Source organism: Nomascus leucogenys, chromosome 3, assembly GCF_006542625.1.
Source record: "Nomascus leucogenys isolate Asia chromosome 3, Asia_NLE_v1, whole genome shotgun sequence".
In the NCBI taxonomy this organism is placed as follows: Eukaryota; Metazoa; Chordata; class Mammalia; order Primates; family Hylobatidae; genus Nomascus; species Nomascus leucogenys.
In genome coordinates, this window is record NC_044383.1 from 42,286,454 (window position 1) to 42,574,811 (window position 288,358).

General features: G+C 40.2%; 1 protein-coding gene, 1 long non-coding RNA gene and 2 pseudogenes across 7 annotated transcripts; 1 reads left to right on the forward strand and 3 right to left on the reverse strand.

Moving 5' to 3' along the window:
- Positions 1 to 25,737: 25,737 nt before the first annotated feature.
- On the reverse strand, positions 25,738 to 150,156 carry PCGF5 (polycomb group ring finger 5). Of its 5 annotated transcripts, none has more exons than XM_030809277.1 (10): positions 150,110 to 150,156; positions 82,715 to 83,009; positions 69,896 to 69,992; positions 61,919 to 61,974; positions 61,755 to 61,814; positions 58,752 to 58,900; positions 48,757 to 48,855; positions 45,661 to 45,750; positions 38,416 to 38,475; positions 25,738 to 31,767 (listed from the first exon to the last, which is right to left on the reverse strand). In XM_030809277.1, exons 2-10 carry the CDS (start codon positions 82,824 to 82,826, stop codon positions 31,720 to 31,722), a joined length of 771 nt encoding a protein of 256 aa, XP_030665137.1. In that variant the 5' UTR covers positions 82,827 to 83,009; positions 150,110 to 150,156; the 3' UTR covers positions 25,738 to 31,719. The 5 variants fall into 5 exon arrangements, with proteins under 5 accessions (XP_030665137.1, XP_030665133.1, XP_030665136.1 ...); XM_030809273.1 differs by lacking the exon at positions 150,110 to 150,156 and adding an exon at positions 149,275 to 149,372; XM_030809276.1 differs by lacking the exon at positions 150,110 to 150,156 and adding an exon at positions 148,690 to 148,711.
- An 8,301-nt stretch (positions 150,157 to 158,457) lies between these two features.
- Positions 158,458 to 160,239, forward strand: LOC100586757 (annotated as a pseudogene). The gene has a single exon (XR_004029300.1). The product of XR_004029300.1 is annotated as an ADP-ribose pyrophosphatase, mitochondrial pseudogene (transcript).
- Positions 160,240 to 264,893: 104,654 nt separating this feature from the next.
- LOC100586430 lies at positions 264,894 to 267,219 on the reverse strand (annotated as a pseudogene).
- An 11,803-nt stretch (positions 267,220 to 279,022) lies between these two features.
- On the reverse strand, positions 279,023 to 287,103 carry LOC115832333. Its single transcript, XR_004027776.1, has 3 exons — positions 287,075 to 287,103; positions 280,864 to 280,919; positions 279,023 to 279,472 (listed from the first exon to the last, which is right to left on the reverse strand). It is a non-coding gene; the product is annotated as an uncharacterized LOC115832333 (long non-coding RNA).
- Between the last annotated feature and the right edge of the window lie 1,255 nt (positions 287,104 to 288,358).

The following is a 288,358-nucleotide window of genomic DNA, read 5'->3' on the forward strand; positions in this document are numbered from 1 at the left end:
GTAGAGAAAAAAGAAATTTCTCAGGAGGTATGACTGATAAAATTGGGACAAAAGCAAATCTGATTCCCCATGGCTCTCCTTAATATCCCTCACCACACATCCTTTGTAAGACAGGAGGCACCATCTAGCTTAGGTGCACCCAGGAGGGCTGGGATCACAGGTGACATCACCTCTCCCCTACTTCACACCCTCTTCCACCACATGGCTTTTGTTACCAGTTGCCTCAAGGTGGAGGCCATTAAACTTTGTGCTTGAAGGTGGGAAAATCATAGAGACATGTGGGGAGGAGGAGGGATTGTGGCTGTCACAGGCCTCATTCAGACAAGATGACTGGCCACTATCAGTGCCTGGAACTGACCAGAAGTGAATTTCAAACTGATAAAAGTCTGGAACCATTCAAGCCCTATTGTCCTGAGGCCATAGAATCTGTATCTACTGGAAGTGAGCTGTTAAATGCGGCAGCATCCAGGAGGGCATCTTCTTCAATGCTTACCCCAGAAATGGCCATGGAAGACAATGGGCAAGGGAGGCTCCAGTGGAGTGGAACTAGGGACGTCCATGGGGCTGACAGAGAGACTCACTCGATTCCTGGGTCATGGAACTAGTATTTGCTATTGACGCCCTTCAGGAAATAACATGTGCTATGGATCAGTGATGACAGTCACTTTTCTGAATGAAAGGTTTTATTGGGTTTATCTTGGTTTTTTCTTGAAGAGACTTTAGGTTCTTTTCACTCTTGGAAGGACTACATGCATTTTGTGGAAGTATGAGCATTTCTTGAACAATGTATGGAAGCTAGGAAGTCAAAGAGGTAGACTGTGGAAGATAATGGTTGGGTAGTTGTTAGCCCAATAATCTTTCTCCCTGTCTCCCTTGCCAGAAGAGCCATTGTTTTGTTTGAAAGTCACTCAGGCAAGGGGATTGTATTCCTCATTTTAGGGATAAACACTGTTGTTATATGCCAAGTATGGTAACCTCATTCCCTTTGCCAGTGGCTGATTTTTCCAACAGACCTGGATATAATTCTGGCTGATAAGAAGTGGTAGGTTTCTAAGAATTGGGGTTCATGATTTGCATTCTAATTCTTACAGAGGATAAAGAAGAAAAACTACAGGTGTTGATGGAATTTATATTCAGAATCTGTATCTCAAGGCAAGTGAAGAAAGGTCTACTAGAACAGCCCTGGGAATAAATTACTGTTTGCTTGCTTGGTAAAAATTAGAATAGTATTGTTTTCCAAAAATTATGTACAAATTGCAGTAAGGCACTATTTGTCTTTAGAGTCATCGAATGCTATTTGCTGAAATAAACAATATGCAGTCTGATTAGGTTTTTTGAAAGGGTCACTTTTAAGGACAGCTGCAGCATGCTTTTCTTTCAGAAGCTCTGTTCTGCGCAAGGGCAGGAGGTGGGTCATTTGTTGTTTTTCCTACTTCATAAGGAGGAAGCAGCCCGTGCCCTCACTTGAGCTGAGGAGCATAAGAAGAATCTCAATGAAGCCTCCAACTTAATAAGAGCAGTTTCTCTCTTCTGCAAAGTTCCAGTCAGCTTGTCTGATTCAGATATTTTACCATCAGGATCAATAGATCATCAGGAGAACAAACAGCTACTTCTACTATGTTTCTATTACTGATTTCTAGCCTACTTTAAGAAAAATAACATTTAAATATAAAGCTGGGGATACTACTCGGCAATAAGGATGGACTACAGCCCCACACAACAACATGGATGAATCTGACCAATGAGAAAGAAGCCAGACACGAAAGAGAACATCCTGTATGATTCCTTAAAGTTCAGAAACAGGCAAAATGTTCTATGATGTCAGAAGTCAGGAGCATGGCTACTTTGAGGTGAGGGGATACTGAGTGGGAGGGTTGCTAGATATCTTCTGATTCTTTTATGTTTTTTCGTTTTGTTTTGAGACAGGGTCTTGCTCTGTTACTCAGGCTGTAGTGGAGTGGCATGACCATGGCTCACTGCAGCCTCAACTTCCTGGGCTCAAGTGATCCTCCTGCCTAAGCCTCCTGAGTAGCTGGGACTACTGGCACGCACCACCATGCCTAGCTATTTTTCATTTTTATTTTTATTAGAGACGCGGTCCTGCTATGTTGTCCAGGCTGATCTTGAACTCCTGGGTGGGCTCAAGTGATCCTCCCACCTTGGCTTCCCAAAATGCTGTGCTTACAGGTGTGAGCCATCTTGCCCAGACTGTTCTGATTCTTAATCTGGGTGTTGGTTTTACAGGTATGTGTATTTTGTGAAAAGTTATGATTGTGCAGTTTTTTTAGTATGTATGTTATCACTCAATTAAAAGTTTGCCAAAAAACTACAAAACTGACCCTTAAAGGGTATTTGGTAAAATTCATGTGTTTAAGAAAGACATGAGGTGACAGAAGCCAAAAGTCAAAATGTCATATTGGTGGACTTCCCCCTTTGTATTCATTTTAGTCACCCTAAAGCTGTCCAAACACCTGTTTTGGTTAGGGCCATGGTTACAAGTGACAGAATCAAATCCCAATTAGCTTCATCTCAAAGCGGAATTGATTTGAGTCTCAAAAATCTAAAGAAAATGTTGAAAAACCAAGTGTGGGAAAGAGTGGGGATGCAGACGGGCTTCAGGAATAATTACAGCCAAGTTACTGAGGTGCATGAGGAGCCTCCCCTCATTCCTCCTGTGCTGTGTGTGTGTTGCCAGCTTCCTTCTCCTTCCTTGCAGACTGGATCACTCCATATCAGTGGAAACATATCCACCAACCTCATCATTATCTGTTGTCATGGTTCACTTTAGATGTAAACTTGACTGGATTAAGGATTCCCTAAAGTGTCAGGCCTCTGAGCCCAAGCTAAGCCATCATATCCCCTGTGACTTGCACGTACACATCCAGATGGCCGGTTCCTGCCTTAACTGATGACATTCCACCACAAAAGAAGTGAAAATGGCCTGTTCCTGCCTTAACTGATGACATTATCTTGTGAAATTCCTTCTCCTGGCTCATCCTGGCTCAAAAGCTCCCCTACTGAGCACCTTGTGACCCCCACAGCTGCCAGCCAGAGAACAACCCCCTTTGACTGTAATTTTCCTTTACCTACCCAAATCTTATAAAACGGCCCCGCCCCTATCTCCCTTTGCTGACTCTCTTTTCGGACTCAGCCCGCCTGCACCCAGGTGATTAAAAGCTTTATTGCTCACACAAAGCCTGTTTGGTGGTCTCTTCACACGGAAGTGAGTGAAATTTGGTGCTGTGACTCAGATTGGGGGACCTCCCTTGGGAGATCAGTCCCCTGTCCTCCTGTTCTTTGCTCCGTGAAAAAGATCCACCTATGACCTCAGGTCCTCAGACCCACCAGCCCAAGGAACAACTTACCAATTTTAAATGGGGTAAGCGGCCTCCTCTTACTCTCTTCTCCAACCTCTCTCACTATCCCTCAACCACTTTCTCCTTTCAATCTTGGCGCCACCCTTCAATCTCTCCCTTCTCTTAATTTCAGTTCCTTTCCTTTTCTGGTAGAGACAGGAGACGCACTTTATCCATGGACCCAAAACTCTGGCACCAGTCATGGACTCGGGAAGACAGTCTTCCCTTGGTGTTTAATCATGCAGGGACACCTGCCTGATTATTCACCCACGTTTCAGAGGTTTCTGACCATGTGGGGACGCCTGCCTTGGTCCTTGACCCTTAGCAGCAAGTACTGCTTTTCTGGGGAGCAAGAACCCCCCAACCCCTTCTCCTTCACCCTTAGTGGCAAGTAGCACTTTTCTAGGGGGCAAGAACCCCCCAACCCCTTCTCTCCATGTCTCTACCCCTTCTCTGCTTTTCTGGGAGCAAGAACCCCCCGATCCCTTATTTCTGTGCCCCGAACTCTTATCTCTGTGCCCCAATCCCTTATTTCCATGCCCGACCTTATCTTCTCCTTATTTCCATGCCCTTTTCTGACCCCCTTTTCCTGCCTGCTTTCCTGCTTTTCTGGAGGGTAAGAACCCCCGAACCCCTTTCCTCCGTGTCTCTACTCTCTCTTTTCTCTGGGCTTGCCTCCTTCACTATAGGCAACCTTCCACCCTCCATTCCTCCTTCTTCTCCCTTAGCCTGTGTTCTCAAGAACTTAAAACCTCTTCAACTCACACCTGACCTAAAACCTAAATGCCTTATTTTCTTCTGCGATGCCGCTTGACCCCAGTACAAACTTGACAGTGGTTCCAAATAGCCAGAAAATGGCACTTTCAATTTTTCCATCCTACAAGATCTAAATCTTGTCGTAAAATAGGCAAACAGTCTGAGGTGCCTGACGTCTGGGCATTCTTTTACACATTGTTCCCTCCCTAGTCTCTGTTCCCAATATGACTCGTCCCAAATCCTCCTTCTTTCCCTCCCGCCTGTTCCCTCAGTCCCAACCCCAAGCGTTGCTGAGTCTTTCTAATCTTCCTTTCTACAGACCCATCTGACTTCTCCCCTCCTTGCCAGGCCCAGTCACGTCCCAATTCTTCCTCAGCCTCTGCTCCCCCACCCTATAATCCTTTTATCACCTCCCCTCCTCACACCCTGTCCAGCTTACAGTTTCGTTCCTCGATTAGCCTTCCCCTACCTGCCCAGCAATTTCCTCTTAAAAAGGTGGCTGGAGCTAAAGGCATAGTCAAGGTTAGTGATCCTTTTTCTTTATCTGACCTCTCCCAAAATCAGTTAGTGTTTAGGCTCTTTTTCATCAAATATGAAAAACCCAGCCCGGTTCATGGCTCATTTGGCTGCTGCCAATGAGCAACCTTGAGTAAAGCAACCTTGAGATGCATTACAGCCCTAGACCCTGAAAGGTCAGAAGGCCGTTTTATTCTCAATATGCATTTTATTTTATTACCCAATCTGCTCCCGACATGAAATAAAGCTCCAAAAATTAAATTCCAGCCCTCAAACCCCGCAACAGGACTTAACCTTGCCTTCAGGGTGTACAATAATAGAGTAGAGGCAGCCAAGTAGCAATGTATTTCTGAGTTGCAATTCGTTGCCTCCACTGTGAGACAAACCCCAGCCATGTCTCCAGCACACGAGAACTCCAAATGCCTGAACTGCAGCTGCCAGGGGTTCCCCCAGAACCTCCTCCCCCAGGAGCTTGCTACAAGTGCTGGAAATCTGGCCACTGGGCCAAGGAATGCCCACAGCCCAGGATTCCTCCTAAGCCATGTCCCATCTGTGCGGGACCCCACTGAAAATCGGACTGTGCAACTCACCTGGCAGCCGCTTCCAGAGCCCCTGGAACTCTGGCCCAAGGCTCTCTGACTGACTCCTTCCCAGATCTTCTTGGCTTAGCAGCTGAAGACTGACACTGCCCGATCGCCTCTGAAGCCTACAGGACCATCACAGATGCTCTAGGTAACTCTCACAGTGGAGGGTAATTCCGTCCCCTTCTTAATCAATACGGAGGCTACCCACTCCACATTACCTTCTTTTCAAGGGCCTGTTTCCCTTGCCTCCGTAACTGTTGTGGGTATTGATGGCCAGGCTTCTAAACCTCTTAAAACTCCCCAACTCTGGTGCCAACTTAGACAATACTCTTTTAAGCACTCCTTTTTAGTTATCCCTACCTGCCCAGTTCCCTTATTAGGCCGAGATACTTTAACTAAATTATCTGCTTCCCTGACTATTCATGGACTACAGCTGCATCTCATTGCCGCCTTTCTCCCAGCCCAAAGCCTCCTTTGCGTACAAGCCTTACAAGTTAGTTCAGGATCTGAGCCTTATCAACCACATTGTTTTGCCTATCCACTCCATGGTGCCAAACCCATATACTCTCCTATCCTCAATACGTCCCTCTATAACCTGCTATTCTGTTCTGGATCTCAAACATGCTTTCTTTACTATTCCTTTGCACCCTTCATACCCAGCCTCTCTTTGCTTTCACTTGGACTGACCCTGACACCCATTAGGCTCAGCAAATTACCTGGGCTGTACTGCCACAAGCCTTCACAGACAGCCCCCATTACTTCAGTCAAGCCCAAATTTCATCCTCATCTGTTACCTATCTCGGCATAATTCTCATAAAAACACACGTGCTCTCCCTGCTGATCGTGTTCAACCAATCTCCCAAACCTGAATCCCTTCTACAAAACAACAACTCCTTTCCTTCCTAGGCATGGTTAGTGCAGTCAGAATTCTTACACAAGGGCTGAGACCGCACCCTGTAGCCTTTCTGTCCAAACAACTTGACCTTACTGTTTTAGCCTAGCCCTCATGTCTGCGTGCAGTGGCTGCCGCTGCTTTAATACTTTTAGAGACCCTAAAAATCAAAAACTATGCTCAACTCACTTTCTACAGTTCTCATAACTTCCAAAATCTATTTTCTTCCTCATACCTGACGCATATACTTTCTGCTTCCCAGCTCCTTCAGCTGTACTCACTCTTTGTTGAGTCTCCCACAATTACCATTGTTCCCAGAACGGACTTCAATCTGGCCTCCCACATTATTCTGGATACCACAGCTGACCCTCATGACTGTATCTCTCTGATCCACCTGACATTCACCCCATTTCCCCATATTTCCTTATTTCCAGTTCCTCACCCTGATCACATTTAGTTTATTGATGGCAGTTCCACCAGGCCTAATCGCCACTCACCAGCAAAGGCAGGCTATGCTACAGTATCTTCCACATCTATCACTGAGGCTACTGCTCTTACCCCCTCCACTACCTCTCAGCAAGCCGAACTCATTGCCTTAAGTCAAGCCCTCACTCTTGCAAAAGGACTAAATGTCAATATTTATACTGACTCTAAATATGCCTTCCGTATCCTGCACCACCATGCAAGAGGTTTCCTCACTACACAAGGGTCCTCTATCATTAATGCCTCTTTAATAAAAATGCTTCTCAAAGCTGCTTTACTTCCAAAGGAAGCTAGAGTCATTCACTGCAAAGGCCATCAAAGGGCATCAGATCCCATTGCTCAGGACAATGCTTATGCTGATAAGGTAGCTAAAGAAGCAGTAGCATTCCAACTTCTCTCCCTCACTTTCAGTTCTTCTCCTTCTCATCTGGCCACTCCCACCTACTCCCCCACTGAAACTTCCACCTATCAATCTCTTCCCACACAAGGCAAATGGGTCTTAGACCAAGGAAAATATCTCCTTCCAGCCTCACAGGCCCATTCTATTCTGTCGTCATTTCACAACCTCTTCCATGTAGCTTACAAGCCACTAGCTCGTCTCTTAGAACCTCTCATTTCCTTTCCATCATGGAAATCTATCCTCAAGGAAATCACTTCTCAGTGTTCCATCTGCTATTCTACTACCCCTCAGGGAATGTTCAGGCCTCCTCCCTTTCCCACACATCAAGCTCAGGGATTTGCCCCTGCCCGGGACTGGCAAATTGGCTTTATTCAACATGCCCTGAGTCAGGAAACTAAAATACCTCTTGATCTGGGTAGACACTTTCACTGGATGGGTAGAGGCCTTTCCTACAGGGACTGAGAAGGCCACCGCAGTCATTTCTTCCCTTCTGTCAGACATAATTACTCGGTTTGGCCTTCCCACCCCTATGCAGTCCGATAGTGGACCCGTCTTTATTAGTCAGATCAGCCAAGCAGTTTTTCAGGCTCTTGGTATTCAGTGAAACCTTTATATCCCTTACAGTCCTCAGTCTTCAGGCAGCCACCAACTTAAAAAGGACTGGACAATACTTTTACCTCTTTCTTTTCTCAGAATTCAGGCCTGTCCTTGGAATGCTACAGGGTACAGCCCATTTGAGCTCCTGTATGGATGCTCCTTTTTATTAGGCCCCAGTCTCATTCCAGACAGCAGACCAACTTGGACTGCGCCCCAGAAAACTTGTCATCCCTACAGTCTTCTGTCTAGTCATACTCCTATTCACCGTTCTCAACTACTCATATGTGCCCTGCTCTTGTTTACACTGCCGGTTTACACTGTTTCTCCAAGTCATCACAGCTGATATCTCCTGGTGCTATCCCCAAACTGCCACTCTTAACTCTTAAAGTAAATAAATAATCTTTGCTGGCAGGACTATGCTGAACCTCCTTAGGCACTCTCTAATTAGATGTCCTGGGTCCTCCCAATTCTTAGACCTTTAATACCTGTTTTCTCCTTCTCTTATTCCGTTTAGTTTTTCAATTCATACAAAACCGTATCCAGGCCATCACCAATCATTCTAAATGACAAATATTTCTTCTAACAGTCCCACAATATCACCCCTTACCACAAAATCTTCCTTCAGCTTAATCTCTCCCACTCTAGGTTCCCACGCCGCCCCTAATCCCGCTCGAAGCAGCCCTGAGAAATATCTCTCCAAACCATCCCCCCAAATTTTTGCCATTCCAACACTTAACCACTATTTCGTTTTATTTTTCTTATTAATATAAGAAGACAGGAATATCAGGCCTCTGAGCCCAAGCTAAGCCATCATATCCCTGTGACCTGCACGTACACATCCAGATGGCCGGTTCCTGCCTTAACTGATGACATTCCACCACAAAAGAAGTGAAAATGGCCTGTTCCTGCCTTAACTGATGACATTATCTTGTGAAATTCCTTCTCCTGGCTCATCCTGGCTCAAAAGCTCCCCTACTGAGCACCTTGTGACCCCCACAGCTGCCAGCCAGAGAACAACCCCCTTTGACTGTAATTTTCCTTTACCTACCCAAATCTTATAAAACGGCCCCATCCCTATCTCCCTTTGCTGACTCTCTTTTCGGACTCAGCCCGCTTGCACCCAGGTGATTAAAAGCTTTATTGCTCACACAAAGCCTGTTTGGTGGTCTCTTCACATGGACACCAGTGAAATAAAGAACAGGTAAATAAATGATTATTTCTGAGTATGTCATGGAGGCTGTTTCCAGAGGAGATTGCCATGTGAGTCAATGTACTGAGTGCAGAAGATCTGCCCTCAATGTGGGCAGGCACCATCCAATCAGCTGGGGACCCAAATAGAACAAAAAGGTGAGTTCCTCTCTCTCTCTCCTGGATTTGGGGTATACTTTTCTTCTGTCCCTTGGACATCAGATCTCCAAGCTCCAACTTTTAGGCTCTAAAACTTACCACAGTCCTCCACCCCACCCCAAGTTCTCAGGCCTTCAGCCTCAGACTGAGAATTACACCACCTGCTTCCCTAGTTCCAAGGCCTTTGAACTTAGACTGAGCCATGCTACCAGCATCCCAGGGTCTCCAGCTCGTAGACAACCTGTCTTAGCCAATTCCCCTAATAAATTCCTTTTTATCTATCTATCTATCTATCTATCTATCATCTATCTATCTTCTATCTTCTCTCTCTCTCTCTCTCTCTCTGTAGACACACACACACACACACACACACACACAGACACACTATTTGCCCCATATCTATGGAGAACCCTAATACTGAACCTTCCAGCTTCAGTCACCATAGGGAGATTGCTCAGTGTCAAGTCCAAACAATTCTAACCACAGGAGTCAAGAGTCACTAGCCCACCTTGGATTGAGTGCCAGTTAGGTTGGTGGGTCATGTACTATATACAGAAAGAGAGAGAAAAAGAGAGAGAAAGAGAGAGAGCTCCTATGAGAAATATGGCTGGGATAGGTGGCAGTTTCTAGAAAAACAAGTATGTGAGTGTGGAGGAGACAATCCTATAGCTCTCCATCCACTCTAACAATTAGCCTATTGTTTCCATAGTAAAATGGAATTTCTATAAAGATTCACTAATATTCTAGAACCCATGATTCAACATTCAACCATTTGCAAATATTTTCCATTCTTTGCAAAAGCAATATTGTTGGCGAGGCTAGCGCAGGCTAGGTGTGGTTGTGATTTTCTTTTTGGTTGCTGTGCCAGAGGGACCCTTGCTTTTCAGGATTCCCAAGGATTAGAGCTTCCACGTGTCAAAGGTAAGGAAGTAAACAGGATGCATAATTCTTAGGCAGCACGAATGGCTGCAAAAATGCCTTGAGGTTTCACTCAGCCAGCATTTCTGAAGCATCTCCTATGCAGCAAGCATTCTGTAAGGTGATGCCCTCAGCAGTAGGCTGGTACCTCAATAAATATTTATGCAATAAATATATGCTGAATGGAATATGTGTGTGGCATTTAGTGACCTTTGGCTCATTCTCGCTGAAGAGCCCAGCAGCTCCTCGCGTGCAAATGATGCCACAGTCACTCAAGCCCCTGTCACCACTGCAAACACAGACAGCTGCACCTTGGAAGACAGAAACCTGAAACATTTTCATGGGCTTACTTAGTTGATGGAGGTGATGGTGAAGGTGGGAGTGGAAGCTGCGGAGGTGTGGCAATTGAGAACACCTCCAACAGGTCTCAAACTGTAGCATGTATTCAAATCACCTGGAAGGCTTGTTAAAACAGATTCCTGGGCTCCGCCCTAGTAGGTTCATGGCAGGCCTGAGAATTTGCATTTCTAACAAATTCCCAGGTAATATTGATGCTGCTGGCTCACTTTGAGAACCACAGAGCTATCAGAGTGGCCCTTCTCAAGCATGGCTACACATTAAAAATCACCTGGTAGCCCCCTCCCCACTACGCTTGCAGAGACCAACTAAATGAGAATCTGTGGGAATTGGTCTGAGGGTACATCTCAGCTCTACAGGTGATTCCAATGTGCATCCAGAGGCCATAATCAGTGCCTTACATTAACCAAGACAAACGTAAACATGACAGGGCAGAGAGAAGGCCCTTGGAGAGAGCCTTAGACACATGAAGTATAAGCTAAAATTCTTCTATGTCAGTTAGTTTGATTAGTACTGACTGCCAAATAGCAAAAGAAGCCTCCACAGATCCATGGGGTGGGGGGAGGCTCAGTACTTTTAAGATTTGTGAAGGCGTCCCAAGAGCAAAAAATTTGAGAACTAGCATTATTAGCTCTTTGGTGAACAATAGAACCCTCAGGAAGTGCCAGACCTGGGAGGGAACTTGGGTACCCTACAGCCGGGCTCCTCATTTTACAGATGAGAAAACTGAGGCCCGGCTCTCTAGCGGTTTGCCGGGAGGTCACCCAAGGAGCAATGACAGAGCCAGCCCTGGGCTCTGATGGCAGCTTCTGTACCTCATGATTCCACCCCTGGGATGGAGACCGGGGCAACGCTTTTCCATAGGTGTTCCTAGATTGGCAGAGGATGCTGGGAACAGCTTTCTGTGGCTCATTCTTGCACAGAAAGAAAACCCTCCTAAAGGTTTTGGAATCTCGCCCTTCATGTTCACTGTGCTCACACAAAGCTCTTCTTTTCAGAAGCAGTTCTTTTCTCAGAACACTTCAAATGTAACAAATATACATCCATCAGCATGGAGCGGCAATCAGCTCACCATTCATTCGAGCCGGTGACCCAGGGCCTCCGCGCCCTGGAAACGCTCTACGGGGACACCGCGCCGTGCCAGAGAAGCTGGCCTCCACACAACCCGCTGTAAACAGCTTTGCAGAGATCTTCCTCTGGAGGGCACAGATCCCTGGGATTGCTAGGATGAGGTTTCTCGTTCTTTCCGAAGTAAAGGAAACTGGCAAAGTTAAAGCAGGAATGAAAGAGCTTTGATCTTATGAGGCAGCGGTGTATATCCCAGCTGGAGTTAACAAGGAGGACATTCAAGCACTACGAGTGGTCCACTCCTCGTTCTTGCATGCCCCAGCCCTGAAGGCAGTGGGTTGCAGCTTTCCTTACCCACTCTCCAGGTGGATCGGCTTCCTTCTGCCCGCCCCCAAAAGGCGAAGAACCACTGCGGGCTGATGGCGCCCTCTGGAGGCCGTGATGGGAAACTGTGTGCCTCAATTTTGCAGCCACGGCTGCCTTCCCCTCCCCCACTTTCCAGGGGCTCCTGCCCAGGTCGGGCTTCCATGGTCTCTTCCCCAGTACATTACACACACTCCTTCCTATGTGTCAGCACATAGATAGCAAAGCACCCAGAGGCACGCATACCCTTCTTTAACCCCCCCGGTTCATCTCAAGTCTTATCTGTCAGTTATCTCACGTTAAAAAAAAAAAAAATTCCACCTCCGTCTTTTCATTCCATTTGTGTTGCCCAGAGTTTAATCACATCTGACAAGACTCACAGGGGTGTTAGTGAAAGAACTCTACCAAGAGAAAGAAACACCACCTGCACTGAAGTAAAACTGAGTGCAGTCAACAGATGTAATCCTGTAGGGCCTGGCAGGGGTGCCAGGCTCCCAGGTAGAGGAAACCACTATCCCAGTTTGCAGAAGACTAGGGGAGCTCCCGGGTCATGAGATTATTAAGTGCTAAAACTGGGACACTCCCACTAAAACTGTGGCAGTGGGTTGCCCTACTTCAAGGACTTGGTGGTCCAGAGGTTTTGCCTTCCTGGGAGATTTCTCCTTGATTCTGTAGGGAGAAATGAAAGAACTGAGTGGGGAAGGAAAAATGAAAGTGAGTATTAAATAGCTCTCATAAATTACAGGCATTTGGGGAGCACTCATGCTCACGCAGACATGTAGGCAGATGTGTAGAGTACACCGATTTGGATTTAATGTAGGGTGACTATTGATTCCGTTTTTGAAGCATTCATACTAGCAATGTCCCTTAAATAAAAGCAATCCCGCATTTTTGTCAAAGAAACATTAATAATTTCCATTTATGCCTGTTTGCGTAATTTCCTATTACTCTAATTAAAAAGCTTATGCATCTCATAAAAGCTAAAAAGTAATAGCTACTTTTAAAATTTATTTTTTATTTTTATGGGTACATAGTCGGAGTATGTATTTATGGGGTATATGAGATGTTTTGATACAGGCATACAATGCATTATAATCACATCAGGGTAAATGGAGTATCTATCACCTCAAGTGTTTATCATTTCTTTGTGTCACAAACATTCCAATGATACTCTTTCAGTTATTTTTAAACGTACAATAAATTACTGTTGACTGTAGTCACCCTGTTGTGCTGTCAAACATTCTTATTTATTCTATCTAACTATATTTTTGTACCCATTAACCATCCCCAATGTCCTCTGCTCCCTACTGCCCCTCCCAGCCCATGGTAATCATCATTGTGTTCTCTATCTCCATGGATTCAACTGTTTTAATTTTTAGTTCCCACAAATGAGTGAGAATATGTAAAGTTTGTCTTTCTGTGAATGGCTACTTTTTATTGAGCACTTGACTACTCAGAACTGCACTGTCTTTTTATCATACACAAATGATGGATGAGGAAACTGAGTCTTAGAGAGGCAGGTGACTTGCCCAAAGTAAATGGCAGAGAAATATTTGCATTCAGGTCTCTGACCACAAAGCCTGTGCTCTAAACCACACATATGAGATTTGTTTTGTATAGGGTCTCTTACCTTATAAAAATAACACATTGCTTAACATTTTATAAGCATCTCCCTCCACTGTCATCCCAATAGTCTTTTCAGCCTGCAATTAATCCCCCTCCAGTTTCTTTCCTGTGGCTTAGAATTTTGTTCCCTGGTAAAGCGCGAGTATCCCCTGTAAATTTCCCAGTTGACCAGCAGAGATCAGACTTGAGCTGCAGTCACACCTTGAGCTGATTTTTTTTTATGGGGGAACACTGGCGAGAAGCCACAAGCCCTAGCTCTAGGGCAGCCATGGGACAGGGAATTGACTTCCTGAGAAAGAAACCCAAGGGACTTATACAGCATTTGGAGTAAACCATAGATTTTGCCCTTTTTGAGATCGCTTTTTATCTCTTTATGTTACTTCCTAACACGGGGAACAAATTTGATGATATGGAACAGAATGAAGCTAAAAGTGAAAGGGTCTCGTTCCTTTCTCCTCACCTCAAACCACACGCTTCATTTTATTTTTCTGTAAATATTACCTTGAAAATAAAATTCAATCGCAACATTTTCTACTTATTAAACTTACTCTTATACATTTATTTTAAAAAATCATTTAACTTTCACCCACATTGCATGAGATCATATTATGCTGGCATCACAACTTAAGGGAAAAACAATAGGTTTCTCTTTTACAAATAAAGATTACAGATAAAAAAGAATCATTGATTAAGCTGGAAATTCTTTAGGCTGTTTGCATTTTATTTCCATTAGCCTCTAGCAGTTAAATTCACAGATGACATTTTTCTGCGGTCTATGCAGGGATCAAGTGTACCTGCTTTCTTTCACTGAGCATTCCTTGAGTATCTTTCTGGTTGGCCATGTCCAGGCTGTGACCCCTGCAGTACTGCAGTAGCCTGTTGATACAGTAAAGAAAAAACCAAAAGCACAGAAGTAATAGATTATGAAACCATAAGATGCAAGAAATGAGGATTCCCAAGCCCAGAATCACCTGGTCCAGGCGATATGACTGACATACTCCCTCTTTTCCCTTCCTTGTTTGTCCACAACATGAAACCCCTAAGTTCTGAGATCTTTGGACCTAACCAGTTTCTCTCTCTGCATCATAGTCCCCAAACTCTAGAATTCCACTCGTGAAGAAAAGGCAAGGCAGCCCACGGGTCTTTGAGATTATGTGCATTCCTGAGCGGCTGTATGTTGGTTCTGCAGTAAAGCAAAGGGAAAGTTAAAGAGAAGCAGTAACCACAAAATACAATTTAGTGCATATTTTTACAGATCTTTTCCTAAGCTATAATCTATTATATTCTCGTGGTTTTGTTGGACTCTTCTAAGTAGGTCGAATTATCTGGTTGTTAAACAGTTGTGACCTTTCAATGACTGGACAGACAGCACATGCTTTTGTTCCTTGTCTCTAACTTAATATGTTCTTTTTTAGCTCTACTTTTGAAGGGATTAACTTTAAACCAATATCAAGCTTTCTCTTTTAAAACAACCCATTCTTTGTTACTTAAAACTCTATCACTTAAGAACTTTGAGTCTTTTTCACATTTGTATGTAGGAGGCCTTATGTGTTTTCAACCCGTTTACAATGGGAACCAATGATACAGGGAAGAGGTCAACCTTAATTCAAGGCTCACCATGTGGAGGCAGAGAATTTGAGATTCCTCAGCACCCAGTCACTTGGAGGGGTTGGGAAGGGGGATATGAAAGATAGATTTTGTCAAAATGGAATTTTCTTTTTAAAAAATTGATCTGTCACTGAAAAAATATGCATTGAGCACTTCCTGTATTCCAGGCACTGTTGTAAGCACAGTGGAGATGATGGTGAGAAAAGGTGGACAAAGTCTCTGCTTATATCAAGTTTACAGCCTAGAGAGGAGAGACAGATCATAAACAAGCAAATTAATCACTTACATTACTGGAGTTTTTAAGCTAGAAATATAACATATTTTTGTCATAAATTTGGATAATACAGAGGATTATAAAGCAAGAAGTAACAGTGACCTTCCCAAGCTCCCTCCAAGTCCTTCCTGAAAGGTAACCATTGCTGCAATTTAATGTGTAATTTCTACCACGTGTATGCAAACATATACATTGATTGTGGGGGAGGGATCATAATGTACATATTACATGGCAACTTGCCTTTTTCCTCCTTGGCCAGGTATTAGATGCAGCTTTCCTCATCAGAACATAGATCTACCACATTCTTCGCAAGATCATAGTGTGAATGTATGAATCCATTCCTCTATTGGCAGGCATCTTGTTTCCAATTCCTTGTCATTACAAACACTGCTGCTGTAAACACTCTTTGTATTATGTCATTTGTAATGATAGCAGTATTTCTAGGAGCTAGAATCCTTCAGCTGAAAGATCTGGGTCAAAGGGCATGCATATTAGATTGATTTTGCTGATGATGAACACATTTGAAAAACACACAGGAGGGAAAAAGAGAAGAGATGAGGACTCATAAAAACAAAGTATCAGGAAAAGCAGTGCTTAGTAAAGAGTGCAAGCAGAGAAGGATGGGAGCAGAACTGACTACAGAATGTAATTATACCATCTCTTCATCAGCCTCTCATGAATTCCCCATAAATTCCATAGCTGGACAGTTATTTCATTTGAGCTCCACAAAAATACATGTCAATGGTTCTCATTTGGTACTATTTGCCTTAACTCATAGTATGTTTTATGGAAACCCAATAAGTGTTGGTCAAATTCAAACCATGAAATATGTATTGAATTTATCCATACATTACATTGTATTTATTTAATTCAATCAGTAAATATTCCTGGAGTGCCTGCTATGTGTAAAGCACAGGGCTGAGCCCTAGAGATTCAGCAGTGAATCCAGTAGAGCCCATCAAACTCAACAGCCTAGTGTAGGAGAGAGTTATCAATCCAATCCCGGAGCATAAAGTTGCCAGTGTGACATGCTAAGAAGATATCTGGTATTTAAAAGAGCCTCTGATGGGAGGCTTGATCCAACTGTGAAGGCCAGGAAAGTTTTCTCTGAAGAAAGTTCTCCTGAGTTGAATTGGGAAAGGTTTGCTTATTAGGTAATGATGTGTAGGCTAAGACAGGAAGGGCTGCTTGGATTTACTTAGTTACGTAGATTAAGAGGGAGGTAGGAGGGGACCTGATCCGAGCCTCAGTACTGGGATAAAATTGGCAAGGATGGGGTGAAAGAAAGCCAGGTGGGTCTGAATGGAACTTGTAGTTCATGACTAAGCATGAGACTTTGTGGAACAATGTCAGCTTCACTGGAGAAGCTGATGAGGACAATGAGATCCTTAAAGAACCTGACACTAACACAATATCCAGCACACAGATTGATTAAAGCACAAAGGAATGATAGCTCATGACTAATTAAGCCTGAGCATTGAGCAACCATGCAGATACACCCCTGAATTTGCAGGGCTTGAAGCAAGTGTACAAATGAAGCCCACACAGCATGTGCCTAAATATTTTAAAGTTGTATATAATGCCACATCCACAGCCATCTTCTGTTCATACCCAGTGACCCAGAGAATGACGCTGGTGTTCTTCCCCTGGGCAGTCCTGCTGCCTGTGAACTTGAGTGATTTCATGGCCCTGTCAAGGCAGGTGGGGCAGAAGGTGGCCCAGGCTCCCAGGTTACCTGGACCCACCTGGACCCACTGTACCTGGGATGGAGACTGACTTATCAAGCTGCCCAGGAAGCCAGGGTTTCCTGAAACTGTCATCCAAGCAGAGGTGAAGTAGAAGGCACAGTGATCTGTCTGCCTGGACGTCCACTTGGGGTCATTTGGGGTATATGACTTGAACCAAATGGCAGCTCTTGTACATTTCCCAGGGCAAAACCCATAATCCTTCACTTCCCCTCCCTACAACCTCCTGTGGCCTGAGAGGCCTGATTGGATGGCACGTTCTCTTGCCCCAGTCTAGTGGTGGTGTTGATACTGAAATTGTTTCTGGATTAATAATAGCATCATTGAGTTTATCGTGTAGGAGAGTTACTGCTCATATTATTCACTCAGGTGTTTCTTTTTTCTGGAGACCTCCCATGGGCTAGGCCCGGCCGGGACAATAGGGTTGAACACCAAGGCCTGGTCTGTGTGCTCAGGGAGTTTGCACTGTGTCTGGGATGACAGATTCTACACAAGCAGCTGCAGTTGAGATGAGTGTCACGAGAAGGGAAGTCCAGGGTGAAGAAGAGGGAAGCGACCTACCATGGCCACACGGCTAGTCTAGTGAGAGGCCGAACTATGAATGAAGCCCACCTTGATTGGACTCCTGGATCCTTTCTCACCTCCCCATCACTGCACTATTGAACCCGGAGCTATGGGGCCGCCTTGGAGGGGAACTCCAGTGGCAGCTTCCGGACACCCCTCAATGAGCACATCTTGAAGAATCACAGACACCGTCCTCGGGCTCTTTCCGTCTTACTTCTGGGTGAGCCCAAAGGGGAAAACTTCCCCAAACACATCCTGCCCCTTCGGCAAGTGCTCTCCAACTGCTTCCATGTGGGGAGCTTGAGAAAGGAAGGGCGTTTGATGCTCGTAGGCAGTACTGACCAGCCCAGAACAGCTGGCCCCGACTCCGTGGTCAGGGGCAGAGCCCTCTGCATTTAGATCAGCAGCAGATTTGGCCCATGGTGCGTCAGACAGGGCTTCACTCTCCCTCTCTACAGGCCAGCCCTCGGCTCTCAGGGGTGGCTGTTCTGAAAGATCCTGGACTGGACACCGCAAAGCAGAGCATGGGTGGCTGTCTCTTCATCTGCTTTTGCCATCAGGAGCTGGATTATGCTTGAAGGGCTGTATGTCCTCTTGCATCTGGACGAGGTAACCATAGAGAGAGCCATGTTTTCCTGGGAGCCTGGACAACGTCTGTTCCTCTGGCCATGAAGGTGGAAGAAATGCAGAGGGAGAGTCTGCTCAGACCTAGTGATGATAAAGTGTCCAGGGGCTCTGGTTGCCTGGATGGCTGGGACTCTCTTTCCAGTTTTCAAAGATATAGTCCAGGAACGAAGGAGAGAAAACTTAGGCAGAGGCTTTGTGTGGTGTGAGCTGTGCTGTGAACACCGTTCGTCCAGGCAGAGGGGTGGAGGGTGCTGTTCCCTTCTCCCAAACCAGTGGGAGTGGGGCTTCAGCAGCACCTGAGGAAGGCTTGACCTGTGTGACTGCAGTTAAGGGACACCTTGCCCGGAGTCAACGGACCCAGAGGGATCTGAAGACTAGAGGCTGTGCCCTCGGCCAGAGGCATGGGGCAGAAGAAGAGAGAGAGCATGGCTGCTGCGCGGATAAACACAGACTCTTCTTTGAGAGTGGGTCAGTGTTGCTTGACTCTTGGGAATGGTGTGAGGACTTGTGGTAGGAATATCAGTCAGGAGCCACTTAAGAGGAATCCTGCCCAAGATGGTGGCCTATGGGAAGAGCACATCCCTGTAGAAAGAGGCTGTGGGCTCTAACCCTGGAATAGGTGAGGGTTACGGGAAACTGCCCACTGAGATGGAGGCATGGCCCCTGGCAAGGTGAGTGGCAGCTGAGAGTCAGGGATAGGACCCTCCAGAAAACCAAGACAGATTTCTGAGAGCTTTAAGTATCAGGCAGGCCCAGATGGCCTGGAGCTTGTTTACAACCTCCTCTGCTTTCCATTCACCTTCCTCCCCAACCATGTACCACAACTAGGAAGGAGACGAGAGGGAGGGAAACAGAAAACGTCCAGGGACTGCTGAAGTCTTATCAGTGGAGAGGGTCTGTGAGAGGCACAGATAAAATAAGCAAATGTTTTAATTACGTCTTTTGGGTTCCATTAGTTCAGTGTTGCATTTGCATTTGCGGCACATTGGCTACTTGGGAGAGATTATGGGATTTACCCACCCTGCAGCAAGTCAGTGGTGGAACCCAAACTGGAATTCATGGCTATGCCACTCCAGTGCCTGTGACAGGGCAGGATGTGCAAAGGGCTCTGGAGGGGAGCAGGCAAGAACCACCTCTGGGGAGGGTGGAGAGTGGGTGGCACTGAAGAAAGCATGGCAGGGCAGGTGCTGGGGCTGGGCCTCGCTGGAGGGGTGAGGGGCTGAGCTGGGGTGCTTGGCAGGGCAGCTGGTTCTGTGGGGAGCCCCTGGATAGGGCTAGTGGAAAAGGCTTTTCAGAATCCTTTCTCTCCTCCCCTCCACTCTCATCTAGAGCTTCACCCGTGACCTAAAAACTCAGGTTACATTGAACTGAGGTCCCGTGCACCGGGCTGAGGGGTGAGATGCGCAGAGGACCCCACTCTTCTCCATCAGCATTTATTTTCATCTGGAGCACCACCGGCACCGCCCTGGGCTCCTTGCTTGTTTTCTTTTCACCTGGACTACTGCACTAGGCTTTTCATCTGTTTCCATTTCTATCCTACCCCTACCCCCTGACAGTCTATTTTCCACCAAGCTCCCAGCGTGATCATTTAAAAATATAAATAAGATGATGTCAGTTCCCTGTTTAAAAATCCTCTTACTGTGCTCGGAATAAAATACCAGCTTTTAAATATGGCCTGAAAGTGTCTCCGCGACCCGGCCCTGCCTCTTTCTGCAGAGTCTTCTCCCAGCCCTCCTCCTGCTTGCCGCTCTGGCCACACTGGCCTTCTGCAGGTCACTGGGCTGCTGGAGCAGTCATCGCAATGATAACTTTTTCTCAGGAATATTCTTCCCCCTGCCCTTTGCCTGGCTAGCTCCAGCTTATCTTTCGGGTCTCAGCTTTAATGCCATTTTCTTAGAAAGGTCCTCTCATTCTTTCTCATCATGCTTATTCTCTTCAGAACATTCACCACTAGTCTTTTTATTATGTGTTTATTGTATGTGTCTACCATACAATACTACAAGCTCTGCTTGTAAATGTGGAACCTGCTCAGCTCACCACCAAGTCCCAGAGCCTAGCACAATGCCTGGTATGTTGTGGGTACTCAACACAGTGTGACCACATGAATGATGTACATGTTGTCTTTGACACACGCTGGCCTCCAAGTGTCTGTCCTCCACACTGTCCCTCTTCCAGTGGCCAGGAGGGCCTAACTACAGTCTTCTCTAGATCTCTCATCTTTCAAACCCAAAGAGCCAGTGCCCCTGAGGACAGGGCTACCCTTGGAAAAAGACAGACCCATGGTGGAGACACAAATACATCCCTGGTGATTGTTTGCTAGTTACTTAGATTCAGATTCACATCAATGAGATTGAGTTAAGAATGCCTGCCTTGTAAGTCTGTTCTGATGAGTAAATGAGTGTGAGAGAAACGGAGGACATTTCTAAAGTGCCTACTATGCACTAGACCCTGTGCTATTAATAGGTCCTTTATGTATTAGGACATTCAGTGGGAATGACTTTTATGAACCATCATGTGAGTGGAAAAGCTCTAGGCAAGCAAGATTTTGGTTACTTGGCAGAATTTTAGGTCTTAAAGCAAATCAAATACAGAACATTGATATAACTAAGGGTAGCAATCTGCAGATGATCAGATAGGAAGAGATTGAAAACAACAGTGCTGTCTTCTAGTGTGTCCTCTGGCATTGCTCTGAATGCTTTATAACACATTTCATTCCTCCACAAACCTATGGGATACATTATAATGATTTCTGCTTCATAAATGAGGAAACTGAAGCTCAGTGAGATTAGGTAAATTGCTCAGTTGTACAACAGAATGACCCTGCATTTGGAGCCAGGTCTGTAGGGTACGGCATAGCTCTGTTTTGGACTGAATTTGTGTCCTCCTCAAATTTGTATGTTGAAGCTCTAACCCCTAGAGCCTTAGAATGTGACTATATTTGGACACAAGGCCTTTAAAAATGTGGTTTCGGTTGAATGAGGTTATAAGGGTGGGGCCTCACTGCAATATGACTTGTGGCCTTAAAAGAAGAAGAGATATTGGGGTGCCTGTGAACAGAGGCAGGGCCATGTGAGGACACAGGGAGAAAGCAGCCATCTGCAAGCCCAGGGGAGAGGCCTTAGGAAGAACTGAACCTGACAACACCTTGACTTTGGACTTCCAGCCTTTAGAATTCTGAGAAAAATAATTTTCTTTGTTTAAGCTACCTAGTCTGTGGTATTTTGTTATGTCAGTCCTAACAAACTGATCTTACCTTCTGAGAAAGGCTGTTATCTTGCTGGCCCTTGGGCCTTATTAGAGAGGTCTGGCTGGAGGTTGGCAGCATTTACTGAAGGATCCAAGCTCAACTGCTCCTCCAAGATGCTCTCTGCTGTTTCCATTTCCCACTGTATGTGTGTGTGAAGTGAGTGGAAATCTGGTTTACAAAGGAGAGTGACTCCTGGAGTGGGCAGAAGACCAAAAGGAAAGAAGAATTGGATCTGGAAGAGGAGGGAGAAGGGAAAGAAAAAGGATAGAGAATGAAATGAAGCTATAAACAGGAGTACATGAAATGACAAATGAACTGGAAAAGGGAGAGGCAAGGAAGAAACACGTGGGAAAATGAAGGGAGATTGTTGGAAGTGGCTGAGGATAGAGAAGAGGCCAATAGAGGATGGAAACAGGTAAAACAAAAGTGCAAGCTAAGGAGGGAAGAAGAGGGAAAACCAAAGAAGAGAGGTAGGAGATGATAGGATGAAAAAATGCAGAAAGGAAGGGAGAGAAAAGAAGACAGAAATAACAGGCTCTGCTTTCCCTGACAGCTGGCTGGCGTGTGCTGCTGTATCTCCTCTGCTCAGCCTCTCCCTCCTCCCACTGAAGTCGGTGCCATGCAGTTGTGGGCCAGTTGCCTGGAGTTAAGAACACAGAGCTGGATCTGGGGAAGGGGAGGAAGCCACAGGCTACTGGGCAGCAGCCCTTGCCTGGGCCCCTGCTCTTCAGGCCTCTGTGGTCTAGCATGAATGCCCAACTTTGCTCCCAGTAAGTCCCACGTGCTAAGAACTTCAGTAAGCTAATTTCAGTGAAGAGGAAAAGGGAGAGAAAAAGACAGGGAAAAGGACAGGCTGGCTGGGGACTGGCTGACACCATGATGTGAGCAATGACCAGTACGAGATCCCTGGGGACCACAGCTCCATGCCAGAGCCCAAGGGATGGGAATTTGTTTCTTCACCCATTCATTCCAGTATTGTCTGGCGTATGAATCTGGGAATATGGTAAGAAAAGGAGGACAGTTCTTGCCTGCCTAGTACTTAATAAGCCAGTGGTGAAGAGGGAAGCATGTTTGCAAGGGCAGGAGGTACACAGTATGTCTAAAAGCTCATGATCTAACAGGTGACAGCTGAGATCCTGTTTTCCTTGGCAGATAACGCTTCACGGAATTGGCTTCCTTTCTAGGGCACTACTTCCTGCTTGCCCAGGGGTTCCACTCGGGCCATTGGTTTCACGCTTGTCTACTGACTAATGATCACTAAGCCAACTTTAGCTTGTCATCTCATTTGAGGCTCACCAAAGCAGGTGGGACAAATGATCTGATGCCACACAGCCTTCCTCTAGAAACTTTTATTGTAAGAGGAGACGTTGTTCACCCAAAGGAACAAATCTTAATACTGGGATCTCACACAAGAGGATCAGCGTGTCTATTTTTAAAGTGAAGAGATGGCCACCTGGAACCTTGCCGTCTTTCACATACTTACTATACCAAAGTTCTGAAGTCGGAGATGGAGCCAGTCGGGAGGCAGAAGACTGTCTGGGAAAGCGCTGAAGTCTATGTCAGCAATGCTTGTCTGAAATTCAGTTTCTTTCCCCACTGTATACTGGTGCCAGTAACTATGCAAGTGTGTGTGTCTGTGAGGGTGGGGATATACCACAATAACGAAGTCAGCATTTCTTCCAAAGCTCACAATCTAATGGGAGGGCAAACAAACATCAATGACTGTGGTTCTGGTAAGAGGGCTGAGTGTTATAGAAGGGAAAAGAAGTCTGGATAAGCTTGAGATGATGGACTATAAACTGGTCTATGTAGCATGAACAGGGCTTTGTAAAGAGAAACAGGCATTGGTAGGAAGAACAAGCTTTTGGAAGGTGGAGCAGGCTTGGTAGGAGGAGCACAGTTTCTAATGAGAAGGGGTGTTAAGGTGCTGAGATTTGTAAGAAGAGTTGCACTTTGTAATGAGGCATGCGGGCTTTGTAGCAGGCACGGGGATTTAGGAGGAGCAGGGCTTTTCTAGAAGGAATAGGGCTTTGTAAGGAGGAGTGGGCTTTGTAGGAAGAATACGGCTTTTAAATAAGAAACAGGGTTTGTAGGATGGGTGGGGCTTTGCAAGGAGAGGCTGGGCTTTGTAGGAGGAGCAGGGCTGTGTAAGTAGGAGCAGGTCTTTGTGAAGAGGAGCACATGTTTGCAAGGAGAAACAGCGCTTGTAGCAGCATCAGGACTTTGTAAGGAGGTGCAGGGATCTGCAGGAAGGGCAAGGCTCTATAGGGAGAAGCAGGGCTCTGTAAAGGAGCAGAGTTTGTAGGGGGGTTGGGGCTTTGAAGGAAGAGCAGGACTTTGTAAAGAGGAGTTGGACTTTGAAGAAGTGGGGATTTCTAGGAGGAACAGGACATTGGAAAAAGGAGAAGCTCTCTTTAAAGAAGAGGACTTCGTAAGTAAGAGCAGGGTTTGCAGGAGGAGCGGGGCTTTGTAAGGATAAAGTGGAATTTGTAGGAGTGGTGCTTTTTGAGGAGGAGCAGTGCTTTGTAGGAGAAACAGGGCATTGTTGGGAGGAGCAGGGCTTCCTAAGGATAAGCTGGGATTATTGAAGAAGTAGGACTTTGTAAGGATGAGCAGGGCTCTGTCTGAGGAAAAGTGATTTGTAGTAGGAGGAATGCTTTGTATGAAGAACATTGCTCTGCAGGAGAAGCAGGGCTTTGTAGGTAGAGTGGGGCTTTGTAGGGGAAACAAAGCTTTTTAAGGAAGATCAGGGCTTTGTAGGAGGAGCAGAACTTTTCAGAAAGAGTAGGGTTTGCTGAAGGAGCAGGACTTTGTATGACAGCAAAGTCGTGAAGGAGGAAAAGGCCTTTGTAAGGAGAAAGAGGCCTTTGTGAGGAAGAAGAGGTATCTGTAGAAACAAGGTTTTGTAAGATGGAGCAGGGCTTTGTAGGAGCAGCAGGATGTGTAGAGAGGAGCAGGGCACTATAAGAAGGAACAGGACTTTGTAGGAGGAGCAAGACTTCCAAGGTTTCCTTGGGAGGACTAGAGATTCTTTGGAGGAGCTGGGATTCCTAAGAAGAGCAGGGTTTGTAGGAAGAGCAGGATAAGGATAAGCAGAGCTTTTGAGGAGGAGCAAGGCACTATATGCAGAAACAGGGCTTGTAGGAGGAGCAGGGCTTCCTACGAGGACCAAAAGTTCTTGGCAGGAACAGGTCTTTTTAGGGAGGAGAGGCTTTTGTAGTGGAGGTGCTTCCTGAGGAGCAGCTGGGCTTTGAAGAGGGAGCAGGCTTTGTAGGGATGAGTGGGGCTTTGTAAGGAGGAGCAGGGCTTCCTAGAAGGAGGGCTGTGTAAGGAAGGCTGGGCTTTGTACGGAGGAACAGGGCTTTGCTGGTTTCTACCGGTAGTGATCGCTGCATATTTGTCCTCTCCAGGCATTATTCTCTATTTGATTGCTAGTGGCAAATCCTGGCACTGCAAAGTCCATGGCAAGGGTTGGGGTGCCAAGTGGGGTTGTACATGGCTTCCAGCAAAATACTACCTGCACGTTCCCCAGCCACATGAAGAGCAGAGTGACTCCCAAGCTTCTCACGCCTGGCCGGAGTGCAAGACCCCTCTTTCTCTTTCCAAACTAGTGAAAAGATAAGTGCTGAGCCTGTATGGACAACACACTTCTAAGAACTAAGGCAACTGTGATCTCTTTTTGCAAATGTAGGGTGTGGCAGACATTAGCAGGTCACGAAACTTTCCTCTTCCTCCTTGGGATGTGGCTTCACTAGGTCCTCCGGCCTTGCTTGCTGTTAGGTGAGGCCATGTTCTGGCTAGTGACATGTGATGAAAGAAACGTGTGCTACATGTTCCAGCACTTCCTATGCACAGTCCTCCACATTCTTTCTCATTCTGCAGCAGCCTTGAAGAGAGTGGAGCTCAAATACAGAAGGAAGCCAAATTCTGCTTAGAGGAAAGCTGCTTTCCCTATCTCGCCGAAGGACTGGGGTTTCTAGCTATCTCCAACGTTTCACTAACGTTAAGACAAAGCTTCAGGCATCAAAAATCACAATGGGGCTGAGCTAGAAACCATCACAGTGTTCCTGACATAAATGTTTTGCTTTGGCCTAATGAATTCCTGAGGCAAGTGTACATGGAAAGTATTAATAAAACAAAGCTTGGCTATCTAACTGGCTGAAGGAAACAGTCTTTCTTTCAATTCACTTGGGCCTGCCTTTGATTCCTAATTACTTTCAAAAGGATTTTTGGAGTTGATTAATCTAACAAAACAAAAAATTCTTCAAGGGTGTGTGTGTCTATACACCTTAAGTAGTATTTGAGGGACAGCGTGCCATTTTAAAATAAATAGCTGAATAATCCTTAGAAAATATTTATGATCTCAAATACTCAATAAATTTCAATAAAATTTGCTACAGGACTAGTACTTAAAGGAGATACATTTAATGAAGGCTGCAATCTACAGCGACTAATATTAAAGATGACAAACAATAATAAATTATGCAATTTAATTTTTAATAACAAAGATACTGTATTTTAACATGGTGAAATATACTTGGCTAAGTCCAGATTTAAAAAAAAAGTATCTAGCCCAACAGTACAAACATACAGCTTTGTACAGAACATTCCATAGATCAACAGAAAATACATTTGAGCACAAAAATAAAAAATATTTAAAGAGAATCTCTAAGCAGCATTTTATTTCTGCAAAAGACATATCTTGTACTGATTAAATATCTACAAGTGCTTTTCCTTTACAAAAATACATATATTCTTAATAGACTAAGTCATTAACAATGACCTGGTAATTCTTTCACTTCAATTTGAATGATTTATAAGCTAAATCTTACAACCACAAAAAGGTTTTTATTTGTATTAAGATGTTACCACTTTTGACAAAAAGCTTAAAATATTTTATATTTCAAAGGAAAATTAGCAACATAACTTTACAATATATTCTATGATATTTTGATTGCGAGGGCTACTCTATTTAAAACTGATGATCTCTGTTGTGTTGCTCAGATGCAGGAAAGCAGCAGAACCCTGGTACTCCCCCAACAGGCTCCTGTCGTGGACCACAGCTTCATAAGGACACTTAGGCCCCCACCCCCATTCTAAAAAATACAACAAAAGAAAACCGACCCCAAACAATGCTAGGCTGATCCCATTACATTTTTAATGTGTAGAACTCCTGCTCCAGTGGACTGATGTGCAGAGGATGGATAAATAAATTTGTTGACTATCTCTCCATCACCCCGAAATATTTAATCTTCATTTGCACTAGATGAGTTTCTTATTCCATGAAGCTCCATAAGATGGAAGAAAACTAGACTCAGTATTTAACATATCTGTTTCACTTGATTCTAGATTTAAAATTATTAAAATTAAAAATCTCTGAAAAATCAGTCTCAGTTTGGAATTATAGAAAAAGGGGCATAGCGAGTATACAGACACATTTGAACAAGTATTTAAAATAATTATTTTTAATTTTATAACTTTCTGAAAGGAAGTGCTCGAGCATTTTAATTTTATTTGAAAATATAAGGAAAGCAAGTAAACATTATTTATGAAAACTGTATTACACTAGGAAGAGAATTACTTAAATTATTGGAAAAACATCACTGCAGTAAAAACTATTGAACACTGTATTGTACATTTAAGTACATTTGAATGAACTTTCAGTCTGATGTTTTCCGTCAAAATGCTACTCAACTAGGTTTGTCAGGTAAATCCAGAAACAGTTATTGTGTGCCTTGAAAGGGTTTGAGTCTCTGGTGTATTTAATATTTTTCACTTTTTCATAAACCAGATCTAGCAGACATGTTCCTTATTTTTACCCAAACTGTGGGAATATATATTACAAAATATTGATAATTGCATTTCAAGTTTTGTGTTTCTAATCCAGAAAATTAAAGTTATGGCAAACTCATTCACTTTTGAAGTTCCTACTACCAACCAATATCTTATTAGTATAAAGTTTAGCTTTCTGGAAAATTCCTTATGATAAACCAGAGTATGTAATAGAGTGTGCATCCATTTTCACCCTATCCAAGGAGATTTACCTAGTGACCTATCAGAAAGACTCCATAAGATGAGTTTTACCTTTAAGGTAGCCCATAGCATGAATTCCCAAGGAGAAACGGTACAAGGGGGATACGGAACTTCCTCTTGATGTACATGCTTGTTCTGTGACCCATTTTGTCAAAGTTGGCTGTATGGCTAAATTCTAATAACAATAAACTAAGTGCTGAGAAACAAGACCAAGAGTTGCATTTTTTTGGAGATGGAGACTCGCTCTGTCACCCAGGCTGGAGTGCAGTGGTGTAATCGTGGCTCACTGCAACCTCCGCCTCCTGGGTTCAAGAGATTCTCCTGCCTCAGCCTCCCATGTAGCTGGGATTACAGGCGCGTGCCACCACACCTGGCTAATTTTTGCATTTTTAGTAGAGATGGGGTTTCACCATGTTGACCAGCTGGTCTCAAACTCCTGACCTCAAGTGATCCACCTGCCTTGGCCTCCCAAAGTGCTGGGATCACAGGCATGAGCCACTGTGCCCAGCCTAGAGTTGCTTTTTAAGGGGAAAAAAACCACAGGCCCTTATGAAATATTTTGAATATAGAAAAAGCACTTACTTATATAAATCCCATAGAATGAACTCTTTTCTATACAAGTAAGTGTGTTGGCACTTTTACCAAAGTCTGCCTTTAATAAAATTTCTCATATTGTGACGAATACAGGAGCTAAATCTAAGTTTAATTTTAGTTTACACTGCCTCCATGAACTAAAAAGTCTCTCAAATTAAAAATCTGAACTTTCTTTTCAAAGTATGTATTTCTCTCACTTTTCATGCAGAGGAAGGCTATTTGTTGTGTTTACCTCTTTCTCATCTTTGAGGATTTCCTAAGATCTGTTAGATGATGCTGAAAAACAATGAACATATTTGAAAGCAAGTGTGTTCTGATTATTGCAAGAAAAGCCTGAATTTGACTGATCTCACCAAGAAAATTCAGTTTAAAGCCTTTCTTTGGTGATATTTTAGCAATTAATCAAGGTTATTGCCTAACTATATAAAATTAAATTGCAATCTAAAAATTTCCAACCTCCAAACTGTTAAAACCGTCTCTCCAACATGGTTATTAATTTACTGTAAAATGTCTTTGGTGATATCTATATTCTTATGAAAATCTTCCAAAAAAATTAACTTACAAGAGCCTATTTAGATATGAAACCATTCATAAGAGACAGGTACAGATAACTCAAACTTTATGCAGTAAATTTAAAACAGAAATGCACTTTAGTAATGAGGCACTTTCTCTTAAATATTTCAGTAAAGCTAAACAGTTCACAATATTATATAACACACTTTTTTCCTTAATCAGTTTAAGTTTAGATTACATTTGAGTGTGTAATGTAGTTGAGCAAAGTCATTACGTTTATAAAATGTGGCACATTACTATGGGATAGATGCTTAATGTATAAAGAAATAATATACTCCTCTAAGAGTAGTTAAAAGGCATTACCCAAGTTACCTGTACTCCAGACTGAGTATTACCTCATCAATGAGCACTTTAGTTTATTTTTTCTTACTTTGTAAAGGTGTTTTGCTAATCTAGAGAAAAGACCATACATATTTTGATTTCTCTATTAACTGATGTGATTACTTCAATTAAAGCAATGTTTATAAACCACAGTCATTCTTTATATCTAAGTTCCCTTGACACTTTTAGACTTATAATTTCTAAGGCAGATAAAAGAGATAACAAAATCTTTTATGGAAGTAAAGGTCTTTCAGTTTATTGCTTAAGAAACAACAGATTAAAGAAAACTTTTAGTTTTAGTCTCTGATGTTACAGATTCAGATAATTCTTATAGGTTATTTATATAAAGAATTCATTTTATAAGCACCCTAAATTTATAAAGCTAACCACAAAAGTTGCCTGTACATTTTTTCTATACCTAGTTTCTTGCAAATTCTACAATCTGACTTAAGGGATAATTAACGGGGAATACAGTGTATTACTAGACATGAAAGTAGTCCTATCCTTAGAAAGCTGTAGTTGAATATACCAAAATAAGTCAGTTGAAGAAATCTGTGATTCTAGTACTAGGACCATCAAAAAAATGTGTACCTTTCTCCAAACAACAATTGATGCCTTTCTTTATGTAAGCTTTTCACGTGTTTTGGCACATATTCCATTGCATTTCAATAAAAATGTTAATGCATTATCAGTGAACAAAAGAATTCTATATACAACTATTCTCAGTTTCATAATTGCTTCCTATATATTTCCTTGGAAAATAGTGAAATTACATGACAAGGCAACCGGCCAAATTTAAAGAGATTTTGTAGATAAAATTCATTTATGGCCATTAAGTTTTGGCTGGGGGGCCAAAACATTAAAGTCTCACTTGTGATTTTTAAAACGCACTCTTAATTCATTTTGAGTTAATTAAAATTCTATTTGCAAAACACTATTTTAATCACTGACCTAGGTGTGACAAATTTATAATAATTTGTAAAAGTTCTTAGGGATGTCTGGGAACTGAGTTTCACAGCATAGAAAAATAATTTCTGTAGCTAGATAGTAAATTCAGTTTTTTCAGCCATTTATAGTTAATGAAAATCTGCCTTTTAAATTCTGCTTGTGAGCCATTCCAAGAACAAAAACAATCTAACAAAACAAAGTTAAAGTATTGCCATAACCTTTTTCCCCAAAGTTAGAGCAACAGAAAAATTTAATAGACTTTTGACTCGAAAAAAGATAGAAGGAAAAGATAATTATGAAGTTTCAGCCTTTTACATAGTGAAATATATTAAGATTTAGCTGTATTTTGTATGTTTGCTAGAGTTGTACAATATCTTACTTCTAAGAATCATTTTGAAATTCAGAAGGCATTGATTTCTGATACATTTTACTGGAAAATGTGACACATTTACCACATATGCAGTATAAAAACTAAATGTGTGTAACACACAGATTGTGCTCATGTCATATTTCTCAAATATTTTTCCTAACTTTCAAGATTTTTTCCTAAGTTTCAAAGGTTAGCTTGTTTCAAAGCAATTTCCAAGTAAGGTTTTTGAAAACTGTAAATATTAAAAGATTTAAAATGACAGTTTTCATATAATTTAATGTAACAAGACTTTCTTTGACTTGCAGACTAATCCTAAAATGAATGGAAGACTTAACAAAACTGCAAAATACAAGACATTTTGTATTTCTGATCTTAATGAACTCATGTATAAAATAATAATCTTCTCATTTCCCCAATTACTACAGGATTTAAAATAAAATACACTTAACCTATTAATTTTGGTTAGCATAGTTCTATACTGCATTTATTCTATTTTATGCACATAGTTTGGAAATATGAAAGGTAACTAACAGTTTTAATCTACAACTGTTTTGAGACTTTTGAAATCTATAAAATAGCTAATGTTATGTGCTCTAAAAATCCTAATATTTAAAATCATCATAACCCTCTGCATGCCACAATGACATATACCTAAGGCCAACTTAAAAAGAGAAATAATGCACTCATTAAATGACAGCAACAATGTAACGATACATGAAATGGGCTATACAATGACGTTTCATGAAGCAGCACCTGCTTGTCATAAGGCATTATGAAAGAAGATTAACCTTACTTACACATTAATTTTATCAGAAGTAAATGTGATCAGCTGCCAACATTTTGAATGGTTGGGAATCTAACTTCAGTTCAAGAGGTCACATACATTTTCAATCTGGAGGGCTAACATGCCTTCCTTGTGCAATTGGTAGACTACACGGACAGATGCTTAGAATGTCTACAATTATGTTGTGCTCTAATGTTACAGAATAATTGGAATTCTTGGCAAAAGGACTTGCACACTCAAGAATGAATTTTTTTCACACAAAAAGCTTACCAAGAACAAGACAGTGGCTCAAAAACCACTTTTCTAAATGTATTTCCATACAAAATAATTTCAAGATATAATTATTAGTTTCTTGTACAGTACACTATTTAAACAAGAATAAAAGAGTAAGTATGTGAAAACTGCAACACCACAAAAATTGAGCCATTTTACTAGTGTAATTAAACATTAGAACAATTTTGGAACAGGCAAGCAAAATATTCAGAAGGCTGAATCATGGCGGCACAGCTAACTGATTTTTACCATGACTTGCACACTTTGAGACAACACAAATACCTTATGCAGATGGTTCAGTAGCAGAATGGCACTTGGTTTGCTCCTAATAGAAACAACATGAATGCAACTGACAATTTAGAGATAGACAATGGCCTTATTTGCATGCTGAAAATCTGGTTTGTTCCTCTAGTCCACACACCGTTAACTGTGCAATCTGTTGACGAGTAAACAAATAGTGCAGGATTCATCTCAGTGAGGTCTGGGCCCCTTGGTCTAACCGAAATCAATTCTTGGTCGATACTGCAATACCATAGGGTATGACTACAAAATAAAGACAGATAATGAATAAGACTTATTTGGATAAAAACGATACAGTTTATATACAAAATATTTTAAGAATTTGGAGTTATAATTTACAATATTTCCTGGTTCTAGTGATTACAACAGTTAAAATTTGAGTTACCATTAAAACTCTATTTCTTTTGATTGCCATTATTTTTCTAGAATCAGTCAAGTTTTCAATAATATGCAGCAGAGGTCAAGTTCAAAGTCCTACAGACATCATACAGGTTGTATATATGACTCGTACTAGCACAACACTTAGGAGAGGCAAGAACTGGGAAGGACCGAAAGTTACATACCCCGCTTATAGGCATTCAATTAGTAACCCTATGAGGCGAACAAGACAACTCAGCAGCCTGGATTCCACTACAGCTTAGGCTGGTGAGAGCCCACTAAATCACAAATCAATGAAGAGACCCCCTCTGCTAGGAACCTGTAAAACTGGAGTAGTGTTCACAAATCATATTTCTTACAAGTTTGGCACATTTTTTTAATTTAAAATTTATTTTAATGATCCTTTAAAAATATTGAAAAAGTAGATGATTGTTACATGAAACATTTAGGTCACTACCTCCTTTCAACAGTTGATACTAATAAACATTTGGATTTGACTATTACATAAAATAACTGAATGGGTCATATTGTTTTTCATGTCACTATGTAGAAAAGGTATCATATATCTGGCTATCATACAGAACTAGAGAGGAAGCAGCTTCTTTGGGATAAAGGCATATAGCATATGCCACGCTACCTCTGCGTTTGTTTTTACCCTGTACCATATCTTGTAGAACCAAAACATCAGTGGTTTTCCTTTTCTTAAAGCTGCAGATACCCCCTCTTGAAATTTGAGGAGCTACTTTTATGGAATCAAGAAGGGGCTGAGATGGTCACTGACTAATGTTTCTCCATCTTGGTATACATGAATATAAAAATACCGTATAGAGAACTTTGTATTCTTTCATATAGATAAAAGGGCTAGACTGAGATTTAACAATCCTGAAAATGACCATTTCAGTGTTTACTATAGCTATGCTACACATCGGGAAGACTCAGTGTTGGAATCTGTAACCATTCAGCTCAGGATGGAACTAGAGGGCAGGAATACAAATGCTCTAGGTCTTGCTCTCCCAGGTGAAGTACAGCAGATGCTACTACAGCTGTCTAAGGGCTGGAGTAAAAGTCTCAGACAGTCTCTCAGGGTTTCCAGGGTCTAAAACTTCTAAAACTGTTCTGGTTTTATTTGTTTTTATTTTAAACTTTATTTAGTTCCCCCTGAATCAGAATACCTGGGAGGGAGCAAGACACAGATATCTCCATTTTACTAAACTCTGGATGTTTCTGAAGCCCAGCGAGATTCTGAGATGACCAATATCTTTCCATTCTGCCTCACCCAACCCACAGCTTGCCCTTCACTATAATAACTGCTCTAGTTTTGCATTTGATTCCTGATTCTATTGAATCTGCACACTTTCTGCAAATACATAAGCCACTCATTTTAGAATGCATTCATCATATATAGAAGTATCCATTAATTCTACTAGGGATAAAGGTACAGAGGGAAGTAAAATGGCTTGACTGGCAATGCTTGGGATTTTCTGTTTCGGGCTGAAAATGATTTTGTTTTCTCCTCCAAGTAGCCATTTGTTGTGTGTTCTATAAGAACATATGAAGTTTAATAATTTTATTGAAATGTGTCACAACACTGAAAATTGTAAAGATATATTTTAAGTTCTATTTGTGTTTTGGTTTTTTGAAATAAAATGGCACCACACTAACAATAATGAAATATGGCATATAATTACCTCTTAGTGTTAAGTGACTGCACTAAATAGACCTACATTTCAGTTTCTAGTCCTCAAGGCTCATTATGTAATAAAAATAAAGAACAGATACTTTCAGAGAATATACTTCAAATAATTTTAGAAAATGATAAAACTGTCTTTGATGTACTTTTTTCCTTAAAGAATGAATTATTTTTGTCAAAACTTGTTTTGAGTGTAGATTTGGAAAATACAGAATGGTATCAAGAAAAAAAGGAAAAATATTTAAATCCTACCATCCAAAGATAACTACCATAATAATTTTAGTGTATATTCCTCTACTCATTTTATCTACATTCGTTTTTTTCTTTTCAAAACTGGAATCATGCTAAACATATTATTTAGTATCACTTAAATTTTTTATCCATTTAGCAATTCCACAAACCTATTTCCATACCATTTGGTACGGTCCTACATAATTTTCAACAGCTGTATATTATGCTGTTATAGAAATGAACTGTGAGTTATCAGTAAGTCTCCTTTTGCTGTACATTTGAGTTTAGTCCTTTTTTCCTTTGCTATTATAACTTAATCTTAACCCACTGATCTATTTCTTTTGCCCCAGGATAGATTCCTAAAAGTGGAACTGCTAGTTCAAACAGCATACATATTTTAAAGGGCTTTTTGATAAATACTTTTACACTGGTCTTCAAGAAGGTAGTTCTGGCTGTGCGCAGTGGCTCACACCTGTAATTCAGCACTTTGGGAGGCCGAGGCGGGCGGATCACGAGGTCAAGAGATCAAGAACATCCTGGCTAACATGGTAAAACCCCGCCTCTACTAAAAATACAAAAAAAAAAAAAAAAATTAGCCAGGCATGGTGGCGCATGCCTGTAATCCCAGCTACTAAGGAGGCTGAGGCAGGAGAATCACTTGAACCTGGGAGACGGAGGCTGCAGTGAGCCAAGATCGCGCCACTGCATTCCAGCCTGGCAACAGAGTGAGACTCCATCTCAAAAAAAAAAAAAAAAAATGTAGCTTTATTTTTCTACATTTTTAAAAGAAATCTGAATGCCCATTCCTCTCTAGCTTCATCAATAATGAGTACTATCTTTTCCCACCTCTAAATTTGGCAATTTAATAAGCATAAGATAGTATTTTTTTTCATTTCTTGACTTCTAAGAAAGTTAATCATTTTTATATGTTTATTAGCCCATTGTGTTTCCTTCTTGTGTATCTTGCCTGATCATGTCCTTTGCTCATTTTTATGAAAAGCTTAGCTTTTTCTTACATATCTGTATGAATTCTTTATGTATTAATATTAAACCTTTTTCTATCATACATTGCAAATATATTTTATGATATTTTTGCCATGTGCTTTTAATATTAATAGTCAATTCAATTTTTTTTAGGTACAATGTGAAAGGCCATCCCCACTCTGAGATCAGTTCTTCAACTATATTTTCTTCTTGATCTTTTATAGTATCATTTAAAATATTTACCATTTTGAGCCATCATAAACCTATACTGATATAAAACGTGAGGTAGAATTGAATTCCCCACCCACAGTCTCAGTATAATTAATTGAAAATAAGCCCTACTAGATCTGTACCCTACATTACATTCCTGAGTACACTATTACCAATCAGCCCCCTCTGCACTGTCGTGCTCCAGCCCCACTGGCCTCCTTGCAATTCTCAAATAACCAGACATAATCAATTCTCAGGGCCTTTGCAGTGTGTTCCCTCAGCCTTCAGTGCTCTACCTCAGATATTCACATGGCAACGTCTCTCAATTTCTTTTGATCAACAATCCACCACCTCAAAGAGGGCTTCTCTTGGCTATCTTATCAAAACTATTCGATTTATCTATTTTACTTTTTCTTCTAACACTATAAGTTTTAACCTGTTTATTTTTTGTCCGTTACCATCATTAGTGTAAGTTCCATGAAAGAAAAGATTTGTGTTCATTTTTACTTCTGTTACCTCAAAGGCCTAGAAGACTGCCCAATGCATAAGACTCAATAGATATTTGTTAAATTAATCATTTTACTGCATTAATTTGAAATACCCTCTTTACAGACTCATACATACTAGGGTCTGTTGCTGAGCTATTCTTTTTATTCATATGTCTATGTTTAAGGCAAGACCTTATTTTAATTACTTCAGCTTTAAAATATGTTTTAGTATGTGGTAGTACACATTCCCTCTCATTACTCATGTAAAAACATGATTGATCAGAAGCACCTGTTGATATTTCCTTATGAGCTTTAGAATGACTGACTTTGTCAAGTTAAACAAAGATCTGGTAAAAGTGTGTTTGGAATTACATTTAACTTTATAATTTAATTGTGGGATGAACTGGCATCTCTATAAAATGTAATGTACTATTATACATATATATATACATACATAGACTAATTAATAAGGAGATGAGAAGAGAAAGAGAGGGGAAGAGGAGGCAAAAAATGTGGCAAAATGTTAATTGATGAATCTAGGTAATCATAAAGAATATTCCTTTGTATAATTATTTCAATTTTCTGTTGTTTTGAAAGACTTTTCAATAGGAAAACATCAGGACTTCACATTGAACTTTATCAAACACCTTTTCAGTATCTACTGATGATTTTTAACCTAGAGTATATATGTATAAAATATATGTATATTATATATATATATATATATTTAATCCCCTTCTCCCAATATTGTCATTCCTTCATTTCTGATAAAAATGATATTAGGCCTTGGTTTACTATTATATTACTATATTAGTGCATTATTTATCATCTATTTATATTCAAAATAAGATTTGGTACCAGTTTTCTAATTGTGGGTTCTCTGTCAGTTTTTGCTATTAAGAATGGCAACGTGGAAGGATTCCACCTTTTCTAATGATTAACAATAGATACAGCATAGGAATGATATATTCCTTGAAAATTAGAGAGAATTCTGAACATAAAACCATTTAGGTATCCTTTCAGGAAGTTAAGGGTGCATCCTATTAGCTACAAGTTCAATTTCCTTACAGGACTATTAATGAAGACTATTAATGAGCCATTAATGAGGTGTTGAAGGAAGAAAAGGAAATTTGTATGGATTTAGAAATTGGGTCTCACTCCAGTTTTTCTCTAATACTTTGGATCATGGTTTAAGGACATCTTCATTTCTAAGGAAATACATAGGCATCAACACCAAGAGTAAAAGCAGAAAGCCACATATTGCACAGGTTATAGCTACAGGCAGTGTTATCGTTACAATTCAGCATTCCCAAATCAGCCATGAGGCTAAAGCAGCTGAAACATCTCTACACCTCGGATATACACAAATTTCACCAGCTCAGTTAAATTATTTACCCCAGACCCTTATCTGCATAAAGAGAAGAATGATCTTTCTCCCTCAGACTTGGCCTTCAGAGATGTTAAATTTACTTACTAGATTGCTGAAAAGCTAGGACTTAAAGAGTATGTATCAAAAAGCACACATTTTAATGAAGGCATGAGAATTCCCATATCATGGCACTGACAAAAGGCTGAAGAAAATTCTAGATAAGCTGCTAATTAAACATTTTCAATTAGCAATTTCAAGTGATTCTTTTAATGCCTAACATACATTCATTTGTCCCAACTCCAAAACTGTAACACTGGAGGTAAGTATGCCAGTTAAGTTTGTTGTATAATTACAATTATCCTTTCTCCCTGGCTCCAAGGAAATAAAGATGAAGACTACTTTAATTACTGAAATAAAAGAACGATGGATTTTATTATTTTATTATTTATTTGTTTGTCTGAGACAGAGTCTTGCTCTGTCACCCAGGCTGGAGTGCAGTGGCACAATCTCAGTTCACTGCAACCTCCATTTCCTGGGCTCAAGCGACCCTCCTGCCTCAACCTCCTTAGTAGCTGGGACTACAGGGGTGTGCCACCACACCCAGCTAATTTTTGTACTTTTTGTAGAGACAGGGTTTCACCATGTTGTCAAGGCTGGTCTCAAACTCCTGGACTCAAGAGATCTGCCCGCCTCTGCCTCCCAAAATGCTGAGATTACTGAGGTGAGCCACCGTGTCTGGCCTAAAATTTATTAAAAAAAATTTTTTTTGTCCTGCTATATTGCCCAGACTGGTCTCGAATTCCTGGCCTCAAGCAATCCTACATCCTCAGCCTCCCAAAGCACTGGGATTAACAGGCATGAGCCACCATGCCTGGCCCAACAATGGATATTTTAAAGAAATGGTATGATTAATTCACAGGGTTAAGGCTGATCATCAATCATGTCTGTACCCAACAATAATCTTTACTATACCCTTGTCTGTTTCCCAAATTTTTAAAATGTATATTTATCAGATAAACTTTCCTCAGACATATGTTCAACTTTTCTTAGTGCATTATTAAATTAGCTCACTATCATTTTTAAAGAGGTAACCCAAGTAAAGTACTAGGGAAGGGCTAATAAGCAAGCTCATAATTAGAATCAGCTGTTGCTGTTATTTAGCTTCACCTAATTTGGCATTTTATATTTCACTTGTGGTTGAATGATTCACTGAAAAATAACATTCATACAAAGAAAGTAACATCTCAAAATCCAATATGGAGTAGAGATTTCTCAAGGACTGAAAGTAGTAATTATTAAAAATTCCTGATTCATAAATAATAGCCTTAACATTTCTAATTTTTAGTTCAGTAAAATTAAATAGATAATTCAGGAGAACTAAAATAATGGGAAATCTTGGGTATATAAGTTGAAAAGATAAGTTTTTGTAGCTCCAGTAACAGTTTTACAAAGTTAAATGTCTTAGGAATTGAGTTTGGGATGAACGTGCTCACCGCCATGGTGTCATGATGGTCATATGTACAGTCGTGAGTGCCTCTTACCTGATACAAAGGGCCATCCTGAGAGCAGACTTGCGAAGCTGAGCAGTTCAGACACCGAAACTGCGGAGGAGATGAACTCATCAGATAAGAGGCATCCACAACTGGACACATATTTAAAATTGATTATTTAAAATAGTTTAACGTCAAACACAGAGTCAACATGATTAATGGTAAATAAACACTTTCCAAAAAAATGGTGGTTGTTTTTGAAAAAAAGATTTTAATAACTTAGTAACTGGTAAAATTTAGCTTGAAGTAATTTTAGCATCTAGATATGAGTTTTGTTTAATATTCTGCAAATGCAAAAATGGTGGCCTCTCCTTTCCATATCCTTTACAAATACTATTTCCTGGGAAAACCTCACTTCTTGCATACACGAGGGACATCCTCTTTCTTCCATCCCTTCCTCTGATCACTCTCTCCTAGATCTCTTCTTCAACTTCCCCTGAAAGTAATACTGTTCAAGGAAATCAGAGCTCTGAGAGGGACATGGAACTCTGCTCAAACTATAAGGCATCTATTTTCTGTTGTATAGTAGGTTCTTCATATTGCTTTATATTGCTGATTATATTAGCATTAGATTTTATATATATACATATTAGATTATATATATATATTAGATTTTATATATATATATATATATATATATATAGCATTAGATCTATATTTTAGTCACATTTGTGGTCTTAATAGCTAAGGCCCAGAACTGGCATACATCGGCCATCAGATGTTTTATGAGTAAAGCAATGAGTGAACACACTTTAAAACTATTGAGTAGATTCATTTGTAAACCTACTATTTTAAAACAGTTTATTCACATTTAAAAAAATCATTCCCAAGTCCTAATTCTTAAATACTATGCTAAACTCTTATTAAATATAATTTTAATTGTAATTGGACTATAAAACATAAAATGTATACTTTAAAATTATGCATATATGAATTCAACATTGCATACTTTTCAAAATGGAAAAAATTAAATACATAAAAAATATAAGATACAAATTAACCAGGGTATTTCTAACACAGCAAAGTAGGTTTTTAAAAGATATACTTTGAAAGATTTAAATAAGCATTGATTAAAACAAATATATTTGTAGCCTTTTAAATAAAATTTAAGGAATTTTCTATTTTCCCAAAATACTTTAGTAATTTTTTTCTCTAGCAGTCAGTCCTTGGTTTTGGGTACAGTGTACATCAACATGCTGTAAGGCGGGCTCAGCTCGGCTCTCCTTTAGCAACCTTCTCCTTTCTCTCTGAAGAGTCCCCAAGCTCTGGTCTATCAGACTTTGCGTAACATTGAAAATCCTAAACAGGGTCAACAAGAGTAAGCTGGAAAGTGGCAATTTCACTAAGTGATTCTTTTTTTTTTTTCTATTGATCTCTTTGGTATCAGTCAAGATGTATATACTTGTTTTTCTTACAATTGTCTACTAATGCAAATAAAGCAAAGGAAGACAAGCATGGTGTAGTAACTTTATGTGCCGGACTGGCAGAGGTTGCTGGAAGAGATAAAACTAAATCAGGATGAGCTGGGAAAAGGGGGCTGTACTGAGAAGTACCCAAGAAAAGGTGAGCAGGAAGAACGTGAGTCCACGATGAAAGCTAAGGCTGGATAGAGATATTGACAATAAGCTCTCAGGGATGAAACTAAGTGAAGGAGGAGAGAATTATAATCATAATAAATGTTAATATGCATAAGCTATTAATAAAATAACATCTATCACGTCAGACACTCTGCTAAACACTTTAGTATATAATATTTCATTAATTCTTAGTTTTACCCAAATTTGAAAGAATCAAAAAACTGAGGCAAAACCAGGAAGCAGGACACAACTGGAAGAAAATAGCTGTAACACATAACAGCAAAAGATTCATATTCAGAACACATAAAGAGATCCTAGAAGTCATTAACAAAAAGACAAACATGATGAAAAACAACCAAGGGAATGAATATGATAGGCAAGTTCACAGAAGAAATATAAAATAGATGATATGCAGTGTTGGGGAGGATGTCAGAAAATGGGCACTCTCATACATTATTGGTATGATTATAAATTTCAAATAATATCCACTAAAACCTTTTCAGAGGACAATTTGTATCTATCAAAATTTAAAACATGCATACTCTGTTGAAAATCTACTTCTAAGAATCTAACCAATGGATATGCTTGCATATGTGTAGTAGGCACCAGAACACCTTGTTTGTAATGTCAAAAAATTTGAAAAAAATCTAAGTGTCCATCAAAGGAGTGTGTTAATCAAATTATGCTACAGCCACAAAAGGAATACTATTAATGTATTAAAAATTGTTTCAAAGTTTACTGATTCTGCACAAGACACATTATCAAATTTTAAATAAGTTGTAAAACAACACATATGATTCCATTTATGTTTCAAAAAATGTGATGACCCCTGGGTATGAATATTGTGAAGAAAGTCCAAGTATTTGATGGATGACAGATCAGATGACATAACATAAGTCTCTTCCAAACTGAGATCTGATTCTGTAATTCTGCATTCTCAGTTTATAGATGTGGAAACTACAGGGAAAGTCAGTAGTCACAGATCACATCTCCTGAAACACTATTACTCAAAGGATGGTCCAAAGACCAGATGCATTAGCGTCTCCTGGGAGTTTGCTGGAAATATAGTATCTTGAGTCTTATTCCCAGACCTACTGAGTCAGAATCTGTATTTTACCAAGATCCTCAGATGATTTAAATTTGCATTAAAGATCAAGAAGCATGCTTTTTTCCCTTTTTTCTCCCACTAATAAGAAAAAGATTAATGCCAAGCTTGAGTATAGAAACTTGAGGTGGCAATACTGATATGAACTGAAAAAATTTTAAGAGCTAAGTCTGACCAGCTGTTTGTTTTGATTCCTAAAGATAAAAATCTTTCAAAAATGCATCACAATGGAGACAAGGGTCTAGAGAGGGCAGGGACCATCGAAAACAGGCTTAGCCTGAAGTGGAACTGCCCCAAGATAAAGGAGAGCAGTGGCACAGAATACGTATGGTGCAGGTGAAATACCCCACTATACTTGAGAAATTGAGGCAAAATCAATTATCCTGAGATTCTTCCTAAGAGGCTAGAAGCAGAGCAAGGTAAAGGGGTAATCTGAATATGGAGTACCCTTTTCAGAGATGAAAGACCCCAGGGGGGCAGAGAATAGTATCCAATATAAGGAGGAAAGAAAATGACAGATCTACTCACAGTGTGTAGAATAGATGAGGAGACATCCCATAGTACCAAATAGAATAAAAAACCCGCAAAGATGCCAATTCCAGCCAAATCAATCTAGAAATATAACCCAATGCCAGTCGCAATCCTATTCTAAAGCTCATCTGGAAGAATAAATGGGTAAAACTAGTCAACACAATTTTCAAAAGAATAATTGGGGATTTTTCCCTAATAGGTACTAATACACATCATAAAGCAACCTGGAAGGCCCAACTATTTGCCTTATAAAACATGTTTAAACTTCATCCAAATTTATCCCAAAGAAAGTAGACAACTGGAGGGTTTTAGACAGGGGTGTTATGTGGCCAGATCTTTATAAAAGGTAGATGATGTGTAATGCTGGTACAGAGTAAGACCTGCTCACAAGAACAAAACAATGTCTAGGAACACACACACACACACATATGCACACACACACATACACACATATATGCACAGACATGGTGACATCTCAAAACAATAAGGTTAAATATGGATTATTCAATATTCAATACATTGTATTTCTGATTTAAAAACAATTTGAAATAAATTAGAATCTTAACCTTCTGTTTTTGTATAAATAAATAAATCTTGGGTAGCTTAAAATGTTTAATACAAAAAAGCAATAGAAACAAGTAAAAGAACCACATAGTGGTCATTAGTTTAGGAAATAAGCTGACTCCAGCCCAAGGCAGAGCTAGTTAGCCAACAGGTAGACTAATAAGAGCTCTTCAGACATCCTGGCATCTTGCTGGCAGTGGATGATGAAATAAGAAGGGATGTGATCACAACAATATGCTACAGGAGCTTAATCAAGAAATGATTGTTTTAGTGATACTGCTGCATTCATCCATGTCACTCAACTGTCAGAATTCATCTATTAATATTATAATAATTCACAATCAGAAGCTGAACAAAAATTGAAAATTTAACAGAAAAAAAGGAAGCTGAGATTCAGATAAATAAAAATTATCTTTAGGATATATTTTGCATAACCATTACCTTATAAAAGATAACATTTTTATTCAATTTACTCTTTGAACAAGTATTGATTGAGTATATATGCTGGGCACTGCCCTAGGTGCTGGAGATTTAGCAGTGAACAAACAAAAACCCCTGTCTTCAGATTATATTTTACTTGGAGGACAAACAATAAACATAAATAAGAGGCATAATATGTCAGAGGTGGTATGAAATACTATGGAAAACAATCAGGCATGAAAAGGGAGTAAGAATGCCATCGGGAGAGGGGGTTGTAGTTTTAGAGGAGGTCAGAGGCCTCAATGAGAAGGTGACGTAGAAGAAAATTACTTAAGTGAAGGGGATAAGGGAAACGAATTAGGTAGATACCAGGGGAGGTGAGGGCAAGTGGGGTGTGGCTGAGAAAACAGGCCAGTGTGGCTGGAGTGCTGTGAGGCCAGGGAGACAGAATAAATGAGGAGACAGAGTATCTGGGGAAGACTGTATGGGGGCCACATATGTACGTCTCTAGAAAGATTCTGGATTTTACCTAAATTAAACATTATTGGAGGAATCAGAGAACGGAGTGGGCATGTTCTAACCTGTTTTAAGAGGATCACGCCGGCTGCTGTGTGAGGTGAAGATAGAGGTGGGGCAAGGGTGGTGGCACAGAGCCTTGCTAGGAGAATGGCAATGGTGGGTTGGACCAGTAGCGAAGTGGACGTAGTGAGACACAGCTGGATTCTGAATGTATATTTTGATGGCGAAGGTTACAGAATTTGCTAAGAAAGGATGGATGAAAGAAAAAGGCAGCAATCAGTGCTGACATCAGGGATTTTGGTCTGAGCAACTGGAAAAATGGAGCTACCAATCTTAGAACCATTGAGGTTGTGATGACTGAGGGTGAAACAGGTTTGGAGAAGGAAAGCAACTAAAAAACAGGTTTGTCACACCAAGAAATGAAATGGGCGAATATATTACTTTACTGTTGCACTAAATGTAAAAGGTAGTAATTTTTCTGTTTATTGGTTTAGTTTCCACCTGAATGATGAATCATAGCTACTGAACCACTTTTTGAACTTTTATTAAAATATGCCTTAAACAACCAAAAAATTTAAACTATTCACAAATACGTAATCAGAAATGTAATTACAGTAAGGACTGATTTAAATCATAGTCTCTTGCTAAAAATGTCTATAAATTAGCTCTTTCATACTTTGACATTAAAATAATGGCAGCTGGGGCAACTCTGCGAGGAGTTCTTGTAAAGAACAAGTGAGCCGCTTGTAGAGGTCGTGCAGTGGATGACCACTTACACCTCTTTAACCTTAAGGCAAGTCTATTCATCACGATGATTTCAGTCACTAAAACACACTGCAATGCCCGCTAAACTATCAAAGAAAGCTGAAGTTACATTCAATACAATATTATGTGTAATATCATAATATCCATTCCTCAACAGTGTTGGGTAAGAAAGAATTTACTACCTGTGCAATCTGTACCTGGTACCTGGAACATTTTGGTTGTAAGGATTAACTGAGGGTGATTGATTTACAATCATTTAAAACATTATAAAATGTTACAGAAAGGCAGGTCGTAATTTACCAAATACAAAGGTAGTCAGATTTTTAAAAATATGAGCCACAAACATGTATGATGAGTTCTTCAAGGGCACACACTATTTGGTGGCTGGTATTAGAACGTAATTTTTTCTTCCTGCTTTCCGCTGTTAGCGAAAGCATTCAGTCTCACAAGGAAGGCTTTAACCAGGGCTTTTACTACATCTCAAGCAGGAAAAAAACTTCTGATTTACAAATGTAGGTGTTTCATTTATTATTATATAATATCAAGACATTTCTTCTGCAAAAGAGCCAAATATCTTACCCATAAGACAATGAGTTTTTGAGGCTTGTTTTATAATAATTCCACAATTGTTTACATTCAATATAAATATGTTTTGGAAATATTGTAACATGGCAACCCTCATTATATCTGGATTCTATATTTCTTATTCTTGTGTGAGGTCAAATTTCTTAATTTTGTGTTTTTTTATAATTTACATTTTCATGAGAAAATATAATAAATCTAGTTTACAGAATAAATTACAGAGTATGGCATATTGTATCATAAACACAGAATCTTAGTGTCCAAAAGATAATCTTAGACGTTATCTACTCCAACCTTATAGTCAATCTTAATTCATGTTTATTTATGTACTCAGATTATGAAGATAATTTCTGATAGCATGACTGCTGTATTCCTTAGTGTCATATATCAGTCCTACAATCCCTAGTACCTCAAATTTGCCTAATATCCCATGCTTGAACCTAAGTTATAGTTACTACTATAGAACTTAGTAGAACCTAAGTTACTACTGTATTCCTTAGTCTCATATCTCAGTCTCATATATCAGTCCTACAGAATTAACCAGAATCAAATATATAGTTCAAAATACAAAATTCGCCTTTGGGGCTTTTTGGGTTTTCTTTGGTTTTCTCCTTTGAATCATTTCTCCCATATGCGTAGGGCCTAAGGCACAATAATCTAATTCTAGCATCAAAAAGCACTGCAAACTCACTTACCCTTAAGTCCGAGTTTATATTTTCAACGAAAAGGAGGTACCTGAAAGAAGATTATTCAGATTCTACCCTATGTGTCCCCTCTACCACAACCAAAAATAAACACCCTTATCAACCATTAATCGTATTAGTCAGGGGATAACTTAAGTTTCCCCCACTCCCATTCCAAATACATAAATGTTCCAACAACTTATTGGGTTTAAAAAATAGTCATTTTCTCTGTCTTGGTTAGTAGAGTCCTGAACATATTTAGATAGGGTTTTAATCTCACTTTAAATCTAATACAATCACATTTACCACAGACCTTGAATTTATACATAGGACCAATTTTCAGAGTGCTAGGAGAAACAATAGCAAGAAAAACCAGTTTCTTCTCCTTCCCAAGCTAGTTTGTCTTTTTTAGTTTCTAATATTGTTAAATTTGAGTAACATAATGGTATATAACTAAATAAACACATAGGTAAATATAAAAGCAATTTACGTTTTCGCCTCTTAGTCGCCATCTTGTCATGTAGATGAATTCCATAGTATGATCCTTCCCCATAATTTCACCATTGCACAGCACATCCAACTTTAAAAAGAATCATTATAGATCTATTAACATAATGTTGAATTCAAAAGTATTTTGCATATTTTTTGAAATTTCAAAAAATATTCAAATAGTTGGAACAAAAGTATTATCCATTATTTTAAATAGGAAGCATTTATTCTCCTAAAGCATTAACAATTTGGATATGTTACTTATATACTGTTACTTTGCTGTATACTATATACAAGATACTGTTTATCTTGTCCCATATATCTGTATCTCAAGTTCATACACATAATTTACAAGCGCAATGTAACCTTTCTTAGTCCAAATCTCTGTCATGTCTCTTAGAGGTTTAAGGCATAGTTCTGTGACTGCCCCTTTCTGAACAAGAACCTGCAGAAACCTCACAGTTCCTCTCAGCTCCTTTGGCTTCTCAATTCTTCTCTCAGAATTCTTTCACCTTCCCAAGATTTGAAGGGGTTACTTTCTTCTTATTCGTTTGGGGTTGAAGAGGGAAATTAATGAATGTAGATACAGTGATTTATGGCGCCTTAAAGGTATATGAGAATTTTCAGTAATTACCAATAGCTAATTTGATACAAAAGTTATGACTATGCCACAGGTCTGCGTCTCTTAGGGCTGTCTGGCTTCTCTGGTTTGCCTGGTTGGTAATTTGCACAATACTTACAGGATCCTCTTCCCACTTTGCACAAAGCTTCAAAAAAGCGTACTTATCAGCATTAACTTTTGCTCCAAGTTGCAAGAACCAAACAACCCCTAAATCTTTAAGAAGGCTACAAGAAATGTGGCTATAATTCACTAATTCAAGAAAGCATAATTAAGCAATGTTTATCATCGATTCCTATAAATAATATAACATTTTAGTTCTCTAGCTATTAAAAACAAACTGGAAAGATTTCATTTGAAGTGTGGGAGGGGAAGAAGAATGAGTTTTAAATAATTCTGCATCTGGCTAGACAGAGACTACAGTTTTGAACTTTAAGATGAGTATAGTTTCAGTTAATTGTATTAGACATGTAAAGCAAAATTACTGATTTTTTGATGATTTATGATGACTTATATGGACCTCAAAATGTTTTTCAGGCATCATTTTATTAACTTTTGAAAGAATAAAGAAGATAATTTCATTTTTCTTTATCTTTTTTGTAAATTAATTCATAAGCAAAGTAAAGGGTCTTACTTAGGATGCATTTTGCTAATCAGGTTTACTGCATCTGTTAGTGTCGTTTAACAACTAAACTATCTTGCCCCAGTTAGCAATGCTGTTACAAAAGCTTCAGCTGTCAGGTATTTCATTAAATAATCCCCCTGCATGCTAGGCAGCAAAATAAGGGGGGAACTGAAAAAGATTCCCAAAAGTCATAGGAAAAGTCCTTTGCATTGGGATACATAAGGAGGTGTCAGCGTACTGAATTTCTCCCCCTTCCATCTTTGTTTATAGCGAAATATATACATGCCAGGAGTAAGACTATGTAAGAGTAACAGTTCTCTTAGTAATAACAGTTTTCTAAAAATTAGAAAATGTTAACTCAATGAATCAGACTTAAAAGGAAATAAAACCGTGCACGGTATTTTGCGTGAAGAAAATAAAGTGCAAACCAAATCATAAAAACAATTTATTGTCTATTTTTCACTGTAGTTGTATCCATACATTGTTACTATCATTTATTTTTACCAAGTACATTGGGCTTTATAGTTAACTTCCATAATTTTTTCCTAATACAAAAGTTGATGTCTCTAGAATTTTTAAAAATATTTGTAGAACCATACCATAATAACAATTTTCAACCCACAGATTAGTCATCTGAGAGAAATTTTCAAATAAGCTCAGGATCAGCAGCTTCCTCAAAACATGGACATAATACCTATCAATGTATCACATTTTATTTCTCCTATGATGACTCTTCATGATACTCATATTACTGCAGATAAGCCAGAAAAACTATGCGGCCTTTCCTTTGATGTCTTTGTTTATGTAGGAAACTAGTCCTGGTCTTTAATTTAATTTTCTTTTCTTTTTTTGAGATGGAGTCTTACTCTGTCGCTCAGGCTGGAGTGCAGTGGCGTGATCTTGGGTCACTGCAACCTCTGCCTCCCAGGTTCAAGTAAGTGATTCTTGCCTTGTCCTCCTGAGTAGCTGAGATTACAGGCACCTGCCAACACACCCAGCTAATTTTTATATTTTTAGTAGAGACAAAGTTTTACCATGTTGGCCAGGTTGGTCTCAAACTCCTGACCTTGAGTGACCCACCAGCCTCAGCCTCCCCAAGTGCTGGGATTACAGGCATGAGCCACCACGCCCGGCCTGGTCTTTAATTTTCTAGATGCTACTATCAGAACTCGAAAGGGAAGAAGGGGAAATTAATGAGTTGTAAGATCATTATTTAGGCAGGTGAGAAATGATATTTCCTTACTATGTTTTAGTCATAACTCTAGGATTAAAAACATTCTCTAAACATGGAACACATGAAAAGCTATGCTGTGATCAATATCAGGGCAGTTTACCTCTTCTGTAAATAAACTGGTAAATTACATTTATGCAGCTATAATATGTTGGTTTTATCCAGTGCTAAACAAAACCACTCCTGCATTTCATGGAAATGTGATTACTTATGAAATTCCTTGTGATAAAAAGGCAATGTTTTACATTCTGAAGAAGTCTATAAAGAATCGGTAATAATGGATCTCAAAGATCTCAGATAAAAAATGACATACCCTAAGGCATGAATACATTTAGCTGGTATATTTATTTTGGGAGTACTTAATGTTAAGTTCTTTAAACATCTCCTCTAATTATAAAACACTAAATGTATTAGCATCATAGTTTATTCGGGATATGTTCAATTAGAATATACATATTACCTAAGTAGAATAATACATTATGAAAATTAAATTTTTAACACAAAAATAATCAAAGTTTCCACAAAAATTAATTTGAATATATTCTCAGTTTTCGCTTTTGTTAGAATTTTACTTCAAATCAGAATTATCAAAATGATCAAGCTTAGATATTATTTAACTTACCTCATAAGAACTTGGAAGTTTTAGTTTTAAACTTAGAAATTTTTTAATAGTTCCCACAGTTACACGTGTAGAACATCGAATGAATTTCTTCATTAAACCCTAAAGGAAACAAAGATTACCAGTTAAAATGTTCTATCTTGCTTCTGGTGAAACCATAGCTACCAGTTCCACTATCATTTTGAGTATTTTTAAAATGTATTGTGAAAACATTTCAATTTATAGCTTTTTAGTATTTGCGAGTAAAAATATTCCTAATTATTGGATACTTACATGACATTCTTCAAGAATATATTATCATGTGTACTAGGAAAATCCTGGCAAATAGGCAATCTGCTTACCTCTAGACATTTTAGTAAAGAAAACATAAGTTTAAATTAAAAAGAAAAAAAAGGTCACAAAAAGCATAAAAATATTATTTTTTATTATTTAAGCTTTTCTTTTTCTTTTTTTTTATTATTATTATACTTTAAGTTTTAGGGTACATGTGCACAACGTGCAGGTTTGTTACATATGTATACACGTGCCATGTTGGTGTGCTGCACCCATTAACTCGTCATTTAACATTAGGTATATCTCCTAATGCTATCCCTCCCTCATCCCCCCACCCCACAACAGTACCCAGTGTGTGATGTTCCCCTTCCTGTGTCCATGTGTTCTCATTGTTCAATTCCCACCTATGAGTGAGAACATGCGGTGTTTGGTTTTTTGTCCTTGTGATAGTTTGCTGAGAATGATGGTTTCCAGCTTCATCCATGTCCCTACAAAGGGCATGAACTCATCATTTTTTATGGTTGCATAGTATTCCATGGTGTATATGTGCCACATTTTCTTAATCCAGTCTATCGTTGTTGGACATTTGGGTTGGTTCCAAGTCTTTGCTATTGTGAATAGTGCCACAATAAACATACGTGTGCATGTGTCTTTATAGCAGCATGATTTATAATCCTTTGGGTATATACCCAGTAATGGGATGGCTGGGTCAAATGGTATTTGTAGTTCTAGATCCCTGAGGAATCGCCACACTGACTTCCACAATGGTTGAACTAGTTTACAGTCCCACCAACAGTGTAAAAGTGTTCCTATTTCTCCACATCCTCTCCAGCACCTGTTGTTTCCTGACTTTTTAATGATGGTCATTCTAACTGGTGTGAAATGGTATCTCATTGTCGTTTTGATTTGCATTTCTCTGATGGCCAGTGATGATGAGCATTTTTTCATGTGTTTTTTCGCTGCATAAATGTCTTCTTTTGAGAAGTGTCTGTTCATGTCCTTTGTCCACTTTTTGATGGGGTTGTTTTTTTTTCTTGTAAATTTGTTTGAGTTCACTGTAGATTCTGGGTATTAGCCCTTTGTCAGATGAGTAGGTTGCAAAAATTTTCTCTCATTCTGTAGGCTGCCTGTTCACTCTGATGGTGGTTTCTTTTGCTGTGCAGAAGCTCTTTAGTTTAATTAGATCCCATTTGTCAATTTTGGCTTCTGTTGCCATTGCTTTTGGTGTTTTAGACATGAAGTCCTTGCCCATGCCTATGTCCTGAATGGTATTGCCTAGGTTTTCTTCTAGAATTTTTATGGTTTTAGGTCTAACATGTAAGTCTTTAATCCATCTTGAATTAATTTTTGCATAAGGTGTAAGGAAGGCATCCAGTTTCAGCTTTCCACCTATGGCTAACCAGTTTTCCCAGCACCATTTATTAAATAGGGAATCCTTTCCCCATTGCTTGTTTTTGTCAGGTTTGTCAAAGATCAGATAGTTGTAGATATGCGGCATTATTTCTGAGGGCTCTGTTCTGTTCCATTGGTCTATATCTCTGTTTTGGTACAAGTACCATGCTGTTTTGGTTACTGTAGCCTTGTAGTACAGTTTGAAGTCAGGTAGCATGACGCCTCCAGCTTTGTTCTTTTGGCTTAGGATTGACTTGGCAATGCAGGCTCTTTTTTGGTTCCATGTGAACTTTAAAGTAGTTTTTTCCAATTCTGTGAAGATTATAAAGTATAACTTCTGAAACATGAGGGACATTTTCTAAAACATGGTATCATAGCTTTTAAATAATTTTAGAAAGAGCGTGATGTCAAATGGGACTCTGAGGAGCCATAGGGTTCAACAGAGAGATGCTGGTTAGGCCACAGCATGCCCCCAGAAATTAGAAGTTACATAGTGTGGACCTTGTGTTGGGGAGAATAGTGTCTGATAGGCTGTGCCAGTACTTTACTGGAAGAACAAACTTCTCTGTGCCTGATGTGTCTCATTCGTAAAATGTGCAGAGCAGTACTAATTCACTCTTTAAGCTTGACTATCACTAAAATATAAGAACCAATCCAGAAGGGACACCCAAGCTGAAAACGAAGTAAAATGAGGTTGTAGACATAATAAACATGAACCAATATGTGAAACAAAATTACATTCCACAACCTCAAAAGTTATCAGAATACTAAAACACACAAAACAACAACAGAATCTTTTAAAGATATTACTCCTATTTGTATGTATAGGAAATGAGGTCAGCATCACTAAGTCACAACTATTCAGTCAATGTTTATTTCCTAGCAAATGTTTTCCTAGCAAAACATATTTCCTGGCAAAGACCAACAGAAATAAATTAACAAATAATAACCTGGTCACAATACAGATGATAAAATATCCATTAAAAGAAAACAGAAGTTAAAAGTTACATCTAAATCAACACTTATTCTACCCATTTCAAATGTGAAGACGGATATTCTAGACAGCATGAAAACAAAGGGATAAATGTACAAGTCTATCTTCTCTGTTATCTGTTCACCTTCTCAACTATCCCAAGGTTTCTTGTAAATTTTCTTCTTGCCCCAAACAGCTTACAAAGAATCATCAGCACATTTTTACAAGCCCCAGTTAAGTCAGAGAAGAACATGAGGGTGTAGGTTGATCATCCCCAGTCTGAAATCTGAAATGTCCCAAAATCTGAAACTGAGGGCTCACATGACACTCATTCATTTCAGATTTGGAAGGTTCAACTGTAAGTATATACAATGCCAATATTCCAAAACCCAAAAAACTTCTGGTCCCAACCATTTTGGATAAGGGATACTCAACCTGTACTGGAAGACTCTTAATTTGTGTATTTTTCATCTGTCAAGAAATCAGGAAGAATCTCCAGAAATGATGCTGGTATCACTACTTACAATCTTTCAGAGATTAATAATAGTTTTCATACTATTCACAAAGTTGTACAACCATTACTATGATCTAATTCCAAAATATTTTCATCATCCTCAAAAGTGACCCAAATCTATTCACAGTGACTCCCCAATCTTCCCTCCTCCCAGCCCCTGACAACCCTAATCTACTTTCTGTCTTTATCCTTGTCTGGACATTTCGTATAAATGGAATCACATAATATGTGACCTTTTGTGTCTGGCTTCTTTCACTTAGCATAAAGTTTTCAAGGTTCATCTATTTTGTAGCATGTATCAATACTTCATTGCAGTTTATGACTGAATAGTATCATATTTCCTTTCATTCTGCTTTTCCATTCATCAGTTGATAGACATTTGGGTTGTTTTCACTTTCTGGCTATTATGAATAATGCTATTATGAATATACATATACAAGATTTTGTGTGAACATGTTTTCAATTCTTTTATACAGTAGCCCTCCTTATCTGCAGTTTCACTTTCCTTGATTTCAGTTACCCAGTCAATATATCACTGTCCAAAAATACAAAATGGAAAATTCTAGAAATAAACAATTCATAAGTTTTAAGCTGCATACAATTCTGAGTAGCACGTTAAAATCTTGCACCATCCTACTGCATCTTGCCCAGGTTGTGATTCCTCCCTTTGACCAGCATATTCGTGCTGTATAGGCCACCTGTCCGTTAGTGACTTAGCTATCTCAGTTATCAAATAAACCAGTATACACAGGATTATTTAGAACTATCTGTGGTTGCAACATCCACATATGCTCCACAGATAAGGGGGGACTACTGGATATGATCACATACTTAGAAGTGGAATTACCACGTCAACTCTTTGAGGAACTGCTAAACTGTTTTCCACGGTAGCTGCACTTTCACCTTCCCACTAGCAATGTATAAGGTTTCAATTTGTCCACATTCTCTAACATTTATTGTTTTCCTTAAAATTTCTGGCCATCCTAGTAGGTATAAAATAATATCTCATTGTGGTTTTGATTTGCAGAGCCCCAATGACTAGTGATGTTTAGCAACTTTTCCTGTGCTTATTGGTCATTTTTATAACTTCTTTAGAGGAAAGTCTATTTAAGCCTTTAGCCTATTTTTTCCAAGTTGGGCCATCTTTTTATTGTTGATTTATAAGAGTTCTTCATATACCTGTATATGAAAGGCTTATCAGACATGATTTGCAAATATTTTTTCCCATTCTGTAACTTTTTTCACTTTCTTAAGTGTCCTTTGATACACAAGAGTTTTACATTTTAATGAAGTTTTACATTTAAAATTTATCTATTTCTTTTCTTTTGCTGCTTGTGCTTTTGGTGTCATTTCTAAGAATCCACTGCCAAATCCAAGGTCATGGGAATATCTTAATTTCTCCTTCCTTTTGGAAGGCTATAGATTTTTGATGAATATAGATTTACTAGCTGACAGTTTTCTTTCTTTGAGCACTCTGCATATATTATCCTATTGCCTTCTATCCTCCACAGCTTTTGGTGAGAAATCAGCTACTAACCCTACTGGGGGTCCTTTGTGCATGAGTCACCTTTATATTGTCGCTTTCAAGATTCTCTCTTTGTCTTTCAATAGTTTGATTATGGTGTGCCTAGGTATGAATTTCTTTGAATTTATCATACCTGAAGTTTGTTAAGCTTCTCAAATGTTTAATGTTTTTCATCAAATTTAGCTGGTTTTTTGGGGCGATTATTTCTTCAAATACACTTTCTGTCCTTTATTCTCCATTTCCTCTCCTTCTGGAACTTCCATTATGTGTATGCTGGTAAGCCTGATGGTGTCTACAGGTCTCTGAGGACCTGTTCATTTTTCTTCATTCTATTTTCTGTTTCTCAGACTGAATAATCTCGATTCATTTAACTTCAATTTTATAGGTTCTTTTTCTTTGGCTCAAGTCTGCTGTTGAGCCTCACCAGTAAAATTTTCATTTCAGTTGCTATACTTTTCAACTCCAGAATATTTAAAAATATTTAATATTCTGTATTTGGTGAGATCATTCTTGTATTTTCATATAGGTGCCCAGACCATGATTTTAGTTCTTTGTACATATTTAAATAGATAATTTCAAATCTATGCCTAATAAGTACAATGTCTGGGCTTCCTCAGGGACAGTTTCTACTGACTGCTTCTTTTCCTGTGTATGGGTCAAACAATCTGCTCTCTGTAACTGCAGTCCTGCATTTGTGAATTCAACCAATCACAGATCAAAAGTATTTTTAAAAACAATAAAAACAACAACACAACAATAAAAATATATAGTATTAACAACTATTTACATAGCATTTACATTGTATTAGGTATTACAAGTAATCTAGAGATGATTTAAAGTATATAGCAGGCTGTGCATAGGTTACGTGCAAATACTACACCATTTTATATAAGGGGCATGGGATCCACAGATTTTGCTATCCATGAAGGGTCCCAGAATTAATCCCCAACATATACTGAAGGACCACTGTATTTGTTAGTATCTCTCATATTTTGTTGTTGTTGTTGAAACTAGACATTTTAAATGATATAATGTTGCAATACTGGAAGTCAGATTCCTGCCTGCTCTTCAGTCCTAAACTAATTCCATAAAGTCTATATTCTTTACTATATGTAGTCATGAAAGTTTCTGTCTAGAGGTCAGCTAATAATGGAACAGAGATTTCTTTACAAATCTGGAGCCATTAAGTTGCTCAGTCTTTGCCAAGAGTCTGGGTATGTGTTTGGGGGCATACCACCAATATTCAACCAAGGTGTTGACAACTCTGCCTTAGTCTTCACTTCCTACTCATGCAGAACACCTCAAGGTCAGGCAGAGGTGAGAGCTTAGGGCCTTCTCAGGTCTTTCCTGAACATGCATACAATTCTACACATGCACGTGGCCCTCTAGATTTCAAGGAATATGTCACAGCTTTTTGAAGCTCCTAGGGACATCTCACTCTCCAGCTTTTCCATTTAAGCTTTTTGGTTAGTCTCTTGTTTGTTCCAAATGTTATCTATACCTCAGGCAGTGGTAAACTTGAAACATTTGCCTGTAATTGTTTTTGACAAATGCCCCTTTCCCCCACCCACAGAGAAGGCTTTTTCCATGGGGGCAAGCTCCAAGTCAAGTCGAATACTGACAATCTTGTAAGTGGGGTCTCCGAGGAAACAACCAGACAGGTCAAATAATGACCATTCTTTGGCAATGAGGCTTTGAAAGAGCTCTGCCTCTGTTCTTTCCCTTTGGTCCCTGAGAGGCTGCAATAGGAAAGCCGGCTGTTATTTTCAAGGCTACTGCAGAATTTGAGCAGGGGCTGGAAATAAAGCAAGTTAAAATGCCGCAAAGCTCACCCTTTATACTGACAGTTAGTCATCTTCTTGATAAAATGCTCTATATGCATCTATAAGCCTTTGTTTAATATCAGATCTCTGAAAAAGCTGAAACTGAACATTTTTGCCAGTATTTTTATACTTTTATGGAAAAGTGAATTTTCAGAGATACTTACTCTACTCTTTTTATTGACATCCCACTCTTGACTTTGACTTCTGTATTACAAAAGCAGTAGGTATTCTGTATAAACTATACATGCAACTACTGCCCCACCACATTTGTGAATCACATGCTACTGCAGAGGAATGAGATGGCTGAGAAGGCTATAAAGCAATACAGACATCGTGTCTCTGCCACTAAGGGATTTACAGTCTAGTATCAAGGACAACACAAACATAAGAAAAGATAGTATTAGTGCCTAGAACTCTTAGGCGCATCCTTAATAGATAACAAACTAATCCCTAATTGAGAGATAAATATAAGTACTACAGAATTTCAGAAAAGGGATTCACTAGGTCGGGAAAAGCGTCACAAATAATAAAAATCTCTAGGTCTTGACAGAAGCATATGATGGTGGAAGAGGAAAGAACACGCCAAAAAGGAAGAGTTGTTCAAAGTTTTAGAGGTCTTAAATATTCATAACACAAGCTTTTATATAATCTAGATACAGATCTTTTGTCAGATATATGGTTTCCAACACACATACACACACACACACACACACACACACACACACACACACACGAGGTGGAGGGGAAGAGACAGAGAGAGAGAACGAACACATACATAAAGGAATAATCACTTGTTTTGAAAGGATGATTTACTAATGGGTTTAATGGGAGATAAACTTATTAAAAGAGGTGCTTGTTGGTGAAGGGCCTTGAATGCTATTTGTAAGGAGTTATGACTTAATTGTACAGGCCAAAAGGTGGCAAACTTTTGGCCTGTACAGTGGCCATGTCCTCAGGCCAAATCTGGCTGGTCATCAATTTCTATAAGTAATGTTTTATTGAAACACAACCATGCCCATTCATTTACTATTGTCTGTGCTGCTTTAGTGCTATAACGAATAAGTTGAGTAAATTGCAACAGAGACCATATGGCCTACAGAGCCTAAAATACTTACCATCTGACCCTGAGATTGGTCATGGCCCTCACTCTGGGCCTTACACATACTCGGGCAAGTGGCCCTAGCCCTGGATAACAAAAGAAAAATTAAGAGTACAGAAAACACTTAGTAACTACTTTAAAAATGTAGATATAAGGGTGAGCAGCATTAAACTGGGGGGAATTTTGCAGGACTTGGTGACTGGTTGAACGAAAAGAGTAACAGGTCAAAGATGACGCCAAGCTTTTGAACTTATTTGATTGGCTGAAAGACAGCAGTCATAACTGAAACTGCGTGTTTGGACCAAAGTTACATGAAAGTATAATGAATTAGACAACTTAGACAAGTCAAGTTTCTGGTGTTAGTGAAACTCTCAACTGGTCTATTTAAAAATAGAGACATAACACTTCAGCTTGGGAAAAAAAGCAGGGCTGGAAATGAGGACTTAAAAGTCCTTTGCATAAAGAAGAGAACAACAGACACGAGGCCCTACTTGAAGGTGGAATGGTAGGGGGAGAGACAGGATTGAAAAACTACCTATTGAGTATTATGCTTATTACCTGGGTGACAAAATAACCTTATGCCAAACCTGTGACACACAATTTACTTATGTAAGAAACCTGCACATGTACTCCTGAACCTAAAATAAAAGTTAAAAAATCCTTTGCATAGTTGAAGCCACACAGAAAATGGAGAAGATCTCCTAAAATAGATACAGAGAAAGTATTAGGACATACTCACATATATCAAGTAGAAGGCAAAAAGTAGAGGCAGTGGAGGCAAAGCAGGAATGGCCCAGGAGAAAAAGGAAGAATCAGGGTAGCTTAGTAAAAGTCATTTATAAACTAAGAATGAAGGTACAAGGATGAAGAAAAGTCCACAAAGGAAAGAGTGAATGCATAAAAGGTCAACTAGAATAGCAAAGTGTCAAAGATGTCAAAAAGGAGAACAACAAGCAGGGGTGGTTAATTTTTCAAATAAATTTCTAAAATTCAATCTTTTATACTTTCATATGAGAAATCATGCAGAGAAGTGGACTTTACATTTGTTTATGAGAAGATATTCAGCCTTTCCATTGATTTAAGTTTCAGTATGAGCTAACTCATGTATTGGACAGCTAAAGGATGACCATGAACTCTATGAAAAAGAACTTCCCAAAAAGGGGGATGACTTTTGGGAAAGACCATAAGAAACAACTGAAAATACTGTAAGGATAGATAGGTACAGTGGTCATTTCTCTAAAGACAGATGCACTTTATTACATGCCCTGTCCAATAAATTCCTCTTAACAAAATCAGTTACCTTAACTATTTGTATGTATGAGACCTAACCAAGTTCCTTGAGTGAAAGATGTTTTTTCTTACTACTTACATCTTCACTGTCTACTATTCACATAGTGGATAAATATTCACTGAATTACTGTGCTCATATATGTTGTTATAAGATGCTAGGAAAACTTAATCTGAAGTGAAAAATTGTTTTTCACTTCCTAATAGGAAAATGCCATTAAACATATTAGTAAAAAATTCAACTCACTAGCCTATAGATTTACACAGAGGAAGTAAAAGAAAATTAGAGACAATGAATATAGGCATTTGAATAAAACATGGAATACAGAGAGAGAAACAATATTCTCAGTGGCTGACATTTGCTAGGATAAAGTGACAAAAATCTAACAGCTAAAGTAGTGAATATTTGTAATAAAAATAAAAGCTGCTTGTAATAAAAAGGTAGAAAACATTATTAAAGTAGCACCATTTAAAGACCAAAGAAAATCAATAAAAGCAAAGTGTTTTAAACTTTCCATAAAGATCCTCTAAGGAAAGATTCAATTAGCAGAGGCAGAGGAAAACAGTACCAGAAATGGAGATTCTATAGGAAATAACTGAGGGCCTTCAAGGAATTTAAAAGTTCAGAGGCATTTTACAACATCTAATTTTACTTCAAAACTAATTGATTAAATTATTCACAAAATATGTTAGCTCTGACATGGAAATCTTATTGAGTTGCAAATAAAAATAGAGAAATAAAGGATAAAATTAGAAGAGAATGAATAAAACGGTTAGAACTACCAGTGACATGAAATTCTCTAAGTTGGTCACCACTCTAAAAAACAGAAACCATGCATATGAATTCCCAACAAAGGTATAAAAGGAGGTGGAGAAAGAGAGGTGTGATTCTGGGCATTAGCCACTAGATGGTGGCATTGGCCCAGGACGGTTCAGTTGTGGGAATTGTAACCATTTGTAAGCATAGGATTATCAAAGAATGGCATTTTATTTAATTATGTTAATTAAAACTTTGAAAGCAAACATTTTGAAGCATTAGAAAATTTGTCAACAAATTATCAAGGGTATACTATAAACTGATCATAAAAATACCATAGTACTTGTTCACTCACCTTTACTACATTGTCCCCTGATTGCCCATTATTTCGTAAACAATCTAGGCAGATAGCAATTTGTGGGTCACTTCTGTGATAATCTTTATCATCTTCATTTTCATCACCTTCTTCATCTACTTTCGGTTTGTCAGCTTTTGAAGTATCATCTGTATAATTTAAACAAAACTAAGTTAGCTATAAATCAAAGTTGATTTTAAAGTTAAGCAATCATACATTGATAATCAAAACAAAAATCAACTTTAAAAAATTTCCTAACAGTTTTTGAAGAAGAATTTAGTATCTTTAAAATGTTCCAACCAACTCAACAATGGAAATATTTTGTAAAAAAAAAAAAAAAAATTGGAAGCTTATTAACATAGCTTAAGATTTCTAGGCTCATTGGGACATCCAAATGAAAGATTCAGGACTAGCTGTACTTAGCCAAAAAAAATGATTACAATTAGTAATTAGACTATGTTAGAAAGTGGACAGGATATATAAAAATACTTCCAAATTATTTATAGGTGTATATATAAATTATACTCAAGTTTATACATAAGTATATATTCAAATTAAAACCAAATACTTTTCAAATGATAAAATTAAGTTCTCAAAATTTCAAATTACTATTCATAAAATCAGCCAGTGAAAGAAACGAGTATAATGAATTAGCTTTTTAACATGTATATAGCTATTAATACATAACATGTTACAACTCCATTAAAGAAATCTGAATGGCATACTTTATATTATATACAAATGTATTTCACCTACCTGTAGCCTATAAATATTTCACATACCTGTAGCCTATATTTCACATACCTGTAGCCTATAAATATATACCTATATATCTATATATTAAATATATATACCTATATATAAATATATATACATATATATATATACCTATATATATACATATATACGTGTATACATATACCTATATATAAATATATATACCTATATATAAATATATATACCTATATATAAAAATATATATACCTATAAATATATATATACCTATATATAAATATATATACCTATAAATATATTTCGCATACCTGTAGCCTATAAATAATGCAGCTATATTTATCATTCATCTGTTGAGTAGCTTTAACTATATGTTGGATACACATCATACAAGGCCTGAGGGAACAATACTGAAACTAGAGCTGTCATCCTCTCTCTCACAGTGGTCAGGGTATGGAATCAAATAAAGGCAAGTAAAAAAAAAAAAGAAAAAACCAGACAAATATAGGATGTGAGAGGTAAAATGGACTATGCATGCACATATAAAAGAGACAATAAACCCAAACTTTGGGAGTGAAGCAGAGGTTCAGGGACGATTTCCAGATGAGATATCTCTAAGCTAAAACTTGAAAAAATTAGCCAGCCAAACATTACATTGTAGAAAAGTCTCCCTGCAAAGTGACAGGCCAGATCCTTTTTGATGACTGTAGTAAAAGCACTACAGGTGTACCATAGAGCAGGGAGGTGGGTTATCTTTTTTCTACATGTTTTCTTCTCATTTATAGAGAATATACATAGATAGGAGTTGCCTTCTATGAACCAAACTTCCAGCTCCAACAAAAAATCCGAATTCTCCACCCAAGCTAAAGACCAAATACCAGAAATACTTTAAAACGGGAGAAATAATAGGAAAACGGAGATAAAATTCACAAAGTAGGCTACAGCCCTTCACAAGTTAAACTGTGATACGTAGAACCATACAGTAAACCTACCACGTAACTTCTGATGCCAATCCCTCAGGCTCCTGTCCTCTTGAATAGGTAGTCAAAAACCGGAATATTTAATTAGCCTTATCATCTGTATTTTTACTAGAGCACGACTATAATTGGTTGTTATTGTTTAATTGCAGTGTACACGTGGATAAAACAAGCCCTAGTTATTTTTTTGGCCAGGCTTAGCTTCTTTGCCTTTTGTTGTTGTTGTTGTTGTTACAGATAAAAAATAGTCTCTTGCTACCTTATTCTAGTCATCAAAACTATTCTCAAACTTCCCCTGCTCTAAAAGCCTTGCACAGTTAAGTTGAACTAATAAAATGACAATCTCCATTTTACAGATTAAAAAAGAGAGATCTCATCCACCTTAATCATGTATAATTGACAATCCTATGATCTTATGGGAAAACCAAGATTGGGAGGCTGAACTCACAAGTGACCCTATAAGAACACACACACATTCTTGAATAACTTTAAATGATATTTAGGACATCCTAAATTAAATCTCATATTTAAAAAAATGGGAATGATACTAGTTTCTTATAATTTTAATATCCCTTTGTGTGGATTTTATACATATATACATATATATACATATATATATACACACATATATATACACATATATATACACACACACTAAAAGCCTTTTATCTGCTCAGTAATGTTTGCCCCTTTGCTGAAATTATTATTAAAAATTACTAATTGCTGAGTGTCTTGGGACCCAGAGGAGAAATCTGGGTGATGGAGAAAATTCTCATAAGCACCCAGAAATACTTTCTAAATTTCCATGATATATAAGTTTGTATCACCTGAGCTCTACTTATAAAAACTTCACTCCAGAATATCAGAGCATAGTAAAATCTCCTGATCTGGCTATCAGCCACATCTCAGCTCCCTCTCCTTTAGAGACAAACATACAAAACAAAAAACTCTTCACTGTTAGCTGCAAGCTGTGGCTATTTCTTACTTCAGCTTCCTTTAGCTCCCTAGAAATTACTACTATAAACATCTAGCCAATTTTCTCTTTTATCTCCCTTTTCTCTTCCCAAAGTCCAATTTCCTCTATTTCCATTTACCTTCAACTGAAGTGACTTCAGATTTACATTCATTTATATAAAATCTCATATAGAGAAAAAGGTTCATGATGTAAATAAAAGGGTGCATGAATTTTGTGCAGGAAAAATGTGAGCCTGAAGAGATATATTAGTTCACCTAAACTATGAAAAGCTGACCAGTTTAAGAGATGCTGTCAGAAACAGACATAAGAAAAAGTCACCTTGTCCATTTTCTTGAGGCTTATTTTTCTTCCAAAATTCAGATTCACGCTCAAGTTCTTCTAATTTAAAAGAAAGAGTATAAAAGTAAAAGTCATGAAATCTTTAATAGAAATGTTGATTTCATAAAACACAAAAGTCTGCAAGAACCTAAAGAGCCACTTACGTTCTCGTAGTCCAGGGACCAGCTTAAATATAATTTCCTCTAATGTATTGTCCAACCTTTGAAAGGGGGGAGAAAGAAAATACTAACAATGAAGACACCAAGATCTGACATGTAAATAGTCTGAGATGTATAATCTTATATATGTTACAAAATACATACACAATTTTAGCACATCTACTATACCACACTCTTCTGTCCATGGAACACACTTATTTACCCCAGTAGTAGACTGATAACAAAAATGGTCCCAGTCCCCAGCTCTCTCTGTATCCACACTCTTGAGCATGACTTTGAAATTCCTCCCTTGACTAAGGATGGACTCTATTCCCCTACCTTAGAAATACAGTCTGGCTTTAAAACTTGTTGAGGCCAGCAGAATGTGGCACAAGTGAGTGCTTGGTTCTAAGCCTAAGCCTTAAGAGGCATCAAATGCTTTTGTCTCTATTTCTCTCTCTCAGAATCCTGCTACCATGAGAACAAGGCTGGAGGATAAGAGACCACGTAGAAGAGAGCCAAGCTGCCCTGCTGAGGCCATTTTAGACTAGTCCACAGACAGCCCATCCCCCAGGATCAGCACAGCAGATTACCCAATGCACAGCTAACTGCAGTTGCATGAGTGAGCCCAGCCAAGACCAGATGAACCACTCAGCTAACCCAGGGAACCAGGAGGAATAACAAATGCTTGCCTTTTCAAGCACCAATTTAGGGGTTGTCTGTTATGCAGCAACAGCTGATACGCCCATTCTCAAAATCTCTACCACAGGTCTGGCTCTTTCCTCTAAAGGAAATAATCTCCATTCCTCTCTTCTGAGAAATTTAGACCACTTTATTGTTCTACCTTCTGAAATGAAAACTTTAAATGTTTATCTTGACATTTTTCTTATTTTCTTTCCTGCCATATAACTCATCTTTTTCATGGCCTTTTGTCTTCAATCCCATTCTCTTGCCCCCACAACACCCCCTTCCTGCCTCATCTCCTTCATCCTGCTCAACAACATTACTTTTCTATAAGACTACAAACACATAGCGGTTTCTCACATCTTAAAAAATAACCCCAAACCTTTCTCAACTCATTAACTCTTTTCAAACTATTATTCTGTTTCTCAATCTTTCCTTCTAACTGGAAAAAAATGTGAAAATAAAACCTACATTATTTCTGTCACATACTCTGTTTTGCTTCTTTTACTCTACTGAACTCTCCAAATCATCCATAACTTCCATACTGAATAGGTTTAAAATTTTTAGAATTAAAATTTAAACTTAAAAATTATTTTTTAAGTTTATATTTCTTCTATATTGCTCTGCAACAATTTGACAGTGCTGTCTAACACTGCCTGCCTCCCTGAAAATTTCGTTTTTTTAAAATTTTCAAGTCTGTTCTTTCTTTATTACTAAGAATTTTTCTTTTTCCCAGCTACTTTTAAATCTGATATTCTCCCTTGCTTTTGTACTCTGCACTCTTTGACCTTTTCTAAGTTCTGTCTTCCTTGGGGATTTCATCTGCTTTTGTGGCTTCAAAACTAACATATAGGCAGATTATCTATCTATCTATCTATCTATCTATCTATCTATCTATCTATGTATCATCTATCTATCCATCTACCTGCCTATATACCACATCTGCTGCTGATTTCAAGTTCCATATTTCCAACAGATGCTAAACATTTCAAGTACCTCCTTTTATTAATCTATGTCAAGATTGTCTCATCTATCCTTCTCCAATAAAATACTAAGTACTCCAGTCATTGTCTCGCTTTTTTTAAACTAAATTTTTAAATGATACCATAATTCTCCCAAATCAGCTCAAAATATGAGAATGATCTTAACTTCTCTCTTCCCCTTCATTTGCACATTTACTCACCAAGCCACATTTAGAGCTCCCTCTCAATATCTGTTCCACCTATTCTCCCAACAATTCTTCCATTCCTTCAATTAATTACCATTCTACTTTGAGCAGAGCAGAGACATGCTCATAATGAATCTTCCTAAAGTACTAATCTGATTGTGTTAGTTCCCTACTCAAGGACTAATTTCTCTCTACTACCTGACTTCATGTGTTTATATAACTTGAGTCCAACCTACAAACCATAACTGGTACTATTTTTCACTGTCTCTCTTCTCTAGCCAACTGGCTTATTCAATTATCCCAAGAATTCCTTGTCTTTTCCAGTTCATTTTTCTCCCTCATGTTTTACATCCTGGCTCAAATACTCTCTGTACTCTCCGACCAAACCAATGCTACCTTATTCTTCAAGACAAGGTCATCTGTAAAGTTTTCCCAGACTATTTAATAGTAGGAGTGCATAAAAAATAGCACTTCTCACTAAGTACAAACACGTAGGAACCAACTTCACTAAGGAACCAACTTAGTTTCATTTCTGTTTCCTCTGAAACATTACTTACTACTTTGATGTCCTTTCTCCTCCCAGCCTAATTTAGGACTAATCTGTTCTATGGTCAGTCATTAAATCACTTCCTTACATGTACCCTTGATTTGTCTCTCTCTTACTTGTTCAAAATTATTTACCACAACTCAGGTTAAATCCAACTTGCCATCAACTCTGCACTGGCACCCATGGCTGGATAAAAACACAACCATACTCCTTCAAATTCCTAACTACAACCCAAACATGCCTTTAAGTTTGCCAGGAATCATACTACACTCACAAATGCACTGATTCTCCCACTCCCCTGGACAACACGCTTTTTTCTTGCCCTAACTCTCCAAATCCCTTTCTTCTATCCTTAATTTTGGCTGACAAACACTTTCTTCTCAATGAAAAATGTCAAAGCAATGAAAAACAAACTTCCACAGGCCCCGGCCACCATACCTACCTATGGCATCTGCACCATGTACTCACTGCCTGCCTGCCTGTTGCTACAATTTTTTTTTTGTCAATGTTCCCATTGAAAACCAGTGTCTCCTCTTAGGCTGTGAGATTGCATTCCCTACTCTCCCACATGATTAACTTTCTGCTTTCTACTGGATCATTCCCTTCAAATATGCCATTATTTCTCCTATATCAAAACAAAATGAAGAACCTTGGCTGCACTTGACAGCAACCCCCCCACCCCATTTCTTTGCTCCCATTTGTAGCAAAACTCCTTGAAAGAGTTGTCAATACTATACTCACTGTTGCTAATTCCTCTCCCACCTTTCCTCTCTTAAAACAATCCAGTTAGGTTTCTGGCCTCACAGCTCTAAAGAAAGTGCTCTTTTCAAGGTTGATGACCTCCATGTTGCTAAATCCAACCATCACTTCTCACTTTTCACCTTACTTGTACCCATGAACAACAAATGACACAGGTGGATCACTCCATCTCCTTTGACATACATACTATCTTCACTTGACTTCTAGGGCACCACACACTCCTGGATTTTCCTCTACCTCACTGGTTGTGCCTTCTCAGTTTCCTGTGCTGGCTCCTCCTCTTCTCTCTGAACACTTAATGCTGGAGTTCTCCAGGGCTCAATCCTTGGTCCTTTACTCATGCCTCTCTGTACTCACTCTCTGAAGTGATCTCATCCTGCCTCACAGTTTGAAAGATCTTCTATATGTTGAAGACTACCAAATGTTTTTCTCCAGCCCAGACCTCTCCCTTTGAGTTCCAGACACATATATCCACTTACCAACTTCCTCTCTTCTCTGAAATGAATAACTCAACATGTCCACAATTGAAGTCCTGATCTACCCCTTCCTTGCTCTATTATTAATCTTCCCAACTCAGTTAATGGCAACTCCATTCTTCCAGTTGCTCAGGTCAGAAATCTTAAAGTCATGTTCAACTCTTTTCTTTATCCCATATCTTATATCCAATCCATCAGCAAACCTTGCTGGATCTACTTTCCAAATATATTCAGAATATGAGCATTTCTTGTCCCCTCTACTGCTACCACCTCTCACCAGGGTCACTGCAATTACTTTCTAACTGTTCTCCCTAAACTTCTACCTTTGCCTTGTTATATGCAGGGTGTTCTCAATACAGTCATCAAAATGTTCATATCGGATCAATCCTCCAACCAAAATCCTGCAGGGGCTCCCATTTCATTCAGAGTAAAAGATAAAATGTTTACAGTGGCCTACATGGCCCTTCATAATCTGGAATCTCATGATCTCTCTGCTCTTGTTGCCCAGTATTCTGTCCCTCACTCACTGTTCCCCAGCCGCCCAGGTCTCCTTGCTGGTCGTACAAGAAGGCGTAGATACACTCCTGACTTAGGCACTCTGCACTGGCTGCTCCCTTTACCTGAAATAGGCATGCTTTCCTAGACCTATCCATGGTTAACCTCTCACAATCTCCAAGTCTTCCCTTAAGTCTCACTTTCCCACAGAAGCCTATCATCACCATCTTATTTAAAATTGCAATCTGCCCCTCCCTTCACACTCTTGACCTCCTCACCCCACAACATTTTCCTCTTTCTTGCCTTTGCAATTTTCACTTTCTAACATACCATATAAGTTACTTATTATATGGTTTATTGAATGTCTGTCACTACAAAAATACTAAATCTACAAGGCCAAAGATCTTTATTTTGTTTGCGAATGGACCTCAAGCACCTAGAATAGTGCCCAGGCATAGCAGGCATCCAGTAAATATTTGCTGAATGAATGATTCCCCTCATGGAGCTCTCCATCTTCCTTCTATTGTCTATACCAGTGATGTCCAATAGAAATATAATGTGAGTCAAATACGTAATTTTAAATTTTTAGTAGGAACATTAACACCAGTACTTTATACTTTTTATATAAAACTAACTTTAATGTTTTGCTATATATTAAAATATATTTAATAATACATTTAGCAATTTTTATTTATTGAACAATAAAGTTATATTTAGCGGAAAAATATTTACACTGCTTCAGGTTTTAATTGAAATTAAATTAGAAACCCCATGCCTCAGTTGCACTAGCAACATCCAAAGTGCTTAAGAGCCACATGTGGCTAATGCTACCGTACTGGAGAGTACAAATACAGACTGCTTGTTCCCCAGGCCTGCTGGACAACTGTCATATCCCTTCACCTCTCTGCTATGCTAGAGTCATTTATTCTTTCTTGGTTTATGCTCCAGCACATCTCCCAATAGCTTACTGAGAAAAAGTACATAGAAGGTAAATTTTTTGCTACATGTGTCACAGGCAATTTAGGCTTCTAATGAAAGAGCCTAAATTCCCCTTATTTCTGGCTAACAAAATCCAATTATGTTCTGGCTGCAATGTGGCCACCTTCAGGGATAATTCATGATTTGTTAAAGCATTTCAAAACCCACCACATCACTTTACCTAGTGGCTGTCATGTGACCTAGTTTTGGCTAAAAAGAAGCCTGCTGTAGGAAACTTTGGTAAAGATCTTCCCCTCCCTATGACCTCCTTAGTCTCCTGGTATACTCAGGCCTCTGAGGTCTGCTCACCTATCACCATCACCAGTTTGCTTTCTAGCTTTCAGTTTCTGCTGACATCTCTTCTGCTACCATTTCTTCTTATCCTTTAAAAAGTGTTTACTGAGATCCTATCATGTTTCAGGAGCTATCCTAGCTGTCAAAGATACAGGATATCTTGTTTTTATTATCTCTGAGTTTATGTCTTTAAAAAAATTCCTTTGTGGTAATTTTGGTGGAATTTTAGGAGGAAAAGATCTCTATAAAGGACATCATTAAATTAAGAAAACTGGAATATGGAAGTTAGGTTAAAGTATTTTACCAATGCAATCATACTGTGGTTATGTAATATAATATCCTTATTCTTAGGAAATATACACTAAAGCATTTAAGAGTAAGGGGCCATGACACATGTACTTACTTACCCTCAAATAGTTCAGAAAAAATAAAGCATCCAATACACATACGCATATGATAAAGCAAATGAGATAAAATGTTAATAAGAAGCTAATCTGGGTGAACAGAATGCAAGTGGCTCTTGTACTACTTTTATTTGGGGGATTCTAAGTTTGAAATTATTTCCAAATAAAAAGTTAAAAAATATATGATGTTATACTTTAGCCAAGGGAGTGGGTTTGATTAAACAGTGACTGGATTCCTTCAGGTATCTAACGGTCAGAATCAAAAGATTAAGATAAATTGCCTTATGATGTGGCCCTTTAAGAACAGAGAAGGTAATAATTATTAATGTCTGTTTTTATTAACAGTTTTTTTATTTTAATAAAAATAAGTTATTATAGATTTTAACAGTTGGTAATAATCTTTCATTATAACTGGATATTAACAGTTTTTTATTTTAAAATTAAGAAAAATATTATTTGAGAGAAAATGTTTGCTTTATTCAGTTTCCTTACTGCAGTACTACTGACATTTGAGGCTGGATAAATTTTGCTGTGTGGGGCCTATCCTGTGCATTGTAGGATGCTTAGCATCCCTGTCCCCTGCCTACTAGATGCCAGGAGTACCCACCCAGATCTGACAACCAAAAATGTCTCCAGATATTGCTAAATGTATCCTGGGGGCAAAATCACCCCTGGTTGAGAGGCACTGATATAGATCCAACCAGAACAAGGCTTGCTCAGAATTACAGACCAGAGTTGACCAGTGGTTCCCAAATGCTAGCATATATTAGCATCACCTAGAGAGCTTGCTAAAGTAAGTGATCTCCAATCCCAAAGTTTCTGAGTTAGCAGGTCTGATGTGTGGTCTGAGACCTGTCACTTCTAACGTGATACTAATGGTTTGGGGACCACACTTTGAAAACCACAGGGCTAGACATTTACCTGTAGACAAATTATCCCAAACAGGCATTAAAATTGAAAAACAAAAGGCTGAAATGTAAGATTTGCAAATCCAGATTTATAGAATGACAGCAAATATCACACAGATAAGAGAGTTATGAAAGGTTCCAGAGACTATCTAGCTCTATCTTCAGATGAGTAGCTGCTTTTTTTTTTTTAAGTTCAAAAGTACTAAAAAGCTAACTCCAGAATTGACCCCTTTTGTGCTTTTCACTGGATTCTAGACAAGTAGCTTCTTAAAGATCACACAGGTGATCTGCCTTAGAGCTATGGTGGGAACAATGAAATGAAGATGGGTCTAGTGGTGAGGACACACGGCCTGTAGCTGGGAAGTGGCATTTGAGGTATTCTGTGAAACCTTAAGTCAAGACATATCACTTCTCTAGATTTCCTAATTGGGAATAAAGGGATTTGGATTAGAATCTCATAGACTACTTCCAGTTTTAAAAATATATGATTAGGCCAGGTGTGGTGGCTCACACCTTTATCCCAGCACTTTGGGAGGCTGAGGCGGGCAGATCACCTGAGGTCGAGAGTTTGAGACCAGCCTGACCAACATGGAGAAATCCTGTCTCTACTAAAAACAGAAAATTAATGTGGTGGCGCATGCCTGTAATCCCAGCTACTCAGGAGGCTAAGGCAGGAGAATCACCTGAACCTGGGAGGTGGAGGTTGTGGTGAGCTGAGATTGCACTCCAGCCTGGGCAACAAGAGTAAAACTCCACCTCAAAATAAATAAATAAATAAATAAAATATATATTTTATATATATATATATGATTATACTGCTAAAGGTGAGGGGTAAGTAAATGGTAGTCTTAAAAAAATTTTTTAGGTTTTACATATATGTTTATATACTTTTTGAATATATGGTAAATTAAAAAATTAATAGTCCTAATATTAGTCTTTCTATGAGTTCTCCCTCTTTCTACTACCGTGTAGCTCAACATAACATAGACTATTAAAATACTGAAAATACCTGTAACCTAAAGTCACTCTTACAGCCTAAAAGAAAGTTGTACTTTTAGTTTGGAAATGTATTTCTTAAATATTTAAGATGTAAAACCTTATTTTTAATACTCCTTAATAAAATACTTAAAAATAAAATGCTTTAAAATGAAAATCGTAAGTCCTATATTAACTGAGTCAAGACAACATGAAATATTATGACATATAATAAAAATTAAGAGCCTATTCAATTTATGTAAATTAGATGAACTGTAAAATATAACATCCTTACCTCAACATTTCTAACGGATTTGTCTCATGAACTTGGTTGCCACACCTTGGGCAATCATTGCTATCTTCAAAGTGCTGAACAATACAAGTCTTACAGACTAAGAAGAAAGAAGATGTTAGGTTAAAATGCATCATATGAACGCTCATTTAATGTTAAACTAAGTGTAATTAGAAACAGACCTTAAAATTGCCTACTACAAGTAGAATATCATTATTTAACTAAACTTCAAAAACCTTACAATTGTAACACTGTAATAAAATCCAACTGAAATAAAAGTCTACTGCCACAAACAAAAAGCATACACTATTTTGCTTATTGTTTTCTTAAACACATTCACACACCAAATACTACTATACTCATCATCATATTAAAATAAAAAAGCTGGTGTATTTACACAAAATAGGTTTTTCTCATTTAAAGAAGTAGGACAGAAAAAGGTAAAAACTAAGTCAGCATTTATTTCCTTTGCTAAACATTTATTTAAATGCAACATAAACAACTCAATACAACTTGAGAGTTTTCAACCTGTTTGCATTACTTTTATTGGCAGGGTGCTCCAGGGACAAACTGGGAGTTACAATGGACTTTGCTGGCCTTGGCAGGGTGTAATGAGTTTCTGCTCATAGGTACTATAATTCCATGGAGCACAAAGTATGAATGATGGTATCAAGTTGGGACAAAGGCATGAGAGGTAAATTGGAAGAATGACTGAAAAACTGACAGGGATAAATAAAATTTCAAATAAAGATTCTAAACAAAGACAATGGAAATATGACTTGTGCATTTGGGGCCACAAGCCTATATAGCCCACATTTCCTACAAATACTACTAATCTCTCTGGCTATAAATCTCTCTCATCTTTCACCTAAGCTTCTACTACATATTATGCCAATGTTTTGCCCCAAAACCTTAGACAACAGTTACAGTACCTGAACTACAAAATATTAATTCAATTCCTCACCCCAATACTCCTCCTCCATTCTATTACCCTGTATAACCTGAAATTTTCACATGGTATAGATTGGCTCTCCTACTCCCCTTTCACAGCTGCATTTCAAGCTACTTCTTTCTCCTCAAGATCGACACTATCTAAAAGTTTACCTAAATGATTGGTCAAAACTAAACACTAGGATTCTTACAAATGAGATTAGGTTTGAAAATGTGAACCTATCACATATACTGACCAAAGCAACAATGGTCATGGAAGAACTCTACCAGGTATCTAATTTTAAAATCATTTAGTACATACAGAGATTAGCAGCATTTCCTTTTGTTTATTTATTCATTGATTCAATAGGGATTTACTGAATGCTAGGCATTATATTAGGAGTTGGGGATGCAGGGGCCAACAAAACAAGGCCAAATTCTTATGGAGCTTATACTTTATTTAGGAAGGCAAACAAACAATTTTAGTTAGTGATAAGTGATATTTTTACCTGCCTCCCCCTCTGCCCCCCCCAAAATAAGGTAGAGACAGGGTGCTGGGAGCTGGCAGCTATTTTAAATAAAGTGATCAGGATAGGACCCCTTAGTGACCCCTAAGTTGGTGACATTTAAGCAGTTTTGTTGGATGAATGTACCTGAATCTCATAATCTCTCTTTTCACCATTACACACAGCTATTAGGATAACACTGCCTTCATGACAACTCTCACAAGATGTGGGTAAAAGACAGTATCAGAAAACCTTAAAAAAAGAAAAAGCTTAGATATAAAAGCTTAGCCTAGAGCTATTATGTACAATTGAATACTTCGCCTTCTTCCCAAATTTCTTGTCCCCAAAAGGGTTTCTAAATGTCTTTTCAAGTCAAAATAATTTTTGGGAAGAGAGGACTGCCTTATTATGCCAAGTTGAAGTAGAAGACAGAGAAGCTGAATTCCTTCAGAAGGTTGCTGGTATTTGCTGTTTTCCCAGGGATGCTAGATAAGTCTCTGAAATTTGGGAAAGAGGCAAAAAAAAAAAAAAACAAAAAACAAAAAAAAGAAAGAAAGAAATGAGAGTGGAGGGATTTTAAAAGCCTGATACTGACATGGAGCTCTGATCCTTATAGTTCAAAAGGTTTATTGTACTCAATGGGTTGGCAATCCTTGGTTGTCTACCATGCTTGACCAAATAGAGAGGTATGTGGCATGCCCAGAAGAAGTCCTCACTTTGATCAGCCAAAAGGCTAAGGGTAGGACACTATCCTCTCAGAAGCTATACTAAGCTAGGCTGCTCATGAAAGAGTTGTAGGGCTCAAGCATCCAAAAGTGCACACAATAAAGAGTAAAGTTATGCTAATTGCTTAAGGTCAAAGCAGCACCAGTACCCAAGAACGGTGATGGGGAATACTAATCTATATTCTAGATCTGGACTGCCTAAAACAGAAGTCACTAGCCACATGTGGCTGCTAAGCATTTGAAATGTGGCTAGTTTAAGTTCAGATGTAATGTAAGTATAAAATACACACTAGACTTCAGACATAACCTGAACAGGTAATCTCAATAATTTTATATTAATTACATTTTGAAATGACAATATTTTAGAGATATTGGGTTAAATATATTATTAAAATTAATTTTACTTGTTTCTTTTTTAGTGTGGCTACTAGAAAATTTTAAATTATACACATGGCTCACATTTTATCTCTACTGAAGGGTGCTATTTTAGATGGAGACAGAATCCCTCCTATCAAGAGGTGAATTTATTTTCACACCAACAACTGAGATACAGTAACTTATTCCACTTTTGCTGGTAAAAAAGAGGTTTCAATAGGCCCAGTCACCTGCCTATTCTGGTGAATGGCAACAAAAAGACCTAAATTCAGGTTTTCCGATGTGAATTTTTTTTTTTTTTTTTTTTTTTTTTTTAAGATGGATTCTCACTCTGTCACCTAGGGTAGAGTGCAGTGGCGCGATCTCAGCTCATTGCAACCTCTGCCTCCCGGGTTCAAGTGATTCTCCTGCCTCAGCCTCCCTAGTAGCTGGGATTACAGGTTCCCATCACCACGCCTGGCTAATTATTTGTATTTTTAGTAGAGAGGGGGTTTCGCCATGTTGGCCAGGCTGGTCTCCAACTCCTGGCCTCGAGTAATCCGCCTACCTCAGCCTCCCAAAGTGCTGGAATTACAAGCGTGAGCCACTGTGCCCAGCGTTGATGTGAATTTTTGAAAGCATTTTTTCAGAGGCTAATACCAAAAACTGTTTTTCCTGACAATTTTTTTTTTCAGATAGTTTTAGTAAAAGACAACTTTAAGATGCTGAACAATGTAATATTCTGACTTGCTTTCGTTTTCGTTTGGATGATTTGGTAGTAGTTGTCATTACTGTTATCATCATAGTTAACACTTAATGGGTTTATGTACCAGGCATTATCTTAAATATGCACACGTATCCAAACATATTATGTCCATGTATGTCCTAATCAACATATATTTAATTCAATACAATTTAATAATCTAATCCTTACTACATTCCTATTAATTAGATAGCATTTGGCCTCTTATAGATTAAGAAAATGAGTAGAGAATTTGAGCAAGTTGTCTAAAATTATGAAGCTAGTAAGTGGTTAAAACCAATATTTGAATGCATTTTCTTAACCAGTGTATGTGTGATACATTTTCTTCACACTTTATTTACATAGATCTACAATATATAGAAAACGAATGTCTTATTCCTTATTTTAGGAGCCTTAAATATGTCTAGTTGTACAATTAGATCTCCTTTTAAATTGTATATAGCCCTTTTCAATAGCTTATTTGTTCCTTTAAAAAAAATCTCTAGAAGATACATCTCCCACATGGCTTTTAAAAACTGTTAAATAAAGCACAACCTTATATAAATTAGAACCTGAGGAAATCCAGGCTTGAGGCTCGGTGAAACTGGAAAAAGTAAAATGAGGATTTGGTTTCCCTTAGATGCTTAAAAAACTTCTCACCTCTACTACAAAACTCACCTCTAATTCTTAGTTTATAATTTGAAGTCCATACTAGCAGTACAGCACATTTTAAAAATATCTTAAAGATTTAATGCCAAACTCTCTAACTGCTCAACTGCTGTAGTGGTTAACCCAATTGGTCTAAGAATGATGTTAAAAAGGTCCTAGTCTAAGGTTAAGACTGTATACAGACCAAGTAGAGTCTTCATTCTCAACAGCTACTCCACACAGATTCTATAGCCATAAGAAGCACCTGGGTCAGAAACGGAGTTAGGCTCACCAAAGATGTCCTCAGGTGGGAAAACACTTAAGTAACAACTTAGCTAATATTTAATGAGCACTAACCAAATATCAGGCTTGGCCTCAGGACTTTGTATGGATTATAGTATGGACACTTACTATCCTCCCTTGGCAAGTGAGGAATGTAGTGCTGGAGAACCTGAGTAGGCTGCTCACAGCTGCACAGCTGTGCAGCAGAGATGGTATCCATCCCTGGGCTGCGCAGCTCCAGGCCTAAAATCCAAACCACTATGCAATGCATCCTAGAATTAATAACATTTGGTCTCTGGCATCAAAATCAAAAATTTGTATCATATATATTTATTTATTTATTATTATTTCTTTCTTTGTTTAAGACAGGGTCTTACTCTGGTCATCCAGGCTGGAGTGCAGTGGCATGATCATGGTTCACTGCAACCTCAAACTCCTGGGCTCAAGTGATCCTCCTGCCTCAGCCTCCTGAGTAGTTGGGACTACAGGCATGGGCCACTATATTAGTCCATTTTCACGCTGCTGATAAAGACATACCTGAGACTGTGCAATTCACAAAAGAAAGAGGTTTGGTTTATTGAACTTACAGTTCCAAATGGCTGAGGAGGCCTCACAATCATGGCAGAAGGCAAGGAGGAGCAAGTCACATCTTACGTGAATGGCAGCAGGCAAAAAGAGAGAGTTTGTGCAAGGGAACTCCTCTTTTTAAAACCACCAGACCTCGTGAGACTTATTCACTACTGAGAAAACAGCGTGAGAAAGACCCACCCCCATGATTCAAGTACCTCCCACTGGATTCCTCCCACAACACATGGAAATTGTGGGAGTTACAATTCAGTTTGAGATTTGGGTGGGGACACAGCCAAACCATATCGGCCACCATGCCCGGCTAATTTTTAAAATTTTTGTAGAGACGGGATCTTGCCACATTGCCCAGGCTGGTCTCAAACTCCCACATTAAAGCGATCCTCCTGCCTCAGCCTCTCACAAAATACAAAAAAACTAGCTGGGCATGGTGGTGCACACCTGTAACACAGCTACTCAGAAAGCTGAGGTAGGAAAATCGCTTGAGCCTGTAGGGGATGGAAGTGGGGTAGGGAGGTTGCAGTGAGCCGAGATCTTGCCATTGCACTCCAGCCTGGGTGACAGAGTGAGACCCTGTCTCTAAATAAATGTTAGTTCAATATAAACTAAAATATAACATTGATCATTTGCTATTAATTGAATGTCAGTGGTTCTGACATTATATATTCATATATGTATACATGAATACATACATATTCTGAGAAAATATAGCTTTGCTCACTGGCTTTAAATTTTTGATACACTACTACATATAAAACACCAGAAGTCTTCAGAGTATCCAAATGAAAATTATCTTTTGTCTTTTTTACAAAGTTAGACTAATTGTTTATAATGCTTATATTGAACCCTTGTGCTAGACTCTTAAACATACCTGTATACTGATCATGATTTCTAACCATGAATATTTTTGTAGTGTAGGTTACACACTTTTTCTCAACCCAACCCTGATATCAGTTCCAACTCATTCTGACCAAGATATATTCTCATAAGTCAATATAGAAGATTTCACTTTTTTACTTCTGTTGTCCTTTGGTTTTGTGCTTTAGTGTCCACTATGACATTTTGCTCCACTATTTAAACATTCCTTGCTAATACATAGTTTCAAAAGCTAAAATAACTATACACATAACTTTAACATTATTACTAATAATAGATGACACCGAGATTAAGACCTATAATTATTCTTTCTTATTTAAAAAAAGTCACCAAAATGAACACTATAATCACTTTCATGAATGAATGACTAGTTTCTGCCAAAATACTGTTTGAAATATATAACATCAGTATACCAATGACATCATTTCTAGTATATCTTAAAACATTATATTTGCACCTACTGAGATGATAAATATAATTTCTATTTTTGCCTTTTTTATTCCAAAACACGTTTTTTATTCTTATTAAGAATACATTATTGTAAAGTTCAATTTATGTATTTTTTTCATTAAAATGGCTATTCATTCAGAATAATAAATTCAGATCAGTATTGGGTACATAACAGTTACACAGTCATGAAAACACAGGTTTATTTTATAAATATTAGCTATAATTTTAATTAACATGTTGCTTAAAAATTTTTAGAAAATAAAGCTAAGCAGAAAGAAGAAAAATAAAATTAGGAAAATATCATAAACATATATTATGCAGATGTACCTGAGTCACATATCCAGGATTCAGAACTCAGCTCTAGCACTTACTGGCTGTTACTTAACCTTTCTCAGTCTTACCTCTGGAATAAGAATCTGAAATACTCTTCCCTTAAACCTTTTCATAGATTGATCCTTCCTATTATTTTAGTCCCTGCTCAGATGGCCACTCCCAAGAAAGACCTTTCTGTTTTTAACTCATAGCATTTGTCATGTATAGCACCTGAAATTCCACTTTACTTACTTATTGTCTGTCTGTCCTATTAGAACATTAAGTTCTAGGAGGGCACAGACTATGCCTGTTCTATTTATTGCTGTGTTGCAGTGGCTAGAATAATGACTGGCACATGTAAAAGTTAATGAACATTTGTTGATGCTTAAATAATACCACCTAACTAGAAGGGTTCTTGGTTGGGTAAAATAAAACAATGAATGTAAAGCTCATGATGCCCCATATAACAAACATTCAATAAAACAATAGCTAATATTTCATTCCTTTATTAGCATTTATTTTAACAATTCTATGATTAAAAGTACAAACTGCCTACTTTAAAGGATGCTAGTATTATAAATGTCTGATCCAGAGCAGTGCTTCTTAAACTTTAGTGTACCAGAGAATCACCTGCAGGGCTTGTTATTACAGATTTCTGGCCTTCTCTTCAGAGATTCTGATTCAGTAAGTCTACAGTGAAGCCCCAAAATGTGCACTTCTATCTAATAAGTTCCCAGGTGATGTTGCTGATGGTGGATGCAGCTAATTCAGGGGTTTCACTTTGAGTAGCATGTGTATGTAGTGTAAGATTTTCAAATACTGAATATCAAAGCATCATGAGTTCTCTGTACCTTAAGTACTTGTACATTTATGATATTTGTTCAAAAACAATAAATGGTTGGTAGTACTTAAATTCTGTCATCTTAGGGTTAAGTTATTCCTTCTTACATATTATCACATAAAATCACTGAGTCTCTTATCACGTCAACTATATTATCAATTAATCCTTCTTTGTAGAGGTTAAAAAATAAGTATAACAAGGTGTTTTTGCAAAGAATTTATTCTTAGGTTAGGGATTACTGCCATAATCTCTGAAGAGCAGAAAGAGGAAAGAAAGCTTTCCTTTTCTGTACCACAGAATTCTACGTCTATAAACATCCTTTTTTTTCTGAGGAAAGAATCACTAGATTCTCAGAGGGGCCTCTGACCACAAAAGGGTTAAGAACCAATACCCTGTATTGGTCACATTTGAGCTGCTGGAACATAGCTCCTTTGTCCTTAGTTTAAGTAAAAAGTCTTTTGTTTTAAATCAACAACCTATACCACACCCAGCAGATACATTCTAAGCAGCTTTAAAGTTTCTCTTTTCACCAGGGTGACCTGGTGAAAGAGACAGAACATCCCTTAATCTAGGGCCATCAATTTCTAGTCCCCAGTCCAGAGTCTCTCCCTCTCCCTAAGACCCCAAAGATGCCTATATAGATCCTAGGAAACAGTTTTCCTAAATTTGTAATTCCTAACCAACATTGCCTATATGCGTTTCAAGTTACCTATCACTGTATTTGAATCTTTGAAAGGAAAAATACACAATAAAATAACTTATTAGCCATGCATTTATTCATTTAAGATTTTATTGAGACGCTTAACCCAAATCTACACGTGGTAGGGCACATCTTAGAGGAAATGAGTTTTAAAGGATGGGTAACTGCTAGCTGGGCACAGAGGAGGCATTCATTTCAAGGAGAGCAAACAGCTGAACCAAGTATTTGTATGTGTGAGTGTTAGGTGGTAGGGGAGGAAGTGGTAGGCAGAAACCAGTCACCACTAAGTAGCTTTAATGTATCCTGAGGTCAACAGGATACCTTTAGGAAATTTTAGGGTGGGTTAAGAGTGATAATGATAAAGACAGTAAGCTGTTTTTAATTATTACCACTTGGACACAGTTAAGAATGTGCTGCAGTGGCTTTGGTGAGACATAATAAGAATCTGAATGAGAACAGTAACAGAGGGATGAAACTAAAGGGACAGATTTGAGAAGTATTAAAGAGAGAGACCAGCAGGACTTTGCCCAGTTTTGTTAGTGAGGGTAAAGAGTCAAGCATGGAGCATATTTCTTGCTTGGATAACTGAGTGCTGGCATCCCATTTGATCATTCGTAGATATGCTGAGTTTCAGGTGGCTTCAGGACATCCAAGTGGACATCCAGTAGGATTCTGCAGCTAAGAAGAAAAGTTAAGCCAAAAATAAAGATTTGAGAGGCCTCAGCATAGGTAGCTGAAGTCTCAGAATACATGAGTTCACACAGGAAAAAAAAGAACATACATCTAAATACATGTTAGAAATTTCTTCTTGGAGTATAAGTTTGCTCAATAGTGTATACGTTTCACATTTATCTTATTTACCACTCTACCCCCAGTGGCTAGCAAAGTGCCTGACATGTAATTACTTAGTTTAAATAATAAAATAATTATTTGTGCAGACGTGTTTATTTCCTTTGGTTTGTTAGGCTATTAAAATTATCTCACAGCTATGTAAACCATGGTTAATGAGGATTTAGTTCATCTAGTACTAAGTGATCATTTAAAGCTAAAACTCATTTGTGTTTGAAAATTTTAACTCATTTAAAAATTTTATCTATTTATCAAATGTCCCTGGCCTACTGAAGAGGTATTAGTAGGTGAAAAGAGTCTAAATATGTGGTTTTTATGATGCTGATTTGATCATGTGATCAAATGTGATCATGTGATATGATGATGTGATTTTTTGCATCTCCCGCCAGGACCCTGGGCTGCCCCACCATCTCTACCTCCTATTTCCTTTTGATGAGCTCACCTTTCGGGCCCTTCTTTCTATATCTACCTACATCTACAGGGCAGCCCAGCAGTGCTGGCTCCAGAATTTCTCTCTGAGAGAATGGGGAAGCACCAACCTATCTGGTTTGAGGTGGAGAAAGAGTTGAAATGCACTTGCATAGTCATGTGAAAGAAGACTGAAGTAACTTCATTTACCCATATCAAAGCTGAGAGAGCTACTAATAATCCCTGCCTCCCGCCCATAAGTAGTCCTCTGCACCACTACTCAAGGGCTACTATCTGCCTGAGATGGCATATGATCTGTAGCTTTAGGAATTTCACAAAACACGAGTTTCTTCTGCATATCATTCTGCTCCAGTATCCTGATACACATCTGCTATTATATCACCCTCTGTCCTTCCTCATTGCACTTAACAGCATTTTTCTTTTTTACATTTCTTAACTTGATTACTCTTTCTTCACTTGACCAGACAGTCCAGAAGGGCAGGTTCTATGTCTGGTTTTGCACACCAATAATAAAGCTTCATTTATGTATTTCAAACTTGAATAGTAAGACGAAAATCTTTATATTTTCTTATGAGTCTCCATAAAAACTAGCGTTTACTCATTCTTAACTCATTTTTTATAGCATCATAACACTGTAGACTTTGTATAAAATAAGTAAGATACTCTTTGTATATGCCTAAGTCAAGATCTAAAATATTATATGGTACTACAATGTCACTTAACATTTCTCACTTTCTGCCTTTCCATTTGGTTATTTAATTTTATACCCATCCCAAATCACAGAACAACTGTATCTATCCTACATTATATATGAGAAAACCTTGTAGAAGAGTTGAAACCCAAGATATCACCACATACCAAAGACCCAACCAAAGGCTGAGGAATACTGCTTTGCAGTACAATTTATGTTATCAATATTTGTTTGTATTTATATTGAGGCTTAGAGGCAAAAACTATCCCACTTGCAAAGTATTCTTTTATTTGTATAAATATATATTTGTATTTATTTGTATATAAATATTTCTAACAAGAGAATATCTTGCAAGTGGGATAGTTTTCACTTATAAGCTTCAATATAAATACAAACAAACAATACAGAAACCAAAGGACCTGAGAGTACATAAAGATTAGTGCTACTGGAATCCTCACATCTCAGAGATGCGATGGAGTACCTGACTCCATCATTTACTCTACTTTCTGTGTTCTCTGTTGACGATAAAGGCCACATTTGGGACTTACCATTGTATTTAAATCACATTTCTACAATGTTCATTCTCTCTCAGTAAAGGGGCTTGATGGCCACCAAGGGACCTTTCAGGCCAGGATGACATGTGCAGTTAAACTGTCATTTAATTTACCCCTTTAGACTTCAAATTGCTGTTGAGAACATGCGATATCCCTTTGCTTATAAGCTAATTGTTTATACTTCTATAATCTTTTGTTTTCCTTTTTTTAAAGTTACATTTAAATTGGGATTTCACTATGACCCAAAGAAAATTTTCTTCCGAAGGACATACACAAAATTTGTAGTATATAGATAGAAATGGGAGAGTTTGTGCTTTCTTCTCATCATTCAGAGTTGAGTTTTTGCTGGATGAATCCAAAAATTAAAAACAATGAACAAATGTTCAAAGAAGCAAAACAAAACACACTGTGGACTGGGTCCAGGTTCCATGCTTGGTGCAACAGGAAACAGGGAAGTAGAATGTAACTCTAGGGTAGCCAATTGGTTCTTCCTTCAAAGTATGTCCACAATACAACCACCCTTCTCCACCTCCATTTCATATCTTATAGCCTTGGTTGAAGGCCCTATAATCTTTTAGCTTTCCTACAGTAATAGGCTTCTAACTGATTTTGCTATTCCTTGAGTTGGCCAAGTGTATTTCCATCTCAAGGCCTCTGTACTTAATTCTCCCTTTACACAGACTGCTTTCCCATATATCCACACAGTCCTTCAGTCCCTTCAGGTTTCTGTTCAAATGTCATCATATCAAAGAGGTTGACCCACTATAAATTAACCCCATGTCTCCTATCTACAATCGTGCTTTGTTCTTTTTTATACTACTCATCACTAATATGGCATTTTTAAAAATTAGTTTTCCTATTAGAATTATACTTCTTGAGCAGACTTTTTTAATTATCTTGTGCCCTTCTTTATTATCTTGTGCCCCAGCACAGTGCCTGATACACAGAAAGTACTCAATAAATGTCTGTTCGATGATAGTTAATTAACTGTTCAAGTTAAATAACAATACAGGGCAACAGCAAACTAGTAACACAAGATAGTACATAGTTAATTGCTAATTGAATAAGATGTGCCAGTAATACCCCAAAGGAGTACACATAAGCATCACTTGGGGAGCTTTTCCAAAATATACATGCCCAGGCCTTACCACAAGACCCACTTTATCACCCAAGACAGGGTCCTGAGCATGCGTATGCTTAAATAGCTTCCCAGATGATTCTATTTTTTATTGTGGTAAAATAAATGTAACATAAATGTAACATAAAATTTGCCATTTCAACCATTTCCAGATTATTCCATCTAGCATTCATTTAAAACTGCTGGTATAACATTATGTCAGTTCAGCAGAGCAAGAATAGCTGAAAAAGGAGGCTTACCAAAAAAAAAAAAGTACCGTGGTATATTAAAGAGCATGGGTTTTGGAGTTGAATATAGGTCCACCACTCATTAGCTATGAGACTAGACAAGTTACTTATCCGTTAGTTTCCACATCCATAAAATGAAGATAAATCTCTAGACCTTCTCTCTCCCACTACATCTACTCCAAACTGCTCCCAGGTCATTGTAAAGCTAAGATGAAATCAAGTATGTCTCTATTTTGCTGCACATACTAGGCATTAAACTAGAACTTACTGGAATTACTTTCGCTGAAATAAAAAATGAAATCATGCTGGCAGAAACACAAAGAGTATGTGTAATCTTGGCATAAGTGGCAGTAAAAAATGCCTCTTCCTCTTCCAATGGGACAGTTGAGAATGAAATCTGCTAGGAGCTCCACAGGTATACTACTACTAGAACAGTGATTCTCAAACTTAAGCATGCTTCAGAATCACCTGGAGGGCTTGTTAAAACAGATTGCTGGGCCCACTCGCAGAGTCTCTGGTTCATTAAATCTAGGGTAGGGCCTGATAATCTGCATTTCTAACAAGTTCCTAGAACTTGTGATGACACTGGTGCTGCTAGTCTAGGAATTACACTTTGAGAACCGGTGAATAAGAGTCTGCATATCCTAAAAGAATCTCTGAGATTAATTCCTTGAGTATAATTTTTTAAAATAAAAAAACCTGAAATAGTTCACTTAAAAAAACATAACTGATAATATGCTTATGATTTTTAGAATATTTTACAATGTGATAAAAGTCAACTACTGAGATTCAAATAACAAAAGCAAAATTTCATGCCAGTGGCATCCTAATGACAAATATTTTGAAAATTCAAAATTAAAATAATTATTAGAATACTAATTTCTTAAATCTTACAACATAGATAAAACAAAACATGGCAATTTAAAAAGAACAAAATGTACATATAAAGTTTGATAGGTATAATAACCTAAAAGAATACTTACATGTATGGAGGCATTCCGTCACTGTTGTTGGCTTGATCAGATACCCTTTACAGATATAGCAGGTAATGTAAGGATTAAAATCTTTCACCAAGTGTTTCCTTTGGGTAGCCATTCGTGGCTAGTGAAGACTGGCTTTAGTAGTTTGGGCAAAGAGGGGTCCTAAGTAGATGAAAGTCTGATCCCAGGAGCTGGTATGTCGTTCCCAGTAGGATGTCCGGAGGCATGAGAACTAGCATCCAGATTTATCATGAGATCGTTGATCATCACTCCTTTTGGTGGTTCCGCTTTCCCATGTCTGTTCCCAAAATCATTTCAAAAAGATGAGAGAAAAAAGCGTCAAATTCCTCATAATGTATTAATGTCATTCTATTAACAGCAAGTGTTACATGTTCCCAATTGGGTGAATAGGTGAATAGAACATATCCTTCATTGTATCATTAACTTGCAAATCTGCTATAATTCAAAATAATGACAAATTCATCCAGTCCTGGAACCTCAACTATCACCTCTATACTAATGACACCCAAAGCTATTAACTACAGTTTGATATCTTTACCTCTTCACTAATGCATTTTAACTACCTGCTTGACTGCTCTATTAGGAGTCCCTGCCAATACAAGTTAGAAGATTAAAAACTGAAGTAATTATCCTCCCTATCAAAATGTTCCCCATTTCCATTTTGAACCCTACATCCAGTTACGAGTCAAACCAAGTTGATGTCCTCTGCTATTCCATGCCCGGCTGCTCTACTTGTATATCACCTCTCCACCTGCAGTCCATCTTATATTCTGCTACCAGGCACATTTTATTTTGTGACACTTGGGTCTTCTTATCAACGAATGTCAGTGTCTTCTCTTTACAAACAGAAAAATGTTTCTCATTCTGTCACATAAAACCTTCTACAGGTTAACCTTAATATACCCTTCAACAACTTTCTTCAACCTGAAGGGATCACTCCTTTCCCACCGTCGCCTCTGCAGGTTCTATGCACTCTATCCAACACGCCCTTTCTCACCTCTGTCTGCATGCCACCTATCCTTCAAGCCCTTCTCCAATGCTATCCTCAGTGCAATCTTTCCCTAGTTTTTAATGCTTACTTCTTTCCTGTTACATTTGCCTTTTATTTTGATTTATAGTTACATTCATTCTTTACCTTCTTTATTAGATCAAAAACTCTTCAATAGAAACTGGTCACATTTAGTAGATATATAACCTGGGTAATGCTACTTTCCTGTCTCAGGTTTTTTTTTTAACTGTAAAATATGTATCCTCTCAGAAAACACAACGTGAAAGGTGTTGATTTTCCTAAGTGCATTCTATAAACAGGAACTTTCCCCCATCTTAGCTGTTAACTCATTGGTAAATATAAAGCAACCGGAAAGGTAAAAGGCATTCCATCAACACATACCCACTGCGAATGTGCAGGGAATAGGCTCTGCGTGTAATCATCCTATCCTCTTGGGAAATCGTATTCGTGGGTGTAACAGAAAGCAAGCATAATTAAAAGACAGGGAATCAGGGTTCTGGCCCTTAGCCCTGTATGACCTTCAGCAAAGCGTTTCATATCTGTGCCTGGGTCTCAGCTTCCTCCTCTATAAGTTGGGATTAACTGCCTTGCCTTTCCCACAGGTTTGCCATGAAGCTCCAAAGTAAGAGAAAGTCCTTTGGAAGAGGAAATGCACGATCCCGACCTGGGGTGGTGCTAAGATTAAGGCACAGAGCCCTGTGACCAAGACAGTTAAGGGAAGCAAGAACTTGCAATGACGGGGCGGTGGCAAGGGGGAACTTTTCTGCGTTCTCCGGCAGGACCCAGCGGTACAGCCCAGTGCGGTCCCAGCACTGCTGCGCCCGCTCGGCAGGTGCGCGGGCCCAGGCCCCGCGGGCGCGCTGCTCAGGCCGGGGAGAGCGAGCAGCCTTTCCCGGGGCCGGCATCCGCAGCCGGCCGCTCTCCTCGCCGAGGTAGGCACAGCTCCGAAGCCCCCGCCCCGGCCGGTAGCCCCCTGCACCCGAAGGGCCCTCCCGGCTCCAGGCTGGGCCGGCCAGGGCAGGTGTCTGGAGGTGTCGCTCCCGCCTGAGGCGCAAACTTGGGTGAGGAGTCTGGCGTCCCTGCAGCTCCCCAGCCCGCCCGGTACCTACCCAGCGGCCGCCACCGCCGCAGCTCCTCGCCCGCCAGCGCGCCGGCCTCAGAGTGAAGGAAAGTGAAACAGAAACAGCACCCGCCGCGGCCTGGCCGGTCCCCGCGCCCCGTCCGCTCTCCCCCTGCAGGCGAGAGCGCGCCGGCTCTGTGGGGTCACTCGGCTTAGGCCCGACAGGGCGCGGCGGGCCTCGGGGCCCAGGTCCGGTGCCGCCTCCAAGGGCAACTCCACCCACTTCCAACCGGCAGCACCGCCCGCCCCGCCGCCCGGCCACGCCCTCGCCGCCCGGCCACGCCCCCGCCGCCCGGCCACGCCCACCACCACGCCCGGAGGCCGCGCCTGCTGCCTGCGCTGCTCGCAGGTGCAGCTGCCGCCCTGGCTCCCTGTGCTACACGTAGCTCTGCCCAAATATTGTCTCGGTTCTTCTTATCATCACCATCCACCCCTTCGGTTGTTTACAACATAACAATGACTGGCATATTTTTCCTGGAGGGTTTAAAAGCAACGGTCAGTGATGAGGCTGACGCACCCTGAGAATTTGTCTCCTTAGCTGCGTCTTCCCCAAGTCTGTCCCACCTGCGCCGAAGTGGGGACAAAGCCATCCCTTGATTTGCACCTTATTTGAAAATCACTAACAAACTTGTTACTGTAGCGTGGGTCCAGAGATCATGGTCGTTGACAATTATAAGCAAACGGGAACGTTGTGGAGGTTGAGGGTGGGGGGAGGGTGAGTGGTAAAGAAGCATTACTGTTTGCAAGGTTCAAAACAAACAAAAACCCAGTACTCTTTCTAGTGGACTTTGAGATCTACAAGAGACCATTCACTGTAGAAACCTTCATTCAAAAACGTGTATTTTAGAAGCCAGAGCAGTGATGGCTTAAGAAAATGACAATAATAGAAGGTAGGGGAGACTGTCAATGCAAAGTATTTGCTTTTTCTCCAACTGATAGGCGTTAACTTCTTACTAAAGTGATAGATGACTCTAAGTGGAAAACCAACAAACTTAACAACCGCTAGTCCAGCAACCATACAAGTGTTCAAAGATCCATTTCCAATTTAAAATGCATCAAGCAGTAGACCAAGGCAGCTTTTTAAACTATCCATTTTATAATCAAACTTTGACATAAGTTTAAAAATTGCCATTTCTAATATCACAGTAGGAGCAATACATTTTCTGAAACAGCTTTAAATGACCACATTCTTATAGTCCTTTAAAGAAACATTTTGCAAAATCATACATGCCAATGTCCAAGCTGGGATCAACTTCATAAGTCGCAGCAATCACAATGAATAAGAGAAAACAAGTGAGGTCAAATGACTTCATGGCAGTAGGATTACTCTTTACCCTTCATATCTTTCATTTCAGAGACTAAACAGAACAGTATGTGAAAAATCACACTATTTCTAGTGTGTTTAAAATATGCATTGGAGGATATTACTGTATATATACCACAATATATAAAAAAGACTTGGTATTTTCCTATTTTGTGTCTGAAACTATTTTAAATATGTTTTAAAGAATAACAGTGGAGTCCAGGGGGCTTCAATGTGATTGGTGACCAATCACAAGTGCGGTTAATCAGTATTCCTGAAGGAAACGAGCTTAAAGGCGGGTTTTAGGATGACATATGTTAGCAATGAAGGAAGGGGTCACAAACATGTGATAGAGCAGTACCTGAGGATGAATGTGGAGGTGGGGTTGCCAGAATGGACTTGGGATGAGGGAGAACTACAACCTTTGTAAGGCAATCTGTGCTTTGTGTCTGGAGAGGCAGCAATAGTTTGCAGTAAAGTGTTCTGTGGTTTCGCCTCTGCCTTCTTCAGCAACCATTCCATCTCTCCCACCCCAATTTAAAAAAATGCACACATACACAAAATAAAAACAAGTTTAAAAACTCAAACATTTGTCTGGTTAAAAAAATAATAATAGGCCTGGCACGGTGGCTCACGCCTGTAATCCCAGCACTTTGGGAGGCCAAGGAGGGCAGATCAACTGAGGTCAGGAGTTCAAGACCAGCCTGGCCAACATGGTGAAACCCCGTCTCTACTAAAAATACCAAAATTAGCGGGGCTTGGTGGCAGGTGCCTGTAATCCCAGCTACTAAGGAAGCTGAGGCAGGAGAATCACTTGAACCTGGGAGGTGGAGGTTGCAGTGAGCTGAGATCGCGCCATTGCCCTCTAGTCTAGGGGACAAGAGCGAGGCTATGTCTAATAAAAACCACACACACAGATTAACTTTTTTTATTGTTGTTAAAAAAGGAAGAAAGAAAGGGAAGAATGGATGAGAAGAGGGAGGAAAATAACTGTCTAGATGGCACTTAAGAGTGAAGTGGCCACTGGTGATTCCCTATCAAAGAAGCATAATCCCAAAGTGATAACTGTTGCATTTGAGTATTGGCCCCGACTCTTCCAGAGAACCACAAATGGCTCTTAATAACTCCTGGAACTACTTGGAGCTATCTGTATATCTAACAAATGTTTTCATTACTTTGTATTTTATGTCTAGATTTTTATTTCATTTATGGCTGGGCAATGGGTGGGTAGGTAGTTCTATACCAAAAGTTCACATTCCTTTCCTGTCTAATAAATACATCATTAATTAACTGACTTTTAATGGCATAAAGTGATTGAAAAATATGGTTATATATTTACATCTCCCTGACATATTAAATAAGGTGAATATTTCAGCTGGGCGCGGTGGCTCATGCCTGTATTCCCAGCACTTTGGGAGGCTGAGGCGGGTGGTCACGAGGTCAGGAGATTGAGACCATCCTGGCTAACACGGTGAAACTCCTTTTCTACTAAAAATACAAAAAATTAGCAGGGCGTGGTGGCAGGCACCTGTAGTCCCAGCTACTCAGGAGGCTGAGGCAGGAGAATGGCATGAACTCAGGAGGTGGAACTTGCAGTGAGCCGAGATCGTGCCACTGCACTCCATCCTGGGCGACACAGCGAGAGACTCTGTCTCAAAAAAAAAAAAAAAAAAAAAAGTGAAATTTTCATTATTATAAATTATGTACCTAAGAATGCTGTTTAATATTTTAACATAGAGTGCCTTTAACATATAAACTACTCTCTGTAATATAAAGGTCTTCCTATAGAGATTACAGAAAATATTACAATTGAACATAAATGTCCTATAAGGCCCACATATATTTATTTTATGACCATGAATATTATAACTCCAAATCTATGGTTGCCTAAAATCAATGATGGAGGAATGGTAGGGGGAACAGGGAATTGAAGACAACTTCCAATCACCCTTGACCATGTTTTTCTCTTACTGCACCCCTCTCCCACAATCCAATAATTTTCAAGGACTTCCCGTGCTAAATGTCTCTTAAATCCCTCCGTTTAGCACCCTGTTCAGATCACTATCATCTCTACTTTCTATCACTCAATGAACTCTTAAGTAGTCTTCCTACAGCTCTTTTCTGCCAAAGCATCTTCCACAGCACAGCCAGAAGACTCTTTCTAACTATATAAATGAGGGTCATGCTGCTCTCTGGCTTTAAAAAACCTCATTTCTAGAATAATGCCCAAACACTTAATAAGGCCATTTCAGATCCCTGTTACTTCTACAGCCTCCCCACCCCCACTTGAACTCTGTGCTCCAGCCATGATGTACCTCTTTACTCTCTAGCTAGATAGATAGGTCTTCTTCCAAATGACCACCCTGTCTTTATCCCCTCACCCTTCCCCACCTCTGCTAAGTCTGACCAACCCTTATATATCCTTTCAGGTATCAGCTGATTTCAAAGGTCACCTTCTCAGGCACCTCAAAGCTGCTAAAGAGCCTCCTGTATACACACAGACCATATTCATACATTAACAACTCACATTTATCCTCTCAAATAAAATATCACACTCTTAGATTATCTGATTTACTCACCTGGATCTCCCACTAGAGTGTAAGCCCAGTGGATCCACTGCCTGGCTATGCATATCCCCAGCAGAGTGGACAGCAAAAATCAAGTGTTCAAACAAATATTTACTGAAAAACTGAATAATTTGCAGCACACATTCTAAGAACTGATCCTATGTATTCTTTCTTGGGTTTCTTCTTGAAGGGATCTTTACAAAGGATGTGTTAAGGCATAATCCCTGCCTTCTTGGATTATTAATTAAAATCACACCAGGGAGTACAGACTTATCCACAAGAAACAATTATGGAGCAATATATCAAAATTTATTAATAAAGTATTAAATGGAACATGATCAAGTGACAAAAACTCTAGTTGAAAGCAGCAGCACTATGGGTGGACGGGAAATTAGTCCTACATGCCTTCTCTGCCAGTTACAAATGAATGGTAATGGCATATGAATGATAAATGAGAAGGCCAGAAAAAAAGTGTGTTAGCTGTCAACTCCAGCCTCACCATGGCCAGTATCAGCAGCTTGGATTGTGGTCTGAGAAGAGGCCGTGAAGGGCTGGGTGGTGAGATTTCCCCATCCCATCTTTTTTCAAAGACAGCAAACTCAGCAAAAAAGGGCACATTTGAAAATAAGAATATTGCAGCTATGGGAACTAGATCAGACCTGACAGCTTCCTAAGGAGGAGAAGGTATGTTTTTATTTCTATGACGTTAAACAAGGGAATTTAAGCTGCTGACAGGTATTCTCCCTTTCTAGCTTTTTGGATGACTATTATATGCATATTAAGAAGAATCTGTGAACAGGGAGTTTCACACAAGTCACCAAGGCCGAGGTCTGTTCACTAACTATGTTACTGAATTGTAAAAGATGAGGCTTTGATACCAGATCATTTCAATATCACCATTTTAATTTATTAAATTAAGAAAACTGCAGAAAAATCCAAGGAAGAGAAGTAATTACATGTATTCATTTATGCTTTTAAAAAGCAAATTTTGTCAAGAACTGTTGTTCCTGATTTGAACAACTTACAATGATATTTCACTTCCCAAAAATGTTAGGAGGGTGATGCTTATTACAAGTACTGATGAGGAAGTTAATTAGAACTTCATGATTATAAACTCATAGATCACCATTTCCTTTACAATATTTCCATAACTATTGATTCTTTAATCCTTTTTACCAGTGAAGTCTGAAATTTTAAGTAGAACACTCATTTCTACTAGAAAAGGAAAGACTTTCTGTAATTAGAACCTGAACTTATAAGCATAAATTGATTTTAAAATAACTGTATTCTGGCTTATATCCCCATTTGGGGATTCTCTGCTCCCTCCTTTCAATTTAGTTTAATCAACCTTTCTCTGGATCCATTTCCTTCCTTGTCTTCCTCAGACCCAATGCAATCATCATTAACTTTCTCCCTGTTCTGGTTATCATATTTTATCTGCAGTTCTTTAGCCTTTTGGCCGTTCATCTGTTTGTCCTGCTCCTCTACCAGTGTGCTTGTCTGCAAATCAGTACTACTAAAAATATGCTATCCCAGTCAACTGGGTCCTTAATGCTGCGTTTTGTTTTGCTTTGTTCTTATAATTACTCCTGTATATGCCTGGACAAATTCTCTCCTATTTCTCATAGCCATGATTTTGAACTTGATCAGTTCCCTTAAATTCTCTAACCCAGTATAGTCCCTTCTTCTGGTAGCAACCTCCCTGGAGGAAATTTCCCCTCCCCTACGACATGCAATTGTGTTGCTGCTCCAGTAGTCCCATGGCCGTCTTCTCTCTGTGCATCTATCTTCACATGACATTCTCCTTGTCTGTCTCTCCTTTTTTTTTTTTAACACATATTATTTAAGACAAAGTCTGTCTCCCAGGCCAGAATGCAGTGGTGCAATCATGCCTCATTGCAGCCTCAACCTCCCAGGCTCAAGTGATCCTCCTACCTCAACCTCCAGAGTAGCTGGGACCATGGGTACATACAACCATGCTCAGATAACTTTTGTATTTTTTGTAGTGACAGGATTTCACCATTTTCCCAGGCTGGTCTCGAACTTCTGGGCTCAAGCAATCCACCCATCCTGGCCTCCCAAAGTGCTGGGATTACAGGCATGAGCCACCATGCCTGGCCTTTTCCTCTTCTTAAAAGAACATGAGTCTTATTGAATTAAGAGCCCGAATTGATTATACCTTCAAAGAATATGACCTTTCCAAATAAGGTCATATCCACAGGTAGCAGAGGCTAAGACTTCACCAGTTCTTTTTGAGAGACTCAATTCAACCCATAGCAGGCATTTAGAATAAATCTGTTTAATGTTTAACATGTAGTACGTAACACTTAATGTGGCACATTAAAATAATGAAGTGGCTGGGCGTGGTGGCTCACGCCTGTAATCCCAGCACTTTGGGAGGCCGAGGTGGGGACCTCTCTGAGGTTGGGAGTTTGAGACCAGCCTGACCAATATGGAGAAACCCCATCTCTACTAAAAATACAAAAAAAAAAAAAAAAAAAAAAAAAAAGCTGGGTGTGGTGGCACATGCCTATAATCCCAGCTACTCGGGAGGCTGAGACAGGAGAATCGCTTGAACCTGGGAGGTGGAGGTTGTGGTGAGCCAAGATTGCGCCATTGCACTCTAGCCTGGGCAACAAGAGCAAAACTTCATCTTAAAAAAAATTTTTTTTAAATAAAATAAAATAACGAAGTTAATGAACAAAGTACGGAAATGTACTTATAATATCTGACATAGAACTAATTTGTGCTACTTGTAGCCAAATAGAGATTACTTATGCATACGTATATACAAATACATACATATATATCCACATATATGTAGAGTATATTTTAAGGACTGCACAGACTAAGAAATAGATGTGTTCCTTCAAATATTAGTCATACTTTTGATTCATCTCTCTTACATTTTCTAAAACACAAATAGCATTAATACTAATTAATAACTATTCATGCCAGTAAATGCATGGCATTATATTTGGAGTGCTAAACAAGAAACTATTAGCGTTTACAAGCTTTGACCCTTGAAAACACTTAAATTGCATATAAGAACACTCTCTATACCAGATATGGAAACATCTATAATATTCAGAATTAAGATACAGACGAGCAGCACTCAGGAAGTATGACTTATTGTGATTAAAATGTGAGTGTAATATTATCCTTTGAAGGTGCTATTTCTTCATATAGTATAACACACATGCTGTACAATTTTTCATAGTTTCTACCATGAAGATGAGTCTGAAGCACAACTTATTCAGATCTTTAGAAAGAGAGAAGACATCAAGCTTAATAAAAATCCAAACGTCCCAATAGATGAATTAAACTTACTTCCAGCTAAGAAAAAATCTTAAGATTAAAGAAAAACTTTAAGGAAGGGTATTAAAGCAGAGCTCTTGTTTTTATAGAGAGCTGCCTTCCATTTTCTTACCTACCCAAAGTGTGAACACAACAAACAGAATTAGCAGGCATGCGTTGTAGAAGTTAGGCTCTACAATTCTTCTAGGGATATTCATAGTTATTTTCCACTTTGATTTATTCAGATTCAATTCTCTATCTCATTCCTGTCAGTACAGTAACCTCTGAGTATACAATATAAAATATTAATCAAGAAAAAAAAGCAAACCAAACTTCCAGCTACTTCTGGTCAAATAATTCATTTCCTCTAACTGGCCAGAATAAGAGTTCTCTGTGACTATTAAGGGACACTCCAAATTACTCTGATCTAATTATTTCTCAATGGCTTTTAAGCATGTTCATCAAATCTGTGAAATGTGGATGTAGTGAAAACAGAATGGCCTCACGAAACACATCACTTCATGTATCTTCCTGTGCCTTCTTGAACAGTGTGGAAATTACGGTGACACCTCTAACACCCCATTTTCAACTGCATGAAGGCAAAAAGCAACTCTACAAAGCTTTCTCAAGCTTCAATTAACCTATTTCTGAGTATGAGCTTTATGTCTCTCCCTTGCCTAATAACTAACAATGGAATGAGCTCTTCCAAGTACACAGTACTTTGCTAAGCATTTTATATCATTATTGTTTCATTTATTATTTACAGCAATCCTGTAAGATAAATAAAATCATTGTCTTCATCTTATAAATGAGGAAACCATGGCACACAGAGTTTGTGCAACAACCAGTATCACACCACTCCTGACAATGGAGGCAGGAGTGGAAACTTGTGGTGCAGCTCCTGAACCATTCTAGTGCTGCTCAACCACCTTCCAGACCACTTTGCTGTGCAGCACTGCAACACCTCTGGGGCCTGGTTCCAGATAAGCTCTATAACCTTGTCTCCACTCTTTCCAAGACAAAACCTCTACTTCAACAACTAGACCAGGCTTCTCACTATCCCTTGAACACAGTGTGAATGCCAACCTCTAGCTTCTGCTTACACTGAGCCCTACTAACTGGAATGCTCTCCCTCCTCCTCCTCTTCCTCTTCTTCACCATTCAGTTGAAATTCTACATCTTCCTAAACTGTTCATTCTTCCAACCTTTCTACCTCATAGGAATCTCTCTTCCTATGAAGATAGAAGAACTGCTGGAGACCCATGAACCTGATACCTAAGTTGGTTTTGTGTCAGTACTGACATTTCACATTTATGCAGATCAGCTCCGAAAGTAAATGACCTGAAGGCAGGGACAAGTATGGCCCCTGCAAAGGTCTGGGAACCTGGCAGGAGTTCAACAAATGCTGGCTGAATTTACAATAACCTCTATAGCAATACAGTAAGAGTAACGCAGCACACTGTCATGGAGAAACACTCTAAGAAATCATTTCAAGACTTTCAGACATTAAAGGCACCACCTAACTTTCCAGAATATTCTTTAACTTAACAACTAATCTCCCCAGCTAATTGCATCAACAAAGTATGCATTTCTGTGTCTAGATATAGCCAAGTCAGTATTATATACATGTGCATAAACAGCCAGGGACTGACATTTGAGCGATGTTCAAACATAGTATGGGAAACCTAATGAGGAATTTAAGTTTGCTGTAATCAAAATAATGCTTGCAAAAAGCTGATAATATGGGAAATAAAAATAAAATGCACTCCATTACCATTCCTTTTTGCTTTGGACCACTTATTTAACAAATGCCTCCTGGTACCTAATGCATGGTAAATACTGCTTTAGGCACTGTAAAGTATGCTACTATAGTCCTTCTGGGTTTTTGTGTGAAGCAGCTCACCTGTCTGATAATTCTTCGTGTCAGAAAAAATGAGATATTCTTCTACATTTAAATGAGAGAATAGGTGAAACTTGCTCTCCTACTTACTACTATCTCCAGAATACATACACATTTTTGAGACGTTACAGAGATTTGGGTTAGAACTGGAAACATTTCTGATTTTCAGTGATTATTTTTAAATGTAGCTCACAGGACAGAGAAAGGGAGAGACCAAACAACAGAAAGCAGGTGTGGTCTAATTGGTACCAGGTGTCTAGCACCAGAGGCACTGAAACAGCCTTTCTGCTTTCCACCAGGTGTTGGCACCCAGCCATGACAAAGCCCTGGAATACTGTGCTAGTGGCCTCCACAGACCACAGGTTCTGCTGGCCCTGTGCTTCTATAGCAACCACTGAACCTCTGTGGGCCAATGATCTCTTACCAAGCTAAGCCAATTATCCAGTTTGACATTAGAGATCTTCAGGTGGCATCCTCTAACAAAGATGACTTAAAAGGCACCAACTTGTGTATCTTACTAGATTTGCAGGTTAGCATTTAAAAGTAATGTTTTCACAGTGTGGCTACATTAAACATCCTTCTATAACATATACATAATTGAGAGACGGGGAATAAAATTCATACTAAATCCACACCGTTCAATGAACACAAGTGTGTGCTGTGACCAGGAAGCACAAGAGCTGTAGCACTCTCTGGCAGAAAAAGGATCTCAAGCAGCAGGTGGACTGTTTGCCATAAGGGGAAGGGCATCCAAATCTCCCAGCAGACAGGTGGGGGCCCAGCCCTGTAGGAAGCAGGAAGCATTAAGGGAGAGCAGTGGGGCATATGAAGTTGCAAATCATTTATATGTCAGAAATTGCCCAACCTTTATAGATGTCTAATGCTATGATCTGCTATCTATCTAAATGCCAGAAGTGGCAAAAGACACAAATGGTAGAGATTAAAAGGAACAAATAAACAACAAACAAAAACACCCATTTGGGAAACTCAATTTCCAACATGTCAATCTCATTGAGTTGACATGTGCATATTGGTTCCACATTCATTCATTCATTCCCCAATGCCCATTGATAGCTACTAAACTGGGAGACTCTACTCCTATCAGCAGATATCCTCCAATTCCTTTTTCTTTTTAATCTAATTTTTTTGTAAAGACAAAGCCTCACTATGCTGTCCAGGCTGGTCTCAAACTCCTGGTCTCAAATGATCCTCCTGCCTTAGCCTCCCAAAAGTTCTGGGATTACAGGTGTGTGCCACTGTGCCCAGCCCCATCCTCTGACTTCTGACAGATGTCTAAAGAGGAAGTCCCTCACTTGTAAAGTTCTCTTCTTCTACAAGGAAGATTCCATCAATTAACATAATTAATAGAATAAGGGAAAATATTAGTCAGATGACAGATGAGTAAATGAAATTATGTCATAAAAAAGGATTAATGATAAAATGTAAATACATTAAACAAAGTTACTAAGCAACACAAAATACTATGTATATTTGGAATTCTGAATAAATGAATTGAATGTAACAGTAACAAACTACACATGGCCAGAGTGCCAACAACAATCTGCCTATAAATTACTTCTAAAGGGAAAAAAAGTATTTGACCAAAAGCCACTGAAACCTACCAATGGCAGAAAGCTCATACTCCTGTAGAGCAAGAAAAATGAGAATTTTCTTTTTGATTAGGAGAGCTTAAACTGCCTAACTTCCCTTGGTACCAATAAAGTTTGGTTTGACTAACAGAAAACCAGTAGAGACACATCCAACACTGAAGATGTCACTATTTCCCATGGTCCCAGCAACCAGCAACTGAAACCAGCTCCCTGAAAGGTCAGGATTTCAAGAGAAATGCAAAATAAGCATGAGTGTGAGGCCAGCATTCCTCATTATCATGATTTCTGGGACTCAAGCAGGTGGGGTACACATCTTCTCTCCCCTGTGCCTACCAGAGTTCATACATTTTCCAAGAGATCATTCTCTTCCATGATAATGAGGTGAATTTTTCATACTAATACAGGGAGAGCAATGTGTTTTGGCTCTTCCCAATGAGCCCATAGATGCCTACAGCTTTGCTACTTCAGCCAGGGTCCACAGATCAGCCAGCATCAGCAGGGAGCTTGTTAGGAATGCAGAATCTGGGCCCTCAGGTGATTCATACACAATTAAAATTGAAGCGGCACTGTGAATGGACTAAAAATGTTTCTTACTCCTCAGATTAGGTATTTCTCTCCCCAGATGCCAAAGATCAGTGCAGTTAGGCCAACTCTAGGACAATCTGAGCATCAAAATGAGCAAGAGGAATGGATCATACACACTGAATTTAAAGAAAATAATCCATGAGTCCATATTTACAACAAGCAAGCAAATAAACAAATGGGAGGAAAAGAAGAATCCTTCTTTTCAAGAGAATGTCAACTTATGTACGGAAAGAATTATAAAATCACTATTTTATAACCATGTTATTAATTGATTCAGGCAAGAATCTCCAGGGATCCTAAAACTATTAAGAAAAAATTGTTGGGTAGCAGGATATTTACATAGTTGTACAGTGTCTCTCGACAGAGATAGTCTAATTTCATGTAATTAAAATTGACACTATAAATTTATGAATTACAAAGGGGAAAAGGTACCTTTACAATGGAGAAATCCACTGGATGCTACCTAAACAGTGATTGCATTTAACAGCACTAATAATGGGATAATCTGACATTATGTACCTGCTGAGATGATGCTCTTAGGAGGATACATTATCACCTATGTAATGTTTCTGCCCAAAATGTCTATCCTGACTATAATCATTTGGAAATATAAAATAAGTCCACATTGAGGGCCATTTTACAAAACAAATGGCCTACACTTTTTGAAAATATTAACGTCATGAAAGACAAAGAAAAATTGAGAAAGATTAAAGAAATGATAACTAAATACAATGTGTGATTTTAGACTGTTTACTGAATTGGGACTTCTTTATTGTTATGGTTATAAAGGATATCATTGGGACAGGTCTATGCATTAGATACTATTATAAAAATGCCATATTTCCTGAATATAGTAACTGTATGTCCTTTCTTAGGTGATACAAACTGAAGTATTTAGAGGTAAAAGGTCATATCTGCAACTATTCTTAAATGGTTCATTGAAATCTGTAGTAACATGTATATGCAGAGATAAAGCAAATGGGGCAAAATGTTAAACAGTGAATCTAAGTAAGAGATATACGGATGTTCATTGAAATATTTTGGCAACTTTTCTGTAGATTTTGAATTTCTCAAGAAGCTGAAAGTGGAAAAAATGTGAAAGATCAAAAGTAATGCAATGACAAATGGCTCATCTCACAACTCTTTAGTAGAAGAATACTACCACCAGCTGCACATCCCTCACCAAAGTGGTCTTAAACTTAAATACAAGTAAATGACAGGCTGAAAAAATTCCTCTTTAAAAGGTTTTTAGGAAAAGGGTCTTTCTATGCTAAAAGCCCCTTCTTAGAAAATTCACCTCCTAATTCCTTCTACAGTGGGCCAGGCTATGTTCTCAGCACAGGAAATACAGCACTGAACCAGACAAAGCCCCTGCTCTCATGGACCTTGCATCCTAGTAGAAGGAAATAGGCAATAAACAAATAAATAAGGTCATGTAGTGATCAGTGCTGTAAAGAAAAATAAAACCAAGAGGGACTCTGGGGCAGTGCTATTGAAAACAGGGAGGTGAGAGAAGGACTGTTAGGTGACATTTAGCACAGACCTGAATGAGGTAAGGGACTAAACTGTGCAGGTAACTGGGGGAAGAGTGTACCAGGCAGAGAATACAGAATGTAAGGCAAAGGCATGGAGGCAGGATCATGCTCAGGTGCAGATAGCAACAGAGAAAGCACAGGAAGGGAGGTCAGAGACCATGCAGTCCCCCACAGGCTGTTACTGAGACTTCACCCTTTACTCTAAGTTGATTGCTGCCTCCTACCATTTCTACCTACCCAATGTTCTTGCTCTAGACTGGCAACTATGCAGTTGCATAATGAAGGGACCACTGTGGGGAAATGCAGCCAAGTGTACTCTCCTAAGTGCATTGAGGCTCCATGCAGGCTTTCCCTATCTGCTAGTTTCATCTCAGGTGATATCTTCCTCATACTCTGCCTAATTCCTTTCTCCCTCCCACTCTCTTTTAATCTTCATTCAAAGGCATCAAAAATTGTCTCTTTGGTTTGAGAGATTTTAAAAAAAATGGCTTATCATGGTTGACATGTTGAAGAGTCTTATTTATAATATCTAGTGCTTGTTTTCACAGAAGTCACCATCCTTTCCAAATGTTACATCTGTACCTACCTTTCCATTCTCCTTTAATCAAACCTGCTTTTTCTCCGAGTTCTGCTGTTCAGCTCCTTGATGGCAGGAGCTACCCTGTTCATTCTTTCATTCCTAGTGACAAGCACAGACTTTGGCACATAGTAGTTCTCCGATAAATATTTATGGCACCATTTTATAGACAAAAGATTAAAAAGCCAATTTATTGTTAGGCTGTTGCCAAAATTTGCCAAAATGTTGGTATACCATGTCTTTTAGTTTTTTGTTTGTTTTTTGAGACAGAGTCGCAGTCTGTCACCCAGGTCGGAGTGCGGTGGTGTGATCTCAGCTCACTGAAACCTCTGCCTCCTGGGTTCAAGCAATTCTCCCACCTCAGCCTCCCAAGTAGCTGGGATTACAGGCACCCATCACCACGCCTGGCTGATTTTTGTATTTTTAGTAGAGACAGGGTTTTGCCATGTTGGCCAGGCTGGTCTCCAACTCCTGACCACAAGTGATCCACCTGCCTCGGCCTCCCAAAGTGCTGGGATTACAGGGGTAAGCCACTATGCCCGGCCTCAGTTTTATTAACTGTAAATATGCTGTCGATGATTCTGATGTGGTCCGATGCAAGGCAAGGAATTTGGCATAAAGTAGAAACCCTCTAGGTGTTTGATGGATAGAGGAATAGTTAGATGGACAAACACAGATGAGATAGGGCTTGTGTGACCTGGCCTGAGAAACCCATCATTTATAATGTTTACAACGTTGTTTCTTCAGGAAAAATGTACTTTGAGCTTGGCTCAGTTTATGAATGAACACTGGAATATAGCCTTGTCACTTAAAATACTAATATCTAGGTCTATGGGTGTGTTTTTATTCACAGATTATCTGTGAAGGATTTAGAGTGCCAGGTCTGACTTGGGGAAGGGTGGCAGATAATTTGCTCCATGTTAGCTGGGCCGTGTGTGTGTGTGTGTGTGTGTGTGTGTGTGTGTGTGTGTATGGGTGTGTATTTAAAATGTCTAGTCATCTAGAAACCCAGAAAAAATAAAAATCATTCCATAATAGCCTTTCAAAATATTTGGGAACAATTGTGCTCAAGGCTGGATGACAGGGAAAATCAAAGAAATGAAGATTTTGCCCAACTTAGTGACTCTAGTGAGAGAGATAAATATATTTTATGCATTTAAAATAATTGTATTTACATATCTAATCTCACTGGACCATAAGAATTAGCATCCTAAACTGTGTTACATATAACTTAGTTTACTCATAAAATTTTAAAAAATTGTTTATGTAGATAAAAATTATAAATTTACTAGATAGTTTATAGATATATTTCAATTTAAATATAGCTATGTATTCCAAATTTTAAGAAACATTATTTCTGGTATTTTATGAGAAAGAAGTTAAAACTCGAACATCAAGGAAATCTTTCACCATTGTGCCCAGATAAAGGCATTTATTACATTTCTTGATCTTGGTGACCCACACAGAATCAAAACAATACCCAAAGTACTCATTTTCACAAAAGACAGTGAGGCAGTGAATGGAGGAAGGAATCTGAAGAAGAGAGAGAAAAAGGGCAGGACGTGGCAATAATGAGTTGGCAGTGGGGAACTTTTGCTATGTACAACTATTTTTATCCTCGGAGCTCTCCTTCTTTGCATTTTCTGGGTTCTCATGTTTATCATCTTCCAAGACTTGAGAACCAAACATTTGTCTAGAAAGGAATGGCTCCACCATTTCATATCCACTTATTCTGTGTTTTAGTAACTCCCAAACAGGCTGTTTGTAAAAATGTGCCTGGAACACAATAGTAAATAAAACAGACCTGGCCTGGTCATCATAGAGTCTGCATTCTAGAAGAATTAAATTAATATCTATGAAGTAAATATTAGTTAAAAGTATCTAAGACAGTTACTTGAGTGCAATCATCTAACAAAAGGAGGAAAGACTAATGTAAGGTCTTTTTTTTAAATGAAAACCTTAATTCAGATTAAGGTTTAATTAAAACCTAATCCAATAAGTTCAATTTATTATCCAATGCTGGAATCCCATCTAAGACATCCCTAAGAGCCCTCTTCCCTATTGCAAAGCTTGTCAGAATATTTTGTGAGGAGTAAAGAGTAGACAAAAACTTATGCAAATTAAACATTATATTCATAATTCTAAAAGTTTAATCTTTATAAAAGCAAATAACTATTAAAAAACATGTTCTCTAAATTTTATCACTACCTTATCTGTAGTTCTGATTACAGATATTAGAACATTTTTATGATTTTGTGGTGTCATGCTTCACAAACTCAACAATAAACAGCAAATAGTTGTACAATCACTTATGAAAACTGCATAAAAGGGTTAAATTAGCTTACACTGACATAACACTTATTTCAGAAATGTGGGCCTGACTGAAATCATTAGGTTCACAAAAATTAAACAGCCTAAAACAATCAGGCTTAAAATTTTTAAATATATACACTTGTTTTTGTTGCTGACAGATTTCCTATATTAAAAGAATAAAGGATCTATAAAATTTATTTCAATTCCAAAATTACAATGGAAATGAAAAATGTTAGAGAACAGAGAAAACAATAGGAAAGAAAATTTCCATTAATATAGGTAATTGGTTTATCAGGATGTAGTTTTCAAGAAATTAAAAACATGAGTCTTGTACAAATATATATTAAGCATATGTCAAAAATGTATTTTAACTCAGCAGGATGGTACATCTGGTTCAATGTAATACAGGAAGACTGAAGTGTATACAGTCAATGAAATACAGAATACTGAAATAAGATTGCTAATTTAGATATAAAACTAGTTACTATCCTATAGGGCAATAAAACTATAACCTTTGGGGTTATCTTCTTTATCAGACAGAAATCATTTGCAGGGGATCAATCTACAAATTAACATCTAACTTCATAGAATCTGGATCTTAAAGTAAGTTAAACAAAGGAACACTTTCCTAGAGAATTACACAATCCTTGGCTGGTGTCTTAAGTGCTCCAAGAAAACACTAAAAAGACATGCAATCATCCTGTGCCTTATTCCCAAATGTTGGATAATTTTTCTAAACATTTTAATATGCAGCAAAACCTTTGCTATACAAAGCCCTCATGAATGGGTTAGTCTTGATAGTGGCATGCCCTAGAGACCTAAATTAGCCCTTAAGATGCTTAGTACCAAGGGGTTTGCTGGTAGATTGTGGCTGAACACCTCCCCTGCCCCTACCTCCATCAAGGCTGCAAAATCACCAGTTTTGTTTGTTTGCTTTCTTGCTTTTTTAAATCATGTTTGGCCTGTATTCTGCATCAGAAAATTTGCCACTTACCCTGTATTATTTCTAGTCATTTTCACCAACACATTTCTTTACTGTTTTTCTTCCTTTGAAAATATCCCCTCATCTGAACATTAATCATGTCAACCTTTTAAGCAAAGAATGATCTAACTCCTTCAACATAAATACATCTGAAAGTTGAGTCATAGTTTGATAGTAAGCATATTACATAGCATAAATGGCCAATCTCTTCGCCCAACTACCCCTTGCCCCAACATTAAGAAGCACATTGAAAATAACTTACTATTTCAGATCAATAATTAGTTAATAACCTCTATTTACTGAAACCAATTAAGTACAAGAAGGAAGTTTTCAAGGCTTCTAAGGAGTCAAATATAGTAAAAACTTCTGGCTGTATATTATATTACAGTATCCCTCATTTAGACTCTTAATAATTAACAATAATGATGACTACTATGCAATGACTACTCACTATGTGCCAAATACTGTGCTAAGAGCTTAGAAATTTATCCTATTTAATCCTCACAACAATCCTGTTAACTACTTTGTATGATTTGCCTCATTTTTCAGAAGAATAAACTGAATCACAGGGAATTAAATTAACTCTCTTAAGGTCACAATGGTGGGTTTTACTGAAATCATTAGGTTCACAAAAATTAATCAGCTTAAAACAATCAGATCACAATGGTGGTGGATTCAAATCCAGGTTATTTTGCTTCAGAGTCTATAGGCTTTACCACCACACTACATCAAAAAAGACAGAAGAACCATAAACACAGATACATCGACCATCATCATCATAGCACTTATACAGCACATTTTATATGAAGGCATGGTTCTAAGCAATGAACATATAAAAACTTATTTATTTCTCACAATAATCCTAGGGGGTGAGTACAATTATTCTTCTCAATTTGGGAAAGAAGAAACTGAGGCAAACAGTGGTTACCCCGGGTCACAATGCTAATGAAATACAAGGCTTGGATATAATCCTGGACAGTGTAGCTCCCAAGTCCAGGACCTTCCCTTGATGCCATCCTGCTTCTTTTAACAATTTCAAAAGCACAGTGCCAGTAAACAGTCCTAACACTTCAGAACCTCTGAGGTTGGAAATCACCACATTAAAGCACAGAACCTTAACTAAATGTTCATTATTATGATCAAAAGTCATCAAGAACAGATTAAAAGGTTTTCATGCAGCCTTGTTAAGAAGGCAAAAAAGTAACACACTTAAGCAAAATTTCATCCAAGATGGGTTTCTTGAAAAAAAGAAAAAAAAAAAAAGGTTTTCTGGAAAATGAACTGAATACAGAACAAATGAGGTGTTACAGTAGTGTTAAAAAATCCTTCCGCAGACATTGTTTTTGTTCTTGCTGCCTTGGGGTTTCTCAGAATTCCCTCAGGGGCTGTGGGTGGAGGGAGGAGGGGAGAAGACAGTTCTCCACTCCACCTTCAAACACATAACTCTGTTTACGTATTTTTTTTACATATTGGGCTTCCCGGTAAGCTTTCACTTTGATGGGACCTAAGCTCCTGTTTATGATTTGAATGTGTTCCCCAAATTTCATGTGCTGAAAACTTAATCTTCAAATTCATACGTTGATGGAATTTAGAGGTGGGACTTTGGGAGGTAATTAAGATTAGTAATCTCACTGGGGGGACCATGATAGGACTGGTGGCTTTATATGAAGAGAGACCTGAGCTGACACACTCAGCCCCTCACCATGTGATGCCCAGCTCAGAACGTTGCAGAGGGTCTCCACCGGCAAGAAGGCCCTCACCAGATACCTCGCCCTTGGATGTCCCAGACTCCAGATATGTAAGCAATACATTTCTTTCCTTTATAAATTGCCCAGGCTCAGGTATTCAGCTGTAGCAACAGAAAACAAACTAAGACAGCTCCCATGAAAATGTGGTCTAAGTGGGCGGCTCTTCTCACTTTTATAAAACTTTCCCCATCACCTCCCTGGTGTCTCAGGAGTTCCACTTCACATATTTTTCCATTTGCTTCTTGAATCTTGTGCTTGCCCAAGCTCTGACCATTCTCCCACCTGACCCTCCCTTTCCACTTCCCTCTGTCAACATTAATCATGAACACAGCTAATGTTATCAACCTCCTACACAGCAAGCTCTAGGTTAATATTTTTACATCAATTACTTCATTGAATGCTCTCAACACCCTTATGAATTGGGTTCTATAATTGGCCCCATTGTATATGGGAAGAAACCAGAGCTTAATTTGCCCACTGTCCAATGACCACTAAGTGATGAACATAGGATAAACTAGATTGCCCACTAGAAAGGCCCCCAACTCTTCACCAGTACACAATCCTGCCTCTCAGCCTCTGTCAATTATGTTCAAATTTCCCACTGAGACTGCGTTCAAGACTCAATATCTTAAAAACAAAACAACAAAACAAACAGCACCTTCCCTTCTGGCACAGCCCCTTATAGCAGCACCTCAACAATGACAAATGCAATGCACAGCTTTCAACGCAATCTCATCCATACCTGTTGATATTAATGCTTATAAAATCTTCTCTTCTTCTTTCAAACATATATGTGCACTTCCCAGAAAGGGGCTACATCCCCTGTTCTTTCTATACCCTCACGCTGTCTTAACTAGATTAGTTGAACAATTTTGGGCACTGAGTAGGAAGATATTGATAATCAGCATAAAGAACCCTGGTCAGTAGTCAGGATACCAGAGTTCTGGTTCAGTTTCAGGCAATCCCCTATAGCAGACACTGTCACTGTCTCCTCCTCCCTCTTATCTCCTCCACGCTCGTCTCTACATGCTGAAGGCAGCATTCTTGAACACCTGTGGCTTTTATTCTGTCTCTGGGAGCAGGCTGGGCCCTCTCCCAGAGTGAGGCAAAAATGCAGGGAAGTTAGCATCTCCAGGGAACAGCCCTCAGTCAAGGAGGATGGATAGTTGATGGGCAAGTAACCCAATTTCCCTGTCCTTTGGGTAGGATAGCCTGAAGCGTGTAGACTAGTTCCCAGAGTTCCTTAAAGGGATTGAGCTCCAGTTGCCCACAGCAGTAATTCTCTTGAAACTATACCCTTTATTGCTTTCTTTTTCTTCCCTGTCCCACTTCTCTACTTCCCTGTTGATATTTCTTGGGAGAACCTCTCAAATAAACCACTTACTCTCAAATTCTTGTCTTGGGGTCTGTTTCTGGGGAAACCACACTAAAATTTATTCTCCCTTGTTTATTTATTCCACTTCCCTATCTGTCAAACAAGAGGGTTGCATAAAGGATTTTTACGGCCTCTTTGGACTCTAACATCCTAGGATTTCAATGAACTCAATCAAATTTCAATATTAAACTAAAACTGGCCTTGAATGTTACTTCTTAACTAAAATACTGCATCATATTTTGGAGCTGTGGCTGAATTTCACATACATTAATGTGGAAGATGCTGGGAAGCAGAGATCAGATCCCCCTTCAGAGAAGCCTTTGGGCTGCACTTGATGGGGATGTTGTTGGCCTCTTGCAGGGATGGCCTCAGCTGCAAAGATCCTCCTTGCCCAAGGTCACTTTCCCAAGGATGCAAGGACTGAGGGATGCTGGAGTATAAAGGCCTGGCCATCTTGGCCCAAGTCAAGACAACTCTGAGGCGTCATTTTAGTTCCAGAGCTCCCTGGCCTGCTGGCTCTACAGCTCAACTCCTCTTCTGCCCTCCTTGCTGCCTTCCCACCCTTCAACGGGCATTCCCTAATAAACATCCTGGATACAAAACTACACCTGAGAGTCAGCTTCCCAGGGAACCCAACCTGTGACAAGTACATTTTCAATCTTGTTTATTGTGTCATAAAATTCACAGACTCTGGAACTTTGCTTGTGGAAGCATGAATGATCCCCTGAATGCTGTAAGACCCAGAAAGTGGTACAGACACAGAAGAAAAAACTAGGCTTTTAATAAAATGGGAGAGGCAGATACAAACCAGCATGTATGTGATGCAGTTTCAGTTTCTGAACAAAAACAAGAAATACATAAAAGGTCAGCATGGCCAGTGAAACTGGAAGCTAAGAACTCAGATGAGGCAATCACAGAGGGTGATGAAAGAGAGGAACATCTGAGAGAGGAGGAGAACAAGAATGGCCTGGCGAGAAAAAGACTAATACCAAACACACTCAGCCAAAGATCATGGGGTAGAAATAACCCATCTGAAGGAGGGCTCTTTATCGCACAAAACTACATCCAATCCCTAACAGGTACTGCCCCGTGGTATGACAAGGCCAAAATGTCATCCTGGGAATTGCTGCTAATTAAACTCACGATTGAATCAATGCTACTGAATAGGCCAGGGAGATTCCCATGGTGCTGCCACTAATCAGGGCCTTTACAGAAAACTCCCAACAAGATGGAAGGACAGAGACAAGCTTGAACTCTGCAGCCCGCAGGCAGGTCTGCCTTCTAGAGAGAAAGCCAGTGATACTGCTTTGCCAATGGTTATGCTGAAATGGTGGTTCGGGGTGACCTCCAGGAGAGTAGGGGTACTAGGGGCAGGTAAGGAGGGTGACTGAAATTTAAAACAAGGTGTCAGCAAAGGCATTACTGAGAAGATGGCATCTGGGTAAAGACCACAAAACAGGTAAGGAAGTTGGTCTTATAGTTATCAAAAGGATGAGTGACTACACAGAGAGAAAGGAAAGTGTCCTAAGCAGGAACGATGCTGATGTCCAAGGTTCCCCCAGCAAGGGAGCCAGTGTGGTTGAGAATGAGCAGATGGGACTGAGGTCAGGGAGACAGGGTGGGTCACGCAGGTTCTTCTGGGCCACTGTAAGGACTGTGGGTTCAATTTAGAGAAGATGGAAATCTAAGGTAACATAATTACATAAAATGACGTGATCTGACACTTCTCTTCCCCTTCTCTGGGTTTACTTTTCTCCACAGTATTTCTCATTGCCTGAAAAGTAAAAATGTTATATATTTATCTCTACCCATTAGAATGTAAGCTCTGTGAGGACATGTATTTTTTGTCTGTTTTGTTCACTGATGTGGATTCATTTCCCCAATGCCTGGCACTTAGTAGATAATCAATATTTACTGAATGAATGAAAGCATTTTGAGAACCAGGAGAACTCTTTCCTAAATGGCAAAATGAATCCAGACAAAGAAAATCTTGTTTCTATTTCTTTGGCATGTCTGTTTTTAAATAAGTGTTATGAGGCTGAAACAAAAAAATTTACTATCTCTTGTAGGTACTTGGGAGGGGCCCTGTTTCTAATTTCTAATAACTGGATGCCACGGTTCAGGGGGAAACCACAGAAGCATGAGCAATTTGGGAGATGTTACATTTACGGGATTCATTCATTAAACACATATCTAAGAGATCCTCAATTCTGAGATTTAAAACGCACCGGATTCCAGGGCTACTGCCTTTCTAGGTGGGGCAGGCAGGTCATTCTCAAGGCAGGAAGAAAGATGTGGTGGGGAGGGGAGCGTTTACAAAGTACACTTGTTCCCTCCCTATCAGGATGAGGACTCTCCTTTGAAAATCACTGAACCAGGTGATTCTCAGAGTACTCCGAATGCAAAAAGTTTGGGATTCACTGGTAAAAGAAAATGTGTCATTTTTTTCATATAAAAGTTTCCAACATACCTATAGTTTAGGATCCAGAAAGTTTTTTGTAACCAGTTTAGATATCTTTTCATGATACTTATGTTTCTAGATCAATCTGGACTAAATACACGACAAAAATGATTTCTGTTCACAATGGAAAAGGGCACAGGTAAAATATAATTGAAATTTAATATAACAAAATGAAAATGTACTGAAAATAGGAAGGAAAAAGGGGAATATGGTGGGAGAGGATGATGTCCAGTACCGGTTGACAGAGGAGTCAGTAAAGAAACCCATTTTCCCTCTGGAAGCAAGGCTCCCACACACTCTCTACCACCATTAGCCCTTTCCCCAGTAAATTCAAAAGTTCTTTGTGGGCTCACACCAGTCATTTAACTTCGGTGAGTCCCCATTGCTTCACTGTACAAAAGGGCTACCTTACAAATCCCATTCGTCAGGGGTTAGATAATATAATACACGGAGAACACTTAGCACAATGCCTGGACCACAGGAAGCCCTCATCCTCAATAAACATCAGCAGTTGTGATAACACTGCCCGTGGAGATTTGATTTTCCAAAGATATACGTCTGTGCAGCCATCCTCAGAAAATAATACATCATGGAGCAGCCACACAGAGAGAGGGACGTGCCTGAGGAGCCCAGGAGTCTCAGACTAGACCCAGGACATGAGAGTCAGCTCTCGAGCCTTCAGACGATTCGCCCATACTTCGAGCCTCCCCTGCTGATGCCAAGCGGAATGGAGACAGGCTATGCTGCTGACCAGATTCCAAATTCCTGACTCACAGAAACTGTGAGAGATAAATGATTACTGTTGTTTGAAATTGTTAAGTTTTGGAGTCGTTTGTCACTCAGCTTTAGACAACCAGGACATGCCATTAACTGGCTCGCCTGTCCATGTCTAATATAAAAACCACATCATGTTACTTTTTTTTGTTTAAAAAGAGATTTGAATGGTTCCACATCATGCACAGGATAAAAAGAATCTGGAGGCTCCTCGACAGACTGTGAAAATTGAGGTGGGGATTGTATCTCGTCCACCAGTGAATTCCCAGTACCTCAGCAGTTCCTCATCTAGTAAGTGACTTCACTGGCTGGGATGAAACCAGATGACAGGGAAAGAGCAAACAAAGAAGATGAATTATGATAACCAGGTATTCAACAAGTATAGACAAGGCTCCTTCCACGCAGTGCTGGGGATACTATTGTCAAGCTGCCCTCATAGAGTCTGTGAGGGGGACCAACGAGAAATACATAAATAGCAGTTGTCACTCTCTGAAATACAGAAAAACACATCAGTGTAATGGAAAGGAGCTGGGCGAGTGGGGGTCAGAGGTGGGGGATGGGGTAGGATATTTTGTCAAGGTAGTAAGGAAACTTTCTCTGAAGATACAACATTTCTGCTGAAACCTGCATGACTGTGAAGCCATGGAAAGATGTGGGAGAAGAAAAGAACAAGAAGGCTTAGCAAGTGCAAAAGCCCTGGGGTGAGAAGGGACATAAAGCTCTGCTTTGTGCTTCAATGACATTGTGGGGCTTGGGTGTTTCAATGTGCATGCACAGGTTTCTGGCTTAGAAAGTCTAATATATAAACATTTGAACTTTGTAAACTGAAATTAGGGTCTGATTATGGTTTACTGGCCAAAATTTTAGCAGATACTTTTGTAATTAGTACATTTCTGCATTGGACATCTTTGCCCCACATCACTCCTCTTGGCACTGACATTCTAGCCCTTGCTGAGAGAATCTCACTTCAGCTGCATCATCACATGTGCTTTCCACTCTGGGCCTTCTCTGCCACCATGTGGAATATCTGTAGGAAACCAGTGAGCCATTCTGATAAATGTGCAGTCCCATGATAGACTTAACACCCCATGGGGCAACACTTGACCAGTAGGGGATGGGAGAAAGTGGACAAATAATGAATATCACCCACCCCAATTTTATCTAGTAGCCAATTTTAAGGCACATTCTCGGAGGGTGTCCTGTGGGAACAGGTCCCAATTGCCCACAATGGTGACCAAGTTGAACAAACCTTGGATTGGGTTTCGTTTGTTCCCTATTAACTCTTACCAGTATCAGATGCTGTTCTTTGGGATTATTCCTCAAAATAAACTAATTGCCCCTAAGCCCCTGTCTAGGCTCTGCTACTTTAAAGAACCAGTCTAAGACAGCATTTAAATTTCATTAAAAAAAATACAATTTAGGCCAGGCATGGTGGCTCATGCCTGTAATCCCAGCACTTTGGGAGGCCAAAGCAGGAGGATTGCTTGAGCCCAGGAGTTCGAGACTAGCCTGGGTAACACAGTGAGAACCTCGTCTCTACAAAAAAATTTAAAAATGAGGTGGAGGATTGCTTGAGGCCAGGAGGCCAAGGCTGCAGTGAGCCGTGACTGCACCACTGCACTCCCGTCTGAGTGACAAAGACCTTGCCTCTCTCTCTCTCTCTCTCTATATATATATACATATGTATGCATGCATATATATGCATATATATACACATATGATTTATATTCAATTATTTAAGAATATTATTAACCCTCTAAGGCAAGCGATCTTCTAGGAGTCTAGACAATGGATAGAAAGGATAACAGAATACTGGGCTTTTCCTGTCTAATTCCACCCTAAATTTTCTTTTAATATTTGACTTTTTTTTTTTGAAGGAGGTGATAGCTAATGTTCAGAGGCACTTTTTTCAACGGTGTATGGTGGCATTTACTCCTTTAAATTCATAACCACAAACTTTAAGTGGGCCTTTAATGCTGCAGGCAATCCATGTGACCCTCTTCTACTAATCTCCCAATTTCCCGATGGACTATTTCTCATCTTTTCTCTCTCTTAAACCCTCAAACCACCTTCCCCATCCTCACTCTCAGCTGCTTCCTATTCCACTGAGAAAACTGAGGCATCAGAAGAGAACTCACACACACTCTCACCACATCTACTCCCCCTATACTCTCTCTGCTTCCACCATAGTGAATCACAAATGCCCCCACACAAGGTCTGCATCTCATCTTTATTGCCCTACTTGAGGATAACACCCCAGACACTCTTTCCTTTCCCTTATATCAACTTTTGCTCTCTGAGGGACAGCTCTCACTAGCACACAAACATATCCTTAATACTATCTTTTTTAAAAATGACAATACAAGTTCTCTTGATCCCCACCTTGATCCTCTTCTCTTCTCTATCTCTACTCATGCTCTTGGTGGTCTCATTCAGTCTGTGGCTTTAAACTATCTCTATGATTTTGAATTCAAGACCTTTTTCTCCTCACCTCCAGACTCATATCCAACTACTTACTCTGTGTATTCATTTTATATTGCTGTGATAACAAATTGTGACAAACTTAGTGGCTGAAAACAACACAAATGTACTATCTTATAGCTCTGCAGGTCAGATATCCCTCTCCCTGGGCAAAAATCAAGGGGTTTGCAGGGTTGTGTTCCCTTCTTGAGGTTATAGGGGAGAATTTGTTTCCTTGCCATTTCCACCTTCTAGCAGCCACCTGCATTCCTTGGCCAGTGGCCCCCTTCTTCCATCTTCAAATCCAGCAACATTGCATCTCTCTGGCCATTCTCCCATAGTCACCTCAGCCTCTGACCACCATGGGAAAGATACTCTACTTCTAAGGACTTGTGTGACTAGGTTGGGCCCACCAGGTAATCCGGGATCATCTCTCCATCTCAAAGTTGTTATATTAACCATCACATGCGCAATGTCCCTCTGGCTACCTAAAGTGACATATTCACATTTTCTGGGGATTAGGATGAACATCTTTAGAGGCCATAATTCTGCCTACCACACTCTGCATCTTTAACTGGATGTTTAACAGACATGCCACACTCAGTATGTCCAAGCTGACCTCCAATTCTCCCTCCACCACAGATCTCTCCACCCAAAGTTTTCTGCATCTTGGTTGATAACGACTCCATTTTTCTAGCTATTCAGGCCTGAACCCAAGGAATCATCCCAAACTCCTCTCTCTCTTACATCCCAAATCTAAGTCACAAAGAAATGGACTTTGTCTTTAACACATATCTAGAATCTGATCACTTCTCACCATCTCCACTACTGCTGGTCTAAGCCATCACCCTCTCATATTAGGATTCCTGCTATCACTTCCTAATTGGTCTCCCTGCTTCTCCCCTTCCTCTTTAGAGTCTACTAGAGTCTATTTTCTGAGCAGCCTTCAGCCAGTTTAAGCATGATCCTTTTAAAAATTACATCAAATAATATTGCTTCTCTGATCAGAATGCTGCAATGACTCCCTAGCTCACTTGGAACAAAAGCCAAAGCCCTTCATGGTCTCCACCCTCTACCCAGGGTGGAGGGCCTTTCTGACCCTATCTCCTACTCATCCCCCTGCTCTCTCCCCTCCAACTACCCCTCGCCACCCCTCAAACATGCAGGTGTACCTCCCCTTAGGACTTGGCTCTCACTGTTCTCTCTGTCGAGAACACATTCTTACTCCACTATCAGCTTAATGTCCCACCCCCCATCCCTTTTAGTTTTCTATTGCTGCCATGACAAATTACCACTAATAAAGTAGCTTAAAAACAATATCCACTTAGCATCTCACAGTTGTGTAGGTTAGAAGTCTAAGTACAATTTGGCTGAGCTGGGTCCTCTACTTAGTCTCACAAGGCCAGAATCAAAGTGACAGCAGGGATGTATTCCTTTTGGAGGCTCTAGGGATGGATCTCCTTCCAAGCTCCTTTGGGTCTTTGGCTGGATTCAGTTTCTTGCAGCTGCAGGACTGATGCCCCATTTCATTGGAGGCCATTCTTTGCTCTTCAAGGCTACATGCCTTCCTTCTTGTGTTTGCCATGCACTCTCAGCATGGGTGGGTGGAGTCTCACTCACATTTTGGATCATTCCAACTGTTGCCACAACTCTCCAACTCTAGCCAGTATAATTTCTCGACTTTCAAGGGCTTATTGATTAGATTGGGCCACCCAGATAATCCAGGCTAACCTCTATATTTTAATATTTGTAACCATAATTAGGGCTGGAAAGTCCCTTTTGCCATGTAATTTAACCTAAATATTTACAGGTCCCAAGGATTAGGGTATGGACTTTTAGGGGTCATTCTGCCTGCCACATCTCCTTTCCTGACCATGGTATTTATACTACAACCCAGCTCCCTACTTCCTACCCACTTTTGATTTCTCCTCTCTCCGCTCTAGTTTACAATTTTTCCACCACTGCTCTTACCACCTTATAACAAACCATATAATAAATGTTTACTGGGGTGGAGCCAAGATGGCCGAATAGGAACAGCTCCGGTCTACAGCTCCCAGCCCCAGCGACACAGAAGACGGGTGATTTCTGCATTTCTGCTTGAGGTACCGGTTTCATCTCACTAGGGAGTGCCTAACAGTGGGTGCAGGACAGTCGGTGAAATGCACTGTGCGCGAGCCGAAGCAGGGCGAGGCATTGCCTCACTCGGGAAGTGCAAGGGGTCAGGGAGTTCCCTTTCCTAGTCAAAGAAAGGGGAAACAGACGGCACCTGGAATATCGGGTCAGTCCCATCCTAATACTGCGCTTTTCCAACGGGCCTGGAAAACGGCACACTAGGAGATTGTGTCCCGCACCTGGCTCAGAGGGTCCTATGCCCACGGAGTCTCGCTGATTGCTAGCACAGCAGTCTGAGATCAAGCTGCAAGGTGGCAGCGAGGCTGGGGGAGGGGCGCCCGCCATTGCCCAGGCTTGCTTAGGTAAACAAAGCAGCCAGGAAGCTCGAACTGGGTGGAGCCCACCACAGCTCAAGGAGGCCTGCCTGCCTCTGTAGGCTCCACCTCTGGGGGCAGGGCACAGACAAACAAAAACTCAGCAAGAACCTCCACAGACTTAATTGTCCCTGTCTGACTGACAGCTTTGAAGAGAGTAGTGGTTCTCCCAGCACGCAGCTGGAGATCTGAGAACGGACAGACTGCCTCCTAAAGTGGGTCCCTCACCCCTGAGCAGCCTAACTGGGAGGCACCCCCCCAGTAGGGACAGACTGACACCTCATTCAACCGGGTACTCCTCTGAGACAAAACTTTCAGAGGAACTATCAGACAGCTGAATTTGTGGTCTCACGAAAATCCGCTGTTCTGCAGCCACCGCTGCTGACACCCAGCCAAACAGGGTCTGGAGTGGACCTCTAGTAAACTCCAACAGACCTGCAGCTGAGGGGCCTGTCTGGTAGAAGGAAAACTAACAAACAGAAAGGACATCCACACCAAAAACCCACCTGTACATCACCATCATCAAAGACAAAAAGTAGACAAAACCACAAAGATGGGGGAAAAAACAGAGCACAAAAACTGGAAACTCTAAAAAACAGAGCACCTCTCCTCCTCCAAAGGAACGCAGTTCCTCACCAGCAACGGAACAAAGCTGGATGGAGGATGACTTTGATGAGTTGAGAGAAGAAGCCTTCAGACGATCAAACTACTCTGAGCTACGAGAGGAAATTCAAAACAATAGCAAAGAAGTTAAAAACTTTGGAAAAAAATTAGAAGAATGGATAACTAGAATAACCAATGGAGAGAAGGGCTTAAAGGAGCTGATGGAGCTGAAAGCCAAGTTTCGACAACTACGCGAAGATTGCAGAAGCCTCAGTAGCAGATGCGATCAACTGGAAGAAAGGGTATCGCTGATGGAAGATGAAATGAATGAAACGAAGAGAGAAGGGAAGTTTAGAGAAAAAAGAATAAAAAGAAATGAACAAAGCCTCCAAGAAATTTGGGACTATGTGAAAAGACCAAACCTACGTCTGATTGGTGTACCTGAAAATGACGGGGAGAATGGAACCAAGCTGGAAAACACTCTGCAAGATATTATCCAGGAGAACTTCCCCAATCTAGCAAGGCAGGCCAGCATTCAGATTCAGGAAATACAGAGAACGCCACAAAGATACTCCTCGAGAAGGGCAACTCCAAGACACATAATTGTCAGATTCACCAAAGTTGAAATGAAGGAAAAAATGTTAAGGGCAGCCAGAGAGAAAGGTCGGGTTACCCACAAAGGGAAGCCCATCAGACTAACAGCTGATCTCTCAGCAGAAACTCTACAAGCCAGAAGAGAGTGGGGGCCGATATTCACCATTCTTAAAGAAAAGAATTTTCAACCTAGAATTTCCTATCCCGCCAAACTAAGCTTCATAAGTGAAGGAGAAATAAAATACTTTACAGATAAGCAAACGCTGAGTGATTTTGTCACCACCAGGCCTGCCCTAAAAGAGCTCCTGAAGGAAGCACTAAACATGGAAAGGAACAACTGGCACCAGCCACTGCAAAAACATGCCAAACTGTAAAGACCATCAAGGCTAGGAAGAAACTATAGCAACTAACGAGCAAAATAACCAACTAACATCATAATGACAGGATCAGATTCACATATAACAATATTAACGTTAAATGTAAATGGGCTAAATGCTCCAACCAAAAGACACAGACTGGCAAACTGGATAAGGAGTCAGGACCCATCAGTGTGCTGTATTCAGGAAACCCATCTCATGTGCAGAGACACACATAGACTCAAAATAAAGGGATGGAGGAAGATCTATCAAGCAACTGGAAATCAAAAAAAGGCAGGGGTTGCAATCCTAGTCTCTGATAAAATAGACTTTAAACCAACAAAGATCAAAAGAGACAAAGAAGGCCATTACATAATGGTAAAGGGATCAATTCAACAAGAAGAGCTAACTATCCTAAATATATATGCACCCAACACAGGAGCACCCAGTGACCTACAAAGGGACTTAAACTCCCACACAATAATAATGGGAGATTTTAACACCCCACTGTCAGCATTAGACAGATCAACGAGACAGAAAGTTAACAAGGATATTCAGGAATTGAACTCAGCTCTACATAAAGTGGACCTAATAGACATCTACAGAACTCTCCACCCCAAATCAACAGAATATACATTTTTTTCAGCACCACACCACACCTATTCCAAAATTGACCACATAGTTGGAAGTAAAGCTCTCCTCAGCAAATGTAAAAGAACAGAAATTATAACAAACTGTCTCTCAGACCACAGTGCAATCAAACTAGAACTCAGGATTAAAAAACTCACTCAAAACCACTCAACTACATGGAAACTGAACAACCTGCTCCTGAATGACTATTGGGTACATAATGAAATGAAGGCAGAAATAAAGATGTTCTTTGAAACCAACGAGAACAAAGACACAACATACCAGAATCTCTGGGACACGTTCAAAGCAGTGTGTAGAGGGAAATTTATAGCACTAAATGCCCACAAGAGAAAGCAGGAAAGATCCAAAATTGACACCCTAACATCACAATTAAAAGAACTAGAAAAGCAAGAGCAAACACATTCAAAAGCTAGCAGAAGGCTAGAAATAACTAAAATCAGAGCAGAACTGAAGGAAATAGAGACACAAAAAACCCTTCAAAAAATTAATGAATCCAGGAGCTGGTTTTTTGAAAGGATCAACAAAATTGATGGACCGCTAGCAAGACTAATAAAGAAGAAAAGAGAGAAGAATCAAATAGATGCAATAAAAAATGAAAAGGGGGATATCACCACCGATCCCACAGAAATACAATCTACCATCAGAGAATACTACAAACACCTCTATGCAAATAAACTAGAAAATCTAGAAGAAATGGATAAATTCCTCGACAAATACACCCTCCCAAGACTAAACCAGGAAGAAGTTGAATCTCTGAATAGACCAATAACAGGTTCTGAAATTGTGGCAATAATCAATAGCTTACCAACCAAAGAGTCCAGGACCTGATGGATTCACAGCTGAATTCTACCAGAGGTACAAGGAGGAACTGGTACCATTCCTTCTGAAACTATTCCAATCGATAGAAAAAGAGGGAATCCTCCCTAACACATTTTACGAAGCCAGCATCGTCCTGATACCAAAACCTGGCAGAGACTTAACCAAAAAAGAGAATTTCAGACCAATATCCTTGATGAACATTGACACAAAAATCCTCAATAAAATACTGGCAAACCAAATCCAGCAGCACATCAAAAAGCTTATCCACCATGATCAAGTGGGCTTCATCCCTGGGATGCAAGGCTGGTTCAACATACGCAAATCAATAAATGTAATCCAGCATATAAACAGAACCAAAGACAAAAACCACATGATTATCTCAATAGATGCAGAAAAGGCCTTTGACAAAATTCAACAACCCTTCATGCTAAAAACTCTCAATAAATTAGGTATTGATGGGACGTATCTCAAAATAATAAGAGCTATCTATGACAAACCCACAGCCAATATCATACTGAATGGGCAAAAACTGGAAGCATTCCCTCTGAAAACTGGCACAAGACAGGGATGCCCTCTCTCACCACTCCTATTCAACATAGTGCTGGAAGTTCTGGCCAGAGCAATCAGGCAGGAGAAGGAAATAAAGGGTATTCAATTAGGAAAAGAGGAAGTCAAATTGTCCCTGTTTGCAGATGACATGATTGTATATCTAGAAAACCCCATTGTCTCAGCCCAAAATCTCCTTAAGCTGATTAGCAACTTCAGCAAAGTCTCAGGATACAAAATTAATGTACAAAAATCACAAGCATTCTTGTACACCAATCACAGACAAACAGAGAGCCAAATCATGAGTGAACTCCCATTCACAATTGCTTCAAAGAGAATAAAATACCTAGGAATCCAACTTACAAGGGATGTGAAGGACCTCTTCAAGGAGAACTACAAACCACTGCTCAATGAAATAAAAGAGGATACAAACAAATGGAAGAACATTCCATGCTCATGGGTTGGAAGAATCAATATCGTGAAAATGGCCATACTGCCCAAGGTAATTTATAGATTCAATGCCATCCCCATCAAGCTACCAATGACTTTCTTCACAGAATTGGAAAAAACTACTTTAAAGTTCATATGGAACCAAAAAAGAGCCCGCATCGCCAAGTCAATCCTAAGCCAAAAGAACAAAGCTGGAGGCATCACGCTACCTGACTTTAAACTATACTACAAGGCTACAGTAACCAAAACAGCATGGTACTGGTACCACAACAGAGACATAGATCAATGGAACAGAACAGAGCCCTCAGAAATGATGCCGCATATCTACAACTATCTGATCTTTGACAAACCTGACAAAAACAAGAAATGGGGAAAGGATTCCCTATTTAATAAATGGTGCTGGGAAAACTGGCTAGCCATATGTAGAAAGCTGAAACTGGATCCCTTCCTTACTCCTTATACAAAAATTAATTCAAGATGGATTAAAGACTTATATGTTAGACCTAAAACCATTAAAATCCTACAAGAAAACCTAGGCAATACCATTCAGGACATAGGCATGGGAAAGGACTTCATGTCTAAAACACCAAAAGCAATGGCAACAAAAGCCAAAATCGACAAATGGGATCTCATTAAACTAAAGAGCTTCTGCACAGCAAAAGAAACTATCATCAGAGTGAACAGGCAACCTACAGAATGGGAGAAAATTTTTGCAACCTACTCATCTGACAAAGGGCTAATATCCAGAATCTACAATGAACTCAAACAAATTTACAAGAAAAAAACAAACAACCCCATCAAAAAGTGGGCCAAGGACATGAACAGACACTTCTCAAAAGAAGACATTTATGCAGCCAAAAAACACATGAAGAAATGCTCATCATCACTGGCCATCAGAGAAATGAAAATCAAAACCACAGTGAGATACCATCTCACACCAGTTAGAATGGCCATCATTAAAAAATCAGGAAACAACAGGTGCTGGAGAGGATGTGGAGAAATAGGAACACTTTTACACTGTTGGTGGGACTGTAAACTAGTTCAACCATTGTGGAAGTCAGTGTGGCGATTCCTCAGGGATCTAGAACTAGAAATACCATTTGACCCAGCCATCCCATTACTGGGTATATACCCAAAGGAATATAAATCATGCTGCTATAAAGACACATGCACACATATGTTTATTGCGGCACTATTCACAATAGCAAAGAGTTGGAACCAACCCAAATGTCCAACAATGATAGACTGGATTAAGAAAATGTGGCACATATACACCATGGAATACTATGCAGCCATAAAAAATGATGAGTTCATGTCCTTTGTAGGGACATGGATGAAACTGGAAAACATCATTCTCAGTAAACTATCGCAAGGACAAAAAACCAAACACCGCATGTTCTCACTCATAGATGGGAATTGAACAATGAGAACTCATGGACACAGGAAGGGGATCATCACACTCCGGGGACTGTTGTGAGGTGGGGGGAGGGGGGAGGGACAGCATTAGGAGATACACCTAATGCTAAATGACGAGTTAATGGGTGCAGGAAATCAACATGGCACATGGATACATATGTAACAAACCTGCACATTGTGCACATGTACCCTAAAACCCTGAAGTATAATAAAAAATAAAAAAATAAAAAAAAAATAAAAAAAAATAAATGTTTACTATGCCTGTTTTATTGTATGCCGTTTCCTGATAGAAAACAGACTCCATTAGGTCAAGAATCATTGTTTTGTTTATTGATAATCCAAAGACTATCTGGTTGGCACTCAATAGGTATTTCTTGAATAAATAAATGAACTTACCTATCCATAGGGTTATTTTTACTTTCAACAGTTTGAAAATGCTAATTAGAATAAAGATTCTTAATTGACAATGAGGAAGATGGATAAATATCAAAGAATTTCTTCTTAATATTTTCCCATGGCTGTGGTCAGTAGCATCTGACTAGCTTAGTTCTTATTAATGAAGACTCACAGCAATGTATTATTGTTTTTATGAAAATAAGAATGCTTCATTTTTAGACTATTATCCAGGTATACGAGCAAAACACATTGAGTTGTTGAGTTAATCTTGTCTCAAATGTATAGAAAACTAAACTAAAATAGTCATAAATACTTTTTTAAAAAAATTCTACAAATGCCTCTTGGATGGAAAACTGAACCATTTTTGTTTAAGGAAGTACTATCAGAAATAAGTGAGACTTGCTTAAGACTACTAATTGCCTTCAGCCAGTTTAAGGCTGCAAAGAGGATGACAAAACTATAAAGAAAAAAAAAAGAATTTTGGAGCCAAAGTCACGTTAGAAATAAAATCCAAACTTTATAGAGGAGGAACCTGAGGCTCAGAGAGGGTAAGTAACTTGTCTAATCTCACAGCTCACCAGTGATGTGATATTTGGATAAAGATTACTATAGGAGAGAGAGAGTGAAAATTGAATTTCTGTTATTCCTTTAAGCATTTAAAATATTCACTTAATGAGCTGATTCTCTATTTCAAAGGGCTGGATCCAACACAAATGCTCACAGACAGTGAGACTTTGCCTACCAGCCTTGTACTTGTCCCAACTAGGTCAAAATGTCTCATTTCGGGTGGAATGTTCTGGACAGCGGACAATCCCAAAGAAGCATGGCCAAAGATCTTGCAATCAGAGTGATTCTCAGAGGGCTACATAGGACATCACTGTACTGAGGACAAGCTTATGATAACACACACCAAGAAACCAAAAAGCTTATGGGGTAAAACACAATGGTGTCTGACTAGATTACCTACATGTCAGTAGGAAAAAGTGCAGTACTTGCTTCTCATCTGGGGTTTGCTTTCTGTGGTTTCAGTGGTCAACTTCAGTCCAAAAATATTAAATGGAAAGTTCCAGAAATAATTCATAAGTTTTAAATTGTGTGCCATCTGAGTAGTGTGATGATATCTCATGCGGTCCCTCTCTGTCGTGAATCATCCCTTTGTCCAGTGTACCCATGCTGTCTATGCCACCATTCTTAGTCACTTAGTAGCCGTCTCAGTTATCAGATTGACTGTTGCAGCATCACAGTGCTTGTGTTCAACTAACCCTTATTTTACTTAATGGCCCCAAAGCCTAAGAGTAGTGATGCTCGCATATTGTTATACCAGTTCTATGTTATTAGTTGTTGTTGTTGTTAATCTTTTACTGTGCCTAACTTGTAAATTAAACTTTGTCATATGTATGTATACACAGGAACAAAATATAGCATACATGGGGTTCAGTACTATCCATGGTATCAGGCATCCAGTAGGGGCCTTGGAATATGTTCCCTGTGGATCAGGGAGAACTACTGTAACTGTCAGCATAAGGATTTTGACAAAACCTGTAAGTATTTATAGATCTGGACTCGTTGCCAGCAGAAAGGCAAAAATGAAGTGAAACATATTTTAAGGGAAGAATAAATAAGATATATTTTGAATAGGGTTCTCACACAAACACAAAAGACAGCAGGAACTGATGTGAAATAGTTTCTATATTTACCACATCACAACCTTCTGCTTTTTGAATACCTATAACAGGAATGAAAACCAGCACAATAATCCAGATCTACATTTAAAGCAACAGCTCATTTGTTTGGTATTTAAGACAATCTTTCATTCACTTTTGAGCACTTAGCATTAAGGGGAAAAAAATCAAGAAATTGGTTTATTTAGGCAACATCCAGAGAGTGATTCAATGGGAGAGCATCAATGTTACACAGAAGGAGAAAATAAGTCTATTTCTGGAGCCACCAATCAACTTTCCTCACCATGGTTACAGGCTGTGTTTCATAACTTTCCAGAATCACAGATGATTCAAAATGACCTTGGTAATAATTTAGACCAAATCTTATGTTTTATACATGGGGAAACTAAAGCTTAGAGAAGTGGGGCAGATTGTCTGACACCACAGACCTTTAGCAACACATCATAACCAGAACTCAAGTCTCCTCACTCCTAAGGAAAAATGTGAAATCACTTACTGCTGTAGGCTGAATGTTTGAATTCCCCCAAAATTCATATGTTGAAATCTTAACCCCCAAGGTGATGGGATTAAGAGGTCAGACCTTTGGAAGGTGACCGGATCATGAGAACATGATTGGGGTTAGTGGCCTTATAAAAGAGATGCCAGAAAGCCAGCGAGTCCCTTCCACCATGTGAGGTCACAGGGATCAGGTGCCACCTGGAAACCAGGAAGTGGGTCCTCACCAGAGACCAATCTGCCCATGCCTTGATGTTGGGTTTTCCAGCCTTAAAAACAGTGAGAAATAAATTTCTATTGTATATAAACCACACAGTTTGTGGTGCTTTGTTGTAGCAGCACAAACAAACTAAGATATTAACTTCAGGAAAAAAGGTACACTTTAATTTCTGTCTGGCTTTTATTGATTTGTAAACTATTTGAAATTGTTTCAGCAGTTAAAATCTCCATGTGTTTCCACATGGTTGAGGAAAACCTTTCAAAACTACATTTTTATACTCATAACTTCCATGCAACTTGAAAATATAGATGTGTTCAATATGAAAATATTAATGTGCTCAATACTGGCTCAGATGCTTCTTAGGATTTTAACTGTTTCCTACTAGGCAAGAAGGCCTAAGTGAAAAAGAACAGATAAACCCCATGCATTGTGCAGGGCTCTATGAAGTGTGTTATCCTAGATATTTAATATTTATGTATATTCTTTGGTCTTTTTAACTTTCTTCCATTTTCATGTAGACATGTATGTATATATGGAAAGATCTTATCAACTTGGATATTTGGTAAGGGTATATCAGAATAGAAATTAAAGCAATATGATTTTTATGTCATATATTACTAAGTAGAATTCATCTTGAACCTCAAACAGCAAGTGTAGATTCTCAATACTTTACAGAGAAATCTTATATTCATTTATCTAGCATATATTATTATGTGTGTCTACTATGTGCCAGGCACCATGTTGTAAACTGGGATTTCAAAACATCATCTCCCTGCCTTTGCTGAGTGCACTGTCTAGTGGAGATAGGTATGAACAGATACCTTTCATGGCATGGAAAAATGGGGGCAGAACAGAGGGAGATGACTAAGAATCATGAGGGTCAAGAGAGGATGTCTGGAAAAAGGAGAAAATTATCAATCAGGGTTGTAAAAGAAGATTTTGCCAGGCAAAGAGGAGAAGGAACGTGTTTCAGATGGAGACCATGGCCATTATGCAAAAGCACAGATAAGAAGTGGAATGTCTTAGCCCTGGCAGAATGCAAGACTCCACCTTCTCCACACCTGTATTCCTGCAACCACATGCTAGCTAATCTTACTTTAAATCCATAATCACCTATCTCAGTAGACCTTAAATGCTGCCCAGCAATCACACTTCATTTCCCTAGTGCTATCTACTCTCCCTTTCTCCCAAACCACTCTGTATGCCTCTTTACCTTTCTCTTCAAGCCTCCAATATTTCTTTCCTGATGCTCCATCTCAGCTAAGGAATGACTAAACTGCTATCTAGGGAAATGACAAGTGACAAGGGTGGAAAAAAGGTTGGGTAGGTCAGCAGGCTCCAAATGACATTCAGTAGATCTGGATTTTTTTCTCAGACAAGGAGCCAAAGACCTACTACCTCCATAAGAGAGGACTCTGGCAGAAGATTCCTAAGGGGCAAGAGGGGAGGCAGCGAGGGTCAGTGAGGAAATTAACGTGAACGAGAATCCAAATGAAGGCGGTGGCCATGAAGTAGACAAGATAACGTTAAGGAAATAAAATCAAAGTCTACTTTATAATGAAATAGTGGGTACATAAGGGAGAAGATTCCAATTTCTTAGCAAAATTATATTTAATTTTAATCCACTGGTTTTAAAGTTTATTGTTTCTAAGAAATTGCAATTAGCATAATTTTAATATACATAAAATTGTATTTTCTGCCTCTAGGGTCTTCCTTGTAATAATAATAAAACATTTGAACTGAACTAAAGCCTATGATTTTAGAGCCAATAGAATCATCCATCTGCCATTAGCATTGAAAGAACTTAGGAATAACAACAGTTCTTTCATCAAGATGTTAAGTTACTTAGTTTTTAGGACAAGTAACTGTATAGAAAATACTCTAATTTTTTTCTAAATAATTGGCAAAGGAAAAATAAATACTAGAATTCTGGCTACACAGACATTTTTCAGGTACATATGTTTATAGGTAAACATATACATACAGATAGTAAGAAGTAAATATATAGACTTCTTTGAAGAAAACATGAAGCACTGAAGTTGTGTATATAACACACTTTCCCCATGATCTCTTACTGAAAGGATGTAGAAAATGGAAGGACCCCATGAATCAAGAGACACCAACTTTGCATTCATTTATCACTTCAAACCTCTTTCCCATATCAAGCGATAGCTGGTTTTTTTTTTTTTTTTTTTTTTTAATGAAAAGACGATTTGTTTTTCCTTAGGTGCGCTTCTCTGATAGCAACCTCTACCTCATCTCTGGGAATCTAGTAGTGAAGAGGAATCCCTTCTCTATGGACTGTATCCACAAAGCAGGTGCATTCACATCATAAAAGCTCAGTAAGGTGCCTGCCAGATCGCTACAAAATCTGCACATGAAGATCTTTATCTATCACAGCAAAAGTGTGCAGAGCTTGTAACAGTGCTTCCCAAACCGACTTGCACATTAGTGTCAAATCTTATATATCATCTATATATCATGCTGAGGCCCCATCCTAGAACAATTAAATCTGAATCACTACAGATAGGTCCCAGATACCAGTATTTTTTAAAAGTCCCCAGATAATTTTAATATGAAACCAGGGTTGAGAACCACTAGCCTGAAGCTTCTCTAATGTGGTCTGCAGACCAGTTGCATCTCCTGGGAAATTTGGAAATGCAGAATCTCAGACCCCACCTGAGACTAACTAAACCAGAATCTGCAATGTAATGCCACTCCCAGTATTTCTGTGCACATTCAAGTATGAGAATTACTGGCCTAGCGATTTTCACTGGTCTTGCATTGAGTGGGCAAGTTCTAAATAACACTCATAAGATGAAGCAAACCCTCACCTTGAAGATCACACTTTGATCCAGAAGTATAAATGTATATAAATGTAAAGCAACCCCCCAGAAACCAGCTGAGACAGCTCCCTATACATGGAAAGAATGTTAGAGGGAAGTCCTATCAATATATGGAGCAGGGCATTGGCTTGAAGTGAAACAGTTACTAGTATATCCCTAGTTGAATCTAGGGAGGCAGGGGATGGAACTGGTGAAAGGTACAAAAGAAACTTTGTAACTTAACATTTTAAACATTTTAATTTGTTATATATATATGAACGATATTCATATATATATGATATTCATATATATATGAACGATATTCATATATAAATGATATTCATATATATGAACGATATTCATATATAAATGATATTCATATATATGAACGATATTCATATATAAATGATATTCATATATATGAACGATATTCATATATAAATGATATTCATATATATGAATAATATATATATGAATATATATATCATTCATATATATACATTCATATATATGATATTCATATATATATATTCATATATATGATATTCATATATATGATATTCATAGATATGATATTCATATATATGATATTCATATATATGATATTCATATATACATGATATTCATATGATATTCACATACATATGATATTCACATATATATGAATGATATTCACATATATATGAATATTCACATATATATGAATGATATTCATACATATATATGAATGATATTCACACATATATGAATGATATTCACACATATATGAATGATATTCACATATATATGAATGATATTCATATATATGTATGAATGTCATTCATATATGTGAATATCATTCATATATATGTATGAATATCATTCATATATATGTATGAATATCATTCATATATATGAATGATATTCATATATATATGTGAAGTTTTTCCCTGAGGTCTAAAATATTTATTTCATCTACACAATAAACATTTCTTCTAGGTATACAAAATTTCTTTCATTGAAAGTTCAATGCAACAAGACTTCTAACCTTGTGAAATCATGCAGTTTTTATATTCCTTCATCTCTTGCTTGCTAATCACCTTTCTAAGAATTCTCGCCATAGACAACTAGTGAGCTATGAAAACTGCTGGTGATCCCAGTTGCAACCTGGCAATGCTGCTACTGGTGAATGAACGCCTAGTAGACCACAGCTGCGAGAGTCGGGGCAAAATCCAGGTGAGATCAAATAACTTGAGGGCAACCTGAGGGTACAGCTGATCTAGCCCAAGAGGTAACATTAAAAGTAAAGAAATAACAAAATGGTTTTAAGTTAAAATTTACTTGAACTTGAGCTCTAAAATTATTGCACAGGAAATTCAAGATGTCATCAATTTAACTACTGTCTGCAAAACATAAAGAAATAAATATTGAAGCAAGGAGCGGCCAAGATGGCTGACGAGAAGCAGCTAGGGTGCATGGCTCTCAAAGACAGGAATGAAAGGGGTGAGTAAATACAGGACTTTCAATTGAAATATCCAGGTACCTGCATTGGGACTCATCAAGGAAACAACCCGACCCACAGAGAACAGAGAAAAGCAAGGCAAAATGATGGCCCACCAGGGAGCCACACGGAGTCAAGGGAATCTCCCCTGCCCAGGGAAGCAGGGAGTGAATGTGTGACCCAAGGAAACCACACTTGCCCCAGCAATCTTTGCAACTCCTGGGTCAGGAGAACCCCTCATGAAACCACTCCACTAGGGCCTTCAGTCTGACACACAGAACTATGTGGAGTCTTGGCAGAGCAGCCGCTCAGACATACACAGAAACCCAGGAGCTTTACATAATCCAGCTCTGGGCTTCCTGGCAAAAGTAACTACAACTCAGGCAAAGAGGGAGGTCAGACCTCCATACATACCCCTAAGAAAGAGGCTGAATCCAGGGGGTTCAGCAGTGATGGTCAGCAGGCCTCACTTCCACAGCACCTCACAGGATGACACACTGGCTTGGAATTCCAGCCAGGCACGGACAACAGTGTTGCATGGAGCTGGGACACAGTTCCTGGGGGAAGGGGTGGCTGCCATCTTTGCTGTTCCAGCCTGTGGGCTTTGGAGAGTCCAAACCCACGGGGGCGGAAGGGATCCCCCAGCACAGCACAGTTGCTCTACCAAAACATGGCCACACTGCTTCTTTAAGTGAATCCCTGATCCATTCCTCCTCACTGGGCGGGACCTCCCAACCCAGTCCTCCAGCCACCCCCAACTGGTGTTTTCTGGCTGACAGAGATTTGAAAACCTCCTGGGAAAGAGCTCCCAGAAGGAGGGGCGGGCCACCATCTTTGCTGTCTGGGTGACTTAGCTGTTCCAGCTTCATGCTTGGAGAGCCCAAGCCAACTGTGGGCAGAGGGGGTACCACAGCACAGTATAGCTGTTCTAAAAAATGTGGCCAAACTGTTTCTGTAAGCAGTTCCCCTATCTTGTTCCTCCTGACTGGGTGAGACCTCACAACTGGGGTCTCCAGCTACCGCCTACCACTGCATTCAGGCTGGCAACAGGTCCATACCTCCCTGGGATGGGACTCCCACAGGAAGGGGTACACTGCCATCTTTGTTGCTTTGCAGCTTTCACTGGTGATACCTCCAGATACTGAAAAATCCAAGGCCACTAGGGACTGGAGCAGACCCCTAGCAAACCACAGCAGCACTACAGAAAAGTGGCCAGATTTTAAAAAGAGGAAAAAAAAAATAAGATCAGCAACCTCAAATACTGAAGGTAGATAAGCCCACAAAGATGAGAAAGAATCAACAAAAGAACACTGAAAACTCAAAAAGCCAGAGTGCCCTCTTTCCTCCAAATGACCGTATCACCTCTCCAGCAAGGGTTCAGAACTGGGCTGAGGACAACATGGCTGAAATGATAGAAGTAGAATTCAGAATATGGATAAAACCAAACTTTCTGAGCTAAAGGAGTACATTATAACCCAAGCAAGGAAGCTAAAAATCATGCTAAACATTGCAGGAGCTGACAGACAAAACAGCCAGTAGAGAGTACTGTAACCAACCTGACAGAAACAAAAAACACACTACAACGATTTCATAATGGAATAACAAGTATTAATATCAGAATAGACCAAGTAGAGGAATCTCAGAGCTTAAAGACTGTGTTTCTGAAATAAGACAGGCAGAGAAGAATAGAGAAAAAAGGAATGAAAAGGAATGAACAAAACCTCCAAGAAATATGGTATTATGTAAAGAGACTGAATCCACCACTGACTGGTATACCTGAAAGAGATGGGGAGAACAGAAGCAATTTGGAAAACATATTTTAGGATATCATCCATGAGAATGTCCCCAACCTAGCTAGACAGGCCAACCTTCAAATTCAGGAAATGCAGAGAACCCCAGTAAGATACTCCATGAGAAGAACATCCCCAAGACACATAATCATCAGATTCTCCCAGGTCGAAACGAAAGAAAAAATGTTAAAGGCAGCGAGAAAGAAAGGCCAGGTCACTTTCAAAGGGAAGACAATCAGACTAATAATGGACCTCTCAGCAGAAACCCTACAAGCCAGAAGAGATTGGGGGCCAATATTCAACATTCTTAAAGAAAAGAAATTCCAACCCAGAATTTCATATCCAGCCAAACTAAGCTTCAAGCAAAGGAGAAACAGATTCTTTCAGACAAGTGAATGCTAAGGGAATTCATTACCACCAGACCTGCCTTACAAGACTCCTGAAGGACACACTACATATGGAAAAGAAAGACTACTACCAGCCACTACAAAAACATACTGAAGTACACAGACCAGTGACACTATAAAGCAACTACATAAACATGTCTGCAAAATAATCAGCTAACATCATGATGACAGGATCAGATCCTCACATATCAATACTAGCCTTAAATGCAAATAGGCTAAATGCCCCAATTAAAAGACACAGAGTGGCAAGCTGGAGAAAGAGTCAAAATCCATCGATGTGCTATTCAAGAGACCTACCTCACATGGAGAGACACACATAGACTCAAAATAAAAGGATGGAGGAAAAAATAAAAAAAGCAGAGGTTGCAATCCTAGTTTCTGCCAAAACAGACTTTAAACCAACAAAGATTAAAAAAGAGAAAGGGCATTACATAATGGTAAAGGGTTCGATTCAACAAGATCTAACTATCCTAAATATATATGTACCCAACACAGGAACACCTAGATTCATAAAGCAAGTTCTTAGAGACCCTCACAGAAACTTAAGACTCCCACACAATAATAGTGGGAGACTTTAACACCCCACTGACAATATTAGACAGATCATTGAGACAGAAAATTAACAAAGATATTCAGGACCTGAACTCAGCACTGGATCAAATATATATGCAACACTGGATTACAGAATATACATTCTTCTCATTGCCACAAAGCATGTACTCTTAAAATTGATTACATAATCGGAAGTAAAACACTCTTCAGCAAAAGCAAAAGAACTGAAATAGTAACACAGTCTCTTGGACCACAGCACAATCAAATTAGAACTCAAGACTAAGAAATTCACTCAAAACCATACAATTGCATGGAAATTGAATAACCTGCTCCTGAATTACTTTGGAATAAATAATGAAATTAAGGCAGAAATCAAGAAGTTACTTGAAACTAATGACAGCAAAGATACAATGTACCAGAATCTCAAATAATGAAATTAAGGCAGAAATCAAGTTCTTTGAAACTAATGAAAGCAAAGATACAATGTAACAGAGTCTCCAGGACACTGCTAAGGCAGCGTTAAAAGGGAAATTTATAGCACTAAATGCCCATATCAAAAAGTTAAAAAGATCTCAAGTTAACAACTTAACATCACAACTAAAAGAACTGGAGAACCAAGAGCAAACAAATCCCAGAGCTAGAAGACAAGCAATAACAAAAACCAGAGCTGAACTAAAGGAGATTGCCACATGAAAAACCATTGAAAAGATCAATGAATCCAGGAGCTTGCTTTTGAAAAAAATAATAAAGTATAGACAACTAGCTAAACTAATAAAGAAGAAAAGAGAAGATTCAAACAAACACAATCAGAAATGATAAGGGGGGCATTACCACTGACCTCACAGAAATACAAACAACCATCAGAGAATATTATAAACACATCTATGCTTATAAACTAAAAAATCCAGAAGAAATTGATAAATTCCTGGACCCATACACTCTCTGAAGACTGAACTAGGAAGAAACTGAATCCCTGAACAAACCAATAATGAGTTCTGAAATTGTACAAAGAAGAGCTGTGAACATTCCTACTGGAACTATTCCAAAAAATGGAAAAGGTCAAACAAACACAATCAGAAATGATAAGGGGGACATTATCACTGACCTCACAGAAATACAAACAACCATCAGCGAATATTAGAAACACCTCTATGCTTATAAACTAGAAAATCTAGAAGAAATTGATAAATTTCTGGACACATACACCCTCCAAAGACTGAACTAGGAAAAAACTGAATCCCTGAACAGACCAATAATGAGTTCTGAAACTGTAAAAAGAGCTGCTACCATTCCTACTGGAAATATTCCAAAAAACTGAAAAGGAGGGACTCCTCCCTAATTCATTCTATGAGGCCAGCATCATTCTGTTACCAAAACCCAGCAGAAATACAACAGAAAAGGAAGTCAGGCCAATATCCTTGATGAACATTGATGCAAAAATCCTCAACAAAATATTGGCAAACCAAATCCAGCAGCACATCAGAAAGCTTATCTGCCACCATCAAGCAGGCTTCATCCCCAGGATGCAAGGTTGGTTCAACATACACAAATCAGTAAGTGTGATTCATCACATAAACAGAACTAAACACAAACTAAAGACAAAAACCACAATTATCTCAATAGATGCAGAAAAGGCTTTCAATAAAATTCAACATCCATTCACGTTTAAAACTCTCCATAAACTAGGTATTGAAGGAACATACCTCAAAATAACAATAAAAGCCATATATGACAAACCCACAGCCAACATCATACTGAATGAGCAAAAGATGGAAGCATTCCCCTTGAAAACTGGCACAAGACAAGGATGCCCTGTCTGGCTACTCCTATTCAACATAGTATTCAAAGTTCTGGCCAGGGCAATTAGGCAAGAGAAAGAAATAAAGTGCATTCAAATAGGAAAAGAGGAAGTCAAACTATCCCTGTTTTTAGATGACAGGATCCTATATCTAGAAAACCCCATTGTTTCAGCCCCAAAGCTTCTCAAGCTGACAAATAACTTCAGCAAACCTCAGAATACAAAATCAATATGCAAAAATCACTAGCCTAAAATCAAATTCCTATATACCAACAAGGGTCAGGCCAAGAGCCAAATCACAAATGAACTCCCATGCACAACTGCCACAAAAATAATAAAATAGCTAAAAATACAGCTAACTAGGGAGGTAAAAGATCTCTACAAGGAGAACTACAAACCACTGCTTAAAAAAATCAGAGATGACACAAACTGAAAAACATTCCATGCTCATAGATAGGAAGAATCAATATCGTGAAAATGGCCATACTGCCCAAAGCAATTTATAGATTCAATGCTATTTCCATTAAACCACCATTGACATTCTTCACAGAACTAGAAGAAACTATTTTGAAATTCACGTGGAACCAAAAAAAAGCCTGAATAGCCAAGGCAATCCTAAGCAAAAAGAACAAAGCTGGAGGCATCATGCTACCCAACTTCAAACTATACTACAGGGCTACAGTAACCAAAACAGCATGGTACTGGTATAAGAACAGACACACAGACTAATGGGACATAATAGAGAACCCAGAAATAAGACCACACACCTACAACTATCCAATCTTTGACAAACCTGACAAAAATAAGCAATGGAGAAAGGATTCCCTATTCATAAATAGCATAAATAAATGGTGCTGTGATAACTGGCTAACCATATGCAGAAGATTGATACTGGACCCCTTCCTTACGCAATATACAAAAATTAACTCAAGATGGATTAAAGACTTAAATGTAAAACAAAAAAATATAAAAACCTGGAAGACAACCTATCATTCAGGGCATAGGCATGGGCAAAGATTTCATAATGAAGACACCAAAATAACTGCAACAAAAGCAAAAGTTGACAAGTGGGATCTAATTAAACTAAAGAGCTTCTGTACAGCAACAGAAACTACCAGCAGAATAAACAGACAACCTACAGAATGGGAGAAAATTTTTGCAAACTATGCATCTGACAAATGTCTAATATCCAGCATTTATAAGGAACTTAAATTTACAGGAAAAGAAACAAACCACTCCATAAAAAGTGGGCAGAGAACATGAACAGACAAATTTCAAAAGACATACATGCCACCAATAATGTAATGAAAAAAAGCTCAACATCACTGATCATTAGAGAAATGCAAATCAAAACCACAATGAGATACCATCTCACACCAGTCAGAATGGCTATTATTAAAAAGTAAAAAAAAATAGGTGCTGGTGAGTTTGTGGAGAAAAAGAAACGTTATATAGTGTTGGTAGGGGTGTAAATTAGTTCAGCCACCATGGAAAACAGTGTGGTGATTCCTCAAATACCTACAGATAGAAATACCATTCGACCCAGCAATCCCATTACTGAGTATATACCCAAAGGAATATAAATAATTCTACAAAAAAGACACATGCATGCATATGTTTATTGCAGCACTATTCACAATAGCAAAGACATGGAATCAAACTAAATGCCCATCAATGATAGACTGGATAAACAAAATGTGGTACATACACACCATGGAATACTATGCAGCCATAAAAAAGAACAAGCTCATGTCCTTTGCGGGGACATGGTTGGAGGTGGAGGTCATTATCCTTAGCAAACTAACATGGGAACAGAATACCAAATGCCACGTGTTGTCACTTTTAAGTGGGAGCTAAATGATGAAAACAAATGGACACACAGAGGGAAACAACACACACTGGGAGGGTGTGTGGGTAGAAGTAAAGAGAGGGAAACAACACACACTTTTGGAGGGTGGAGGGTAGAAGTAGAGAGAGGATCAGGAAAAACAACTAATGGGTACTAGGCTTAATTCCTGGATGGTGAAATAATCTGTACAACAAACCCCATGACACAAGTTTACTGATGTAACAAACTTGCACTTGTACCCCTAAAGTTAAAATAAATTTTTAAAAGATTTTTTTTTAAAAAAGAAACAAATATTGGCTCCCTGACAGCCACTCTGATTATTCATGGGTAATCTAACTCACCTATCCCATGTCTCTACCTTGCTTTCCTCCTATTCCTCTGACTTAAAAGAGACCACACTAGTTCAGATCTGAGGATAGAGAGGACCTGACTTGAAACCAAAGTAATGAGAGAGGACAGGATGAGAAGAATACAAAAGATGTTTAGGAAGCAAGCAAAGATGCTTAATCTACCTGGGCTAGAGGAATTAGCCCTAGCTCCTTATTAGAAGCAGCTAGCAAGCTTTTAAAAATTACTAATTCCCTAGGGCTTACCCAAAGCCAAGTAAGTCAGAATCTTGAGATAGGAGGGTCATTTGAACTTTCTAAAAGCTCCCCCAAAAGATGCTGAGATAGAGTGAGTGCTGAAATCAGTTGTGGGGGATGAATCTAACTTCCAAATAATAATGCTTCATGCATTACGTTGGTGCAAAAGTAATTGCAGTTTTTGTCATTGAAAGGAATGGCTCTGGACACAAGTAAATCATTTTCTAAACCATTACATTTTTTTTTTTACTATTTTTAATCAAAGTAACCCATGAAAATTATTTTTAAACTCAAAGTGTACTACTATGTTTAAAATGAGAAATAGCAGGCTAGGTTCAGGGGCTCACACCTGTAATCCCAGCACTTTGGGAGGCCAAGGTGGGAGGACTGTCTGGCCCAGGGGTTTGAGACCAGCCTGGACAACATGGTGAAACCCTGTCTCTACAAAAATTTAAAAAATTAGCCAGGTGTGGTGAACTGCACTTGTGGTTCCAGCTACTTTGGAGGCTGTGGTGGGGGTATTGCTTGAGCCTGGGAAGTCAAGGCTGCTGTGAGCTGTAATCACACCACTGCACTCCAGCCTGAGCAACAGAGCAAGACCCTGTCTCAAAAAAAAAAAAAAAAGAAAAGAAAAGAAAAGAAAGAGAAACAGCAATACCCTGCCTCACCTCTCCAGTCACTCCCAAAGGCAAACTACTTAAAATTTTAGCTATTTCTTCTGATATTTAATTGCATATTCTTAAATGTTTAAACTGCTGTCTTGATTAATTTTAGACATTATTGATATAATTATGGCCATCCTATTGCACGCTAACTTATTTTTTTCCATCTCATAATACTGTGTAGTTATGTCAATGTTTTTTCCCAGCTTACCTTGCAGTCAGGTATGTCCAGGGTCAACATTTTGTCTGTGTCTTTTGGTACAGCTATACCAGTTGTTATTAAAATACTTCCAGGGACAGTTCCAAGATGAACGAATAGGAACAGCTCCAGTCTACAGCTCCCAGTGTTAGCGATGCAGAATACGGATGATTTCTGCATTTCCAACTGAGGTACTGGGTTCATCTCACTGGGGATTGTCGGACAGTGGGTGCAGGACAGTGGGTGCAGTGCACCGTGCACCAAGCATGAGCCGAAGCAGGGAGAGGCATCGCCTCACACAGGAAGCACAAGGGGTCAGGGAATTCCCTTTCCTAGCCAAGGAAAAGGGTGACAGACGGCACCTGGAAAATCGGGTCACTCCCACCCTAATACTGCGCTTTTCCGATGGTCTTAGCAAACGGCACACCAGGAGATTATATCCCACACCTGGCTTGGAGGGTCCTACACCTCTGGAGCCTTGCTCATTGCTAGCACAGCAGTCTGAGATCAAACTGCAAGGTGGCAGCGAGGCTGGGGGAGGGGTGCCTGCCATTGCTGAGGCTTGAGTAGGTAAACAAAGCATCCAGGAAGCTCGAACTTGGTGGAGCCCACCGCAGCTCAAGGAGGCCTGCCTGCCTCTGTAGACTCCACCTCTGGGGGCAGGGCATAGCCAAGCAAAAGGCAGCAGAAACCTCTGCAGACTTAAATGTCTCTGTCTGACAGTTTGGAAGACAGCAGTGGTTCTCCCAGCACGCAGCTTGAGATCTAAGAATGGACAGACTGCCTCCTCGAGTGGGTCCCTGACTCCCGAGTAGCCTAACTGGAAGGCACCCCCCAGTAGGGGCAGAGTGACACCTCACACAGCTGGGTACTCCTCTGAGACAAAACTTCCAGAGGAATGATCAGGCAGCAATATTTGCTGTTCACCAATATTCGCTGTTCTGCAGCCTCCGCTGCTGATACCCAGGCAAACAGGGTCTGGAGTGGACCTCCAGCAATCTCCAACAGACCTGCAGCTGAGGGTCCTGTTAGAAGGAAAACTAACAAACGGAAAGGACATCCACACCAAAACCCCATCTGTATGTCACCATCATCTAAGACCAAAGGTAGATAAAACCACAAAGATGGGGAAAAAACAGAGCAGAAAAACTTAAAATTCTAAAAATCAGAGCACCTCTCCTCCTCCAAAGGAATGCAGCTCCTCACCAGCAATGGGACAAAGCTGGACGGAGAAAGACTTTGACGAGTTGAGAGAAGAAGGCTTCAGACGATCAAAATTCTCCAAGCTAAAGGAGGAAATTTGAACCTATGGCAAAGAAGTTAAAAACTTTGAAAAAAGATTAGATGAACGGCTAACTAGAATAACCAATGCAGAGAAGTCCTTAAAGGACCTGATGGAGCTGAAAACTATGGCACGAGAACTATGTGACAAATGCACAAGCTTCAGTAGCCGATTCAATCAACTGGAAGAAAGGGCTATGTTCTGTTCCATTGATCTATGTCTCTGTTGTGGTACCAGTACCATGCTGTTTTGGTTACTGTCTTGTAGTATAGTTTGAAGTCAGGTAGCATGATGCCTCCAGCTTTGTTCTTTTGGCTTAGGATTGACTTGGCGATGAGGGCTCTTTTTTGGTTCCATATGAACTTTAAAGTAGTTTTTTCCAATTCTGTGAAGAAAGTCATTGGTAGCTTGATGGGGATGGCATTGAATCTATAAATTACCTTGGGCAGTATGGCCATTTTCATGATATTCATTCTTCCAACCCATGAGCATGGAATGTTCTTCCATTTGTTTGTATCCTCTTTTATTTCATGGAGCAGTGGTTTGTAGTTCTCCTTGAAGAGGTCCTTCACATCCCTGGTAAGTTGGATTCCTAGGTATTTTATTCTCTTTGAAGCAATTGTGAATGGGAGTTTGCTCATGACTTGGCTCTCTGTTTGTCTGTGATTGGTGTACAAGAATGCTTGTGATTTATGTACATTAATTTTGTATCCTGAGACATTGCTGAAGTTGCTTATCAGCTTAAGGAGATTTTGGGCTGAGACGATGGAGTTTTCTAGATATACAATCATGTCATCTGCAAACAGGGACAATTTGACTTCCTCTTTTCCTAATTGAATACCCTTTATTTCCTTCTCCTGCCTGATTGCCCTGGCCAGAACTTCCAGCACTATGTTGAATAGGAGTGGTGAGAGAGGGCATCCCTGTCTTGTGCCAGTTTTCAAAGGGAATGCTTCCAGTTTTTGCCCATTCAGTATGATATTGGCTGTGGGTTTCTCATAGATAGCTCTTATTATTTTGAGATACGTCCCATTAATACCTAATTTATTAAGAGTTTTTAGCATGAAGCATTGTTGAATTCTGTCAAAGGCCTTTTCTGCATCTATTGAGATAATCATGTGGTTTTTGTCTTTGGTTCTGTTTATATGCTGGATTGGGTATCAGTGATGGAAGATCAAATGAATGAAATAAAACAAGAAGAGAAGTTTAGAGAAAAAAGAATAAAAAGAAATGAACAAGGCCTCCAAGAAATATGGGACTATGTGAAAATACCAAATCTACGTCTGATTGGTGTACCTGAAAGTGATGGGGAGAATAGAACCAAGTTGGAAAACACTCTGCAGGATATTATCCAGGAGAACTTCCCCAACCTAGCAAGGCAGGCCAACATTCAAATTCAGGAAATACAGAGAATGCCAAAAAGATACTCCTTGAGAAGGGCAACTCCAAGACACATAATTGTCAGATTCACCAAAGTTGAAAGGAAGGAAAAAATATTAAGGGCAGCCAGAGAGAAAGGTTGGGTTACCCACAAAGGGAAGCCCATCAGACTAACAGCTGATCTCTCGGCAGAAACTCTACACGCCAGAAGAGAGTGGGGGCCGATATTCAACATTCTTAAAGAAAAGAATTTTCAACCCAGAATTTCATATCCAGCCAAACTAAGCTTCATAAGTGAAGGAGAAATAAAACACTTTACAGACAAGCAAATGCTGAGAGATTGTCACCACCAGGCCTGCCCTAAAGGAGCTCCTGAAGGAAGCACTAAACATGGGAAGGAACAACCGGTACCAGCCACTGCAAAAACATGCCAAATTGTAAAGACCATCAAGGCTAGGAAGAAACTGCATCAACTAACGAGCAAAATAACCAGCTAACATCATAATGACAGGATCAAATTCACACATACAATATTAACCTTAAATGTAAATGGGCTAAATGCTCCAATTAAAAGACACAGACTGGCAAACTGGATAAAGAGTCAAGACCCATCAGTGTGCTGTATTCAGGAAACCCATCTCACATGCAGAGACACACAAAGGCTCAAAATAAAGGGATGGAGAAGATCTACCAAGCAAATGGAAAACAAAAAAAGGCAGGGGTTGCAATCCTAGTCTCTGATATTTTTATTTTCTTTTCCTTGCATTTCTGCTTTCTGTGTGATTATTTTGTTGTTGTTCATTTGTTTTGAGTTTTGCCTTTTTTATTGAAGGCCTTCTTCAAATGTCTCCTATTCATTTACATTTAAGAACAAAGCATCAAAAAGCTGACTGCAAGTTCCATGTTCACAGGGGTAGGGGGAGGAGGGAGGAGGGTTATAGGGTTGTTGAATGATGGGCTCACTGTAGAAAGAATGGGTGGTAAGTCATTTTTTTCATTGTCGGACCTCAAATGTCAGTTTCTGTAAGTCCTTCTAAGGCTGCTCATTTTACCCAGAGAAGAGTCCTCTAGTCCTGACTGAATTACCTATCCTAGGTTTGGGCTTGGGGAAGAGTATGGAGTCTCACTGTTTAGTGAGCCGAATTTCATTAAATTCCTTTTTCAGTTGATCATTTTACCTTTCTCTTCTGTTTTGTCTGGCATCCCTAAACTCAGAACCTCTATTTTATTTTAATTTCTTCAGAAAAAACAAGCCCAGTCTCTGTCAAAGACTTCATCTTGCTGTATGGCATAGGAGAAGTGAAGTGAGGGTCTAGTTCCCTTACAGATTTTCCACCTATCCCTCATTTTCAGGCTTCTGCCCCACTCCAAATCCTCTAATTCCAGAAACTTTCTGGAATTCTTAGGGATATAGTGACTGTTTCTTCCAGCATCTCCTCTCAACCTCAGTTAAAGGCACTTAGGTATCAACTTCCTCTGTTATACTAAGGCAGTTGCCACAGGTCTATTTGCTTTTCATCTTCCAAAAATTTGCTGATGCCTCTTCTCCACTGTTGCCTCTTCTCATATTTACCGTGACTGTAATAGTGTTGCAGGAGAGACTGACAGTAAACACATGCGTTCCATCCACTAAATTCTAATCTGAAGTCCCATGAACTAAATCTCAAAACCACAGAGATTGCCACCAAAGATGAATCCTTATCAATTTCTTTTAACAGCCATAATTTTTCTGTATTTTACAGACATGCCTGATTAGATAAGATACTTTCCCAATTATTTTAATGTTTATTATCCTTTATTTTTTGATCATAAAAAAACATTCAAGAGAATCCTTCCAGATGCCACAAGACTTTTAATCTATTTTTAATCTATTAATTCATTAACTTAGTCTTAAAGCATGATAGGATTTATTACAGTAGATTATAATCAAACAAATAAAAATACAGATTTTTGTTTTTTGAGACACAGTCTCATTCTGTTGCCCACGCTGGAGTACAGTGGCGTGATCTCAGCTCACTACCATTTCCACCTCCTGGACTCAAGTGATTCTCATGCCTCAGCCTCCCCAGTGGCTGGGACTACAGGCATACACCACCATACCTGTCTAATTTATGCATTTTTAGTAAAGACGGGGTTTCACCATGTTGGTCAGGCTGGTCTCCGACTCCTGGCCTCAAGTGATCCACCCACCTCAGCTTCCCAAAGTGATGGGATTACAGGCATGAGCCACTGTGCCCAGCCTAAAAATACAGATTTTTTTTTAATGCAATGAAGCTTTTTCACTGAATCCTTCATGCTACTTCATATCCAACCTACTGTGGCCCAAGTTGTAGCCCAATTACAGTTAAGTAGTAACTTGGGCCACTGTAGGTTAGATATGAAGTGGCATGAAGGATTCAGTGAAAAAGCTTCACTGCATTAAAAAAATGCAGTAGCCCAAAGGTATTTACCTTGATAACTATCAAGCATTAACCAAGAAGACCTTTGCTGCCCAAAATCATCATCAATACTGGAGTCTTAGCTATTTTACTTCTAAAGACAGGCAAAGGAAGGAAGATCAGAACTTTTAACAAATAATCAAGCATGAGGACTTTTTTCACATATGAGTATCACAATTTTTTTTACTTCCATCCAAAGGACACAAATCTGAAGATCCTTAGCCTGAAGAATTTAATCTTCAAGGCTGAAAACCTAGCACTTGTCCTAAATACTAAATTCACAGTTTAAGAAATAAGAAATAAATTACCAGATTAACTACTGAATAAAACACTAATATTACACTTTTGATCTTGCTCCACTTGAAAGAAGTGCATATTTTGGACTTGCCAAAACTTATAATTGCCTCCTGCTACTACTCATGGCTTCCGTGAAAAAAAAAAAAAAGCCAACTCCACCTAGCAGAAGAATAAAAGATTCCCATGGAAGGAAAAACAAATTAAATTGGTCTATTTCTTGAGCTGGGTGGTAGTTACATGGATGTTCACTTTTTAAAATTCATTAAACTGTGTATTTACATTTCAAAAGTTTTCCGTATATGTGTTATATTTTACAATACAAAAACTATTTTTAAGGTTAAAAGAGAAATAAAAAGGCAGAAATTTCATTTGTCATGAAACACATTGCCTTAATCTCACTTGGCCAGAATTATTATACACTATCACAGGGATAACAAGAGAAAAGTTGTCATAATTTACTTTAAGGGCCTAAACCAATCCCCCGCCAAATTTCAATAGTCATCTTTGTTGTTTTATTCAAAACACTTTAAAAATTAAGCTCTTAAACATCACAGTGTGTGTTGCATACCATATGGTAATAGTGATAACTTACATTTGCATAACACTATTTACTTGCAAAGAGTTTTCACATTGAATACCTAGGAGATAGACCAGATATAATTTTTTCCTACACAACAGATGAGGAAACTTAGGCACTTATTATTGATTAGTAAGATCACAAATAGTGACAGAATCAGGACTAATTCCAACTTCCATACATCTAATTAAGGGTTCCTTTAACATTTTATGAGGACAAAGAACCTTCTACTTTTCAAGGTTCTGAGTTCAAAAACAGGATCTCAAAGCTAGTTGTCCCTGTCATGGCATTTATGAGTTTCCTGACATTCCCAGTGAGGAAGGAGAGATCCACTAAATATGGCTGTGAAAGCAATAAACTAAGGACCTATGCACAAACCTTTCAGTCATTTAATTCACTTCTAGTTGACATAACAAAGTGTCTGCGGCCACAAAGGTTAGTTTAACTTGGGTGCAAACATAAAAGTTATGAGTACTCAATAACTTACGTTCAAGGGTAACCAACACCTTTTTGCCATTGAGGAAGTGTTTAAAGGAGAGATATGACCCATCCATTCCTGGCTTCTCATCCGACACCATACCATTCCACATAGATGTGGAGTAATTTATTTGGTTGGTGTATGACAGTCATGGGTCTACCTCTCAGTATGGTGAGGAAGTGTTCTAAGATCTTTTTCAGTGGATACTTTAATTACTTCTTCTGCCTTAGAAGGCATTTTTTTTTTTTTTTTCTGAAGTGGAGTTTCATTCTGTGGCACAGGCTGGAGTGCAGTGGCACAATCCCGGCTTACTACAACCCCTGCCTCCCGGGTTCAAACGATTCTTCTGCTTCACCCTCCGGAGTAGCTGAGATTACAGGCACATGCCACCACGCCCAGCTAATTTCTGTATTTTTAATAGGGTTTCATCATGTTGGCCAGGCTGGTTTCAAACTCCTGATCTCAAGTGATCTGCCCGCCTCCCCCTCCCAAAGTTCTGGGATTATAGGCACGAGACACCGTGCCTGGCCCTAGAGGGCAATATTAACTGAGATTCAGAGATCCCACTTCTTTCAAGAGCTAGCTCTGCCACACATGTCTGTAATCCTGGGCAAATCACATATATCTAAAAATGTTTAAAGGATTTTAAAGCTTTCTCATCTTTAAAATAAAGGAACAACTTCCTTATCTTTAAGGTACTTTCCATCTCTATGGACTAAATGCTCAGAAAGGCTTTACGAGCTGTATTCCATAGTTTTAAAGACAGACACTGACACCGATACAAAATCATTTTGATACTTTGGCCTCATAGTTCCCGAAGACCAATGATCTTCTACCTCCATTGGCCTGTGTCACTCAACATCCTCAAGCTCAGCCACACTTTGAATTTTTGTCATTACTCAGAACTGATCCCTCCACAATAACTCTGAAAGTTCCTCATGCCCTTCACCACTACCCTCAGAACCTCCCTCCACATTCCAATTTTTCCCTTTCCTTCACTCTTGCTGAATCAGCCATTACACACTCTAATCTCATATCCCCTGCTATTCTCCCAGCCCATCGACACTCTAGTGTCACTTGCCTTCCTACTCAACCAAGGGCCCATATGGAGTTGGCAGTTTCAGTGATACTCACAGCATCTCTACTTCCAATTTTCTGAGCATTGCTGGAGAAAGTCATGAAATACAGGAGTGATTCATCCTATCACTAGGCTAAGGCCTTCTAGCAACTTGTCAAGCCCTCATCACCTTTGGCTCCCCACTGCGCAGACCCAAAGTTTTCCAAACCTTTTCAACTCTCCTCCACTTCAATTTTATGCTTTACTCTCCACTTACTTTTGGCAAATCAATATAAAAGAATCAACCCATTTCAAATGCAGCCACCTCCCAGCCATCAACTTCCCTTTTAAGAACTCAAAATTTCCTTTTGCTTTCATCTAACTTCTTTCTTCCTCCATGCCACATCTGCATTTTGTATTCCTCTACATTCTATGGATTTGGACAAATATATAATACCACGTATGCACCGTTATATCACAGAGTAGTTTCACTGCCCTAAAAATCGTCTGTGCTATGCCTGTTCATCCATCCTCCATCCTAACCCCTGGCAACCACTGATCTTTTTACTCTCTCTATGGTTTTGCTTGCCCAGAATGTTGTGTAGTTGGAATCACACAGTATGAAGCTTTTTCAGATTGGCTTCTTTGACTTAGGAATATGCATTTAAGCTTCCCCCATGTCTTTTCATGGCTTGATAGCTATTTATTTTTAGCACTAATATTCCATTACCTGGATGTACCACAGTTTATCCTGAATGACATCTTGGTTGCTTCCAAGTTTTGGCAATTATGAAGAAAGCTACTATAAACATCAGTGTGCAGGCTTCTGTGTGGCCACAAGTTTTCAACTCCTTTGGGTAAATACCAAAGGACACAACTGCTGGATTGTGCAGTAAGAATGTTTCATTTTGTAAGAAACCACCAAGCTGTCTTCCAAAGTAGCTGTACTGTTTAACATTCCCACTAGTAATAAATGAGAGTTCCTGTTGCTCCACTTCCTTGTCAGTATTTGCTGTTGTCAGTGTTCTGAATTTTGGCCATTTCAATTGTGTATAGTGGTATATCACGGTTGCTTTGATTTGCATTTTCCTGATGACATATGATGTGCAGTATCTTTTCATATGCTTATTTGCCATCTGTGTATCTTCTCTGGTGAGGTGTCTGTTAAGGTCTTTGGCCCATTTTTCAAATGGGTTGCATATTGTTCAGTTTTAAGAGTTCCTTGTATATTTTAGATAACAGACTTTTATTTGATATGTCTTTTGCAAATATTTTCTCCCAGTCTGTGGCTCATCTTTTTATTCTCTTGACAATGTCTTCTGCAGAGCAGAAATTTTTAAAGTTTTATGAAGTCCAGCTTATCAATTCTTTCATGGCTGTGCCTATGATGTCATATCTAAAAAGTCATCACCAAACCCAAGGTCATCCAGATTTTCTCCTATGTTATCTTCTAGGAGTCTTACAGTTTTACATTCAGGTCTGTGATCCATTTTGAATTAATTTTTGTGACAAGGGTGAAGTCTATGTCTAGATTAATCTTTTTTTTTTTTTTGCATATGGATGTCTAGTTGTTTCAGCCTCATCCATTTGCTGAAAAGACTATCCTTTCTCCACTGTATTACCTTTGCTCCTTTGTCAAAGATCACTTGACTGCATTTATTGGGGTCCATTTATGGGCTCTCTTTTCTGTTCCATGATCCATTTGTTTAATTTTTTGCCAATACCACTGTCTTGATTACTATAGGTTTATAGCAAGCCTTGAAGCTAGGTAGTGTCAGTCCTCCAACTTTGTTCTTCTCCTTCAGTATTGTGCTATTTTAGGTCTTTTGCCTCTGCATATAAACTTTAGAGTTAGTTTGTCAGTATCTACAAAATAACTTGATGGGATTTTGACTGAGATTGCATTAAATATATGAATACAGTTGGGAAGTCCTGACAATATTGAGCCTTCCTACCCATGAAGATGGACTATATCTCCATTTACTTAATTCTTCTTTGATTTCTTTTATCAAAATGTGATAGTTTTCCTCACATAGATTTTATATATATTTTGTTAGGTGTATATCTAAGTATTTCGTGTTGTCTGAGGTGCTAATGTAAATGGGATTGTTTTTAATTTCAAATTCCACTGTTAATTCCTGGTATATAGAAAAGTGATGAACTTTCATATACTAGCCTTGTCTCTTACAACCCTGCTGTAATTGCTTATTAGTTCCAGGAGGTTTCTTTGTTGTTGTTGAGTCTTTCAGTTTTCTACATAAACAATCATGTCATCTTCAAACAAAGGTTTATTTCTTCCTTTCCAACCAATCTATCTTTTATTTCTTTATATTCTGCCATATTTTCCCACAAGTAACTTCTTTATTTGCATCATGATTAGGGTAATCAATTCAGTTATTCAAAAATAGGCTCTCTTTTAAGATTAAAAGTGGGCATTATTATCCACTTTTATCCTGTATCCTGTATCCAGGTATTATACTGTAAATAAACTGGTGTGAACTGGCACTGCCCTGGGCAATTGCATGTATGGTTACCCCATCCTATCTCTCCTGCTTGAGGAGAGCCTAGTGTATTAATTGCCCTCCTATGTCCTCCCTCGATCTTCATTCCTTTCCTCTGCACTTGCAACCACTCTACGCACAATGCACAAATGTTCTCAAGCCTTCCTTATGTTTTTTTTTTTTTTTTTTTTTCTGAGAGGGAGTCTTGCACTGTCGCCCAGGCTGGAGTCCAATGGTGCAATCTCAGCTCACTGCAACCTTCGCCTCCCAGATTCATGTGATTCTCCTGCCTCAGTGTCCCTAGTAGCTGAGATTACAGGCACACACCACCACACTCGGCTAATTTTTCATATTTTTAGTAGAGACGGGGTTTCACTATGTTGGCCAGACTGGTCTGGAACTCTTGACCTCATGATCTGCCCACCTTGGCCTCCCAAACTGCTGGGATTAAGGTGTTAGCCACCACGTCCTGCCGGTTTTGTTTTTAAGAAAGTTTCATTGACACTTTTCTTGCCCCAAGTTATTGCCTTCTCCCTACCCCCAGCCTCTGATTTTCACAGTCCAGTCACGATTTACATTTGCTTTCTCCATTTCCTTCCCAAGCCAGCATCCTTCAGGTATCTAGCTGACTTGTCCCCACTAATCCCCACTGCCCAACTGACTCTGTTCCTCGAAGGCTATTGACGATGGTCTCACTGACAAATCTAATGTCCTTTTCCCAGTCTTCAACTCAGCCCATCCTCTACCCTATCAGGATCCTTCGAAATCTCCTTCCTCGTCTTTCTTTGCCCAATCTTTTCCTCATGCCCCTCCTGCTTCTTATTCTCAGCATCCTGCCTACCTCCTCCTGTCTCCCTCAAGTCCACAAATACTGGCTTTTACAAGGCTCTATCCTAGCCTTTTATTCTGCTCACCACACTCTGAACTTTCTGACAGGTTCACCATCCCCCTCCATAAGGATGCCCCAAATCTTTCTCTATTTTTAATGGCTCTCATCCATCTGGATGGTCCATAGCCACATACAAGTTAACACATCCAAATCCAAACCAATAATCACCTCCATTAATTGGACAAATATTTATTGATTGCACACTACTTGCAGGTGATTTACTAGTGTCCCTTCCTATTTCAATCCTTGCCAGCATCAACATAAGTGACTCAGCTTCTGTCTTTGATTTCTTCCTCAACTCCTACATCCAATTGCCAACAAGTTCTGTTTCATTTACTTCTACAGTATCTTGCCCAACTCATCTGCCTCCACCCTAACTTAGGTTCTCATCATTTCTCTTCCGGAGAATATTTCAACAGCTTAAATGGACTACCTGTGGTTCCTGTGATGAAGATTAATCTCTTAAAGCATAGCCTTGATCACATCATTCCCCCATTTAAAATATTTCGGATACTTATCTACTGCCTACTAAAGAGTCTCCTTAGCCCAGCATTCAAGATGCTTCACAATATAGTCCTAATTTCCCCTCCCCATGCAGCATTCTCTCCCATTATGCTGCCTCCAGGCTCCTCAACCTCCAGTTTAACCACATTCTTCTCCAATCCTGGACATGCTCATATATCCTTACCTTCAAGTCTTAGCACAGACTGGTCCCTACATCTCTGCCGATTGAAGTCGTCTCAATTTTTTAAGGCCTTGCTCAAAATTCCCTAATTAAGTCTTACCTTTTTTCTGGCTAGAAGAAATAGTCTTTCCCTCCTCTGAATTCACAAAGCATTTTCTTTATGCCTAACAGTTCTCCCATTTAAAACAGCCTTTAGTTATCTGTCTTATGTGCTCTACGTGACTCTTAAGCCTCTTAAAGAAAGAGTATCTATGTCTAATTAACCAGTATTCTTCTTATATTGCTTTATGTATATAGTAAGCTGGATGAGAGGTTGAGATATTCAAGTTAACTTCATATCCATCATATAGCATATAAAATAATGAAAATGTACTTATCATAAAAGTTAATTTAGACAAATTCTTAAGAAGGTCTAGAAACTAACCATTTTTGTAGTTTTTGTTGGATCAAGGATATATAAATTACCTTAAACTAAAATTGCAGGAGAACTGTATATTTCTTTATTGGTTCCCGAAACCAGAGTTGGACAAGATCTTAGAGATCAGTAATTCCCCTCCCCCATTCTGACCACCAATTCTCCGATTGAAAAAACTGAAACTTCTGAGAGATTAAGCTGCCCCCATGGTCACACAAATCTGTAGTCATAACTATAGCAGTTACCATTTATTAAGAGCCTTTTATACACCACACACGTTATATATACACATTATCTCAGTCTCACACAATCCTTCAAGGTAGATGGCGTTATCCCCACTTTAGAGATGACAGAATGCTCCAAAAAGTTAAGTAATTTGCTGTGGAAAGCTCTGCTTAGGGGCAGAGCTGTGTTTTAGCCCCAAATCTGACTGGCTGCAAAGTCTAGGCTTTTCTATTGGATGCTGTGACAGAGGCAAGACCTATCAGATGTCCTGACTCCTGTCTCCTGCTTCTCCAGTAAATAATTATACCAAGTAAGCAAACATGCACACTTACAAGTTTTAAGCCTTTAAAAAAAACTGGAGGCATTAAAAATTAAACAGTAGTTTCATTATTGTAAAAGTTCTAAGGTTAATTCTAGGTTATTTACTGCCAATATCTAATTCTGTTGTCAGAAAACTTCTTCAATGTGGAAAGGAGATATGTTTTCCTGCTTTTTCACTTCCTAAATATATTTTCACCTTAAAACCCATTTATCCAACTGCTTTCAATAAGCATTTGTTGAGCCCCTAGGTGTTCCAGGCACATGGGAGGATACAAAGGTGAATAAGACATTATTTTTCCCTCTGAGAGTTCACAAGCAAAAGGCAGACAATCAACTAATGATAGAAACCATTCTTCTCCACCTATAGCAGCTCTGGCTAATTCAGGAATGTCCAACCACTTAAGCTCTTTATGAGAGTCAGGACTCTTGGTTCTGACTCTTGCCCTGTACCTTAGGCAAGTCATCTCACTATGCTTTAGTTTCTTTAGTAAAAGGATTGATTAAAAAGGAATGAACTGTGCCAAGTAATTTCAAGGTCTCTTTTAGCTTTAAAATTCTATCGTCTCTGAGCTTACTCTTGAGATTATGCTTCTGCAAGTGATCACAGCTACCATTATGGAAAGGGAACTGCTAGAAGCCCATTCTTCTTCAGCACTAACTTCAGAAGTACTGAGTTCTGAAAATACTGCTACAAGACTGGGACTAATTAACAGGCCTCCAAAGTTTATTTATAATATAAACTTTATCAAAGTTTATCTATAATATAAACTTTATCAAAGTTTATCCTCTAAAGGGATATTATTAAACATGACATACAAATCCTTTTTACATCATATCACTGACTTATTATAGCTGTAATTCTTTAGAATCCATTTAAGATGTTTAAAATATAATTTTAAATAACTCCTTTTATCTACTCTTCTGTGGCATTACCGACATGAACAACAACAAATCAGAGTTAAGGCCTCTGCAGCATAAATCCTGTTTTCATTTGATTAAATTAATACTTCATATTGGATCACTTGAGCCTGGGAGGTTGAGGCTATGATTGCACCACTGCGCTCCAGCTTGGGCAACAGAGTGAGACCCTGTCTCAAACAAAAAACCTTCATATTAAGTGGTATCTATTATGAACCTTCCCAAACTGCAGCTAAACTTCAGGCTGTTTTCCAGGTAGTGGGGAGGGAAGATAATGGAAATATTAGTATTCCAAATGAGTGGAAACATAGGACTGTGGGATTTGACTTTGCTGATTCCATTTCAATATCCTGCACTTTTTCTTCAACTAGCACAGATAATAGTTTTAATCATCCAGAAGTTACATAGTAATATACTTTCTCTTGACAGAGCTCCACATGCTTTATCTTTTTTCATACTAAGTGTCTTAGGATATGATCCTCAAACCCTTCTTGTGCTGCAGGTTAACATCACAGGCGAGAAAATCAATCAAAAGAAAACCAGGAGGAAAAAGAAGAAAATTAGAACTGCACCAACTTGGTGACTTTCCCACAAAAAAAAGCACTGAATTTCAACTGTCAAAAACAGTCCTACCAAGAAATCTGCAAAAGAGTTTATTCATTCACGAGTCAACAAATACTAAGTGTTTCATATATGCCAGGCACTGTTCTAGGTGCTAGGTTTATAGCAGTGAACAAAACAGCCCAAATCCCTACCATAGTGGAGCTTACATTCCAGTAAGAAGAGATCAGACTTAAAGAACTCCTAAACAAAGCAAGATCAGATAGCGATTAAGCGCAGTAAAGAAAATAAAATAGTACTATGGGGTGGCTCCTGGGGGGAGGGGACAGGAGATAATGAAGGCAATCAAGAGGGCCTGGCTGAGTAGATGCCGTTTGAGGTGAGTCTTAAATGATGAGAAAACTTTATTCAGTCTTACTAATGTGAGGTGGGAATGAGTCAAGTTAATCTTTGAGAGTGATCACAGTGGGAAAAATTCTGTATTCATGAATGAAAACCGAGGTTCCTTTTAGGATCCGGCTTTTTTAAAACCCTCAAAAAACTAGTCTTAAGGAGTCTTCTTTTAAGATCCACTTTTAAAATTTTTCGAATTACTTCAGAGCTACTTAGGTAGACGCAATTACTAGGAGGATTCCTTCAGAGTCTGATACCTCCCTCATTTGACACCAAATCCTGAATGAGACAGGACCAGCCCTGCAGCGAACCAGCACTCCTCAACCGATTAATGTAGCCAGGTGGAATTTTGTAACTCTTTCAAGAACGCGAAACAACCCTTGGGGAATGTGTGGACCCTGACCCCCCAAAAGTTAGTGTGGAAGAGGGGACCCCGCTGCCCTTTTGCACTAAGTCTCCCCCGCCCCTCCGGGCGTCCCTGACCCCCCAACAAGTTATTGTGGAAGGGGGGACCCCGCTGTCCTTTTGCACTAAGTCTTCCCCGCCCCTCCGGGCGTCATCACTGCAGAGGGGCCACTCTCCCTGGGTCAGAGGTACACAGCGAGTACGCGCGCGTGTGTGTACCCCGCATGAATCATCGGGGCCCGGTCCGCGGGGCGATGATTCATTCACCGCCCTGGAGCTCACGGCCACACGTTCCGGGTGTACTATGACGGCCGCACACGCAGCTTCCTTAATATTAAACAAATGTTTCAAAGTACAAACGCCTGGGGCCAGAAACCTGTAGACCCAGGAGAGGTGGCAGCGAAAAAATAGCACGTTTCGGCCGCTGCCCGAGTGTTGGCGGGGAGGGGAGGGGAGCAGCGGGGACGTCCGTCCGTGCCCCCCCCACCACCACCCCAGCACGCGCGCGGGCAGCGCCCGCAGGGGGCGCGGAGGGCGTACAGGTGGGTCCCGCCGGTCCTGCCTCCTACCCCTCCCTGCCACTCGCGGAAGGCCACCGCGCCCTCCCCAACGCGCCTCTCGCTCGCCCCTTTCCTCTCCGTGACATCTTATATAATAACCTGAGCTAATCAAAACGGAAGCGACGCGCGCAGCCGGGAGCAGATGCTCGCGCCCAGAGCCAGCGGCCCCCAAACTAGGCGCCGGGGCGCGCGGCTGGCGGCGGGGGAAGGGCCCGAGCGCCGACTCGGGTCGTCCCTCCTTGGCGGAGGCGCCGCTGCTGCCGGTCCCCATCAGGAAGCCGCGAGCGTCACAAACTGCGTCAGCTTCTTCAAACACATTTCATGGTCTCCCTCCAGCCAGGGAGCCGCTGCTCCCGCGGCGGGGCTGCGGCCAGGACTGGAAGGCGCCCCTCTGGGGAAGAGAAAGTTCCTCGGGGCCCTCCCCTTGCCCGCCCGGCGCCCGGCCCCGCCGCGCCTCCAGCCCCTTTCCGCGCGCCGCCAGCCCGGCCGCGCCGCCCACCGGCCCGCACCGAGGTCAGGTTAGGCAACTTGTGACCCCGGGGCGCCAGGCGGCCCCCTCCCGCCCTCCAGGCTCGCCTGGCTCCCGGGGCCTCCCCCCGGCCCCGCGGAAAACAGCCACGCCAGAAACTTCCCTGGGCCGCGTCGGGCGGGGAAGCCGCCTGGGTCCCCGCGCATCGCCCTTACCTTGCTCTCGAGAGGCCACGATCCGGGCGGGCCGCGCGGGGCGCGTGGTGCGCGAGCGCGCGCGCGTGGGGCGGTAGGTGAGGGAGCCCGCGCCGGCGGGGGCGGGGCGGGGCAGCGGGGGTGCGAGCGGCGCGGGGCGGGGGCTGGGCCGGCCCGGCGGGCGGGCGCGAGGAGAGCAGAGCCCGCGGCGGCGGCGGCGCTGGCGGCGGCGGGCGCGGGGCGAGCGCGCCGAGGGGGCGGAGGAGTTACCGTGGGTTTGTTTACGCATTGCTGCCCGGCTCGGGGCACAGCCCGCACTCCCTGATTGGACACAAACTGGGGCACAGCCTCTCGCCGCCGCCCGCCAGGCCTCCTCGAGCCGCGGCCGCGCAGCTCCCGGAGCGCCCTGCCGGGCACGGCCCACGGCGGTGCCCAGGCCTGGAGGGGACGAGCCGCGGCGGCTGCCCCGGGCGGGCGTAAAGCGAAGCGTTCGCTCGGGGCTCGCAGTCGCCCACCTGTAGTGGCCCGACCTTGGCAAGGAGAAATTCGAAACTTCTCAGGCTGGAGACTTCGAATCGTACAGCCGCTGAGGGGGCACCTTCTCCCCCCACAGACGGAGGAAGCGTGCCCTTGAATAGATGGAAGGCAGCTCGAATGTCAGTATGCCTCCGTGGCGATGGTCAAGTCCAGGCTTCCCGTATAAGCTGCCCTCCACCCCAGAGCTCGCAGTTTCTTTTCCTGCCTCCAGCTTCTTTGCTTCTAATCGCAAAGTCCCCCCACCCCCCACCCCCCCCCGCCGCCACCCCACCAGAAGTGACCTTGCCGCCCTGATGCTGAAGATCCTCCAATGACTCACCATGGCCTCGAGCCTTAATGCCTCATTCTCAGAGTCCTCAATAGCTGGGCCTCCATTTTTCAGTCTCCCCTGCACTTCCCTACCCTCACCCCAAAGCCTCCGTTTACAGACAACACCTGAAATGTGTCTGTCCTTTGACACTTTATTTTGATCCTGCTCTGTTCTCTGCCAGAAGACCCCTTAGCTGCCTCCACCTGTCAAACTTTCTTGGACTCAGCTCCTGTAGCCATCTCCTACCATGTCTGTGCAGTCTTCCTGCTCCCCCAGGCAGAATCCCCCCTTGTGGCTGGCATCATTCTGACTTGGGGGTCAGTTGTGTGCCTGTGCTGTACCCTCTCTGATCTGTGGATTCCTTAAAGAGGAGTCTGCTTTTAACAGAGCTCTGGTGATGGGAGAAATGAAAGCTGTAAGACTAATATTGCCTCCTAGTGTCTGCAGCTCTGGTGGGACTGGAAAAGTTCAGGAGTCTTTATCAAGAGGGTCTCCTGATAGGTCCACAAACCTCATCTTGCAGAAAGCAAACACTTCCAAAAACTGAGCATGCCCTCCATTTTTCCTGCGTCTCTATATCTCCTCCCCACCACACCTAGCTATGTGCCCTCCATACTCATAATGGGCGCTAAAGTAGCCCTTGAGGAATAAAATTGAATTCTACAGAGATGTTCCTTAAGCCAAGGCTGGCGGTGATCAAAGAGAATAGAGTAAATCTTGAAAAAGTAGACATGAACCCAGTAATTTTACAGCTTATTCCTAGGCTAAGAGCCTTCCGGCCCTGTTAGGTAGTGTGGGTTTGTCGCTGTCTGATCAAACACTGAAGTAGACCCTGACCCTTCTTGACTCCTGGGACTGCTAGATTTTTTTCTCCGATGCGCTGCTTGCAGTCCCATTAAGAAAAGTGTCTTTGAACTCTGCAAGTGAATCCAATGAAAGTAAAGTTTTCTTTCCCAAGTGATTCAATAGCAATAATTTAATGCAGCAAATTAGTTACAAGTGTTGAAAAAACTGGACGTTCAACTAGGGTAAGGTGAGGCAATCCTGAGATTAGCAACTGCTGGACGTGCCTTCTCCGCTGAGGCTGGAGGGGCAAAGAGAGGAGACAGCCAGAACCCTGAAGGGCTTGTCCAATAGGAGTTGGAGCCACAAAGTTAATGCAACTACTGCAGCAGACATCTTCCAAAGTAGGGGATGAGAGTCCCCCTGGCTTCTCCCTTCCTCCCACCCTCCAAGGCCACCCGGTGGTGGAAAGCAGGAGAAGCCAGTGGACAAGATGACAGAGGGCGGGTCAGAATCCCTACAGAAAAAATTAGGAACATACAATCCCTAATTGTATGTTCCCTGCATTATTTGAAGCTACGTCTTATGATGCTTGTTTAACACCATCTGTGAAGATATGGTGCTCCTCTAGTCTGCTGTTTCTGTGATGTGAGTACAGATTCTCACATCTACAGAATATGTGAGAGCCGCAAAAGGAGAATGGGTCTGAGAGCCCAGCGGCAAATGACTGGCACCTGGGCTTGGGTGCTGCACCTGGTTGCCTCTTCCTTTAGGCCGGATTCCTCAGTGCAGCAGGAACTTTCTCTTCCCGAGTCCTAGAATTCTGTCCTTCTTACTTGTCCCTCTTTACCCTTCTGCTTCCATTACCCTTCTATCCTCTTCTTCGCCGTCACTCCCTTACATTTCTTTTTGCTCTCTCGTCTTGTGTACCCTGGCTCTCGTTTTTTCTTTGTGTTCCCATATATCTCCTCCTGACTTATTTTTCCCCCCAGAGTCTCTTCTCCCCTCTTCTTGTCTTACTCCTCCCTGGGCAGGGTGGCAGCTTTCTTCAGCATGAAGGAGGTGACCAGTTGCCTATGGAAGGAAGAGATTAGGAACTATCATGTTGCTGCCCTTCCAGACAGTGTAGTAGATATTTTACATGCGTTATCTCATTTAATCTTCATCTCACTCCTATTAGCTGGGCAACATTTAATATAATCTGGTGACTTTGCTATTGCCTGTCACGAGGAAGGCTTTGTGCCCGTCACCAACAACACTGCTGACAGTTCTCTTACCTTTCCTATACATGGTTCCCTGCAACGTTTCTTCTTCTTATCTTACATCTTTTCCTTTCATTAGCACAGATACTTCGCCCAAATCCCAAACCCCCAGCAGTCTAATACATCCGCACTTTAAATCCCCAAAGACTGAGAATGGCTATTTAGAGGAGGTGGCATTTCAGCTGGCACTTGAAGGATGGATAGATTTTCAACAGATGGAAATGGAGGAAGGGTATTCTTGGTGGAACAGTAAATTACATGGTTTACCTTGACTGAAACAAGGGATAACTAAGAAATGAAGCCATATTTCAGAAACTTGTCTTCAGCTCTCAGTTCTCTGAGACTATTCAGAAACACAGATTAACCATGAGCATATTAAATATAGGTGTGATTTATATAATTAGAATCATAGTGTTTAAAGCCAGAAAGAATTTTCAACATTGTTTGGTGCAACGTGTCCAGTTTTAAGTGAGGGAAATGAAGCCTAAAAGACTTAATACCTGGAATATCATAATGATTAAACATGGGCATTAGAGTTTGACTACTTGTATTCAAATCCCTACTTTAACAAATTTTAGTTTATCTGACCTTGAATTATCTGTGGTTAAGTTTCCCCATCTATAAAATAGAGAAAAACGATAGAATCTACTTCAGTGGGTTGTCATGAGAATGAAATATCGTCATATGTAAAACACTCTTGCCCAGTTTGTACTGCCATAACAAACTACCATTGACTGGGTGTCTTAAACAACAAACATTCATTTCTCACAGTTCTGGAGGCTGGAAGTATGACATCAGAGTGCCAGCACAGTCAGGGGTTGGCTGAGGGCCTTTCTTCCTCCTCTGGAGTGCTGACTTCTCATGGTATCCTTACATAGTGAAAAGACACTGAGCCTCAGAGCTCTCTGGGGTTCCTTTTATAAGGGCAGTCATCCCATTAATGAGGACTCCACTCTCATGACTTAATTACTTCCCAAAGGCCCCACCTCCCAATACCATCACACTGGGGGGTAGGATTTCAACATACGAATTTGAGGGGAGCCATGAACATTCAGTCAATTATAGACATGTTATAGGTGCCTGGCATATAGTCAGTACTCATTAAATATAGGCAAAAAAAATTATGACTTCCCATGGCTATCCAGCTAGTAAATACCAGAACTAGAACTGGTACCCCAAGTTTTTGTGGCCCTAATTGTATGTTCCCTGCATTATTTGAAGCTACGTCTTATGATGCTTGTTTAACACCATCTGTGAAGATATGGTGCTCCTCTAGTCTGCTGTTTAAAGAAGTGCTCAGTTATCTTTCCAGCTCCAATTTCTCTACATTTCCTGCTTCCTGCTTCTGCTAGCCCTGGTTCCCCCCACCAGTCCTCAGCAATCTTAGCATACTGTGAAGTTCCAGGGGAGGAAGGGAGCAGGAAAAATTATCAGTAAACCTGTATTTTATAGTCAACTGTTTAGGTTACAAGTTCTAATATAGTAAAATTTTACTAATTTAAATTTCGAAGGGCCAAAAATATTGAATTAAAGATATTCAAATTATCTGTTATTCTTCAGCCTACAGGGTGTCAACTCTACCAGCTTAAATTTTAGTAGTTCCTTAGGGGGATTCACTGGGACCAAGAAAAAGCATTGTTTGGGGTATCTAATTCTTGACCAAAGTTGTGATGGAAGAGAACAAATTTCTTTGTCCCTCCTCCTTTTCACCTAGTCACTGGTCCCACTTTTCAAAACTCCTGCAGCCCCATGATCTTTATGTAGTCCACTCTCTCTCGACCATAAGCATCTTGAGGTAATGAACCACAACTTACTTGCCTTTTAATGTCTAGAACCTAGCTCAATATCTGGAGTATAATAGGCAGTCACATGTTGTTGAACTGACTGATTTGAGTAATGCTGCACATACCAAAGGAATCCCTTCCTCCTCCCCCTTCAAATCTTTGTCTCCTCATTTGATTGTAGCTAGTTGTCATCCTGCTACCCTAATGCACCGGAAAGCATGGTAACAGCTGAATGTGAAATAAATGTGCATTTTATATTATGAAATACATTTAAAGAGGTTTATTTTAATGGTGTAAAGCCAGGCAGTATTTTAAGAAGATCAGGAAGACATTTTTGGGGCAGCTGGACTTTCCCAACACCTTCACATCACACCACACAAACTGAAGCTTATCTCTCCTATAAATAAAGGCTACTTGACTTTCATTGTTACACATTTTGCTTTAGATTTCTTAGGTTAATTGTCGACAGCCTGTATTCTACATATGGGTGTATTAATTAATCCTGCCTAAGTCATTTCTTAAAAGGCACCATTTGTCTTAATCTTAAAAAGTAGGTAATTGTCCCACTTCTCTCTTTTACTTCAAGGCCAGACTAATGATCTAATACCTTGATCATTCACTACCTCTTGAATTCCTGAAATCTACCTTCTACTTCCTCTAATTCATTTACGTGCTTCCTCTAGGAAGTTGGAAGGAATCCAAAGGATTAATTCTAGATCAACTTATCATTTTTGAAAGAGGAAATTGAGGAACAAAAATGTTAGTGGCAGAATCTCCAGTTCCCACAGCACTCATCCCATGCTCCATCCTCTTATCACGTGTCCTTAAAACACAGCTAAAAGTGAATTTTCCATTGTCAACTCCCCTCCTGACTTCCCTATTTATGCCAGTCACCACCATCCATTGGGCTCTTTAGGATTAAAATGGGTGATCTTTGATGACTCCTTCTCTTTAGGCCTCTACTTCCACTTCGGGATGTCTCTCTTGCTTGTCTTTTTTGTCTGAATTACCCCATGAATCAGGGCATTTTCTCTTTACAACTGTTATTACAATAGGTTGCTAATGGTTTCACTGTCTCCAAATTCTTCCTCTTATAGAGTGAACCCAGCAGAAGAACCAACTTAATATTAAGTCAAAAATTTTATAGGTATAGTAAAATGGGGCCATTTTGCCATATAAAATCAAATTCAACATGCATTCAGACTATCAATAAAATATGAGTTTATAGTGTCAAGCCTTTCTGGTTCTGAAATATATAGTAATAACTAGCTATGTAATCTTGGGCACATTTAATTCTATGAATTGCAAAGTCCTCAGTCTGTTAACTGTTGATATTGTTAGCATACATGCCTAACTCAAAGGGTTGTTTGAAAATTAAATGGGATAACAAATGTAAAGTACTTAATAGTAATAGTTGCAATAACTGTTTGTTGAGGTCTTACTATTGACCAAACATTAGTCTAAGCTGTTTAAATGAATTATGTCACATCAACCCTATAACATGGATACCATTATTATTTCTAGATGAGAAAACTGAGGCCCAGAGAAGTTTAAAAACTTGCTTAAGGTCAACTAGCTAAGAAGTGGCTAAACCAGGATTCAAAATTGGACAGTCATACCTGGACAAACCTGTATACCAGTCTGTTACATGGAAATAACTTAGTATATAGTAATTTGTTATTTATTATCATTATTACCACTTTAAAGAGAGGAGAAAACCATTTTTCTGCTTTCCTTCAAGATTTGTTTCTGAAGTTGAGCCTTAGCCTCACTTTTGGAAGAGATGGATAATTCTTGATAATTAAATGTGCTGGGTACCACTTGTTTGTGCTTCCCAAAGAGAGGTAGGAGGATGGTTAGGGGTTCTTGCACTGCCTGGACCTTGTAATCACCCTGGTCCTCTCCATATCCACTTTGCCTTTCATAATATGCTTAATATTATAAAATGGGAATGACACAGGCAATCTCTGACTCAGGCATAGTTCATAGTGACAGGCCAAAGATTTATTCTCTGATTGCCCCTTACAGTTCCTTTAGGGCTTTCCCATGGATAGAACCAGAAAATTCTCTGTGTGTAGCTCTGCTTGTTCTACCTCAGACATTTCTGCCTCAGAAGACAATTTAAGAAAGGGAATCTCCCCAGTGGCTTCCCAGCAAATAATTCTTTTGGTTTCTACTATAGTTATTTTATTTCTTGCCCTTAGGGTATCTTTTGCACCACAATCATCAAATGGTCTTATCTAACCATCTTCTGCCTGCTGATGATGCTAAAAATAGAATAAAATGCCTTATTACTGGTTTTGAAGTTCCTTTCCAGGTACCCATGAATTATTATCTTTCTGCCTTGTATGTGGCACACCATACCCTCCCTGTTCCTTTCCTTTCCTCAATGGTGTATTTTCCCCCTGAGCATCTAGCTGTTTATATTTGAACATCTAGTCTTTTGGATTCATAGCAAAAATTGACCTTGTCCTTCTAATAATGAGATTTTCATAGATCTTAGAATCATAAAATGCTAAGTCTGGAAGGAATTTTATAGGTAACAGAGGCCAACAGATTCCTTTTCTAGTGAGGAACCAAGATCCAAAGAAGCCAAGGGTCAGATGCAAGCTACAAAGCCTATGATGGGAGGAAGCCAGAACCAGACCGAAGACATCTCCATTTGTTTCTTATGAGTTGGAGTAGGATGCCTGGAAATAATGAGGAATTCACAGTGTCTTTTCCCAAAATGTTTTAAGTTTTTGTATCAGCAGTTTTCTTAATACATTTTCAGGAGACCTAGAGGAATAGAATTTCATGATTTAAAAAATTGAGGCATAGAAAGACAAGAATTACAGAGCTGGGACTGTGTCCCTTAAGGATCATCTTTCTTTCCCAGTGGTACTTTGTACAGTACTTTGCACACAGCCAACCCTCAACAATGTTGATGACAATGATGGTTAAGGATGACTATGTCTCATATTTCTCTGTTCTCAGTCCTTTTCTACCATTTTGTTCCCCATAGCTCCAGCTATTTCTTCTTTCAAGCCTTCTAGAAACCTGCCTCATCTTGTTTGGAGTTTAATGAGGGCATTGGGTATGTATTCTGTAGCTGCCTTCCATAGTTATGATGATGGTAATAACTTCAAATGATTAGGGATCTACCCTCAATCACACATCTACATTTTGAAACCTTTCTAAACTTGAGGAAGTATGTTCCTAATATATTACCATTTTTTGCAAAAAAGAAACATTCTCTGGTTAGAATGTTTCTAACCAGAGAATGGAAATACCAGATGAAACAAAATTAAACAGTTTAATGTTGATTTGTGTTTATAGAAATTTTCAGGATCTTTAGAACACTAATGTGAACCCTGAATTTCTAAGGGAGCAGGGTGATAAAATATGTAGAATTCCCCAAACATATTTGACCATAAAATCATTTACTCATTGAACATCTTTCTAATGGGACTGTTTCAAATGATCAGATACCTTTCCCCAGGGCTTGTTTCCTTCTGAGTAATGACTAAGACCGTGCCTCTTCTCATTATTTATCATTTCAGGACAGATGCTGTTATTTCTCAGCCTGAATTTCTGTTATTTCTCATCCTGATTTTCACTAACAATAAGCTGTTTAACTATGACCTCATATGTGAGCTGCTCAGTTCCCATAATCATCTCAGCTGTCCTGTTCTAATCTACAGTTTTCAAGGTGCAGAATCAAAAAAGTTAACAATAATTACAGTGATGACAACTAATATTTATTGAGTTTGTGCTGTGGACCAGATGTTGAGCTACTATGTGTTATAACATCCTACTTAATTGTCACCACAGCCCTGTGAGGTAGTTATTAATATTTTCATTTTACACATGAGGAACCTGAAGAGAGCTTATGTAACTTCCCCCAAGAAAGTGGCAATGTGGAGGAATTGGAGCCTTGTTTTTAACCTGACTGTGTTCAACTTTTACCTAATACACGGCATTGCCCTTTCAGTGCTAATTCTCTCTCTCTCTCTCTCTCTCTCTCTCTATATATATATATATATATATATTTTTTTTTTTTTTTTTTAATAAAAAAAGGTGCTGTCTCTCCAAGCAGAATCCTTTTAAAAGCAAAGGGCCAGTGGTCCGGCCTTCAGTTCACGCTTTTGTGCTTGGCACAGCACTTGGCATTCTGTAGCAAATACTCCTTTGAAAAGAGAGATTAAGCAACTTGCCAAAACCATTCAGGTAGTAAATGATAGACCCACGTTTTCAACACATACTCCACTCATCACACCGTCTCATGGAGTTCTCATCAGCACTATGCTCAGTGTACCAGGTGAGTCCCTCTTCTTTTTTGAGGCCACCCCCACTCGGCTTCTGAGCATCCCAAACAGGGAGGTTTGTCCACTCCTAACCCCACGTTCATTCTGCCCTCTCCCCAACGGACAGCATCCTAAACCTAGTGAACTAGATTTACTGGTAAATGGCTAGTGAGCTAATGGCACTTTGGTGGTTGTCCTTTGCTAATTTTATTGTTGTTAGGAAGATGCCCTCAACCCCAGCGCTTTCCATTTGGGAGCTTTTCCAGAGGTCAAAATCTCTCAATTTACAACCAAAACGCCAGGGCGGCAGCGAGAGTGTACGGCCCGGTCGCAGTACGCCCCTGGCCACCCCGCGGCACGGTTACCCCCACGCACGAGTCATGGGCGCACCCCGTTGTAGCCACTGGAGATGCCACACGGCCTTTTAGGAAGGCGGGCCATCAACCGGTGTTCAGGATAGAAACGTGGCCACCTCCCCGCGGGCGGGTGCTGATCTGCGGTGGAGACTGCGCCCCCACGCAGAGAACGACCGAAATCCCCTCGGGCCGCTGGGTCTTGCTTGCATGGCTGGACGCCGCCTGTCCAAGGCTTTAGCGACCGTGTCTCCCTTCATGACCTTGGCCTCTGTGACAGGCAGGCCCGGCAGCTGCCCCAACATCCCGGCCAGCTGGAGCCTGCTTTCCTCACGTGGGTTTTCTCTAAACTTCATCATGTCAGGTTCAAAGCGCACTGCTGAGAAGCCCCACGAGAAGGCCCGGACATCTCCGTGGTGGAGCGAAGCCTGGTTCCCCATGAGAAAGTGAGCTGGCTGGCCGAGTGGCGAGAGTAACGCGCGTGGAGTACACTGCCAGCTCTGTCTTGCCTGGGCCCGTGTAGGCACACCCTCAAGAGGGTGAAAGGAACTTCTCTCCTAAGTTTAACGAAAAGGATGGGCATGTGGAGAGAAGGAGCCAGCATGGCTTGTATGAGATTGAGAAGGGTAGACTTAGAAATCCTGCACCTCGGACAGGACTGGTCGGCCAAGAGCCTTTGGGGTGTTGGGGCCCCAATCATGCTGTAGATCCCATCTTAACCCGATGGAAAAGGGATGGCAGGGGAAACGAAATTACCCACCCTATTTCTGGGAAAAATATCCTGCAATTTGTAGCCATCAAAAGGAAGGACTGTGGAGAATAGGCAATCCCAGGGGGGATGGTGGATCCAGGAGAGAAAATTAGTGCTACACTGAAGAGAGAATTTGGTGAGGAAGCCATGTACTCTTTACAGAAATCTAGGAAAGAAATGCAGGAATTGGAGAGACAATTGCACAAACTCCTCAGCCAGGAACATTTTGTGGTCTATAAAGGCTACGTGGATGATTCTCGGAACACAGATAATTCCTGGATAGAGACAGAGGCTGTGAACTACCATGATGAAACTGGTGAAATAATGGACCATCTTCCTCTGGAAGCTGGCGATGATGCCAAGAAAGTGAAATGCGTGGACATTAATGATAAACTTGAGCTTTATGCCAGCCACTCCCAATTTCTTCAACTTGTGGCTGAGAAACGAGGTGCCCACTGGAGTGAGGATATGTATCCTGATTTAGCTTGGAGTCTCATGTGAGCCAAAGGCCTTCAAATAATCAAGAGTGGATAAGAGGCAAACAGCACATAACTCCCACTAAATAGGACAGGGAGGGTCACCTCTTTGGTGATTACTTCCAAAACTGTGCTGTATGAAGGCTTTGTATTAGGGAATAATATTAGACAAATATGGGAAATGGGATCACAGAATTTTTGGCTTTCCTGTTAGAAGAAGAATAACTCAAATGCTGTATATATTGTATACATGGTTTAAACTAACTTACACAGCTACTGCTCTTTGGAGAATTGTAAGAAAAAAAATGACATCTTCCTTAACAACCATAGCCTCTACTTTTCAGCCAGTTTGCATTTGTCAATTCTTCTTCCTCCTGATGTTTTAATGTGGCATAATCTAATGTATAATCTGACTTCTGAGTTAACATTTATTTTTTAAATTTAGCTTTATGTGGTCTTGTATTCCTTGCTTTTGAGTATGGGAGCTCTCTGGCTTTTCTTTTTTGTTTTTTTAGAGCTTCAGTTTTATGGGAAAAGTTCAATCTCTATTTTGGTCCACAAGGATCAAGTGCTTATGAACCAGACCAAAGAAAAAAAAATGCAGTGACAAAATGAGCTTAGATCCAGCCCTCTGATTATCAGAACCCTTTCTGTCTGAACAGAATAAACTAAGCTGAAGATACTGGTTTCTTCTCATCTCAGGAGAAGACCATACAAATGCAGATTCTTGTCATGCAGGTGCCTTTATCAGGACATGCATGTAATCCAAGCCTAATGAAAATACAATAATTCACACCCACCTTTTCTCAATTAAAATAAAAACCCAATATGCAAACAGAGAAGATGCTTATAGTCAGGTTGCAAACACAGAGACAGCCTCTCTGACAAGAATGTGGGGATTCCAATAGCAACAAATAGGTCAGAAACCTGTTTTCTTCTTCCATTTCTCATCACCTAAAGCCAGTTAAATTTATTTGCAACATATGGAAAATTAACTCAAACCACTATAACAAGCCTTTTATGACTGAGGGAAAAATAAACACAATTGCAGGAGTTGACAGCTTCATAAGAGGATTGCTTCAATAATAATAGCTGACGCATTCCACTTACTATGTGCAAGCACCCTTTCACATGCTTTATGTATGGTGACTTATTGATTCCTAAGGATCACCCTATAAGGAAGGTACTCTTATGTTGCAGGTCAGGCCTGGGAAGCAGACTCCAAGAGGGAGATTAGATTACAAGATGTTTACTGGGGAGTGGCCTTGGGATCAACACCTGCGGAAAGAAGGAGAAGAAAGCAGGATTGAGCAAAGTGAGCAGTTGAGCTGGAATGCAGGCCCAATGGAAGCCTCAGCCAACTCCATCTGGAACTCTGGAGCTGGGAAGGCCCTTCTAGCTTCCCTGAATTGGAGTGATGGGGCCAAGCCTTTATACCCCGTGTTGATCAGTCATTGGATATGGCTGTCCCTGGAAGGAGGTGTGATCTCGAGGGAGAGAATTTCTTCAGCCAAGACAATCCCCAAAAAGGACTGACAGTTAAGGGCCATCTTCTGGTAATATTCCCAGCCACTGAGAAGTAGAATCTGGGAGGAGGGGGTGTGGGGTGCATTGCAGGGTCTATCACATATTATTATCTCAGTTTACGGATGATATAACTGAGGCACAGAGAGGTTACAGAACTTGAACAAAGTTATACAACCAGTAAGTGGTGGAGATAATAGTAGAGCATAGATCACTGGGCTCCACAGTCCACACCCTTGACCGCAATACCATAATCTCTCAATAATTACCCTCCTATAGTTTCCAGATTCCCTGTGCACTGTTCCTTGAAAGAAAAAGAAAGAGAAGTTGTCATACCATTATATCTCTTCCTACATGCACATTTGAGCAGAGTTCTCTTTTCTAAACTTGAAGGACAGTTGGATGATTTTATTTTTCTTTTGAAAAATGATGACAGTTGTAAAAAGTTCACTTATGGACGCTCATCATTGTTCACGCCCAGGAACAAACTTAATACATCACTTGTGCATTCTAAAACTGCTTCTTTTTAGGATGGAGCCTTTTGTCCTATATATTAGTCTTCTCTCATTCACTTTTCCAGGTGAGATATACCCCATCTTTATTTAAATACCTTAAGCACCCAGTTTGCCTAACATTTTTGGATGTTCCCAAAATGTAAAGCTCCTAAAAAAATACATTTACGTATATTTATTACTCAATCATTGCAAAAACATAAAATAATTGTCTTTAAAAAGTCTCAAATTTAATATATCCAGAACAGAATTCTTGATTTTTCCCCCAGAAAACTGTTCCTCCATCACTCTTCCCTAGTAATTGGCACCAAAATCCACCCAAACTGGACAAGAAAACAAGGAATTATCCTAGATTCTTTTATTTCCCTGTATCAGCACATTCAGTCCATCTGTAAAATTTACTCAGCTCTACCTCCCACAAAATACATCCAGGGCCAGTCGCTGCTCTGCCACTTCACTGACCACCCTAGTCAAGCCACCAACTCTCCTTCTTTAGACTCCTGCAATGGCCTCCCAACAGGCCTCACTTCTGCTGCTCTCCTCTTCTTGCAGGTCATTTCCCACAAAAAATGAAATGACATTTAAAAAAATCCCAGTCACATCATGTCCCACCCTCTTAAAACCACCCGATCACTTCCTTTTGTACATAAAATGCAAACTCCTGACGCTAGCTACCTGTTCTGGATGATGCATACTCCTCCAGTCTGATTTGGAAAGCTAGTAACATTCCACTTTTGACTAGGCTGGCCTTCCTCTTCTTAAGACACTTCATACTTGCTTCTGCCCCAGGGCCTTTGCTTTGCTTTTAACCTGCCCAAAATGTCCTTTCCATACAAAGTCAGTTCCTCAGGTCATTCAGTTCTCATTGAATTAACAGCCCCTCAAAGAGAGATGTCCTGACCACTTCAGCTAAAGTGACCCATACAGTCTGTTCCTACTCCCTTACCCTGATTTACTTTCTACACAGTATTTAACACTAGCTCAAATGATCTTACACATATTCTGTTTACCTTATGAAGAAGAGAGCCTTGCGTAAGAGCAGGGATTTTTCTGTCTCATTGATTGCTGTAGCCCTAGTACCAAAATAATGTCTGGCATGTCAACAAATTATTTGTGGAAAATAGCTGCTGTTAACATTTTTTCTATATACTCTTTCCCCTTTTTAAAAAAATTATAAATGTGGCCTAACTTTAAAAAAAATTTAGATTTCCAAAAACATTGCAGAACAGTGCATATGATTCTTGTATAACCCTGAGCCCAGCTTCCCCAAATGTTGACAACTTATTTATTCGTAGTAGTGTTATTGAAACCAGAAAATGAACATTGATTTAATACTTTTTACTATTAATTAATCTACAGATCTTATTCAAAATTTTCCAATTATTCCACTAATGTCCCTTTTCTATTCCAAAATCCAACGATTCCACATTTCATTTAATTGTATCTCTTTTATTTTCTCCAATCTTGGAAAGTTCCTCAATCTTTTTTGTCTTTCAGGAACTTGACACTTTTGAGAGTACTGGTCAGTTTTTTAGTAGACTGTCCCACTACTGACATTTTCTCACCAATAAATTGAAGTTATATATTTTTCACAGATGTGAATTGCTTGGGTAAAGTTGTATATTTAAAAAATTGGCCAGGTGCGGTGGTGCACGCCTGTAATCCCAGCACTTTGGGAGGCCAAGGTGGGTGGATCACAAGGTCAGGAGATTGAGACCATCCTGGCCAACATGGTGAAACCCTGTCTCTACTAAAAATACAAAAATTTAGCCAGGTGTTGTGGTGCGCACCTGTAGTCCCAGCTACTTGGGAGGCTGAGGCAGGAGAATAGCTTGAACCTGGGAGGTGGAGGTTGCAGTGAGCCAAGATCACGCCACTGACTCCAGCCTGGTGACAGAGCAAGACTCCATCTCAAAAAAAAAACAAAAAAACAACAATAAAAAAATTAAGCTTTTTTTTTTTTTTTTTTTTTTTTTTTTTTTTTTTAGGGTAGTCACTGCTAGGCAGTAAATAGAATATGCTATATATTTTTAAATGTCACCATGGAATTTCCAGTCACCTTGTATTACTTTTGACTCACATTTTTATATTTTTATGCATGCACACACAATACTTAACTTTCCAAGTCCCTTCTCTGTAAAGGACTTGAGGTCTAGGAAGTGCTAAATTTCATTACCTATCCTCTCTGTTTTCTTCCTTCAAGTTCCTGAGATGACAGTGAATGCTGTGTTATCTTGCTGTATCAGTTACCTATTTTCATACAAATACTTCAATCCCAAAACACACTGGCTTGAAACAACAAACATGTAATTAGTCTGTACGTTTAAAATTTGACAATTAGGGTTTGACTGGGTGGTTTTTCTGGTCACCGCTGGGCTCATTCACATGCTTGGGAACTGGGTGGCTATTGGCTGATCTAGGATGACATTAGATGGGATGATTGAAGAGAAACTTCTTTGTGTCCTGTCTCTCATTCTTTATCAGACTAATCCAGGGATTTTCTCATGGCAATGGCAGAGGAGCAAAGGCCAAATGGAAACATGCAAGAGTTCTTAAGTCCCAGCCCTGGAAGTGACAGCAAGTCATTTCCCTGCACTCTACTGGACAAAGCTACAACATCAACCTAGATTCAGTGAATAGGGAAATTACTCCATGATATAGTTTGGATATCTGTGTCTCCACCACATCTCATGTTGAAATGTAATCCCTAGTGATGAAGGTGGGGAGGTGTTTCGATCATGGGGGTGTATCCCTCATGAACGGCTTAGCGCCATCCCCTTGGTTATAAGTGATTTCTCATGAGATCTGATTGCTTAAAAGCGTGTGGCACCTCCCCCAACTCTCTCTCTCTCTCTGTCTCTCACTCACTTGCTCTGGCCTTGTGACATGCCTGCTCCCGCTTCACCTTCTACCATGAGTAAAATCTCCCTGAGGCCTCCCCAGAACCCAAGCAAATGTCAACAACATGCTTATACAGCGCAGAACCATGAGCCAATTAAACCTCTTTTCTTATAAATTACTCAGTCTCAGGTATTTCTTTATGCAATGCAAGAATAGCTTAACTCACCCCATGAGAGAAAGTATAAAGTCACATGGCAAAGGGCGTGGATGCAGAGGGAGTGAAGAATTGGGGCCATTTGCATAGTCAATAACCCCACATCCATTGTGCCTTTTTTTTCTAACAGCTTTGAGATTCACATACTATACAATTCCCCCAATTAAATTGTTCAGTTCAGGCCAGGTCTGGTGGCTTATGCTTGTAATCCCAGCACTTTGGGAAGCTGAGGTGAGAGGATCACTTGAGGAGTTCAAGACCAGCTTGGGCAACATAGCAAAACCCTGTCTCTACAAAACAACAACAACAGCAAGAAACAACATTAGCCAAGCATGGTGGCATGCACCTGTAGTCCTAGCTACTAGGGAGGCTGAGTTGGGATGATCACTTGAGCCCAGGAGTTTGAGGCTGTATTGAACTATGATATGTACTATACTCCAACCTGGGTGACAGAGTGAGACCTTGTCTCTAGAAAAAAAAAATTGAAAATGCAGTTTTCAGTTCAGTAGTTTATACTATACTCACAGTTTATGCCACAAAGACCACAGTCTCCTTTTTAGAATATTTTCAAACCCCAGAAAGAAACCCCACACCTATTTTTAGTCACCCTCATTTTTCTCCCTCCATACCCTCCAGTCCTGGCAATCATCAATCTATTTTCTGTATCCATGGATTTGCCTTTTCTGGACATTTAAAATAAATGGAATCATACAACGAATGATCTTTTGTGACTGGCTTCTTTTGCTTAGCATGTTTTCAAAGATTTTTCCATGTTGTCACATATATCAGTACTTCATTGCTTTTTATTGCTAAATAATATTTATCTGTATTGCTATATCACATATTTATGCATTCATTAATTGGTGGACATTTGGGTTGTTTCCACTTTTGGTTATTATTAATAATGCTGTTATGAATATTTACATACATGTTTTTGTGTAGACATATGTTTTCTTTTCTCTTGGGTATACACTTATACCTAGGAGTGGAATTGCTAGGTCATATGATAACTCTTATGTTTAACCTTGAGGAACTGCCAAATTGTTATTCCGAAGTGATTGCACCATTTTACATTTTCACAGTCATGTATTAGGGTTCTAATTTCTCCACATTCTTGTCAACACTTGTTATTGTCTGTCTTTTTTATTAGAGTTATGCTAGTGGGCAAGAAGAGGTGTCTCATTGTGGTTTTGTTTTACATTCCCTTATGGCTAACGATGTTGAGCATCTTTTCAAGTGCTTATTGACCATTTATATATCTTCTTTGGAGAAATGTCTATCCTGATTTTTTGTCCATATTTAATTTGTTAATTATCTTTTACCTGTTGAGTTGTAAGAGTTTTTGTTAGTATATTCTGGATACAAGCCTGTTATTAAATATATGATTTGCAAATATTTTCTCCCATTCTGTAGGCTGTCTTTTCACTTGCCTAATGGTGTGTCTGAGAAAGCACAACAGTTTTTAATTTTGGTGAAATACAATTTTTAAAAATATTTTTGGTCAATTGTGCTTTCAGTTTCATAACTAAGAAAGTGTTGCATAATCTACAATCACAAAGATTTACCCCCATATTTTCATCCAAGAGTTGTAAAGTTTTAACTCTTACATTTTAGGTCTTTGGTCCATTTTGAGTTGATTTTTGTATATGGTGTTAAGCAGGGGTCCAATTTATTCTTTTTTCATGTGGCCATCTGGTTGTCCCAGAAGCATTTGTTGAAAGATTGTTCTTTCTCCCATTGAATTGTCTTGGCGCTCTTGTCAAAAATCAATTCTCTAAATGTGAGGGTTTATTTCTGGACTCTCAATTCGATTCCATTGATCTATTATGTTTATCCTTATGCCTATACCACACTGTATTAATTACTGCAGTAAGTTTTCAAATTGGGAAGAATCTATCGTGCTTTTGCACTTGGTTGTTCCTTATTTTTTTTCTGATAATTTTCCGATTCATCCCATAAAACTCAACTCAGACATCTCCTTCTCTAAGAAGCTTTCTCTAACTCCCATTGGTAGAGTTAATCTTTTATTCCTTTGTGTGTCCTCATATATTTCTCTATTGTAGAATTCCATTATAATTTATTTTTATCGAAGTCAAAGGCTGTGTCTCACTCATTTTTACATTCCCAGTGTCTAGTGTAGTGTCTGATCCACAGTAAGTGCTCAATAAATGTCTACCAAAAAGCATGGAAGAGATAGAGGTTTTGTCTGCTAAACACTGCAGTTTATCTCTTAACATTTCTCAGGCTTTTTAGCATAAGTCAAAGAGTATTTGTTCATGTTGGTACAACTTTCTGCCACTTTTCTCATCCAGCAATGGTTGGGCAATTGTTCACTTTAATGAATCATTCCAGTTATTCTCAGCATGCTAGTGAACATTCTCTTCTTTTTATCAGGGCCTTTATCTAATAGGATGACAAACTGATGAAAGTAAAATTATGGGAATTACAAAGTAATAGGGTGGTGTGGTTTGCTTCATCACTTGCTTATTGCTTAAAGTTTGGTACACGCCGTCCCTGTGCACCTCCCTTTTCATTGCTGCACAATAATAACAATAACATACATTTTCTCCATGCCAGGCACCATGCAGGCATTATCATGAATGCTTTCTTATCCTGACCAAAGGAAACATTTTAAGACTGCTTTTTGTTTAGCAAAGAAAAATCTATGTGTGCCATTTCAAACTAGCGGCTTTGTGAGTCCAGCAGCTATTTTCCTTCTTTCTTGGCATCTACATGGCTGCATATATATGTAGTAAGAACCTGAATGAAATAGAAAAGCCAAGAAACATTTTTTCCTATATCATTAAATAATTTAGAGTGAATAAATGAGTCAAATACAAATAAAAGCCATTTGATTCAGCTCTGATGAGTTTTATAATGCTAACATTTACATATGGCAGTATACTTTCTAGGTGAGAAAACTGTTGCCTTTTAGGAGTTCTTGAAAGGTTTTGATAGTATACACTTTAAGAAATGGAAGATTGTCAAGACTTTCTCCATGGTTATATGTCACTTGAATGCTAAAACCACATTTCAGTGTGGTAAGTTTTGTTCCTGGACTTGTCACTAGCTGTAGGAACTTGAGCAAGTTGCTCACTAGCTGTAGGAACTTGAGCAAGTTGTAGGAATTTGCTTCACCTATCCAAGTTTCCTTATAACTTGTAATTCCATAAGTGTTATATTGACAGATATACACAACAATTTTATGCATTCATAATTGGAGACAGTATATAGACTTACACTTTTATAAATATTATACATTTATAAAAAGCAACCTTTTCAAAACAGGAATAAGGATTTATATATGTGAGAAACCTGAATCATATTATATATATATATATATATAAAATTTCTTTTAAGAAGGTATTTTAAGAAAATTGGTATATTAGTTATCTATTGCTGCTTAGCACTATTATAAAAAATGTATGGCTTAAAACAACGCACATTGATTATCTCACAGTTCCTGTGGATCAGGAGTTCAGGGGTAGCTTAGCTGCTTCAGGGTAGCAAAAGGATGCAATCAAGGTGTTGCCTGGGGCTGCTGTCTGACCTGAGGCTGACTGGGGAGGGATCCGCTTCCAAGCTCATGTGGTTGTTGACCACATTTAGCTCCTGGCAGGCTGTTGCACTAAGGGCCTCAGTTTCTTGCTGGCTACTAACCAGAGGCTGTCCTCAGTTGTGTGCCACTTGGCCCTCTTTGTAGGCCAGCTCACAACATGGCAGCTTGCTCCATTTGTCAGAAGCAAGTCACAGGTCCCATCCCTACTCAAGGGAGAGGATCCACGAGGCGTGAGCACCAGGAAGTTAGGATCATGGGGGCCACCAGAGCATCTGTCTACTGCAATCCGAAAATAAAAGGTACAAAAGCAGTGGAGTAGGATAACATTCTAGAAGGCACACCATCTCCAACACACACACACACACACACACACACACACACACACACACACAGAAAGACAGAGAAAGAAAAAGAAAGAGAGAGACTTTTGCAACAGGGGGAGCATTTGGTTTTTCCCTTATTCTCTATTTCAGGAAATGCTGCCATCCATTGCTCAGTCCTCAAACCCAGGAGATACCTCTGACTCTGTTCTCTAGCCAGCCAACCCCCTAATCCAATCCACCAATAAGATATTAAAAATGACCCTTCTCTTTATTTTCACCGTTCCTTACCACTCCCAGTCACCATCGTCTTTCCCCAAGATATTGTTCCACCACATCTCTCAACTGGCTTCATGGATAACACTCTTGCCCTCTCCCTTATAATCCACCCTTCATATAGCAGCCAGGGTGCTTTTCTTAAAACATAAACCAGAGGATGTTATTCTCCTGCTTAAAATCTTCCATTGGCTTCCCAATGAATATAAATCCAAGCATTTAAATCTGACCTATAGGACCCTATATAAACTGACACCTGCCTATTTCTCTAACTTCATCTGTTCTATTAAATTTTTCCTTATACCAAATTACATTTTTTGATTTGTTATAATTACATAAATTTATTTCATAGTCTAAAAATAATTTTAAATAAATAAAATTAGTATTATTAAGTAATCTAACAAATAATATGGTGTTACCAATATCACTTGAACAGGGTAAAGTAAATTTTAATAGAGTCAAGCATTTGAGGCAAAGTTGTTGTTGTTGTTGTTGTTGTTTGAGATGAGTCTCGCTGTGTCACCCAGGCTGGAGTGCAGTTGTGCCATCTCGGCTCACTGCAAACTCCGCCTCCTGGGTTCAAGCAATTCTCCCACCTCCCACCTCAGCCTTGTGGTTCATGCATTGCATCATCTGTCACATAATTTGATGCGAAATGAGATAACCTAAGTTAAAGTTTTTAAATAAGATAAAATCCCAACTGAAGCAACTAATATACATTGAAGCTGCAATAAGAGAACAGGTTTAGCTACAAAGTGGTGAGTTTTATTCTTTTGAAGGGGACAGGCAAAGTGTGTATTATATATGAAGTTATCTGAGGTTAATAAAAATTTGAAGTTAAAAACCATGTCTGACATAAAATCTAAAATTGATTACACATTTACACAAGTTAATTTTCTTATATGGCATATTTGTTAAAGCCAGAAACATTCACTTTTCAATGATCTGGGTCCACATCATTTATTTATCATAGTCTACCCAAACCAACTTGGAGTATTCACTGGAATGAGATATAGCAGGAGAGCATATCCTCTGGAGGTAGACTGAAGTTGAATCTGAACTCTGTAGCTCAGTAGCTGAATGAACTTGCTCAGTATGTTCAAACTTACTGCACCTCAGTTTCCTCGTAAGCAAACAGAGACATCAATACCTATCTCTCAGAGTTACTTTAAAGATTAAACAAGACAACTTGTTTAGTAGCACATTCTGGAGACTTAGTGTGTGTTATTTTTTTCTTTTTCCATCACTGCTTGGCTAATCCATCCAAAGTACCCTAAATTTATCTGCTTTCTATTTCCATTCCTATTATAACAGACAGAGAATCAACATAGGCAGAAGAAAAGAATTATGAAAGTATTACAAAGGTAGAGTCATCAAGACGTGTCTAACATAGAGGAAGAATGAGACAGAAGCCACATATGAAATAAAGATTTCAGCTGGAATTGATAAGTCCCATGGGGATGCTGTAAAGATACAGGAAAAACTAATGTGCTTTTTCTACTCATAAACCACTCACCACTTCTGACACCAAAATGGGTGTGGGAATGTTTCTCTATACACAAAGTAATCAGTGACAGGAAAAACCAAACTGTTTTTTCCTACTCTGTTACATAGTTATATATGTAACACTCAAGACAGAACACTTGTGTGACCAGATGTGTGGGGATTTTTCCCTACACATGAAGCAATTCTGCAGCACACATCAGCTGGGTGTCCTACAATTCGATTCAATTCTGACACATGTACGACATGGAGATATAATCAGATCCCACAAGTTGAGGACTCAGTCCCACAAGACTGCCCCCTACTTTGGATGCCAATTTCAAGCCACAGTTGTGGCCTACGCTTCAATTAATTTGCTAGAGTGGCTCACGAAAACTCAGGGAAACACTTTACTTATGTTTACCATTTATTATAAAAGATACTATAGAGGATATAGGTGAACAGTCAGATGGAAAAGATGCATAGGGCAAAGTATATGCGAATGCATTTGGAGTTTCCATGCGCTCTCCAGGTGAGCTGCCCTCAGGAACCTCCATGTGTTCAGCCTGTTATCTCGGGTTTTTATGGAAGCTTCATTACATAGTCATGGTTGATTAAATCACTGGCCATTGATGATCAACTTAACCTTCATCCCCTCTCTTCTCCCTAGAGTTTGGGGGTTGGGGATGAAAGTCCCAGCACTGTAATACTGCCTTGATCTTTCTAATGACTAGTCTCCATCCTGAAGCTGTCTAGGGGCCCCAATCACCAGTCATACCAACAGCATACAAAAGACTCTTACCACTCCAGAGATTCCAAGTGTTTTTAGGAGCTGTATGTCAGGAAACAGGGATGAAAATCAAATATATGTTTCACAGTGTCACAGATGCTGAAGAAATTTGTGTTTATTTGTGGATAGGTAAGTCATGGAAAATGACAGGACAATTTTTTGGTAAGTGATATTGTCTTAGTTTGTTCCTGATGCTATAACAAAATACTTTAGACTGGGTTCTTTGTAGACAACAGAATTTTATTTTGCAGGCTAGGCACAGTGGCACCCACTAGTAATACTGGCACTTTGGGAGTCCAAGGTGGGAGTATTACTTGAGCCCAGGAGTTTGAGATCAGCCCGGGCAGCATAGTGAGACCCTGTCTTAAAAAATATTTATTTTCCACAATTCTGGAGGCTGGGAAGTCCAAGATAAGGCATTGATAGGTTCAATCGGTGGTGAAGCCTCATTCTCTGCTTCCAAGATGGTGCTTTGTTGCTACGTCCTCAGATAGCAGAAGCGAGAGAAGGGCGAGGAAGCTCTCTGAGGCCTCTTTTGTTAGGGCATTAATCCCATTAATAAGGGTGGGATTAGTCTCTGACGGCCTAATCACCCCGCATAGCACCCCCTCTTCATATCATCATCTTGGGGTTTAAGTTCCAATATATAAATTTTGGTGGGACACATACATTCAAACCATAGCAATATTATTTATTTATTGAATAGTCTATGTCACTGTTTCCCTTCTCTACACTTTGAATGTAATGAATATTAATTTGAAATAGAAAATCTGTACTATTCTTGAAGGTGTTTTAGAAAAAATAATTTTCAGGTATTAAATGTAATGGTAATTAATTACTTATCTTTCTCATCAGAGTAGTTGTTTGATCAGATAAATATTCTTTCACTGTTATTTTCAGAGTAGCAGAGCCTTTTGATTTTTTCAGGTTCTTTTGGGAGAAAAGATACTGCAGTTACTTGCAATTTAATGAAGACAATTCTTTTATGGTTTCTCACTTTGGAATGCTGTTAGATTGTGTTAGAATGGTGTAGGAAGAATCATATTTATAAGCTCTACATGATCTTGGTGGTTTTAATGGTGTCATAGATTCCAAAATATCACTATACAAGTTTTATTACAGGCAGGTACTGTTTCATACCCCACTCATTCACTTTAGTCTGATTTGGTTAATAACCCATTAACCCAAAATTCATTCACTTTCTTTCTTTGTTAACTCCGAAAGCAACAACTTATTCCTTGGTTAACCACAGACACTCAGATTTTCCCTTCCATTTGGATTTTATTGACAGGTAGGGTGACCAACTGTCCCAGTTTGCTCAGGACTGTCCTGGTTTTAGCACTGAAATTTCCATGTCGTGGGAAGCCCTCCATCCAGGGAAATCCAGGACAGTGGTCACCCTATCAGCTTTGTTGGTCAAAAATATGTATTGAGTATCCTCTATGTGCCAGGTGTTAGAGTCACAGTGGTGAACAACACAGATATCATTCCCGCCTTCATAGAACTTAGAAATATGCAGCTAGTCCATCCGCATCACACGGGAAGTTTGCTGGGGTAAACTGGGCTTTGTGATAATTAATATTCAAAAAACCTTTTTTTTCTAATTAGTTACTGTTTTTATTCAAGAAGATCTCATTGATTTTTATATGCTGGTTTTGTATCCTGCCAACACATTTACATCTTTTAAACTTTTAATGATTTTAGATGCTCCTGGATTTTTCTATATTATGTAATCATATTGTCTGTGAATGACAAGTTTTCTTTCTGTCAAATTTTTGTGTCTTTTTTTGGTCTTGTTGCTCTGATTAGGACTTCCAGAATACTATTGAATAGAAGCAGTGATAACAAACATCCTAATCTTATTACTCAAAGGGAAAGTTCTGAGTTTTACCATTAACTCTGATATTTGATGTGAGTTTTTGGGAAGATAATCATTATAACATTAAAGTTTCCTTCTGTTCCTATTTGCTAATAGTTGTATTAGAAATTGCTTTTGAATTTCATTTAATAATTTTTCTGTATCTATTAAGAGAATTAGAAACATTTTCCCATTTTGCTGTTAATAGAATGATTTATGTGACAAATCTGTATTCCTCCTCCTGCCTCAGCCTCCTGAGTAGCTGGGACCATATGCGTGCACGGCCACACCTGGCCAATTTTTATATTTTTTGTAAAACGGGGGTTTAGCCATGTTGTCCAGGCTGGTCTCAAATCATGTATTTGTAAAGTAACCCAAGTTGTTCATGATGCCGTGTGTGTGTGTGTGTGTGTGTGTGTGTATGTGTGTGTGTATTTTTGGATTCAGTTTGCTAATGTTTATGTATGTTTATGTTTTTGCATTTTTGTCAAGATATAAGATTAATCTAAAATTATTCTTTCTCATGCCATTTTTTCCAGAGAATTCTTGTGTACAGTTAGCTTTTGCTGCATAAAAAAACACTTCAAAACTTAGCCGCTTGAAACATAAACATGTATTATTTCACATAATTTTCTGCCATCTGTGGGTGGTTTTTCTGGTCTGAGCTCAGTCAAGTGGCAGCTTGGCTGGGGTCCAGATGACCTCAGGTAATGGCACTAATATGTCTGGTGCTTGGCTGGATGATTGATTTAGGAGGCCTTGGTTGAGAAGCTTATCTCTACTCCATTTGGTCTCTAAACCTCCAAAAGGCTAGCCCAAAGTTTAGCTTTTTCACATGGTGGTCCAGGGTTCCCAAGATCAGCTAGAAAAATCAAGCCAAAATATGTAAACATCTCAAGTCTCTGCTTGTGTCACATTTGCTAGTGTCCCATTGGTCAAAGCAAGTTACACGTCCAAGCCCAAAGACACCTGAGAAGATAACACAAAGAATGGGAATTATGGTGGTCCTTTTTGCAAATAACTTACCACATCTTGACTCTTCCTTGATCCTGAGATAGTTCTAGGCCTTCTAAGGACAAGGACAAAAATTTCTTACAATACTTTCCATCCCTTCATAGCCTGACTCCTAGACCAAACTAAGATCTCTTTAAGCAGCCTACATTCATGGAGAGTGGTAGAAAAGTCACATTAAAGACATACAAATAACAGTTAATAAAACAAAGACTGCCTGGAAGTACCTGCTTCCCTCCCTCTCTCCCCTTCCCTTCCCTTCCCTTCCCTTCCTTCCCTTCCCTTCCCTTCCCTTCCCTTCCCTTCCCTTCCCTCCTCTCCCCTCCCCTCCCCTCCGCCTCCCCCTCTCCCTCCCCCTCCCCCTCTCCCTCCCTCCCCCCAACCCCCTCCCTCCCTTCCTTCCTTCCTTCCTTCCTTCCTTCCTTCCTTCCTTCCTCCCTTCCTTCTTCCCTTCCTTTATGCTTATTGGGTTCCTATTATGTGCCAGGCATTGTGCTAGGAATTAGGGATACAATGATGACACATAGTTCAGATTTTGGGCAAACAAAGGAACAGAGAACTACCAGGCTATGAAAAACTCTTGATGAAGGATGGGAGCAGACATATAGAGGGGTTGACATATTGTATGTGAGGAGCAGCATGATTGGTAAGAATCTTAAAATCTTGTGATTTTGGAATTATCTATTTTAAATAGATATATATTTTTTATTATTATACTTTAAGTTTTAGGGTACATGTGCACAATGTGCAGGTTTGTTACATATGTATCCATGTGCCATGTTGGTGTGCTGCACCCATTAACTCGTCATTTAGCATTAGGTATATCTCCTAATGCTATCCCTCCCCCTCCCCCTCTGCCACAACAGTCCCCAGAGTGTGATGTTCCCCTTCCTGTGTCCATGAGTTCTCATTGTTCAATTCCCACCTATAAGTCAGAACATGCAGTGTTTGGCTTTTTGTCCTTACGATAGTTTACTGAGAATGATGATTTCCAGTTTCATCCATGTCCCTACAAAGGACATGAACTCATCATTTTTTATGGCTGCATAGTATTCCATGGTGTATATGTGCCATATTTTCTTAATCCAGTCTATCATTGTTGGACATTTGGGTTGGTTCCAAGTCTTTGCTATTGTGAATAGTGCCGCAATAAACATACGTGTGCATGTGTCTTTATAGCAGCATGATTTATAATCCTTTGGGTATATACCCAGTAATGGGATGGCTAGGTCAAATGGTATTTCTAGTTCTAGATCCCTGAGGAATTGCCACACTGACTTCCACAATGGTTGAACTAGTTTACAGTCCCACCAACAGTGTAAAAGTGTTCCTATTTCTCCACATCCTCTCCAGCACCTGTTGTTTCCTGACTTTTTAATGATCACCATTCTAACTGGTGTGAGATGGTATCTCATTGTGGTTTTGATTTGCATTTCTCTGATGGCCAGTGATGATGAGCATTTTTTCATGTGTTTTTTGGCCGCAGAAATGTCTTCTTTTGAGAAGTGTCTGTTCATGTCCTTTGTCCACTTTTTGATGGGGTTGTTTATTTTTTTCTTGTAAATTTGTTTGAGTTCATTGTAGATTCTGGATATTAGCCCTTTGTCAGATGAGTAGGTTGCAAAAACTTTTTCGCATTTTGTAGGTTGCCTGCTCACTCTGATGGTAGTTTCTTTTGCTGTGCAGAAGCTCTTTAGTTTAATTAGATCCCATTTGTCAATTATGGCTTTTGTTGCCATTGCTTTTGGTGTTTTAGACGTGAAGACCTTGCCCATGCCTATGTCCTGAATGGTACTGCCTAGGTTTTCTTCTAGGGTTTTTATGGTTTTAGGTCTAACATGTAAGTCTTTAATCCATCTTGAATTCATTATGGTATAAGGTGTAAGGAAGGGATCCAGTTTCAGCTTTCTACATATGGCTAGCCAGTTTTCCCAGCACCATTCATTAAATAGGGAATCCTTTCCCCATTGCTTGTTTTCATCAGGTTTGTGAAAGATCAGATAGTTGTAGATATGCGACGTTATTTCTGAGGGCTCTGTTCTGTTCCATTGATCTATATCTCTGTTTTGGTACCAGTACCATGCTGTTTTGGTTACTGTAGCCTTGTAGTATAGTTTGAAGTCAGGTAGCATGATGCCTCCAGCTTTGTTCTTTTGGGTTAGGATTGACTTGGCGATGCGGGCTCTTTTTTGGTTCCATATGAACTTTGAAGTAGTTTTTTCCAATTCTATGAAGAAAGTCATTGGTAGCTTGATGGGGATGGCATTGAATCTATAAATTACCTTGGGCAGTATGGCCATTTTCATGATATTTATCCTTCCAACCCAGGAGCATGGAATGTTCTTCCATTTGGTTGTATCCTCTTTTATTTCATTGAGCAGTGGTTTGTAGTTCTCCTTGAAGAGGTTCTTCACATCCCTTGTAAGTTGGATTCCTAGGTATTTTATTCTCTTTGAAGCAATTGTGAATGGTAGTTCACTCATGATTTGGCTCTCTGTTTGTCTGTTATTGGTGTATAAGAATGCTTGTGATCTCTGTACATTGATTTTGTATCCTGAGACATTGCTGAAGTTGCTTATCAGCTTAAGGAGATTTTGGGCTGAGACGATGGGGTTTTCTAGATACACAATCATGTCATCTGCAAACAGGGACAATTTGACTTCCTCTTTTCCTAATTGAATACTTTTATTTCCTTCTCCTGCCTAATTGCCCTGGCCAGAACTTCCAATACTATGTTGAATAGGAGTGGTGAGAGAGGGCATCCCTGTATTGTGCCAGTTTTCAAAGGGAATGCTTCCAGTTTTTGCCCATTCAGTATGATATTGGCTGTGGCTTTGTCATAGACAGCTCTTATTATTTTGAGATACATCCCATCAATACCTAATTTATTGAGAGTTTTTAGCATGAAGGGTTGTTGAATTTTGTCAAAGGCCTTTTCTGCATCTATTGAGATAATCATGTGGTTTTTGTCTTTGGTTCTGTTTATATGCTGGATTACATTTATTGATTTGCATATGTTGAACCAGCCTTACATCCCAGGGATGAAGCCCACTTGATCATGGTGGATAAGCTTTTTGATGTGCTGCTGGATTTGGTTTGCCAGTATTTTATTGAGGATTTTTGCATCATGTTCATCAAGGATATTGGTCTAAAATTCTCCTTTTTGGTTGTGTCTCTGCCTGGCTTTGGTATCAGGATGATGCTGGCCTCATAAAATGAGTTGGGGGGATTCCCTCTTTTTCTATTGTCACCACCAGGCCTGCCCTAAAAGAGCTCCTGAAGGAAGCACTAAACATGGAAAGGAACAAGTTGTACCAGCCACTGCAAAATCGTGCCAAATTGTAAAGACCATCAAGGCTAGGAAGAAACTGCATCAGCTAACGAGCAAAATAACCAGCTAACATCATAATGACAGGATCAAATTCACACATAACAATATTAACTTTGGCCAGGCATGGTGGCTCACGCTTGTAATCCCAGCACTTTGGGAGGCCGAGGCAGGCGGATCACAAGGTCAGGAGATCGAGACCACAGTGAAACCCCGTCTCTACTAAAAATACAAAAAAAAAAAATTGCCAGGCATGGTGGCGGGCGCCTGTAGTCCCAGCTACTCGGAGAGGCTGAGGCAGGAGAATGGCATGAACCCCGGAGGCAGAGCTTGCAGTGAGCTGAGATTGCGCCACTGCACTCCAGCCTGGGCGACAGAGCGAGACTCCATCTCAAAAAAAAAAAAAAAAATTAACTTTAAATGTAAATGGACTAAATGCTCCAATTAAAAGACACAGACTGGCAAATTGGATAAAGAGTCAAGACCCATCAGTGTGCTGTATTCAGGAAACCCATCTCATGTGCAGAGACACACATAGGCTCAAAATAAAGGGATGGAGGAAGATCTACCAAGCAAATGGAAAACAAAAAAAGGCAGGGGTTGCAACCCTAGTCTCTGATAAAACGGACTTTAAACCAACAAAGATCAAAAGAGACAAAGAAGGCCATTACACAATGGTAAAGGGATCAATTCAACAAGAAGAGCTAACTATCCTAAATATATATGCACCCAATACAGGAGCACCCAGATTCATAAAGCAAGTCCTGAGTTACCTACAAAGAGACTTAGACTCCCACATAATAATAACGGGAGACTTTAACACCCCACTGTCAACACTAGACAGATCAACGAGACAGAAAATTAACAAGGATATCCAGGAATTGAACTCAGCTCTGCACCAAGAGGACCTAATAGACATCTACAGAACTCTCCACCCCAAATCAACAGAATATACATTTTTTTCAGCACCACACCACACCTATTCCAAAATTGACCAAACAGTTGGAAGTAAAGCTCTCCTCAGCAAATGTAAAAGAACAGAAATTATAACAAACTGTCTCTCAGACCACAGTGCAATCAAACTAGAACTCAGGATTAAGAAACTCACTTAAAACCGCTCGACTACATGGAAACTGAACAACCTGCTCCTGAATGACTACTGGGTACATAATGAAATGAAGGCAGAAATAAAGATGTTCTTTGAAACCAATGAGAACAAAAACACAACATACCAGAATCTCTGGGACACATTCAAAGCAGTGTGTAGAGGGAAATTGATAGCATTAAATGCCCACAAGAGAAAGTAGGAAAGATCCAAAATTGACACCCTAACATCACTATTAAAAGAACTAGAAAAGCAAGAGCAAACACATTCAAAAGCTAGCAGAAGGCAAGAGATAACTAAGATCAGAGCAGAACTGAAGGAAATAGAGACACAAAAAACCCTTCAAAAAATTAATGAATCCAGGAGCTGGTTTTTTGAAAAGATCAACAAAATTGATAGACGGCTAGCAAGAATAATAAAGAAGAAAAGAGAGAAGAATCAAATAGATGCAATAAAAAATGAAAAAGGGGATATCACCACCGATCCCACAGAAATACAATCTACCATCAGAGAATATTACAAACACCTCTGTGCAAATAAACTAGAAAATCTAGAAGAAATGGATAAATTCCTCGACAAATACACTCTCCCAAGACTAAACCAGGAAGAAGTTGAATCTCTGAATAGACCAATAACAGGCTCTGAAATTGTGGCAATAATCAATAGCTTACCAACAAAAAGAGTCCAGGACCAGATGGATTCACAGCCAAATTCTACCAGAGGTACAAGGAGGAACTGGTACCGTTCCTTCTAAATAGATATTTTAAATAAATATATATATATACATAATTGGTCATACAAGATATTCATTGTAGGCTGGGCGCAGTGGCTCACGCCTGTAATCCCAGCACTCTGGGAGGCCGAGGAGGGTGGATCACGAGGTCAGGAGATCAGACCATCCTGACTAACACAGTGAAACCCCATCTCTACTAAAAATACAAAAAATTAGCTGGGCATGGTGGTGGGCACCTGCAGTCCCAGCTACTCAGGAGGCTGAGGTGGGAGAATGGTGTGAACCCGGGAGGCGGAGCTTGCAGTGAGCCGAGATATCGCCACTGCACTCCTGCCTGGGCGAAAGAGCAAGACTCCATCTCAGAAAAAAAAAAAAAGATATTCATTGTAGTATTGTTTGAAAAAAATGGAAACAATATAAATATATTTGAGTGGAAGAAGGATTATATAAGTTATGGTATTCCATGTTATGAAATTCCATAAATCGGGCACGGGCTTGGTGGCTCACACCTGTATTCCTAGCACTTTGAGAGGCTGAGGTGGGTGGATCACCTGAGGTCAGGATTTTGAGACCAGCCTGGCCAACATGGTGAAATCCTGTCTTCACTAAAAATAGAAAAATTAGCCGGGCAAGGTAGCAGTGAGCTGAGATCCTGCCACTGCACTCCAGCCTGGGCGACAGAGCCAGACTTCGTCTCAAAAAAAAAAAAAAAAAAAAAAAAAAAGAAGGAGAATGGTAGGAATTGACATCGTAAGACAGTAACGTATTGTTATTGGAAAAAGAGAAGTTTTAAAACAATATGCATATATCATTTTGTTAAAAAAAGTGAATATATATGTGTGTGTGCATGCGTGTGAAAATAGAAAAAAAAAAGACACCAAATTTGAAATAGTAGCTATCTCTAAAACTCTGAGGAGTAAGATTAGTGGGAGGATGTGATGGGACCTTTTTTTTTCACTTTTACTTTATATATAATTTGAGTACGATTTGAATTTTGAAAAATAACATATATTACTTTTTTGGTAATTTTAAAAATAAACTCTGTTTTAGATTTACAGAAAAATTGAGAAGCTGGTACACAGAGTTCTCATACACCCCATACCTAGTACTCCCTATTAACATCTTTCATCCATATGGCAAATTTGCCGCAATTGATGAACCAGGATTGACACATTATTACTAACTAAAGTCCTGATAATTGAAAAATCTTACTAGAAAAGTATAGAAAGGATGGGGTGGGGGCCTAATCGGAATGCCTGCCTCAGAAACGCTGGGATAGTCAGGCATCCCTCAAGACACCTATTAGCATGGGGACCTGGGATACGTGGTGAAGGCCTCTGAAGCTGATGATCAGATCCTGGTACCCCTGGGTCACACAGCTCAACCGAGAGGACATGAAAAGGTTCACAACGTCGGATCAGTATGGCTCCAGGAAGGCAGATAATTTACCGTGAGAAAAAATATATTTCTGAGTGCTTAACACATGGATGTGGTTGGCGACTCCTAAGCCGGCTCTCCCACTCCATCCCCACTCTCCAGAGCTCGTTTCAAGTTCTTCTACGAAGTAGGCTAAGCAAGAGAGGCAGGGCATCCTAAGAGCATAAAAACAACTGTAATCAACGGCTGTCCCAGACCTCAAAGACTGGACGAAAATATTGTCCCAGCTTCTAGAACTTCTTCAGTGATGGCAGCAAGGGCAGCAGAGCCCAGCACCACAGGCTCTGGCAGGCATGGCCACAGTGAGAGTGTGCAGTGGGATCCAGCCACGGGTAGAAGAGGCAGTGCAGACAACAACAATCAAAGTGCTCACCGGAAGAGGATACGCTGGGAAGTTTAGGACGCCAAAGATAACCTTTTGAGATGGATAGACGCAAGTGTCTTTGCACTTTCTACCCACGCCTCATGGATGCCAAGACTGGTGTAGCTCAGGGAAACAAGGACTAGACAGAGAGTGATAGGGAACCTTAAGGCACAAGCAGTCACCTTCAATAACGCAGCTACGGTAAGAGGAGCTCCTGCACCCACCCCTGTGCTCCCCAAAGCACTGGGTATGTGCCAATTGGAGTTGCTCATGTCGGCCTCTATTTCTCCCATTAGACTGAACTCCTGAAGGTTAAAGGCCAAGGCATGTTCAGTCTTTTATGTTGTCTTCTATATTTGTATTTCCTATAGCATTCATTCCAGTATGTGCTTGACACAGGTTTATTGAATTCAGCAATGAGCCTGCACTGATATGTTATAATAAGGAGGGAAGCTACAAAATTAGACCAAGTGATAAGAGCCAGGAACTTACCCCCAAAGGATTTAAACAAATTGTAGCAATTCTTGAATCAGGACCACATACAAAAATAAAAAGTTTGGGATAATACTAATTCTTTCTTAGAAAAGCTAGCCTTTAAATCCACAAGGAAAGAAATATATTGCATTTTATCCTGAGTGGTGATCAGGAATAGCTACAGAAAGTGGCTGTGGGTGAACTGTTACATAACAATGACAACATGATTGAATTCAGAATCTGGCTAGGGAGGGGGGAAGTTTTTTTTTTTAAATCCCATTAAGATGCTTAAGTTTTAAAAGGAAATGAAGCTAAAGTGCTAGATTGAAATAAATACCTGTAGTTACATTTTTAAAATAATACAAAGAGAATCTGAAGACATTAAAAATACCTTTGTGAGAAATGAATGTCACCAATTTTACAAATTAGATGTTGGAGGAAAAAAATCACATTTTATTCACTAAAGGAAATCACTGGAGGTAGAATAAAAGGGTTTCATGGGAGAAGGGGAAGATTCTACAAACAGAAAAGCCTATAACTTCTGTCAGATCAAGTTCATATTAGCAATTACGCAGAAATTAAAGAATCACATAGAACAAAGAATACCATTTTTAATATGAACCAGCTGTGAGTGACTAGGACCCTATGGAATAAGTCACTTGAGCTGTGAGATCAAGGACTACTAAATTAAGCATAAGCTACTTGGGGGAAGTTTTTCTGTAAGGAGAAATCATGTTTGAAAAATCCCTTAGGAATCCTCAAGGGGTTACATCTACTTATATTGAAGGGAAACTGTGGATGTGGTAGATTTGGTCTATTATCAGCCTTTGTCTAGATTCACACATTATAGGCATGTTGAGATTTTGTGAAACTGAGGGCAATGTTTAGTCAAGGGCAGATAGCTGTCTTTGAGACAGGAAACATGTAAAGCTAAATAAATGGATGCCTTTTAGGGGTAATAAATACAGATGGCAATCCTACTCAATTTCTTTATGAATTACCTGGAAAGGCAAAACCTCCACGTTTTCAAATAACAGTTACTCTGTGAAAATGAAACCTAGGATGTTCTTCAGTTGAGCTCTTGTAACCTGCTGTAAGCACACCACAGGAGCCTCAGGGTAAGCAAGGGTTAGATACGCACATGGGGCAAATAATCTGGTTTATTCTTTAAGGATGTTGGGTTTGTGCTTTAAAGATGTTACTCCCTGCCTGTTAGTCTGATCAAAGAAGGAGACCTACAAATTAAAGTCCCCTAGATAAGTAGTTCTCAAACTTTTTGGTCCCAGAACCAAAACATTAAAATTTATTGAGGACTCCAAAGAGCTATTTATTAGTTTATTTAAGAATCACAATAAACCCATTACCTGTTAATGTAAATAAAACAATTTTAATTAACTATATTTTTCAAATGAAAAAAGTAGTGAGAAGAATGGTATTGTTTTTTATTTTTAACTTTTGAGACAGGGTTTCACTCTGTCACCCAGCTTAGAATTTGGTGACGCAATCTTGCCTCACTGCAGCCTCGACCTCCTGGGTTCAAGCGATCCTGCCAGCTCAGCCTCCCAAGTAGCTGGGATAGCTGGGACTACAGGAGTGCACCACACCCTGCTAATTTTTTATTTTTTATAGAGACAGAGTCTTGCCATGTTGCCCACGCTGGTCTTGAATGCCTGAGCTCAAGCGATCTGCCCACCTCAGCCTCCCAAAGTGCTGGGATTACAGGCATGAGCCACTGCGCCAGGCCCTGTATTGTTTATTTTTGTAAGTCTCTTTAGTGTATGACATGAGTTGTATTTTTGTAGATTTCTTTAATGTATGTAAGAACTGGATGAATACATTTGCTTCTACATTCAAGCTGTTGCGATGCTGTTTTAAATGAAGTATATGAAGAAAATCTGGCCTCATAGAAATGTGTAGTTGGAAAAGGAGTTTATTTTCATAGCCTTTTGAGATAATTGTGGATATTCTTCTTTGATATACACCAAAACTCAACAAGTGGTAGTTTTTTAGTTGCAGTGTAGAATCTGTAATCATATCAATTAACTTTTCATGTTGTGTTATACTAAAATTTATTGGTTTATCTTTCATTTTGAATGTTTTTAAAAATATTTAAATGTGTACATAATTTTTGTAACATAGTGAATTATTCATTTGGAAATTATTGATTACTGAGTTCTGTAGGTGTTGCAAATGTTAATGTGTTTCATTCTACAATATCAAAAAAAATGCATTTGTTACTACTGTGGATTTCATCAGGAAAGTCTTTAGATATTCAGAAGCTGTTCAGTTGTCAGTGAAGAATACAAGTTTTCCAAAACTCTAATTTTTGCTTGAAAACTAGAATTTCATCATTGCCAACAAATTCCTTCAGTTTTATTTTTTTTGAAGTGATAGGCTCACTTCCTTCATTCTGGAAAAAATGTGTGCCAGCTCCTATAGTCATATTTTGTTTTTCTTTCAAGTAAAACTTGTGTTCCATGAAGAAAAGCAACCAGTGTAGCTCACAATTCAATTGCACGAGTGCGTTTTCTCAAGACAACGTTCATATTTCTAATGGTGCAGAAGTGATTTATGAGTCGTTCTCATTTTGTCACCCAGGATATTCAAAAGACATGTTCTCAAGGTCAAAACTTAATAAAATTAATTATTTGTACTGCTTAATCAAAGACATGTTAAATGAAATTAGATTTTTTTGAAAAAGCTATAAGTGTATGGTGGTGAATACAATGACAACTAGTGCTAAGGCACCAGCAGTTTTATCCACCATTGCTTTTGCACCATCTGTATTAATCCAGCACAGCAACAAATACAAATGATTTCTTAGTATTATTATGAAAATACTTTGTACTTCAGTGATCATCTGAGAGGGTCTCAGGGACCTGAAGTGTTGTGTACCACACTTTAAACCCTGTGTACATTGCTTCGCTTAAGATAGCCAAGAAAATGTTCAGTCCCATCAGACTAGTATTAGAAACTAAATACAAGGAATTTCATAAAAAAAAAAATATGCTCCTCTAAAAATGTCTCTTCTGTAGTTGACATGTCTGTCTTTACACATAGGACAATGATTTGGAGAAAAGTAACTATAATTATTCTGGGTTGGAGGACCCACCTATAGGAGAAGAGAGACTAAAATAATTAGAATGTTACTTCAGAAAGGGGGGGGTTGTCTATAGTTTAAAATGTCATGATTTCATTTGTTTGGTATTTTTCAAGCAGTTGTAGAGTTCTATGTATTATATAAAGAGGCATATCCCTAGGGCCCTGCTCTTATAAGAGAACTTGAGTGTAGTTGGTAAGGCAGGATATGTAACTGTAATAAGGGAAATGAGAATCCAAGAACTAAATAGAGACATAAGACAACAGTATCAGAATTTGCCGCAAGCCGACATGTGATTCAAAGCTTAATGAATGGTACAGACGATCAGGGCTCTGCAGACCCAGGTGAATCTCACCAGTCCTAGCCTCAAGATACAGCTGCTGTCTTACTGCCAAGAGCCTGCCCTTGCCTTCAACCTTGCTTTCACCCAATTCTGCCACCAGTGAGATGTCAGACTAGCAAGACAGAAGCTTTCTCCTGACTGGTGTGGCAGGGTAATTAGGGAGCTCTAAACGTGTGTTTGTTCCTGCTAGGCCTTCCCTGATGGTCCCGGCCTCTAGTGTGTTTGCAGGGCTACACACCCCAGAAGCTTCTTGAGGTCAAGAAGCTTTTCCTTACTTTTGTGAAAGCCTAAATGTTTAAATTGAGAGGATGATGCCAAGTGGCATACATAGGGAAGGATGAAGCTAAAGCAGGTGAGAGGAAGCAATTTCTGAATATGGAACAGGGCTTTAGTTGGTGAGGCAGAGCTCCAGGCAGAGGGTGGGACCCCAGAGGTGCTGGCTGTGGGGGCACCAAGGGAGGCTGCCTTGTGTCTGTTACTGAACCAACATTCATGGAACAACCACTATGAGTCAGGCGCTGTGTGGACAGAACCCTGGTGATGAGGGTCTAGTGACTGCCCTGAGAACTTGCTTAAACTGTTTCTAAACTTGGTTATTTAACTTTCTCACTCCAGATGTCTTTATGTACTGACAAGCTAGAAAGCTCTTTTAATCCTCTGCATACTCTGCAGTGGCTATACTGCCTCTCCCACCTAGATGGCACTCCCCATATTGTTTTCTAAAAAATATTGTGGGTTCATGGAGAGTTGGTGAGCTTTTAGAGGTAGAGGAGAAAAACCTAAGAATACTCCAAGGCGACCCTGAAGGTCTGCTTGGGAAGGTTCAGAAGGAGATAGAGTATAATGTTCCTTCTGTTGAACATGAAGGAGAAAATAAACAAAACAAAGATTACAGACAGGTACTTTCCCAAAAGCAATGCTTTGAAAAGGTCTAAGTGAAGGCAGACCTTCAGGCTGTGTAACAGCAGGCATGTCAAAACCTGCTCAATAGTTTTCACCAAGATTTTGGTTGGACACTTGGTTATTTGTCAATGTGATGGAAAAATGCCTTATGCCAGGCTGTTGGGGGTTTGCCATGAAGAAGAAACAGGACTACCCTAATAAAGAGACAGAGAAAAAAAACAAAAACAATGGAGACTGAAGAGTGGGAGACAGAGGTGGTTTTCCAGTGTGTGTACCAAACCCATACTTCATCCTTCCAGCTCTCTGCAGGTTGTTGGTCTCCTCATCACTCCAGTTGTGGCACTGGAAGGCCTTCTCCATTCACTCACTTCATTCGTGGCTCGTTTGGCCCATTCATGGTGGCACAACTTGGAGAACTAAGGGCCTTTTCCAAGAAACAGGATTCATAACTTTCTGGGCATGTTGCAGAATGAGTGAACCTACTGGGAGTCTATTTGAATAAGTGTCTCTAGCCTGATGGAGAGGAATTTTTCCCAAGAAACGGAGTTGAGGTGTACAAACTTGGTTCCAAGACAAGAGATTGGGTTTGGAGAAGTGGGGTCATTCTCAATATAATTAGAGGTATACCAGGGTGATTTAGGGAAAGAATTTAGCAAGTGTAAAAAGATGAGCCATTAACTGGGAGAGAAGCTATTTTCGATACATATAACTAACAAAGGACAGATTCCTGATTATGTAAAGAATTGTTAAAAATAATAAAAACTCAGCAGAGTTGGGCAAAATATATTCACAGACATTTCGCATAAGAATAAACAGAAAGGATTAATAAGCTTAAGAAAATATTAGCAACTCCATTAATGAGTAAAATGCCCATTAAAGCCATAATGAGATAGTAATTAATGATCATCAAATCAGAAAAAATTAGCTCAATGATGTCACATGTTGGCCCAGATATGGAGCAATGAGACTTTTCATACAATACTAGAAAGAGAGTAAATTGGAAAATAGTTTGGTATTACCTAGTAAAGCTGAACATTGTGTACACTATGACCCAGGAATTATTTTAGGAGTAGGAATATACCCTAGATGAACTCTTGTGTATGCATACCTGAGAAGATGTTAAAAAATAGTCCATGGCAGCATTGCTCATAATATTTTTTAATAAATTGGAAAAACTTAAAATCCAATAGCAGTAAAATGTATAAATAAATTAATGTATATTCACACAATGGAAAACTATGAAAATGAAAAAGCTACAGCTATACACATTAATATGAATGAATCTAAAAAGCAATACTGAGTGATGAAATCAAACCACTGAATGATTTATTTTATGTGAAGTTCAACAAACAGGCAAAACTAAGTAATACATAGTTAGGCATACCAACTCCTGTGGTAAAACTCTGGAGAACACAAGGGCTGGGCACAGTGGCTCATTCCTGTAATCCTAGCACTTTGCAAGGCCAAGGTGGGCGGATCCCTCGAGCTCAGGAGTTTGGAAGCAGCCTGAGCAACATGGTGAACCCTGTCTCTAGAAAAAATACAAAAATTCTCCAGGTGTGGTGGTGCATACCTGTCGTCCCACCTACCTGGGAGGCTGAGGTGGGAGGATTGCTTGAGGCCAGGAGACTGAGGTTTTATAACCACAGCAGTGAGCTGTGGTCATAAAAACAAGAACACAAGGGAATAACAAGCATGAAATAGAGGGTCGTGGTTACCACTAGAGAGGACTGGAGACAGGGGCGTTGATTGTGAAGCATCTAGGTAACTTTCAAGGTATTGGGAGTGTTATATTTCTTAAGGTAGGTTAGTTTAATTTTAAAATTATTATTCTTTTTAAATTATACATTATGCATACTCTTACATAATATAGCTTATGATAAAATTATAACTTGGAAGAATAATTTGATTAAGAAATTAACAGCATCTTTCTTTGTTGGCTAGAGGTTTGTCATGAAAAATTAAGAGATATTTTATATCCCCCCCCCAGTAGATTGTTTCCAAACATGGGACAATACTTTCTATTTTGCATGTCATTTTGCAATATGACTTTGCCATGTCACCCATCAAAAGGTGGAGTCTAGGCCAGGTGCGGTGACTCACGCCTGTAATCCCAGCACTTTGGGAGGCTGAGGCGGGTGGATCACGAGGTCAGGAGATCAAGACCATCCCGGCTAACATGGTGAAACCCTGTCTCTACTAAAAATACAAAAAATTAGCCAGACATGGTGGCGGGTGCCTGTAGTCCCAGCTACTTGGGAGGCTGAGGCAGGAGAATGGCATGAACCCGGGAGGCGGAGGTTGCAGTGAGCTGAGATCACACCCCTGCACTCCAGCCTGGGCAACAGAGTGAGACTGTATCAAAAAAAAAAAAAGTGGAGTCTATTTTCTTGCCCCTGGAATCTGGGTTGACCCTGTGACTTGGTTTGTCAACAGGATGTGGTGAAAATAACATTGTGCAACTTCTGAGGCTAAGCCTTAAGAGAACACACAGCTTCTGTTCTCACCCTCTTAGAATCCTGAGACCACCATGCCATGAATACAGCCAGAGGGAAGATCATGTGGGAAAAGAGGCCCAGTCATCCCAGCTCTCTCATCTGAGCCAGCCCCTAGCCAATGCACCTGCTGAATATAGCCACATGAGTCAGCCCAGGCAAGACCAGCAGAAGAATAATTCAGCCAACCTCCAAAATCATGAGATACAAGAAAATCGTTGTTGTTTTCAGCTATTAAGTTTTGGGGAGGTTTATTAAACAACAATAGAAAATGAGTATAGTCCCCCATAGTAGAACCTGCGATTGGTGAAGTTCCTCATAAAAGAACATGAAGCCAGCCCACCTAGAGGAGTGCTTTGTGCCAGACAGACACTGGAGAATCAGCACTGGACAGAGGCATCACATTGTAGAAAGACCAATGATAATAATAGCAACTACCTGGAGTTAGATCCAAGTACTGCCCCCATTTTCCAGGTGCCTTATGAGCTTAAGGGTTGTTATATGAGCCTACTAAATGGGAGCTACCACCACTCACTTATAACAGACACCACTAGCCTCAGGATATGTAGACTTAGAGTCAGATTTCATTCATTTAGAAAAAGTGAGCCAAAGTGCTATTTCTTTAAGTGAATGTCATGAACAATTCACATGTCATATACCAGCATACATGGCTGGGATTATCCCTGATTCCTCTCCTACTTCCTGCCACATCCCAACCCCTTTACGATTTAGGCCAGAACCTTCATAGAGACGATGACAAGAAGAGGTATCACAACCTCTGAACTAAATGGAGAAACTAGGAACACAAGATGAAACTGCTTATGAGCTGGACACAATAGTTGGGGTTGAGGGAATTTTCTTCAATCTGGGAGTTGACTCTTGCCAAAGCTTGGATTTGGGGATTAAGAACAAAAGTGAACAATGTCTTATACAATGGAAAGGAAAAAGGAACAGTGGTGGAATATCTGGGGTGTCACCGCAGTCTGGGCAGTGGGCCTACATTGGGACAGTACTCGGAAAGAGACAGTATGGAACCTGTGAGAGCCCTCATTCTGATCCCAAGGATAGATGTCTAGGGGGAAATTAAGTCTGATGAGGCCTGAGGAATCGCAGGAGTCAGCTATGCTTGTGGTAAGGACACTATTGTGGGAGAGCCCTGGAGAGTCAGTAGGATTAATGTAAGCAGGTAGTGAGTACTAACGGCCAAGATGTGTACAGCAATGCGAGTATCTATCTGTCCGTGACGCAGCAGGAAAGAGATGGCCCACTCAAGCTGGGTAATTAAAGAGAGTTTAATAAAAGATTGATTTCAGTGGTGTGGACAGGGCTTAGGGAATGTGACAAGGGATGGTGCAGAATCCTGAAGCAATGAGAGAATAGGGAGTCTTTACCAGCCTGAAGGGGAAAGGAGAAAAACCAGTTACAAGGGCTTAAGGAATGAGAAGTACAGAGAAAGCTGCCCGACAGGAGCTGTGAAGCTATGGCTTTCCAGAGACCCTGTTGATACACACCACACCTTGGCCAAATCCAACTGATGCCACAGGGCAGAGGAGCCTGGTTAATGCAGACCTCTACAGATCAGTCTACAGGGCCACAGAGTGGAGTGGAGGGGAGAGTGGAACTGGGGAATCAAGTAGAAGATACCAGCACAGAGTACATAGCAGGGCCAGACAGTATGGCTTTGCATCTTCCTCCAACAACAAGGCTCTACCTTCCACAGATAAAAACAGAGAAAAGGCAGGGTGGAGATGTGGGGATGGGTGGTGGCTTGGGGCCTGGTATGGTCAAGATTATTACTTATTTTTTTGTAAAAAAATACTAATACTTGTATCTTTTTAAAAAGTTTACTGTTTATTATTATAAAAAATGCATGCTCATTTGTAGATGCAACCAATCAACAAAATACAGAAAAATCGGAAGAAGAAAACAAAATACAATGGTAATCTTTAATCTCATCACCCAGAGATAATAACCATTTGCATTTTGGTGTTCCTCCTTCTAGTGTTTTTGTCTGTGTGTATGTATATGTGTGTGTGTGCAAAGGTGTATATGTACCTTTGTGTTATATATCTACAGGTTACTTAAAAAATAATTGAACACATTACAAAATTCATTGTACTGTACAACTTCTACTTGTAGATATACGTCAAAAACCTTGTGTTTGTACTGCCTTTCCTTTGTAGACTTAAAGAAACAAAGGAACAAATCCTGGCTGTCACTGGTGGTGGCAATATGCTGGGAGGAATAGACCATAGAACTGATGAGTGACATGTGGCAGAAGGGGCACGTATGAAACATTCATAAGAGGAGAGAAATAACTCTGGGAGTTTCTTTACAAATAGATTTTGATTACATGTTCACATACGACTTAGTTACTGAATAAGTTGTTTTGGTAAATATCTATTTCTTTATAAATAACTGTATTTTCAGAGTTAAAATCTATCATATATACAGTTTATAGCTTGCTCTTCTCATCTGCCATTATACTGTGACTGTTTTCCTGTGTCATTAAGTATTATTGTGTGAAAAGTATTATCACTCTATTCACAGTCCCCGAAAGGGACCACCCTGATTACCACAAGACCCTGCTCCTCTCCTAACCCTCTCAGTCATAGCTGTTTGGACCAGAGATAGGCCAAAGGGAGAAAAACCATGGGCCCAACTATGCCAATCAGTTAGTTTCAAGATTTTAGCCTGAGGGACACAGGCTGTGGTGAACATCTTGTTCATAAATTTTTGTGTTATATGTATGATTATTTCCTTAGGGCACATTCTTGGAAGGTCAATTACCTGGTCAAAAAAAAAAAGGGTGACGTTAAAAATCTTGATATATATTGCCAAGTAACTCTCCAGGAAAATGTAGGATGCATATCTTTATGTGTTATAAAATGCCTTGCTGATATCCCTTTTTAAATTTGCATTAGGATAGAAATGTTAATTTATTTGAGAAGTCATCCATTAACACGGTTCTGATAAAAAGGCCATAATAAAAAGCTCACAAAAGGGGCTTTATCAGGCTGTGTTTCCCTATATTGATCAATTTATACTTTTCTAACTTTAATGGAGCCCGTTGCTTGAAAGGTTAGCTTGCCATGGGATCTAGACTGGGGAGAGAATCTTGCAGCACTGGGAAGAAAACAACGGATTGTGCAGATGCCCTAGTGAGGAGGCAGCCAGGTTCTGACAGATGTGTGTGGAAGGTGGGAGCCAGCGTGATTCTGCAGGCTCTGGCCATCAACTTTCCATGGGTTTGTTCCTTGCCCCTTACCAGGGTTGAAAATGCCAAAGGAGTAGTCTATTTTCCTTGCAAGATTCAGCACAGTAGGGACACTTAGCAAATATTTTTTTTTTTTCATTTTGTAGCTGAAGAGAGAAAATGAGATATTAGAGAGGAAAGGGTATTCTTCTGGGGACAAGGTCTATGGCCTGAGAAGCCTGCCTTGTGGCTATTGTGGAGTGGAGGCAAAGGTTTTCTGAATGCTGGCATGGGGTCAGCAAACTACGGCTCTCAGGCTGTGAGCTAAGAATGTTTTTTGTATTTTTATATAGTTAAAAAAAAAGAATCTTTTGTGATATGTGAAACTTTTATTACATTCATATTTCATTGTCTATAAATGAAGTACTTGGGCAGTTGAGTAGTTGCGACAGAGACTGTGTGGCTCACAAAGCCTCAAATATTTACTATCTGGCACTTCAAAGAAAACATTTGTCTACCCCTGTGATAGAAGAGTAGCTCCCACGCCTTGAGCACTTACTGCGTGCCAGGTATTGTAGTAATCACTTTATATGCATTTCCTCATTTAATTTTCCCAACTTTTCCTATGAAATAGTGGGTATGTAATTTATTTATGTTTTACATCTTTAAAATGAAAAGTTTGAGAAGTTAAATTTTTGATACCTGGTAAAATGGTGAAGCTGAGTTTCAAAGCCAGGTTTCTGACCAGAAAACCTGAAAGTTTAATTGTGTGATCTGATGAATAGTCAATAGACATCTTTCTACAATGTTCTTTAGGCCTTCCTGTCTTCTCAGATTCCTAAACTGTAGTGAATCTGTAGCTGGTGTAGAACAGGATAGAGTACAGAAAATGCCTGGTGTGGCTCCTGTCACTAAGCGGGGATTAATAGATGTTAGTTAAGATTATTATAAAAATATAATATAATGATTTATAATAATGAAGTGTCCAAATAATTTACTTTGTCCTTGATATCCTTAGGTCAAATTATCATTGTTTCTCTCTCTCTCTGTCTACACACACACACACACACACACACACAGAGATACACATGCCTACATCTTCGAAGGCAACAGTCTTGAGATAAAACTTTGTTCACCATTTCCCCTTCTTAAAGTGCAGCCTAGGACTGTTTTCTTTCTCTGCTCAGCATATCCATTCTTTTTGATTTCTATTGTGGCTCTAATCTCTTCCAGCTGTTGCTGCAAATCTTTCCCTTCCTTCTCCCTCCACCTCACTTCCCTAATCCATCTCCATTTCTGATCTCTCTGTAAAACTCAAAGGGGCTTTCTGTCCCAGGAAAAAAGAAGGCTTTCAGCATAGGAGGTTTGCCATGCCCATGCTCCAGTAAGTGGGGCAATATAATGACACAATTACGTTTTTGACATTTAGATGCCTTTTTATGAGCCATCTAGCTTTGTGAACTCTGTTTCTGAAATCAGAGGTTTTCAAAGGTGGAAGAGATTTTATACATTCTTTAAGTCAATCTCATGACTATTATTAGAAACTCTTCTAGCACCTCCTCGACCCATGGGTACCCAGGTTCATTTGGATGCTTCCAGTGTCTGGGAGCTCACTTTTCTCCCAAGGTAATCTATTCCTTTGTGAGAAAGCCAATTATTAGAAAAAGCTCTCCCTTAAGAGTTTGCCACTCTGTTACATCTATCCAGCGGTCTCAGGAGTCAAATAAAAAACCTTACTCCTTCTTCCACGGGATAGTCATTCATACATTTGCAGGTTGTCACTATGTCTTCCTAAACCCTCCCTTCCACCCTTCCACATAGACATTTGTGTCCAGTCCTCATGACAGTTCTGATAGCTGTCATTGGAAGGAGTTCAGTTCATTGTCATGATCTCTTTTAAAGCACCTGGAGCAGTGCTGGACAGAAAATACTTTACATGGTCTGTCCAGCACCAAATTACATGGATTTGGACTATCAGCAGTGTGACCTTGCAGATTGGGATGAAAAGCAAGGCAAACCCTGGAGAGATACCCAGAATTTAGTTGCAGATACAAATTGCAAAAGTTGTGTATCCTAAAGCAATCGCCAGTACATGAAAAAAATTAGAATGTTCCACCAAGTACAAGGACTTTTAGAGTTAGATGAAAAAGCAGTTAATTATCTTAAGAACCAAAGAAATGTAAAATCCAGTCAAATGATCAGTCTGGGTAGGAACTGCAGATATCTAGGCAAAAAATAAAAACTAGGGATAGTATAGAACTTGGATCCAGGGAAATGGGTTTCTTATCCTCCCTTTTCCCTCTTCTCTCATCCCATAAACACTCTGACATTACGTAGTATTACAATAAAAACTAATTGGGTACAAAGCATTTCATCGAGTTTTCCAAAAAAGAAAACACAGATGGCTCCCCACTAAAATCTCTGATCATTTTGTAATTTCATTCTGAGAAGGTAATTTTCCACATTATACACGTTATATGAGTGGGTAATCCCAAAATTTGTACAGGATAATAAAATAATTAATTTAAAGGCTAAACCCTTTCCTATCTTGGAAGATTTAGAAGTGTGTAGATATGTTTTAAGAAGAATCAAACATAGTATATTAATATTTTTATATCATGAAATTGGTGTATAGTTAGCAATTTGCGTATTTGAAATAATTAGAAAAATTCTTGAGGGTCATTCTTGTTAACCCAATTTAAAACGTGTAATTGAGAACTTGACTTAGACTTACAATTTTAACTGAAAATCTCGCTAAATTTATATACAGTATTAGAACATTTGAGAAAATTTGAGACATCATATTTATAAATATATTATTTTAATATTAATTGCCTGGGAAATTTTGTCTTCTAAATCAGTGGTTAAAGATATTTGCCAAAATATAACAGCTATATTAAATTTATAAATACAGTTCAAATGTTTTAAGGCCTTTAAGTTTATAAGTAGGGCCAAGTATTATTTCAAAGTCCTTTTAAAAATGATTGTTAAGGCCGGGCGCGGTGGCTCACACCTGTAATCCCAGCACTTTGGTAGGGCAAGGCAGGCAGATCACGAGGTCAGGAGTTCGAGACCAGTCTGGCCAGCATGGTAAAACCCCATCTCTACTAAAAATACAAAAAAGAAAAAGAAAAAAGATTGTTACACGAGTTTACCTGTATAACAAACCTGCACATGTGCCCCTGACCTAAAATAAAACTTTAAAACAAGATTGTTTAAATTTACTAGAATTGAGTGATAGGCTTTGTCACCTTACCTTAAAAGCTTAAGAAATAGATTTTTAAAATACGTATCTTAAAGTATCATATATTAAAATTTAGAACCAAAATTAATCCCTCGAATAGTCTTTTCAAAAGTCACTTCAAGGGTACTGAAAAACCTCACAGTGAACGATGATCTCCCTGATGGTCAGCAGCCTCCTAGGTTGGGTTACTAATTTCAGTCCAGGCTGAAAAATTCTTATTCATACTGAGCTTGCAATCAATTGATCCCTAATTTACCCTTTCCTGAATTTTTGTCATATGAACTACTATCATGTTAGGGTTACCCAGTTCTGAACTTCTGCAGTTCACACTTCGGACATGAGAACAGGACTTTGCATTTATCCTTATCAATTGTCATCTTGCCGGCTTGGGACCATTATTCCTTTCTTGCTAAAATTAAATGTGGGCTGACTGAGCTAGTTTTGTTTCTCTCATCAACCTAGCTTTCTATACTAGCTCTTCTTCCCCAGATGCTATGGCTGTGGGTGAAATATGAAAGCTTCCCTGTGTTTGGCTCCTCCCACATTTATCCAAATCAAATTTTCCTTTACAGCATAGCTCAGTTTCCTAGGCCTCAGTCCCTACTGCTTTCCCCTTTTCTAACTTCCTGTAACTTCCTTTCTAATCAATCATTTTGTCCGTTAATTGTATGATAGCGTACGCTGACTTAACTTTCCCTTTCAGGGCCTTAGCTCCTGGAGTGTAAGAGCTTTGACTTATTTATTCTTCAACAGCTAGCACAGAGCAAGTGGTTGATCTATAGGCATTTGTTCAATGAAAGAATTTCCATAGAAGCATCATTACATACAATTTCATTACCACCTGTGTGCAGATACCTTTTCAACCATACAGATATGACTGACTTCTCAGACTCTTGCCAGGGCATCTCTCTAGTTATGTTAGTCATATTAGTAGAAGCAGCAGCAGCAATCACAGCAAATAATTCCTAAACACTTAACGTATGTGACAGACATTGTTCTAAGTGCTTTATCTGCATTAACTCATTTATTCCTCACAATATGCTCGTAAGACAGGTACTATTATTATTTCCACTTAGCCAAGGAATGGATGAGTAACACGCCCAAATCTCACACTAGTAACTGGTAGAATACACTGGTATCTGCATGCAGATTCATTCCAGAACTTGCACTTCCAGAACTTGCACTTCATAGTGCCTTAAATATGAATTATATGGGATGTGAATTATATGGAATTTTATATTGAAAAGAACTTCAAGTATCTTCTAGTCCAGTGATCGTCAAACTGGAGCATTTGTATTTCTAGAGGAGTAGAAGTATTTTTCAAAGGGTACTTGAGTGCAGATATTTGAAGAGGATCCATTTCTAGATCCTGAACTTCCATATTATTATTAAACTTTATGTTTTATTAAATTAGGTCTGCGTAAGAAGTGGTTCCTGTTCACGGTAGTCATTTTCCCACTTTACAAAAGAAAGACATGTTCCTCACCCACCTAAGATCTTACTTTGGTGCCTTATTACAAGTTGTGAAGCTCTCTGGGCACTAAGCAAAAGGAAGGCCTTAATTAACAAAATAGCACCATGAATCCCAGGACATTTGATCTTTGGGGAGCATTTCTATGTAAGCATTTTCAGTAAATTGCCTAAACAGATGGAAATTGAGGGCTTATCTGTGATTCCAAACTAGATAATGATAGAGCTGAGAGAAAAGCTACATCTCAAATCATGAAAAATGAATTTCAAAGTAGGGGTTTATAGGCAAAGGATGAGTTTTGATGGAAAGGATTGGAGAAGGGATTTCAGTTGGGAGGACAGTAGTATAAAAGAAAGTTTGGGGGAGAAATGAGTAAGCCCTATATCAGGGACCTATGGATTTTTCTAGTTTAGGTCTGGTTTTGAAAAGAATGAGAAAATAGGCTATTTCAATGACAGTGAAGGGATTTCAAAACTATCCTTAAAGAAACATAAAGCTGCTGTAAATTCCTAAACAAAAGAATCCTGAATGCTTTTGTAGGAGAACTGGGTGGGATAGAGATCTTAAAGAGAATGTATTCAAGAGGCTCTTGCAATAATTTAGGGGTCACATAAAAGTGTCTAGACTCAATAGAGGCTACACAACTGGAAAAGAAAGAGCTGGTCTGAAATAGGTTGCAGATAAAATAATCAACAGGACTTTGGAGTAAGTACTGTAGAAAAATCAAAGATGGCGCCTGAGTTGTGAGTCTGGTGACTGAAGATATGGTGGTGCATTATACTGACTTTAATAAGGAATGAGTGGGGAGGCAAGAAAAATCATTCATTCACTTTTAAAATCCATTCAACAAGTATTTATTGGGCAAATACTATGCACCAGTCACTACTAGATGGTGAGGTGAATATACAGCGGGGGAATAAAACATATTCTGTTACTATCCTCATGGAGCTTGGTCCGAGAAGGAAGAAAGATAATAAGCAAGACAAATACCCAAATTCCAGATAATTGCTATGGAGAAAACAAATTGTGTGTGGATGATAGGGAATAACAAGGGAGGGGTTTCTACTTAGAGCAAGTGGTCAGATAATACCTATTTAGGTGATATTTAAGATGACATATCTAAAGCAAAAACCTAATCTCTTTTTTGCTGTCCAAAGAGGAATAAAAAAGGGAAGTAACATTTCTTAAGCACTGAAGACTACAAGGAGTTTGGTACCATATGACCACATTCTCATTTTACAGATGAGGAAAACTGAAGCTCAGTAACAACCTGATCAATATCACACAGAATTCAACATCATGAGCCCAATGTCAATACCTTGTAAGTGCTTCTAAGGAGAATTAATCATCAAAGAAAATAATCTTTAGCAAAGAAGTTGGACTTGATCCTGGAAGGACTATAGCAGACATTATAAAAAAAGAGGACATGTAGCTACTTCAGATGAATTCAGTTCTCTGGATTGAGACAAGTCCTAGAGAAACTGAAGGAGATTTGGACTGTAATAGACAGCCACTGTCAAAACCCTCTGAAAACATGGGGAAAACACTAGTGATGAACAAACGTACCCCCTTTTAACATAGAGATGGGAGTGGTAGCTTATGAAAAGAATAGGTCAATAGAACTGATATTGAGATCCCTGCCAATTTCTGGACTAGTGTGCCAACAGAGAGGTTAGGAGCCCAAGCTTAGTGCCAGACATACTGCAAAGGAGCAAATTCGGTTCCTCCACTTCCTAGCTGTGAGCTCTGACCCTGAGCACGTCACTTAACCTCTCTGGGCTCAGGTTCTTCATCTGCAAACAGATGAAAATGACCATTTTATAGGGATGTGAAGGTGCAGTGAACTCATGTATATACAGCACTTAGTACAGTGCACAGTAGATGGAGAGCATTCAATAAACAGTAACAATTATAGTTAGAATTTCTCAAATTGCTTTTAAGCACATGACTGGCAAGCACTTAGAAAAGGAAGCGGTAATAGCCAATCAGTCCTTCATTCTACAAATAATTCTTGAGTGCCTACCAGGGGTCTTTCCTAGGGGTCTTTCCTAGGGAGAAAAGAAAAGATGCAAAAAGGAATTATGATTTATATTCTGCCTGAAAAGGAAAGATTTGGCTTATTCATTAACTATCCTGTTTCCATCACTGGTTATACCGTACACAGCACAGTTCTTTCTGCCTGATCTGGCAGGGAGGTTGTAATTCTGCATTTTTGTGTGTGGCATTGCAATCTATCTGTTGCCATGGAGAGATAAAGTGAAAAGAAGGCAAACCCTGGCTTCAATACAAACAGTGTCAAAGAACAAATATAGAAAAAAAGTAATGAAAACAAATGGAAAAAGCGAAATGGCTTTCTGCTTGAATGTGTATATGACAGCATGAAATCTGTTCTGGCATGAGGGAAAACAGGAAATAGAACCAATACCTTATGTTTTAAATATTTGTTTAAATTCATATTTTTAAATGTGAAAGTAGCCATGAAGCTATCATAAGAAGAATACAGAAAATATTAATTGCAAATCGTTTTTGTACTTTATTTTCTTTGTGGTTAGAGCTAATTTTATAGCGATTTTTTACTCTGAAGACCCGACACCTAGGTTGTTTGAATTGCAAAGATGTTATAAGGATATGTGGCTCCTTTTCATTTAGACTTGCAAAAAATTTTAAGAAATTTTAGTTATATAATTTAATTTCACATTCTCTTTCCCTAAACACATACTCTCCTGGTAGAAAGGCATACTTCTTGGGATGGCATTGGAGACAATGAGGCAATTGATATTTATTAAGCACCTACTACATTGTATACATTTTCATATATATTATTTCACTTAATGTACACAACAACAAGGGGCCGAGGATACTCTCTCTATTTTTAATAAGGAGCTAAGGTTCAGAGAAGCTGTGGGACTTGCCCGAGATCTCACTGCTAACAAGGCAGGTTAGGGATTTTTATCTCAAATTTTTTGATTCTAAGCTTGGAGCTCTGACCACTTTCTGATACTATCTCCTATCAAACTCACTGGTTTAGAGGCCAGAACACAGGCTGGGAAGAGGAGACCTGGGTTCTCGTTCCCAGTGTTAAAAGCTGTGGGATAGTGGAGAAACTACTTTTCTGGGGTCATTTTCTCATTTGTAAAGGAAAAAATGGAGGGCTACAAATGTGGGGTCAACCTCCAACTCCATCCCACAGGCCTACAATCTGTGGTCAGAGGTGGATTCACTGTGAAGCTAATAAAGTTTGACCTCCAGAAATCCTTACTTGCACAGCTTCTGTGAATGATAGCTGCTGCAAGGAGCTGTAGAATGTTCTAGATGGAAAGAAAAGCTACATCGCCATCAGGAGACATTCCTATGTACTCATTTCTGGAAAACTACCTAAAAACCATTCTCAGAGGAATGGTTCTGAATTTCTAAGATTCCAGGAATTTGAAAGTCTAAATAAATATTCACTTTTGTACCTGATTTGTTTTCACATTTTTTAATCCTTTTTTTCTAATGAAGGCCTTACAAATTGTATAAGCATCAAGATCTGTCTCCCTCTGTCTTGATTCTGTGGAACAGTGGGAAAGGGAGCAGAAAAAGAAGGGAAACTGAGGCAGGAGACTTCAGAAGCTTCCTTAAGCTGCCCAAGTGCCCTCGAAGCTGCTGGCCTGCTTCGTACCCCATAGTTCTTCCCTGGAGAGGAAAGTCATATTCTACAGAGACTGTGGGGCCTACGCACACTCCTGGCCCTTCCTGACACGTGACTAGTTTGGACAACTGCTGTCCTGACTTGTGAGCACCCTGAGATCCCACTCATGCCCATCAAGCATGAGCTCAGATCCTCCCCAAGTAAAAGCTTTTATTGGATAAGCATCAGGGTCTGTCTCTTTCTGTCTTGGTTCTGTGGAGCAGTAGGAAAGGGTGCACAAAAAGGAGGGAAACTGAGGCGAGAGAGTTCAGAAGCTTCTGCCTCAGTTTGTTTTATTTAAAAATTTTAAAAAACAGTAATTTAAAAATGCCATACAAAGAAAAGGATAGAAGTCCCCACTCATCAGCTCTGTGTGTGGGAACTTCTGAGGGACAGTGGCAAAGAAAGGCCTCCAGGCAGGAGGCCCTGCGGACGAAAGAATGCCTTTGACAGTCAGTGTTTCAGCAGCCTTGGGAACCTCTCAAGAACCAACTGATACTGAGATCTTCCACCATATTCTGCCACCCGCCTGGCCCATGTCTGCTAGCCCGTCTTCCCTCCTGTCTTTGCCACTCCCACCGCTTATGGTTCTCACTTCACAGTGTGAAGAAATCACAAGCAAGGGTGGGCAACAAGTTCTCAGTCTGTGTCTACATGGGAATCAAAGCAGCAGTCTGGATAATTCAGGGCAGAAAACTTTCTTTTGCATCAATCTTGTTCACTTATTTCAGGCATTTTTCTTTTTGAAATGTCCAGATGATTACTACCAATTTCCACTTCAATTTAAAAGGCAATAAATAACCTCTGAGCTCCTTTCCCAAGCAGCTTAGTTACAAGAGGCAGAATGGTTGAGGACAGAATGAATCTTTTTGAGGCCTATTGCCTTGTTTCTTGGGAGACCCATTTTGATCTTAAGTAGACTAGAGCTTGCAGAATGTACATGCAGGGCCTGTGTTTGTCCCCACACTGCTTCCTACCATCCTGACTGTCATCCTCACCTTCACCCTAACTTCCAGTTCCAATGATCCTGAACCTCTGGGGGCTCAGCCTTTTTTGTAGGCATGGCCTAGAGGCCTAGGAAGGCCTGAAATGAGGTTCTCTGAATACCCAAGTCAAGCTCTGTTGATCTCTCTGGAGACTGGCACTGCCCAATACAACAACCTGCTGTATCGGGAATATTCCATGTCTGTGCTATCCAATGGAGTGACAATGGACTGGAGTGTATCAGTCGCATGTAGCTATTGAGCACTTAACATGTGTAGCTAAGAACATGAAGTTTTAATATTATTTGATTTTAATTAATTTAAATTTAAATAGGCTCGTGTGGCTGGTGGCTATCATATTGGATAGCACAACTCTAGGTCTCAGACGGCATGTGCCCCACCCCCGTGGATCAACTTATGTTCCTGGTTTCAGACCAGAGTCACTGGGCAGGCGAATTAATACACTGTTAATGAGGAGGAATTGGTGGTATCAGACTTTCCATAAATATCTGAAATGGGTCGCTTTGCCCTTGTTCAGTAATTGACATTAAAGTGAGAAGCAGACTCATATTACAGAGTCCCCCCCAGGTGAAAGCATCATAATTATATTATGTATGTATGTATGTGTCTGAGACAAAAACATTCCACAATCTTCTGCCTCCCCAACCCCTTGATAACCTCTGTTAGGCTGATAGGAGCAAAGGTTGCTTATTAAAGAAACAAGAGAAGTAGAGACCAGGTAAACTATATTATATATGAAAGAGCTTGAGCTTACAGGGATGGGAAATGTGAAGAAGATACCTGAAGGGCAAGTGGAGGGTATCAGCAAAGGAGTCAGGGGTGTTAGGGAGAGAAAGAGATGAGAGGTTAGGGCACCTGCCATCCAATGTGGGACTTTAGGGACTTGGTTGTGTCAAGAGTTTTAAAGAGGTGATTGGAGCCAAGATGGCCGAATAGGAACAGCTCCGGTCTCCAGCTCCCAGCCCCAGCGACACAGAAGACGGGTGATTTCTGCATTTCTGCTTGAGGTACCGGTTTCATCTCACTAGGAGTGCCTAACAGTGGGTGCAGGACAGTCGGTGAAGCGCACCCTGCGCGAGCCGAAGCAGGGCGAGGCATTGCCTCACTCGGGAAGCGCAAGGGGTCAGGGAGTTCCCTTTCCTAGTCAAAGAAAGGGGAAGCAGACGGCACCGGGAATATCGGGTCAGTCCCATCCTAATACTGCGCTTTTCCAACGGGCCTGGAAAACGGCACACTAGGAGATTGTGTCCCGCACCTGGCTCGGAGGGTCCTATGCCCACAGAGTCTCGCTGATTGCTAGCACAGCAGTCTGAGATCAAGCTGCGAGGCGGCAGCGAGGCTGGGGGAGGGGTGCCCGCCATTGCCCAGGCTTGCTTAGGTAAACAAAGCAGCCAGGAAGCTCGAACTGGGTGGAGCCCACCACAGCTCAAGGAGGCCTGCCTGCCTCTGTAGGCTCCACCTCTGGGGGCAGGGCACAGACAAACAAAAACTCTGCAAGAACTTCCACAGACTTAAATGTCCCTGTCTGACTGACAGCTTTGAAGAGAGTAGTGGTTCTCCCAGCACGCAGCTGGAGATCTGAGAACGGTTAGACTGCCTCCTAAAGTGGGTCCCTCACCCCTGAGCAGCCTAACTGGGAGGCACCCCCCGAGTAGGGACAGACTGACACCTCATTCAACCCGGTACTTCTCTGAGACAAAACTTTCAGAGGAACTATCAGACAGCTGAATTTGTGGTCTCACGAAAATCCGCTGTTCTGCAGCCACCGCTGCTGACACCCAGCCAAACAGGGTCTGGAGTGCACCTCTAGTAAACTCCAACAGACCTGCAGCTGAAGGTCCTGTCTGGTAGAAGGAAAACTAACAAACAGAAAGGACATCCACACCAAAAACCCATCTGTACATCACCATCATCAAAGACAAAAAGTAGATAAAACTACAAAGATGGGGAAAAAACAGACCAAAAAAACTGGAAACTCTAAAAAACAGAGCACCTCTCCTCCTCCAAAGGAACGCAGTTCCTCACCAGCAACGGAACAAAGCTGGATGGAGGATGACTTTGATGAGTTGAGAGAAGAAGGCTTCAGACGATCAAACTACTCTGAGCTATGAGAGGAAATTCAAAACAACAGCAAAGAAGTTAAAAACTTTGAAAAAAAATTAGAAGAATGGATAACTAGAATAACCAATGGAGAGAAGGGCTTCAAGGAGCTGATGGAGCTGAAAGCCAAGTTTCGAGAACTACGCGAAGATTGCAGAAGCCTCAGTAGCAGATGCGATCAACTGGAAGAAAGGGTATCGCTGATGGAAGATGAAATGAATGAAATGAAGGGAGAAGGGAAGTTTAGAGAAAAAAGGATAAAAAGAAATGAACAAAGCCTCCAAGAAATTTGGGACTATGTGAAAAGACCAAACCTACGTCTGATTGGTGTACCTGAAAATGATGGGGAGAATGGAACCAAGTTGGAAAACACTCTGCAAGATATTATCCAGGAGAACTTCCCCAATCTAGCAAGGCAGGCCAGCATTCAGATTCAGGAAATACAGAGAACACCACAAAGATACTCCTCGAGAAGGGCAACTCCAAGACACATTATTGTCAGATTCACCAAAGTTGAAATGAAAGAAAAAATGTTAAGGGCAGCCAGAGAGAAAGGTCGGGTTACCCACAAAGGGAAGCCCATCAGACTAACAGCTGATCTCTCAGCAGAAACTCTACAAGCCAGAAGAGAGTGGGGGCCGATATTCAACATTCTTAAAGAAAAGAATTTTCAACCCAGAATCTCCTATCCCGCCAAACTAAGCTTCATAAGTGAAGGAGAAATAAAACACTTTACAGACAAGCAAACGCTGAGTGATTTTGTCACCACCAGGCCTGCCCTAAAAGAGCTCCTGAAGGAAGCACTAAACATGGAAAGGAACAACCGGTACCAGCCACTGCAAAAACATGCCAAATTGTAAAGACCATCGAGACTAGGAAGAAACTATAGCAACTAACGAGCAAAATAACCAACTAACATCATAATGACAGGATCAGATTCACACATAACAATATTAACGTTAAATGTAAATGGGCTAAATGCTCCAATCAAAAGACACAGACTGGCAAACTGGATAAGGAGTCAGGACCCATCAGTGTGCTGTATTCAGGAAACCCATCTCACGTGCAGAGACACACATAGACTCAAAATAAAGGGATGGAGGAAGATCTATCAAGCAACTGGAAAACAAAAAAAGGCAGGGGTTGCAATCCTAGTCTCTGATAAAATAGACTTTAAACCAACAAAGATCAAAAGAGACAAAGAAGGCCATTACATAATGGTAAAGGGATCAATTCAACAAGAAGAGCTAACTATCCTAAATATATATGCACCCAACACAGGAGCACCCAGATTCATAAAGCAATTCCTGAGTGACCTACAAAGGGACTTAAACTCCCACACAATAATAATGGGAGATTTTAACACCCCACTGTCAGCATTAGACAGATCAACGAGACAGAAAGTTAACAAGGATATTCAGGAATTGAACTCAGCTCTACATAAAGTGGACCTAATAGACATCTACAGAACTCTCCACCCCAAGTCAACAGAATATACATTTTTTTCAGCACCACACCACACCTATTCCAAAATTGACCACATAGTTGGAAGTAAAGCTCTCCTCAGCAAATGTAAAAGAACAGAAATTATAACGAACTGTCTCTCAGACCACAGTGCAATCAAACTAGAACTCAGGATTAAAAAACTCACTCAAAACCGCTCTACTACATGGAAACTGAACAACCTGCTCCTGAATGACTATTGGGTACATAATGAAATGAAGGCAGAAATAAAGATGTTCTTTGAAACCAACAAGAACAAAGACACAACATACCAGAATCTCTGGGACACATTCAAAGCAGTGTGTAGAGGGAAATTTATAGCACTAAATGCCCACAAGAGAAAGCAGAAAAGATCCAAAATTGACTCCCTAACATCACAATTAAAAGAACTAGAAAAGCAAGAGCAAACACATTCAAAAGCTAGCAGAAGGCTAGAAATAACTAAAATCAGAGCAGAACTGAAGGAAATAGAGACACAAAAAACCCTTCAAAAAATTAATGAATCCAGGAGCTGGTTTTTTGAAAAGATCAACAAAATTGATAGACCGCTAGCAAGACTAATAAAGAAGAAAAGAGAGAAGAATCAAATAGATGCAATAAAAAACGAAAAATGGGATATCACCACCGATCCCACAGAAATACAATCTACCATCAGAGAATACTACAAACACCTCTACGCAAATAAACTAGAAAATCTAGAAGAAATGGATAAATTCCTCGACAAATACACCCTCCCAAGACTAAACCAGGAAGAAGTTGAATCTCTGAATAGACCAATAACAGGTTCTGAAATTGTGGCAATAATCAATAGCTTACCAACCAAAAAGAGTCCAGGACCTGATGGATTCACAGCTGAATTCTACCAGAGGTACAAGGAGGAACTGGTACCATTCCTTCTGAAACTATTCCAATCGATAGAAAAAGAGGGAATCCTCCCTAACACATTTTATGAAGCCAGCATCGTCCTGATACCAAAACCTGGCAGAGACATAACCAAAAAAGAGAATTTCAGACCAATATCCTTGATGAACATTGATGAAAAATCCTCAATAAAATACTGGCAAACCGAATCCAGCAGCACATCAAAAAGCTTATCCACCATGATCAAGTGGGCTTCATCCCTGGGATGCAAGGCTGGTTCAACATACGCAAATCAATAAATGTAATCCAGCATATAAACAGAACCAAAGACAAAAACCACATGATTATCTCAATAGATGCAGAAAAGGCCTTTGACAAAATTCAACAACCCTTCATGCTAAAAACTCTCAATAAATTAGGTATTGATGGGACGTATCTCAAAATAATAAGAGCTATCTACGACAAACCCACAGCCAATATCATACTGAATGGGCAAAAACTGGAAGCATTCCCTCTGAAAACTGGCACAAGACAGGGATGCCCTCTCTCACCGCTCCTATTCAACATAGTGCTGGAAGTTCTGGCCAGAGCAATCAGGCAGGAGAAGGAAATAAAAGGTATTCAATTAGGAAAAGAGGAAGTCAAATTGTCCCTGTTTGCAGATGACATGATTGTATATCTAGAAAACCCCATCGTCTCAGCCCAAAATCTCCTTAAGCTGATTAGCAACTTCAGCGAAGTCTCAGGATACAAAATTAATGTACAAAAATCACAAGCATTCTTGTACACCAATCACAGACAAACAGAGAGCCAAATCATGAGTGAACTCCCATTCACAATTGCTTCAAAGAGAATAAAATACCTAGGAATCCAACTTACAAGGGATGTGAAGGACCTCTTCAAGGAGAACTACAAACCACTGCTCAATGAAATAAAAGAGGATACAAACAAATGGAAGAACATTCCATGCTCATGGGTTGGAAGAATCAATATCGTGAAAATGGCCATACTGCCCAAGGTAATTTATAGATTCAATGCCATCCCCATCAAGCTACCAATGACTTTCTTCACAGAATTGGAAAAAACTACTTTAAAGTTCATATGGAACCAAAAAAGAGCCCGCATCGCCAAGTCAATCCTAAGCCAAAAGAACACAGCTGGAGGCATCACGCTACCTGACTTTAAACTATACTACAAGGCTACAGTAACCAAAACAGCATGGTACTGGTACCACAACAGAGACATAGATCAATGGAACAGAACAGAGCCCTCAGAAATGATGCCGCATAGCTACAACTATCTGATCTTTGACAAACCTGACAAAAACAAGAAATGGGGAAAGGATTCCCTATTTAATAAATGGTGCTGGGAAAACTGGCTGGCCATATGTAGAAAGCTGCAACTGGATCCCTTCCTTACACCTTATACAAAAATTAATTCAAGATGGATTAAAGACTTATATGTTAGACCTAAAACCATTAAAATCCTACAAGAAAACCTAGGCAATACCATTCAGGACATAGGCGTGGGCAAGGACTTCATGTCTAAAACACCAAAAGCAATGGCAACAAAAGCCAAAATCGACAAATGGGATCTCATTAAACTAAAGAGCTTCTGCACAGCAAAAGAAACTATCATCAGAATGAACAGGCAACCTACAGAATGGGAGAAAATTTTTGCAACCTACTCATCTGACAAAGGGCTAATATCCAGAATCTACAATGAACTCAAACAAATTTACAAGAAAAAAACAAACAACCCCATCAAAAAGTGGGCAGAGGACATGAACAGACACTTCTCAAAAGAAGACATTTATGCAGCCAGAAAACACATGAAGAAATGCTCATCATCACTGGCCATCAGAGAAATGCAAATCAAAACCACAGTGAGATACCATCTCACACCAGTTAGAATGGCCATCATTAAAAAATCAGGAAACAACAGGTGCTGGAGAGGATGTGGAGAAATAGGAACACTTTTACACTGTTGGTGGGACTGTAAACTAGTTCAACCATTGTGGAAGTCAGTGTGGCGATTCCTCAGGGATCTCGAACTAGAAATACCATTTGACCCAGCCATCCCATTACTGGGTATATACCCAAAGGACTATAAATCATGCTGCTATAAAGACACATGCACACGTATGTTTATTGCGGCACTATTCACAATAGCAAAGAGTTGGAACCAACCCAAATGTCCAACAACGATAGACTGGATTAAGAAAATGTGGCACATATACACCATGGAATACTATGCAGCCATAAAAAGTGATGAGTTCGTGTCCTTTGTAGGGACATGGATGAAACTGGAAAACATCATTCTCAGTAAACTATCGCAAGGACAAAAAACCAAACACCGCATGTTCTCTCTCATAGGTGGGAATTGAACAATGAGAACTCATGGACACAGGAAGGGGAACATCACACTCCGGGGACTGTTGTGGGGTGCGGGGAGAGGGGAGGGACAGCATTAGGAGATATACCTAATGCTAAATGACGAGTTAATGGGTGCAGGAAATCAACATGGCACATGGATACATATGCAACAAACCTGCACATTGTGCACATGTACCCTAAAACCCTAAAGTATAAGAGTTTTAAGGATATTTTGCTCTGTATTAGGCACTTCAATAATAATTTTCATAGCAAACACTTTTTAGTACTATGTCCCAGCACTGTTCTTTGTATCTATTAATATATTTAATCTTGAGCCTCTAGGGCTTGGCTTTAAGAGAAGCTGAGTCCTCAGAGGTTCAAGACCATTGAGACTGAATGTTAGGGCAGAAGTGAGGGTGGTGGTCAGGGTGGTAGGAAGAAGAATGGGCACAGACACAGGTCTTACATCTAAATTCTGAAGCTCTAGCCTACCTAAAATCAAGATAGGTCTCCAAGAAACAATGCAGCAGGCCTCAAGAACATTCGTCCTAACTTAGCCATTCCACCTCTTGTCATTTCCAGTCCTACAGGGCAAATACTCTCATTGCCTCCATTTTACAGATGAAGAAACAGAGGCACAGAGATGACCTCGGTAACCTGCTCAAGGGAACAAAAACAGTAAGTGGGAAAAGCAGGATTTGAACTTAGGCAATCTGGCTCTTAAGTCCATGGCTTAATCACACATATGTTGCCCCTTCTAAGTCCCGTTTGCCATCCTTAAAGAGACTTCTTAATATATACGTATTACTTTTCAAAGTATTTTGGAATTGATTTTTGTTTCCTCTGAGTGTGACACCCTAGCTATACAGGATGGGAGGAAGGTGGCCCAGATTTATTTGAGACCCACACACGATCTCCCAACAGCTCAAAGAGGTTTCTATGATCATTTTTACTTTACAGGTTTGAGAGGATAAACCAAAATTATGGTTTTGGCTTAACCAAATCATGTCACAAGGATTTGAATAAAAGTCTGTGGCAAGGCAGCCAGATCACCTGAGGTCAGGAGTTTGAGACTGGTTTGGCCAACATGGTGAAATCCAGTCTCTACTAAAATTAGCTGGGCATGGTGGCACATGCCTGTAATTGCTGCTACTTGGGAGGCTAAGGCAGGAGAATTGCTTCAACCTGGGAGGCAGAGGTTGCGGTGATTGGAGATTGCGCCACTGCACTCTAGCCTGGGCAACAGAGTGAGACTGTCTCAAAAAAAAACCCAAAAGAAACAAAAAAAGTCTTTGGGACTTTTCTTCATGTTCTTTCAATTACCAATATTTTTTTACTCCACAGTTACACTTACTGCCTCCTCTTAGCTTTAGGAAAAATGTCACTGGCTTTTTCACGTAAACTTTGAATAAGTGAGAAGATATTGAGGAAGTTTGACAGAAAGGAAGCAAGCCACAATTCTATCATTCTGTCTCCTGGAGCTGGTGGTTTCTTACAGGGCTACTCCACATTAATTATGAGAAATGGATCCCAAAGGGAGTAACAGCAAAATGAAGATGGTTTGTAGAAAATGAGATTTATGAGCAGATGCCAAAGGAATTGTATTCATAGATTTGTAAACATGTTTCTCAACTCTTTCTACATGAAAATGACTTGAAAAGCTTTTAAAATACACATGCCCAGGGTGCAAGGCAAGGATTCTGCTATGATTTGAATGGTTGTCCCTTCCCAACTCATGTGAAATTTAATTGCCACTGTAACTGTACAGTCTTAAGAGGTGGGACCTTCAAGAGGTGATTAGGCCATGAGTATTCGGCCCTCATGTATGGATTAATGCTGTTATGGTGGGAGTGGGTTCATTATCATGGTAGTGAATTCCTTATAAAAGGACAAATTCAGCCTCCTTTTGTCTCTCTCTTACCTTCCCACTTTCTTACCTTCTGCCGTGGGATCACACAGCAAGAAGGCCCTCACCAGATGCTGGTGTCTTAATCTTGGACTTTCCAGGCTCTAGAACTCTGAGAAATAAATTTCTATTCATTATAAATTACCCTGTCTCAGGTATTCTGTTACAGCAGCACAGAAGGGACTTGGATTCCAATCAGTAGGTCTGGGAACTTTCCCCTAAGCCCTGGCATAGAGATGAGACAAAAAGAAGGGATGGGCATGTATGTGGCTGTGCAGCTGGTCACATTTTCACAGCAGCCCCTTAACAAAGTGGGCATATATTTGGACACTACAGGCTGAAGGTCTGGGTTCAAATTCTGGTTCCGATCCTTATTAGCTGAATGACTTTAGCCATGTAAATCAATTTTCCCAAAGTATAATTTTATCATCTGGAAAATAAGGATGTTTTTCTACTTTACTACTACCTGTTATGTGGAATTGGGTTTGAGGATTATTTAAAACAATGATGGGCAAATTAACCTGGCACACAGCAGGTGCTCAATGATTTTGATAGATCTGATTTAAGAATGAATGGAGAACATTTGGAATAAAAATATCTGTCAAATATAGGGATATACTACCAAGAGAAAATGAATTTCACTCTGGGGATTTTAAATAATTTGTGATTTTTCTGGGCACTGATTACTGAGTACTGCTGTATACTTTAAAGTTTCCTTATAATTAAACAAATTGTCCATGGAATTATTTTCTGATGAATTATAAGACATACCTTTCATTTTTAAAGGAATTTTTTAAATTAATAGTACACTTTTATCAGTGAGTTATTATATTTTTAATTGCACAAATGTCCATCAAACATGTTCCTTTTCAAATGCTACAAAGCACTGGGCATTTCCAGAAAAGTCTGTTATCTGTTAAACGGCTGCCATGGAAATTCTTTTAAAGGCTGAGTACAAACCAGACCTGCATTAAAGCACTTTAGAAGTATCAACACAAGAGCTAATTAATTTTCTTCAAAGACATTAAACTAGTTTAGAATTATGACTATAGCATTAAGGAAATGAATAACTGAAGTTCTAGCAAATAACTGTGTATCTTTCAAGGAAAGGGTAAAGTTATAGAGTGCTAATCCTCCAACTATTATAGCAGAAATACCAAAATCTGCAAGTGGGCACATACACTCTCTGGTTTCATTCTCAGAAGAAAAAAGAATTTCTAACATGGAATAATTGTTTGTCCTGCTCTTTCAGAATGTGATCAGCCAATGTCCATAGTGACCATAGGGAAATTCACTTATTTTACCCTGAATTTTTACAGAAAATAGAAGAGACCATTTTATGAAGAAGAATATAAATTTAATAGGCCCTGAGTGTATTTGCTTGGCATTCCCTGAAGTCCACTTTAGGGCTGGCATTGTTGCCAATCATCTTCAGTCAGCAGAGCCCCAGTTAAAAATATCTGCCTGCTGTACCAAGAAGGCAAAGATAGTATTGCCTTTTAATGAATCTGCTTGGCTGCCTGCTTCCCCAGTTTCCTCCTCGCTCCAACAAGCATACTATTGCAGGCTGGGTTGCTTAAGAGTAGGCTCAGCTCTCAGCCTTATTACCGTCTTCTTAGACACCTTTGCTCCTTGAGAGGCATGTGGAGGAAGAAGCGAATACGCAGATTGAAGCGCAAAAGAAGAAAGATGAGGCAGAGGTCCAGGTAAACTGCTAGCATGTGCACCGTGGAGGCCACAGGAGCAGAAACATGGAATGCCGGAGGCTGGGGATTATGGTAGAAGTTGTTGGACTGCCTGCCACTGTCTGGAACTTGTCTCTGAATGGATCTAGAACTTCCATCACCAACTGATCACCAAGACCACTTCTGTAAGACCCACCCTGCTCACACCAAAACAACTCCTGTTGGTCCTTTGCCCTGGACCTGTGATATTCTAGACTAGTTCTGCTCTCAGTTGTGGCTGAGTGTAACATCTATATAAGTCATCTCTTCTGCTATCTTCACTGAATAATTTTTTAAAAAGGTAGGCTAATCAGTAGAGGCTTAAATCCTAGGATTGACCTTCTGTATGAGCCTTCATTGGAGACATTCACACCAAATGCTACAGATGGGCCTCATGATAATGGTGGACATGTTCTTTCACTATCTAAATCACATTATCATGGCCAGGCGCGGTGGCTCACGCCTGTAATCCCAACGCTTTGGGAGGCCAAGGCAGGTGGATCACCTGAGGTCAGGAGTTCATGACCAGCCTGGCCAACATGGTGAATCTTGGTCTCTACTAAAATTACAAAAATTAGCTGGGTGTGGTGGTGTGCGCCCATAATCCCAGCTACTTGGGGCACTGAGGAAGGAGAATCGCTTGAACCTGGGAGGCGGATGTTGCAGTGAGCCATGCTAGCGCCACTGCACTCCAGCCTGGGCATCAGAGTGAGACTCCATCTCAAAAAATAAAAAATAAAAATAAAAATAAATGTAAAAAATCACATTATCAGTGTTGTTACCCCCTTCTCCTGCTCACCCCAAGTCAAATTCTATTTCACTGATAGATAGGCAAGTTGGAAAGAGCTAGATTTTGATGTCAGAGAGACCTGAGTGGATCTGCTGCTTTTCAGCTACGTGACCTTGTGTGGGTTAATTAACCTCTTAAGCCTGGGTTTCCTTATCTATATGATGAAAGTAATAAAATCAACCTAATGTAAGGATTAGAGGAAATGATGCATGTACTGCTGCCAGTACATAATAGGCTGACCTTCGGTCAGAAACATAATTTTAAAAAATTGATTCTTCTTGCTCCTGACCCACCCATAGTAACTTGTTTGGTAAATGATGCACTAAATTACTATACAAAAAGTTAAGGAAGTATAATATAGAGAAACTTGCATTTCTGTAAAATTATTGAAGTATACCAAGCCATAATAATCAATCCTTTAGAAAAGCAGATTATAAAACTGTATATGCTTGTTATAAAAACACATGCATACACACACATTCGCTTTAATGGAAAAAGCTTTGGGACTATGCAGTAAGAGGTTATCAACGGTTCCCTGTACGGTTGGTGAGATTTCATCTTTTTGCACAAATGGATTTTCTAATTTTCTTCAATGAATATGCATTACTTATGAAATTAAAAATCCATTTCTAAAACCATTTTGTAGCACTTAAATGGCATTGTTAATTTAAAATATACCTTTACCCCAGTTCCATCTTTTGCATCAGGACATTGGCAGCCTGGTGCCCTGGAAGCCTTCCTATTTGCACAGTGGCACAAGAACAGCAGGTGCTGAGGCCTGTGTCTTAAGGTCCAGAGTCTGAGAGATAAGGGAGAGAGGACCTAGTGAAGAATCAATGAAGAGTGCCTCTTTATTCTGCAAATGGGGGAAATTGCATTGCTAGATTAAGCACTGACTGGATGATCAAGTTGCAAAACACAGGAATTGTTCCTGAAGAGCATCAGGCACGAAAAGGAAATGCTAACCTGGAGAATGGTCTTACAGGCAGGAAATCTATCTGGAAGAAATATAAAGTGTACAAGGGCATCCAGTCAGCATCTGTTACTCCTAGATTTTCTCCCATATCTCTCTTAATTACTCTGTCCCAATAGGACTGCCCCATCCCATGCACCTCCGTGCCATTTCACACCTCTAGATCTCCACTTATACTTCTGCAGATACACACATGCACACACACAGGCACACATGTGAGTCCATATAAACACATACTTGTATTTTCCTGTTGTTCAGATCCTGTTCATAGAAAAAGGGCAACCTTCCAAGATCCAAGGACCTCCTACAGGCTAGGTTGGATTAGGTGGGGGATCTTCCTTGGGAAAGCTAAGGGCAGCATGGAAAGAGGGAGATTCCTAAATATGGTTGATCAGAAAATCAAAGGTCTGAGTCAGGGAAGGGATACCCCGGTATCCCAGCCCAGGGAATGAGCCAAGGCCAAAACAGAAACTATAGATCCCAGACCAGAAGCTAAGAAAATTGGGAAACTGACCAGAAAGAAACAAAGTGGGTGTGCAGATCAGTAAAGGACAAGTGCTTGAAGTCAGGCAAACCTGGACTTATCTGTGCTTCACCACTCCCTAGTGTGATCTTGCGAAAGTCTCCTCACCTCCCTAAGCCTTGGTTCCTCATCTGAAAAATGAGCTTGATTACACAACCTTACAGTGTTGTTGGAAAGATTCAATCGGGGCAGACATGCATGTTAGTGTAGGCCTGGCTTAATAACAGGCTCAGCTGTGTGGCTCTAGCCTGACCATCTAGCTTCAATGCAATGGAGACTGCAAGGGAGAGTGGGGAACCCCAAGGGCATATCAAGTGGGGGTGGGCCATGGCATTGCTACCCTGGGTGCCCTTTATGTAGAGAATTTAAAAGTAGTAATAAAATGCAATAAAAAGTGTTGCTGCACAGGCAAGCTGAAAGCCAAATCATGAATGAACTCCCATTCCCAATTGCCACAAAAAGAATAAAATACCTAAAAATACAGCTAACAATGGAAGTGAAGGACCTCTTCAAGCAGAACTACAAACCACTGCTCAGAGAAATCAGAGATGACACAAACAAATGGAAAAACATTCCATGCTCATGGGTGTGAGAATCAATATCATGAAAATGGCCATACTGCCCAAAGCATTTTATAGATTCAATGCTATTCCCATTAAACCACCATTGACATTCTTCACGGAATTAGAAAAAAAAACTTTTAAAACTCATATGAAACCAGAAAAGAGCCTGAATAGCCAAGGCAATCCTAAGCAAAAAGAACAAAGCTGGAGGCATCATGCTACCCAACTTCAAACTACACTACAAAACTACAGTAACCCAAACAGCATGGTACTGGTACAAGGAAAGACACATAGACCAATGGAACAGAATAGAGAACCAGAAACAAGATTGCACACCTACAATCATCTGATCTTTGACAAACCTGACAAAAACAAGCAATGGAGAAAGGATTCCCTGTTTAATAAATGGTGCTGGGAGAACTGGCTAGCCATATGCAGAAAATTGAAACTGGACCCCTTCCTTACACCATATACAAAAATTAACTCAAGATGGATTAAAGACTTAAATGCAAAACCCAAAACTATAAAAATCCTAGAAGAAAATCTAGGCAGTACCATTCAGGACATAGACACAGGCAAAGAATTGATAACAAAGATGCCAAAAGCAATTGAAACAAAAGCAAAAATTGACAAATGGGGATCTAATTAAACTAAAGAGCTTCTGCACACCAAAAGAAACTATCATCGGAGTGAACAGACAACCTACAGAAGGTCTAGTATCCAACATCTACAAGGAACTTAAATTTACAAGAAAAACCCAAACAACACTATTAAAAAAAAAAGTGGGCAAAGGACATAACAGATACTTCTCAAAAGAAGACATACATGCGGCCAACAAACATGAAAAAAACCTCAATATCACTGATCATTAGAGAAATGCAAATCAAAACCACAATGAGATACCATCTCACACCAGTCAGAAAGGCTATTATTAAAAAGTCAAAAAACAACAGATGGCTGGTGAGGTTGTGGCGAAAAAGCAACACTTTTACAAAATTGGGAGTGTAAATTAGTTCAACTATTGTGGAAGATAGTGTAGCGATTCCTCAAAGACCTAGAGGAAGAAATACCATTTGACCCAGCAATACCATTACTGGGTATATACCCAAAAGAATATAAATCATTTCATTATAAAGACATATGCACATGTATGTTCATTGCAGCACTATTCACAATAGCAAAGACATGGAATCAACCCAAATGCCCATCAATAATAGACTGGATAAAGAAAATGTGGTACATATACACCATGGAATACTATGCAGCTGTAAAAAGGAACAAGACCATGTCATTTGCAGGGACATGGTTGGAGCTGGAAGCCATTATCCTTAGCAAACTCACGCAGGAACGGAAAACCAAACACTACATGTTCTCGCTTATAAGTGGGAGCTGAACAATGAGAACACATGGACAAATGGGAGAAACAACACACTCTGGACACTGGGGCCTGTCAAAGGGTTGGTGAGGAGAGAGAGCACCAGGAAGAATAGCTAATGAATGCTGGGCCTAATACCTAGATAATATGTGCAGCAAACCACCACGGCACACATTTACCTATGTAACATACCTGCACATCCTGCACATTTACCCCTGAACTTAAAATAAAAATTGAAAATCAAAAAGAAGGAGAAGGAGAAGGGAGAAGAAGAAAAGTGTTGTTGCAACCACTCAATCAATTCAGTATTCACTGAATACTGCATTGTGCCAGCAATTCTAAACAATGTCAGTGCTAACACTCCTGCCTGCTAGGGAGCTGCTCCACTCCCACACCCCCTCTCACTCCTACCTCAGCCTATAGAATACTCTGGCCTGAAGAGTTAGCAAAGGAAACGGCCACCACCAGATTCTCATCTCTTTCCCAAATGGGCCGCTGCTCCTCTGAGTGGAGGAAGGAAACTACACCTTCTCCCTCCCTGCACAGGGCCAGCACTGCAGAGGTGCCTGCCCCGTGACTTCAGAGTTTTCAGGGTCTCAGTTCCTCTTACCTCTTGGCCAAGTTCGTCTGTTCTGCCTGCAGCACCCTGTCATTCTTCCACACTGGACGGGCAGGGCTTGGTCCACACTCGCAGGTACCACATGGGAGACCATTTCTGCGAAACTGGGGGGCTCCAAATTTCTCCAGAGAAGAAGCCTCAGACAAAATCCTGGGGGAATTGCAGGGAGAGCTTCAGCAGAAAGGCTCTTATCACAGAGGAGATGTTTTTATTTTGTTTCAGGTGCCCCTCTCTCTTCCTCTCGTCTGTTGACACACCCACACACCTGGTCTACCATGCCTCACTATTAAAGATAACAAGAATTAGAGTCAGCTTGTGAATTATTCTTCCTTCTCGTTCAAAAGCACTGGGAGGGAAACAAATAGTGCTGGCCCTGTTCAGGGAGGGAGAAGGTGTAATTTACTCTCTACTCAGAGGAGTGGCAGCCCATTTGGGAAAGAGATGAGAATCTGGTGGTGGCCGTTTCCTCTGCTAATTCTTCAGGCCAGAGTATTCTATAGGCCGGGGTAGGAGTGAAGGGGGTGTGGGAGTGGAGCAGCTCCCTAGCAGGGAGGAGTGTTAGCACAAAGAATAATTCACAAGCCGACTTTAATTCTTGGTATCTTTAATAGTGAGGCATGGTAGACCAGGTGTGTGGGTGTGTCAACAGAGGAGAGGAAGAGAGAGGGGCACCTGAAACAAAATAGTAACATCTCCTTTGTGATCAGAGCCTTTCTGCTAAAGTTCTCCCTGCACTTCCCCCAGGATTTTGTCTGAGGTTTCTTCTCTGGAGAAATTTGGAGCTCCCAGTTTCCTAGAAATGGTCTCCCATGTGGTACCTGAGAGTGTGGACCAAGGCCTGCCCGCCCAGTGTGGAAGAATGACGAGGTGTTGCAGGAAGAACAGATGAGCTGGGCCACGAGGGAAGAGGAACTGAGACCCTGAAAACATTGAAGTCAGGGGTCACAAACTCAGACACGTAAACTAAATAAACAAAGCTGGCTGTTGTCAGAGGGAAAATACTATAGAATCTTTCCTATTTGTTTAGAAATTCTGGCTCTTTCAATGTAGCATTGCATTTTCCTACTTACAGTGGGAATATGGGTACAGATAAATATTTCTATGCCCCTGTTAGGAAAACAAAACTCTTGGCTTCTGTACTGTGGACCCAAATCCCCAGGGTGAGGAGGCACTGTGTAGCTCAGAGCAGGCTTGTCCCGAGCGAAGTGTGGGTGGCTGCTGCTGGGCTCTGATCCCTGCAGGAATGGGGGTGAACTGAAGCCAGCGCTCCTGATTTGATGAGGGAACCCAGCAGTCTGGACTGTCATGGGAACTCTTCTAATATTTGAATGTTGGTTCAATTAAAAACAAGAGCACAGCATTGGAGACCAAAGAAAATACACCAGATGTGGCCCTTAGGCCACTCTTTTTTGAAGTCTGCATCAAACAAAGTTTCTCCTTTGTTCCCCAAGGGAGGTAAGATAACAATTTCCTGTGTAGGCTGAGCCGTCCTAGAGTGCAGTGGTGCGGACACCTCTCCCTCACCAGGGCTGGTCATACCCCACAGCTGCTCTTGAGAGATAATAAACCCATACAGTCCCCTGGGCAGTTCCTAAGGAGAAGTCCAGGGCTGCAAATGGTTCTGCCATTTCATGCATCCCTTCCACTTCTCCCTAGTTGAAAATTCTTCTTGTCCTGAAGGCACTCATGGCTAAAGGCAGCTCCAGAATTTCTATTTAGAAAGGATTTAGGGCTGACAATCTGGTTGCATGGAAGGTGGAACTTGAAGCTGCCTTTCACTGTGCTTTATAATACTGATTGAGAAAAGGCTGTAAATTGTCCTTATCACACTATGAAGAGAAAGCTGCCTGAGGCCCTCATAATGTCTCCATCTCCCTGGTGGAAACATTCTTAGCATGAGATCAGAGACACAGCTGTTCCCACAAGGGCATCAATAAACGAGCAGGTTTTATTGTGGTATCTTTTTCTCAAGAATAGTTGTATCCTTGCAATTCTTTTAAGCCAAACGAATTCATCTTTATTAGTGAAATGCTGCTCAGGGCACCCTCTGTTTAAATCCTTTTAGGATTAAATACAAAGACTGGAGATCACTCACAAAGCCAGTTGGATCCAGCCTCTCCTTGCCTTGCTGCTCCGACCTCACACAGCTCATCTTTCCCTTTTACTGAGTGGTTTTTAGTTTCTTGAAGGTGTGACACTTTCTCCTTTTAGTGTCCCTTGATTGAACTGGCTCCTGCCATTGTTCAGGCCACTTGAGATGTCACTTGCTCTAGATTGTCCTCCCTGCCCCTCTACCCTCTGCCTTGGGGCTAGAAGCCCTTCCTCCATGCCCTTTCAATCATACCCTCTGATTGTGTTACTGATTGTGATCCTACTGCTCTGATTGTGATTCTACTGCACTGTTCAGCCTGCTGCAAGTCAGGTTGCTCCAAGAAGCAGATGCAGAGTCATAGTTAGGAGCAGAAAAGATTGAGGAGAGATTCTGAAAAGAAAAGGAGAGCACATCCATTTTCTAGGGCTGCCACAACAGATCACTATCACCTTGGTGGCTGAAAACAATAAAAATGATTATCTTGAAGTTCTAGAGGCATTCAGGTTCAGATGTCCATTATCAAGGTATCAGCAGGGCTGCATTTCCTCCGAAGGCTGGGGGTGGGGTGGAGAATCTCTTCCTTTCACTTCTGGCGGCTCCAGGCACTCTTTAGCTTGTGGCTGCATCGCTCCAGTCTCTGCTTAGGTGGTCGCATGGCTTTTTCCTCTTCTCTGTGTCTTTTTCCTCTGTGTGTTTATCATATTAGAATACATGTGATTACATTTAGGGCTAACCTGGGTAATCCAGGATGGTTTCCTCATCTCAAAATCCTCAACTTAATCACATCTGTAAAGAATACCCTATTCTGAAATAAGGTAATATTCACAGATTCCAGAAATTAGGATGCAGACATATCTTTTTAGGGGGAGCATTGTTCAGCCTGGTGGAGGGAGGCAAGTAGAAACAGCTGCCAGACCATGCGGCAGATCCCTGCCGACCAACAGGGATCTCTGGAGTAGACCACACACTAGAGCTTTGGATGGAATTGGCCAAGCCTTTCTCTGCCTTTGGCTAGGGGCTACCATGAAAACAGAATCGACTCTAAAGGAGCTAAGAGCTGCCAGCCAATGACAGTCCTTAAAGCCCAGCTTTTTTTTTTTTTTTTTTGAGGGGGGGATCTGAGCAGCACATCTCTGCCACATTTCTGCCACAGTCCATCCCTTAAACTGTGCAAGGGGGCAGTTTTCCAAGGCTCTGGTGGGCCCTTCTTCCTAAGGGAAAACCTAGAAGAAGGAGGGACAAACTGCATCCCCTCATTGCTGCAGTTGGTCTTGGGGCTACAACCATGCTCACTGTCCCCTCTTTCACCAACCATTCTAAATTCTCTTTGCCCTCAGCTACTACCTTTGCTGGTCTGGGTAGCCTACCCAATGGTGAGCCCCAGACTCTGAGCCCCTGGTAACTATACCTATTTTAGACCAGCGTTGCTGCTTTTGTCCATTCATAGTCACAACTGGTCGAGGGAGTACTAAGAGGTCCCCTGGTCCATCAGGAATATGGGTTCCACACATATTGCCCATTCTAGTTGAACGTGAACTGTTTCTGATGGCCTTTTCTATTGGTGATTGAAAAGCATCCATTTGCCAGATTGGTGGTTGGGTACCATAAACCCAGGGCCATATTTATCTGCTCCCACAATGGCACTATGTTGGGCACAGCAGATATGATCAAGGTCATTACTTGGTTGTACTTGTGGTAATCTACAGTCATTTTCTAGGATCCATTCAGTTTCTGAAGGGACCAGACTAGGGAATTCCATGGAGATATAACAGGGACCACCATCCCTGCATCCTTGCCTCTTTAATCTCTACTATTCCCCCAGGATGCAATACTGTTTTTGATTTACTTATAGTAGCTAGCAATTTCTGAGCCCTCCACTTGGCCTTCTCCATTATGACAACTCTTGTCTAAAAGCCAAGGACCTAGTGAGGGAGTTACATCAACTGCCAAGTATAATAATACCAATAATACATTTTTGGACAGGAAAAATGACCCCTATGTGGGCGCATGGATCAGTGGACTCACTATAAACCATACTTTGGCCAGGAATCTATTTATTGCCTGACATCCATGTTCTCCACTTCTCACAGGAGCCCATGATCATGCTTCAGGTCTTTACGTATCAATGATGATTCAGACCCTGCCTCCAACAGCTATTGGAAGATTTGGCTATTTTTCTTTTCTCAGTGTAAAGTCAATCAAGTCAATGGCAATAGGTTCCTTTAGAGAAGGACACTGGGAATCATCACAGTGTGCACTTGCCAAGGTATTGTAGGGTCCTTCCCCTTGCAGACCTAGTCACCTAGTCACCTAGTCTCCTTGCAGACCTAGCCAACAGGTCTTGAATCTGAAAATCAGCTCAGGCCTGGAAATTTGGCAAAGTTATTATGACTTTTTATTGAGGCAATTGCCCTCAGCCTCCTGCTCACCCATTCTTCCTCTCTTCTGATTACGTATGTAACATATATGTAATATATGTCAAACATATGACAAAAAGCACTCTTGCTGGCTGTCTAGTTTGTTTCTAAGAATGCTAAGTTTTATTCACCATCTCCATCTATAGATTAGGCCCTCTTGACTGCCACTCTGTTATTGTTTTTTATGATAATTACAATATCCTGGCTTCTGGTGGTTAAGTACCACCACCTGGCATAAATTGCTTTGGGAGCACCCAAGAGCCCCACTGTCATCAGAAAGCCAAGTTCTGTGACAGACTCTTCTATTGTCAGCCCTGGTGCCACATTCCTGATGTCCTTGCTAAATGGTGTGTCCTCTGATTGGCTTTCTGGCCTCTCCTAATACACCCATTCCTGCAATCCTACCTCCCCGAGCCTTTTAACCACTTCCCCTATGTCTTCCATGGCAAGCAGGCATTTCAATCTCTCAGTGGGGGCCATAACTTTCTCTAGGCTTCTAGGAGCTACCCTAGCAGCAAGTTCGCAGAAGCAAGTTTGCATCATTTCCTGGGGTGTTAAATCCTGTATCTCAACAAAGTGACCCCAAGTAAAAAAAACAAAAACAAAAAGCAACTCTCCTTTATCCAGACTTATGTTCCAGCCATCTTGATCAAGCACCCTGATCCCTGATGGCTCACTCTGATGCCATCTTGCAGCTCATTTGTGCCATGGTCACTTTACTCCTTATCAGGCCCAGCATATTCCTGGCTCAGATGTGTTGTGATGTGTGCTGATGTCCAGGAGTGGAGGAGGGAGCCACCTATTGCCTTTTAGGGGAAAGCCCCTTGTATCATCCTTTTACACAAGGAATGTGCTAGCTCTTAATTGAGAAGGGTGAGCCACCCCTACAGGCTCAGAAGGTTCAGAGGAATCTAGGAACATCCATCCAAATATTGCAGTCCCATGTGTTAGAGTCCCAGGTGTTGCCAACTGGGGCCCTGACTTTGGTCTAACAGCCCTGCTTTGGTTGAACATTCAAATTCAGTAGCTCTATTAAATCCTGTGCTTCATCTTCAGCTTTTTCTGCTCACTCACAGTCACAGATTATTTGTAGAAACTCTTTGCACACTTAGTTTCAGTGGTTTCTTAAGTATTCTCAGCTTTTCATTATCCTCCAGTAGGGTATCAATGTAACTTAGTAATAATCAGCAAATTCTATTATTTTCATACATAGAGATTCCCCTACATTCTAATGCTTGAAACAAGGCATTCCTCTCTTCCTACATGCCATCCCGGTCTACCATTGGTGAACCTTTTAAATAACTGGACCTCTATCTCATGCCATGGGCTGTCTGTACACTACTTACCACCAGGCATGATGTCCTTAAAACCAGCGAAGTTGTGAGTGACCTAGTTCCCAAGTCTTTATCTTACCACATGCTTTCTTAAACCATTCTTGGTACCAACTGTTGCAAGTTGGGTGCAGTGCAGTTCTCAGCTCACTGCAACCTCTGCCCCAGGCTCAAGTAATCCTCCTGCCTCAGCCTCCCGAGTATCTGGGACTACAGGAGTACTCCACTACACCAAGCTAATTTTTTTTTTGTAGAAATAGGGTTTCACCATGTTGTCCAGGCTGGTCTCGAACTCCTGGGCTCAAGTGATCCGCCTGCCTCAGCCTCCCAATGTGCTTGGATTACAGGTGTGAGCCACCCAACCAACAATGAGTTTTTTTAAAGTATATCTTTCTCATGCCATATTTGGGACACAATTATAGTAAAAAACGTTCATTGTTTATCTGCAATGCAAATTTAACTGGGTGCCCTGTGTTTTTATTTGCTAAATCTGGCAACTCTAGCTGGGGATCACTCCAAGATGTACATGCTCTTAGATACCATTGCTTTGCCCAGCCATTGTCTAGGAGTCACTGTAAGAATAGTGTGGTCTTGGCTTGAAAGCCAGGATAGACCCAAAAGTGCTAAGTACTGGGGGATGTCAGCTAGCCACATTCTTGATAGCTGGGCAGCAAGTACTTTCTTGAAAGCAGAACTGTATCTGCCACATTTATTTTCAGTTTAACTGTTGTCTCCCTTGCTAGATGTAAGCCCAATGAGGCTGAGAATTTTCTTATTTATTGTCATATCCCCAGTGCCTAAGAGTGCTTGGCTTATGGTAGGTGTCCACTGTTACTTCTTAAAGTGAACTGTAATTAAGGCTTCAAGGAGCTGTGGGCATTTAGGGAGAACAGAGAGGAGTCCTCTTGTTGTGTTCCCAGAATCACACTCTGAGTTCTGCTGACTCTTCAATGGCCTTTCCTGCTGAGTGTACAATAAACACTGGTGATATGGTTTGGCTGTGTCCCCATCCAAATCTCATCTTGAATTGTAGTTCCCGTAATCCCCACGTATTGTTGGAGGGACCAGGTGGGAAGTAATTGAATCATGGGGGCGGTTACCTCCATGCCACCCCCACGATTCTCATGATAGTGAGTGAGTTCTCATGAGATCTGATGGTTTTATAAGGGGCTTTTCCCCAACTTCACTCTATTTCTTTCTGCTCCTGCCATGTGAAGAAGGATATATTTGTTTCCCCTTCTGCTGTGATTGTAAGTTTCCTGAGGCCTCCCCAGCCATGCTGAACTATGAGTCCATTAAACTTCTTTTCTTTATAAATTGCCCAGTATTAGGTATGTCTTTATTAGCAGCATGAGAATGGGCTAATATAGTAAATTGGTACCAGGAGTGGGTTGCTGCTGTAAAGATACCCGAAAATGTGGAAGTGACTTTGGAACCGGGTAACAGGCAGAGGTTGGAACAGTTTGGAGGGCTCAGAAGAAGATAGGAAAACGTGGGAAAGTTTAGAATTTCCTAGAGACTTGGAGGGCTCAGAAAACAGGAACATTTGGGGAAGTTTGGAACTTCCTAAAGACTTGTTGAATGGCTTTGACCAAAATACTGATAGTAATATGGACAGTAAAGTCCAGGCAGAGATGGTCTCAGATGGAGATGAGGAACTTGTTGGAAACTGGAGTAAAGGTCACTTTTGCTATGCAAAGAGACTGGTGGCACTTTGCCCCTACCCTAGAGATCTGTGGAACTTTGAACTTGAGAGAGATGATTTAGGGTATCTGGCAGATGAAATTTCTGAGCAGCAAAATATTCAAGAAGTGATAGAGCATAAAAGTTTGGAAAATTTGCAGCCTGACCAGGCAGTAGAAAATAAAAACTCATTTTCTGCAGAGAAATTCAAGCAGACTGAAGAAATTTGTATAAGTAACAAGGAGCCAAATGTTAATTGCCAAGACAATGAAGAAAATGTCTCCAGGGCATGTCAGAAACCTTCACAAAAGTCATTCCCATCACAGGCCCAGAGGCCTAGAAGGAAAAAATGGTTTCCTGGGCTGGGTGCAGGCCCCCCCTGTTGTGTGCAACCTTGGGACTTGGTGCCCTGCATTCCAGCTGCTCCAGCAGTGGCTAAAAGGGGTCAAGATACAGGCTGTGCCATGGCTTCAGAGGGTGCAAGCCCCAAGCCTTGGCAGCTTCCATATGGTGTTGGTCCTGCAGGTACATAGAAGACAGAATTGAGGTTTAGGAACCTCTGCCTAGATTTCAGAGGATATATGGGAAAGCCTGGATGTCCAGGCAGAGGTGTGGTATAGGGGCAGAGCTCTCATGCCTAATCTCTGCTAGAGCAGTGCAGAAGGGAAAGGTCGAGTTGGAGCCCCCACACGGAGTCCCCACTGGGGCACTACCTTGCGGAGCTGTGAGAAGAGGGCTATTGTCCTCCAGAACCCAGAATGGTAGATCCACTGACAGCTTGCACTGTGCACCTGGAAAATGTGTAGACACTCAATGCCAGCCTGTGAAAGCAGCCAGGATGGGGCCGTACCCTGCAAAGCCACAGGATCAGAGCTGCCCAAGGTCATGGGAGCCTACCTCTTGCATTGGCATGACTTGGATATAAGACATAGAGTCAAAGGAGATTATTTCAGAGCTTTAAGATTTAACTACTGCCCTGTTGGATTCTGGACTTGAATGAGGCCTGTAGCTCTTTGTTTCGGCCAATTTCTTCCATTTGAAATGAGTATATTTACCCAATGCCTGCAGCCCCATTGTATCTAGGAAGTAACTAACTTGCTTTTGATTTTACAGGCATATAGGCAGAAGGGACTTGCCTTGTCTCAGATGAGACTGGACTTGAACTTTTGAGTTAATGCTGGAATGAGTTAAGTCTTTGGGGGACTGTTGAAAAAAGCATGATTATGTTTTGAAATGTGAGGACATGAGATTGGGAGGGGCTGGGGTGGAATGATATCGTTTGACTGTGTCCCCACCCAAACCTCATCTTGAATTATAGTTCTCATAATCCCCATGTGTCAATGGAGGGAACTGGTGGGTGGTAATTTAATCATGGGTGTGGTTACCTCCATGCTGTTCTCATGATAGTGAGTGAGTTCTCATAAGATCCGATAGTTTTATAAGGGTCTTTCCCCTGCCTTCACTCTGAACTTCTCCTTGCTGCCACCATGTGAAGAAGGACTTGTTTGCTTCTCCTTCTGTCATGATTGTTAGTTTCCTGAGGTCTCCCTAGCTATGCTGAACTGTGAGTCAATTAAACCTCTTTCCTTTATAAATTACCCGGTCTTGGTTGTGTCTTTATTAGCAGTATGAGAATGGACTAATACAACAAGTAACAGGTGGAAGATCAACTCTAGGTTGTATGGTCTGAGTTTACAGTCATTGAATTCTTCATCAGAGTTAATTCTTTTTAAAATTAGCTAAATGGTTTCTAGTAAACAAACTAGTTTCTAGTTGAGGAATTTCAAGAGAGACCTTGTATGTGAGGTCAGCGCTTTTTACTAATGTGTCCATGTTTGCTTACTTCCATATATATATGTCCTACAGGGGATTCAACTCAGCAGACCCTGAACAGAACTTGCTCTCTTTTGTTCCACTATGGACTCTTCCACTTTGTCTCTTCTATCATATATTCCAGATTTCCTTGCCCCACTTAGCTGCCATATGCAGCTTCCAGCTTTTGAGTAAGGTCTGCAGATTCTGTCCCATTTTCACTCTGATAGTCATCTCTTCCTCTCCACTCCTGTTACACGTTTGTAGTTTTGATCTTCATCATCTCTTACCAGTATATGACTATGCCAGTTGGTCTCCCTGCCTTTGGTATTGCCCTCTCTCCAATCCATCTTCCACACTGTTGTCAGGCATTTAGCTTTGAAACATTAAAATAAATTGCATCAAATCAAATCAATCAAATCATGTTATTCTTTCCCCTCAAATCTCCCTTTTATCCGGGATCATGTCCAAACTTCATCTTATTACTCTGCTTGCCAGAAAAGTTTTACTCTACTTTTAAATATACAATCTGATTACATCACACTTTTACTTTACTGGTTCCCCATTACTGGTCAGATAAAGTCCAGTCCTTTCTGCATGGATTACAAGGCTCTCTGTGGTCTGGACTTGCTATAATTTGTGCTGTATCTTCCCTCACATCTTCTGCTATGACTTACAATCTCATGAACACATCATGCTCTATCACGTCTGCCAGCCTTTGTTCAAACTAGTCCCTCTGTCTGAAATTACTCTTCTACCCTTCTTGTTGTCTGGATCAGCACTTCTCAAACTTTAATGTGGTACCAACCACCTGAAAATTTTCTTTAATTCAGATGCTGATTCATTATATCTGGAGTGGGGCCCCTATTCTGTATTTCTAACTGGTAATGCTGATGCTGCTGGCTCACAAACCACACTTTGAATAGCAAAGTCCTAGATAACACTTACAATTCAAATGTCAACAAAGGATTATCACCTCTCTGAAGAGTTCCCTGAACCTTCCAGAAATAATTGACTACTTCTTTCTTCCTGTACCTACAGTTTCCTATGACCTTTATCAAAACACTGGTGACATTTTATTGCATTTTTATCAGTGTCTGTCTTCGTCTTCTAGACTGGGAGCAGGAACCATATTTTATTCATCCTTGGATTACATACTCTCAGCACAGTGCTTGACATGTAACAGGTATTCAGTAAGAGTGTTGAATGAATGAGTGTTGGGTCATCCTCAGAAAAATGAAAAGTATGTTTACCTTTAGGATTCTCATTCTCCTCGATTTTCTGATGTAAGACTTAAGTATGCTAAATTAGAACATTTTTGGTTGCAAACAGCAGAGACTGATATGGTTTGAATCTGTATCCCCACTTAAATCTCACGTTGAATTGTAATCCCACCCAAATGGTGGAGGTGGGTCCTAGTGGGAAGTGATTCAATCATGGGGGTGAATCCTTCATGAACAGTTTAGCACCATCACTTTGGTGCTGTTTTTGTGACAAAGTTCTTATGAGATCTGGTTGTTTAAAAGAGTGTGGCAACTACCCCTCTTTCTCTTCCTCCTTCTCTGGCCATGTAATATGGCTGCCCCTGCTTTGCCTTCTGTCATGAGTAAATCTCCCTGAGTCCTCCCCAGAAGCAGAAACTGCCATGCTTCCTGTACAGCCTGCTGAACTGTGAGTGAATTAAACCCTTTTTCTTTATAAATTACTCAGTCTCAGGTATTTTTTATAGCAATGCAAGAATGGACTAATACCAAAAATTGGTACCAAAGAATGGGGCATTGCTATAAAGATATCTGAAAATGTGAAGCAACTTTGGAACTGGGTAACAAGCAGAGGTTGGAAGAGTGTGGAGGGCTCAGAAGACAGGAAGATGAGGGAAAATTTGGAACTTCCTAGAGACTCGTTAAATTGTTGTGACCAAAATGGTGGTAGTGATATGGACAATGAAGGCCAGGCTGAGAGGGTTTCAGATGGAGATGAGGAATTAATTGGGAACTGGAGCAAAGGTCATGTTTGTTATGTATTAGCAAAGAACCTGGCAACATTGTGCCCATGCCCAAGAGATCTATGGAATTTTGTCCTTGAGAGTGATGATTTGTGGTATCTGGCAGAAGAAATTTCTAAGTGGCAGTGTTCAAGATGTTGCCTGGCTGCTTCTAATAGCCTATGCTCATATGCATCAGCAAAGAAATGGCATAAAACAGAAACTATATTTAAGGAAGAAGCAGAACATACAAGTTTGGAAAATTTGAAGCCTGACCATGTGGTAGAAAAAAAAAGCCCATTTCCAGGGGAGCAATTAAAGCCAGCTGCAGAAGTCTGTATAACTAAAAGGAAGGCAAATAATGATAGCCAAGACAATGGGGAAAAGGTTTCAAAGGCATTTTGGAGACTTTTGTGGCAGCCCCTCCCATCCCATCACAGGCCTGAAGGCCTAGGAACAAAGCATGGTTTCTTGGTCTAGGCCCAGGGGCCCAATACCCTGTGCAGCCTTGGGACACTGCTCCCTGCATCCCAGCTGCTCCAGCTCCAGATGTGGTTCAAAAGGGTCCAGGTACAGCTTGGGCCACTGCTTCAGAGGTGCAAGCATAAGCCTTTGCAATTTCCATGTGGCATTAAGCCATTAAGTGCACAGCATGCAAGAGCTGAGGCTTGGTCGCCTCTATCTAGATTTCAGAGGTTGCATGGAAAAGCGTGGATATCCAGGAAGAAGCCTGTTGAAGGGGTGGAGCCTGCATGGAAAACCTCTACTAGGGCAGTGCAGAGGGAAAACGTAGGGTTGGAGCTCCCACTGAGGCACTGCCTAGTGGAGCTGTGAGAAGAGGGCCACCATCCTCCAGACTCTGAAATTGTAGAGCCATTGATGGTTTGCACTGTGCACCAGGAAAAACTACAGGGATTCAATGCCAGCCCATGAGAGCAGCCTTGGGAGCCCAACCCTGCAAAACCACAGGTATGGAGCTGCCCAAGGCCTTGGGAGCCCATTTCTTGCATCATTGTGCCCTGGATGTGGGACATGGAGACAAAGGAGATTATTTTGGAGCTTTAAGATTCAATGACTGCCCTACTGGGTTTTAGATTTGCATGAGGCCTGTAGCCCTTTCTTTTGACTGATTTCTCCCTTTTGGAACAAGTATTTACCCAATGCCTATACATCCATTGTATCTTGGAAGTAACTAACTTGCTTTTGATTTTATAGGCTCATAGGCAGAAGAGACTTGCATTGTCTCAGATGAGACTTTGGACTTTTGAGTTAATGCTGAAATGAGCTAAGACTTTGGAGAATGTTGAGAAGGGATGATTGTATTTTGCAATGGGAGGACATGAGATTTGGGAAGGGTCAGGGACAGAATGATATGGTTTGGATCTGTGTCCCCACCCAAATCTCATGTTGAATTGTAATCCCCAGTGATGGAGGTGGGACTTGGTGGGAAGTAGTTAGATCATGGGGATGGATCCTGAATGAATGGTTTGGCACCATCCCTTTGGTGCTGTTCTCATGATAGAGTTCTCATGAGATCTGGTTGTTTAAAAGTGTGTAGCACTTTCCCCCCTCTGTCTTCCTCCTACTCCAGACATGTAAGATGCTTGCTCCTGCTTTGCCTTCCACTATGAGTAAAAGCTCCCTGAGGCCTCCCCAGAAGCAGAAGCCACCACGCATCCTGTACAGCCTGCAGAACCATAAGCCTATTAAACTTCTTTTCTTTATAAATTACCCAGTCTCAGGTATTTTTTTTTATAGCAATGCAAGCATGGACTCATACAGACACCCAACTCACGTTTGCCTTCTCAGACCGGTTCAGGTAGCTGGGAAGGATACTGAGAAGCTCACAGAATAGAAGAAAGAGATGAACAATCAGGATATTGGAAGGCGAAGGCTGGGCCCAGATACACCAGAGATATCAGAAACAGGCACTTGTTGGCCTTTTCCTTAGGAGGTGCTATTGGTTGGCTCACATGAGTTGCCTTCTGTGCATCTCTCATTTCTGCTGGTCTCTACTTCTTTTTGTGTCGATCTTTTAATTTCCTACTACAGACAAGCCTATTTCAGGTTGTTGGACTTTGGGTTTTCAGCAGGCCAAATTTAGTATCACAGCAAAGAAAAGTCATGTGTCCACCTCTGTGGACAGGGTATTAATGGTGAGAAGTTGTGTGTGTATGGATGTGTGTATGCATGTGTGTGTATGTACATATGTGCCTTTGTGGGGTATGAGGGAGAAGTTCTATTAACAAAAGAAATGAGGTAGATATCTTACTACTTTAATCCCAGCACTTTGGGAGGCCGAGGTGGGCGGATCACGAGATCAGGAGTTCAAGACCAGCCTCACCAATATGGTGAAGCCCCATCTCTACTAAAAATACAAAAATTAGCCGGGTGTGGTGGCATGTGCCTGTAATTCCAGCTACTCAGGAGGCTGAGGCAGGAGAATTGCTTGAAGCCAGAGGTGGAGGTTTCAGTGAGCCAAGATTGTGCCACTGCACTCCAGCTTGGGTGACAGAGTGAGACTCCGTCTAAAAAAAAAAAAAAAAAAAAAAGAATAGCCACTCTAGTCAACTAAATTACCTGCAGGTCAGAAAAATTGTTATCAGCATAGAGTGGGAAAAGGGAGAGAGACAGATGGGCTGAGAGGAGGACAAATGCAGGGACGCTAAATTCATCTTCTGCTGTCTGCTCCCACTAGTGGCAAATACCAGTGCAGTCTGTTTAGAGTATCTGTGAACCAAATCTCCATGCATGTCAGTATCCTCTCATGAGGGCCATTCAAGCCATGTGCAGCATTCATTAGTAGCACTATAGAAGGCTTACAGTAGCAAGGCATGACTTTTGAATCACTAGCTTTGGTTTTCTCATCAATAAAACGTGACTAATAATAATGCCCACCTCACAGAGGTGTCATAAAGCTTAAAAAGAATCATGCATGCAGAGCACTAACTTTTACTGAGCTAAAAGCAAAGCAATGCAAAGTAGGACCACAGTTCTTGTTAAAAAGTTCTGAGGAATTAAGAAATTCTTCCTAGGTCACATAACTTGTGGTTTAGAGAACAGGATTTTAAACTCGAAGTATGTCTAATTTCTGTGCTCCTTTCACTAGCTCCATAAACATGCAACCTTTTCATATGGAGGTTTGAGGTTAGACAGGAGCAATTTCTCCCTACTTGTTTGTCACAGCCCGTTATCATACAACAGCATAGTTTGACCGCAGCTCCCCTGAGAGTCACGGAGACAGTGGGAAGATCTACAGTGAGAAGTGTTTGCTGAGGACCACACATTGTAACTTTATCATTAGAATTAAGTCTTTAGAAACAAAGGAGGAAAAACTGGGAGTTTTTAATACAAGCAATGGTTAACCTAAAAGAAGTGCTTCTTTTATGAAAAGAAAATAATCTAGCAATATTCCACCTTAAAGAAGGAATTTCCTCCTGATTTCTGTTTTTAGGTTATTTGCTTTTAGCTGTTCTGCTGCCACTTTTAACAGTCTGAGCTAACTCCCTCTCCGTGTCACTATCTTACTCCAATTGCTTGGCTACCTTAGGAAATGCAAACAAATTTTAATATTAGTCTAAGCAAAAATAGAGCAGGATCCATTGGCTGCTGGAAAGAAATACCATGACACATACTTAAATGAATGAGAAGAACATGGGGGATTATCCCATAGTGTATATTAGCCCGGCAGGGCTTTCTTAGGGACATGTCATCTACAGAGAAATAATACTCCAAATTTACTTGTCTCTGTTATTATGTATGTCTGCCGAGGGTCTTCGGATAGAATAGCAGCATAGCTAGTCTACTTTGGCAAATCACTCTATCACACTCTCACCCTTGTGATTAACTCTAAGATAAAAACGAACAAAACCCAAACAAACAAGATGAAACCCTCATAGCAAAACCCAGAAACAAGACAAAGGAAATGTTCCCTTTCTCTCTTGAACCCTATTTCATGGTTATTTTGACATATTTTATATCTTGACATATTTTGTAGCCATTTTGTATTTATCATTACCTTACCCACTGTAGCCATCAAGAAAAAATACTGAAAATGCACAGTACACATCTTCTGCTCAATGTCTTTAGCCACTCTGAAATTGTCTTTGTAACAATCTGAGTGGTTTGCAAGCAGTTGTGATTACTGAGTGAAGATATTCTTAAGCACCTGAAGAAGTAACAAGAGGAACTGCCACACTCTGGGCACACACAAGGACCAGGCAAAAGCCAGGAGGTTTATACCTTTCAATTCATTTGATCCTAACAGCAATTTTATGAGGCAGGACTTTTCCTTATGCCCATTTTGCAGATGAGGAAATCTAGGCTTAGGTCCTCCAACTAGTAAATGGGAACTGTGATTTCAATACATATAACAATAATAAAACAATGGCCAACATTTGTATTAGGCTGTGTTTGCATCATTATAAAGGAATATCCGAGACTGAGCAATTTATAAAGAAAAGAGGTTTAACTGGCTCATGGTTCTGCAGGCTATATGGGAAGCATAGTGCCCGCATCTGCTTGGCTTCTGGTGATGGCCTCAGGAAGTTTACAATCGTAGCGGAAGGGGAAACAGAGCTGGCACACCACATGGTGAGAGGGGGAGCCAAGAGGTAGGGGGGGTGGGGAGGGGAGGTGCCAGGCTCTTTAAACAACCAGTTCTCCCATGAACTAATAGAGCGAGAAGTCACTTATTACCATGGGGAAGGCACAAAACCATTCATGAGGGATCTACCCCCATGATCCAAATACCTCCCACCAGGCCCCACCTCCAACATTTGGGATTACATTTCAACATAATATTTGGAGGGGACAAACGTCCAAACTATACCAACATGTATTAAGCATTTATCATTTTCCAAGAGCTCTTCTAACATTTTGGCATGCATTAACTCATTTAAACTCCATAAAATCTCTGAGAGGTAGGAATGATATATAAACACTTCAATTTAGCAGATAAGGATACTAACGGACAGTATAGCTTAAAGCCTGATCTCTCGGTGGGGGCTGGAGCAGCTTCCTCCTTTGTGATTTTCCTCTGCTTCAGTTGTATTCACCTCCCAGAGACTATCATCTACCCCTGCCAGTTGTAGAGCAGACAGGACTCAGAGGGTTGGTTGTATAAGCTCTATTGTGACCTCTTCTGGCAATTAGATTAGAAAACAATTACATTTAGCCATAGCATATTCATTGGGGGACAGGGTGTTTCAGGAGTTGAGTAAAAAAAAAAAAAAAAAGCATTTTTTAGGAAGACAAAATAGGATCATACTCAATATTTCCTTTAAAACTTTATTCTTAGCTCTTCTGCCTGAGAGTTCACTGTTGAGAGAAAATGAGGCTGCACCTGCCTTAAGGGCTGCAGAGTGTTGCTACCTTTGGCAATTTTCTGTCCAAAGACATGGAAAAAGCCATGCCCTGGGCAGGGGGTCAGGCCAAGGGATCTCCAAGGTCACTTCCAAGGAAAATTAATATGTCTGGGAGACACAAGAAACCAAGGACCCAGGAAGTTCACTCAATACTGGGCCAGTGTAGGCACTCCTCTGGCTGTTGCAGGACATCATTGGCCCTTGTGAATCTTAAAGGCCAGTGCATACCAGTGCTGGTTGTATTTACACAACGGGCTAAAATTAGCTGGCATGCTCTCCTGGCAACTGGAAGGATATAAGGCTCCCAATTTATCTAGCAATGCTAATTTGGGCAAAACCAAAAATGGTTCTTTTGCTGTTCTCAGTGCATAGGCATTCCACAACAGCCTTTTCCTTCCTCTTCCTCTTCTCTACATTTAAGGAAATTTCAAATATAAATCGAGGCTGACTTTGGTTCTGGACAAAACTACAAATATGGAAACCTAAAAGGGGTCCTATAAACAGAAGGGCTTAGGGATTTCTCTCTGTTAGAAGTAGAACAAAAATAAGGTAAAAACATGTTACTATTTTCCATTAACACTGGAAGACACGAACTTAGAAGGGCACCAGTTAGCACATCAGCATTGTGCAGCTGGAACCTTCAGGGGAGGGGTGAATGAAGGCCTTGAATGTCATGGTAAATGCCACTCAAAATGTAAGCAGACCTAGATCCACCTCTGGCTGGAATTGTGAATGTCTCACCTCTTTGAAGTGCCTGTAATCTGTCTTGAAGAAGAGTGCAGCTCCACATGTATAAGTTTCACATGTATACAGCTCCACATGAAAGGGAGATAGAATAAATTATTCATGCCCAGTAAAGAGTAATATTAGGACATGGGGCAGATATTTGTGATACATCCAACAGACCCATTGATTGGAAGAGAGAGTGGAGCAATGAGAAGAACCCAGGTTTAGGTGTTAAAGAGACTTGAGTTCAAGCTCCATGGTCTCCTTGGGTAGCAGGTAGTTGATCTGAAATTACTGTTTCAGGTCAAGCCTAGACTTGTCTTTAAAGGGTTATCAGGGAAGCCAGTGATGGTGAAACTTAAATTGAGTATCTGGTGTCTGAGGATGGCTAAATGAAAAAAACAGGAAATATGTAGAAGGAAAAGCATTTGAAAGAATAAGTAAGGTTTCAATAAAGTATAACAACTATTATATTAAAGGTGTTATAGAAAGAGACCAGAAAATGTAAAAAAAAAATTTTCATTAGGGAATTTAAAAATATAAGTCTAATTTATAGAACATTCTACCTAACAGCTGCAGAATATACATTCTTTTCATCAGAACATGAAACATTCTCCAAGATAGAACATATGTTAGGCCACAAAACAAGTCTCAACAAATTTTTAAAAATTGAAATCATGTCAAGCATCTTCTCAGATCACAGTAGAATAAAGTTAGTGAAACTTCAGAAACTATATAAATACATAGAAATTAAACAACATGCTCTTGAATGACCACTGAGTCAATGAATACCTTAAAACAGAGATGAAAACATTTGGAAGCAAATGAAAATGGAAGTACAACATAACAAAACCTGTAGGATATGGCAGAAACTGTGCGAGGAAGGGAGTTTGTAGCATTAAATGCCTACGTTAATAAAGTGGAAAGATTATAAATTAGCAATCTAATCATGTACCTCAAGGAATTAAGGGCAAATCAAGCTCATATTAGCAGAAGAAAAGAAATAACAAAGATCAGAGCAGAACAAAATGAAATAGAGACCAAAAAATACAAAGGATCAATGATATGAAAAGTTGGTTCTTCAAAAAGATAAAATCATAAACCACCAACTAGACTAACCAAGAAAAGGAGAAGACCCAGATAAACAAAATCAGAAATGATAGAGGAGACATTAAAACTAATACTAAAGAAATATAAAAAAAATCAACAGATACTATTATGAACAACTATACACTTATAAACTAGAAAACCTAGGGGAAACGGCCACATTCCTAGAAACATACAACCTCCCAAGACTGAACCAGGAAGAAATAGAAAACCTGAACAGATCAATAACAAGCAGCGAGACTGAATCAATATTAAAACGAAAAAAAAAACCTTCCAACAAAGAAAAGCCCAGGGCTAGCTGAATTCACACTTAAAGTCTACCAAATGTATAGTACCAATCTACTGAAACTATTCCAAATAATTGAGGAGAAGGGATTCTACTGTAACTCATTCTATGAGGCCAGTATCTCTCTGATACCAAAACAAGAAAGTGACACAACAAAAATAGAAAACTACAGGCCAATATCCCTGATGAGCATAGACACAAAAATCCTCAACTAAATACTAGCAAACCAAATCCAACAACACAATAAAAAGATAATACACCATTAACAAGTGGGATACATATCAGGGATGCAAGGAAGATTCAACATATGTAAATCAATAAATATGATACATAAACATAAACAGAATCAAGGATAAAACCTATATGATTATCTCAATAGACACAGAAAAAGCATTTGATAAAATTCAGCATCCCTTCAGATAATAACTGTCAACCATCTGAGACCAGCCTGGCCAACGTGGTGAAACCCTGTCTCTACTAAAAATACAAAAATTAGCCAAGCATGGCAGTGGTCGCTTGTAATCCCAGCTACTCAGGAGGCTGATGCAGGAGAATCATGTGAACCTGGGAGGTGGGGGTTGCTGTGAGCTGAGATCATGCCACTGGCAATTCAGCCTGGGCAGCAGTGTGAGACTCCATCTAAAACAAAACAAAACGGAACAGAATAGAACAAAATATAAATGTCGTTTTCCACAGAATTAGAAAAAAATCCTAAAATTCATATGAATCCAAAAAAAGAGCCAGAATAGCCAAAGCAATGCTAAGCAAAAAGAACAAAGCTAAAGGTACCACATTACAAGTTCAAACTGTATTACAAGGCTACAGGAACCAAAACAGTATGGCGCTGGCATAAAAATAGACACATAGATCAATGAAATAGAAAAGAAAACTCAAAATAATGCCTTTTTTTTTTTTTAGCCAACTGATCTTTGATAAAATTGACAAGAACATACACTGTGGAAAGAACACCCTTTTCAATGAATGGTGCTGGAAAAATTAGATTGCCATATGAAGAAAAATGAAACTGAACCACTAACTCTCACTATGTACAAAAATCAATGCAAGATTGATTAAAGACTTAAATATAAGACCTGAAACTGTAAAAATACTAGAAGAGACATGGTACAGGGGCTCACACCTGCAATCCTAGCACTTTGGGAGCCTGCACCAAGAGGATCACTTGAGGGCAGGAGTTCAAGACCAGTCTGGGCTACACAGTGAGACCCTGACTCTACAAAAAATAGTAATAAAAAAATTAGCCAGGCATGGTGGCATGTGCCTGTAGTCCCAGCTACTCAGGAGGCTGAGGCAGGAGGACTGCTTGAGCCCTGGAGTTTGAGGCTGCAACAAGCTATGATTCTGCCATTGCACTCCACACTGCCTCTAAACAAAAACAAAAACAAACTGAAAATAACAACAACCAAAACTGAAACGCTAGAAGAAAACCTAGGGAAAACTTTTATGGACCTAGGTCTAGGCAAAGAATTTCTGACCAAGACCTCAAGAGTACAGGCAAAAAACCAAAAAATAGACAAATGGTACTTATTTAAACTAAAAAGCTTCTGCACCACAAAAGAAATAGAAGAGTGACCAGACGGCCTATAGAATGGGAGAAAATATTTGCAAAATATTCATACAACAGGGGACTAATATCCAGACAAGGAACTCAAGTAACTTAATAACAACAAAAACAAAGAATACCATTAAAAAGTGAGCAAAGGACACTAATAGACATTTTTCAAAACAGGACAAATGATCAACAGAAAAATTGCTCAACATCAGTAATCATCAGAGAAATGCAAATGAAAACCACAGTGGGATATCATCTTGCCCAAATCAGAATGACTATTATTAAAAAGACAAAAATAATACAAATTATTTTCAAATAGTACAACCTCTATGACAAACAGTATGGAGATTTCTCAAAGAACTAAAAATTAAACTACCATTTCTTTCAATCCGGCAATCCCACTACTAGTTATCTACTCAAAGGGAAAGAAAACAATACATCAAAAAGATACCCACACTGGTATGTTTATTGCAGCACTATTTACAACAGCAAAGATATGGAATCAACCTAAGTGTCCATCAACAGAAGATTGAATAAAGAAAATGTTGTATGTCTGCACAATTAAATACCATTCAGCTATAAAAAAGAATGAAATGACATCTTTTGCAGCAACATAGATGAAACTGGAGGCCATTATCTTAAGTGAAATAAGCCAGGCATAGAAAGTCAAATATCACATGTTCTCACTCATAAATGGGTGGTAAAAAATGTGTACACATGGATCTAGAGAGTGGAATGATAGACAATGGAGACTTGGAAGGTTGGGGAGGTGGGAGGAAGGTGGATGAGAAATTAGTTGGTACAATTTATGTTACTTGGGTGATGGATAATCTAAAAGCCCTGACTTGACCATGTACACAATCTATGCAGGTGACAAAATTGCACATAAACCCCATAAATTTGTACAAATAAAAACAAACTTAGAAAAATAAAATATACATTTACAAAAGTAAACTTTATCCACTTTTCTATTGTTGGCCCCTTTTTAAACAAATACTTACTAATACGAAATCAAGACTGTTGGCTGGGTGTGGTGGCTCATCCCTGTAATCCCAGCACTTTGGTAGGCCGAGAATGGAGGATCACTTGAGGTCAGGAGTTCAAGACCAGCCTGGCCAACATGGCAAAATTCCATCTCTACTAAAAATACAAAAATTAGCCAGGCATGGTGGTGCATGCCTGTAATCCCAGCTACTCGGGAGACTGAGGCAGGAGAATCACTTGAACCTAGGGGGGCAGAGGTTGCAGTGAGCCAAGATTGCACCACTGTACTCCAGCCTGTGTGACAGAGTGAGACTCCGCCTCAAAAAATAAAATAAAATAATAAAACAAAATAAAATAAAATAAAAGACTGTTAGCCTTTGCCTAAATATAGTTTTCTTTTTTCCTGCAACTTTGCCATTTATATGTTGTCTTTATGGCAGTGTCTCTTGGTATGTAAATATACATGAATGTGCTTACATGCATGTTTTTAAAGTGTTAATTTAAGAACTTATTGTTCATGGTTGGGTTTCTTATCAAACTTACAAAGGTCTATTTTTCTAGTACTTTTATGAATTCATTTTCTCTTTCAACTTTCAGCTATATGGAATTTATTTTGGTGTACGGTATGAGGTCCATGGGTCAACTTTATTTTTTCCAGGTAGCCACCCATTTGTCTGAACATTATTTGTTGACTAATAGGGTTTTTTCTACTAATTTGAAATGGTCCTTTAACAATTTACTAAATCTCTCAATTTATTTGGATCCATATCTTGCTTCCAATTCTAATCCAGTTTATTAATTCATGCATCACACTGCTTAAATTATTGTCATTTCATAATATGCATTAACATCTTCTCATTAATTTTCTTTTTTTTAATGTCTTTGGCTATTTTAGATTTATTTTCCCGTGTAAACTTTAGAATTTGCTTGTCTAGTTTCAAATGATTCCTATTGGTAATTTTATTGAAGAGTATTTCAAAATTATAAATCAAACTTTGGGAGAGTTGACATTTTTATAACCTGAGGATTCCTATCCAAGAACAGGCATGTAGCTCATTTGTTCATCTTCTTTTGTTTCCTCTGTAAGATGTTTCTTACAAAAAACATATAGTTGGATCTTTCTCTGAGGACCAATTTGATATAATAGATTATTTTAGTCCATTTCCAGTTTGTATTAGTCTGTTCTCACGCTGCTATAAAAAAACTGCCTGAGACTAGGTAATTTACAAAAGAAAGAGGCTTACTTGACTCACAGTTCCACATGGCTGTGGAGGCCTCAGGAAACTTACAATTATGGCAGAAGAGGAAGCAAACACGTCCTTCTTCACATGGAGGCAGGAAGAAGTGATGAGCGAAGGCAGAAGACCCCCTTATCAGAAAAGCCCAGCATCAGATCTCATAAGAACTCACTCACTATCACGAGAACAGCATGGGATAACGGCCCCTGTGATTCAGTTACCTCCTGCTAGGTCCCTCCCACAATATGTGGGGATTATGGGAACTATGATTCAAAATGAGATTTGGGTAGGGACACAGTTAAACCATATCACAGTTGTTATGACTGACATGTTTGAAATTAGATCCATCATTCTATTTTATATGTGGTAGGCAAGATGACTGTATGCTTTTCCATTCTAGAGCTTAAGTAAAATCTTACACTGTATGAACTCTGTTTTCTCTGCTTTACTCTGTTTGTCTGCCTTTATAATAATGCCACACTGTTTTGATTAAACTTATCAATAAGTTTTGATATCTGGTACTGTGAGTCCTCCAACTTGCTGTGTTGTTTTTATTTTCTGTTAAATAGCTAATGGATTACATCTTAGTTCAAGTGATAGATACATACATGCATGCATACACACACCCATACAAACATAAATGTATCCTGAGTCCCTATTCACATGATTGTTATTATGGTTCTGTGAGTTAATGTAGTTAGGATATTTTGCATAAACTTGATCTACATTGATTTTCTTACCTCATGTCCTTACCCCGAATCAAAATAACCTACGGCCAAAGACAGAACAGAGACTCTTTCTCCCCAGAGTTGTGGGCTTCTGAAGAGTTAGAAGAACAGAAGAATACCAGATGGGACAGGAGAACTCTCCTGATTGTGAAAAAGAATCAGCCTCCTGGAAATTTACCATGAGAGGTACAATCTAAAGAGGAGTCAGAGTTTTAAAACTCACCCAAGAGTGTGGTCATTGCCATTATCTCCGCTGCTTTGTGTAATGAAATTATTTATAGACAGAACACCTGGGCTTAAATCTCAAGCTGTTCCACTTACTATGTGACCTTGAGTAAATCATCTGACCTCACTCAGTCTTTTTATCTGTAAATGGAGATATTATTTTCTTGGCATATATCATAGGATCATTTTAGTGTAATTAAGAGGAACAAGAAAGAAGACCATGGCTGTGGATGGAATGTGCATGATATCGGTGAGATTCAGAACTATAGTCAAAATAGCTAGTAGTTAAAGGACAGGATTAGCACTCAACAGGAAATCAAGGAGCAAGATTGGCCACAAAACTGGGTCTGCATGGCAAGGATTAGAAGGAGGTTTATCCTGGCAGGGCGTGGTGGCTCACACTTGTAATCCCAGCACTTTGGGAGGCCATGGTGGGTGGATCACCTGAGGTCAGCTTTTCGAGACCAGCCTGGCCAAAATGGTGAAATCCCGTCTCTACTAAAAATACAAAAAATTAGCTGGGCATGGTGGCATGTGCCTGTTATCCCAGCTACTCGGGAGGCTGAGGCAGGAGAATCTCTCGAAACTGGGAGGCGGAAGTTGCAGTGAGCGGAGATCGAGCCATTGCACTCCAGCTTGGACAACAAGAACAAAACTCCGTCTCAAAACAACAAAAATAAACAAAAAAAGAGGTTTAGCCCATGGTTATGTGGTGGGAGGCAGGGTGCAAAGGAACAGTAGACCACATATCTGTGCCACAAAGAATGATATGTTAATGGTGAAGAGACCATGATACAAAAGAAAGAGACAAAGTCCTGGGTAAGATGAGGAGGAGAACGAGGGTGGATATTTTTTCATATGAACCAGGAGGCAGGAAGCAGCAGTTAGGGGCAGATGTAGCAGGTTGGTAGAATTGCTCATATGCAGATCAGAGAGTTCCTGCCCAATGTTTGCTATCTTCTTCAATGTCTTATGAGATAAAGTCACCAGTGAAATGTAGGGGTAGGGCAGTATTGAGAAATGAGGAAAGATGTAGTGATTAACCTTTTTTTTGGTATAATCCAAGGGCAAGCTTTTATCATTTTTAAATGGTAAAGCATAGAAGGTGTCTCAAGCCCCTCTTTCTTGACCTTCCAACTCCCTAATATTTTATTTGCATTCTCCCCAGCTTGTTCTATACCCTTCCATTCTATTTAGCATCTCTGTTCAGCATTCTCTTCTATCAGTTGATTCCACTCCTTCTCATAGCCCTCCATCCTTCTGTTACTTTCTGTGTCCTGCAAATTTCTGCCTCACTTTTTGGTAGGATTTGTTTTAGGTTCTTAGACAATATACCTGGGGGATTAATTAAATTTTATGATTTTATTTTATCTCTTTTGTTGGCTTATTAGTTATAACTCTTTGTTTTGTTAGTTTAGTGATTTCTTTAGGGTTTACAAAATTTATCTTTAACTTAATCACAGTCTACATTCAAATGACACTATGATGCTACTTAATGCACACTTAATGAATGGTATAAGAATCTTACAATGATATGCTTCCAATTGTCTCCTCCCAGACTTTATGATATGGTTATACATTTTATACACTTTTAAACACACACATATGTTATAAATCCCATACTATATTGTTATGCTTTTTGTTTAAATCATTATATTTTAAAGAGATTTAAATAATAAGAAAAAATCTTATATATTTACCCATCTAGTTACCATTTCTGAAGCTCTTTATTCTTTTGTATATATCCATATTTCCATGTTGTATAATTTTCCTTAACATTTCTTATAGTGTGGATATGCTGATGATAAATTCTTTTAGCTTTTTTGTTTGTAAAAAAGTGTTTATTTAGCCCTTGCTTTTGAAAAATAAATTTTCTCTCTGAGTATAGAATTCTAGTTTTAATTTTTTTCAGTAATTTAAAGGTGTTTCTCCACTAGATTCTCATTTGTATTGTTTCTGATGAAAAATTTGCTGGTATCCTTTGCTTTGCTCCTCTGATTTTCTCTATATCATTGAATTTTGAACAATTTGATTATTATAACCCTATAACCCTTATTGTTTTTACATTTCTTGTGCTTGTGGTCTATTGACCTTCTTGGATCTGTGGGTTTATAGTTTTTAGCAAATTTGGAAATATTGGCTATTATTTCTTCAAGTATTTTTCTGTCTCTTTCCTCCTTCAGGGACTCCAATTATATTAAACTGTTTGAAGTGACCCACAGTTCACTGATGCTCTGCTGATTTCAAAAATTCTCTTTTCACTTGATGTTTCATTTTGAATAGTTTCTATTGCTCTGTCTTCAAATTCACTGATCTTTTTTTCTGCAATGTCTGATCTGCCATTAATTCCATCCAAAGTATTTTTCATCTCACACATCGTAGTTTTCATCTCTAGAAGCTGAATTGAGAGTCTTTAAAAAATCTTCTAAGTTTCTACTTAATTTTTGATCATAAAGAATGTAGTTATAATAGCTGTTTTAATGTCCTTGTCTGCTAATTCTAATACCCATTTGAACTCTGGATTAATTTTAATTGTTCAGTTTTTCTCCTTCTTATGACTTATGTTTTCCTGCTTCTTTGAATGCTTGGTAATGTTTGACTGGGTGCCAGACACTGTGAATTTTACTTTGTTGAGTGATGGATATTTTTGTATTCCTATGAATATTCTTGAGCTGTTTTCTGGGGTACAGCTAAGTTATTTGGAAATACTCTGACCCTTTTGAGTCTTGCTTTTAAAACTTGTTAAGCAGGACTGGAGCAGTGCACAGTGGAGGTCTAACTTTTCCCCACTACTGAAGTGAATTTCTTTTGTGTACTTTATCCAGTGCTTATGAATCACGAGATTCTTTTCAGTCTGGCTAGCTGGAACAGGTACTATTCTGAGCTGTATGTAATTGCTGGACACTATTACCTCTAATCCTTTCAGGTGATTCCTTCTCCAGCCTCACAGGGTTTCTTCACATGCTTGCACTGATCATTATTCAGCTGAATACTTGAGGGGGGCTCTCTTGAGATGTTCAGTGTGCTCTCTGCATGCTGGTCTCTCCTCCCCAATATTCTATCCTACAAATTCTAGCTGCCTTGGTCTCTCAGACTTTCAGCCCCATCTCTCAACTTAGGGATCCCACCATACTCTGCCTGTGTTTTCCCTCCCTGAATTGCAACCTGAAGTCTCTCAAGTCAGACAATCATAGTGCTCATCTTGTTTGCTTCTCAGTTCTCAGGGATCCTTTATTGCCTGCTGTTTGGTGTTCGTTATTTCATATATTGTGTCCATATTTTTGTTTTGTTTTTATGTAGGAGAGTAAATCTGATCTCTGTTATTCCATCTTGGCTAGAATCAGAAGTGCAGATCTAATTTTAAAAGATTTCCAAGGGGCAGTTATCATGGCATATAAATGGCTAAGAACTGTCTCAGATAAAGGTTTGAAGGAGCTCTTAGCAGCATTTGTTGGGAGAGGCAACTAATGGTTGTTCCAAACCCTTCTCCTAAAGAACTTTGTTTTCCCATGTAAGCCATCTCTCTTTTGTGTGTTTGTTCTGAGCTGGGCTTGGATGAAAGTGGTGGTCCAGCTGAGTTGCTGCTTTATTTATAAATGGCAAATTACTGCAGATTTATAGAAATGCACTGTATGAACCACCTTGGGGATTTAAAGGGAATGATAAGATCCAAAGACCATCAGCTGACTTCAATCAGCAAAGCTCTGCGCCATCTCTGGTGTATTGAACTATAAGAGTTGGAAATCCGTAGGCTTCTGAGCCAAAATGAGATTCACATTCAATGTAAATAAGAAATAGTCTGTGATTCTGCAGTTTTGTTTCCTGACCCAGCATGTCCTGCAAAAATAGAAATGTCAGTGCCTGGCAGTGGTGGTGCATGCCATCTGAGATTGCGACCTGAAAGACCAGGAAGGCGCTGGCTCTACAGCCAGCTGGCAGGCTGCCATTGCCAATGGGAAAATCATTCCTGTGTGATAAGACAGCGACAAATGCTTTCCCTGTGGCTGCGATTAAAGTGGGCTCTGCATTATGACAACAGTGCTTCAAGCTTTGCATAGCAGTCATTTTTGCTAAATATTCATATGCTTATTTATACTCTCCCAGGCCTTGCCTGAAATCAGGGAGTTTAAAATTTCAGGCACAAACTATTTCCCTTTTTGGGAAGAAAGATTAGTGGACACAGGCATGGAGGAGTTGAGAAAGGGATGGGAAAAGGGAAAGACGATTTTGTAATCAGTCTTTAGAACCGTGTATTTCTCTGGATGCTTAGTAGAAAGGAGCTACTAATTGTGTAGGGTGTGTATCTGTGTAAGCTTCAATCCTGAGGGGCCATATTTGTCCTAACCCAGCAACTCATAAATGTGTGTTGAATAAATAAATGAATAATCTATAAAAATGGTACAATATCCTCTGGGGCAGAAACTAAAGGTTGTCTTTGTAACCATAGAATCTAATTAGGGATCCTGGCTCATGGAATAAACTGAAATACATGTTTTTGGATTAGTTAATGGGTGAGAAAAGGAAGGGAGGACAATTAGGAGGGAGGGAAGAAGCGGGAGATGGTGAAAGGAAGAGAGGAAGGAAGAGTTTGGAACAGACAGTTGGGCTGGCTACTTCACTTCTCCGGACCAGTGCACTTGGGTGCCAAGAAGCAGCTTTGTTTGCCTTCCCTAGCTGTTTGTTACACCTGACTTAGGGCCATAAAATCTCAGGCCTTTTTGGTGAGCCTTTTCACAGTTTGTTAGCTCTTTGTAATTTACAAAGCATCTCAGAGGTTTCCAGGAGGCACTGGCCACTAGAAAAATTCTTGTCTTTATTAACCCTAGCTCCCCTTGTACACCTCCCCTAGCTAGGAAAGATGTGCGTGTCTGTCATTCAGGGAGACAGAGGGGAGAAAGGGAGAGAAGGGACAGAGGGGAGGAGTAAAGGGGGAAGGAGAGATGGATGGAAGGGGACAGAGGGAGGGAGGAAGAGAATGAAAGAGAGATGCTGGAACACAGCTGGAAGACAGCTCTCCCATGAGTCCTCCGGAAGCCCACCTGTCCGCATTTTTTTGTCTTCCACATGCCCTTCTGCATTCACATGGAATTTTGTTCCTGCTTATGTCCATTTAAGAGCTTATGGGCTTAAGGCTTCAAGTGAGATAATACTGAGAATTTATGGCACCTTGGGCAGGACTGTGGAAGGGGAATAGGGACATTTCATCCTCCTTTAAGTTGCCCCCAGTGAAAGCAGTGGACAAAATTTTCTCCAGGTTCCTCCTATGTGTAACAAATTAGAAACTAGTCTGAGAATCCAGACCATTGGTCCTTGTCTCATCTGTGCCTCCAGCTAGCTGTGTAAATGTGGGCAAGTCTATTCTCTCTGGGTCCTGGTTTGCTCATGCGGGTAAAGGACTGGTTGTATTGTAGGATCTCTAGAGTCTTTCTTGGCTATACCTCATCTGCAATTCTAAGGAAGGCCCTAAAGACCCCCATCCCCTTGTGATGCTTATACCCAGGAATTCACTGTTCCCAAGGAGCTTTAGATGAAGGATACTGAGTAATCACTGTCCCCAAGCTACCCCTATTTGATTTTGTCAAGCTCAGTACTGTGGTAGAGAGAAAGATAACCTGGTAGACATTAGAGGCACCCAGATATAGAGCCATAGTGATTTGAGAGCATGAGGTTGCCTCCTGCCTTGCCTTCCCTGTCCCCCTCACTGGAGACACAAATGCCTTCACTCTGCAGCTCAGCCTTAGATAGTCCCTGAGCCAAGGCAGGGATTACCCTGGTATAGATACAAAACCTGGTGTGACTCTTGGGTAAAACAACAACGATGATGATGTATTTGATTGAATCTATACCCACAAACTTTGGAGTGCCAGAAATACCATACTTCTGTGTTTACTTAAAAGTAAATTCTATCTCAGTGTTTCCATCCTTCCAGACAAATGGGAAATCCATCCTACTAACTATTGAGCCTCCACACCAACAGCTATTGGATTAAATGTTCCTGGATTTTCCAGTGGTAGAGCATTAGCATGCCCCCTTTGTTAATTGATGGCTGGTTATTGCTAAGCCTTTCTTTGTTCCAGTTTAAATTCTCCCCTCGCATCTGGCATCTCTGTCCCCACGACCTCCAAACATGGTATTGTATGATGAGACTTGGAGCTTCCCTGGGGCACAATGCAGTAGTTCCCCCTATGACATACTATTCCTGGGACTCTACCAGAGAGTGGAGAGAGGGTCCCCACTGTTCATGGGTTCTGAAATAATCCCTTCTCTTTCCTTTTGTCCAAAATTCATTTCTTATTCTCTCTTCCTCTCCCAGGAACATCTTTTCAATAAGTTTAGGTATTAAAGTCTAAGAGAGACTTCAAGCAGTTTATGCTTTAGGCCTTCAGAAGAAGACCTTAGATGCAAGAAAATAGCATGAGTTTTAGTTAGGGTATTAGGCTATGTAACTGTGCCAAGAGATGCAAAAGTAAGATGACTCAAAAAGCAGCAGTCGCTGAGCCAGTCAGCATGGCTGAGACATCTCTGCTCCATGTGGTCCTGCAGGGATTCAGGGCTCCTTCCACCTTCTAGTTCTGCCATGTCCCCATCTTCATGGCCAAAGCTGTGTCACCTTCGTGTCTGTGGCACAGCCTGCAGAAAGGGCAAACTTGTCTTTAACGAGATGATCTAGAAGCTGTTGTGTCACTTTTATTCTTGAACGGTTGACTGAACTAGTTCACAAGGCCACACCTAGCTCAAAAGAAATACAGTATTGGGGGAAATTCTAGTACTGAGGAGTACTTATTGGGGGACAATTAGGGTAATCTTAAAAGATAAGGGGAAGTATAAGGAAAAGAAATCATAAGTTAACATTTTAACAAATTACTCTATTATTTGCGTCAACAGTATTATCATTCCCCTCCCATTATTGAGAGCCAGTTATGTGCATGTCTCTGTGTTGTATTTACTTGCATTAACTCTAGTCCTTTACAATAATTCTGCAAGGAAATTATAGCCCTCGTGTTATTTTGGGGACTCTGTGGTGGCTTTTTATTGTGTACATTTAGAGAAGCAAAATTACATCTTTATATGATTTGGGATTAGGGTTGGCCACAAGAGAAATTTGGATGAGATTTGGAAGACAGAAGCGAAGCAGCCATCTCCACACCAGGCTTGGTGGCAGCTTGCACACATTGTCACTGATCTGCTGGCTCCCTTGTGGGCACGGGTGGCATTCAGGCTCCCAGCTCCTCCATCTCCCACTGGATTTTCTCCTTCAGTTTCTCTGAAGCCTGAGCCAGGCATGTGTGCAGCACCATGGCTAAGGGCACTGGCTTCTCCCACAGGTCACTCGTGCCGCCAACGTTGGAGGTGGTTTGTCCTTGTGTATTCCAGTTTGTCCTCATGAGTTCCATTTGTCTGCATGGGTTCTAGTTTGTCCTTACTCTCCCCCATTTCCTGTGCAGCTTTCCTTCCTGCCAGCCTGGCTGATCTATAGTGGCTTAGGTCCAACGTCAGAAGCAGAGGCAACAGCCTTACATAGACTTCACACATCCCACTATTGTGTAAGATCTAAATCCTATAATAAATCCCTTATCCTACAGCACTCATAGTAGCCTGCTTCTCTGATCATATCCTGACTGATAGAGACATTTTCGTTGCAAGTAATAAGAAACCACCTTCACGTAGCCTAAGCCTAGAAAGGGTAATTATTTTAAGGATGTGGGAGTGTCTCATGGAATCCAAGTGTGGAAAAGCAGTTTGGTCACAGGGAGGGGAAGATCTTCCATATTAAAACAACAACAACACAAAAACACTTACTTTATCCCATATTCCATTCTCTAGTCTCTACCCCATTTATGGGCTCCCTTTCAAATGCAATGATGGTCACATCCTCCTGCATTCCCTCACTTCCAGGACTCCTGAAACCCTCTGAAACCGAGTTCTAGCCCATAATGCCACCAAATTAGATTGTCAAGAGCAACGTATGTCTTCACACTCTCAATGTACCTGAACCTCAGCACTGCTGACGACTTACTGTCTGGCTGGACACTGTGACTCACCACCCAGATCCCCCTTAGGTGAGGGGCTGTTGCCCCAGCGACTGAGGATAAGGAGGGCTGTGTGCCTGTTTAGGGATGACCCCAGCCGCAGACATCCCCTCAGCCAAGAGCACGCTTCCTCTCAGGCAGCCTACATCCAATATGACTGTGTGTGGGAGGGTAAAGGTCTGGCCACCCCAGCTAATCTCTGAACAGCCATTCTAGCTCCAGACAACCTGTAGGTGGGCCAAGGTGCCTTTAGTTGTGCATCGCAGCTCAACTTCTCTTTCTACCCACGCCTGTCTTCTTTCCTTCCTTTCCATGATGTTGAACCCAAACACACCCCTGAATAAGGATCCTGGGGCACCAAACTTGTCTCAGAGTCTGCTTCCTGAGGAAGCCAGCCCGGACACCTTCCTCTTCCAGTGCTGCTCCTTTGCTGTCTGTGACTCCACTTTCTTTTGGTCCTTCTCCTGCTTCTCTGTCCAGTCCATATCTGTTTCTTTGCAGGCCTTCGCTCTTCTCTCCGCCTTTTCTAAATGGGAGTTTCTCATTTCTCTACCCAGGCAAATTTATCTGCTCCTGTGTTTTCAAATGGCATCTGTATGTTGATGACTCCTCAACTTATGTATTTAGCTAAGACTTCTCTTTAGGGTTCTGGTCTCTTATGTCCAATATCCAATTTCCTTCCTGACAACTGCACTTTGCTAACTTATAAACATCTCAAAATTGATGTTTCCAAAACTAGACAATGTTCTTTCCTCTGAAGTTTGTTTCTCCCCCTAGAATTGTCCAATTCAGCCAACTGTATCCATCTAATGGTTCAGTCAGACACTTGGCTCCATCTATGGTCCTCCCTGTCTTTCATCCCCTACGTATCATTCAGCATGTACTGTCACTCATGTCTAGTCATAGCCATGCAGCTGGTACAAAGGGTCTGGGATTTCTTTAGGCTTCCTGCTTCCTGACTCCACTATAAAAACAGTATGGGAAGATCTGTCTGGAGGCAGGCAGATGTTGAACAATTAGTCATGCATACAGCCTAGGTCAACTCCCAAAGTGCCCTTTGTGGGCTGCTTAGTTTCTAACAAAGGCACAGAGAGATGCAACGGATCTGAGGATCCTGAATGCATTCTTATCATTTTGATAAAGCTATATAGGATCTTTATTCTAGGGCATTGTCTAGGAATGGTTGCCATTAATCACTTTTATTAACTGAATATATCCCTATATGTGTGCACTTTGTATTGATATAAATAGTGTACATTCCTGTTGATGGGGGCAGGTGTTGCTTTGCTTTGTCCGCAGTTCTTAGTCCCTGGCAATCAAGAATAGGAAAATATTACAGATTTGCAACAAGAAAGCAAGAAAACAAAGTAGAGTGCAAACCTTTTCTATAAAGAACATAGTCAATCAAATATTTACTGAATATCCACTTCATATCAGGTACTCTGCTAAGTGCTGTGAAAGGGCTCACTGATAAATAAGGCATGGATCCTGTGATTCCGCAAAGCACAGTAAGTGAACAGTTTAATTATAAGGAGGAATTTAGTATTGTGACTTTGTTTATACAAAGTAATACAGAGAAATTGTATATTGGAATTGTTTCTAAACAATGCTTTGCAAACAATTAAAAGAGTAAGGACTGAGAAGTATTAAAAGATCCTTCAATTGTTTTGAGTCCAGTGGAGTATGTATCTAGGCCTCATCAGCACCTCATCAGCACCTCAGCTGTTCATTTCCACGGTAACTGAAAAGTCTAAGGGAGTAATAACATTAATACTTATCAGGGGAATTAGAATAATAACAGCATATGCTGAGGCTAACTACGTTTCAGGTACAGGCAATGCACTTTGCTCATGTTACATCATTTAAATCTCACAACAACCCTATAAAGGAACAACTATTCCAGAGGCTCAGAGAGCATAGACGGTCTCACATCCTGTAAGTGGTAAGAGCTGGGACTTGAACCAAGGTCTCAGCTTCTAACCAGTAAGTGAGATACCAAAGTCAGGATAGGAACTTTCCTCATCCCTTAGTAGCCCCTTCTGAGAAGAAAGAATGAAGAAAGACAGTGGAATTATATGGAGGAACAGGTTGGCTGGGGACAGAGGCAGCAGCATAAATTCTCTCAGGTAGATTCCTCCAACAAACTTAAGGGGAGAAAGAAGACTTTGTAGGGGGCTGTTTACACACAGATTGCTAGAAAGTCAACTTCTCATTTGAAAGCACTCCTGGATATAGGGCTGGAGTAATGTGGTGAAAACTGGGCGAAGAGTGGGTATAGAGAAGGAAGATGGGGAATACAGAAATGGAGTAAGAGCAGGTAATAAACGTGCTACTGATTATGATTCCCACATCTGGCTGCATGTGTGAATTACCTCCGGAACATTTTTTTTTTTTTTTGAGATGGAGTTTCACTCATTGCCCAGGCTAGAGTGCAATGGCATGATCTTGGCTCACTGCAGCTTCTGCCTCCTGGGTTCAAGCGATTCTCCTGCCTCAGCCTCCCGAGTAGCTGGGATGACAGGCATGTGCCACCACACCCGGCTAATTTTGTATTTTTAGTAGAGATGGGGTTTCACCACTTTGGCCAGGCTGGTCTCGAACTCCTGACCTCATGTGATCCACCCGCCTCAGCCTCCCAACGTGCTAGAATTACAGGAGGTGAGCCGCCGTGCCCAGCTTACCTGCTGAATTTTTTTTTTTGAGACAGAGTCTTGCTCAGTCGCCCAGGCTGGAGTGCAGTGGCTCGATCTCCACTCACTGCAAGCTCCGCCTCCTGGGTTCATGCCATTCTCCTGCCTCAGCCTCCCCAGTAGCTGGGACTGCAGGCACCCGCCACCATGCCCAGCTAATTTTTTTGTATTTTTTAAGTAGAGACGGGGTTTCACCGTGTTAGCCAGGATGGTCGCAATCTCCTGACCTCGTGATTCACCCGCCTTGGCCTCCCAAAGTGCTGGGATTACATGAACTTTTAAAAAGATAAGGACCCCTAGTACTTAGCACATTTGACACTTGGAGCAGATAAACACTTTTTTCCCTCTATGTGACAAAATTATTTAATAGTAATTATGCAATCATCAGTAACCACTAAATATATAAAGACATATAAATGTTGTATCTAATGTGTGTTGTGTTATACACCATGTACATATAATAAAAACAATATAAGTAATGTTATATATGAAATAACATTTCCTTAACTCATTTTTAGTTTATAAATAATTAAAATAAAAATGAGAGAACAACTTTTATGTAGCAATATTATTTGATAAAATAGTTCATGTATGAAATAAAATTCATTCTTTCCAAAATATAACATACCTCATAATTTATGCCTTATTTTGTGATTTTAAATTTGAAACACAAATAAAACCTCCAGATAATTACACAGAATAACAGAATTGAAGTAACTCGAGTTCTGTTTCTTAGTCTGTAATAAGACTGAGACTATTACCACGTGTTATTCTTGTTTATTTAGAATCTACTGTTTGAATGCAAGAAAATGTTGTACCACAGATGTTGAGGACACAAATTAAACCTAAAGCAAACTCAAACTCCCAACCATTAAAAACCTTCTCTTCAAATGAACATGTTTAGGTGAGACCATGTGTCTGACTGTATATATTAAACATATGTAATACTGGAATTTCCTCAAATTAATTCCATGTTAAATATGATGTTTATGAAAGGATAAGTAACAATGATGTGCAATTTAAAACTTGCATACGTATTACTTAAACTCAACAGTAGCAGCTTAGAATGTAGACTCCCCACAAAAAAAAAAAAAAAAAAAAATTTCAGAGCTGGGTGTGGTGGCTCAAGCCTGTAATCCTAGTGCTTTGGGAGGCCAAGGCAGGAGGATCTTTTGAGCCCAGGAGAATGAGACCAGCCTGGGTAACATAGAGGGATCCCATCTCTACAAAAAAAATAGAAAAATTAGGCAGGGGTGGTGGTGCGTGCCTGTAGTCCCATCTACACTACTCAGGAGTCTGAGTTGGGAGAATCACTTGAGTCCAGGAGATGGAGGCTGCAGTGAGCCATAATCATACCAATGCACTCCAGCCTGGGTGACAGAGAGTTACTGTCTCAAAGAAAAAAAAAAAAAACACAATTTTCGGCAGGGGAAGGGAGAGGTATTTCATCACCGATACCATTTAGAACTGCTAGCACATAGTGGTAATAAAAAGCAGACTGACTTCAATTGGTTCTATGATTGTTCTTTAAATTCTCAGAGAATGCACCCACTTATTGCCTGCACCTGCGTGTACTGCTCCCATCACGTCTGCCCTTGGCATGTCACTGGCTGGATCCCATCTCAAACCAAAATATTAAGAATCTTCTCGGGGGTGAGGGCCAGGAGTCTATTTTCATGAAAAACTCTTGCATGTGATTCTAATGATCAGCCAGTTTTGGGAGCTGCTGATATGGGAACAACAGGGACACAAATAGCTATGATTCAAAGTCAAGAAAGGAGGCCGGGATATCCAAGGAGCTGCTCAACTCTTCAAACCCATTCTTAGTTGTAATCGCTGGTAGATGGACTGCCATTGAAGACAACGTTGTAATCATTGGTGGATGGACTATCACTGAAAACAACCCTGTTAAAGGAAACTCCAAGGGCAACTATAGGAAGTTCTCCTATTGTGTCATGAAAAATACTTAGCATGTAGATATTTCCATGTTAAAACAAGAAAACATGCCTTTTTATTTAGTAATAAATTAGGAGAGTGTTTTTTAACTTCACTTCTCTGCAATTTAAAAAAATTCTTATCAATGAGTCTTCATCCTTATTGATTCCTCTGCTCCATCTTCAAACCATTTCAGAAAAGTCTATCCTCAAAAAAGGCAGAATTTTAAACCAAACGCAAAACTTAGATGCTATTCCTTTGCCCTTTAATGGGCTTTCCGCCTCACTCAGACTAAAGACCAACTCTGGCTACAGCTACAAAACCTTATGCCAAGTGGCCTCCCCTCCATCCTGCCACCACCACCTCTCTCAGTGTGACTCCTCACTCAGTGTCTTCCAGCCACATTGGCCTCTTGCTGTTCCTCAAACTCATTGGGCACTCCCACCTCAGGGGCTTTGCACTGTCTGTTGCCTCTGCCTGGAGCACTCTTCCCTCAGGAATTCACAAGGCTTCCTCCCTTACCTCCTTCAAGTCTGTGTCCAAATCTCTCACCTGATATAAAAGAGCATTATTTTTCTTCATTGCCCCAAACACCATCTAACATATCATACATTAATATTTTACTTGTTTATTTATTTTATTTCCTCTACTACATTTTTGAGGGCAGGATTTTTGTTATGTTTAGATGTTTAATCTTTTTTGTTTGTTTTTTGGTTTGGTTTCTTTTTTTTTCTTTATTGAGGCGACATCTTGCTCTGTCACCCAGGCCGGAGTGCAGTGGTTCAATTTCAGCTCACTGCAGCCTGGACCTCCCGGGCTCAAGTGATCCTCCCAACTCAGCCTCCCGAGTAGCTAGGACTACAGGCATTTACCACCACACTCAGCTTATGTTTAGCGTTATATTTCTAGAACCTATCTTCTGCCTTGCCCGTAGTTGACACTTAACAAATATTTGTTGAACAAATAAATAAATCAAAATGCAGATGACCAAAAATCAAATAATAAAGAAATAATAATAATAAATGACTTACAAAAAATGTCTTTTTCCCCAAACCTTCTAAGTCATACTTCTAAAGATAACCACTTGTAACTTTCTAAGCTATGTCTTCTGCTAGTTGTCCTGAGATCTCTAAATGACATACTTCTACTTACATTTCTTGATTTATCAGCTGCCAGCATTATCTAACGATGCCCTGCTATGATAGAGCTGAATGTGACACACTTGCACCTCCACGTTCCTCATCTTTCCAATGTAATCACTATGACTATTTTTAGTTGCTTTGATTTTATTTGTACCTTAGTTATATTATCCGTGTTTATTTTCATGTCTTTGAGACAGTGTCTATTGTCTCCTCAGTTTCTGAGATAAGGATATCAGCCCCTCTTTCTTTCCTTCCACCCTTCTCCTTCCTGGCCACCTCCCAGTTTTCATTGTCTTTCCTGAGCCATTCGTTTATATCATGGCATGTGACTAGGATTTCAATTCTCATCACTGAAGTCTTCAAAAAGATCTCTAGGAGTCTGTGGCTGTTCCTAACAGACATTTCACTTGCCCCGTATCTCCATTTTAAATTTGGAAAAGAAGCAGTGTAGAGCAAGATTTGAAATGTTGTCTGGAGCATCTGGAGGGCAAAAAATTCTCGGAAGCTTGCCAGGGCAGCCTTCTGTAGGGGAGGCTCTGGCTTCCGGCTGGCCTCAGCTGTACATGCTTTGACACCTGACTCTTGCTGTCCATCTAGGGAGGTGAACCACTCAGGGGAGAACTCAGGTTAACCAAATTTCCAAGACTGATGTACCAGTGCATGTCTTCCCAATCAGAAATAAAATAGTGATGCCAACAGGAAAGTGCACATTGGCAAGCTGAACATTTCCTCTCCCAGTAGACAGATGCATGTGAGAAACTGAATTATAATCAAAGGTAGCTTGGTGAGCATAGAGTCAAAGCAGGGGGTTAGATAAAATGGATGTTAAACCTCCATAGACACAGGTAGTGATCAATTCACTCTTGAGGGAAGAAAAAGTGTTGCCAGTGTGACCACAGTCCCTCAAGTTCTGTTGCCTGTGGCCTCCTCTGCTGCTCTTTGTTTCTTCCTTTTTGTGTCTGCATCACCGATCAATCCCCTTTGGACCAACATATATTTTACATTTTTCTGTCGTTCTCATTACCGTCAATTCTACTGTTCTGCGAGCCATGCTCTTTAAGGTAAGCTAGCACATCTCTATATTCAAATAATCATCTGAGAGCCTTCTTATTTCCCTCACTCCCAAATTCACAGCCAGTCATATTACTATTGCCTTCAGGTAAGAATATAATGTCTATTTTCTATTGATCGAAGGCATCCTGAAAATTCAGTGTCTCATAAATACAGCAAGCTTAGCATCGTATTTCTGTAGTAAGCACATTTCTAAAATGGATGGAGGCATTTCTGTGACAGCCAGAAGACTGGTTGGATGTCAGATCAGGTTCATGCTGGGCCTTAACATGTTTATAGCTGCTGTGACTTAAATGATATACCACCAGATGGTCTATCAGAACTTAAGGGGAACTGAACGAGGAATATTAGAGTTAATCAACTGTGTACAGGGCTTAGGAGTTTTTTTAGTTGTTTACCATTGCATAGGACTGTATAATAGTATAGCTTATGATACAGAAAAATGGAAGAAAGGGAGGAATTAGATAAAGCTAAAGTGAGACATTTATTCATTTATTGAACGTTTAATTAGTATTTATTGAGCATCTACTATTTGCTGGGTATTGTATTACATCCTGGGGACATAGTACGGTAATGAATAAGGCAGATTACAATATCTGAACCAAAGTATTCATGGGGCTCACAATCCAGAGGGTAAGATAAACTTAAATAATAAAATTAAAGACACAAATAATTCAGTAATTATAACTGTAAAAAACGGCTATGAAAGAGAAGAACAGGGTATTATGAAAACATAAAACAGGAAGGACTGATCTAATCTGGGACAGGTAGAGTAGGTTGGAGATGACATTCCTAAGGATGTAAGATGAGACCTGGAAGATGTGCATATGTTAACTCAGCAAGAGTTTGGGAAGAGCATTTCATGTACAGGGGACAGCATGGGCAAAGACTAAGAGGCAGGCAGGAGCACGGCATATGAAAGACCTGCAACGCAAGCATTAGCAAAGGGTATACATCAAGAGACTGAGATGGATAATATGAGCACTGGAAAGCAAATCATAATATTTCTAGCTGGCAACAATTATACCACTTCTGGGTGGAGGAATTATTGTTTAGTTCATATGGGTAGAATTCAGTTACCTGTTCAATAGGGAAAAACTTAATATTATAGTCCATGAGTTGGTATAACTTTTATGTAAACTAATAATTCTGACAACTGGAAATTCATCTATTCCATCTCATACAGTTTTAATAACTTTGGAATAAATACTTCTCCCGGAAACAAGAGTGCCTAAAATGTTTTTGGCGAGTGAACATCATTTAGAGAATTTGGTCATCCTTGTTAAGAAGTGCTTTCTTCCCTTTTCTATCTATGCCCTTTGGAGTTCTTCCCAGTTATCAGGGCCATCCTTGACAGTCAAGTCCACCTTTGAAGGATGTATGTCATTTTTAAAGGTCTTTTGCTGAAAGATTAAAAGATCAAGGGAAACAAAGCTGCTTGTATTCCTAAACCACTGGTGGTCTCACAGGATTTTCTTTCCTTCATTTTTTGTTATCAAAGCGTCTTCCCAAATTCATCATGTTATCCAACACACCCATGTACTTTTTGCTCCAATTCTTCTTGTGTCAAATCTCCCTACGTGGACCCATGCAATAGTTCCAACTTTAATTTTTATTCTTTTTATCTTTCCACAAGACTAGATGTCTTGTTTGTGCAATTGTGTCTAGTTGTGTCTGTATGTATATTCTTGAGATATGAGGGTATGTAATTATGTGCAAATACAAAACCATTTATATAGGTAGATGTCCATACATGCATAAACAAATAGATAGGTGTGTGTCTTGTGATTAAGCACTGTAGGCCTGCACTGTTCAGTATGGGTAGCCACTAGCCACATTTGCCTATTTAAATTAGCTAAAATCAACAAAATGTGAAAATGCAGTAGCTCTGTTGTACTAGCCACATTTTGAGGGCTCCAGTGGTGGACCTGCCCACTGAGCGCATTCATGCAACTCACATAAAGGCATGACCCTGCTGTCCTGTCCAGGGGGTGGTTAGAGTTCAGTAGCATGGCCTACACAGCAGGTTTAGTCTTTACATTTCGCAATCTCAAGAACATGTAAATGAATACAAACACTTAGTCCTTAGAAATTCATTAAAATCTCTTGTCCGCTTCTATCTTTAGCACCCTTATATTCCTTTGGGCTTCTATTTCTTCTGCCATGTCTCTGCCCCCTTGGTCCCTTGATCCCCTCTCTTCTCTGGGCCATGTGTAAGTCTACACAGGCTCTAGATGAATCACATCCCCAGCTCCGTGAAGCACCCTGAAGATCGAGGGTTGGTTCTATGCTAATTGTTCACCAGCCTCTGACTTTTTCCCTTTTATTAATAGAAAGTGAAGGAGAAGTAAGGAGTTTAGTGGGCAAAGATGGAGGGAGAAAGCTGTGAACCTCCAAACATTAACAATTTTATCTCATCACATGTCAATTGAAGTGTGTACATTAAACTTTGTAGAGTTCATCTATGGAATGGCTTCAGTTCCCACATAGTCTTACTGTCACTGTTCTTATAAAGAATTACACTAAAGGATTCCCTTTAGGTATTAAGGGGATAGTTTAAGCAAGTGAGTGCAAAAAAAACATTTTTTTCTTATTTTCCTAGTGCCCCGACCACATAGAGTAAATAATGAGGGCTTATAAAATTGCTTCCCTTCCAGGGTGTAGGCTAGGCCATGTAAAGTGGATAACATTTTACATCAATAAATTAAAGGAAAAGACATTGCCCCATATAACGCTGGCACATAGTAGGGCTCAAGGAGAGGAAGAATCTAGAGCAGTGGTTCTCAGCCTTGGCTGCACAGTGGAAGCACCAGGGGTACTTGAAAAAAAAAAATTCCCTGGTTCGCTTCCCTAGAAATTCTGATGTAATTGGTCTTAGGTGTGGTCTGAGTGTTGGCATTTTTAAAAGCCCACCAGGTGATTCTGTTGTAAAGCCAAGGTTTAGAAACACACCCTGGTTCAGAGGGAAACTCTGGCTTCTTCTCTACTGTTTTCCTTCTGATCTTTATAGGGATGCCATATCATCTCCGACTCAGCCATGGGCTTGGAGGGTCAGGAGCTGATCATTTGAGATAGAAATTTTATATTATTCTAGATGTGGTCTACTACATGTTACAAAGTTGAGTGTGTGTGTACATATGTGTGATGAATTTCTTGTAAGCCCTTTGAAGCTCCATGTCCTTAGCAGGGTTCCCCACACTTAGAAATTTGGAAGCCTTCCTTTAAGTAACACTCTTATTTTCTGTCCAAATCCAAAATAAAAGTGATAGTAATTAGTAGCATAAAACAAGCAGAATGTAGCAACTAGTACAGAGAGGCTGGCCTCACAGTCCTTAACGATACTTTTATTTTTATATATCCACTATGCTCAAGATTAGTTTATTAATTCTGTAGCAGGTTAAGGGAGTGGAGGCAGCTGGTAATCGTTCATTCATTTATATATTTTCATTCAGTAGCCATCTGCTGAACGTCTTGTATGTGCCAGGCCTGGGTTAGGGTTGGGGACTCAATATTGAATATGACTGCACAGCCCCTGTTCTCACCCTAGTGGGAGAAAAGATAAGTAAATGAGCGATTGCACTCCGTGTGAATGTGCAGTAATGCGGGGGCACAGGATGCTGAGAGAGCACATAGTTGGGACATCCAACCCAGACATGGTTGGTAGGTTAGGGGGTGGTTACGGGGAAAGTCTCTTGGGAAAAATAACTTTGGGGAGAGTGGCAGCCATGGAAATAAACCACTTGGATTTCCCTTCAAGAAAGAACGTACTGTTCAGCTTCTAGAAATGCAGTTATCTGATAGCATCCAGCTGTTAGGCTCTCAGGATTAGCCTTAGCTTTCAAGCTGACCCCACATTCTTATAGGCAGGGGGAACAGCTTTGTTCCACTCTCTGTCATTGTGCAGAGAGTGGAATGGATAGTAGAAGGAAAGGGAGGAGAGAGAGGTAAGCAGGGAGTATTGTAGCCCAGATCATGGGGGACCTTGTAGGCCATTGTAAGAACACTGGCTTCTACTCAAAGTGATATGGGGTGAGAGGAGGGCATTGAGTGGGCACTGGCATAAGCTAATTCATGTTCGATTCAAGTTCTCAGCCTTTGACTTTGCTCCAGCCCACTTCCTTCCCTTCAGTCAGTGACATCCATCCCTCCAGGGGACTGCCAGCCCTCCAGGGGACTTGCACCTAGCAAAGCAATACACCTTCAGAGTGACTCCTAGTCTGACAGATTAGAGCAGCTTCTGTGCAGTGGGAGTTCTAAAGAAGCTGAAGATTTCATTTCTAAGTTCAAGAGTGTTATGTCCTTATAGATGAGACTATGTGAATTTTTTTTGTGCGCCCAAAAGTTGTAGAGGTTATGAAACATCAAGGCTAGGACATATGCCAGATGACATCCCAGAAACTTTTTAGGGTGACAGGTAAAATAACTGGTTTTTATCCTTGGAGAAAGAACCAACATCTCTAATTGTCCTCCAAGTTAGACTTGCCTTCCCTGACTTGTGAAACCTGGTTATCAGTGAGCTTGGCAGGAAGGTGGCCATGAAAAGTCCTGGTTGGTGTACAAGCCCAAATTTGGAGCATGGGTGTTTATTTTCTATTCTCTGTCCTCTGAAGATTTCCATGTGGAGAGTTGACCTGGGTCTCAAGATAACAATCCAGGCAAAAAGGGAATAATTTAGAAGAAATTTAATTCCTCCCTTGAGGAACAATTTCTGTTTATAAATTTTAAAATATGTTTTGTGTTTTATTTCACTATTTCCTAGGATTTCATTCCTCTAGCTGAACTTAAAGCTGTCTTCAGAAGGCCCATGACTTGCTAGCTTCTCATCCAGCTGCAGAATACACACCAGGACTGGATGTGCTTGGAAGTCCACTTTCCAATAGATTTCTGTGGCATCAAAAACAACTCTTTTCAAAACCGCCTGGTCCCAGGGAATGCCAGTTTCGGGAAGGTCAATGCTGGGAATGAGAGCAAATCTGTTCTTGTCTGCAATTCTCTTCTTCATCTGGGTCTCTGAGCTTGATAATTCCTGGTCCCAAGTGCCACAATGAAGACAGTGATTATGGCCACCACCATCATTATAAAAATAAATAAAAGAGATACTTAAAATGCTCAGAACTGATGATTCACACATGTTAATGGTGAATAAACATAGAAAAGTATTTTAGCATCGCTAATTATCAAAGAGGAAGAAGGAGAAGGAATGTAGGGCAAGCAAAAGCAATAAAGTTGCAAACAACCAAAATGGCCCCCAACAGGCAATTGGTTAAATCTGGATACTATGGAATATCTTGGAAATTTCTGTTAATAAAAAAATTTTATTGGCATCATAAAATATCAAGAAATCAGGTCACAAACTATATATGCAAATATGTTCTTAGCTTTCAAAATAAAAGCATGTAAAAAGAATACTCTCCAAATATCAACAATATTTATTTTTGGAAGTGTAACTATGAATAATTTTAATTCTCCCAAATATTTTTCTGTAATTTCCAATTTTCTAGAATAAACATGAAACAGGAAAGCCAAATTAAAATAAATTTTAAGAAAACATAAAAGAGATATTAAAATTATACACAAATTTTTCCTATAGTATAATTTTCACAGAAAAAATGTTTGAGAAAATATTTTTAGGAAGTCATCTAATATTGCTGTTGGCTTTTCCTCACAAGAATATGATGTGATGGCAATAAAAAGTTGTTCATAAAGTTATGATTTAAATGGTTAGACTGGTCTCAGTGAACTTCAGGGTCAGCTCTACAGTTTAATCATATTGTTTTTACTGGCTACCAAGGCTAAAGAAGTATAGGTACAACTGCTATAATTCCTTAGTTAGTGGGAAGTGGCACATTTAAAGGACACAAATCCATTCTCTTTGCAGCCCTCTATCACTTTCACTGCAAATGGAGAAAAACAGAGGAAAACTGAAGGGTCATTTAGTTAAGATGATAGAAAAGAAGGAAGGAAATAAGGGTGGTCGGGGGGGCAGGGTAGGCAGGGGCCTTTGGAGAGCATGCGACACTTGCAAGATTCTATGAATGAGAGAAAAGCAACGATGGAAACAAACATTTACTAAATCTTTCCCTGTGTTTTGTAACCTGAAATTTCCAAGATATTCCACTGTGTTCAGATATAACCAACTGCCTATTGTGGGCCATTTTGGTTGTTTACAATTTTATTGATATTGCCTGCCCTACATTCCTGCTCCTTCTTCCTCTTTGATTATTAATGATGCTAAAATACTTTTAGATGTTTATTCACCATCAATATTTGTGAATCATCCTTTCTCTGAACCTGGGCTCTGTTCTAAGTGCTTCTCCCATATAATTTCATTCTCTACTCATAGAACATAGAAATGGGTGTCATCTTCTCCACTTCACAGATGAAGAAACCGAGACTCAGAGAACTAACTTGCCCACGATTATACATTCTAGTAAACAATGAAGCTGGAAATGCAAACTACCTCATATCTCATTCTGAAATTACATGTATGTACGTGTGTTGGCATGTGAGTGCCCAATGAACATGGCCTTGTCAAGGATGGAGTTTTCCTCATCCAGTCACCTGGAGCTCGGAGAAGTGAACTGACTCACTCGTGGCCATGGAGGCATCATGAGAACACAAGCCACCAATTAACAGTCTAAATTAATAAAGTGTAATTTGTGTTGGAGTTTCAAACTGGCTGGGCAAAAGCTTTGAGACGGAGTGCAGGCTTTGGGTGCTAGCAGCCATTATGGGAAAGAGAGAATCATGAAAAACAACAGAAGGTATGGAAGATGATGCCTGTGAGAAGCTAGTCTATGGGAAAATTTGGGGTGTGCTGACAAGGGAGTATCATCATCCAATTAGCAGCTCCTCATAGTACCCAAGATTCCCATTTTCCTAGGATCTGGGGAGTGAGAATTCTGAAGGGCAGATCAGAGAGTCTTATTGCTTCAGGACAAGGACAGCCGAGGGAAAGTCTTCAGTATTTGAAGAGATATAGCAGCAAGTGGGATTAAGAAGAAAAATTCAGATTTAGAAAGCCAGACAGAAAAAGGAAGGGGCTGGACTCTAAAAACTGCCCTCATCCTGAGACAGGCATTCTTTAAAAATGTCCCAGTACTCCTTACACTCTTGTAAAGTCACTTCTCTTCATCAGTGACCTGAAAGTAGTACTGCTGGTGGCCAACCAGTAGGCAGGGAGATGAAAAATTATAGAGCAAAAACTTCAGTACCCAGACCATGGTCTCAAAGAGGGTCTTCATGGTCCTCTTTTCAATCTTTTTGATGGTTTATTACAAGACTTAGGGCTCTTCCATGTGAAAACATAGCATTTGATATCAGCTAATGGTAGAAGCATTACAGAGAACACTTTCCAGGAAAGCTATTGAATGATCATTACAATCAGTGCATTTGAATCTTAGATGACCTAGTGAGTCATTGTCTTCTGTAATTTTATGAGACTATGAGTTTTTGGACTATGAGTCTTTAAACCTCCTATAGGGCCTAATGTGGTGTCTTGCTCACAAATACGAGGTGAATGAAAGACAGACATCCAGGTGTCTTTCCAGGGGTATGTTGGAGAACCTAAAACCTGTCTTCCTACAGATACAGTTTGGTTCAGTTCTTCTCAAGTGTCTTCTTTGGATTTGCCGCATTGGAACTCCTCAGTCACCAGAGTGTGCCTGTTATTCAGTAAGTACCAAGAAATTTTCCTTTGGTTGGTTTTCACTCTCCATGGCCAAGTCTAGTCATCAGAAAAATGTTTCTAAGAAATTTAATAGATTTTGTCATCTCTGTTTGATGCAGAATGTCTGAGAAGATGCCAGAGCTAGACACCTCCAATTGCAAACATGGCCCAATTACAACTAAATCTACAAATGGATCACTTTCTAGTTTTTGCATGTTGGGTGGTTCATATGCAGAGTTGACACCATTGGCTCTTCCTCAGTAAGATATACATCTCAAGTAGTTTTTGCGCAGTATGATGGAATGACCTGGCCTGATAGACAATATGATGGAGTGGCTAAACCATGGACAGAATCATCACTATCTCCTGCCAATCTTCCACAATTCTAAGTTTTCTTATTTGTTCACTACAAATGTCAATATAGATTAAAAATCATTTACACTTTTTTATTAGCCTAGGAATTTTTGACCACCTTCCATGAGCCAGGTATTATGTGATGCCCTTTACATATAACCTTTCATCTCTCTATTATTCTATTTTATAGCAGAGGGAGCAGAGTTTCAGAGACACTAAGTAGATTGTTTGAGGCCAAACCTCTCTTAAATAGCAGTTAGGATATGAATAAAAGTCTATCAAAATTCAAATTTTTGCTATTTCTACTACACCACCATTCCTTGGTCACATTCCTAGTTGGATGGAAGGAGTTTGCTATGCAGACTATTCATCCCCAAATTGCCTTTTATTATGGAACCTTTTCAAAGACTTGTACAAAAATCTAAATAAATAATGAAGACCGCATTCTCCTTTTTGTTTTTTTTTTTGTGGTTATTATTTAATGATACAGGAAAATAACATGTTATGAAACAAGCTGGTTACAACTAGTAGGTAGATGACTTCATTTTTGATAAAAAATTAAAAAGCATGAACATGCATATAAAAATTAGATTAGGTACAAAATACCAACAGTATTTACTTCTGCTCAGTAATTAAATATTCTTCCCTTTGCTTTTGTCTTTTAAAAAACATTACTTCTGAAACAAAAAAAAAAAAAAAGGAAAATATGATCCTGGAGAGAGTTTCTAAACACGAGGAATTAGGAATCCAAGAAGCCAAACCAGGAGCCCAGCAGTCAAGTTTGGAAGCCCAGGACAGGTCTGACCAGGGTGATAATGGCCAAGCCCAGAAATGGAAGATTGTTCTTTTCTTTTCCTACTGGAATATTCTTTACCAAACACTTTCCTCTACATTACATATTAGCACACTTACATTTAATGGGATCCTGTGATTAACTGGCACAACAGCAAAATGATGCTAGCAACTTTTGTTTTGAATTGCTACAAAATCTATCATTTTGTAGTTATACATCATACAAAACACACTAGAAATCAAGTGCTCCTACAACAAAAAACCCATCTGACTTTGCTGTTTTTTTCTGACTTTGTTCATTTTCAATCTTCACAATAAGTGTATTTTTTGTTTCAGGGACTGGAAGAGGTAATTTTTCTCAGAAAGAAGCAAACATTAATGTGTGCTGGGCACTGTCTGATAGCTTGGCTCTAAGTCCAGGGCAGTTGCCCTTGTCTTCTAAGTACTGTACAGAGCAAAAAGGCTTACCAAAATCCAGACCACCTTGAATTAAAGGAATCTGAATGAGGAGCAGCACCATTCTTTGTATGTGTGTTTTTAAAGTCTTTGCTGTGTTACTGAATGAAGAAATGCAGTATATTATTCCTCTATTGATGTAAACGAGGCTTGAACATCTCAATTCCACCTTCTTCCTACCCCACACTCATCAAATGTTATGACTGTTAGTGATACTTTATTCAAATTACAACCCATAGTTTTTGCTCTAAAAAACAAAACACCTGAGAAAGGCTCATTGCTTTAAAATCAAGAATCTATAAAAGCAATGCCACCCTAATCCTAAGGTGCTTCTTAGGTATTTTCCAAAGCTCTTTGCTCTTTTATACTACAGCATTTTCAGGAGGAGTCATTAGGTACTCTCAAGGTCCAAGAAATAACTAAAAACAAAAAATAACCTGAGACTCTTTTCTGCATTACCACCAGCTTCCCAGCACACTAGGTCACCTTTTATAGCAGTCAGCAAAGCAACCCATGCCACAAAAATCTTCACAAACCAAGAAGGAAAGGTACAAAAAGAATTATATTAAAACAATAACATACATTTGTGTGTATGAAGGAGGGATATTTAAAATTAAAATATTATATCATCACAAGAAAGAGCAGATATTCCTTGCTCTGTCCTTGGGCAACAAAGAAAATTAAAGCCTGTTTTATATCCCAAAAATAAAAGAGACTTGATAGAAGTAACAGTGTTCAGTGCTTGCAACCCAAGTCAGTTTATACTCTTGTTAGACCAGTCCAAATTCTAAAGGCTACAAAAATCCTGTTAGATCAAGGGGGGAAATTTCATGTTAGGACAAAGTTACTCAAGATAAAGAAAGGCATGTCTTGAGTGAGGGAACTGCCTGCTGCAGATGACTTTTTGCTAATGTGTTTAAAGATTATGGACTTCTCAACTTTCTTGGTTTTCTGATAGCCAAATCCTCCTTGCTTTTTCTGCTTGCCTTCATTGCTGTTCATGTTCAGATCAACAAAGGCAGGCACCTTGAAACCAAATGACAGAGCAATGTGAGGCAAATTTAAGTTATTAACATTAAAGATCTGTTTCAGAGAATAGGAATCCTAGGCTCGTATGTATGACTTATATGCTTCCTGGGCTGACTTATGAAGAAAGTAGTTCTTTTCAGTCAGTTTCTCAAGCTGAGACTGAATGTCAGAAATTTTAGACCAGGAAAAGTCAAATTCACTTAATGGAACCTTGGTTTGTTTCAAGTAGTGAAGGAAACCCAATTCTTCTGGGTGCAAAATGAGCAAGGCATGCCTTCCCCCATTTAGGCCTCTGGCTGTTCTCCTCACACAATGAATACATTCCTTAGGGTCATCTGGAGGGTCATACTGAACAATCCAGTCGACTTCAGGAATGTCCAGTCCTCTTGCTGCCACATCCTTACACAATAGTGTTCCTGAATCTGCGTTGCAGAACTAGAAGAATGTGGTTGTATGCTTATTTTGCTTTTGCTTTCCATGAATGGCCAAGACAGCAAATCAATGTAGTTCAGCAACCCGTAAGGGTATTTCACAGACATACAAGATATAAAGAAGACCGTGAGCTTCTTCTTTCGGTTCTTCTTAAGGAATGTAAAGGGCAGAAGGAATCTCTTTTCAGAGGGACAAACAATGTATCCCTGCTCAAGACCATCCACTGTTGCATTAGCTTTATTATCATCAACACCAACGTACAATGGCTCCTTTTTCAGAGAAATCGTTGCCAGGTCCTCAACTTTTTGAGTTTAGGTGGCAGAAAAGAGCATAGTCTGTCTGCGTGTTGGCAAAAGTTTAATAATTTGCTTTAATTTATCTTCAAACCCAACGTCCAAGATACAATCAGCTTCATCAATAGCCAGACCCTGCAGGTTTTTATACATAAACCCTAGGGTATTCTGCATATGGTCCAGCAGACGGCCTGGTGTGACCACAATGATGTTGATCCCGTTAGCAAGTTTCTGTGCTTCAGCAGATCTGTTACTGCCACCTGTTATCAACCCATAGATGTGCACATGGTGAGTCATTAGCTCCTTAAGAACACCAAAAGTTTGCATGGCTAGTTGTCTAGTAGGTGACAGAATAAGGACCCCTGTTCCATTCCTGGGCATGAACTTTAACTTAACAATGAGTTCAATCGCAGAGATGAGAAAAGCCAAGGTTTTACCACTGCCTGTTTTTACAGCTGCTAGAAGATCCCTGCCTTCTAGAAGTGGTCTGATAGTTGTTTTTTTTTTTTCTGAGACGGAGTCTTGCTCTGTCGCCCAGGCTGGAGTGCAGTGGCGTGATCTCGGCTCACTGCAAGCTCCGCCTCCCGGGTTCACGCCATTCTTCTGCCTCAGCCTCCAGAGCAGCTGGGACCACAGGCGCCCGCCACCACGCCCGGCTAATTTTTTGTATTTTTTAGTAGAGACGGGGTTTCACCGTGTTGGCCAGGATGGTCTCGATCTCCTGACCTCGTGATCCGCCCGCCTCGGCCTCCCAAAGTGCTGGGATTACAAGCGTGAGCCACCGCGCCCGGCCGGTCTGATAGTTTTATGCTGAATTTCAGCCACGTTTGTAAAGCCCATTTCTTTTATTGCCTTCAGAGTGTTTTCATTAACAAGATTACATAGAGAAGCAAATGAAGTATCCTCAAAAGCTCCTGTCAGTCCCAGGGGCAGGCTGGGCACCTCACTGTCATCTTCATCATTATCCAGTTTCTCCACATTATTTCCTGTTTCTTTAGGAGTCTGGGCACTTTCTTCTTCAGATTCTTCTTTATTTTCAGTTTTTGCTTTTTTTATATCAGGCCCGGCATCATTCACCATTTTTCTCCTTTTCTTTTTTGATTCTGAATTGGGAGACTGCATTTCTGCATCTCCATTGGTTAATACGGTGGATTTCTGGGGAGATTTTTTAACTTTTACATTTTCCACTGTTTCTTGAGACACGTCTCCATTTTGAGCTTCTGATAAGGCCACATTTATAGAATGTTTTGATTTTTTAACCTTTCTACCTCCCATTGTTTCTTCAGACACATCTCCATTTTGAGTTTCTGATAGGGTCAGATTTGAGGCCCCCTGCAACTTTAGGTTCCACTGCCACAATTTGAGGTTCTGCTTCTCCATGTCCTTGCTCAGGAGTTTCATCAGCAGGTGAGACATGCTGTCCAAGAAGTGCCTAGACCACCGTGCCACACAATACAGCTCTGCATTCCCATTGTTTACATATTGATTTTGCTCCTCAAAGAACTCCATGAACCCAAGGAGCTGGTTGACGGAAGCCTCTGGTCATCCCAACTGAGTCTCTATTCCACCTGGGAGCAAGGGCCTCCAAAAAGCATTAAGTAGAAGGTTGCTTCCCCAAGACTCAAATACCAAGCAACTATTTTCTTCCAGAGTTGAGGAAGGTTTTTCTAATGTCTCTTTAAAATTGCTCTGAAAATCTGAATCCAATGGAATAAACTAGATAGGGCTGTTGATTGTGGAGAATATCTATCACCGACTTTAAAACTTTTCTCTTTTTAAAAATTCTTTTTGACATTATAAAAACAATATATGCTTATTGCAAAACACTAAAATGATACAGAGGTGCATAGATATAAAAGTGAACATTCTCGGTAGCTTCTTTCACTCACTCCCGTTTTAGGAGGTAACTGTTAGAAGGTAACATTACCACCTTAAGAAGTAACTAGATTGTATATCACAAGATCTTTTATGAGCTTGTTTATCCCACCTCTATACACACCTGCATATGCATGCACAGACATACACAGTTACATGCCTTTTCTTTTATACAAAAAAATGAAAGCATACTCTAAATTTCATTATGCAGCTTTCAACTTAATACACCACACATAGATTTGTATGTCCATCAGTCATAATTCTGTTGGTTTATCACTCATAAATGGGAACAACACTGTTTTCCCCTCTCTTACTTTACAAGTTTGCCATGAGGATTAATCATATTTTCAAAGATACGCAAGGACAGCGGTACTAAAAACTGGCACAGAAGGCTTTGAGATGGCCATTGATGTATTATTTTACAGAGACATCATACAGATTATGTGATGAGCTCCAAGATTAAGGATGAGGAAGTAATTTCTTGTTTTCCCACTCTGAATGGGACACTTCGTGATCTGCATATTATAAAAAACATGCAAGTGAGGTCAGGCTTGGCAGGGAAACTGCTGGCTACGAGCTTTTAGGACAATTAAGAAACAGCAGGATCATTCTGGCACAAGCTTCAACCAGTTGGCAGAAAAATGCCTCTTCTGCTCCTACGGTGACTGGCAATTCTAAGTAAATGGCTAAAATTGCCTTTCATGTCTGCCGGCAACTTCTTTCCCGAAGTCTTTGAGTCTTGTTGCATTTGCTTTGATAATGAGTATCTTCTCTATTAGGGTAAATTTGACATGCATAAGGATTATTTCAACTCTGACAGGAGAGAAATTCACTTGTTTCCAGAATTAGGAATACTTGAAAATTTGCTCAAGTCTAAAAATGAATTTTTCCCTAAAAGTTTTCTTCTTCAAGACTCTGTCACCATACACAAAGACTATATTTTATACAATTAGTGACATAATAATAGGCATTTTGAAATATTAAAAATAGCTCCTGAACCCGTTATTTTCTTTGGTGAAGTCCAAGGACGTGGAACCCCAGTTAGGGCATTATTAACTTAAAATATTCCTACTCACTTAAATTATAAGCTGTCAATAAATATCACTTTTCTTTTAACTTCAATTCACAGTTTGCCCTGAGACTACATTGCTGACCATATGCCTTCCACCCCTGATACCTAGCCAAGGCAGCATCCATAATGGCCTGTTGGCTTGCCTCTGAGAGCCCAGTGTTGGACAGCCTGTGTAGTACAATGGTTGAAAGCAGTCTTTGGAGCTCCAAGGGCTCTGCACATTTGCTTGAGTCCCCGTAACATGGTGGAGATGGCAGCACCTACCTAAGAAGGTTGTTAATTAATTAGCCTATATAATAAAGCACCTAGAATACTGCCTGGACCATAAAGTGTCATTATTACTGTATCTTTTGTATTTAAAGTCATTCTCTTTAACTTTTGTTATTGGGATGAGGTCAGTAGCTTTTTATGCTTCTGAGAGGGGAAAACCTCTTCATCTTGTTCCCTGTGTCATAACAGAAACAAAGAGGAAGAAGAAGATGGTATAAGTTCAGTAAATCTTCCCCTCATATTTGGTCAGATAAGAGCAGGGGCTTGGAACCAGGCTGCTTGGCTTGACCACTTACCACTAGCAAGTTTCTTAACCTCTCCAGCCTCAGTGACTTTATCTGTATAAAGGGGATAACAATTGCCCCTGGTCATAGGGCTGTTGGGAAAACCAAGACAGTGTGAATAACAGACTTACACATAGTGAGTGCTCAATATAGATAGCTAGTAAGTTAATTCTGAGGCAACAGATTCAAGTCTACTACTGAGCTCCGACTGTGTGTCTATTCTATATAGGGACTGCATTTAACCATATTCCCACAAGGAACACACATTATCTTCACTTAACTGATAAGGAGACTAAAGCTTTGAAAGGTTAAATGGCATGCAGCAGTTCTCCTGTTAGAAGGCCATAGAGCTGAAATGTGACGCCAGGTCTTCTGATTCACAGGCTAGTGTTCTTTCTTCTAAACCCCTGGATATCTCTGTGAGCCATGCATATCTGATTACCCCAAGGATTCTCAGGGTCAACAGTAAATAGGGTAGAGAGACCGTCAGTCCCTGCCTTCTGCTTACTGCCAGAAACCTTTCCAATTATCTTCGTATGACCAACACATACGTAAATGCACAACATGCTTTAAACAGTTAAGCAATAAAACATAATTTTCCCATAATCCTACTCTGGGATTCTTTTCTCTCAAAGTTTCATTGACTTTCTTAGAATGTCTAAATGACCCTCAGAATGTTTTTCACCAGCAAAGTTTTGTTGTTTTTTTCCCCACTGATTCCAAAACAGTGAGTTGACTCCTCTTCTTCCTGGAAGGCTTTCTAGGTCATTACAAATGGCATTTTTCTTTATAGTTCTCAAGTGACCTTTAGTGCAAACATTTCTTTCTTCTTCCTGGAGTGGGTTCTGACATCATTCTCCAGGAACACAAAGGCCTCCACAAGGTTGATTTATCCTGCTGAGATTCTGGAAAGGGTCTCTTCTCCTCTGACCGTGTCTTAATTCACAATTGAGGGAAAAATATTTAGCAATGAGTCTCTTTCCCTATTTTCTTTGAGCTTGGTTTTTAAAAGTCAGTTATTCTAACATCTGCTTGGAACGTTTTATTGTCCCTAGTCAGAAGTATGGTTTCTTATTTTTTAGCCAATTATTTCTTATCTTTGGTTACTTTTGCTCTTTTTTAATTCAAATCAGCCAGCATCTGTTCCCAGGATTCAGTGCCAAGGTGCCACCCAGTTTAGGAAAGCTAATCTTTGATCTTTTTCTTTTGCCTCTTGTTGGTACCACACACTAGTTTTCATCCCCAATTCCCCCACATTCTCATACCTCCCTTTGCAAATTCACTTGAGATTTTAAAAAGAAAAGAAAACTTTAAAAGGAGAACTAAGACGATTGTTCAGATAAAATGCTGAATCCAGACAGCCAAAAGCTGTGTGATTTTCTCCTACTTTGCTCTGTTCTGCCTAGATGTTGTGTGGCTTAATGGGGAGAGAAGCTGCCAGCTTAGAACAGAGCAGAAGGATTTTTCAGCATCAGCTCCTCCCATGTCGTGGGTCTCTGGTAAGTTTCCCAGTCTTTTGTTATCCAGGTAGCGTTTTCATGTCATGGGCATAATGGTAGAAACCACCTCCATAGGCCAAATGGAAGGCACAACATTAATGTCAGGAGAGAGGCCCAGGTGGCTGCTTCCTTACTAAGACCAGTCTCTGATATTTGCAGTTACTTTTCTTTCACTTCTTGGTGCAAACAGGTTTTCTTTTAAACATAGCTAACAATGATTTTGCAGTTTCACACTGACATAAAATTTTTGTCCAGCTTTTGAAGGAAATCTATTTATGCATGATGAGTCTTCTGAATTCTAAATCACTGTTACAGACATTTTTAAAGTGAGAGTTGTGTAACACATGTAAGATGGAGTAACAAAACAGTTTTTAAAAGTGCTTGGGCTGGGCACGGTGGCTCACGCCTGTAATCCCTGCACTTTGAGAGGCTGAGGCGGGCAGATCATCTGAGGTCAGGAGTTCAAGACCAGCCTGGCCAAAATGGGAAAACCCCGTCTCTACTAAAAAATACAAAAATTAGCCAGATGTGGTGGCAGGCGTCTGTAATACCAGCTACTCGGTAGGCTGAGGCAGGAGAATCGCTTGAACCTGGGAGGTGGAGGTTCCAGTGAGCCAAGATCGTGCCACTGCACTCCAGCCTGGGCAAGAGAGCGAGACTCCATCTCAAAAACAAAAAACACCAAAAAAAAGTGCTTTAAAAGGACTTTTTAATCACTTAGTCATTCAATCAACAAGCATTTACTTAGTGTCTTACTCTGTCAGATGCTATATTGGACCCCAGCAATACAGTAGCAAGGAAAAAGACACACAGCCCCTGTCTTCCTGGGGCTCAGAGCCCAGCAGTCTTCTGCCACCACAGAAGGAGTTTGAATATGAGTTGTGGCTTTTCTAAGTCAAATGTAAAGTTTGACACTTGTCCTGAAACCACGTGAAAAGCCACAGGACAATGGAAGAGAAAAAGATGTTAAAAAAAAAAAAAAAAATATTCTTTGATTCCCGGGAGGATTTTATCTCCTGAGCACTTTCCTAAGCAGGTGGACCTTTTTACCCAGGGCCATGAGCCTGAATACATTAATTCCTTCTATGGTGTGGAGATCAGTGACCAGCCATAAGGGCTAGTAAACTACTTCCGGTAGTCAAATCCAGTCTACCTCCTGCGTTTGCATGGCCTATGAGCTAAGAATAGTTTGTACGTTTTTATATACTTGAAAGAAATCAAAAGAATAATAATATTTGGTGAAACAGAAAAATAATAAAAAATTCATATTTCAGTTTCCATAAATAAAATTTAATGGGAACAAAGCATGGCCCATTCATTTATGTATTGTGCTACAAGGGCAGAGTTGAAGAATTGCAACAGAGACTGCATAGTTGGCAAAGCCTAAAATATTCATTATTTGGCTCTTTAAAGAACATATTTTCTGACCTCTGGTGTAGAAAACTTTCTGGTGCTGTCACTTCACACTGCTTGGCTGTAGCCATCTCCTTATTGCTAAGAGACATGGCAACCCCAAACAGCCATCTTCCTTTGTATTGTGTGAAATACAGGGTAAGCTGTAGGAACAACAGAGAATGGTAGATTGATAAGCAGGTTTGAATTTTCTTAAGCCACAAACTTGAGTGTGCAAAATAGATAATATTATTTTGTATAATATAACTTAATTTACTTAACATTATAACATGCAATGTTAATTATTTCTAGAAAACTTCTCTGTTTTCTCAGTCTTTTCATGTTAAAATTCAGTTAATTCTGGATTTTCTCTATTGTCTTCCATCTCCTTTAGATAGCACCTGTGTGGGGTAGTCTACGTGGTATTCTGGCAAAGCCTGCCTCTCCTGAGATGTATCCTGCCTCTGGTTACTAGCACTCCAGCAATGTTCATTACCTCACCTGGTCTTGGGGCTTTCTTTTATAATGTACTTTTGTCACTTCTGCCGGATACCTGGGTTTATCAGTGCTCTGCTACTCTTGAACTCTTCTCGAGTGTGTGGAAACTCTGCACTGCTCTTCCACGTTTTCTCTGGGGTTGCTAGAGATGAGTAGAACACCCTGGCCTTCCCTGACCCTTCCCACCCGCCCCCCACCAACCTGGGATTCTTGGATAGGAACCAGGTCTGTCTGACAATGTCCTTGCATTTAATACTGTCATCCCACCTCTTCCCATAGCCAGCTTCTTGAGTGGAAAACGTCCCCAAGCCTGCTACTGCTCCCCCTGCAGTGGTGTCTCTTGAGTTGGAAAAACAGGATGTCTTCTCTTTCAGGGCCAGGATCTGAGGCAGGCCGGGAGGAGGGAGGAGGAGGCATCTGGTTGATAGCCCTTTACAAAAGGAGCATACTTGTGCTTCCCAGCTCTGTGCATGCTCCAGCCAGCTCATGTCCGACCTATTGGCTCTGTTTAATTCAGCAACTTCAGACTCTGGTTAGGCCAGATGGAAAATCAGTCCTGGAAAAACGAAAATGTGAAAAACTGTGGCAGAGAAGGTCATTCACTCCCTCATAAATCTAAACACACTAAGCCCATTGAAGGACTTGCCAGGAAAATGTGATTTTCAGTTTTCTCTTTGGGTTCAATTTATCTTTGCTGCTAAGTAGTCAAGTTGAATTAGATCCAGAACCAGATACAATCCTACCCTTTTTCTTTGAAGGGAGGGACCCCAACCTTCCTGTCAGTGACCTAGCTAACCCATCCTAAAGACTGGTATTTCCTAAGTTAGAAATTCTAGCAGATCTTCTTTTAGGTTTCTGAACGAGGTGCACCCTAGGTTTCCTTTTCTCAGATGAATGAGTAATTGCATCTTTTCTGCAATGCCTCACTAAAGATGAGAAACAGTCACTCAGGATTGCATTTCACTTCATTGCGTTTTGCTTTTTGCAGATGGCAATTTTTCTGCATCTTATGATCTCCCTTGACCTGAAGCACAGCCCCATCTATCATCCTGACCATTCAAGTTTGTAGTTTTGAAAGATACATAATAGAATGGAATACAAGAAAAAGCACACCTGTCCAGGCGACTTGACCAAATGAACCCTCGTGTCAATGAGGGCATTAGAATAGGCCCTGGAATACCCGTACTTCCATGATATTACCACAATTGTGTGTAAATATAAAACACACAAAGCATTTCCCAGGCTGTTATTGGCAGGAATCATAGTTCTTATCCTATGAAGATAGGAGCAGAATAGAAGAGTGTCCAGGTGTATTTCCTACCTGAATGGCAAAGTGGAAATTGATGTATAATTTTCCATATGGAAATAAATTGTTTTGCCACATTCATTTCCTCAATAAGGACAGATGCCCTAAGGTAGATTCCTTCAGGATGGAGTGAGAGAGGCCTTTTTTTCAGCTCCCAGTGGTAGTCTTACTGTATCATCACAGAGTCTTTGCTATGCCTCCCTTCAAGAGATGGAGTTTGATGTCTTTTGCCTGGAATGTGAGTGGGACTTAGTAACTCACTTTCTAATGTAGAGAATATGGCAGAGGTGACAGCATGTCACTTACAAAGACTAGGACATAAAAGATACCTCTGGCTTCCTCTTTGCTCTCTTTGGGATCTCTTACTCTGGACGAAGCTGGTTGTCATGTCATGAGAACACACAAGCAGTCCTATGGAGAGGTCCACATGGTAGGACCTGGGGCCTCTTGCCAACAGCCATGAGAGTGAGCCATGCTGGAAACAGCTCCTTCAGCCCCAGTCAAGCCTTCAGGTGACACAGTCCTAGACAATATCTTAACTGAAACTGCATGAGAGACCCTGAGGCAGAGCCACCGAGTTAAACTATTCACAAATTCCTGACCCACAGAGGCTGTGAGATAATAAATGTTTGTTGTTTTAAATCCACAAAGCCAGAAATTATAGAGTAATTTGCTGTGCAGCAATGGATAATGGAGTCCCCCTTGGAGAATATTTCGTTGGTGGTGAAAATTTCATTCTATGAGTTATTTATGATGTATACCTTTATGTTGAATGGTCATTTTTAAAAAAAACGAGTCTGCTTTCACAAGGAATAGGACTGATAAAATAAATTTTCTTATTAGTTTATAATCTGAGCTGCTATAACTTGACCAGACATGTTCCTAGACAATTTAGTGGATACACTTAAATGTTCCCCCTATGGATTACTTGAGTAAACAGAGAGAAAGTGGGGTCCAGACTTATCAACCCACTTCATTGTAACAACAGAGTTAAAAGAATATTGTGGGGGTTTTAAAATATGCACGCAAATTCTTTGACACCCTTCCCATTGAGAGGTGGGAGTCTCTGCCCTCTCCCTGGGAATCTGAGCTGACCATAGTGACATGATTGTAATGAGTAGATGACTCTGTAGACAGCCCCGGCTGAGGTGTCAGTCAAGAGCCAGTATCAACAACCAGACACAGGAGTGAATATACCTCCCAATGAGTTTTGCCCCCAGTCATCAAGTAAGTTACTCCCCACTGTCAAGTCACCCCCAAGTTGTGACTCCCATATATCATGGAGCAGAGACGAAGTATCCCCGCTGTATTCTGTCCAAATTTTTGCCCCACAGAATCCAGGAACATAATAAAATAGTTGTTTTATGCCATTAAGTTTTGGGATAGTTTGTTACATGGAATACCAACCTGAACAGATGTATGGAAACAACTTTTCTTCACCTTTCAGATTAGTTGAAAACAATACAATTTGGAGACAAGAGCTAATTAGCAATTGAGTTAAGCTATGACTGTTAAAAAGACTTAACTTCAGGGCAAAATGTAAGGTTCAGTAGAAGGGTGGCAACATGAGAGCCCAAGTACAGAGACATCCGTATGGTTTTTGCTCTGTTGTTGTTTTCTTTTGCAAATTGCATATCTCTGAGGAGAACATTAAAGAGCTCATTAGGCAGTATAAATACAGCTAGACACAGTAAGCATAAATTTTACCTTTGAGTTTTTTCCCCCACTTAAAAAATATTTGCAATTACAAAAAAAATTCAAACAGAGAAATACAGGAAGTAATGAGACATCTAAGTTTTCTCCCCTACCACCCAGAATTCACCCAAAGTTAACATTTTTGGACATTTCGTAGATTTTATTTATTTATTTATTTATTTATTTATTTATTTATTTATTTTTGAGATAGGGTCTCAGTCTGTTGCCCAGGCTGAAGTGCAGTGATGTTATCTTGGCTCACTGTAACCTCTGCCTCCTGGATTCAAGTGATCCTCCTGCCTCAGCCTCCCAAGTAGCTGGGATTACAAGCATGTGCCACCCCACCTGGCTAATTTTTGTATTTTTAGTAGAGACGGGGTTTCACCATGTTGGCCAGGCTGGTCTCGAACTCCTGGCCTCAAGTGATCCACCCGCCTCGGCCTCCCAAAGTGCTGGGATTCCAGGTGTCAGCCACCACGCCTGGCCGACATTTTTTACTTCATATCTATTCTTGCTTAAGAAATAAGCTGCCAGATACATTTAGAGTTTCCTCGTCCTACCCAATTCCATTTTATCCCATCCCCAGAGGTAGCCACTGTCCTGAAGTTAATGTTTCTCCCTTGCTTTCACCTTTTCATTACTTTAAACATAAATAGTTCTGAGGCTGGGCGCAGTGGCTCATGCCTGTAATCCCAACAATTTGGGAGGCCGAGGCAGGCGGATTACTTGAGCCCAGGAAATCAAGACCAGTCTGGGCAACATGGCAAAAGCCTGTCTCTACAAAAAATACAAAAAAAAATTAGCTGAGAGTGGTGGCATGCAACTGCACTCCCAGCTACTCTGGAGGATGAGGTGGGAGGATCATTTGAGCCAGGGAGATCAAGGCTGCAGTGAGCAATGATAGCATCACTGCACTCCAGCCTGAGTGACAGAGTAAGACACTTTCTCGAAAAAAAAAAAAAGTTCTGAAAGTTATAAAGTTACCTTATAATTGCATTTATTGAGAGCTAGTTTTAATGATTCTGTCTTCATTCAATAAGTTGATTTGGTGAAGACAAGACAGACAAATGTTTGCTGTCTCATTTACTAATGGATTAAAACTTCTAGGATACGTGCTCTCCATCTAGTGGTAAAAACGGGATAACCCTAGGTGCACTTACGTCTGATATAGAGGAATGAACACACACCAAGGGCCTTCTGTGGACAGGACACTCCTCTGGTCTCTGTGTGGGAGACACAAATGAAGAGAAGATAGACTCTGGCCCTCAGGGTGCTAAATCTATGGAACATTGACCACGTGGTCAACAACCACATGAGGGACACAGAGGCCTAGAGAGGTCAAAGAAATTGCTCCAGGTCCAACAACAAGTAATTGGCAGAGCCGCAAGCCAAACTCTGACCTTTCTGACTTCGAAGCCCATTCTCTAAACTGTGATGCTTGATAGTACTTTTAAACATTATTTTCATATCGAAACAAGTATAGATTTCTTGTGGAGCAGGATATAAATTTTCATGAATTGTAAGGATTTAAGAGAAGAGCTTTCAAATAAATTTGGCCTGTTTCTTGGATGGCTCTAAACCCTCAAATCCAGGAGTTTCTGCCTTTAAAGGTCCGGGGGAGGAAAATGTTGAGAAGCCCTTCTTGGGGATGACCTTCTAGCATAGAGCGAGGGAAGGTTCAGAGCGGGAAGCATGGCACTTGAAAGAGCACCAGTAACAGTGATATTGAAAAATGTTAACACCTGGATCAGCTGCACACTAACTAGTAGAAAAGAGCATTGGCCAAATAGTCCAAACACTGAGCATAGCAAACAGCTTAGCTTTAACTATGCTTAGCATCTTCTTCCTGAAAAAAGAAGGCTATATGTCCTAGGTAAGGAACAGGGACCTAAAGAAGGGTGAAAATTTAATAAACTACCCACTGGAAATTTCTTTCACGGGTTCCAAACCTGCTCTTCCTCTTCTATGTTCCAGCCTTCATTAGTCTCCCAAATTAGAAACCTTAATGTCATCCTCGACTTAATTTCTCGATTGGACTAGAATCCAATCTTGATTTCTCCTGCTTACTTCATTGGTCCCCTGGTTGTACTTCGAGGGATAGAGAGAGAATTAAGTGTGCCTGGAGCAAAAAGACCAGAAAATATGAGTCCACTGAAAAGGAAATTTTCTAGATTGAAGAGCAGGTAGAATTAGTTGGGATATGGTTTGGGCAAAGAAGTGGTAAGAGCATAGTGAGTGAGGATGAGAACACACTCCTGCACACACTCAATCAGTGAGGTCAGAGAGCACAGGAGGAAAGGTCAGGTTACAGAGGGTGTGGAAGGCCATCTGCGCAGCTTATGGTCTATTCTAAGGGCAGTTGGAAGCTGTTGGAGGATTTTAGGCAGAGGGGGAGGGGCATGTAGCAAGATATGATTCGTGTTTTCAAAAGATTACTCTGACTGCGATAATGAATTCTAGGATAGCAAGACTGGAAGCAGCGCCAGGAAATTTTACAGATGTAGAGAAGCAAGACAGTGCTAGTTTGGATGGGAGCAGTGGTGAAGATGGAGACAAGAGAAGATATTTTGAATATGATCATAGGTAGAGTCCACAGGGAGCCCTCTGATATTATCTAGTTCCACTTCACCTTACAGATGAGAACTTTGGGGTCCAGAGAAGTAAAGAAATGTTGTGTCACCATCTATAGATGGCAGAGCTACCACTCTGATGTGAGCTCTTGATTTCCAGCCTAAAACACTTCCCGTTATACCATACTACTTTATGTATGGTTTTGTGTGTGCTTGCTGTGATTCTTCTGCCAGATTATAAATTTTCTGAAAGCAGAGAAGTTGCCTTAAACGTGAACAACTGATAAACTTTTTGTTTGCAAAGGCTATGGCCAAGGTACACTGTAGGTGAACTGTGGACATAGTCCTACAGTCCCAGGATCACTCAAACCCAGGCACACAGAGGAAGCTCACTGACATTTCTTAAATCAAAATGAAGTTGAATTACATACAAAGGTTCCAGTCTGTGGAAAACCAAATCCCATTGGAGATTCAGACTCCAAGAGAAAGTTCAGATTCTTGCTTGAGTTATGAGAAGGGGAAATTCTAGAGGAAACCCACATTAGTTCTTTATGGAGGAGAAGGTAATTGCCCTTGCAGAAACTGTCCCAACTGACCCCAAATTGGAAAGCATTTGCACACTCCCTTCCCTCAACTCAGGGAGGAGTTTTACATGGGCTTAGTGGAGGCTCCACATACCCTTCTTCAAGACCTGGCAATAAAGACTCGGATGGAAAGGGCAAATGGATTACAAATAGCTCCAGGGAACTCTCTTTTCACTTCTGCCTCTAGACTGATAAAACAGCATTGGCTGAGCTATCATTTTGGGTGTTGTTTTTATCCAGAGGAATATGCAGAGCCAAGTAGAAGCCCAGGGGAAAGCAACTCTGGGGATTGGCTTCTTATACCTAGCTCTTGCTTAGGCCTCTGGCTAAAATAAAGGAAAATGGGAGAGAAACATTGAGTTTATAAATGATTTGATCTGATTCACTAAGGTAAATGAGCAGAAAGGGATTAAGGATAAAACCAGATATAAATCATTATCAGAGATTAAGTCATAACTGGAAATAACAAGTGTTCATTTAACTCAGCCATTTCCAGTGTTATTTCATTCAGGAGTCCAAGCTTGACAGGAAACAACTGGAGAGAGGTACGGATTGGGTGCAGGTGAGGAAACCCTCTCCATCTGGGATAGTTGGCAGCATCAAACACAGCCATCTGGAAAATCTCTAATAAGAAGATGCCACTTGGTTTCAGAGAAAATGCCAAACATTTGTGTCTGTTATTAATCATGAAGTTATTGAAAATTAGCTTTGAGTAGCTTGGGTACCAATGATCAATGAATTAAAGGTCATTCCCTATATCTTATATTCGCCCTTTGTCTAGGTGTGTGCAGCGTTGGGTAAGGTCCTCCTTAGGACAGATCTATTTCCTTGTGCTTTCAGCCTCTCATTCTGTGTCCCTCTCCCTCTTTCTCTGGCACCTGTTGCTTTCTTGCTCCAACGAGGGTGTTTGGAACTCCTAACCAGGTTTGCCCACCGATCGATGTGCTATATTCCTAGATTATTCCTTTACTCTTCATTGATTCCACAAATCCTCCCACTTCCTCAGCACACTGATCTCATGAACCCATTTGGAGGAAAACAATCTGATTGACCTTATTTATGCTATGAGTTGGGTGACTTACGCATTAAGATATGCGTTTTTCAAATGGATAGATCTTAATAGTGGGACAATGTGGGAACAAGGGCCACCCCTTGCATTTCTAATATTGTCATGTACTTTTTTTATTGCCCTTATATAGCTTTTAATCACATAATTGTATAGTGAACTAGTTAATTTCTTTCTTTGAATTAGATGACAAGCTTAGGAGAGTAAGGCCCATGACTGTGTGCATTTCTCAGCCCAAAGCCCCACGACTAGGCCAAAAGGGAGACGAGGGAATACTTCTTGTATGAATGAATGAACGACAAACGAATGAAATGAATTTTCAAGTACAGGTAAGACAAATCTTTTTCATATCTGCTCCAAAGCACAAAAACCAACCAAACAAATAAGACCCTGAAATTGTGAAAATTGAAAGATTCTTGTAGGGAGCTAAACAATTGCTATTTTTTTTTTTAATCATAGCACTGTGTAGAGATTTCTTGAAATTAAAAAAGGAGGAGAGACTTCATTGGGGCTGACAGGTAGGTTCAAGGAAGCAAGGCCCAATTACTTAATACCCTTTGCTTTCAGGGCATCATTCTCCTCAGATAAGAAAATAAATCAATATCATTCATTCCCACCTCCTTCCCCACTGCTCTGATGAGACGAATGATTTGGAAACAGAACCTCCAGCCTGAGCCCTGTGTTTCCAGCTCCCCAACTGGCAATCCTGCCACCCACCCCTCCCACTCCTATCCCTTCCCCCATGCAGACCCTCTTTTTCTCTGGCTTCCTTGGTGATGAGATATGGGAGTGGGATGTTGTACATAACATTTGCCAATTTAGCATGAGCTCAGCCTGTGCTGCAGAGGTGTCCTTGTTCTGCCTGGGTTTCTATGAAAAGGAGATAATTTAGGTAAAAGTGCCTGGTGCATAGTAGGAACTCTTAACATGAGACTTCTTTTCCTCCTACCTTCTTAGTTCATTAAAACACTTCTGAACCACTGCTGTGCAGCAAGCATCTCTGGCCTAAAAAAGAGGTTAAAATGTTCATAATTAATTAAACTGAAAGACAGTAAACTGGGATTAGAAATGTACATATGTCTATATGTGAAAAGGAGCTAAGAAATTCTAAGTGGCAGTAGCCTGTAATTCCCTAGAGTGGAGGACTCTGAAAGAGGGTGATTTATCTTTGAGCATCGCTCAGGTGCCTTTTTTATAGAGTCCTGCTGTTGCTATGGAAATCGCGTCTGTAGAAATGTGTGCAAATCTAGAATAGATTGCCAGTTGCATGAATAGGGAAGTGTGGGCAAGGGGCAGGCAGACTGACACCTGTCAGTCTCCAGCACTGGTCCTGAAGAGAAAGAATTGGAATGTGATTGAGGAACATGGAGAGAGTGCTGTGAGGCAGGCACCGCCATAGATAGCTCAGTGTCTGAGGGACTCCAAGACCATCTAGAATCTCCAATCTCCACTCTACTACTTAGGGTGACATTATTATGTCTGTTATCTTAGCGTTTCTAATGGAATAATAAATAAATAATGCTATTAATATAGCATCCCCTTTCACTGTCAATGTTACCCTGGTTTAGCTGATAAACCGAATAGTCACACGATCACTACAGAATATAATTTCCCTCATAAAATGAAAAAAGCCAACTGGAAATGATCCTGTCACACCTTTGATGATATTTTATGCGCAGGACTTAAGTCATTTATAAAGTTATTTTCCAGGTAAAAACTATGTCTCCCTTTCTGTGCACTTCTCCCACAGCTTCAATTGAACAGCTATGCTTCATACCCACCCCCAGAAAGGAACAATTATCTTTTATCTTCTCACAAGGAAAAACGAAAGTTGTACTGAGTCACGGAACTGGAGATCTGCTAGGCTATCTCACTAGTGAAGTGACCAGCTCTTACATATCAGCCTTCCAGACTACATATTTCAAATTTGCACCACAAGGAAAAAATAAATGACTGCCTATAGTGAACCCTATGAGGGTGGACCATTCAGTTTCTTGCTGTGAGCAACTTAAATAAAAAAGTGATGTGTTGAAAGGACACTGGAGACATACAGAATCCTTGGGGGGAGGTTGGAGAACCAGATATAGACAGTGACAGGCAAAAAGTGGGCCTGGGCAGCTAGACCACAGCCAAGATCAATGTCACAGTTGTCCTATTCAGACACTGAATGCCTCTGCCAGTGGGCATTGAACCCCACTGGTCCACCATGGTGGGCACCGTGACCATGACTGCCCCGCAGACTGGCTGGTGTTGCCACTTTTGCTGGCACTAACAAATGGATAATCCATGATTCCTCCTTCTTTGCCTAATTAGCTTCTGATTCTAAGCCCCAGATGTGTGCATCTGATGGGCCAAGCCTACTCTGGGTGCACAGGCTTTAGTAGCAAGCAAGGCTGGAAGAGTGAATATCAGCACTTTTCGGCTTCTACAGAAGAAAGTGGTTTTTGTCTACAATCACAAGAAAGAAATTATTTATTTATTTATTTATTTATTTATTTTAAGACAGGGTCTCACTGTGTCACTCAGTCTGGAGTGCTGTGTCACAATCATAGCTCACTGCAACTTGGAACTCCTGGGCTTAAGCAATCCTCCTGCCTCAGCTTCCCAAATAGCTGGGACTGCAGGTACACAGGGACTACAGGTACACTACTGGCTATTTATTCTTATTTTTTATTTCTGTAGATACAGGGTCTTGCTACGCTGCCCAGGCTGGTCTCGAACTCCTGGCTTCAGGCAATCTTCCCACCTTAGCCTCTCAACGTATTGGGATTACAGGCATGAACCACTGAGCCCAGCCAGAAAGAAATTCAAATGCTCCGCAGCCTAAATATATCTGCTACATGGGGATATGATGAGAATTAAATCTGAGAATGTCAAGGGCCTCTATATATAGTTTTCAGAAATAAGATCTCTTAATGTCTATCGAAATCAATGTCAAATGTTTCAAAATAAGGCCTTAAAGCAGGAGTCTCTCAGATTTCTAGAAAGGGGAGATAATTTTTAATTGTCCATGGCTTTGGGTTTAATGCTAAAAGGGGAAAGGGAAAGGAGGAAGAAAGGCTACAACTTAAAATTCCTGGGGACAGGGAAGTTCACAGTCCTGTGTGGAAGAAGGGGAACATCTGCCAATTTTGCACCATCATCTGCCAGAAATTCCAAGCAATCACAGAGAAAGGATGTAATGGAAGGATGGAAAGGTATTGAGCTGAGGTCCAGAATTCTAATCACAGAGAGAAGGTAAGAATGTGGCCCATAGTAGAGGAGAAGAATTCCATGGTGAGCTGAGTGTCACAAGCGAGTGGTGTTCTCCAGAAATCTTGAGCACCTGGGTGGTTCATGCACCAGGCTGTGACTCAGAGGCAGGCTTTAGGAAAGAGGGACACATGGATGATGATTTGAGCCAAAAAACACAGGAAGGGTCATCTAATTATGGGACAGGCCAGCTGTCAGGGCAAGAAAATTTGTCAATGTGTCACTTTGCCTGCAAGCAATAGAAACCCAATGCTAATTAGCTCAGGCAAAAAGAGAATTTATTGGAGGAATAAGGGGGTGCCTCATATAACTGCCAACAAAGCGGGGAAGGGGCAGCTCTGACCCAGTGATCAAATGTCCCCAGGGCTGTCTCTGTCTCTCATCTCTACTTCTCTCTGAAGAGCAGAGGCATCCCTACCTTGAATTGGGACCAGCATTCAACCCATCGGGGAACAGGATTGTTCACAGGGCTAAAGTCTTATGTCCGGTGGCTTCTACCTCCAGAGGGGAGACGCTCCTCTTCTTTTAGTTCCAACTCTGTGGAAATAATCTAATGAGCCTGGCCTCCCCAGGTCAGATGTCCCAGTTTAACTTTCTGACCATTTTAAAAGGCAATTGCTAGTTGTAGGCAAATAGCTAACATTGTTACCTACTCCTGGGGTGATCGATTGTGGATAGAGAGGTGGGGTCCTGATCAATCCACCTTGGGTTCATTCTCCTCTGGATCTGTCAGACACGCATGTAACAGGGCCATGTAAAACAGACACAGCCCTGGAGTTTCATCTCCCTGAGTCCTTGCTGTTCTCAGAGAAGGAAAAATCACTGCGAGCTTCAGTTGGTGTCTGTTACATCCAAGAATCTGGATGGGAATTGGAGCACAGAGATTTTTCCTGGGAGGAAGCAGGTAGGAGCCCCAATATTATATACCGTGTTTTGCCATTCCTGATAATAAGGCAGTTGGCTTGAGAGAACAGTATTTCCGGGAGCCCCTGAAGGGCCGGGACAATGCCTCATCACTGCTGAGTACATCCCAGGATGCTTGTGAGCAATCCACGATGGTGGGGTTGAAGGGGGCTTTTTACAAACTCGATCTTATAAAGTGCTGGTGAGCATGGGCAAGTGCCCACTGTGCTGACCTGACAATGGGGAGGACTTGAGCTTAGGGAGGCCCTGTGGCAGGAACGACAGGCACCAAAGCTGCCAAGAGCCAAGGATGTTGGTTGTTGCTTGGAACTGTCAAAATGTAAAGGTAGCTTACCTTTCCTGCCTACTGGTCGCTCCTAGATAACACATCTAAGGCCACCCAATTCACATTTGAAAAGGAAAAACGTGGTCAGTCTCTGTTTACATCCCAAGCAACTACCATGAGGGATTCTTGATGGCACTGACTTAATCGTACAGTTGTTTTGATATCACACAGACAACCACAGTTTTTAGTTTGGAAAAAATTTATGTGTGCATTTGACCTGACACCAGCTGATGGCAGCTTCATCTCCTGGCCTGGCTGGGCTTTGCTGAAACCAGACCCTAAAAAGTATACTTATGATATTAAACTTGTATTTCTTAGTGTTGGAAGAATTTTCACTTTCTAAACAGAGCTGGATAAGTGGAAAAGGACAGTGGGAAACTCCTGAAAAATTGTTGTTGAGTTTATGCTTCACTGCTCATTAGAGCAGAGACTGGTATCCGCCTCCTAACTTGTATGTGCCACTGAACATTTTATGTGAAGTTCTGTTTCAGGGACTCAATTAAACCTGTGTTTCACCCAGCTCTCTCTACATGATAAGTCATGGTCTAACAGCCTTCTTCCATGGCAAAATAAAGCTCCATGAGTGGATTCAACCATCATTTGCTACTTGAAAATGCCTCAGAGTCATCTTTTCCTATTTCTACTTTTACTTAAGTTTCTGTCTTTTGGACACATTCTTAATTTTTTTAATTAAAACTCTATCCTTTTAGGGATATATGTCAACATATCAACTGCTTTGTCACATTCTTTGCTAATGCCAATGTCATCAGAATTTAAAAAGCTGAAGTGAGGAATTGCGTTTTGGAATGAAAGCCACGTGAGCAATAAGGGCAGCCAGCCAGAACCTTCTGGGGAAGCGAATGAAAGCAGAACTGTGGTGGAAGCGTTTAAATCCCCTTTACAGTTCCCATCATCCTCCCCCATTTCCCAGCCTCTAGGGCCGACTGGAACAAAGGTGGTGTCATATTCCCTGGGCACACTGCCTGCCACTGCACTTTTGTTTTTTCCAGTTTTTTTTTTTTTTTTTTTTAGAGCAGTTTTAGGTTTACAGTAAAATTGAGAGGAAGGTACAGAGACTTCTTTCCTATATACTCCCTGCCCCAACACAGGCACAACCTCCCCCATGACCAGCACTCCCCACCAGAGCAGTGCATGTGTTACATCGTCACATCGTTATCATCCAAAGTCCACAGTTTACACTTGGGTTCATTCTTACTGTTGTCCATTCCACAGTTTGGACAAATATATGATAACATGTATCCTCCATTGTAATATCATACAGAATATCTTCTTCCACTGCTCTTAAAATCCTCTCTGGTCTGCCTATTCGACCCTCTCTTCTCCTGACCTCTGACCTCCATTAATGTTTTCATTGTCTCCACAGTTTTGCCTTTTCCAGAAGATTCTACAGTTGGAATCATGCAGTATGGACCCTTACTGGATTGGCTTCTTTCACTTAGTCATGCGCATTTAAGTTTCCCTATGTCTTTCCATGGCTTGAAATGATAGCTCATTTCCTGCCACCATACTTTTAGTGTAAGCACCAAGTTTTCATTCTTCCTGCCCCCACCTTGACAAAGCATACATCTTAGAATCATTTCCTTGCCACCAACTTCCCCTGTGTGGGTGAGAGAAAATCAGATTACACACCAAAGTCTAAACATCGTGCTTCTCCACTGGTTTCCTGGTACCCAGTGTCCTCCTGGGCTTCGAGATTTCCTGTTTGAAAACCAAATGTGTTTGCCACCCTGTGGTCTGTATTTTTAAATTTGTTTTTAGCCTGATATTGTTATCAATAAATTCATTGCCTAGGGCCATAAGTGTAAGTGTGCGCCACGTATTTGTCCTTGTTTGGGATTTCCATTCCGTTTAACAATGACGGTTAAAGTTACGAGGCTATTCATATTGGACATTTGTACATCAGAAATACAGAAATGTCTCTCAAAACCCTGCATATCAGAATAGTTAGCAGCAGCATGTGGAAAAGTATCCAAGAAGCTATTTCATTTCCATGGCAGCCAGGACCCAGATACGAAAGCTTTATAGATTAAAATCAATGCCTGAATTGCATTCAGAAAGCCTGAATTGCCTGTCAGACTCCAGGACCAGCGGCTCAATGTGATAAATGAGGTGGAGGGCTGCATCCAGGCAAGGGAGTGCGTGCCGCATTAGCCAGCACTTTGGATCCTTTTTCAAGGCAAATACCAAATGGAACAAATTACTGGGAAACAGCAAATGAATGTCAAGAATTTGAGATGCGGGGGTTATAATTTACTAATTACTGGGAAAAGATGAACACAAAGTCAATGTGTGAAAGAATGTGGTGGGGGGAAGGCTAGATCAGGGAGACAGAGAGTGAGCTGCACAGAAGGCTGCTCCTGTTTTCTGTTTTGATAAAAAGAGATGGATTTTAGAGGCATAGATACCTGGTTGAACTCCCAGCTTGGTCATTACCAGACTGTGTCATAAATTGTAATTAGCATGAAAGGATAAGTATATGAACACCAAGCTTCATACCTGGCACATAGTGGGCAGTCAATAAATGTTTAATCTGCCTTTTCCCAGATTCCATTCTATTCTTTTCTTATTTAGCAAGCAATCTCAGCAGTAAGTAATAACGGACTTTGTACAATGATTCAGTGTTGGAGAATGAGCCTACCTTCCTCCCATGGCAGGTCACTGATATTCAAAGACAGTGAAGCAAAGATGCAGAATTGAGAAACTTGCAGAAATGCTATCACAAAGACTGGGTTCACTATAAAACTGCATACATATTATGACGTTTTGATGGCTGTACAGATGTGTCACATGGCAAAATAATGGACCATGGTTTTATTCTCCAGTGCTCTTGCCTCTCTTTTGTGACACTAATGCATTCTCTGAGCCCAGTGGGAGCTAGGCAGAGTAGTCTATCAATCAGATGCTCCCAACAGGGCTACAGCTCTCAAGCAGCCAAGACAGGGACTTCCTAGGGTCTCCTCTCTGCCACCAGGGATAGGAAGGATATCATCTGAAGAGGAACCATGGAGTAATTGAGCAAGATGTGGAAAAGCAGCCAAGAGACACAGATGCTTATGCTGGACACTTGCCAAACAGTTGTGCAAAATGAAGGGGTCAGACTAGAGCATCACCTCTTTCCCTATTTTTACTAGTTCTTTAAGAGACTGTGTAAGGGGAATATACACTCCCCTCCCTTTCTCGGTACTAGTGCCCTCTATTTTTGGATGTGGATATGGGTACTCAGAATGCAGACCACACTGGCCAGTCTTCCTTGCACCTGTGCCATGTGATGAGGTTCTGGACAATGATATGAAAGCATAGGTAATGTGTGCAACTCCTTGGAAGTGTCATTGGAAAGGAGAGTGCTGTCCTTCCTTGTTCTTGCCGGTGTTACGCGTTTGTAATGGCTGGAACTGGAGCAGCCATCTTGGACATGGACGTGGAAACTACAAGCTGTGTAGGGTAGAACAATGCAACAGAAGGAGACAGGGCTCCTGAGGCTGTCTGGGGCCATGGCCAACCCTAGACTATCTAGATTTCTTTTATGTGTAATAAAGGAAAAAATGTCAGCTATTCTGAATTTTATGTTACTCAAAATTAAACCTTAATCTTAATTAACTAATAGAGATTTTAATAAATGTTCTACTAAAATGGGTCCCTTGGGCAAATAAATCCTGGAAATGTTGTGTATTACAGACACTTTTTCAAGATTTGCAGTGCACCTTAGCCCATTACAGGCTAGTATCCGTGGGCTCTTGCAACTCAGAGTGTAATCCCTGGAGCAGCAGCATCAATATCACCCAGGAGCTTGCTAGAAATGCAGAATCTGGCCAGGCTCCATGGCTCGTGCCTGTAATCCCAACATTTTGAAAGGCTGAGGTAGGAAAATCCTGGAGCCCAAGAGTTTAAGACCAGCCTGGGCAACATAGCAAGACCCCATCTC

What these genes read in the sequence shown, in the direction of transcription:
- PCGF5 (XM_030809277.1), bottom strand. Translation starts at nt 82,826, where the DNA reads ATGGCTACCCAAAGGAAACACTTGGTGAAAGATTTTAATCCTTACATT. An exon ending in GGTCCCTGGACTACGAGAAC is followed by an intron (nt 61,815 to 61,918) that starts GTAAGTGGCTCT and finishes CTTTTAAATTAG; the next exon opens with AAGAACTTGAGCGTGAATCT. An exon ending in AACTTCCAAGTTCTTATGAG is followed by an intron (nt 45,751 to 48,756) that starts GTAAGTTAAATA and finishes TTCTTTTTAAAG; the next exon opens with TTGGATGTGCTGTGCAATGG.